This window comes from Neovison vison, chromosome 10 (genome assembly GCF_020171115.1).
Source record: "Neovison vison isolate M4711 chromosome 10, ASM_NN_V1, whole genome shotgun sequence".
Classification (NCBI taxonomy): domain Eukaryota; kingdom Metazoa; phylum Chordata; class Mammalia; order Carnivora; family Mustelidae; genus Neogale; species Neogale vison.
In genome coordinates this window covers 5473313-5724985 of record NC_058100.1, presented here as the reverse complement: position 1 = coordinate 5724985, position 251673 = coordinate 5473313, and the positions used below count along the sequence as shown (strand labels likewise).

General features: G+C 50.5%; 18 protein-coding genes, 1 long non-coding RNA gene, 2 other non-coding genes and 1 pseudogene across 36 annotated transcripts; 12 read left to right on the top strand and 10 right to left on the bottom strand.

The window, feature by feature from the left end:
- Window positions 1-395: 395 nt before the first annotated feature.
- Window positions 396-467, top strand: TRNAE-UUC. The gene has a single exon. It is a non-coding gene; the product is annotated as a tRNA-Glu (tRNA).
- Window positions 468-6056: 5589 nt separating this feature from the next.
- On the top strand, window positions 6057-6129 carry TRNAV-CAC. The gene has a single exon. It is a non-coding gene; the product is annotated as a tRNA-Val (tRNA).
- A 28834-nt stretch (window positions 6130-34963) lies between these two features.
- CFAP126 (cilia and flagella associated protein 126) lies at window positions 34964-38622 on the top strand. The gene is made up of 6 exons (XM_044266738.1): window positions 34964-35187; window positions 35532-35679; window positions 36676-36738; window positions 37172-37252; window positions 37734-37910; window positions 38217-38622. Exons 2-6 carry the CDS (start codon window positions 35653-35655, stop codon window positions 38571-38573), a joined length of 705 nt encoding a protein of 234 aa, XP_044122673.1. The 5' UTR covers window positions 34964-35187; window positions 35532-35652; the 3' UTR covers window positions 38574-38622.
- Window positions 38623-40191: 1569 nt separating this feature from the next.
- SDHC (succinate dehydrogenase complex subunit C) lies at window positions 40192-73034 on the bottom strand. Its single transcript, XM_044266739.1, has 6 exons — window positions 72957-73034; window positions 67206-67262; window positions 65551-65652; window positions 57354-57415; window positions 44469-44632; window positions 40192-41033 (listed from the first exon to the last, which is right to left on the bottom strand). Exons 1-6 carry the CDS (start codon window positions 72974-72976, stop codon window positions 40929-40931), a joined length of 510 nt encoding a protein of 169 aa, XP_044122674.1. The 5' UTR covers window positions 72977-73034; the 3' UTR covers window positions 40192-40928.
- A 4322-nt stretch (window positions 73035-77356) lies between these two features.
- Window positions 77357-82362, top strand: MPZ (myelin protein zero). Its single transcript, XM_044266242.1, is given in 6 exon segments — window positions 77357-77458; window positions 79800-79966; window positions 80206-80419; window positions 80647-80782; window positions 80951-81011; window positions 81137-82362. Coding segments are annotated over 6 exon segments (939 nt in total). The 5' UTR covers window positions 77357-77391; the 3' UTR covers window positions 81431-82362.
- Window positions 82363-84386: 2024 nt separating this feature from the next.
- LOC122918081 lies at window positions 84387-85713 on the top strand (annotated as a pseudogene).
- Window positions 85714-96621: 10908 nt separating this feature from the next.
- PCP4L1 (Purkinje cell protein 4 like 1) lies at window positions 96622-118782 on the bottom strand. Its single transcript, XM_044266737.1, has 3 exons — window positions 118591-118782; window positions 98302-98356; window positions 96622-97693 (listed from the first exon to the last, which is right to left on the bottom strand). Exons 1-3 carry the CDS (start codon window positions 118597-118599, stop codon window positions 97551-97553), a joined length of 207 nt encoding a protein of 68 aa, XP_044122672.1. The 5' UTR covers window positions 118600-118782; the 3' UTR covers window positions 96622-97550.
- A 10112-nt stretch (window positions 118783-128894) lies between these two features.
- NR1I3 (nuclear receptor subfamily 1 group I member 3) lies at window positions 128895-133347 on the top strand. The gene is made up of 8 exons (XM_044266736.1): window positions 128895-129579; window positions 130012-130142; window positions 131061-131230; window positions 131442-131581; window positions 131791-131936; window positions 132030-132146; window positions 132259-132364; window positions 133218-133347. The coding sequence occupies exons 1-8, from the start codon at window positions 129473-129475 to the stop codon at window positions 133345-133347; spliced, it is 1047 nt and encodes a 348-aa protein (XP_044122671.1). The 5' UTR covers window positions 128895-129472.
- TOMM40L (translocase of outer mitochondrial membrane 40 like) lies at window positions 132550-137190 on the bottom strand. Of its 4 annotated transcripts, none has more exons than XM_044266733.1 (10): window positions 137053-137190; window positions 136586-136836; window positions 136228-136295; window positions 135838-135930; window positions 135418-135519; window positions 135162-135267; window positions 134863-134985; window positions 134666-134742; window positions 134356-134458; window positions 132550-134214 (listed from the first exon to the last, which is right to left on the bottom strand). In XM_044266733.1, the coding sequence occupies exons 2-10, from the start codon at window positions 136698-136700 to the stop codon at window positions 134075-134077; spliced, it is 927 nt and encodes a 308-aa protein (XP_044122668.1). In that variant the 5' UTR covers window positions 136701-136836; window positions 137053-137190; the 3' UTR covers window positions 132550-134074. The 4 variants fall into 4 exon arrangements, with proteins under 4 accessions (XP_044122668.1, XP_044122669.1, XP_044122667.1 ...); XM_044266734.1 differs by having other exon boundaries at window positions 136586-136736; XM_044266732.1 differs by lacking the exon at window positions 137053-137190 and adding an exon at window positions 136975-137044 and having other exon boundaries at window positions 136586-136736.
- A 1970-nt stretch (window positions 137191-139160) lies between these two features.
- APOA2 (apolipoprotein A2) lies at window positions 139161-141074 on the top strand. 2 transcript variants are annotated; one of them, XM_044266239.1, is made up of 4 exons: window positions 139161-139474; window positions 139884-139959; window positions 140196-140328; window positions 140841-141074. In XM_044266239.1, exons 1-4 carry the CDS (start codon window positions 139379-139381, stop codon window positions 140956-140958), a joined length of 423 nt encoding a protein of 140 aa, XP_044122174.1. In that variant the 5' UTR covers window positions 139161-139378; the 3' UTR covers window positions 140959-141074. The 2 variants fall into 2 exon arrangements, with proteins under 2 accessions (XP_044122174.1, XP_044122175.1); XM_044266240.1 differs by lacking the exon at window positions 139161-139474 and adding an exon at window positions 139713-139730.
- Window positions 141075-142989: 1915 nt separating this feature from the next.
- Window positions 142990-146215, bottom strand: FCER1G (Fc fragment of IgE receptor Ig). Its single transcript, XM_044266238.1, has 5 exons — window positions 146061-146215; window positions 144021-144112; window positions 143857-143892; window positions 143502-143522; window positions 142990-143345 (listed from the first exon to the last, which is right to left on the bottom strand). The coding sequence occupies exons 1-5, from the start codon at window positions 146107-146109 to the stop codon at window positions 143283-143285; spliced, it is 261 nt and encodes an 86-aa protein (XP_044122173.1). The 5' UTR covers window positions 146110-146215; the 3' UTR covers window positions 142990-143282.
- A 527-nt stretch (window positions 146216-146742) lies between these two features.
- NDUFS2 (NADH:ubiquinone oxidoreductase core subunit S2) lies at window positions 146743-159522 on the bottom strand. Of its 2 annotated transcripts, none has more exons than XM_044266731.1 (14): window positions 159455-159522; window positions 155853-155959; window positions 152884-153074; window positions 151336-151456; window positions 151053-151165; window positions 149946-150020; window positions 149714-149791; window positions 149482-149567; window positions 149171-149290; window positions 147960-148089; window positions 147614-147709; window positions 147367-147450; window positions 147173-147230; window positions 146743-146984 (listed from the first exon to the last, which is right to left on the bottom strand). In XM_044266731.1, exons 2-14 carry the CDS (start codon window positions 155899-155901, stop codon window positions 146947-146949), a joined length of 1239 nt encoding a protein of 412 aa, XP_044122666.1. In that variant the 5' UTR covers window positions 155902-155959; window positions 159455-159522; the 3' UTR covers window positions 146743-146946. The 2 variants fall into 2 exon arrangements, with proteins under 2 accessions (XP_044122666.1, XP_044122665.1); XM_044266730.1 differs by lacking the exon at window positions 159455-159522 and adding an exon at window positions 156762-156877.
- Window positions 159523-159832: 310 nt separating this feature from the next.
- ADAMTS4 (ADAM metallopeptidase with thrombospondin type 1 motif 4) lies at window positions 159833-168475 on the top strand. Its single transcript, XM_044266729.1, has 9 exons — window positions 159833-161159; window positions 162485-162808; window positions 163036-163168; window positions 163716-163886; window positions 164613-164899; window positions 165005-165191; window positions 165449-165624; window positions 166532-166707; window positions 167180-168475. Exons 1-9 carry the CDS (start codon window positions 160518-160520, stop codon window positions 167604-167606), a joined length of 2523 nt encoding a protein of 840 aa, XP_044122664.1. The 5' UTR covers window positions 159833-160517; the 3' UTR covers window positions 167607-168475.
- A 10241-nt stretch (window positions 168476-178716) lies between these two features.
- B4GALT3 (beta-1,4-galactosyltransferase 3) lies at window positions 178717-184286 on the top strand. 3 transcript variants are annotated; one of them, XM_044266727.1, is made up of 8 exons: window positions 178717-178805; window positions 179687-179761; window positions 180131-180405; window positions 180921-181156; window positions 181730-181920; window positions 182051-182173; window positions 183269-183373; window positions 183508-184286. In XM_044266727.1, exons 3-8 carry the CDS (start codon window positions 180144-180146, stop codon window positions 183779-183781), a joined length of 1191 nt encoding a protein of 396 aa, XP_044122662.1. In that variant the 5' UTR covers window positions 178717-178805; window positions 179687-179761; window positions 180131-180143; the 3' UTR covers window positions 183782-184286. The 3 variants fall into 3 exon arrangements, with proteins under 3 accessions (XP_044122662.1, XP_044122661.1, XP_044122663.1); XM_044266726.1 differs by having other exon boundaries at window positions 179617-179761; XM_044266728.1 differs by having other exon boundaries at window positions 179617-179761; window positions 180108-180405.
- Window positions 184287-184386: 100 nt separating this feature from the next.
- PPOX (protoporphyrinogen oxidase) lies at window positions 184387-188062 on the bottom strand. 5 transcript variants are annotated; one of them, XM_044266720.1, is made up of 13 exons: window positions 187874-188062; window positions 187609-187703; window positions 187330-187464; window positions 187084-187232; window positions 186812-186944; window positions 186353-186497; window positions 186054-186244; window positions 185576-185636; window positions 185285-185403; window positions 185090-185200; window positions 184843-184992; window positions 184681-184723; window positions 184387-184597 (listed from the first exon to the last, which is right to left on the bottom strand). In XM_044266720.1, exons 2-13 carry the CDS (start codon window positions 187693-187695, stop codon window positions 184455-184457), a joined length of 1467 nt encoding a protein of 488 aa, XP_044122655.1. In that variant the 5' UTR covers window positions 187696-187703; window positions 187874-188062; the 3' UTR covers window positions 184387-184454. The 5 variants fall into 5 exon arrangements, with proteins under 5 accessions (XP_044122655.1, XP_044122657.1, XP_044122656.1 ...); XM_044266722.1 differs by having other exon boundaries at window positions 187084-187199; XM_044266721.1 differs by lacking the exon at window positions 187874-188062 and adding an exon at window positions 187798-187852.
- Window positions 188063-188764: 702 nt separating this feature from the next.
- Window positions 188765-194885, bottom strand: USP21 (ubiquitin specific peptidase 21). Of its 2 annotated transcripts, none has more exons than XM_044266717.1 (13): window positions 194705-194885; window positions 193276-193896; window positions 192441-192500; window positions 192145-192265; window positions 191822-191933; window positions 191454-191609; window positions 190906-190970; window positions 190521-190624; window positions 190247-190333; window positions 189865-189943; window positions 189571-189678; window positions 189345-189459; window positions 188765-189143 (listed from the first exon to the last, which is right to left on the bottom strand). In XM_044266717.1, the coding sequence occupies exons 2-13, from the start codon at window positions 193873-193875 to the stop codon at window positions 189053-189055; spliced, it is 1698 nt and encodes a 565-aa protein (XP_044122652.1). In that variant the 5' UTR covers window positions 193876-193896; window positions 194705-194885; the 3' UTR covers window positions 188765-189052. The 2 variants fall into 2 exon arrangements, with proteins under 2 accessions (XP_044122652.1, XP_044122653.1); XM_044266718.1 differs by having other exon boundaries at window positions 193537-193896; window positions 194705-194884.
- A 614-nt stretch (window positions 194886-195499) lies between these two features.
- On the bottom strand, window positions 195500-199482 carry UFC1 (ubiquitin-fold modifier conjugating enzyme 1). The gene is made up of 6 exons (XM_044266719.1): window positions 199250-199482; window positions 197131-197198; window positions 196851-196914; window positions 196473-196549; window positions 196136-196226; window positions 195500-195931 (listed from the first exon to the last, which is right to left on the bottom strand). The coding sequence occupies exons 1-6, from the start codon at window positions 199370-199372 to the stop codon at window positions 195851-195853; spliced, it is 504 nt and encodes a 167-aa protein (XP_044122654.1). The 5' UTR covers window positions 199373-199482; the 3' UTR covers window positions 195500-195850.
- Window positions 199483-213382: 13900 nt separating this feature from the next.
- DEDD (death effector domain containing) lies at window positions 213383-224937 on the top strand. Of its 2 annotated transcripts, none has more exons than XM_044266714.1 (6): window positions 213383-213459; window positions 215226-215258; window positions 222028-222416; window positions 222585-222692; window positions 223332-223478; window positions 224057-224937. In XM_044266714.1, the coding sequence occupies exons 3-6, from the start codon at window positions 222092-222094 to the stop codon at window positions 224431-224433; spliced, it is 957 nt and encodes a 318-aa protein (XP_044122649.1). In that variant the 5' UTR covers window positions 213383-213459; window positions 215226-215258; window positions 222028-222091; the 3' UTR covers window positions 224434-224937. The 2 variants fall into 2 exon arrangements, with proteins under 2 accessions (XP_044122649.1, XP_044122650.1); XM_044266715.1 differs by lacking the exon at window positions 213383-213459 and adding an exon at window positions 213552-213618.
- A 564-nt stretch (window positions 224938-225501) lies between these two features.
- NIT1 (nitrilase 1) lies at window positions 225502-228779 on the bottom strand. 3 transcript variants are annotated; one of them, XM_044266710.1, is made up of 7 exons: window positions 228599-228779; window positions 227940-228038; window positions 227444-227698; window positions 227204-227307; window positions 226849-226982; window positions 226570-226695; window positions 225502-226046 (listed from the first exon to the last, which is right to left on the bottom strand). In XM_044266710.1, exons 1-7 carry the CDS (start codon window positions 228649-228651, stop codon window positions 225780-225782), a joined length of 1038 nt encoding a protein of 345 aa, XP_044122645.1. In that variant the 5' UTR covers window positions 228652-228779; the 3' UTR covers window positions 225502-225779. The 3 variants fall into 3 exon arrangements, with proteins under 3 accessions (XP_044122645.1, XP_044122647.1, XP_044122644.1); XM_044266712.1 differs by having other exon boundaries at window positions 228630-228779; XM_044266709.1 differs by having other exon boundaries at window positions 228443-228690.
- Window positions 228772-241826, top strand: PFDN2 (prefoldin subunit 2). Its single transcript, XM_044266716.1, has 4 exons — window positions 228772-228855; window positions 240096-240184; window positions 240289-240412; window positions 241519-241826. Exons 1-4 carry the CDS (start codon window positions 228781-228783, stop codon window positions 241693-241695), a joined length of 465 nt encoding a protein of 154 aa, XP_044122651.1. The 5' UTR covers window positions 228772-228780; the 3' UTR covers window positions 241696-241826.
- Window positions 241827-242026: 200 nt separating this feature from the next.
- KLHDC9 (kelch domain containing 9) lies at window positions 242027-243820 on the bottom strand. Its single transcript, XM_044266713.1, has 4 exons — window positions 243303-243820; window positions 242848-243007; window positions 242558-242756; window positions 242027-242303 (listed from the first exon to the last, which is right to left on the bottom strand). The coding sequence occupies exons 1-4, from the start codon at window positions 243818-243820 to the stop codon at window positions 242137-242139; spliced, it is 1044 nt and encodes a 347-aa protein (XP_044122648.1). The 3' UTR covers window positions 242027-242136.
- Window positions 243821-246668: 2848 nt separating this feature from the next.
- LOC122918366 lies at window positions 246669-248848 on the top strand. The gene is made up of 2 exons (XR_006386589.1): window positions 246669-246778; window positions 248662-248848. It is a non-coding gene; the product is annotated as an uncharacterized LOC122918366 (long non-coding RNA).
- Window positions 248849-251673: the final 2825 nt, after the last annotated feature.

The window sequence follows — 251673 nt, the reverse complement described above, 5'->3', positions numbered from 1 at the left end:
AGATCCTTTTGGGGGGGGGCGAGGGACCCAAAGAAAGACATGTCCTCCTCCCCCAACCCTGGGGAAACTACAGAAGTGAGAGAGACCCAAACATTTTAGGAATGAAGAGGGCGAAAAAGAAAGAAACACGAGAAATGCTTGTGGTCTGAGGGAGTCAGTGATGAAAATGGAGGAAAATTGTTCTCTTCCCTGGCTTGACGTGTGACCATCTTTGTGGCAACCTTTCTGCCACCGAAGTCCCCTTCCAGCCCCTGACCCATGTGGCAGTCACTGCCTCCAGCAGCACACACCCGCTTCATGACCTTCCCCAGACGTTTCCAGAATCTCTGACAGGTGCCGGCATCATTCTGACGATCTTATTCCAGGAGATGCTGCCTAAACTAGTCTCATACCTGTCCCTGGTGGTCTAGTGGTTAGGATTCGGCGCTTTCACCGCCGCGGCCCGGGTTCGATTCCCGGTCAGGGAAGAAGAGGTTCCTTTTGTTTGTTTCCTTTTCCCTTTTCACCACCACCTACACTGTATTGTTGCTGGAGCCTGGCTGCAATCCAGGCGGGTCGTACTCGGTCTCCCGGGTCAGCCAGTGCCCGCGTGGCTCCTGACGGCTGCCAGCCAAGGCCAAGTCCAGGCATCTCCACATGAAGACGGGGGTGGCGCAGTCCACGTGCCTCTCGAGCTTTCCCCAGGTGATCCGGAAATCAGTTTTGAGAACCTCAGAAGGAAGTCACTGTGGAGCCAAAGACTGGGGTCATATAATTGGCTATTTTAAGAGGGTCAGTCCTCATCTGTTTATGATAATTCCGGTCTTACAGGTAAAGTGAACTAATTACCATATAAAACTACATTCTTGTTTTTACAAAAAAACAAACGGCAGAGGATCTGGTGAAATTACCTGAGTGGTCTGTTTCTCTGGAATGTAACTTAGGGTGTCAGTGAATGGGGGAAACATTACATCCATAACTGAAACCGTGCCTACGGCAATCCAACTTTAAGAGATGCAAGAATCTTGTGATATAACTCACACTTGTCTCATGTAGAAATTTTTGCATTGGGAAAAAAATAAACCCGTAATCTCCAGTGGAGGCAGAGGCGAGTTTCAGTTCGGGTAGAGGAATTTCTCATTCTTCACAGGTACCTTGTTCCCTCAACACTGATATACCTCAGAACCACATGACAAGAGGGATGCGCAGAACCCAGCCTGGGTGAAAACGGAGTCGCTCGGAGTAACAGTAGAACGGGGCGGTGATCCGAAAGAAAAGATACTTCCCTGACCGAGAATCGAACCCAAGTCGTGAGGGTAAAAAAACAACAGATCCTAACCACTAGACCACCAGGAAGAGAACAACAGAAATTAAGGGGAAGCACCTCCTGACAACAGATCTTGGGACTGATTCAAACATACATTAATAATGGGGGGGAGTGTCTGAAAAATGTCCTCAAAAGAAGGTGTGTTCTGTAACTGGAGTCCAGAGGAACAACGGAACCTGCGTAGGGGCAGTGAAGATGTCCGCAATATTCTCGCTCACCCTCCTGGTGGCCCGTTTGTGCACAGCATCTGCTGCCTTGGTTGAGAGCGCCGAGGCCTAACCACTAGACCACCAGCGAGGTTTGCTGCCTTGGTTGAACACGGAATCCCGGACAGACCTACCACGCAGTGGGTGTTCAGAGACGTAAGGTGAGTCTACAGCAAGTCCCTTGGCTCTGCGACGGAACAAACTGACCCTCCAGCCCAGAGGCCACGCTTCCCATTCCAAGCAGAATTTGCTTCAAACGGAGAAAGAAGACAATGGTGCCCTAAGAAAAACCAAGGACCAAGAATCCTATCATATCCTGTCTTACATTATTTCCAGTATTAGCCACCACTTATGGTGGAAACAATGACACAGAAAGAAAGGCAAAGACAGCACAACCCAGAGTTCCTTTTCCTTTCGGGCCTCCCCTACTTACCAGTAAGCTGAAGGTAGAATGTGTGCATTTAGAAGTAAACTAAGAACAGTTGAGTGAATTCTGTGCAACATTTCCACTGGTCTGATAAGGACAAAAATTCGTGTGCTCATAGGAGCTAGGAAATATGGATTATGTGACTTCAGTGGTTCTGCCTGGGTTAAATGCTTTTATATTTGCACAGTTGGCTAAAAACAAATACGGAGTTAGATAAGGAGAGATTCTCAAAAAGATGATTGCAATAGAGAGAAAGGTCCAGTATCAGAAATCTGCAAATATCTCAACATTAAATGGCAAAAGGTGTTCCCTTCACAGGGAGGGGTACACAGAGCTTAGCAGAAACTTTCAAGGGGAAATTGAGGCAGCAGGGCCGCGTGAACAGAGAACACGATGAGAAAGCCGTTTCCCAGGAAACGTATTTGCCTTTGGCCAGTGGATAGGCAGCATAAGCTGGTAAGCAGGACACGTTCTTCCTATCGGTGCTTGCTCGGTCTTGGACACAAGCCGAAGTCTAAGGGCCTCTGGGGAGGAGAGAAGATTGACTACAAGTCAGCACAGGCTAAAGCAGAGCATGAGAACGGGGCCTCGTACAGTCGAATGATAACCGGCAAAATTCATCCTAATGATTTGAATTTTTCTTTACACAGAATGACATTAAATAGCAGATTAAAAAAAAAAAATCACAACCAGTTGGGAGGGAGGCCACAGGAGAAGGGGACAAGCTTTGTATTTCACGACCTCCAGCAGCCCTCCTCTTGCTCCTTTCTGAGCAAGAGGCGCGCGTTTTCATCCTCCATTGGGCTCCACAGCTCCGTGAGCTGCTCCTAGTACCAGATGGAAGTTGCCTTTGCGGGTCTACATTTGTATTATCGTGATTTCCGGCTTCTTTCTGAAACTTCCCAGCTGGAGTTCCAGCTTCGTTACCCATCTTCACTGTTCTGGGGTTTGAACAAGCAGCCTCAGACCTTGGGAACGCCCACGCGACACCTCCCGTCCCTAGGGGCCCTGGATCCAGCTGACTGCTCTTTTGCTTTGCCTGGAGGATAGAGGTCAGCAGCAGTTCGTGGCAATCGCCAACCGCCCTTCCCTCCGGCAGGAGCTGAGCAGGGCAGACATCTCTCCAGAGCCCTCGGTTGGATTTTGCTGACCCGTTGCTTTTGCAAGGCCCAGCCCCACCTCTGCTGGCCCATTCCTGCGTGGGGCCCCCCAGCCTCACACCTCCCAGCAAACTCTGTGTCCCCGGTAGGAAGAGGGGCTGTTTCTGACAACCTGTGGGGCCAGGGGGACTTGGGCAGGGGAGGGGTGGAAACCCGGCAATGTTTCTGGCATTTCCACCTTGTGCCACCCCTATACTGGTCTCTCGCTGCAGCAGTGGGGACTGGACGCTGGTGGTCTCCTAGGAGCTAGGGCACAAGAGCCATCAAAGCCTTGTAGCTTGGGCCGCCTGAATGGCTCAGTCATTAAGGGTCTGCCTTCCTCTCAGGTCATGATCCCAGGGTCCTGGAGCTCCCTGCTCAGCGGGAAGCCCGCTTCTTCTTCTCCCAAACTCCCTGCTTATGTTCCCTCTTTCTCTGTCAAATAAATAAATAAAATCTTAAAACAAACAAACAAACAAAAAACCAACAAAACAAAACAAAAAAAAAAAAAACCTTGTAGCTTGCTGGACCCAAACTAGAACGACTCGATAACCAAATTTGACCAAAACCCCCATCTCCTTCCTCACTAGCATGGCGGTGATTTATTCCCATCTGTCACGCGAGATTGGGATTTAATTTACCGGCCATTTAACTTGTTTGTTACAACACTTTTGCTTACTCTCTTACTTCCCAGCTTACAAGTAAAATCAAGCAGTTCGTTACCGTATAGAAAGACACTGCTGTTTTACAAGAAATCCAAAGGGATTAAGCGTGGCATTCCTGATCTTGCAAGCCCAGCTCGTGTATTTGCATGGCTTTGGACTGCCCCATGGGGCACTTGAAACACTGGCAGAAAGGCCAAAATGGTAAAATTACTGCTCCACCTAGAACTCTAATTTTAACTAGCTTTAGGGTTACAAAGTGAGAGAAAGTTCTGTAATTACTAATACTGTGTTTCTATTGACAGACCCTTTCTAGATTTAGCAGGTATCTGAAATATTGTGCATGTTTCCGAGTGAAGTTTAATAACAGATCAGTGATTCCTCAGCGGGAGGGGGGAAGAATTTTGGAATTCCTGAAAAAGTACAGCTGCAATCTTCATAGCTTCCCTGTCCCTCCAGAGCCCATAAACTCAGCAACCGGGTGTTGGACTCTGCCCTTTGTCTCTCTTGAGAACCCCAGCCAGAAGGACCAGGAGCTCACCACCACGCCTGATTTCCACCTTCAAGTCCATGATCAGCGTTCTGACCTTTAAAATATATTTCAGCGAGAAGTAGTGAAACTGGCTTACAGAAGAGGTCGCTGAGACGCTGAGACGCCCACTCCGGCCGCCCCCTCCCAGTCCCGGCCAAGGGTCCCTTCACCCAGCGCAGGGTCCATTTTAATGCCCGACTCAGGTCTCAGCTCTGGGGGAAAGAAGCAGTGGCCTTCCTCTGGAGCAGGGCGTTGAGGTGGGTGAAGCCAAGTTCTGAGCCCCAGAAGCTGTGTGGACTTCCACGTCTGGCTTGTGGAATCAGCTCGTCTGTCCGGCCACCAGGCTCAGGATCACCACACCGGGTGCGGGGCCTTGGTGAGCTCAGAGCTGGACCCAGCAGGGCTGAGCGCCAAGCGCAGACTTACCCTCTCTTCGCGAGCACCTGGATAGACCTACCTGGGGAGCCGCTCTCGGGAGCATGTGGGTCGCTGCGGCCGCCACCTTCCGCTTTTAACTCATACTCGGGGGGTGCGATCCCCTCCCTGGACAGCCTTTCCCGACACAACTGACCTGCTGCCCTCTGCGTTTCAGTTTGCCTTCCCTGGTTCTCCAACTTTCTAAGTCTTAGTTTTGGTCTCTGCGGAGGGCCCCAACTCCTCTTCCCCGGACACAGAGAGAACATGCTAGTGTCTGTCTGGCTAAACAGTGTTAGGACTTGGAAAATAATGGCACCCAGTCCAAACACGCCAAGTGACTGAGAGACCCTGCCTCGGTCATGTGACATCGAGATATCGCAAGAAATGTGGGCTTTGGTCTTCATCTCAGGCCCCCTGCTAGAGCTCCTAAAACTTTTGTAATTTCCTAAGAAAGAAAGAAACTGGGAGGATGTTTCCTTCTCCCCTTTCTTCTTTGCCCTGGTTCCTGTCCCAGAGCTCCTAAGTCCTTTGGAACTCCCTGGAGAGGTGGGTGTTACAGTCTAACGAGGTGACTCCTGGCAGGCTCCTGGAGAGCTTCAGGATGCGGTCTGGTCACCAGAACAAGTATTGTGATTAGAAACTTGGAAATTTCCGTTGACACCCCCAATCTCCTCTGGAGAGAGGCTGGAGATTGAGTTCATAATGGATCGTGCCTCCTTGATGAGACCCCCCAACAAAAATAAATAAATTAATAAAATAAAATATCCCTGAGGTAGGGGGTCCGCAGCGCTTCCAGGCTGGGGAACCCATGGAAACCCTATGCCCCTTCCCACCTACCCTTCCCTAGGCATCTCCTCCGTCTGGTGTTCCTGCGTCGCATCCTTTTCTCACAAACCGGTGCTGGGGTGTGTGACCCGTTTTCCCGCGTTCCCGGAGTCATTCTAGCCCATGATCAAGCGGGAGGAGGAGGTGGTGAGAAGCTCCGTCTATAGCCGGTTGGTCCCAAGCACAGGTGACAACTTGCACTTGTGACAGGTGCCTGCGGCGGGGGGGTGGGGGGAACTGGGGGGGGGTGTGTCCGGTGGGACCGAGTCCTGAACCCGTGGGATCTGCCGCTGCCCCTGAGGGCCCGGGGCGGGAACCGAGCGGAACTGGAGGACTCGGGCCGGCGTCCCGGGGCGCGGCTGGCGCGGAGGCGGGAGACGGCGCGGCCCGCGTTTCCGGAGCCCCGGGCGGCCCTCGGCGGCTCCCCCTCCCGCAGCGGCCGCGCTGCCCCAGCTCGCGCGCGGCCGGAGCTTCTCGGCCCATCGGTCCCGCCCGCGGCCGCCCAGCGGCAAGGCGGCTTTGCAGGCAGCGGCTGCCGGCCCGTTTCCGTAGTGTAGTGGTTATCACGTTCGCCTCACACGCGAAAGGTCCCCGGTTCGAAACCGGGCGGAAACACGCGTCCCTTTTGCCGGCGGTGTCGGGGTCCTGCGGCCGAATCGGCCCACCCCCCGCGGCAGGAGGCCGTTCGGCAGGTGCCTTGTCCCTGCGGGGGCAGCGGGCGGCTTTGCAGCCCCCGCGCCGCCTCCTTTGCTTTGTCACTTTCCGGCCCCAGAAAGGGAAAGGAAGCCCGGGGTTCCGCTGCGGCCCCTGGGGGCCCCTGGGGGTTCTCGGTGGGACTCGGCCCAGGGCCCGCCTCTCGGCTGGGGGCGCCCCCTCCGGGGAATCGGCCAGCGGGTGCGGAGGCCCAGCGGTGCGGGGGCCGGATGGCCCGCAGGACCGAGGAGACCGAGGAGCGGGTCCCCACCAAGCCCGCCTTTCCCGGTTTCTCCGTTTTGGCGGCCACCACCCGGCCGCGTCTCACACGTGATCTCCTTCCTCCCTCCCTCTTCTCGGTCTCTCCCCAGGAGGACTCCCCAGGTCCTCGGTTCTCAATCGGTGGAAACGGTATGTTTTCCTCTAATTAAAAAGTTATTCTCACAATCCAACCCCTTCCTCACCAAAAATAGGCAAAACATTTGAACAGACACGTCACCAAAGAAGACAGATGAACAGATGATCGCAAGGAAAGGTGTTCAGCGTCATTTATTAGAGCAACGCAAATTAAAAACAATGCGCTACCTCGAGGTTATTCTGAAAACCTGCCTTGTCGGACGGTCAACAGTGGGACAAACGGATGCACGCGGGCCCTCGGGCTGTGGATCCAAAATCCACTTTGCAGTTTATTTAAAAGTTCAACTACTACACTGTGATTCTGCCGTTCTAATCCTTGGGATTTATGTTTAAAAAAAAAAAAAAAAAAAAAGCAAATGCAGGTGTGAAGACTTGTACCGGATGCTCATAGCAGCTTTATGTGTAATAGCCGGAAACTAGAAACAACCCAAAGGCCGATTAACCAGTGAAGGTAAATTGTTGTAACCCCATGCAACAAAACACTCCTCCACACTTCACTCCCCAAAAAAGGGAATGAACTATTGATAAACAACATGGATCTCCAAATAATTATGCTGATTGAAAGCCCGACCAAAAGAGAGTGCTATTTAAATTCCATTTATATAAAATTCTAGAAAATGGGGGCCCCTGAATGGCTCAGTCAGTTAAGTGCCTGACTCTTGGTTTTGGCCTGGTGGTGATCGCAGGATCGTAGGATCAAACCCAGAAGTCCAGGTCTGTGCTCACCGAGTCTGCTTGTCCTTCTCCCTCTGCTCCTGTCCTGCTCTTTCTCTGTCTCTCTCTCAAATAAAGAATAAAATCTTAAAAAAGAAGATTATAAAATTCTGGAAAATGAAAACTATAATGATAGAAGCAGATCATAGTTGCTTTGGCAGTGGGAGGAGAATGGCAGGAGATAATTAAAAAGGGGCCCCAAGAAATTTTATGGGAGGGGAGTGGGGATGAATATGTACAGTAGCTGTGGCCAGCTCTGTTATGACTTTTATTGCCCATAGGCACTTTGACCTTCTTGGGCCACTTCCTTCATAAGAACATATTTTTTAAATATTAAAAGCCTTTAAAAATACATCAGTATAAAAATATTTTACAAATGTGTTGGTATAAGGATGAATATCAATAAGTGAAAATATCTTAATATAAAAATTCATTTCCTTTGAGTTTAAAAGAATTTTTTAAGAATTAAAGCATTTTGGGGGCACCTGGGTGGCTCAGTGGGTTAAGCCTCTGCCTTTGGCTCAGGTCATGGTCTCAGGGTTCTGGGATGGAGCTCCATGTCGCTGTCGCTGGCGGGTTCTCTGCTCAGCAGGGAGCCTGCTTCCCCCTCTCTCTCTGCCTGACTTTCTGCCTACTTGTGATCTCTCTCCATGTCAAATAAATAAATAAAATCTTTTTTAAAAAAATTAATCATTTTTAAATTTACAATAAATTAAAGCATTTTCATAGATGTCTGACTATGGTGCATAACAGGCAAGTCAGCCCCGAGTTTAAAATGGTTACATTTTAAAGTTACAACTTAACAAGTTGTACATTTTAAATACTTAACACCTGCATGTCAAGTTTGCCTTAACATAGCTGTTAAAAACTGTTGTAGCTTTTCTTAGAAAAAATAAACATATATGTGAAGCTTGTCCTGGATACTCATATAAATATATATTTTAAAGTTGGTTTTTTTTTTCATTAAAAAGTTTGTACGAGGGGCGCCTGGGTGGCTCAGTGGGTTGAGGCCTCTGCTTTCGGCTCAGGTCCTGGTCCCAGGTTCCTGGAATCAAGCCCCGCATCAGGCTCTCTGCTCGGCGGGGAGCCTGCTTCCCAATCTCTCTGCCTGCCTCTCTGCCTGCTTGTGATCTCTGTCAAATACATAAAACCTTTAAAAAAAAAAAGTTTGTACGAGGGGCGCCTGGCTGGCTCTGTTGGTCTCTGTTGGCAGAGTATGTGACTCTTGACCTTGAGGTTGTGGGTTTGATCCCTACATTGGGAGTAGAGATTATTAAATAAAATTTTTTAAAGATTTTATTAATTTATTTGACAGAGAGAGACACAGCAAGAGAGAGGAAACAGAAGCAGGAGAAGTGGGAGAAGGAAAAGCAGGCTTCCTGACCAGCAGGGAGCCCAATGTGGGGCTAAATCCCAGAACCCTGGGATCATGACCTGAGCCAAGGCAGACGCTTAACGACTGAGCCACCCAGGCGCCCCTAAAAAATTTTTTTTTTAAATTCTAAGAAATCTAAAAAAAAAAAAAAGTTTTGTATAGAACAAAAATATATACTCACAAGATTAAATAATTTTTACGTGGATCTTAGGTACAGTGCGGATCTCAATGCACTGTCCTCGATCCACCTGGATGAGTACAAAACTATTTTGGGGGGGTCTAATGTCTTTTCTTTTATCCCTATTCCCTACTCCCACCCCCGCTAATGTGTTTGATATGTACCTTGGATGGTATGTATCCTTGTAAAATGTGCAGCTGTTGTGTGTGTAATTTTTGCACTTGGCACTGTGACTTCATGGTCTCCCCATGTTCTTGTCTGCACATTTAGTCCTCTGTTTCTAACTGCTGTAAATAATTATATAGTGAGCATCTGCCCACTTCACTTCCCTTTCCCCCATGATGGATATCAGGCTGTGATGCTCTCTCTGCTGTGACAAGCAAGGCCATTGTACATTCTCTATTAAACACATATTTATAGAGAGCCTAAGTGCCAGGTACTGTTCTGACCTCTAGGGATTGGGTCATGACAAAAAGAGAGACAAAACAAATCCCTTCCCTGCCCGCATGGAGTTTACATTCTAGTGGGTGAGACAGATCATCACAAGATAAAAATATATAGTAAACTCAGTGATGATGAGTACTAAGGGGAAATAGAGAGCAGCAGAATATGAAATGTCTGGTCGTGTTCATTTGTGCGTGTTGGGGGGGTGAAGTTGGGGGGGAGAAGCGTTTCAGAAGTTTCAGATAGCGTGGCTGAGGAAAGGCCCCTGAGAAAGTGACTTTTTGAGTTAAAACCTGAAAGAAGTGAGGAAATAGCCCTGTGGATAGCTGGACACCCAGCTTCCTGGCTGGGGCGGGGTAGGGGAGGCAACAAGTGCAAAGGTCCAAGGCAGGAGCTGTTGTGTTCCAGAAATAGCAAAAAAGACCCCTGTACCTGGATCAGAGAGCGCTAGAGGGCAGTAGAGTGCCTTGTAAGACAGAGGAAGACATTCTGGCCTCGGCTTTGCTGAGAGCTGGGAACGTGGGAAACGCATTTCCCTACATTGCACATCAGGGCAGAGAATGCGTCTGAGAAACTACAGCCAAACAGCAGTGGAGCAGGAGTCACTGCGGTTCCTCCGGTGACCCTGCTGCTGTCTCTGTCTGGAGCCCGCAGTGACTGATGGCTCTCCCTCACCCTGGTTTCCGACAAACTACTCCTGCACTCCTTGGCTACCCATCCCCCTAGCTCCTTTCCGAGTAGATGCCAGGAAGCTGGGCTGGCTGGGTTAGAGAAGGGTGGGCAAATTCCTCTGAGCTCCGCGGACCTTGAGAAAAGTCCTTCCCTGTTGCTCAGATTTCGGGGCTTTATGGAGGGTACAGAGAATTAGTAGTGGCAGGCCTGTACCACCCAGACTGGCCAGGACCTTCCGAAGTCTGATCCTTGGTGGGACACAAATGGGAAATTCAGGGATGGGAAACGGACTTCGTTTCCAGGAGCACACGAGTCCACGACTTAAGCTGTAAACTGCAGGAAGCACGGTGGTCTCCTCACCCTGCTCCCTTCTCTGCTGTAGAGCGGGACCCAGGCCGCTGTCACCCCGGGTCCAGGGAAAGTATGATGAGCCTTCTGAAGTGTTTCAGGCTAGAAGCAGTGAGACTTGCCTAAGAAATAAGAAAATGGCTGGGTCACAGGTGTTTGGGGCCTGGAAGGAGTGGTCTGCACGTTAGCGTACACAGTTCGGTTCTAAAAGCAGACCCGGAAGCCAGCAATGAGGAAGCCAAGGCCGGGAATGGGAAGGTCAGAGGCCTGTCCAGGCAGCCCTTCACGGAAGCAGGATCAAACCAGACAGGCCCAAGACAGCGGGTGCTGGGACTGGAAACCCGTGACCAAATAAGGAAGAAAAAGGGCAAAACCCTGATTCCCACCCCAGGTGATAAATATTCCATCCCCTAGTTAACAAGGTCAAGAAAAGATAGAAACCCAACCCACAGGGAATGCTGGTCTCTCTCCTGAACTTGACCACTCTCCCTTCTCAAGAATGTACTTTTCGCTTTAATAAACTCTCCGGCTTGTGTTACCCATCTCCTGTGCCGCGTGTCTGTCCTCGAATTCGTTTTTGTGACAAGACCAAGAATCTTTGGCAATTCCTTCAGGTCTGGCTGGCTGGAGGCCTCAGGGCTGGGGGTGGGGTGGGGGGGCTAACTCCTCAGGTCACCTGACAACATGCACCACTGCTACCTATTTGCAGGTTGGGGGGCGGCCAGGGATTTCCAACAGATGCGAAAGCAGCCTTAGCTTTCAGACAGGCCGCACTACCCAGCCCAGTCATTCCCCAGTTTCGGTCCTGCAGGCAACAGCCTCACATGCTGCTGGGGTAATGCGCTCCATCCGGCTGAGCAAGGGATCTCGGGCATCAGCATCCTGCCCACTGCAGTTAGAAGACTGCACAAACTTCCCCCTTTGTTTGGAAACAGCCAGTGCATGGCAAAGGCCAGAAATGCATCTGTAATTCCCAAGGTTGGGCCGTCTGTGTAAATGGTCCAAAAGCTGGAAGTACTTTAAAGCCCAGCAGTAGAATCCTGCACTGTGCCTCACGTTTGGACTCATTCAGGGGCTCTAAGTTAAGTTAATTGAAAAAGACTCGGGGGCAGAGCATGTGTAGAATGTGTGGTGTTTGGGTGAGGAAAAATGGAGAAAATACATGTATGTGATGTGGAGAACAAAGGCAAAAAAAAAAAAAAAGTAGATAAAATTACATTTCCTTATAACACTGACAAATACTTGAGACTGGCAGAAGTAACACTCCTGCGGGAACTCCCAAACTTAATGTTAATGCCTTGCTAGAGAGAAAACCATCTTAGCTTCACAACAGCCAGGTCTCCAGGATCCTGAATTTTCTTTAACATATGCAATATCCTTTTGAGAGGCGCCTGGGTGGCTCAGCCTATTGAGTCCCTAATCCCAGCTCCCCGGCTCCCCAGCTGGGTAGAAAGCCTGTGCCCTCTCCCACTCCCCTGCTTGAGTTCCCTCTCACACTGTCTCTGTCAAACAAATGAGTAAGATCTTAAAAAAAAAAAAAAAAAAAAAAAAAAAAGGAAAATCCTTTTGGAGACTTCCCTTTGTCTTCACCTCCCCCAACTCCAAAATATAAAATCAACTGCTCCTCACAATCCCAGGCTAGCTCTCTCTGCCCAAGAGTCCTGCCCCTGAGCTATAACAGAACCACATTTTTGCAGGAAACTCTCAAAAATTCTTTCTTGGCCCTTGGTTCCGGAACCCAATAGCCACGTGTGTAAGTTGTCCAAGAAGCCCCTACAAGAAACGTAGCCGTGGTTGCTTCTAGAATGGGAACCAAAGGCAGAGCCAGGAAGGAGACTTACTTTTCCTCGCATACACGTTAATGGTTGAGTTGTTTTTATTACGTTCACGTATTATCTACCCCAAAATGTCAAATGTTTTTAAAACAAAATAGATGAAAGTTCAGCGCAACACAAACTTCAAGTGGGATCAGACATGAGGTATCCCGGGAAATGAGCAGCGCCGATTACGCGTAGATTTTCATTACGAAGACCAACAGGGACACGTTAACGCTCACTTCCCCAAAATTAGTTCGTCACTCGGTGATTTCGCCTTCCTACTCCCGGGGCCGTCCGAGTGACGTCTGGTCCCTGACCCCTTTCGCGCACGAGTCACACCCGGGGCCACGGAAGAGCCGTCCCGGGAACATCGACGCTGCACACCGGCCCACCTCCCCACCTCCCCCAACATCCCGGAAAACCCCGACCGCAGCGACGCGGAGCCCGGAGCAGTCGGGGATGTCTCCGCCCCCGGACGTCCCCGTACCCAGCCCTTAGTCACGTCTGGCCCCGCCTCCTGCCGGCGGAAGTCCCCGCCCCTTGCGCTAAGTCACGTCCGGCCCCGCTTCCCGCCGGCGGAAGTCCCCGCTCCCTTGCCCTCAGTCACGTCCGACCCCGCCTCCCGTCGGCGGAAGTCCCGGCTCCTCCGCCCCCGGTCACATCCGGCCCCGCCTCCCGCGGGCCGACGCCCACGCCCCTCCGCCCCCAGTCACGCCCGTGCCCCGCCCGCCTGCCGCCCGCGGACACCCCCGCCCCCCGCTCGGGTGGCCGCCCCGGCGGTCGGTAGGCTTCCCGTCAGTGAGGCTGAGTCAAGACCGGAAAGTGCGGACGAGCTGGTGTCGGTTCCCGGCAGTGAGGGCAGGATGACGCCAGGCGGGCAACGCGCCGCGGGAGGGAACAGGGCCGAGCCGGGAGTCGCGGCTGAGACGCGAAGGGGCAGGTCCCAGTCCGCCGCCCCGCAGCGTCTCCCCGGCGTCCGTGGCTCGGGCCCAGGCGCTGGGAAAGACCGGGCCTGCCCCCAGCGGAGTAGGGGTCCCCGGGCCTGGTCACCCCGCGCTCAGGCGTGGCCGTGTTCCGCCCGGTGGCGCCCGGTGGCTGCTGCGTCTGCGCCCTAAACCCCCTGATCCCGAATCTAGCTGGGCTGTGTAAACGGATCCTATGGATGTTCCGACGGAAGGCTCCGGTTTAGGAGAGTGCAGCAGTTCTCCAGCGTGCAGTCTTGACTTTGCTAATACACGTTTTTTAATCATAACTAATTTTTGTTTTCCATTTGCCTTGTATGAGACTAAGCGATTCACAATGCCAGTTAATCGTTTTAACAGTCTTAGGAGATAATCACCATCAAAATCCAACAGATGAAATTAAGTTGTAAAGGGACATGCGGGAGGTGCCAGTCTAGCGATGGGTCAAGACCCAAACCCAGGTCATTCATAGTGATGTCCACAAATCGCTTTTTAAATTGGGGCGTCAGGAGAGATCAGTGCAATGAATGAAGCACTTGGGCCCGGAATCCCTGGAGAGGGCAGCTGTGAGCTCCATGTCGGACAAGGGAATGTGGCCCCCTACCCTAGGATGGAAGAGATGGACTGCCCCCTTTGACCATGGGGTGAGGTATAACCGTCCTTCAGAATGACACACTGCTCAAAATACTACTTTAACTGATGAGGAGTTGTTCTGGTCACGCAAGCATGCTTAAGGTGACTTTGAGAAAAACGTACTAGCAGCAGGCCTCTAGTGGAGGGGACGATTCACATCCTTGAAGCTGAATGGCTGGGAACGCCTGGCCTGCTCAGGCCCGCTCAGGGTGGAATGCCGCCCTGCTTCCCCTCTTCGTTGTCTCCCCTACCTGGGAGAAAGCCTCCTGCTCAGGTAATCCCTTTAAGTGTGCTTGTACAACTGCAAATCCACGCTGCTGGACCAGACGCAAGTCACTCCTTTACCTCTTTTACCTGTGAGACTTGTGACCAGCGTGTGACTCACATTCCTTCTTGTTTACCTCCTAGACATAAATGGCCATTGTATCACCTTCTTTTCTTCTCCTTTGTTGCTATCTTGTATCTAATAAATACTGGACTGAGGAGTTGTTGGGGCGACAGTCCTTCCAGCTGTCATCCCCTGCTCGCTCTTACAGCTGACTTGTTTGTGCCCCATTCTTCTCCCGTGTGCCCTTAGGACAGCGCAGTGAGGCGCATGGAACCAGCAGTGCTTGTTCTGCAACTCCCTACACCCCCTGCAGGACATGCCCAGATATTCCCATGAAGCCTTGCAGTGGGGCCAGTGCCCGAGGAATCAGATCCTCTTGCTCCCGAGGAAATGGATTAAAAAACCCTAGGAGTAGGAAGGGAGAACACCCAGCTATCCAGCTAATCCGGGTGCAGTGGGAGTTTGGGGGAGATGAAGAGAAAAATGGATTCTGAAGAGACTGAACTCCTACCTCCTTCCAAGGAGGACACCTAGACAAGAGCAAATGTCTTTTGTAAACAAGGGAATGGGACAGAGCAGCCTGTCAGGCAAGCCCTTTGCAACTAGAGGAAAATGGGTGAGCTAGTTAATGTCAGGACGAGACTGCAGAAGGCCCAGCAGAGCAGCTCAACTCAGCAAAAGGTCCGCAGGAACAAGGCCAACATAGCGGAGAGCAGGGAGGTCCCAGAAGCCAGCCCAGGGACCTGAGGTTGCCTCCTTTTCTCTGTCGCCATGATAGTTCATGTTCACTGCAGCCAGAGGGAGTGTTCTGAGTACTGCTGTGTAACAAACCGCTCCAGGGGCAAGAACTGGGAAGGAGTAGAATGGGGACAGTTACTGTTCCAAAATGTCTGGGACTTCTGCTGGAAGACAGACCTAGAGGTGACTTAACAGGCTGGAGCTGGCATTCCCTGGAGTCACACCACCTGCTTGGAGGTTATGCTGTCTTAACCAGGTTCCACGTGGCCTTGCCATAAAGTCGGTTTTCTCACACCAGGTGGCTGGATTCCAAGAGAGAGCATCCCAAGAGCATCGAACAGAGGAGACCTTTTTTTTTTTTTTTTTAACTTCGTATCACTTCCATCTTAGAAGCCCCTCCCCCAAGTCAAGAGGAGAGAATATAGACACTACCCTTCAATGGGAGGAGTGTCAGCATCACATTTAAGAAGAGAAGTGGTGGGGCGCCTGGGGGGCTCAGTCAGGTGTCTGCCTCCGGCTCAGACCGTGACCCCAGGTCCTGGAACTGAGCCCCACCTGGACCCTAGGTCCTGGAATTGAGCCTCAGCAGAGAGTGGCTTCTCCCTCTCTTGCTCCCCCTGCTTGTGCTCTCTCTCTCAAATGAATAAATAAACTCTTTTGGAGGGAAAAAAAAAAGAAAGGCAGTGTGGAATATCATAGTACAATCTTCATGAATAATTAGGAGGGATAACAGGAGACCAAACATTTACCAAGAGAGACTGAGTTAACCCCAAAACACTGAGTTTTGGTTTCCCAAGTTTCTTTTGATTGGCTGGGGCTCAGCTGGGCTGTTCTGATGGGAGTCTGGCTTGAGCAGGAACAATCAAGATGGCTTTAGGCCTTTCTCCATGATGGTCTCTATCTCTGGCACGGTCACTGGACTTCTTACAGACAACTGACTTCCAAGAAGAAACGTTCCAACCAAGGCAGACAAGCCACAGATCTATTCAGGTGTGTACCCCAGAAACTACATATTAGTGCTTCCGTCCCATTCTATAGGTCGAAAGAGGTCACAGGGCCACCTCTAATTCAAAGGGAGAGGAAAAAGACTCTCCCTCTTGAAGGGCAGATGCCCGGGGCACATTGCAAAAGAGCTTTTGGGATGGGACATGCAGATATGGTCTCTTTGGAGAACAATCACCACTACTATGCAAAACAAGAAGAAATAGTTCTTAAATTTGGCAGTTAAATTTTCTCCTATTTCTCCCCATCTTGTGGGACAGAGGCTTAGGAACAAAGTTAGGTCAGTTATAAAATATGCTACCTCCTCCCCCGCCCCCGGCATATTTGACTATAAAGGTAAATCTTGAGCCACTCCATGTGTCAAAATACCAGTCTGCACTAGAAAAAAAACTGTAAATGTCGTGACTGCCCACCAACAGGGCAATGACTGAGTTATGGTATGTCTCCATGATAGAATATTAGACAATCACGTAAAGGAACGAGACAAACCTACATAAACTCGTGGTTCTACCCTGTTGAGCATCTAGGACTCCATTTGGCTATTGAGCCTCTGAACTTACTTCCTGTGTTTGGGGGACTACCCCCCCACTTCCGCCTTAGAAGATACAGTTTCCTCCCACTGTAAAATATTTGATACTCCTTTTTCTAGCTTCCCCTGCAGCTGGAAGATCTGCCGTTTAGATGCTGTGGTCCCACATCGTGAACTGAGAAGGTGAGGGAGAGCAGCAGGGAGGACAGTGAGTGATTCTTGGTGAGGGTCAGTGGCAATCGGGGCAACTGTTTCTAGAGTTTCATCTAGTTTCTAGAGTTCTAGTGACACTGACTCCAGTAGCAGCACCCAGGACTGACCGCCTGACTTGTAGGGCTCAGTGCAAAACGAATATGCGGGGACCCTTGTTCAAAAAGTATGGGGAATTTCAGGATGGAAACAGCAGAATATGATGCCAGGAGCACAACCTTTCTAAGTGCAGGGCAGCAGGCGACTGCAAAGCTGGAAGCACACCGGTGAGTCACACACGGAAGCCACAGTGGTGTGCCCAGTGATGGTGGCAGTTCTGGGGGCCAACTGTGCAAGATGATCAGGAATAACTTAAAAGCTAGTAGCTTCAAGTCTTATTCTCCAACTTTCCCAGAAACTATACAAGCTCCACAATGTCTTTTCATGAGCTACTTTTCTGCTGAATTGGCCAGAGTTAGTCTGTGTTTCTTTCAACCAAGGACTCTGATCCCTCATAGATACGTTAAATGAAAAAGGCAAGTTGCAGAGTAATGTGTATAGTACAATAAGACATAACAATCCGGAAGGATACGTAACAAGGGCTTACAATTATTTAGCGCCAACCTGGGACTGTAAAACTCCCAGAAGAAAACATAAATGGTAAACTCCTTAACATCAATCCTGGTGATAACTTTTTGGATCTGGTTCCAAAAGCAAAGGCAAGGAAAAAAAAAAAAAGAAAAGGAAAAAAGAAAAACAAGGGGGAATACAGCAGACTAAAGTTTTTACAGATCAAAGGAAATCATCAACAAAATGAAAAGGCAACCTAGCAAATGGGAGAAAATATTTGCAAATCATGTATCTGACAGAAGGTTAATTAATATTCAAAATATATAAAGAACTCATACAACTCAACAGCAGAAAACACAAACATTCTAACTGAAGAATGGGCAGAGGATCTGAGAGTAGACATTTTTCCCAAAGAAGATATACAATGGCCATCGGGTCCATGAAAAGATGCCTGGCATCGCTCATCATCAGAGAAATGCACATCGAAACCACAGTGAGGTAGCACTTCGCAGCTGGTAGAAAGACCATCATCAAGAAGACAAGATAACAAGTGCTGGGGAGCGTGTGGAGAAAAAGGGAACCCTCCTGCGTGTGCACTGCTGGAGGGAATGTAAACTGGGGCAGCCACAATGGAAAACAGTATGAAGTTTCCTCAAAACAAGTAAAAACAGAACTACAAGGGTGCCTAGGTGGCCCGCTTGGGGAAGCGTCTGACTTCAGCTCAGGTCATGATCCCAGGGTCCTGGGGTTGAGCCCTGCCTCTGGCTCCCTGCTCAGAGCGGAGGCTGCTTGTTCCTCTCCCTCTGCCTGCTCCTCCCCCACACTTGTGATATCTCTCTCCCTCAAATAAATACGTAATATCTTAAAAAAAAAAAAATAGAACTAAAGTATCGTCCAGCAATTCCCTTCTGGGTATTTATCCAGAGAAGACAAAAACACGTAACACCTTCATGTTCATTGCACTGTACTGTTACACTTCCCACTGTAAAGTTAGTTCTAGGGATATGGTCCAGGAAGGTGACTGGAGTTAGTAACACCGTATTGTACATGTGAAAGTTCCCGAGAGAGCAGATCTTAAAAGTCCTTATAAGAAAAAAAATTGATGTCAACTAGACATTGTGGTGATCATTTTGTACTATGATACAAATACTGAATCATTATTTTGTCCTTCTGAAACGAATGGCATGTTATACATCAACTTAAAGGGAGAAAAAAAAAAGAGAGAGAGATTATTTGGTACCAGAAACAGTTCCCTAACATAGTTCACCCCCTGCGACTCCTACATGAATATAATTTCTAGTTGGGCATGTAGCCTCTCAGAAAAAAAAACTGTGTTTCCTGGTCTGTTATATCTGCAACTCTGCATGGCCATGTGACGCAATGAGATGTCAGTGGAAATGTCTGTGTGTGACAGTTTTAGAGATCGTTCCCTCAGAAGAGCTGCTCTGCACCCTTTGGAACTACGGCCATCTTGGACTTGAAGATTAGATCCTCAAGTCCTTGAAGATCCCGCCCTTGAGGTGGATGACAGTGAGCTGGAAGGTGCCCCAGACCCTGAACAAGCCTGGACCCCGTACCTTTTGGTTTTTACATAGGGGCAAATCGACTTCTGTACATTTTAAGCCACTCTTATTTTGGATTTGCTGTCACTTGCAGCCAAATCTATTCAAACTAGGACAGGTTTTTTCACCCAAGGAAAATGAGATCAGAATGCTGTGTATGGCCTTTTTTCTTTTTAAAAATTTATTATTGGGGGCGCCTGGGTGGCTCAGCGGGTTAAAGCCTCTGCCTTCGGCTCGGGTCATGATCCCAGGGTCCTGGGATCGAGCCCCACATCGGGCTCTCTGCTCCACAGGGAGCCTGCATCCTCCTCTCTCTCTGCCTGCCTCTCTGCCTACTTGTGATCTCTGTCAGATAAATAAAATCTTTAAAAAAAATTTATTATTGTTAGAGAGAGAGAGCGAGAGCGCATGCACACATGAGTGGGGGATGGGGAGGAGCAGAGGGAGAGGGAAAGAGAGAATCTTAAGCAGGCTTCACGCTCAGCACAGAGCCCAACACAGAGCTCAGTCTCAGGACCCCAAGATCGTGCACGACCAGAGCTGAAATCGAGAGTCGGATGCCCAACCGACTGAGTCACCCAAGTACCCTGCGTGTGGCTTTCTTTGCACATTTCTGTTTGATTTACTAGAGTGAGAACATACTCCTTCTGCAATTAAAAAAAAAAAAAAAAAGACCTCTGAAATTATGGCTAGAGGACCTAGATTCTAATTTCAGCTCCAAAATTCTTTGGTTACGGCCTTGGACAAATTACTAAATTTCTCACTATCTCATTTCTTAAAATTTTTCTAAATGAGAGAAAACAATTCATATACTCTTTTAAAGTAGTTGAAAAAGACAAAAGCAACATTGCATATTACATGCAAGGTTTTGCAACATTTCAGCTGAGAAAGTTCCTGGAGATGCTTCATGAAAAATAAGTCCAGCAGGTCGAGTAAGCAGAAGAGGGACCGCCTGTCCTCTCCCCCTCCCACTCTCAGAGTCTCCGGGCTCATTAGGAAATCAACACTGGAGAATTCCCACAGGAAAGAAGTCCCTTTCACCTCATTAAGCCAATCAGATGCAAAGAGGGCAGGAGACTTTCGATTTCAGAGTCTGGACCTTCAAAACAGGCTGGTTGGGGCCCGTGTGACAGCTGGTTTTGCAACTTCCCAGCTCTGCTGCTGTAGACGGTTTCACCTTCCTGTGCTTCCCTTTTCTCTTATGTAAATGTACTAATGCTATTCTCATTCTGTTGCGAAATCATCAAGCACGATGGTCAAGAAAAACGTTTTAGGGTTGCAACTTATTGAAGTAGGCCCCGGGGACAGGACCCCTGGGGCAGAAAGGACTGAGGTTTGGCTGAACTGTGCTGTTGGTGACAAGCTTACTGCTCATGGGGGAGCAGATGAGCAGGCCGTGTTCCATCATGAGTGTTTCTTCGAAGGTCTGCTGGTAAAACCGCTTTCGCAAAATTTCTCTGGTGCTTATCATTTCGCTCCGTAGTGACTGTGGGTGAGATGTACAGGCAGGCCGTCGAGAGACCCTGTAAGAATTGAGCACCCAGGGCACCTGGGGGCTCAGTCACCTGGCTCAGATCATGATCCTGGAGTCTGGGGATGGAGCCCAGGTCAGGCTCCCTGCTCAGTGGGGAGCCTGTGTCCCCCTCTCCCTCCGCCGGGCGCTCCCTGCTGCTTGTGCTCTGCGGCTCGCTCTCTCGTTCTCTCTCTCTCTCAAATAAAAATTAAAAAAAAAAAAAATCTTAAGGACTTAGCACCCAGCTCCTATTTGATTCTTATGAGAACCCCACAGGCCATTCATCAGCCTTCTGGGCTAAAGCCGGACATTTCTCTGTCCCCAGCCCTCAGTTTTACACAGGGTTGTTGGGAAAATAAGTTAAAACATTGGCGTATTTTAATGGCTCGAAAAATGATGATGGCACTGATGGCAGTCGTCTGATCCAGACTTTTTAGGGAATTACTGACGCTATGCCTGGTTCCTGACGAAAGGAAAAGGAAAGGGTAAAACTTAGGAGTGGTGCGAGGCCTGAAGGATGACCTCGGGGTGTCTGCGTGTGGCAGCGGCTCTGGACAGAAGCTCCTGCAGGGCGGGGAAGCGGAGGCGAGAGTGTTCCTGCCAGCCTCAGCCCCCTGCACCGGGCCACTCCCCACTTCTGCCAGCATCGGTCGCCGGTCACCGGGACGGCTTCCTCCTACTCCTTGGCAGTCCTCAGGGAAGTGCACGCTCCTTGTTTTTCTTCAAGTTTTTATTGCGGCAAAATACACATAACAGAAAACTTATCATCTGAACCCTTTTTAAGTTCACAGTTCAACAGTATTAAGTACTTCCATACTGCGGGGCAACCACCGCAGAGACGGGGGCAGGCAGAGGGGGTGAGAATCCTAAGCAGCCTGGGCGCCCAACACAAGCCCCACACGGGGTCTAACCTCATGACCCTGAGATCATGACCTGAGCAGAAATAAGAGTCGCACACTTAAGGGACTGAGCCAGCTTGGCCCACCGCCGCCACCACCATTCTCCTTCCTGTCTCCACGATTTTGACTAAGTCCTCATAGAAACGGGATCATTCGCTACTTGTCTTTGTGTGTCTGGCTTACTTCTCTGAGCATCGAGCCCTCATGGTTATCCACGTTGCGGCATTCGCCAGAATTTCCTGCCTTTTTAGGGCTGAACAACATTACAGTGTATAAGGTTCATAATTCTGTTACATTAAAAACTAGGGTCTGAAAAGCTTTGTGATCTGGGGCCTGCCCTTCAGCAATGTGTTTGGGGAAAGAGACAGGCTTTGCCCATCAGCTGTCTTCCTCGTTGATGGACTCCTCAAGAACTGTGTTGCAGTCCACACCCGCGAAGGGTTACCACACTGGGTTAGCCCAGTGTTTTCCCTACAGAATTTCAGTGTGTCTGGAAATTCACCTTTTAAAGAGAGGAAGTGAAGGCAGGACAAAGAAAAGTAAAGGTGCAGGCGTTCCAGTGCGCAGTTTCCTGGACAGCATTCTCCAGCTCGCTGGGCGCAGGAGCAAGACAAAGAGGGAATTCGGGAGGAAGACTTCGTAGGACCAGTAAATGAACTTAGGATAGCCTGTATTTAGTGTTCATTTCTTTTTGATTCTTACTGAAAACGGTAAAGGGGATTGGAGACACACACGGAATCAGCAGCTCCCAGATATTGCTGACCGAGGGGGAGACCACAGAGGGACGCAGGGGGGAAGCGTGGATACACTCTTAGAGCTGGACCAGCTGTGAGCAGACTCTCCACTTGGAAGGTTTCCCTGCCGAGAGAGTTTTCCACGAGTCGCTTCCAGTAGCTAAGGTCAGATGAGACCCACAGTGGCCAGAACACAAGGATCCTCCCATCATTCCCCCCAGAGGCCACTTCCAGAGTGGGCCAGGCTGAGGCCCTCCCCACCAGGCATGGAAGACACCGTGCCAGGGTTTTTCCCCGGACTGGTCTCGGGGAAGACTGAGCTTTCACACATCTGACCGCAGCATCTGACCCCAACGTCAGCGAGGCTCCGGGAGAGTCCCAAGGGATGGGAGGGATGCCTGGAAGTCATCCCCATCACACCTTAGCTGATTCCGGAGAACCCCTGTGCTCTGTCCCTTGTCCCCTTCATCAGGGCCCCACCCACCCACCCAAGGCAATGCCTTATGGGCACACAGTGACATCAGCATGTTAGTCACCTCTCTCTGGCCCTGGGCGGTGGGAATCCTCCACCCACAGGAAGCTCAAGTTCCTCCCCCAAGTCTTCAAGGCTCTCAGTCCCTCCTGTTCCTCATCCTCCCAACTTCCTTCTAAAACTTGAATCTGGGGGCGCCGGGTGTGGGGGGGGGCGTTCAGTGGGTGAAGCCTCCGCCTTCCGCTCAAGTCATGATCTCAGGGTCCTGGGATCCAGCCCCGCATAGGGCTCTCTGCTCAGTGGGGAGCCTGCTTCTCTGCCTACTTGTGATCTCTGTTAAATAAATAAAATCTTTAAAATAAAAAAATTAAAATGACTCTGTCCCTGACTCTTAGCTCTCCCGTTGCGCAGAATCGTCTACACCTTTTTCCCGCTGCTGACTCTAGTACTCACGGAATTTAAGGAGAAGGGGGGCGGGAGACAATGAGCAAAAATTTCCTTCGTAGTGCAGGGTTCCGGGGACTAGTTATTCAACCAGCCTCCGCTAGAGGGAGACTTCGTCTCAGAAAAGAAAAGATGAGCCATCAGGTCGAGGGGAAGCGGCGGTGTTAATTAACTCTTGTATCTAGTTTTGTGTTGTGGCCAACTCTTAAAACAAAACAAAACAAAAACAAAAACCTTTGTTTTGAAAACAATAGAATTCATTTGGCTTTTTTAAATTTTAGGAATTGCTTTCACTTTTAAATTTATAATTATTTAAAATATTTACAAAGTTCCAAAACAAGGTATATTCCTAGTTTCTCTTCTAACCCTGTTTTCTCCACCTTATTCTTCCCTCTTCCCAATCATACCTTTTTTTCCCCAACTTTTTGGGTTGTTTTTTTTTTTTTTAAGATTTTAAGTATTTATTTGGGAGAGAGACAGAGACAGAGGATGGGGGAGGAGGGGGAGGGAGAAGCAGGCTTCCCGCTCAGCAGGAAGCCTGACAAACACGAACATACTATTCCCAGGCACCTGTCCTACCCCTGGCTCTATTCATGTGAGGTACTTCACGGCGATCATTCATTCCATGGTAGCCCTTTAACTCATTGCTTTTTTTTTTTTTTTTTTTAAATCAGCTCTAAGCCCAAGGTGGGGCTTGAACCCCAGACCCCAAGATCAAGAGCCGCATGCTCTGTGCACTGAGCCGGCCAGGCACCCGTGCAATTGCATAATACTCCCATCTTGGGGAAGTGCCGTAGTCTTACTGACGTGCCAGCTGTTAAAATAACGCTGTGTTTAATAGCAGGTACTCCTGTTCCTATTTTTGCTGGAGTATCTCTGAGGTAGATTTCCAGAAGTGGGACTGATGTGGGAGCAAAGGCAAAAGAAAATTTTCTTTCTACTTGCAGCCCATTGCCAAGTCCTTGAAACAGGCAGAGTGACATCCTTTAAGAACACAGCTGCCTGGACGTTAATACTTTGCTAAGTCCAAAAGGCAATCATAGCTTAGTATCCTCCAGACTCCCTAGGATCCTGTAAGTCTTCTTTAACATATAAAAATTCCTTTGGAAACCACCTTTTCCCCTATGCCCCAAGATACAGATTGGCAACCCTCCTCCAAGCATATGCCCCTCAATACACATCTGAAGGTTCTCATGACCAGTGTTTTATTAAACAGTAATAAATGGCCTCTTCCCAACAATAGCTCATCCCCTCAAGGTCCTAGAAACCTTGCAGCCAAAATTCCTTAGAGACTTGGGCTCTCCTTAAACCCCTCCCAACTTGAAAATATAGAATGGGCCACTCTCACGGACCCAGCGCTGTTCTTTCTGCCCACGGGTCCTGTCTACGTGCTTTAATAAAACCACCGTTTTGCGCCAAAGATGCCTCAAGAGGTCTTTCTTGGCCGTCAGCTTCGAACCCCAAACACTTCTTACATCAGGATTGCTTAGTTAAAGGGTATTGCTGGTTGTGCCAGCGAGCGACTGCCGGATCTATGGTGGAGGTTGTCCCCGACTGCATTTCCGCACTCAGTGTATGGGGAGCGTCTGTTTCCCCACAGCCCGGCGAGAGAGGGTGGGATCAGCATTTCAGACCCACGCCGGTCGCAAGGCTGAGCTATGTGTCTCTCTGTCCTTTTAATGCACATTTTTGAAAAGTTACGAGCAATGTGGTACATTTTCATATGGTTAATAGCAGTTTCTCTCTTTCCCCGTGATATGCCTGATGATATCTCTAGCCCAGTTTTCTATAAGGTTATTAGGGTTTTTTTCTTATGTATTTTTAGTTTTTATCAGTAATCTTGTCTGTAATTTTTTTAAAAGATTTTATTTATTTATTTGACAGACAGAGATCACAAGTAGGCAGAGAGGCAGGCAGAGAGAGAGGGGGAAGCAGGCTCCCCGCTAAGCAGAGAGCCCGATGCAGGGCTCGAACCCAGGACCCTGGGATCATGACCTGAGCCAAAGGCAGAGGCTTTAACCCACTGAGCCACCCAGGTGCCCCTTGTCTGTAATGTTTTAACATATTTCCCAGTTGTCTTTTCACTTTACCTTTGGTGGTTATTATGTATTAAAATCTGTCAGTTTGCATCCATGGAGATAATCATACATTTTGTTTCACTTTGGCTCAATTAACATGATAGATTTTAAGGGATTTCCTAAACGACTGTCCATTCTTGCATTCACAGAGTTATCGGCCACTTGGTCATGATGAATATTTTTTTTAATGTGCTTTTGTATTCTGCTTGCTAATGTTTTGTGTAAGATCTTTGCATGGGAGAGCCTGGTGGGCTCGGCCCAAAGAGTATGTGACTCTTGATCTTGAGGTCGTGAGTTCAAGACCCATGTTAGGTGTAGAGATTACTTAAATAAATAAAAATTTTTAGAAAAGATTTTTGCAGGCGCCTGGGTGTCTCAGACAGTTAGGCGGCTGCCTTCGGCTCAGGTCATGATCCCAGAGTCCTGGGATGAAGTCCTGTATCTGGCTTCCTGCTCAGCGAGGAGCCTGCTTCTCCCTCTCCCTCTGTCTCCACCAGCTTGTGCTCTCTCTGTGTCCAATAAATAAATAAATTTTTAAAAAAAGATTTTTGCATTGATCTTAATAAGTGAAATGACCTACCTTGTTCTTTTTTATTATAGTCTTTGTCATGGTTCCAAAATTCAGGTTTGGGAATTCGTAACTCCCTTCAGGACATGAATTTCGGAGTTTTTCTTCTTTCTCTGCGCTCTAGAGTGACTTAAGGTTTTATTTTGTAAAGTTTGATAGGATCCCCTAGTGAAACTATCTGAGCCTGTTTTGTTTTGTAGGAACTCTAACTAGTTTAATTTTGTTTATGTTAAGTGGTCTGTTTAGACTTTCTGTCTCCACAGGGGTCAATTGTGTTAAATTTTTCTACAAAATTATCCACATAATGTAGATTTTTAAATATACTTACACAGAATATTTTTTAAATTTCCTCTCCTATGTCTCTTCATTTCTAATTTCATGTATTTGTGCTGTCTCCCCCACCATTTTTTTTTAAAGATTTTCTTTATTTATTTGACAGAGAGAGAGACAGCAAGAGAAGGAACACAAGCAGGAGGGATGGGGCAGGGAGAAGCGGGCTTCCCGCAGAGCAGGGAGCCTCGAGCAGGGCTCGATCCCAGGACCCCAGGGTCATGACTGGAGCCGCCCAAAGACTGAGCCACCCAGGCGTCCTCCCCCACTTTTCCTGAGTAGTTTAGCTAAGAAGGTAACTTTATTTTTTCAAACAGACTGGCTGGGACTTTAGTGCTACTTTTTGTTGTGGCTGTTTACAGACCGTTAATCTCTGCCTTTCTTTTTACTTATTCCTTCCTTCTGCTGTCAATGTTGTAATGTTTATTCATTCGTTTTTACTTTAATTCATATAGGTATTTGATATCATAAATATTTCTGATAGCTATTTTAACTATTTCTCATAGATTCTGGTTTTCATTATTACTATTTTTCCTTCTTTTTTTTAATGAATGAGTTTTGTTTTGTTTTGTTTTAAGATTTTATTTTTCTATTAGACAGAGAGAAAGAGCACAAGGAGGTAGAGAGGCAGGCAGAGGGAGAGGAGGGAAAAACAGGCTTCCTGCTAAGCAAGGAGCCCGAGGTGGGATTTGATCCCAGAACCCTGGGATCATGGCCTGAGCCCAAGGCAGACGCTTAACCAACTGAGCCACCCAGGCGCCCCCATCATTACTATTTTCAAAAAAAATTCTACAACTTGTGTTGCGTTTCCCCTTTGACCCAAGAGTGGTTTAGCAGCATTTTTCTTTTTTTACATTTCCTGTTAGAAGAGTCTTTTTTGTTTGTTGTTGTATTTTAATACCTACTTATATTACATTGTAGCCCTAGAATACTATTTGTTTTATTATTTTTTTCCCTTGGAATTTAATGACATTTTCTTTGAGGCCGAAGATGCGAATGTATTGTGAATGCTTTAAAATGTATTTGGGGGGTCCCTGGGTGGCTCAGTCAGTTAAGAGTCTGTCATTGGCTTGTGTCATGATCCCAGGGTCCTCGGATCGAATCCCATGTTGGGCTATTTCTCTCTCTCCTCCCTGCTTGTGCTCTCTCACTATCTCTGTCTGTCTCTCAAATAAATAATAAATAAAATCTTTTAAACAATGCATTTGGGGGTGCCTGAGTGGCTCAGTGGGCTAAAGCCTCTGCCTTTGGCTCAGGTCATGATCCCAGGGTCCTGGGATCGAGCCCCACATCGGGCTCTCTGCTTAGCAGGGAGCCTGCTTCCTACTCTCTCTCTGCCTGCCTCTCTGCCTACTTGTGATCTCCATCTGTCAAATAAATAAAATCTTTAAAAGAAATGCATTTGGGGGAAAAAAGCATATTCTCTATTATCAAGTTTCAGAGTTTAATACACATTAAGTCTATCTTGTTTATTATGCTATCTGGGTTTCTATGCCCTTGTTATTTTCACTTCATCGTTCTAGATCTGAGAGATCTAGTACCGTATCTGGTTACTGGTGTGCTTCTTTTTCTTCCTGTATTAAACATAATTCTCTCTTCCTTTTTCAAATCGCAGTAGACATTTACCTCATAAAACGTTTTAGTCCGAATTCTCCTTTCTTAGATAATGACAGTTGTGGTCCCTGCTTCAGTTAAAAAAACCAAAAACAACAACAACAAAAACCTCTGGTCCATTTTTGTTTGGGTCGTTTATCGTTAGCCTTCCCGAGTCCCCTCATTTCAGGTGTTTCATTTGCATGCCACGCTGCTGGGTTTTGCTTTGTCAGATCATTTTCTTTAACAGGCACGTGGTAGACTCCTTAATAAATTTATTGATGTGATCAATATGTTTGACCTCTGATCTGCTGTTATATATATATATGTGTGTGTGTATGTGTGTGTGTGTGTGTGTGTGTATATATTTTTAAAGATTTTATTTATTTGAGGGAAAGAGAGAGAAGGAGAGCAAGCATGACCCAGGGTGGGGGCAGAGGCAGAGGGACAAACGGACTCCATACTGAGCAGGAGCCTGACACGGAGCTGATCCCAGGACCTCGAGAGATTGTGACCTGAGCCGAAGTCAGATGCTTAACCAACTAAGCCACCCAGGCACCCCTATGTTATATTTTTATATATTTAAGTCTTTCACTGTATGATCTATTTCATTTGCTTCCTCCTCTCCCCTCATGTCCATTTTCTAACATAGCTTCTGGTATTTGGGAGGAGTTTGTATTTTTGTTCTAATGGTTAACTTTATCCTAAAACTTTTATACAGTACGTAAGTTCTCTCTTTTTGGCTTTTGTCTGTGTGGCCGCGTGAGAAGATAGAAAATATCTATAATGGTCTTTGCCCCTTCCAGCCCTGTTCCTGGCAGAGCTCCTAAAACCCTCATAGTTTCTTAAGTGATTAGAGCGCTAGGAGATCTTTTGCTCTGGTGTCTGGTCTCTGACCCCAGTTTCTTACACAGAGCTCCTAAATCCCTTGGAATCTCCTGGGTAGCAGGAGTGTCATTTGTTCTGAGGCAATGCTGGGGTTGCTCCTGCATGGGGGCTGGTCACCAGACAGAGGGAGACCTGATTAGAAGCCTGGAATTTTCGGCCCCCTCCCATTCTCCGGAGAGAGAGGAGGAGCTGGAAATGGGGTTAGTGACGGACCACACCTAGGTGACGAGGGCTCCCTAAGAATCTCAATAGTGCAGGGCTTGGGGGGCTTCCAGGTGGGTGGGTACGTGGAGATCAGGGGTGAAGGGTGTGCCTGGGGAGGACGTAGAAGCACCACACCCCTGCCCACACCCCTGCCCGAAGCCTCTCTTCCCACGGTATCCTTAATCATATCCTCTTACAATAATGAGCTGGGAAACAGGACGTGAACAGTTTTCCTGAGTTCTGCGAGCCACTCTGGCAAATTAATTAAACTCAAGGAGGGGCTCCTGAGAACCCCTCCCTTACAGCCTTCAGGCAGAAGCCCAGGCGATAGTTGGGAGTTGGCAGCTGCCACCCGAACTGGGGGTGGCTGGAGGGGGACGGTCTTGTGGGACTGAGCCCTTGACCTCAGGGACCTGATACGCTAAGTGGACTGTGTTGGGATGGGGTTAAACTGCAGTCTGCCCAGGTAAACTCGCAGAATTGCTTGCTGTGGCCCACCCCACCCCCCACATCTGGTGTCCGCAGTGCCGACTGTGACAGCAGTGTGCCCTTAATATGGAGAAACATCTAACCAATCTAGGAATCTCTCTCTCTCTCTCTTTAATGTCTTGCTGAGCACTTTCTATAACTTTTTTTTTTTTTTTAAAGTGGGCTCTACACTCAACTTGAAGCTTGAACTCACGACCCCTAGGACAAGAGTTAAATGTCTCACCCACTGAGCCCGCCAGGTGCCCCAGCCTAGGACTCTCTAACAGCCCTCTTCTTGCTCCCTAACCGGAGGCAAACTCCTAGTCCTAGTTAACATCTCTGTGCCCGACAGTGATGCTTCTCACAAACTCTGCCTAAATTCTCCTCACTGATAGCTGCACTAGATTTCAGGGCTGCCGAGAACCTGGGAACATAAAAGAATACATATTCATGGTTTCTTGAGATCGTGTTTCAGTACATGATAAAGTAACAGTATCTGTTTTCAGACTTTCTGGTCACCCTCCTTGTTGTCCAAGCACATGGCTATCATATGCTACAGTTTCCATTACAGCCAAGGAAACACAAATTTAATTCTTACCACTAGTGAGAGATAGTGATGTCTCTCCAGTCATTTGGGTTGTACACAGCGTGTTCTCTGGATTCCTCAGGAAGGGTTCTGATCAATAATGTTCTTCTTTTAGGGAGTGTTTGGGGAGATAAAATAGTTTCCAAGAGAGGGGAAGAAAATAGAATCAGAAATCCGTAATCTATAGAGAAGTTTTGAAGTAGCTTCTGTCTCTGCAGCGGCCATCTCTTCCCTGCTTACTGTGCACAGAGCTGTACCGTGTGTCCAACTCTAAGGGAATATACAGAAGCCATGGGACATGGCTTGTGCGAAGGTGAGCCAGTAGCTTGATTGGATAAGATCCTGTGAGCCCAGGAAACTAGGCACTAGCCAGCTTCTAGTCTAAGACTCCCTGCCGCCTGTCCCAGTGAAGTAGCAGGCAGGGTATCTTGGAACTATCTGGAAGAAACCTTGGGGAGCTGATGGTGTGACTAGAGACAATGATTCAAGGGTCAAATTGTAATAGATGAGATGCCCAAAGTTTTCCTAATGAGGGCTTACTAATGATTTCTGGTTCCAAAAATTACCACGGGGAATAAATACAAATAAAATAAAATTACCATGGGAAGAAAAATACATCAAAAGTACATGTTGCTGACTTTTGGCTGTTATAAGTTAGAAAGCACCCAATAAGGTAGTTTATCTAACAATGCAATTTTTTTTTTCAAGATCTTTACCTTATGTATTTGACAGAGAGGGAGAGATTACAAGCAGGCAGACAGGGAGGCAGAGAGAGGGCGGTGGGCTGAGGTGGCGGGATGCGGTGGGTGGGGGGAGCAGGCTCCCCGCAGAGCAGAGAGCCTGATGCAGCCTTGATCCCCAGACCCTGAGATCATGACCTGAGCCAAAGGCAGAGGCTTAACCCACTGAGTCACCCAGGCGCCCCTAACAATGCAAATGTTTGAGGGAGAAGTTACTCTAGCTTTAATATCTAGGAAGGAGTATGGGATGAAAGCAACTTTGAGATCTAATCAATTCTATCGGGACTCCAAAATTTGCCAGAAAATCTGACACATGGCTGGAGGAGGTGTAGCCTCTTTGGAAGGCAACCAGGCACTATCTATCAAGATCAGCAGGGCGCCGGGCTGGCTCATCCCATGGAGCGTGGGACTCTCGATCTCAGGGTATTAAGTCCAAGCCCCACGCTGGGTATACAGATGACTTAAAAATAAAATCTTAAGGAAAATGCAATACCGTTTGACTGTATAATTTCATTTCTGTAAATTTATCCCTCAAATATGCTCACAAAGATGCAAAATAACACCTGTACAAAATTACTCATCTCTGCATTGTTTTAACAGCAACAAAACTGCATGTTCAACAATAGGACCCTGATTAGATAAAGTGTAACACATCAGCCTCGCTCCTGTGCAACTGTAACAGAGCTCTTTATGTGCTACTGTGTAATGGTACTCCAAATGTATTTTTCTTTTGTTAACATTTCATTTTTAAGTAATCTAATCTGTACACCCAACAAGGGATTCAAATTCACAACCCCGAGATCTAGAGTCACACACTCCACTGACTGAGCCACCCAGGTGCCCCCGAAATACCTCTCTTAATCTTAACGTAAGTAGTATGGTATCCTACAATTTGTGTGAAAGTAACAGCAATTAATAAAGTACATGTATCTATTTATCATTTATATTTCTTGTATATTTCTTGTATAGGCACACAACCTTTGAAAAACTACACAAAAACTGCTAACTGGTTGTGGGGAAGTTATTACTTATTTTCTTAAAAAAACACCCACTGGTTCAAAGCAAAGGCAGGAGGTCTTTATCATCTCTGGTCTCTCTCCACTGAAACTGACCAGCCTTCTTTTCCACCCTCTCTTTCTCTCCGATTACATTAGTACGACTCCGATTGCAGGAAAGATACAAGCCCAGTTGGCCTGAAGATGCTGGCTGGCTTGCGCAGAAGTCAGAATAAAGCACTCCGGTAAAAAAAACAGAAACAAATCTCTTTTCCTGAACATGTTCTACCTTTCACATTCTCGTACCCTCTAAGGCCCAACCACATTTTTTGCTTTTCGAATCTGCTATAAATCTCCTATAACTTTATAAATAAATCTCCCCCTTTTCTTTTTAAGGTAAACTGCAGAGCTACCTCTTTTTACTGGGCGGTCTTGACCAGCAGGGATGCCAAAAGTACTGAGCACTCACTATGCCTTGGTGCCTTCCTGCAATGTCACAAATGTTTACTGCTCAAAACTAAGCCTACACCTACTTCATGCCCTAAAGGAACTGAGGTGAGAAAGATAAATCACTTGTCCAAGGTCACAGGCTTCCGGAAGAGCTAGAATTTAAGCCAGGCAGTCTGACTCCAGAGTTCACGTGGGCGGTTACCCTCCATTAGGTACAATTTATCTGTTACCTATAGATAACAAAGTACACTTGTAACTCAATGCAGATGGTCACAATCCAAATAAAAGATTTCCTGAGGTCTAATTTCTGGCATCAGAGAACTGAGGCCAACAATGAGAGTATCTTGAGGTGTATTTTGTGTATGGGACCTTTACGAGGCCTTCCAACTTTGAAAGAGTTAAATCTGGTCCAATGAAAGACAATCACCTGTGCCTGAAGGCAACCAGTCAATCTGAAGGAAGACTAATCTTCTGTACAATTTTATTAGAAGCTTGAAATTGCCTGTTATTATTTACAATTTCCTACTGTTTGTGAAATTCTAACCAGAGAATTCACACAGGGCCAAGCCAGGATTGGATTTTAGCAAGACAAATAACCTAAAATGGGCACCTCTCCCCCAAAAACAATAGGTTAGAGGATCCAGAAACAGACCCGAGTAAATTAAGGAATACATTAAACGTGGCATTTCAAATCAGAGGGGAGAAGACAGTTTATTCCATGCATGATGCTGAGATGGACTGTCAGGCATCTGGAGACTGATCCTTTTATTTTTTTTAAGATTTTACTTATTTGACAGATGGAGATCACAAGTAGGCAGAGAAGCAGGCGGTGGTGGGGGGGAAGCAGACTCCCTGCTGAGTAGAGAGCCCAATGTGGGGCTCAATCCCAGGACCCTGGAATCATGACCTGAGCCAAAGGCAGAGACTTTAACCCACTGAGCCACCCAGGCGCCCCACTGGAGCCTGATCTTAGTGTAGTCACCAAAATAAATTCTAGGAGGAACAAAAACTTAAAAATAAAAACAACTATGTGAAAATTATCTTTTTAAACACTGGAATTCACAAAAAGCTATTTAAAGCATAAGATCCAGAAGCATAGAAAGAAAGAGCATCGGGGGCGCCTGGGTGGCTCAGCCGTTAAGTGTCTGCCTTCAGCTCTTGTCGTGATCCCAGTGTCCGGGGATCGAGTCCTGCCTCAGGATCCCAGTCCAGAGGGAAGCTTGCTTCTCCCTCTACCACTCTTCTGGCTTGTATTCCCTATCTCGCTGTGTCTGTCAAATAAATAAAATCTTGGGGCGCCTGGGTGGCTCAGTGGGTTAAAGTCTCTGCCTTCGGCTCAGGTCATGATCTCAGGGTCCTGGAATCGAGTCCCGCATCAGGCTCTCTGCTCAGCAGGGAGCCTGCTTCCCTCTCTCTCTACCTGCCTCTCCATCTACTTGTGATTTCTCTCTGTCAAATAAATAAATAAAATCTGAAAAAAAAAAACAATAAATAAAATCTTAAAAAAAAAAAAGAGCAGTAAATTTGACTATATAAATATTAAAAACATGTCCATGGTGGGGGAAAAAAAGGTGCCACAAATTAAATGACAGAAACTGGCAGAAAATGTTTGCAACACATTTGACAAAAGGACTAATTTCTGAATATATAATGACTTTAAACAGATTAGTAAAAAACGATCAGCAGCCCAACAGCAAGTGGCAAAAGATACACAAGGTTATTTTTAGGAAAAAAAATAATAAAAGAAATTAAAAGGTTCATAAACATGTGCAAAACAATCACAAAATTGAGGAAATGCAAATTTAAAACAATGCTACACCATATTTTACCTCCAGCATAAGAAAAAATATAGTGTAATGGTTAAAACTGAAGGCTTGAGGGTGCCTGGGTGGCTCAGTTGGTTGAGAGTCTGCCTTCAGCTGGGTCATGGTCCCAGTGTCCTGGGATCGAGTCCTGCATCAGGCTCCCTGCTCAGTGGGGAGCCAGCTTCCCCCTCTCCCACTCCCCCTGCTTCTGCTCTGTCAAATAAATAAAATCTTAAACAAAAATTGAGGGCTCTAGAGTCAGAATACTTGGGGTTATATCCTGGCTCTACTCCATACTGCTTGGCTGGGGTGGTTATAGGAACCAAATGAGAAAATGTAATAAAAAGCAATCAGAACCGTGGCTGGCATATGGCAACTATATTCATTCTTATCAGGTTGACGAAAATAAAAGCATGAGTAGTCGTGTTGGGAAGAGAGGACTGGGCCCTCATGGTCAGAACTTGCACAAGCTGGCACAATGTCTTTTGGCAACTCACATTCTTTTTTTTTTTTTTTTTTTTTAAAGATTTTATTTATTTATTAGAGAGAGAGAGGGTGAGAGAGCAAGCACAGGCAGACAGAATGGCAGGCAAAGGGAGAGGGAGAAGCAGGCTCCCTGCCAAGCAAGGAGCCCGATGTGGGACTCGATCCCAGGACGCTGGGATCATGACCTGAGCCGAAGGCAGCTGCTTAACCAACTGAGCCACCCAGGCGTCCCAGGCAACTCACATTCTAAATGCACAAGCCATCTGCCTTTGCAACTCGGCTTTTAGAAATGTATCCTATCAATCACATGTTCATAAAATTATATACCTATCTATATTTATATATTCATAAAAAAATATATATATATATATACACACACACATACAGCTTTTCATCGCAAGAATGTCTATAACAGGGGCACCTGGATGGCTCCAGTGCAAACTGGTTTCGGCTCAGGTCACGACTGCAGTTTCGGGATATCAAGCGGGCTGATAAGCTCCCTGCTCAGGGAGGAGTCTGCTTCCCCTCTCTCTCTTCCTCTGCCCCTCCCCCTGCTCATGTGTTCTCTTTCTCCCTCTCAAATAAATAAATCTTAAAAAGAATGTCTATAACAACAAAAGATTGGAAAACAACCTAACTGGTCACCCAGATGGGACCAAATAAGTACACAACATTGTGTCCTAGAATGGAATAATATACTGTCGTGAAAAAACATCCTCAAGACAGTTTAAAAAGGCAATCACAGGACAATGTGGGTATCCTGCCACTAGCGGTGTTAGAATGCACAGACACAAGAGAACAGTAAAAGTAGTTACTATCACGAGAGTAGCAGCAATTCTCTCTGAGGACCGAGACTGGGAGTTGAAGGCAGATGGAGATTTGCTCGGCATTAAACATCCTGCTGTAAAAATGGAACAATTCTCCCCACATACTTTACTTTTTCCATTAAACAAAAACTAATTGATTTTTTTAAAAAAGAGTGTAGCCATCAGATAATCTTACAACTCTATTGTAAAAGCACACCAGCTGAAGATAGAAGTTCCAAGAGAAAGGCTGGATGTTTGACTCTCACTGGCTTTGAGGACACAATGGAGGTCCTAGAGCAAAGTCCTTGGATCTGAAGGTTATGACTCCAGAGCGCTGAGACCCACAGGGAACACACGCAAGTCCTCTTTCCAGACCTGATGTTCTCCCGCTGTTCCCTGCCTGAGCCTAGAGAACAAGGGCTGTTTGACTTCCAACTCTCCAGGTGGGGGGGTGCTCTTACACTTGGTGTGTTAGTTGGGATGACTGGAGGGGGGAAGGGGGGGACTGACAACTGTCCCCTAGAACGCTCTCTTGGTCGTCAATGATTTGTTTGAACAACTTACTTTTTTCCTTTCACCTTCACATCTCATGTTATAGACTCACGACTCACACAGCAGTTTCACGTTCTCATTAATTCTGACGACCCAGGAAATGGATCCCATAATGCCATTTTAGCTTTGTGTCCTGGCACCACCGCTTAACTCTCCAAATCTGGTCCTTTCCACACCACATTTTCCAAACTTTGCCTCTGGCAGTTCTAAAATGAAACCAAACCTGAATTTCCAGGGAGAGTTTGGGGCGGTGTCATCCAAGAACCTGAACACCAAGTAGAAGGGCCGGCAGTCCGGAAGGTCCGCCTTCCGCCGTTGCCAGGCAACAAGGGTCAACAGCAAAAAGTGGCAGGATCATGGCCACTAACTACAGTGCCAACCAGGTAAGTTCTTTTTCCATCTCTAACGTTTAATTTTGCCTTTGGACTGACCCTCCCAGAGGATTCTGATTATTGAATGAGTAGCTGAACGTGGGGTGAGATGGTATTTTTCACCTCTTTAGCTACTCAGGGTGGAGAGGCCCCATGCACAAGCAAAAGGCATCTCGGGGTTAAGTTTGTAGGATCTAAACAAGAGGTCAGCAGGGTTTTTTCTGTAAAGGGCCGAAGGGTAAATATTTTCAATGTTTTAGGGTCACGTGGCAAAATCAGAGATGTTATGTAGTACTTAAAATAGCAAGAGAAAATATTTTTCCATTAAATTCTTGACAAAATTAACTAATTTTTTGTAATACTAAATAAAAAAATAGAATTCTTTTGGGATGAGAAAACACTTCTTTGGGATGCAAAGCTACTGTTCCCTTTAATCAAATCAATTACAAATATCCATCTATAAAAACAATTCTTTGCTTTCTCAGGTCAACCCAAGACAGATAGGAGGATGGACTGGGCTCATGGACCACATTTGCCCATCCTTGGTCTAGATCAGGGCTGCCCAATAAAAAGCTAATGTGAGTCACCAATGTAATTTAAAATTTTCTAGTAGCTATATGAAAAAAACTAAAAAGAAATAAAATTAACTTTAATAATATATTTAACCCGGTAAGTCTAAAATATTATTTCAATGTTTAGTTAATATTTAAAAAGTATAATACAATGCTTACATTCTCTTCTTTTTTGTACTAACTCTCTGAAATTAAAAAGCACCTCCCTAGTCTAATGGGACTAGTCACGTTTCAAGTGTCCAACAGCCCCACGTGGCTAGTGGCACCATGTTGAAAAACACACACTTAGACCAAAAAATTACACCTTCTATAGGAGTTAAGCCTAGCTTGGCTGTTTAGGTCTCTGGTCATCAACTCTAAAGAACTGGGCCTCGTCATCATTTCCCAGGCACAGGGCCTTTGAGCGTCACTGAGATTCTCATCTTTCTCTCCACAGTATGAAAAAGCTTTCTCACCCAAGTATCTGCGGAACTGGTGTCCCGCCAAGCCGACGAAGGAGGTATTCGTGTGTAGAGCTCCACGGGGCCAGTTTCTGATTCTTTCCACCACATCATCTGGAATGCACTGGCACCTAATTCCTTTAGCCATCTCTAAATACCCATAGCCTCTCCCCTCCCCCAGCCCTGAACTCCAGCCCCTCGGATACCTTCTCTCTCTTTTCCATTCCATTTTCTTTTTTTTTTTTTTTTTTTAAGATTTTATTTATTTATTAGTCAGAGAGAGAGAGAGCAAGCGAGCGAGCACAGGCAGAGAGGCAGGCAGAGGCAGAGGGTGAAGCAGGCTCCCTGCCGAGCAAGGAGCCCGATGTGGGACTAGATCCCAGGACGCTGGGATCATGACCTGAGCTGAAGGCAGAGGCTTAACCCACTGAGCTACCCAGGTGTCCCTCCATTCCATTTTCACAAGCACTTCTCTCCTCGCTTCTACCCCAGAGAATTTCCTCCCATGAAGGCTACACTCAGATTATCGCCAATGATCGTGGTCATCTGTTGCCTTCAGTGCCCCGTTCCAAGGTGAGATACTGATCCCTGTTCCTCCTGAGGAAGGTAAAGAACTGGGGCACTGAACCGGAGTAGCCAACATGGGAGGTTTACAGTCTAGCATGGCCGCTATCTGGAAATTAAAGTTCAATCTAATTCCCATCACAACATGCCTGTCCCCAAGCTTGCAGCCAGTTTATTGAGCTCAAGAGCTGTGCTTAGCACCCAGAATGCCTTAAACTGATGAACGAACACCTTCATGTGATACTTAACGCAGTGAGTACTCTGCTAGACCTAAGTTAAGCCAACAGACTTAATATGGTGAAAAAAATCTGGGTAACCTAAGTGAGAAAGGGGGTCAGGGACGAGGGGGGGAGACTGGGAGACTGCGCTTGCAGTCTGATTTCACTACCACGCATCCCAGGGGGGAAGGGGGGAAAGAAGACAACAGACCGCCAACAGGTCAGCAGTCCTGGGAAAAGCCTGTTGAAGAACCTCGTCTTCTTCCTTTTAGGCAAGCCCTTGGGGCTCTTTTATGGGCACCTGGCAAATGCCTCTGAAGATACCCCCTGCTCGGGTGACCCTGACCTCCCGGACGGTTGCTGGTGCTGCCTCCCTCACCAGATGGATACAGAAAAATCCGGATTTGCTCAAGGCCTCCAATGGGCTTCGTCCTGAAATCTTGGGCAAGGTATCTCTTCCTCCCACCTAAACTCAAATCCTATTATCTGCATTTCTTTTCAATCTCAAAAATCCCTCTTGTTATACCACCATCACCCAGGAGGGGGAACCTCTAACCAACCCGGTCTTCTACCTGGTCCCTAACTCTCCTGATTCTTAACAAGAGGTGCTAAGGACATTTTCCCCCACAGTGCAAAATGATCCGATCTGACCTTTTGTCTATCGTATGGGGAGAAAGACGGTGAGAATTCTAAGATGGACTGGGAATGACCTAGGCCTGACCAGAAACATGACTCTGTTCCATTCTGCCTGGCAGCCTCATGATCCGGACAATCAGAGGAAACGCGGGAAGTCCATCACGAAGACTGTACAACAAGCCCCAAGTCCGACCATTATTCCTGGCTCCCCAGATGTAAAGTTCAATTCCCCAGACCGACCCCAAAGCTCACACCCCTCTGCAGGTCACACTCCAGGTCCCCAAAGCCCAGCCAACTCTCTCAAGAGTCCACCAGGATGTCCACGTGTGCTAGAATCCCCGGCAGGTCCTAATCCAGCTGCAGTCCAGAAATGCAAACCTGGAATTCCAGAGGCACCCAGGGACCACACTGAGAAAACTTGTCTGAGTGATGTAAGCGAGACCCCCAGTGAGGGGCGCAGAACAGGGAAATTATAGGGTGGGAATAAAGGCAAACTTGGAAAATAAACATCATCTGTTGAATCTATTACGGACTTGGATGTTTTTTCCTTCTGTTATGGCTGCTTCTTGTATCCCACGACTAGAAGGCGGGTTGGGGGAAATAGAGCAGGGAAAAGAACATGGCGGTGCTTCAGGCAGAACACATTTTTACAAGGACTAAGTCAGCTCTCCTCCAAAAGTGACCAAGAGGAAGTTGGTCCGAACTGTAGCAAAAGAAACCTCAAAGAAGCAGCCTCTTACCCCCAGCCCCTCATTTTTCATCCTAAGCACACACAACTAAAACTTCTAAGTCTGAAATATGATTGTTTAGTAGAGCACACACATGCATGTCTGGAGAAGACAGGGGAAGAGAAGGGAAGGGAAGCCAGAGTAGAAGACACTCTCCTTGGCTACGACTTCGCATCTGATGACAGAACACAGGGGAAGACAAACTAGACAGAGTTATAGAAGTAAAACTCCAGCAAAAGGATATACATAGTTTGATAAAAGATCTACAGAAGTGACTGGAGGTCAGAGAAGAAAAAACAGAGAGAGATGGTAAGTAGAAATTTAGGGCAAAATAACAAACATGAGGACCCTTGTACGCCAGTCCCAAGCACCCAAATGGTAAGGAGCCACCCAGAAAAGGTACGATGTTCCCTATGCCCTTCCCAGCTTCCAACAGCTGCTCACACCCTCCTATTCCGCGGTCTTCCTGGCGCTGCTGCTCAGTGTTATGCCTTGCCAAGCCCCGCCCCCAGCTCTAAGGCCAGAATGTTCCCTCATGAACACTGGTCTCCCACCCCACAGTCAACTAGAGAAGATGTAGGGTTTAAGCTGGAGGAAGGCTAAGGGCTCCTCCAGCAAGAAGGGGGAAGTGATTGTCACGTGAAGCAGAAGACTACTCGGGAGCAGGGAGGAAGACCGCTGGGGCGGGAGGTCCCCGCTGTCTTCGCTTCAGTGACATCTTCCTGTCCAACTGCCCCCAATTACGGTCACTGTTCCTCCTCTCCAACCCGCAGCTCTAACCGGCTGGCCAACAACTCAGAAAGAGAGGTCTGCTACCCCTGAGTTTCCAAAGACTACCAAACCGCACTCCTGCCGAAGGAGTCAGAGATCCAGACGGCCGGCCCCCACGGACTTTATAGGCAGCGAGCTTTCCCGTGAAATTATGAATTTTGGCAGGTCTTCAGTGACCCCTCCTCTCTTATCTCCGCGCTCTGTTCTCTCCCACCCTCGGACTTCGCTCATCAGCCCTTTGCTGCCACGTCCACCGGTCCTCTGGCTCCCTTACTGGACCATTTGCTGAACTGGCCCCTGAGGTTTATGAACAGTTCTCAGGGGGATTCTGGAGCCCGTGATAATGCAAAGCTTCCACAGGCTTAACCTCCTCTCTCTCACTCCTTCCTTCTCTGCGGCTTCTCATGCTCTTCTGTCTCTGGCTACTTGCATTCGATTCTCTAAACATGGTCCCAGTGGTCAGCCGCAGGACAAGCTGTTTCCCTCCTCAGAAAGGTCAGATTGGGGGATGCAAATGCCTGAGACCAGAGGGAGAGGGAGGAAACTGGCTCCACCCCAAACGCCATTCTCTTGGTTTTCTCGATTTCAAGGAGAGTCAAAGACAAAATGAGTATTTTAATTCAGTTTCGGAAACAGATGTCACATGAATTTGGATTAGAAAAGAGGCTTGTTTTTCCAGAAATGTAGGGGGGAAAAATAACCCTTAATATGTTCATTGTAATTTCCTGGACCTTCCTTTTGCACTAAAAGCTAGATATCTTCTCCCCAAAGCACCTGCTTTAAGAGCCAATCGACCCTCTTTACCTCCCGGGGGCTGGGACAGGCGGACTCCCCCACCCCCACTCCCCTCTTTCAGTCACACTGTGTGGGTGCTGAAGACCCCGGGCTCTGACCAATGAACAGAACTGTCCTTTAAGCCAGCAACCCACAGGCAGTGGCACCCAAAGCCCCACTCCCAGTCCCCATGGCAGAGGCCACAGAGCTGGCATTGTTTCCACTGTCTTGGGGAGAAGGAGCTGACTGTCCGCACAAATCAAGGCCCGATACGGAGAGAGAATGACGGCTTCCAGGCCCAGAGTAGGCTGCAAGCTGGGGGCAGGAAAAGGGAAGTTTTGAGTCATTCCATCTTTAGCAACAAGGGAGGAAACTGGACCCTTTCCCACTGCTCTGCTTCTCGGAGGTACTCTACCACCACTGAGCTCCAAGGGGATGTGCAAGCACAGAGGGTCTAAGGAAATCAGGACAACTTTGTCTTGGCTGGAGATGAGTGACAAACAGGAAGGCAGGTCAGGGAATCATTTAGGGGAAGAAAATGCTGGGAACTTCGGCTCTTCACATGGCGGCCAGCCCTGCAGAGGTCAACACAGTAAGAACCAAGACAGCCACTCCGGACTGGTACAGCTGGGGAATCTTCAGGCCTTTCCCTAGGTCCCATACCTGCACAAAAAAGAAGAGGTGGAAAAAAAAAAAAAAAAAGGAGAAAGAATTTCAGCAATCAGGGCCCTAGGTACTCTCCCTTCCGAGAAAGTGGTTCCATCTCAAGAACAGGCAACTCCCCCGGCCCAGTTCCAAGGCAAAAGCACTTCTCCTGGGCCCCATGTTTCTCAAAACCCTACGTCTGGAACCTACCACCCAGTTGTCCCAGGGACAGAAAAGGCCTAGGTACAAAATACAGCCCGCATTACAAAAGCTTCCAGACTAAAGAGGTTAAATGTTCCCTCATGACAACAAAACCGAATCAGTGTTTCCCAAATTGTTTCTCCACAAACTAGTTCCTCAGAATGCTAAAAGGTGTTGCATGGGGGAGAAAAGTTCCATGCTGAATAAATCTAGTAGACATTTTACTGCGAGGCTTTTGAAACAACTGATTAACACACACCGTGAAGCTCCAGAACAGGGATGTAGGAAGAGTCACAGTTTCTTAGATGCAGTCCATCGGAGAATCAACCCCCCAACAACAGCCCCCCCCGCCGCCCCGCCCCGGCCTTTGAGAAGTAACGTCCAGTCACAGACCTAGAATTCCTAAAAAACACCACCGGATCAAGAACACTATTTCTTAATTTTGTTTGCCAGTGTATTCACAGCAAAAGTTCATGAAAGAATAAGCAGTATTTACCATTACTACGTGTGCTGCATTCTATATACTGTCTGCTATTACATTTCTGGTGGTGTTTTTGTTTGTTTGTTTTTTTAAAGTACGCTCTATGCCCAGTGTGGGGCTTTAACCCTTGACCTCAAGGTCAAGTTGTGCTCTCCACCGACTGAGTCAGCCAGGAGCCCCTAAATTTCTGGTTTTGTTGGCAACAACCCAGTAAATTGATTTTCTACCCACTCCATCAAAAACCAGGGTTTTAAAAACACTGATGGAGCCTCTCCTGTCACGCAGGGATACTAATGTATTATACTCCCATTATACTCCACGTCCCTAAAAGCTCTCCTAGGGCAAAGGTAGAATTTTTAGGTGCTACACTTTCCACACTTGACTGCCCCAGGGTAACACAAACGCCCACACTGTGAATGTTAAACCGAATGAGGAGTACTTAAGGGGAAAGTCAGAGCGAGCCCGGGTGGGGGCGGGGAGGGGGTGCGGGTGGAGAATCAAGCCTCCACCTAGATCAGATTAGGAGTCAAGCAGATGCCACACAGAGCTGTCTTGCTTATACAAGCATGGTGTTTTACCAAAAAAACCCCGAGTCCTACTGGCTGGCGGTGCCAGGGAGGGGGGATATACTCTCTAGAACGCCAGAGGCCCTGTCCCTGCCCACCCCCATCACTCCTATCGGTTCCACTCCCCTATCCCCAGGAGATCTTCTGGGAAGGCAACTATGAAGCTCCTAGAGCAAGTCCTGTCCCACACCCAGAGCCAGTACTTGCTACAAGAAAAAACAAAAGCAGATTTAGGGGCTTAAGAAAAGCCTTTAGGCTCCTCACTTCTCTCAAAGAGATTACCATTAGGGGAGAACCGAGGCAGAAAAACCTTGACTGAGCCCTTAGATTTTGCAAAACCTCTTCCCTTTCCCTCCCCACATACTGAGACAAAAGCAAATATGCGGCAAGGCAAGCCGGCTAGAGTCCGGATGTGACCAGAGGAAGCTGATCAGCTGCTTTTCACTAGGGAGATTTGTTCTGTGGAATAAGAAGTCATTAATGGAAATGCTCTCCTTCTCCGTCCCCTCCTGGAGGGAGGCGAAGTCCCTGTGAATCAAACGGAACACTGCCCCAGGGCACAGGGGATAGATACACTTAATTAAATAGGTCATTTAGTCTCTCACGTTTCCGATTCCATTAAGCTACTGGACCAGACTGAAATTCAAAAGGTGCTGGTCTCCAGATTCTGATGGGGAAATTACAAAGGTCAGATTAAGGCAGGAGTACCCACCTGACAGATGACTCAGGTTAGGAAGGAAGTGGAAGATAAGAAAGAATGGAATCGGGGCGCCTGGGTGGCTCAGTGGGTTAAGCCTCTGGCTTCGGCTCAGGTCATGATCTCAGGATCCTGGGATCGAGCCCCGCATCGGGCTCTCTGCTCAGCAGGGAGCCTGCTTCCCCCCCCCTCTCTCTGCTGCCTCTCTACCTACTTGTGATCTCTCTCTGTCAAATAAATAAGTAAGAAATCTTTAAAAAAGAAAAAGAAAGAATGGAATCTTTACCGTCTTCCTGGGAAACAAAGCAAGACAAAAGGTAGAGAGATCACAAAACATGAAATCTTAAAATGCTGGAGAGGGTCTGATCTCTGACCTGGGGCAGGCATGATTCAGCTTTAAATGCCTCAGTTCGTTAAGTCTTTGCCTTCAGTTCAGGTCATGATCCCAGGGTCCTCGGATCGAGTCCCACATAGGGCTCCCTGCTCAGTGGGGAGTCTGTCTCTCCCTCTCCCCCTGCCCCTTCTCCCACTCTTTTTTTCTCTCTCTCTCTGTCTCTCGTGTGTGTGTGTGTGCTCTAATGAATAAATAAAATCTAAAAAAAGAGAGAGAGAGAAGGAGGGGCTCCTGGGAGGCTCAGTGCGTTAAGTGTCCAACTCTTGGTTTCGGCTTGGGTCAGAATCTCAGCGCCTTGGGATCGAGCCCCAAGTTGGGCTCCGCGCTCAGCGGTCTGCATGGCCCTCTCCCTCTGCTCCTCCCTGGCTCACACATGCCCTGACTACACATGCATGGGCTCTCTCTCTCTCAAATAAATAAATTTAAAAAACGGTAACAAAATTTTTTTAAAAAGAGAGAGAGAGGAGTAAAGTCCTGTAGGAGGCAGCACGGACAGTTTTCAGGCCATAAAAAGATTTCTAACCCCAGTATTAAAATCTGGGATCTTCGGTACCTAGATTCTGTTAGAGTTGGCCCCATTCTCTCCAAGAGCTCAACAAAACCCAAATCCAGTTCACGTAATCCCAAGTCAAGGTAACAGAAGTTAACATTAGAATTAATAATTAAATTAATAATTTGAGTCCAGCTGGACCGGTGGCCCCGGGTTGGTAGGAACGCCAGACTGAAAGGAGCAACCATCTAGCTCAGAACTGAAGACCCAGGGTCTAGACAGGAACCTGACACACGGTAGGTACCAATTAATCATCTAGTAAGCCTGCCTTCTGTGTCCTCGGGCGGCCTGGCTTCAGCGGCCTCTCTCAGCAACACGCCTCATAAAAATGGAAGCGCTCACACGGAGACCCGCAGTGCCTGCCAGGCCAACACCCGGAGCTCGGCGGGATCCCCGGCAGCGCTACCACGGCGTGCGCGCGGGGGCGGCTGAGCTCTGCCCTGGAAGCCCTAGCAGAGTCCAGACAACGACCTTCTGGGCTGGCACTGAGCCCAGGCGACGCAGGAGACTCCTACACTCCCCTACACTCCCCTCACCCAGAAGATGTATAAACCATTAACGTACCAAGTGTCGGATCCCATTCCAGGTGTGATACATGAGAGGGAAGACCAGCGCAAACTTGGCCGTGTAGATCAGTGATGGCCCCAGACACAGGGACTTCACAAGCTCCAAATGAGACTCAAAGTTCCCAGGGATCAACAGGGCCGACAAGCCGAAGAGAGAGACACCTGAGGAGAGAAGCAAGTAAGGGCATTAGAGCTGTCCGGCAGCCAGCACTACTGGGACACAAAGAACTGGGTTCTCTGTCAGGCCCTGGGGCCCCGTGCGATTCTGACCCATTGTGAAATGGGGAAGACGGAAACCCATGTTCACGTCTGCAGCGCGAGCAGGTGCTTGGTCCTGACCCTAACCTCCCGAACCCGCCGCGCACGGCAGCGCAACGTCCCTCCTCTCCGCGCTGCTCTCTGCAGAGGCTCCGCCGGCCGCCGCCCAAGTCGCCTTCTGACTGGAACTTACATTGTAACTCCTCAGAAAAAGTAAGATCAGTATGCTCAGCCTAAAGACCGAGGTAAAGACTGAGAAAGAATTTTAAATCTCTACACCACACACACACACACACACACACACACACACAATGTAACGCAAAATGGATCAAAGACCTAAACGTAACAGCTGAATCACTAAAATGCTGCGAAGAAACCACGGGAGTCCATCTGCGCGCCCCGAGATTAGGCATCGGCTTCTTAGGTTTGGGGCCGAAGCCATCATGACAAAAGAAATTGGACTTTACCGACATTAAGACTTTTTGTGCTGCAAACAATGCCACTAAAAACGTGAAAAGGTGAGTGCCAGGCACAGCACAGGGGATGCTGTCGATGGCAGCGTAAGCGCGCACGGGACAGCCGGCAGCGGACACTGTGCTGAGCACAGCACGACGCAGAGGAGCTCAGCCGGCACATGGCACACCCGAAAGCGACGGGACGCTGTGCGCCAACTATGCTCTAGCTAGAGAAAAAAAGTAAAAACACAACACAGGGAGAGAGAAAATATTTGCAGATCATATGTCTGGACGTAAGGGACCTGTATCCAGAATACATTAAAGACTCTTACAAGTCAGTACTGAAATGACTACCCAACTGAAAAATGGACGAAGGATCTAAATAGGTCTCTCTCCAAACACAGATAAATAAATGGCCAACAAGCACGTGAAAGGATGCTCGACACCACTAGCCATTAGGGAAACGCGAATCCAAACCACGAAGAAAGAGCCTAGGGGCTCCGTGGGTTGAGCGTCTGCCTTCGGCTCAGGTCATGATCCCGGAGTCCCAGAATCGAACCCCGCATCGGGCTCTTCTCCCTCTGACCCTCCCTATCTCGCGCTCTCTCTCTCTCAAATAAATAAATAAAATCTTTAAAACAAAAAAGGAGCTTATGGTTTAGTCGGGGAGACACAAGTAAAGCAGCCTGCAGCCCAAGGTAAGGTGCAGGAGCGGCTAGCACTGTGACAAAGGCCTCTGTGTGCGTGCGGCGCTCGGGAACCCACACAACAATCAAAACCCACCTGACGGGAGGGGGAGAGGGTCCTGGAAAGCTTTTTCTCAGCGGCGTGCTTACGTCAAGTTCTGAGAAAAGAGATGAGGGGGCAGAGAAGTGGGGTGGCAGGATACATCAAAGTGGGCCTCATATGCTAGACGGCAGAGTTTAAACTGAATCCTGCCAGTCAAGGACGACAGATTTCATCCTGGGGCCAAACACAGTTCATCTCAGTCCCGACCCGCATCAATTAATAACGCCTGCCTAGTGTCCAGTACGCCGCACAGACAGCCAGCACATACATGAAGAGATGCGCAGTATCACCGATCACCAGGGAAATGCAACTCAAACCCAGTATTATCATCTCACACCGGTCAGGATGGCTAGTATCAAAAAGAGAAGAAACACCAAGTGCTGGCAAGAACGTGACCCCTTGTACACCAGTGACGGGAATGTAAATTGGTGCAAACCCTGTGGGAAACGGTATGGAGGTTCCTCAAAAAATTAAAAACAGAAATACCACAGGATCCAGTTAGTTCCACTACCGGGTATTTACCCAAAGAAAACAAAAATACTAATTCGGGGCGCCTGCCTGAGTCAACTGGAGGAGCAGGACTCTTGATCTCAGGGTCGTGAGTTCAAGCCCCATACTGGGTGTAGAGATTACTAAAAACAAACACACACACACACACGAAGAAACAACAAAAGCACTTAATCCCCTATGTTTCTGGCAACATTATTTACAATGGAAGATAGGGAAGCAGCCCAAGTGTCCATCAGCAGGTGGACGGACAAGGAAGATGTGGCAGCTGTACCCGGCAGCGTATCACTCAGGCATTGAGAGAGAGATCCGGCCATCTGCAAGCACACGGACGGGCCGAGCGGGAATTACGCTACGTGAAGTCACTCAGCTAGAAGACGAGGGGGGGTGCCTGGGTGGCTCAGTGGGTCAAGCATCTGCCTCCACCCAGGTCGATTCCAGGGTCCTGGAACTGACTCCCACAGAAGGCTCCCTGCTCAGGTCTGCCCCTCCCCCCCACAACACCTTTGCTGGTATTGTTTCTCAAAAATAAATAAAATCTTAAAAGAAAAGAAAAGAAAAGGATCAATACCGAGTGATTTCCCTTACATGTGGACTCTAAGACACTGAACAAGTAAGTGGGCTCTCACACGCGGAGAACAAACTCATGGCTGCGGGGGAGGGGGTGGGAGGGGTCACAGCAGAAATACAAAAACGGGATTAAGACGTCCGAACTTTCAGTTGTGAAATAAGCAAAGCACAGAGATGAAAAGTACAGCACAGGGAACACAGTTGGTCATACTGTAATGTCACTGTATGGTGACATGTGGTGACTTCACTTATCCTGAGCCCTCAGTAAAGAATACAGTTGTCAAATCAATATACTGCGTACCTGAAATTTTTTTTAAAGGTGTTACAGTGGGATGGATTCGTAGTCTGTATCATATATGGAAGCAGTGACCTGCCGTGGCCTCAGGAGGGATGGTTACTTGGGTCAAATACTGCCATCCCTAACGGGACGGATAAATCCTTACCAGCTTCAAACTGGACAGTGATACGGACAGATACACCCTTTGAAAAGGTCAACTTGGCAGCAACAGGGCGTAGATGAGGGGTCAGTGGAGGCAGGAAGTCGGATTAGGACGCTGCGGATGAAGGTGATGGCTCGACCCGACAGTGACAGGGAGAATGAAGAATGGAACATGTGGCAAAATTTGGGGACGTGGGGTAAAAGAGGTAAGTCAAGGATGGTGGTTTGCAGGGGCTACTGACTAGATAATGCCCAGAAGCTGCACAGCGAGCGAAGAAAATGCAGGCTGCTGTAGTTTCGGTTTTCATCTGAGGACACAGCCCAGGGACTGATGTCGATCAGCTGAGCGCTCCGTGGGTTGGAGGCGCCCCGGGAACAGCACGTGAGGAGACGCAGTCAGCAGCTGGCTGATGGCCTAAAGCTAGCCGGGCTCTGGCTGAAAGACCCAGATCGGAGGGTTCCCTGCATGCAAGCGATGAGTGAAGTCTGAGGTGTGCCTGGGGCAACCTGTGCGGTGGGGCCACGGCTCCTCACCGCTGGAAGCCCGGCACTGCACAGAGAGCACCACAAAGCGGGTCCTCGACGCTACTGGGTCAAGAAGCACAGCTGGCCACGTGGGACCTGGGACCCAGACGGCAGGGGGGCCCATCTCGCGGGGCCGCGCCCTCAGCCTGCGGGGTCCCTCCTAACTCTGAGCCGTGCGCGTCAGCGCCGCACTGGAGGGGGCCAGCTGGTGTCTGGAGAGCTGGAAGAGCTGCTAATGGGAAAAACGGGCATTTGGTGCCAGAAGTGTTATGTAGGGCCTTTTTGGAAAGAGCAGAGGCGGCCAGCCAGTACGGTCTCTCGTCTAATTACATCTGGCCTGGAGCTTGTGTAATGATCCCCAGATCTCCTTGACCTCCCAGAGCCATTTATCTTTTCTGGTTACAAAAACACTGCAAAGAACTAGGCATTACAGAAATGTATGGTTTAGGGAAGTCCCCGTAATGCCGTTGCTCCGAGCCAACCATTTCACATACAACCAGAGACACTGTCATTTTATATTTTTAAGTACCCAACCCGTCAGAAAAATAACGCCTATTTCAAATGTTTATTGCTAAAGCCCCCATTTACTTAAATTTTACATAATTATTTAATCTTCTTAACAATCTGAAAAGTTAGTAGCAGCTAATTTTGTTCACAAACAGGAGAACAAATGAGGTTCAGAAACATTAAGAAGTGAATCCGAGTTCACTGAGCATTAAGTGAGTGGGCTGGGATTCGAACACACAAACTCAGATTCTTTCCACTAACACCACACTTTTGTCATAAGCACCTATAAACTTCTCACTCAAAATTGTTGAGTCTCTTGAAAAAACTGGTGTAGCGGCAAGGTGTCAAGCACATCTGATTTATTTTTGAGATAGTGGTTTGCTTTTGATTTAACTAACTGATGAAATTCCTTAACATCCATAGAAGCAAAAGCTGAAGATGCTGCTGGTCACATCCTGGGATTTCTACTAGTTTTGACTCTAGAAGGTGATCCTAAAGAGTGGGTGTTGTCATTCTAAGACGAGGCAGCCCCACCAGTCTGGTCTTCGAGGGGCGGGTGTTGCTGTGAACAGCCTTCCCTGGGACTCAGCGGTCTGACTGCTGTGACGTCAGGGGCAGATCGGCGCTGAGTCTGTCTGGTCAGCTAAGGCCCTCGTGTGGCTCTTGAAGGTTCGGAGCTGCGGGTTTGCCCTGAAATTCAAAGAACAGTGGAGGGGCCCCCGAACCTCCTATCTGTCCAGACTGCCGAAGATCCCGGATCCTCTCAGGTCCTCTTTTCCCCAAATCTCAAACTAGCTCAGTTCGGCTAGTTTGGTGCCTCTGTGTTTTCAGTTATTTTTTTTCTCAGGGTACCCCTAAGCCAAAAAAAACACCTGGCAGTTTTGTTTCTTAATTCAATTCAAGCAACTCAAGTATTTATGTCCTAACAACTGAGTAGCCATTGGAAAAAAAAAATCATCCACATAATAGAAAAAAATTTTTAAAACTTCACTCTTAAATAACCACAATTATTTACTAATGAGATGTGTATACACCATTGGATACAGAACAACACATCCGACCCTGCGCGATGGACTGGATCAGCAACATCATTTCCTGTTCCACACGGGCTGGGCTGAGGACTCGGCCCTTCAGTGAGAGCCCGCGTGAACGCACAGGCCAGCCTGCGGCTCAGGCAGTCAGCTTCCCTTCTAGAAAAGCTGAAGGCCTCCATACAGACTTATACAGTAACCAGCGGAACTCCGAAGTGGCTGTTTTGATCTTCTGAGCTTTTCACGAGATGGGCCACTAGTCACTGCTTCTCAGGTGTGCTGCGCTGTGTGCGCGTCAGGACTCCTGGTCGCTGCGGCCGGGCGGAAGGTGGCGAGCGCGCCGCTCCCGGGGAAAGGCGACGCGAGTTCAGGTCCCACTCCTGTCACTGACCAGCTACGGTCTCCTCACTTCCTCTTCTGCTTATAATCAACGCCTCGTTCGGACCGTGAGAATTAAGTACTAGAGATGAAGTTCCTGATACAGGCCCCGTAGCGATTACGATGTATATTTCTGGAATATTTAATTCTGTAACACCCAGAACATGTGTGATCGTTTGCAGTTGAAAACCTCGCTCTCAGCCTCTCCTGCTTCAAAAGTGCGACAGCTCCGTCCTCGCATTACCAAGATGACACGGCTTGGCAAGACTGACGGTCCCCAGAGGAGAAAATGTGTCTCGGCACTGTCTTCCTCCTCTCGGGGCAGGAACGTACCTCCCCCGGCGCCCAGACTGCAGGGCAGCCACAGGCGCGGCTTCACACGATGGGATCAGTGTGAGGACACTCCAGCTAAGAGAGCAAGCGGGCGCCGTCACCCCAGGTTTAATCACCACTTGGACAGCCCCACGGAGGCTCTTTCACACGTTTTCATCGACTTGCAGGGACACCGCAGGGGCTTGCAGGGAAGAAGCGTCAGAGCGATGGCGGCTCCCGGAAGCGGCCGCAGGACTTCCCGACCCCTGCCCGTGCTGCGTGCACAGCACTCGTCTGTGGGGAGGCTGCAGCCCGTGCTGGCAGCCAGGCAAAAGCACCATTTGATTTGTCTTGGCAATTCGATGGGACGGCTTCAGTGGCTCTGGGTCCCCATTTACACTGTTTAGCTGTTCAAGGGACCCTGCTTGGGCGCTGAGGCTGTAAGAGGTTGTACTGCCTGCTTCCCTGTAGCCTAGACATCAGAGCAGAGTTTAAGAATTGCATATTTGAAAAATCTTAAAAAATAAAAGGGCGCCTGGGGTTAAGCCGCTGCCTTCGGCTCAGGTCATGATCTCAGGGTCCTGGGATCGAGTCCCGCATCGGGCTCCCTGCCCAGCGGGGGACTCTGCTTCCCTCTCTCTCTCTCTGCCTGCCTCTCCATCTACTTGTGATTTCTCTCTGTCAAATAAATAAATAAATAAAATCTTAAAAAAAAAAAAAAAAAAAGAATTGCATATTTGGTTTCCTCTCAGATATTTTTCACTTGTAATGAGGAAAGCCTTGGTCACTTTTGATTGAATTAACTGATTGATATTCCTTGTTCAACAATGTGATACAGTAAGAAATAGGTATTTGGTCTTTTTTCCCAGCTCCTGGCACACAGATCCTGAAACCTACAGAACCTCTAGAGTGATCAGGGGTACCCCTGGTATGCTCTTGGGATGACTGGGGGCTGGGGCCCTCTGGATGGCTTCAGGAGGGGGCCTGTTGCCAAAGAGACCAAGGCACGACTGAGGAAGCAGCTCCTCCTCCTCGTCCCCACCCCCCAGATACCCGCTAGCGGCCAGTGATCTGGCTAACCATCAGTGCCTCAATGATTTAAGCAATGTGCCTAGATGAGGAAACCGCCGTAAAACCCCCGAATGACAGGGTTTGGACAGCTCTCGAGTGTTGAACATACCAAGGTGCCGACAGGGTGGTGGTAAAAGAAACCACAGGCCTCACCTGCTGACGCCCAGGCCACATCAGCAAACCTAACTTAATGCCTCACCTAACTGCAGTTTCAGCTCTGCAGGAGTGCGACCTTTAACCGGTCACCACGGACTTCCTGCTCAACACTAGGACATGTCCTGACATACACCTTCCACTCCCCTTTGGACAGCGCTGCCTAAACAATGCATTCCTTGCTAATAAATTCCTTTCTTTCCTTCTTTTCTTCCCTCTTTCTTTTTTAAAAGATTTTCACTAATCACTACATCCAACATGGGCCTTGAACTCACAACCCCAAGATCAAGAGCTGTATGACTGAGCCAGCCAGGTGCCCCTGTTTTTTGTTGTTGTCCTTAAGCCTTCTCTCTATCTTCAAAAACTTCTTTTGTTTAGCTCAGCAAAGCATCTCCCTCCTCGCTAGATGGGCTGCTGCCCATTCTGAACAATAAATAAGACCAATTAGATCTTCGTATTTACTCAGCTGCATTCGGGTGTTACTTAACACCAGAAACGGCACGGAAGCTCCACGGACAGCCTCCCTCTCCCCCCTCTCCCTTGCCCTACATTTCTCTTGCATTTGGCTGTCCTGAGTTCCAGGCTTCATTTACAAAATCAGTAAATGTGAGTCAATTGTTGTCCTGAGTTGTGCTGAGCTGGTCTAGCAAATCAGCAAACCTGAGGAAGGGCTCAGATTTGTAGCCAGAACTTTAGATCTCGTGTGTAGCCCTCACAGTCCTAACTAGGCATTCTCACAAGCAGAAAAGGAAGGGAGCATCTAGCAGCTGCTTAGCTGCTTAGTGACAGAGTGGGAACTGAACCCAGACCTGCCTCACTCCAAAGTTCGTTTCCTCCCCATTGCCTTGATGACCAGGATTTCTAACACATTCGAGAAGCAGTGACTAATGTCCCATCTCATGACAAGCCCAGAAGAAAAAGCAGTCATTCTGGAGTTCCATTAATTCCTTTATAAATCTGTAAGGCCCGTGGCTTTTCTAGAAAAGCAGCTGACTGCCTGAGCAGGTCTGGCTATGCATCCGGGCCATCTCTCACTGAAGGGCTGATTCTCTAAACTGACCTGTTTTTTACAACCAACCAAAACATTCAGAACCATCCTTACACCCACTCGAGGTCACTGTATACTTCATTTATAGCTGTGTTCCTCTAAAACACCTTCCATTAGCAACCAACTGTGCTTTTACTGTTGTTTTGTTTTTTTTTTTTAAGATTTTATTTATTTTATTTGACAGACAGAGATCACAAGCAGGCAGAGAGGCAGGCAGAGAGAGAGGAGGGGAAGCAGGCTCCCTGCTGAGCAGAGGGTCTGATGTGGGGCTCGATCCCAGGACCCTGGGATCATGATCTGAGCTGAAGGCAGAGGCTTTAACCCACTGAGCCACCCAGGTGCCCCTGTGTTTTTACTGTTGTATGACGGCACATCTTGGTCACTGCCCACCCCCCCAGCTTCACTCAGTGCAGCTCAGCCCCCTGCTGTTCTCAAGGTGGTCACCGGGTTCTATCTAGACTATTACACCATTGGTCACCAGGTAAAATCATGAGTTTTTTAATCCCTACAGCTCCCAAGTAAAGAAGAACGTTACTGGCCATCTCTTTCCATGTTTTAAAGGACTGTTCTCTTTTTTTTAAAGATTTTATTTATTTATTTGACAGAGAGAGAGAGAGAGAGAGAGATCACAAGCAGAAAGAGATCACAAGAGAGAGAGGAGGAAGCAGGCTCCCCGCTGAGCAGAAAGCCCGGTGAGGGGCTTGATCCCAGGACCCTGAGATCATGACCTGAGCCAAAGGCAGAGGTTTAACCCACTAGGCCACCCAGGCACCCCTAAAGGACTGTTTATAAAGTTCTTTTTCTTTTTTTTTTAAGAAGGGGAGGTGCCAAGGGGGAGAGAGAGAATCTCAAGCAGACTCCACACTCAGCACAGAGCCTGATGTGGGGCTCCCTCTCACAACCCTGAGACGGTGACTTGAGCCAAAGTCAAGAGTCAGATGCTTAACCAACGGAACCACCCAGGTGCCCTTATAAAGTTCTCTTTCACTAAACTCTACTCTAAAGTCAAACTAGTATCATCAAACTTTTTGGCTCAACACGCTTTTTAGAGTTTATATATCGGCTGCAAAGTCTCTAGTGTGGAAGAATACCTTGCCGTGGATTTGTCCTGGCAGCTTGTTTTACTACTGCAGCTAATAAGAACAGGAAGCTTTCTGTTTGTTTGTTTTAATGTCAGCTCTATGCCCAGTGTGGGGTTTGAACCCATGACCCCAAGATCAAGAGTCGTGTGCTCTACCAACTTAGCCAGCCAGGCACCCCGAGAACAGGAAGCTTTTATGACTTCCAACGGTCGACAGGATTAAGTTCCAACTTCTCTGTGGGGCGAAGTCCTTTACTGTTTGGCACACTTTCCAGCCCTTCCTTCTGCCACTGTTCCCATAGCCAGACCCTGTCATCACCATCCAGTGACTCTGGGTGCTTCCCAAGCCCTAGGCCTTTGCATGAGGTAGTTTCTCCATTGACTGAATCCTCTACCTCTTCTTTGTGAACTCTCCTACTCATCCTTCTTTCAAGCTCTCCAACTCCCTCAGGGATGGTCTCTCCTCAGGGATCCCACATCTCTATTAAAAAGTTCTCACAGAGGGCGCCTGGGTGGCTCAGTAGGTTAAGCCATTGCCTTCGGCTCAGGTCATAATCTCAGTGTCCTGGGATCGAGCTCCACATCGGGCTCTCTGCTCATCAGGAAGCCCGCTTCCCTCTCTCTCTCTGCCTGCCTCTCTGCCTACTTGTGATCTCTGTCAAATAAATAAAATCTTTAAAAAAAAAAAGAGTTCTCACAGAGCTGCCTGCGTAGTGCAGTTGCTTGGGCATCCAACTCTTGATTTTGGCTCAGGTCGTGATCTCAGGGTCATGGGATTGAGCCCCACAGCCAACCCCACGTGGGCTCCACGCTCAGCGCAGGCTGCTTATGATTCTTATCCCTTTCCCTCTGCCCTTCCGCACTGTGCTCTCTCTCCCTCTCTCTCTCCCCCTCTCTGAAATAAGTAAATAAACATAAATGTTTATTTGTCTTTCTCCTTGGATTCCTCTGCCCTCGAGGGTAGGGGGTCCTACTATCACTGTCTAACTTCTAAAGTGTAGCAGGAAACTAATTAGAAAGCAGGAAGAATGAACAGCTCTGAAATAACCGCCATGAGCAAAATGACTGAGATGGGTATATTCATTTAGTAAACAGAGACCCAAGCACCTACTGAGTGCTCGCTAGAGGATACGAATAGTAAAAAAGACATAGTCCCTCCTCTCTGAAGAGTCTGCAGGCTCATGAAAAAGACAGATTTATAAGCAAATGAAATAATTATAAATATGCAATAAAAGCTCCAAAGAAACCAGCAATGCAGTAAGAACTATGAAGGAACGCTGCTGTGAAAACAGAAAATGGACAAAAGAACTAGAACGAGAAACTCCTCCAGAGATGGCGGTAAGCAAAGTACTATCAAAGTGGGCAATTCTGTTCGATCTAAAGGATGAGAAGGAACTAACCACACCGCAGCAAAGGGTAGGGGCAGACATTTCAGACTGAGGGAATAAAACAGGCAGTGGCTCTGGGTGAGACAGAGTTTTGCTCGTTCAAAGGAATTCAAAGACCAGGGTGGCAGAGCAGAGTAAGGGGAGGCCAGGCAGAGATGAACTCGACGAGGCCAGATCAGGCAGCGCACTTTCTGGCACCGGGGAGATTTGAATTTCAATCTAAGTGCAAAAGGCAAATACGGTAAAGGATGATTCTAAGCATGACATGATTCAATTTATTTTCATAAGGTTTTTGTTTTTCCTACTGTTACATCAAGAAGAGATTGGAGGAGAGCCACAAGAATGCAAAGATTACATTTGCTGGGACTGACTTCATTTCAGGCCAAATGATCTAATTCTTCTGACCATTTGGTCCAGTGCACATCATCTTCTAAGAGACTTATTGCTGTTCAATTTATCGGGCTTCTCACCCCTGTTCTCATAAGTCATCATCCGAAGTATACTTTCCTGAAATTCCAACAATGCCGGTATAGGCCTTATTAATGTGCTCAGTTCATGAGGAATGAGCCGAGGTGCAGGGTGCTGCCCATGTCGTCCATCTAGCAAAAGGCGGTTCCCATCCAGTTCTGAATGGCCCTTTAGCATTTGAGGGAAACATGAGAGCTACTACCACATGTAAACAACAGCCACTCTGTTCCATTACAGGATTAGGGGTCAAGGTGAGGAAACAAACGAATACACACTGATGAACACAAGGTCATGAACACAAGGTCATCCAAGGGGGTAAAAATAGAAAACATGTATGATTATTAAGCACACTCATGAAAAAATATATCAACTTTAGCTATGTTTGATAAGTAATACTTGTCATTATAGTCTACAAGAGAGCCGCTATCCCCTTTCCCCTTCAATGGTAATAAATACACCGGCATAAAAAGGGAATCTGGGGCGCGTGGATGGCTCAGTCCATTAAACATCTGTCTTCGGCTCAGGTTCCGATCCCGAAGTCCCAGGACTGAATCCCATGTCGGGCTCCCTGCTCCACTTCCTCTCTCTCTCAAATAAAGAAATAAAATCTTAAAAAAGAGAAAGGTGGGGTAGGGGGCTAAAGCCTAATAAACTATTCTTGTTCTTCCAATGACTTTTAGGATTAAACATGCTCATGGGTACCACCAAGTAAGCCTGGGTCATCAGACTCACAATGAGAAGATCCTAAACAAGCAGGAAGAGGGCAACTATGAACTTCCCGCTAGAAGAGCCCATCTTGAAACATATCGTATCACTTCAGTCCTGGTGAGTTGAAAACCAGAAACTACAGATTCCCAGAAAACATCAATCATCCTCCTACCTGGGCTCCCTTCACCAACCGAAGGGATGACAACATAGGAGTGACAACATCAGGTCTTAGGTAGGAACTCCTACCCTACTTGACTATTAACAAAACAAATCTGAGTGTGAATGGCACAGGCACGGTGTTAGATCACTTCTGCCGGGGTCTCAGCAGCAGCTCCCTGAATACGAGGTCCCTCCACTTGAGCCCCCAGTCCTGCCGATGACCACTTCAGTAAAAAGAGTCTACAGGAGCCCAGGGAGGCGCTGAAGAATAACAGAGAAAACAGAAATACGTCCATGACTCCAGGACAAGCCAGGGAAAAATTTTAAATATAGCTGATCCTCTTGGAAAGTGTTTCTCTATTGTGGAAAGGCGCATCAGATCCCAAAACCTGACGAAGATCCGCATACTTCCTACCTGTAACGGACATCACTACCTGACCTGTACGCACGGAGACCAGCATACAAGTCATCGTGCGTAAGGAAATAAATAGACATTCTGCGCTGGAAACCAAGATTTTGTGAGACTGGAGACTGACTTCATCTTTTGGGGGCTGATCAATTCTAAGTGACAAAGAATGGGTGCTAAAACTAACTTTCCGGAAGAATGAGGTTGATGACTCATCTTGGACTGTGTCTGGTCAACGTTTAGCCGGCCAGCCCATCTCTATGACATTTCTAGCTCTGCTCTCTGTGACTTCAATAAGTACAACATCAGGATGTGCTAGGGTGATTTAAAAACTGGCTAAGTAGGGGCACCCAGCGGGATCACTCGGAAGACCACGCGACTCTTAATCTCAGGGTTGTAAGTTTGAGACCAAAAAACTGGCTAAGAACAGAACCTGAGCACAGTGGGAACCCAGAATGAATTGTTAAAGGAATGAACAATAAGCTTAAAAGGACTCATCCTTTTCTCTAAATCAAGTTGCTGATTTGTACAGGAGGCTGCACCAAGAGCCACAGAAACAGCAAAGTTCTTCGAAGCACGTGCGCACATGCGCGCGCGTGCCCACGCGTGCGTAAGTACCCATGTACATACCTGCACTCAAGGCCATGCCAGTACCACGGTGGCAAATGGACATCGCCATGGGAAGAGACCAGCTGCAAAGAAATACACAAAGGCAATTATAAAAAGGAAAATACGGGATACCTGGGTGGCTCAGTGGGTTAAGCCTCTGCCTATGGCTCAGGTCATGATCTCAGGGTCCTGGGATTGAGCCCTGTGTCGGACCCTCTCCTCAGTGGGGAGCCTGCTTCCCCCACTCACTCTGCCTGCCTCTCTGCTACTTGTGATCGCTCTCTGTGTCAAATAAATACATAAAATCTTTAAAAAAAAATAAAATAATTATAAAAAAAGGAAAATATGATACCACAACAGAGATTCTATCGTGGCAAAGAGAATATGAACCACTTTGGAAATAGGTACTATTCACACATAAAAACAAGAACAGCTTTTGCATTCTTGTGTTTCCACTTTCTAGTGATTAATTTCAGGAGAAGCATCCCTCCTTTTACCAGACGGGATCAATCACAACTCTTAACTCCTCCTTTCATAAGAAGAAACGACTTGAGTGGGTCAAAGACACCAATTACAGTTACATCTAATCAGAAAATAATCACTAGAATACAACCACCTGGATCCTTCCTTGCACCAGTCATGTGACTGAAGTTAAACATGAAATGAGTTTTGTTGATCAAGTTTCATAGAATATACAGTCACCCTCGAACTCCTTCTTATTATGCGCCTGTAAATATTCACAGTGAGCATATCATTTATTCCCTAATAAACTTCCTATCCCAAATTTTTAAATCCAGTTTTCCTGGATTTAGTAAACATTTCTTAATCCATCATCGTTTTGAAATACTTTGTCATCAAATCATGTTCTGAATCATTAATTTGCCAGAGCATTTCCGTAGAAGGACAATTAACACTGCTATATTTTAGACCTAGTTCTCATGCTCGAGAGGACTGTTTAGTGAAATGGAAAGAACGGGAGTCTTTGGATAAAGTTAACATTCATCCTGGAACTCAGCTTAGAGAGGAAATGCTGAGCATAATCAGACCATATTTTCACAACTCTAATGGGAAGCTACTCAAGTAGGCTGAAAAAAAATCTCGGAAATAAATTCTAACTATTTAATGAAAATGGTCACAGTAAGAAAGGAGTAATGGCTAAAGACACTCCAAAAAACTGGCTAGACACCACTCTGCTTAACTCAGACTTAACAGGATAAATATAAAAGGCGGAAGAAGAGCCACATAACAAAGGACAAGCAGAAAACAATGACAGAATTTGGTTAGATAAATCAGGAGACTAAAACCCAGAATGAGCTGAGGCTTGCAAAAATGTCAAGGACAACAAAAAGGGGCTTTTAAAATTGTATTCAGGGAAAGCAAGCCTCCTAACCGGGATGGACAATTTTATGTTAATAGATGACAGAGTACAAAGCAGATTGCTCAACTATTTTATTTGTCAAAGAGAATGATTATCAGACTGAAAAAGACAGAACAAATATTGATTTGAGAGAACTGAAAAAAACAGAGGTGGGGAAATTTTAAGACACGCTTAGCATTCCAAATGGACTTAGGGCTCATGGCCAGCGAATGAAATCCCATGACTGGAAGGTCTACCAGATGACGCGTGCGCACAGCTCTGGATATTCAGAAATACCAAAGCGGAAAAATGGGGGTGAGACAAGAAACTGCTCAAGTCAAACGTGACCCTAATTTTCAAAAAATGGTTACAGCCACAGCCTGGGTCAGCTAGGTGCTGAGGAGATAAAGGAGATTTTATTTCCTGAACAACCACAGTACCAGATCCGGTCCCGCATGTTCTAGAGTCTTATCACTCCTTAGCAGGCATGTTAAGTGCTGAGCCCCCTGACCCTGGGCAGAACGTCAGGATTGATGGCTTCAAGAAAGAGAATGTAGCAGAAATGACACCGCGTGACTTCCAAATCACACCCTCTCGGGCTGTGAGGAAGCCAGGAAGCCCAAACAGCCCCCTGCGGAGGGCTCAGGTAGGAAGACTCAGGCGGGGATTAAAGGATGGCCCCCCTAACAGCCAGAATGAACCCAAGTCATGTGAGTAAACGGATCTCCAGATTAATTCAGCCCCAGCCTTGGAGGGCTTTATTTTTAAAAGATTTTTATTTATTTATTTGACAGAGAGAGAGACACAGTGAGGGAGAGAACGCAAGCACGGGGAGTGGGAGAGGGAAAAGCAGGCTTTCCACCAAGCAGGGAGCCCGATGCAGGGCTTGATCCCAGGACCCCGGGATTATGACCTGAGCCAAAGGCAGTCGCTTAACGACTGAGCCACCCAGGCGCCCCCAGCCTTTGTGTTTTATAGCTGAGGCCTAGACATCACAGAACAAAGGCAGATCGTTCCCACTATTTCATGGTAGAACATAAGTTAAGAGTCTAGTACAGAAAATTAAAATTGTTTTAATTCACTTATAGAAAAAAGAATCACTAAGAGCCATAAAATTTTCCTTCAGGAAAAGTTTTTCTCAGGACACAATGAGACCCCTTTGAATTCAGGTAAGATCTTACTCATCTTCGTATTTCCAACTCCTAAAAGATTATCAAGCACACTGGGAGCAATCAACCAATAAATGATTTGAAATGTACTAATTTTGGGGCGCCTGGGTGGCTCAGTGGGTTAAGCCTCTGCCTTCGGCTCAGGTCATGATCCCAGGGTCCTGGGATTGAGCCCCGCAGTGACCCTGCATTGGGCTCTCTGCTCAATGGGGAGCCTGCTCCCCATCCTCTCTCTGCCTGCCTCTCTGCCTACTTGTGATCTCTGTCAACTAAATAAATAAACTCTTTAAAAAAACAAACAAACTAGGATGCTTTAAAAAAAATGTATTTCCTTTTTGGATTGTTAGTAGAATGTTAATCAAGGAAAAGCTAGAGGGGCACTGGGTGGCTCAGTGGGTTAAACCCTCTGACTTCAGCTTAGGTTGTGATCTCAAGGTCCTGGGATGGAGCCCCGCATCGGGCTCTCTGCTCAGCAGGGAGCCTGCTTCCCCCTCTCTCTCTGCCTGCCTCTCTGCCTACTTGTGATCTCTGTCTGTCAAATAAATAAATAAAATCTTTAAAAAAAAAAAATACCACTGACAAAGTAAAAAGCATTTCTCCAAGGAAAATATACAAATGGCCGGCCATATGAAAAGATGCTCGGCATCACTGATCATTAGAATGCGATACCCCTTCACACCCTTAGGATGGCTGTTATTAAAAACAATAAAAGACAAGTGTTGATAAGGAGGTAGAGAAAGTGGAACGCTTGCGCACTGCTGATGGGAACATAAAACAGCACAGCTCCTGTGGAAAACAGTAGAGCGGGCTCCTCAAAAAATTAAATCAAGAATTACCATGTGATCCAGCAATTCGGTTCCGGTTCTGGAAGTCTACGCAGAAGAACTGAAAGCAGAGACTCAGAGGTTCTCGCACACGGCTACTCACCGCAGCGCTATTGCCAAGAGCCGAGAGGTGGGAACACCACAATGGCCCCGCGAGGATGAACGGGTAACCAGACCGTAGCGACACCCAGAAGAGAGGATTTACTCGGCCTCAGAGAGGAGTGGACTTCTGACACAGTCTACGATATGGATGAACCTTGAAGACTCTGTGCCAAGCGCAATAAGCCGGGCACAAAAGGACAAGCACTGTATGATTCCATTTTATGAGGCATGAAAAGTAGTCAGATTTATAGAGAGAGAGAACCGAATGGTTAGAGGCTGGGGTTGGGGTCAGAGGAGAACGGGAATTACTGGTTAATGAGTACAGAGTTCCAGTTCAAGAACAGAAAAGGATTCTGGAGATGGAGAGCGGTGATGGTTTGTACTCGGTGACTAGGTTTAATGCCACTGAATTGTGCACTTAAAAATGGTTAAAATGGCAAGTTTTATACGATGCATGTTTTACCACAACAAAACATTTTTTAAAAAGACAACCCAATTAAGAAATGAACATAGGATTTGAATACTCCTTTTTCCAAAGAAGATATGCATATGGCCAATAAGCATACGAAAAGATATTCAAAATCAATAAACAGTGTGCTTAGATTTATTTTGTATGATTCAAGGTCAAACCAGAGCCATTGGATAGAAGATGTAAGTTGCAGCACCTTCAATGAAAGAAGGGTCTTTCTGATAATTAGAGAAGTTCCCAAACTGGAAAAGGGGGGTAGTGAGTTCCTTGTATATTAGAGGCATACAAGCATAGGCACAGAACCACATGAAAATACTGCAGAAGATATTCACTCATTAGGTACAAAGGTGACTTCTAACTGTGTGTGTGTGTGTGTGTGTGTGTGTGTGTGAACAGCACCTTTCTTGAAATGCAAAAACGCAAAATGTAAAACAGATCAAAGTAAAATTGCTTTGGCTACCCTGGGGCCCAGGGCCTACAGTTTCATGTGCATGTTGGCCAGCCTCCAGCAACGATCCACGAAGCTTAGTAGAATATCCAAAGCCCCAAGGAGCACTCTGAAAACCAATGTGGTTGATGATGTAATTAAATTTTAAAATAAAGTTTTACTTTTTTTTTTTTTAAGATTTTGTTTAGTTATTTGAGAGAGAAAGAGCACGCAAGCGAGCACACAAGCAGGGGGAGGGCAGAGGGAGAGGGAGAAGCAGGCTCCCTGCTCAGGAGCCCGACATGGGGCTCGATCCCAGGACCCTGGGATCGTGACCTGAACTGAAGGAAGACACTTAGCCGACTGAGCCACCCACTTCCCCCCAGGCCAGGGCTTTAAATATAGATTTAGAATAATATAAGTTCTTCCCATTATAATCCTCCCCGCCAAATCTTTTCTCTTAAAAAAAGCTTTACCATAAAGTTACAAGGATTAAGATCACTTATTAGGCTCCTTCTGTTTTAGTACAATGTCCAATTTCTGCAATCAGAATTATTTCTGGAATCTGGCTTGGAAAAAATCTGAAGGGTTGTGGTATTTGTGGAGGTGGTTAAAAAATGGCCAGCCTCCCTGGCAAGAACCCACGAGGAGGGCAGTGGAGCTCGAGGAGCAGCTCGAGAGGGGATTTTCTCCGACACCAGCACAGCAGCAATCCAAGTTACTTCCGAGGACACCAGATGCACCTGAGTCCATGTGTACACTCACACATCCCCGTGCCTCTGGGTCTGCGCACACATACATCCCAGCTCTCCCTACTGAGAAGGCCTAGAAGCCACGAAAGCCTGGTAGCAATGAGCACATCTAGCACCCAGATCTTGACTCCACAGGCACCATCCTGAAGAGCTCCCGCTGGCTGAGTGTGGGACAGTTTGGACGCCAAAACCAAAGAGAGTAACAATGGAACCCTTTGGGCAAAACAGGAACTGTGAAATAATAAGAAACACGTATATACACGGTCTCCATTCCTGGTTCCTGACACTGAGCTCCTAAAACCCTTATAATCTCCGGAGTGACAGGAGGAGTGCTGAAACAGTTTTTGTCCTCAGATTTGGTCTTTGACCCTGATTCCTGACACGCAGCTCCTAAATCCCTTGGAATTTCCTGGGTGGTAAGAGTGTCTTTTGTTTTAATGAGGTGACTCGGGATGGAGGCTGGTTACCGGAAAGACTGAGACATGACTACAGCTTTTAGGCCCACCCTTCTTTTTCCAGGGAGGCAAAAGGGCCAGGGGTTGAGTTAATACCTGGTCCTGCCTACCATAAAAATCCCAAAAGTGAAGTCTGAGTTTCTAGGTTGCTAAGTAGATATCCGCATGTCAAGAGTGTGGTGTTTCCCAACTCCACGGGGACAGAAGCTGCTGTGCTGGGAACTGTTCCTGACACAGAGGCACCTACAAGGGTACCTAGCTGTTGATCTGTACCAGCTGTAATGTAACTAATGGAACTAGCCCTTGTAACGTAACTAGTGAACGTAAGTAAATGTTTCCAAGTTCTATGAGCAACTCTAGCAAATTACTGATCTTCTCATATGATATGAGGAGGGGGTAGAAAGAACCCGTGATTTATAGTTGGTCAGTCAAAAGCACAGGATTTGCAAACTGGCATCTGGAGTGGGGGACAGTCTTGTGGGACTGAGCCCCTGACCTGTGGGGTCTGCACTAACTCCAGATAGTATGTGTCATAAATGAATTATTCCACATCCAACTGGTATCCAGGGAGTTGGGAAACTGGCTGGTGTGGGAAAAACCTCCACACATTTGCTGTCAGAAGTGCTGAAAGCAGAGAGGAAACAGTGCCGTTTTTCCTTTAGTTGGTGTCCTGAGAGTAGAGGAGACTGAGTTTTTCCTTTTAGGAATCCTTAAATCTGTACTGATAAAGAAAGCAAGCTTTAGCCTATTTATTTATTAATTTACTTGTAAAGAAATCTACTGGGTATGATGGAATTAGAAAAAGTACAATCTGGCAACCACCAGAGTAATAACCGATTCCTAGTAATAACTAATAAATGCTGACAGTAAGTATCATCAATAGAGGGAGGAAGTCTCACCACAAAATAATTAACAATTATAAGCACAGTCTGTACTCATGAACTTTAGACATGGAGAAACCTAAGCAGACACACTGTAACTAGATAAAAGTCACCCATCACCAGTAATGGATCAATCATCACGGGTAGCCCCCATCCCCACCCCCGCACCCCTATGCACTGAGAAGACCACAACATCACTTCAGAGCTGTTCCTGCCCAAAATGCACAAATCGCAGGAAAACGCCAGGCAAACGTGAACGGGAACACTTAAAAATGTTAATGTCATGAAAGATAGGGAAAGACTAAAAAACTGTTCCACACCTGAAGGAAATTAAGAGTTACAGAGACAACTAAACGCAACACACGATCCTAGGCTGGATCCTGGACCTATAAAGGACATTACTAGGACAACTGACAACATCTGAATGGGATCTGGTATTAGATGGTGACACTGGGTCAAAGTTAATTTTCTGATTGTGATGGTTGTACTATGGGCGTCCTTGCATTTTTTTTTTAGAGGGGGTGGGGGCGGGAAGAGGCAGAGGGAGAGGGTGAGGGAATCCTGTGGCTGGGATCAATCTCCCCACCCTGAGATCAGGACCCGATCTAATATCGGACGTTTAATTGACCAAGCCACCCTACAGTGTCCTTGAATTTAAGAAACATGCACTCAAGGATTAAGGGTCTGTGATAGGCAGAGTAACAACCTCCCTAAAGATGGCCACATTCTAGGCCCTGGAACCTGTATTTTACCTTAAATGGCAAAGGGGAATTTAAAGTTGCAGATGAAACTAAGTTTGTTAATAAGCTCACCTTAAGCTAAGGAGACTATCCGGGATTAGGGATTACCTGGATGGTCCCAACATAATCACAAAGGTCCTTAAAAGGGGGAGAGGCTGGCAGAAGGAGGGAATGGAGAAGGAATGTGACAACGGAAGCAGGGTCAAAGTGGGGGGAGGAAGAAGAACGTCACCCACCATCGCTGGTTTTGAAGAGGAGGGAGGAGGCCACAAGCCAAGGAACTCACAGCAGCCTCTACGAACCACACAAGGAAACAGATTCTTCCCATGAGCCTCCAGGAGGGAATGCAGCCCTACCAACACCTTAATTTTAACCCAGTGAGACCTGTGTCAGTCTTCTGACCTATGGAACTGTAAGGCAGCAAGTGTGTTTTGGTTTTTTGTTTTGTTTTCTTTTTAAGATTTTATTTATTTATTTGACAGAGAGAGATCACAGTAGGCAGAGAGGCAGGCAGAGAGGGAGAGAGGGAAGCAGGCTCCCTGCTGAGCAGAGAGCCCGATGTGGGACTCAATCCCAGGATCTTGAGATCATAACCTGAGCCGAAGGCAGCGGCTTAACCCACTGAGCCACCCAGGTGCCCAGCAAGTGTGTTGTTTTAAGCCACAAAGTTTGTGCTAACTTGTTACAGCATTACAGGACTGATGGAACATCATCTTGCACTTGAACTTAAATCATCGGGCAGGTTAATGAACTGGGACTGCGCATACAGCTCTACAGGAATTCAGTGTACTGTTTTTGTAACATTTATGTAAATTTGAAACTGTTTCACAATAATGTTTTTCAATTAATGGATATTACATTTTGACCCACCAGCGTTTTCCAAATGGTAATTCTACAGGATAAAATATCCTCTAAGGTCAGAAGACACAAAACAGTCTTTTTCTTATATAAAAGGCCTGAGGGAAATACTCAGGGAGGCAATGGCCCAACCTCCAGAACCTTCACCCATTACTTCTCGACTCCCTGGTTCCAGAGACCTTACCTGTAGATGGTGATATGGGGAGACAGAGGACGGTTTAAATCAGTGTTCTTACTCCAGAACCTCTCCATCTCTTCCTTGGCTGTGGTTCCCAAAGGAACAGCACTAAAATAAAACCAGAAGGTTTTAAAATGATTAAAGTAAACTTGGCTTAACAAAAAGTTAAATCAAAAAAGCTAAGCTCTAAGCTGGGCTGGATGAACCCACTGCAGAAGGAAAACATGTTCATCCACTCCCCATCGCTATGCCAAGTCTGACTCAGTAATCCCCTCAATCACCCAGGGAGGTCATATCAGGGGAGAACTCCTCTTCCCAAACCCCCAACACATAGGTCAAGCAAAAGAAGCTCAACTTCCTTTGCATTGTACAGCAGAGCAAGGACAATCTTTTTAAAAACATTTACATAAATGAATCACCCTTTCCCCAGGCCACGGGTGTTGTCTCATACATAACCACCTGCTCTCAACTGTTTTGTCAAGACACCCTTTCACGTTCTCAAAAATCAAGAACTGGATCTGCTCGGTACCTCCGAACAGTTTCTCGGTTTCCCTTGTCACGGGGTTGGGTTGAGGCCAAGTGCTGAATGGCTGTGTTCAACAATTTAATTTATTATGTACCCATATTAAACATGATTCCATTCCCCTCAAGAAAATATAACCTACCCATAGATTACTGATTATAGAAAGAAAAAAAACAGTAACTTCATAGTGGAAAAATTCCTAGCAGACATTCCCTTGTTCACATGATCACATGCCCCCGATGTGAATGTAACAGGGAGTACATACCACTTACATATGACTCCTGCCAAAAACGGGTAACCTGACTCTAAATTATAGGAAACGGCCAGACAATCCCAATTTGAGAAACATTCTACAAAATAACTGGCCTGTATTCTTCAAAAATGTGCCACAAAAGGCCAAGGAAGGCTAAGAAGCAATTCCAGATTAAAGGATGCTAAGAAATATGACAAGTAAATAGAATGTGTGAGCTTAATCAGCTCCTGGATGGGGAAGAGAAGACTGTATTTCTATAAAGTACATTATTTGGGACAAATGGAAAATCTGAAAACTAACTGCATGCTGGATAAGAGTACATCAATGTTAACTTTCCTGAATTCAATAATTGTGTTTGTATAATTATACTGTTATATATAAGATAATGTTCTTATTCTCAGAAGTATTTAGAAGTAAAGCGTCATGGTGTCTGCAACTTAATCTCAGAGAATTCAGAGAAAATACTAACAATAATTAAATACACATCAGTCTGGACCACACTAAATTGTCAATCTTAGACCAGCTTTGACCAACAAAAAATACAATTTCGTAAGACACAACCTAAAACACATAAAACTCTAAGTAAACACAGCGAAATGTTAACAATTGATGAATCTAAGTGAAATGTATGTAGAACTCCACTGCACTGCTCTTCAACTTTTCTGAAAGTATAAAACATTTCCCAAATTTAAAGTTTAATATTCTTATCCTTCCTTCTGCTACCAAGATGAGAAAAATAGTGACCACAATCACTAAATTTTCAGCTAACCATCTGGAACTTCCTTCTTTCATATGTGCCCCTAAAATCTAAACCAACACCCCACTGCTGTTCCCTGAGGGGAAAAACGTTAAGTCATAATAACCTCCACAAATTTAGGAACTTACTTTCTGATACAGAGTCGAGGACTAAGGTGGGCACGGAGGCAATGACGGCCAACATTTCTGCAAGATACGAGAATAAAGAGTCAGTGGGGGTGGGGGGAGCACCTGGCTGGCTCAGTGGCTGTAGTCTGCGACCCTGAATCTCAGGGTTGTATCCCCCGAGCCCCATGTTGGATGTAGAGATTACTTAAAAATAAAAACCTTTTTTTTTTTTTTTTAAAGAGAGAATAAAGAGTCAACACACATTTAGAGATCAACGTCAGTTTATCAACTTCTCTATTTTTGTGCCGTATTAGATTTAGGATTAGAGGGGAAAATTAGTAAGATGAAAACAAGGACAGTATCAATGTCTTTGAGAAATTTTTTAGTTGGAAAGCTACCCCTTCAAATAACTGGGGAATCATCACGTACATAACCTAGAAATGCAAAATAAAGTTTTAGCTGAACATGAATAATACAAAATAAAAGAATAATCAGAATTAGTAACGTTCAACATTTCAAGTTAGGTCTTAAGGGAGGTGATGAGTAAAGGACAGAAGTAAATAAGAACAAGAATAAGAATAAGGGTAAGAATATACCTTAGTTAACTGCTGCAAATGGATGAATTAAGAAGGTTGAAGAATCTGGGGTGTGTGGGAGGAGGGGCCTAACTATTAAGCTATCATTTTAGGAACTACCATCAAATTCCAGACAAGCTGGATGAACTTCAAGTCAAAAAAGCATGGAAACGCAAAGATTTCCCTGACTAGTGAAGTACAATCTGGCAACCACCAGAAGAGGTGTACACAAGTTTCCTACCAAAAAGTTACGATTTTTGAAAAGGTATGCATCAGTACAAAAACTGCTTTTCAAGTGTAAAATGAAGATGTGCCCAGGCATTCTATGGAAAGTGAATTTACCTGACCCAGAGTTCACACAGTATTATGGAAAAGCAGGACCACTACACCCCTTTATTCAACATTATATCAAATCTTTCCAAAAGTACTTAAGAAAGTGAATTTCTGGGACTAGAATTAAAAATACATTGATTCTACAAAAGTTTATGGTATATCTATTATATGTAAGGCACTGTGAGGATATAAAATCTCCTTGAGATCCAATGATCTTCTAAAAAAAAAAAGCTCATGGTGTCCCTCACACCGCTGACATGCTGATACTAGATGCACGAACAGTAAAATCCCTCTGCTTTACACAGGACAGGAGAAGGGTCCACTGCCTGACAGAAGGGTCCACTGCCTGAAGGCAAAATAATCCAATCAACACTTCCTTCAGCTCTTCCATCTTTCCAGCTTTGGCGGCAAGAGGTGAATACTGACATTGTGCCCCCAAGGCTCCCAGAAAGAAGAAGTGGGAACAAATGTCTTCCATCAATTGAAGTAATTGTGGCTCTGGAGTTGCAGGGCACACATTCCTCACACCAGGCTGGGTCCAGGCCCCCAGCTACCCGGCAAGAGTTTGCAGATGTGGGTTGGAATCTACAGCACTCTGTCTAGTGCTATTGTTTCCCAGACAAATTCCAATGTAAGCTTTCCCCAAGGCCCTAACAGACCCCAGTTGCACAAACTTCTAGCCTTAACCGAAATATGACAAAAGTAGGTATCTATCCTTGCCTTTCATATGAGACCAGGAACTCTGAAAGTTCTACCAAGAGCTTGTACTTTATATGTTAGAGCTAAAAGGTAACGTACTGTTGTACGTTATTTTTTTTTTTAAGATTTTATTTATTTTGACAGAGATCCCAAGTAAGCAGAGAGGCAGGCAGAGCGGGGGGCGGGTGGGGGATAGAAGCAGACTCCCTGCACAGCAGACAGCCAGATGCGGGGCTTGATCCCAGGACTCTGGGATCATGACCTGAGCCGAAGGCAGAGGCTTAACCCACTGAGCCACCAGGCACCCCGACAGTACGTTATTTTTAATTAATACGCCAGAATGTATCACTCTAGTTAGTACTGTTCCCTTTTAAATACATTATACAGGTCTACCCAAAATGTAATCACTGCTCTCAAATCATTTCTGCAACCCTTCTCTGGATTTGGGCAACAACAGTGAGGCAGAAAGGACAGTAAAGTAAGAAAGTCACACTGGAGTTCTAGTTAGCCTAAGTTGTGTAACTTTATGGAATCACTGGGCTGCAGCTTTTTCACTTATGAAATGGGACTCACAGGACCTACCTGATTGGTCACTGGGAGGATTACATAAGAAAATGTACAGAAAAGCAGTCTCAAAACTGCAATATCATCCATTATATATTACTAATATTTCACTGGTCTCGCCAAGGTCTTTAGAATTAACATCACATTCTTTTTAAAATGCTCAGTCGTGATAAAAATATTCATCTGCTGAAAATGGATTTGACTTTTGGAAAAAAACAAAAGTTATTCAAAGCCAAGTCTATGGGATCACACTAAATAAAACATTTTTGGTGCAAAACAAGATGTGACTACAATATAGTAAGTTTCTCTTATATGACCTCGATATGACTTGATCTGATGGTATGCCAAAAAGTTTTAGAAATATCTGGGGTAAGAGCAACTCTAAAATATCTGTAACTTTGAAGGACAGGATGAAGGGGAATCATCTGCACACAGAAGTTCTCATAGGGGCACCTGGGTGGCTCAGTCGTCAAGTGTCTGCCTTCAGCTCAGGTCATGATCTCAGGGTCCTGGGATTGAGCCCCGCCTCGGGCTCCCTGCTCAGCAGAAGCCTGCTTCTCTCTCTCCCACTCCCCCTGCTTGCATTCCCTCTCTCACTGTCTATCAAATTAATAAATAAAATCTTTAAAAAGTTCTCATTAATGGCTATTAGCACTCAACCTACTCCCAAGCTACAGCCTGATTTCTTCTTTCCTCTCACCCCACCATACATATGCGAGGCGTCACCCAATCCTATCAGGACTGTCCAAGAAACTTCAGTCCGTTGTCTTAGTCCTTATTCTTTTCATTTCTCACAAAGAGGACTATAAAAGGAGCTCTTGGACTGCTTTCCCTAGCAGCCCTCTCTTCCCTTTCATTCAATATTACCGAAGCTAACTTACTGAAGAATAAAGCTGATTTCATTGCTCTTCTGCCCCAAAGTCTTTTAACAGTTCCTGCTGCTTGCAGTTCAAGGTCTAGACCCATTCTCCCACCAATTCCCTTCAGCCCCTTACACGTCTACCACACCAAGTATTATACACATACACCAAGAGCGAGCGAGCCACCGTAGGACCACATGCTTCTGCTCGTGCTGTTCTTTCAGGGGAACCTCGCTCACACTCTGACAAAATCATCCTTCAAAACCCAACAACTCCTGGATGGCGACTTCAGTTTCTTCAGCCTTGCTTGGGCCTTGCTTCTACACCACTTCTTATCTCTGTATCAACACATATTATGCTGTTTAATAATTAATCTGTTTTCTCCTCTGCTAGCCTGAGCTCTTCAAGGATTGGACTGGAATGCTTTGTGTCCAGAACACCTGTAATAATGTCTGACACATAAGAGAGGCTCAAAAAAAAATGGTTTCATAAATGAATATGCTTATCTTAAAAAGCAGTCTTATATATGTAAAGTTAAACCTTATTTTTAGAGGTGTTTCACAAGTAGCACTTAATATGATGTGCAGATAGTTAATGACTCTTGGTGACTTTGTGCTTAAGCACCATGAACTCTATTAGAAGCCTAGCTGTTCTTAGCTTAGTTCTGAATCTCCATCTTGGCTTTGGCAAGGCACTCCTGGACTGAGTGCCAACAGAGCATGCATTATTCAGCAGGTTATTTATTCCTGGCTAGTCTGCGAACTGTTTGGGGAGTATACAAAATATAGAGCACTATTCAAAAGTCATGATATACAGTACTCTGAGCACTAATAATTTTTAGTTAGCCAAACATTAAAAATGTTTAACCAATACTTCTTTTTAAATGGGCCCAAGTTATTGCTATTTTCATTCACAATGAGGAAACCACAATCATGGAAGCAGTGACGTTGACTTGTCCAAAATAATGGAGTTCATGACAATACCAGAACTAGAAACCAGCTCCTATAATTGCTTAGAAGGTATGTTCCTCTGAGGCTAAATCAGCACATTATGAGCAGTTCCAAATCCCTGTAGTGAAATGCAACTTCACTCACAACATCCATCAGAAAAAAAAAAACTTGGGGGGCACCTGGGTGGCTCAATGGCTTGGGCACCCAACTCTTGAATTCAGCTCAGGTCATGATCTCAAGAGTCGTGAGACTGAGCCCTGGGACCTCAACCCACTCTCTGCTCAGCAGGGAGTCTGCTTGAGATTCTCTCCCCTCTGCATACATGTTCTCTTTTTCTAAAATAAATAAAATACATCTTAAAAAAAAAATTCAATTCTCTATGTCCCCTCTTAAGAAAGCCCTTGTGAGAAAAGAAGAGAGGTGCCCTTCCCATGAACTTCAGATTACTACTAATGAAAGAGAAGTCTATTTCTTGGCATTGAATCCTGGTGGTGACCATCCTACACATCTCAAAAAGTGTATGCTTAATGAGTACGGTAACTGTCAGCTTCTAAATTATCCTGAAAGTCATAAAATGAACTGTTTAGAACCAATATGATCACAGCCAGCTAAATGTTAATTCTACCAAAAGTCCCTGACATCTACCAAAATATATCAAAGAATTCAAAATCAGTCCATTATGGCAAAACTACCTGGAATAAAGAATGCAGGTCTGGCATGACTGGCCCTGGCATACCTTAGGGGGGAAAAAAGATACATCTGGAAATAAGAGACAGGGAGGAAAATGATGGATTAAAGTAACCCATTCCTGATCTCAACTGCAAGAGGAATCATTTTGTCAGAGAGAAAAACTAAACAAAGTCCCTCTATTTTTATACGGGGTGACTCTAGTGGAAAGAGAAATGAGAAGACATTTTGGGAAATCAGGAATTAAATCTCAACAACATTAAAACTAACTTTCCACAGCAAGAGTTTCCAAAAATAGGCCTGGCACGAAACTATGCTGGCCTTTGTACCAAGAGGGTCTAAAGTCACTGAAGTTGCTGCGTCTATAAGGGCTCTGAGTAGAGAATGAAACCTAGAAAGAGGACAGCTCAGAATGGAAGGAAATCTAGAGTATTCCGGACAGTGAATGACCTCGTATGGAAAAACTGAGACATCCACTCCCCCTCCCTTCTCACCCCAAATGCAAAGAGAAATTACAACTGAATTAGCCGGGCTGCTGTGGGGCAGCAGAGCGACCGCTACGGGCGCTGTTGCTAATCGCCAGCGCGGTAAGGCTCTAGGCCTCCTATCCCCTCCGCCAGGGGCCCGTTAGGAACTCAGACTGTGCCCACTCACAGCCAGCACTGGCGTTTGCGGCAGGTATAAGCAAAGACAGAGCACACCACGATCCCTCTCCCCGAGGCCCAATTCCTGAGTAAGACCTCGGAGTCCTAGCGGATGATCCGCTGACCTCCGAATCATAACTTTTCGGTCTCGGAGCTTGGCTCTGGGAGCGGCCCAGCGCCACCTGGGGAAAAAGTACTGGAGCTGGGGGGAAGTGGAAGGGGCGACAGCCGCGCGACCTGTCGGTAGGCAGTTGGGGCGAGATAACGGGCCGGTGACCCCGAATACCGGAGCGGCTGGGGAGAGGGAAGGGGCCCTAGGATTCCACAGCGCGTGGCACGCACACCCGTGGGCCCTTTCCCTGCCCAGGCACGGGGCAAACACCCGTCACCAAGACGTGAGGGACAGCGCAGGCCTCCCGAGGGCCGCGGACAACGACTCCCAGCCCCAGGCTAAAGTCACCTCAACAAGAGCGCAGCCATCTTGAGTTCCGGCCTGGACGGAAGTGACGTTCAACGCCCCAGCCGCCTTAGGGCGGGGTCTCTGTCACGTGACAGCACGAGCTCTTTATAAAGGTTGGGGGCACCCGTGCGCGCAGTTTTGTTCTCTCTTCCTTTTCCTTTTCCCCTCTGTTGTCTTCCAGAAGGACTTGCCAGGACTTCTGCAGAAAATGGAGCTGACTCAGACTCTGCAGTATGCGTTTTACCTGCGAACATAATTCATTTTGTTGAACATCTGACTTGTCCTGATTCTTCACCAGGGACTCCTCAGTCTAGTTCGCTCCACCTGCTTCCCAGATAGGGCGGCAAGGCACCCACGGCAACGGGCTCCATCCCGTTCTAATGGGAAGCTTCGCCAGGGCAGGGAGGGATACACAAATTGAGACCCAGGCTGAGGAAGGAGCGCGAGAACGACGCAGACCACCATCCCCAGACAAGGGAGCCTCCTCTATCCACCTGGATTAACTTTGTGCCCCACAGTTCCTGCTCTTGAGCTCCCGCCTGGGCTGGACGCCCACGAGCCAAACACAACGCTCTCTTGTTCCTTGTTTCAAGGCTATGTGGGTGACACCCACAGCTAGAGGAACCCGGGGTGGGGGGAAGCTCGCTTTGATTTTTAAACACATACGCACACGTGTGTGTGTGTGCGCGCGCGCGTGCAGTTTTGAGGAACCCAAGCACAGCAATCAATTGCAGAACACTTGTGACTTAAGGAAGAAAAGGGGAGTGAGAAAGGAATAGAAAAGTGATTAAGTTCTTGAGTCTCGTTTTGCTGGGGGTGGGAGTGAAGGAGCGACGCGCAACTCCTACTAAAATCTTCAGCTGCATTAATATTCAGATCTCATTTATATTTAGCCCTCCCGCACTTCTTTCAGGATTTAAATAGCACAAACTCACTTATTTCTTCACCAAATGAAAATACCATTTTGCATTTCTATAATACTTGACAAAGAAAGCACTTTTATAGACTTCTGGGCTGGGAGAGACCCTAGAGGCTCTTGGGCCTGATTTTTTATCCAGTGCAAAATCTCTTCTTCAACACTTAGGGCCACTGGTCTTCAGGACTCTGCTCGAACGCATTCGGTAATGGTTACCTCAAAACTCAAGTTTCGTATAGTGAACAGTTTAATCATTAGAAAGTTGCTAAATTAAAGTACAGTTTTCTGGGGGTACGTGGCTGGCTCTGTCGGTGGAGCCTGCGACTCTCGGTCTTAGCGTTGGGAGTTCAAGGCCCAGGTTGGGTGTAGAGACTATTTACAAATAAAATCTTCAAAAATAATAAAATAAAATAAAATGCCGTTTTCTGGTGTTGAACTTCCAGTCATTGATCCTACTTTGGCCTTCTGGCTCTTCACATTAACAAATCCAATGCATGCCTCTTTCACTTAGCTCTTTGAATAGTTTCACTTAATATGTGTTAACTTTTTGCCCAAGTATATGAAAGGGCTTTAGGGGATTCAATGATACAAACATGTAATTTTCCTCAAGAAGTTTATCGTCTTATCAGGATCAGTAAGTAAATAAATACAAAAAAGAAAGTAGCAATCCCATGAAAGAACTATGGGTAAAAAGGGTGGGGGGGGTCAAAGCAAAAAGTGATTATTTGCCACTGGGAGGTGCGGTTAGGAAGGTATAATTGACTACAACATGCCCTGAACATTTACTGATGATTTTCCCTGTGGAGTTTATCATCAAGTCCTGTATTTAGAGTTCCACAATCCAAACCCAATAGTATTCACAGAACCCACCATCTCCTGTGTAAGGAGATGACAGGTAGGTACCAGGAGACCCTGGCTTTCTAGGTCAACCTGCAGTGGTTCCACTTCAGGAACAACAGCGGCCTCCCTCCTCAAATTAACCTGTAGGGCCCATAATTGATGGAAATTAGTGACATTGAAATTGAAATTCAAACAAGACATTAAGTCAAGCCCCTTATCACCCGGGCTAATCTTCTTTTTTTTTTTTTTAAGATTTTATTTATTTATTTGACAGAGATCACAAGTAGGCAGAGAGGCAGGCAGAGAGAGGGGGAAGCAGGCTCCCTGCTGAGCAGAGAGCCGGATGCAGGGCTCAATCCCAAGACCCTGAGATCATGACCTGAGCCGAAGGCAGAGGCTTTAACCCACTGAGCCACCCAGGCGCCCCCACCTGGGTTAATCTTAAAAATAAGCAGGAGGAGGTCAGAGAGAGAAAGGGAAAGAAAGGAGAACATTTCAAACGAGAGGCAACAATCAGGAGAGCTTTGGTCTGAATGATATTTTTTTTGGCGGGGTGTGTTTTAAAACTCAGCTCTGACTATGTAAACACTCCCATCCCTAACCCCATACATCACTCCAAAACCTTCAGGAAATTCTTATTGTTAAGAGTAGTTGGACAGGTAGGTAGGCAGGGCCGGGGTCCCCAACAAGAAAATATGGGAGTCAGGACAGCTAAGAAAAAACAGAACTAACACCCTGTTTTTCAGATTAGACAGAACCACTGACATTCTGCTTTGCTGCCTTTGCAGAAATGACTTCTGCAAAAATGTCCTAAACTAAGGCAACTAACCACAAAGCATTTGCCAATACCATGAGCAAGGGACAATTAAGACATAAGCCTCCCAGATGTCAGCAAAAAAAAAAAGACCATCAGCACAGAGACATTAACCTAATAGGTAGAGAGATAACCTGACCAAAGCCCTGATTGGCATGACTTAACAGGCCTGGATTGCTTAAGATCATTCCACAAAAGAGCTTATAAAAACCCCTAAACTTAGAAACTCTGAGGGCAACCCTCTCAGCCCCAGCCTGGGAGCTTTATGCTCTTGCTCAATAAATTTTGCTTTGCTGCCCACCACTCTTCTTCTGGTCTACCTCTTTGTTCTTTGAAGTGGTCTGACCAAGAACCATGGACGCTAAGGGAGCAAAAATCCTATAACATTATGATGTACCAATTAAACCCACTCTCTTTTGTCTGCCACTTAATGCCCTTCACCAATTCGTTTCAACTCTCCTGGACAGACTTGTTTCCTATGACCTCCTTTAAATTTCCCCAAATCAAGTCAAAGTGAAGGGCACAAGATCTGCCTTGAATGGGCCCAATACTTCACAAACCTACCCCATACAAACACACACATTTTCCTACCTCTTTGTTTTTGCTTTTGCTCTTCTGCCTGGATACCATCACTACCCATTCCATATCTAATATTGCCTTCTATATACAACTCCCCCTTCCTCTGAACTTCACTTATTTTATTTCTTTGTTTGTTAAGTAGGCTCCACACCCAGCGTGGAGCCCAATATGGGGCTTGAACTCACAACCCTGAGATCAAGACCTGAGCTGAGATCAAGAGATGCTTAACCGACTGAGCCACCCAGGTGCCTTGGTTTACTTTTGTTTTTAATCTCTGTTACATAACAATCTCCCTGACATTTGTGAAGTATTGTGCATATTTGAGCAGACCTGGTTGAGCCCATCTTGGTATTCTCAGCACTTTGTTCATCTCTCTGCTGTGGCAAGCATCATGGTTTATTATATTGGGTTATTGATGGGTTCGTCCTCCAGTCCTCCCTTCTCTGCCCCCCCAACTAGATTTTAAACTTCTTCATGGAGAAACTTAATTTTCATTCCTCTTTCTGTTACCCACATACCCATACTTTACATACAGCTGGCACTCAGTATGGTTTTGTTGCCATGTTCTAAATTGACATGGACTTGAACTTCAGTATGGGGCACTGAAAATTCTCTGGTGAAGAGGGAAACCTCAGGGGATTCTTCGCTGGATAGTTTCCAATGGGGAAAAGCTTTATCAGGGAAGAATCACCCAGGATGCAAGGAGATGGAAGAAAAAAAAAAACAACAACTCCCCAGATGACCTGGTCATTTCAAGGAGCCTATAATGCAACCCAGAGTCATCACAAAAAGAAACAAACAAACAAGGAATATCCCATTTTCACATTCTCTGGGGGAGCCATTCTCTGGTAAGGAAGCTACAGAGGAACGAACCCCTTCTTGGAACCTTAGAATTCAGGTTCCCCTGCCCATGTGTCCCTCAGAGAAGTGTGTTTATGTCCCTTTTTCTGTCCCTCTCCCTCACAAACCCCCCCTACCCCAGCATTCCAGCCCAGGGCAGGGGGAGGCCAGCAGACACAAAGCTCTCTGTGTATGGGGTGGTATGTGTTCCCCCCACCCCTCCACCCAGAGGACACAATGCCCCTTCTGCTCCCTGTGCTCTGCCCCCCTCCCCACCACCTCTCAAGTGCACATGCCAGGCTGCAATTGGTTACTGGCTCAGGACAGCCCCCTCATACTGGGGCTCCAGGGGATTTTAAGCGGATTCCAGGAACCCCCCGCTCAGTTCCCTGTCCCCCAGTCTCCCAACCCCGCAGACGCTCCGGGCCCTAGCCCCTGGCCCAGCTATGGCTCCTGGGGCTCCCTCGTCCAGCCCCAGTCCTATCCTGGCTGCGCTGCTCTTCTCCTCTTTGGGTAAGTGGAGCCGCCCCAGTCTGGGGGCCCTGGGGCTCAGGATGCCTCTCAGCAACCTTGTCACTGCCTTTGCTGTGGTCCCCCCCTGCAACCGAAGAGTGAGCAGGAGCAGGAAGGTGATATTATATTAAGAGGGAAAAAATATATATGTATATATAGAGGGAGGCAATAAAGGTATTCTGTGAAGGGAGAAGATAAAAGAGTGTAGAGAATTTCCCTGAGGTGGACCTGACTGGACCCAGGCTGGAAAGCAGTATCCTGGCCCCAGAGCCATGTTGAGGGCCCGGTGGGAAGCAGTGTCATTGTGTGGGAGGGAGCAGGGTCGGACACCCGGTTCTGGTCCCTACGCATTCCCTAGTAGTGTTTGAGGGGCTTAACCTTAGTTTCCCTCGATAGAAAAGTCAGGGAATGTGATCTAAGGAAGGAGCCCAAGGTTTGTGGTCCCAACTCCTCCAGTCCTTTGTCTGTGGGTGCCTCAGTTTCTCCCCTTGGATCCGTTGTCCATTATGTGGGTGAGTGGAGTAGAAGGGAGAGTCTACGAGATTCTAAGATCTTGACCATCTAAAGTGGTCTTGCTTCATGAGTTGACCAACCCCTTTCTTATCCCATGGCAGATGTTGGGTGAGCAAGGGGAAGTCAAAGTAGGGTTATTTGAGTGGATGTTTCCCTTCTCTAAACTGCCCCAAATCCTAGTTCAATAGATGAGCAGTAGACAAATTGTGGGTGAGGGAAAACTGCTCAGAATAGCCAAGGTTCTCTGCTGTCAGCTCTTGGAGTCCTGACCCGTACTCTTCTGGGTGTTGTACTGGACTACTCTGGGACATCCAGAGAAAATGTTAAAGCTAGGGGTTGAGAAGGCCATAGTGAGGGAAATGGTGAGAGGGAGTCTTGGAGAATAAGGAAGAGAGTTCTGTCCCAGAACATGTCCATCCGTAGAACCACTGAACAGAACTGAAGGGCAGTGGTTGATGTTAGAACAGGGGAATAGAACTTAGATCCAATGAATAATCTTTTTTGTTGCATTTGGGTTTCCCAAGAGAATGCTAAGGAGTGAGTCACTGATATTTCGTGCTGAGGTGGGAGATTTGAGACTATGGAGCAGGAGTGGGGGGGTTAACGGGTAGGGGGTGCCATAAGCCCCCAACATTGGTCAGACAATGAGTCTCTGTTTGTTTGGTTGCTTCCTCCTCCTCCCATAGAACAAAAGGGTCTACAGTTGCCCCCACCCAGGGCCAGCCCACACACATAATCTCCCTGGAATGGCCTTCCTTGTGTGGGTGAGTCTTGGGAGAGGCACTGGGCCAGAATGGCCAAGAGGAGAGTGAGGAGGGTCAAACCACAGACGGCTCACACGCAGAGTCATCTGAGCTCTGGATTCAGGGATCTTCCTTTGTATCCAGCTTCCCCTAAGAAGGTTACAAGATCCTTCCCTCCCTGACCTCCCTGTCAATGGCAAGCTGTGTGGCAACCAGGGATTCAGCAATGAGGACAGCTGATCCAGGGAAAAACTTCTTTAGTTATTTTCATTTTTTTTGGTAAGAAATTTGAGTTTGTGGTGCTGTGGAATACTATACAGCTGTTAAAAATAAGATTGATCCATATGATTTAACATGGGAAGCTCTGATAGATAAATAGATAGATTTTATATATATATATTCTTAAGTGAAAAAACCAAGTAGAATATGATTCAATGTATGTCAAAAGAAAAGAAAGCTCCATAAAACAAAACTATTTCACATAAGCACATGTACTTCTTGAGTTTGTTGAGTTTATATTGCCTTTGATACATAGATAAAGGTTCCACATTAAACTGATTAACAGAGGTCATACATGAGATGGACTACAGGAAAGAAATTGGCTGGGTGTGTGTGTTAAGAGAAACTCTAGCTGTATCTCTGCAGTTTGAATAGTTTATAAGAAGAATGCAAAATGTATTACTGTATAACTTCTGATACATTTTATTTTTATTTTTTTAACTTACAATAAATTTTAAAAACCTTAAAGCCTGCAACTAAGGGGTAACTTAAGAGTTAAATACTGACCCAAAGAGAAAGTGAGACATGGAGACAGAATCCAACTTCTGGAAGTCCTCAAGAGAGTTCTGTTACTGTTGACTTTATTTATTTATTTTTTTAAATAAACATGCTAAAGAGCTTGAACCAAGACAGTGTTTCCACCCAGCTCTTCAGTCAGCCCGGAGAGATCTGGGCTTGAGAGCAGATCACAGCTACCCCAGCTTTGCTCTGGTCTCTGACTCAGCCCTTGACTTCCTACCGGTCTCACGTCCTCTATATGCCTCGTTGGGCACAGCTGTGCATCTGATTCGCCTCTCTGCTTACAGTGCTCCCCCTGGCCCAGGCCATTGTGGTTTACACGGACAGGGAGGTCCACGGTGCGGTGGGCTCCCGGGTGACACTGTACTGCTCCTTCTGGTCCAGCGAGTGGGTCTCAGATGACATCTCCTTTACGTGGCGCTACCAGCCTGAGGGGGGCCGTGACGCCATCTCGGTGAGTGCCTGGGGGAGTCTGGGTTTGAATAATGAAAGGGTGGCTTCGAAGAACAGTAGAGAAGAGTACTTGGGCAGAGGTGGGGAAATCCTTTATGAGCTATAACCTTAACTTTGGCAAGGCAAGCAGCACTCTGACTAGAGCTTATCTACACTGTCTCCCCCACCCCAGCTACCCTCTCCAGCCCGGGATCCCTTACCCTAAGGCTAGACTCACATACTTGCCCTCATTCCTCATAGATCTTCCACTATGCAAAAGGACAACCCTACATTGATGAGGTGGGGACCTTCAAAGAGCGCATCCAGTGGGTAGGGGACCCTCGCTGGAAGGATGGCTCTATCGTCATACACAACCTGGACTATAGTGACAATGGCACCTTCACTTGCGACGTCAAGAACCCACCAGACATAGTGGGCAAGACTTCTCAGGTCACACTCTATGTCTTTGAAAAAGGTGTGAGGGGGTCTGGGAATGCGCGGTGGGGCGGGTATGGGGGAGGACTGACGGGCTGGGGGAAGAGGCAGAATGCCTGGCCATGGCCCTTCGGGTTCTGGGAGGGTGGGCCGATGGCAGCCTTGGCTGAGAGGGGCACATGCCGCCAGCAGGGGACGGGTGTGGGGCTAAGACCCAAAGGGGCATGACCCTGCTCACTCCGTTCCTTCTTTTCCCTCCCCTCCTAGTGCCAACCAGGTACGGGGTAGTACTGGGAGCCGTGATCGGGGGTGTCATAGGGGTGGTGCTGTTGCTGCTGCTGCTTTTCTACCTGATTCGGTACTGCTGGCTGCGCAGACAGGCGGCCCTGCAGAGGAGGCTCAGGTAAGGGCAGCCTGCCAACCCTGCCTCTAACCGCACTGTGGCCCATCTGGGCAGACGCTCCAGTGAGGGTGTGGGGGGCTGGGAACCAAGGCGAAGAGGAAGGTGGAGCTGCTCTGGAGGGGGCTCCGGCCTGCAGGGGGCCAACCGACGCAACCCCTTTCCCTGCAGCGCCATGGAGAAGGGGAAATTGCATAAGGCCGGGAAGGACTCCTCCAAGCGCGGAAGGCAGGTGAGTGGGACCTGGGGCGGGCGGGAGCTGGGGCGCGGGGGCGGGGCAGCAGGGAGGGGCGGGGTGGGGAGTCACGCCCCATCGGACCTTGCCAATGACCCACTGCCGTGCGCTCCTCCCTGCAGACGCCGGTGCTGTACGCCATGCTTGACCACAGCAGAAGCACCAAAGCGGCCAGCGAAAAGAAAGCCAAGGGGCTGGGGGAGTCTCGCAAGGATAAGAAATAGCGGTTAGCGGGCCGGGCGGGGGGTCGGGGGGCAGGGGCGGAGCCCACCAAAGGCCCTCAGGTGGTGGTCATTGAGATGGAGCTACGGAAGGATGAGCAGAGCTCGGAACTCCGGCCTGCGGTCAAGTCCCCCAGCAGAACCAGCCTCAAGAACGCCCTCAAGAACATGATGGGCCTGGACTCGGACAAGTGACCACCCCCCCGGGCCCTGCCAGAGCAGGGGGACCTAGGCTCCTCTTAGCCCCCGTCTAGGTGCTTTCCTCCTTAGCTCCCCAGCCCCGCCCTGCCCTTAGCCTGCTTTGAGATGTAAGTTTCATTCCAAAGTTCATCCCCCACGCACCTCCTACTTTCCCCATCTTCCTTCCCTGGCTTGCTGGGAGCCCAGGCCCCAACCCCTACCCTTCACCGGCCCCAAGGACTGTGTGTTTGGTGCCTATCCCTCCGGCACTGAGAAGAAAGGGACCTTGACACCCCGTGCCTCAAACTCCAGGCCACCTGGCCTTTCCATCCCTTGCAATGCCCGGCGTGTCCCTCGCGCTTTTCTTTCTGACCCTCCCTCCCCTCCGTCAGGTGGACCAGCTCCATACTGTGCTCCAGCTAACACCCAGACCACCCAGACCGGACTCTCCTTCAGGGTTTATTTAGGTTCTTAGTTATTTTTTATTTTTTAATCCATTCCTTTTTGTATGTTTGCCTGTGCCCTCCCCCATGACTGAGTACCAATGACGTCATGTGGTTTTTGCAATTCCCCACTCCCCCATTAAATCCTTAATGGAGAGCCTGCCTGCCCGAGCAGAGGGGCCCCTGCCGCTCAGTCCTCAACTACAGGGTTGGTGCCCCTGACCGCTTTGGAGCACTGTTCCGGACTCAAGGTCGTGGGGAAGGAGAGGCAGAGAGAGGGAAAGATTCCTCATAGGCCAAGGGATTGAGGAGGGGCCAATTAAGCCTTAGGAATGGCTTTTAAACAACCAAAGAGAAAGGAGAAACAAATGGGAAATGGTGGGGGGGAGGGGAGAGGCTGCAGTCCCAGCCATAGGGGATTGTTAGGATTTTTCTACATTCTGTATATTTCTTCTCAAACCCCCAGTGTCCTTAAATGTTTAATAAACACTGACATTTCCAGAAGTTCTGCCTCCGTCTCCAGTTTCCTCATTCTCCTGGGAATATCCCTGTCCCTTGTCCCATCCCCAACCTCCTACCTTCTCCCATCCCTTCCCTCTCCCAATCCTTTTCCTCATCTACTGGTTTCAGTTAAGAATTTGGCTTTATGGTATGGACTTCCATAGGAAAGTGGAAAGAACTCGGAAATCAGCTGAGAAGACATATTCAACAAATTCGTGCTAAACTGTGTGTCAGGTTCTGCATTTACACAGCTAAAACACGGGCTCCCTCTTTCCCAGGATCTGAATTTTTTTTTTTTAAGATTTTATTTATTTGACAGAGAGAGAGACAGTGAGAGAGGGAACACAAGCAGGGGAGTGGGAGAGGGAGAAGCAGGCTTCCCGCAGAGCAAGGAGCCTGATACAGGGCTCTATCCCAGGACTCTGGGATCATGACTTGAGCACTTGATCCCAGGACACTGGGAACATGACCTGAGCCCAAGGCAGCTGCTTAACAACCAACTGAGCTACCCAGGCGCCCCTGGGATCTGAATTTTGAAAATAGGTCAGCCACTCACTATCTGTGTGACCCACAGCTAGTTATTTGACTTTGGTAAGGCTGTTTCTGCATTTGTAAACTCAGATAAACTGCCCTTCTTAATTCCAGGATTTTTATGAGAACCACACGAGATCCTGCCTATGGAAAACTTGGTAAATTATAAATTGATGTGTGATGAAGATATTGGGGATCAGTCCTTTAGAATGTTTCTACATCCTGCCTAAACTATTACACTTTACAAACTAGCATAAATTCCAGCCCTACAACAGGCACAAATACAACTTTACTTTGGTCACTATCTGAACTATGCTATTAATACCTCTATCTAGTTTGTTGGTATTCTATTTTAGGCACACTATTAATATCCTGGAATATTTAGATGATTGTGGAAAGACATATATACATATCATTTTCCCTGGGGGGCAAGAGGGCAGGTCACTGGTTGCAAAACAAAACAAAACAAAACCCCAAAAAAAACCTCCTACAAGTCATCTCTTCACTTTGTTAAGAGGTTAAAGGTAAGATTTTATTTTTTCAGAGATTTTATTTATTTACCTGATAGAGTGAGAGAGAGAGAGAGAGAGCACAAGTAGGGGGAGGGGTGGAGGGAGAAGCAGACCCCTGTCAAACAGGGAGCCAAATGCAGGACCGATCCCAAAAAGGACCTCCGCTGAAGGCAGGCACTTAACCAACTGAGCCACCAGGCACCCTAAAGATAAGATTTAAACACCAGCTTTGCCAAAGACCAGAGTGCTTTCATTTACTTTAAGGGGCATCTTCCACTTTTTAAAAAAGAAATATTAACCCAAATTCATTTTAATATAAAGGCTCATAGATTCCACTGCATAAATGTGAATCAAAACTACAACGAGAGGGGCACCTGGGTGACTTAGTCGTTAAGCATCTGCCTTCGGCTCAGGTCATGATCCCAGAGTCCTGGGATTGAGACCTACATTGAGCTCCCAGATCAGCGGGAAACCTGTTTCTCCCACTCCCCCTGCTTGTGTTCCCTCTCTCCCTGTGTCTCTCTCTATCAAATAAATAAAATCTTAAAAAAAAAAAAAAACCTACAATGAGATATGGCTTCACACCCATTAGGATGACTACTATCAAACAAAACAAAACAAAACAAAATAACCAGCGTTGTAGACGATGTGGAGAAATTAGAGCCCTGTACTCTGTAGGCGGGAATGTAAAATGGTGCAGCCCCCATGGAAAGCAATATGGGGGGTTCCTCAAAAAATTAAATACAGAATTACCATATCATTCAGCAGTTCTACTTTTAGACTTATACCCAAAAGAATGGAAAGCCAGGTCTTAAAGAGATATTTGTACACAGCAGTATTATGCACAATAGTTAAAAGGTAGAAGCAACCCAAATGGTCATCGATGGTTGATTGGCTCTACACACAATTGACTATTATTCAGAAAGGAAGGAAATTCTACCCGCTCCCCCACATCGGCTTCGGCCCTCTCACTGGCTGTAGAAAATGGTGAAAGAAACCACTTATTATGATGTTTTGGGGGTCAAACCCAATGCCACCCAAGAAGAACTGAAAAAGGCCTACAGGAAACTGGCTGATAAGAATCCAAATGAAGGAGAGAAGTTTAAACAGATTTCTCAAGCTTATGAAGTACTCTCTGATGCAAAGAAAAGGGAATTATATGACAAAGGAGGTGAACAGGCAATTAAAGAAGGTGGAGCCGGTGGGGGTTTTGGCTCCCCCATGGACATCTTTGATATGTTTTTTGGAGGAGGAGGAAGAATGCAGAGATAAAGGAGAGGTAAAAATGTTGTGCATCAGCTCTCAGTAACCTTAGAAGATTTATATAATGGTGCAATAAGAAAACTAGCTCTGCAAAAGAATGTGATTTGCCATAAATGTGAAGGCCGAGGTGGTAAGAAAGGAGCAGTTGAGTGTTGTCCCAATTGCCGAGGTGCTGGAATGCAAGTAAGAACTCATCAGATAGGACCTGGAATGGTTCAGCAAATTCAGTCTGTGTGCATGGAGTGCCAGGGCCATCAGTCCTAAAGATAGATGTAAAAGCTGCAATGGAAGGAAGATAGTTCGAGAGAAGAAGATTCTAGAAGTTCATATTGACAAAGGCATGAAAGATGGCCAGAAGATAACATTCCATGGTGAGGGAGACCAAGAACCAGGACTGGAACCAGGAGATATTATCATTGTTTTAGAGCGGAAGGACCATGCTGTTTTTACCCAGCGAGGAGAAGACCTTTTCATGTGTAGGGACCTACAGCTGGTTGAAGCACTGTGCAGTTTTCAAAAGCCAATATCTACTCCTGACAACCGAACCATTGTCATCACCTCTCATCCAGGTCAAATTGTCACGCATGGAGATATCAAATGTGTGCTAAATGAAGGCATGCCAATTTATTGTAGGCCATATGAGAAGGGTCGCCTCATCATCGAATTTAAGGTAAATTTTCCTGAGAATGGTTTTCTGTCTCCTGATAAACTCTCTTTGCTGGAAAAACTCCCTACCTGAGAGGAAGGAAGTAGAAGAGACTGATGAAATGGACCAGGTAGAACTGGTGGACTTTGATCCAAATCAGGAAAGACGGCGCCATTACAATGGGGAAGCATATGAGGATGATGAACATCATCCCAGGGGTGGTGTTCAGTGTCAGACCTCTTAATGGGGCTAGTGAATAACACTGCTGGCATTTTATGTGCAGTAGTGAATGAGTGAAGGACTATAATCATAGCTCACTACTTGCTATTGTTTTTGTTTTAATATTCAACTATAGTAGTGTTTTAAAAGTTAAATGAAGAATAAACTCAAATATAAAAGCTCTGACTTTGCCCCATATGTATGATGACATCAGTGTGGAAGATAAGTTTAATATTTGTAAAAACTGCTTTCAAAAAAAAATCTCCCCTAGCATTTGTTAGGCCATACCTTGTAATTAATTTCAGTTCTATGTATATGAAACAGCTCAGACTGAAATGCTGGGTGTATGTATTGACTTCAGTGTATGACCCTTAATTGTTAAGCTATGAAGTTAAAACTTGTATTTAATTGGCAATCAGACAAAGAATTTGTAGAGAAGTGTTGGTCTATAGTTATGTTAAGTGGGATTCATTGTGATGCCTCTGCATTTATTGCCTCAACTGTTACTTGAAGATGGCATGCTATGTAATTTGGCCTGTGGTATCAGTGATAGAAAGGATACCTCTTTAAAGAAGGGGTTTGTCATATGCTGCTGCTTGAGGGCTTGCACTTGTAGAATTGCATTCCCTTCCGTGCCATCTTTTTCTTCCCCTTTAAAAAAAAAAAAATAAAATATATATATATATATATATATATATATATATATATATATATATATCCTTGTTATACTTTTTTGCCTTCTCTTTGGACCATGATAAGCTTCAGAGTAGTGGCTTCGGGAGCAGGGTAACTTACAGTGAAGAGACATTTACGTGGAGAAGTTTGCATGTATGAGATAGGAAGGTTTTTTTTTTTATTTAAGGTATGTTACAGGATTACTTTAAATAATGCTCCGAAGTAACTGTAATTTAATGTTGGGAGTATAGCAAATTATGATGAATAGCTTTAATTGTATGTTTAAAAAGTCATGTTCACCAGCTTAATTCTGGTTATCAGAATTAAGCAATTGGAATGTATGAATGTCTCCTTAATATACTGATTACAAAGCAAAAAAAATAAAAAGAAAGGAAGGAAATTCTGACTTACACTACAACATGAATGAACTTGAGGACACTATGCTATGTCCAATAAGCCCGTCACAAAGACAAATACTATATAATTCCACTTATATGATGTGCTTGGAGTCGTCATATCATAGAGACAGAAAGTAGAAGAGTGATTTCCAGGGGCTGGGGAGAGATGCTTAACTGATTGAGCCACCCAAGGGCCCCGCCCCACCCCGCCTTTTGTAAAGATTTTCTTTTTTTTTAAAGATTTTATTTATTTATTTGAGAGAGAGAGACAGTGAGAGAGAGCATGAGCGAGGAGAAGGTCAGAGGGAGAAGCAGACTCCCCATGGAGCTGGGAGCCTGATGTGGGACTCGATCCCGGGACTCCAGGATCACGCCCTGAGCCGGAGGCAGTCGTCCAACCAACTGAGCCACCCAGGCATCCCTAAAGATTTTCTTTATTTGAGAGAGACAGAGAGCACAGATTACTTAAAAATAAAATCTTAAAAAAGAAGAGATTGAAACAACCTGGAAGACAAAACATCTTTTGTTTGTCCCACACGATGTGTATTTTTTAATTTAAATTAAATCTGCATTTGATTGTCCCAGGGCAAGGATCATCTTAAGCTAATATTGTTCCCCCCTTCCAGGTGAGGCCTGCATTCTTACTACTCATTTCCTTACCTGCCTGACCCCTCTTTTTTTTTTTTTTTTTTTTTTAAAGATTTTATTTACTTGACAGACAGAGATCACAGGTAGGCAGAGAGGCAGGCAGAGAGAGGAGGAAGCAGGATCTCTGCTGAGCAGAGAGCTCGATGCAGGGCTCGATCCCATGATCATGATCACGACCCAAGCCGAAGGCAAAGGCTTTAACCCACTGAGCCACCCAGGCGCCCCATGCCTGACCCTTCTTAATGTATGAATTTGCCACCCTGTCTTGAAATGTCCAAGAAATTGGACAGATTGTGGGTGGGAGTGAGGTTGGGTTAAGGAGGCTAAGGTCAAACTACACACTCTCAGAGCCCTTCATGGCCCCTCCAACAGACGACCAGTCATGGTGTTCAACTCTGGCCACACTAGTCACACCTCAGACTCAAACACAGTCCCGCTAGATGCTCTGTTACCTGAAGACTAAATTGTGATGTTAACGTGTGAGGTTAACAATTTCTATGATCACGTAAAAATTAGAAGAAAGAGATGAAGGAAATGCTTGACTTAGACAAGTAAGCAAATATCCAAAACCAGCAAATAGAAAACATGTCAGTTCACTACAGTCCTTGTTTTGGGAAGCCATAGTGGGTATGTAGGACCTGTTTCCACTACTCATTCCATATTTCCCTGCCCTCAGCCAGAAGGTCAGACAGTCCGGGTCTTAACCGGGTAAAGAGACCCAAACTCCCATTTCTGATTCAAGGTCTGAGCTCTCAATTGCCCTGGCTCTTTTTTGGTTGCTTCATGTTTCTATGAGCCTTTACTATAAGGCAGGGAAGAGCTAAAAATAGCTTTCCCTGCTCCCAGTGTGCACCAGCAACCCAAATTTCCCCTAGGTTATTAGGATCCATCACACCAGCCATCCTTGAAACTCTTGGTTCCCAGATGACCAGGTGATTGTCTCATCCTCCAGTATAATGGAAACGTTGTGTTCACTGGTAGAAACAGGAGCAGTGTCAAAGGATCCTGGGTGACCTACTCTTACATCTAGAGCTGTTCAAACTTGGTTCTTTATATAGACCTTCCATTAACAGTAAACTGCTATTGCCTACCCCCAATCTTATTGCTCGGTGGATAAAACAACAGCTGGTTTCTGATGGGAAGCTCAGGCCCATAGTCACCTGATGTCCTGGGGTCTTTTCCTGCTAAGCTCACTCAAGGGAGTTCCGCCCTGGCCTTATAAGCCTGGGCTCTGTATCACACACGATTTCTGAGTGTAGGAGACCAATTGGGGGAGCAGAGTATAATGTTTAGTTAGGGAGTCAGAAAGGTCTGAGGTTTTTTTTTTTTTTTGGTTTTTGGGTTTTTTTTTAAAGATTTTATTTATTTATTTATTTGACAGGCAGAGGGGCAGGCAGAGAGAGAGGAGGAAGCAGGCTCCCGGCCGAGCAGAGAGCCCGATGTGGGGCTCGATCCCAGGACCCTGGGATCACGACCTGAGTCGAAGGCAGAGGCCTCAACCCGCCAAGCCACCCAGGCGCCCCAAGGTCTGAGGTTTTAAAGGAGTTTTCTAACCCCTCAGAATCCCTCTGAATTTATTAAATGGGTGTGATATTGTATAATTGTTAATGAGAATCAATGTGTTATCTTGACATTTATATTAAGAAATACATCTTTGGTCTTTATCCTGTTTCTGGCATAGAGCTCCAAAACTCCGGGAATTTCCTAATTGATGAGAACAATAGTGATATCATTTGTTATGTTAGTGAGGTGACATTTAGAAAGCCCTTATATAACCTAAAGCTAGTGCTGGATGCCAGGAGAAGCAACCACATGATTCGAGGTCAGGAACTTTCAGTCCCATCCCCATGACCTCCAGGGAGGGGAGGAGGGCTTAGAGGTTGAACTGATCATCAATGGCCAATGAGTTTACCAATCATGCCTGTGTAATGAAGCCTCCATAAAAACCTAGAAGGATGGGGTTCAGAGAGCTTCTGGGTTGGCAAACACTTGGAAACATGGGGATGGTGGTGTAGTTGGACAGGGCACAGAAGTTCCTTGTATTACACTTGTAATACAGTGTATTCCTTGTAATACACTGCCCTGTATTTCTATTCTATCTGGCTGTGTTAGAGTTCTATCCTTTCATAATAAGCCAATAATCTGGTAGGTAAAATATTTCTCTGTGAGCTCCTCTAGCAAGTTAATCAAATCCAAGGAGGACGTTGTTGAAACTTATGACCTAGAGAAAGTCGGTCAGAGGCATAGATGAAAACCGGGACATGCAATGGGCATCTGACGGGGGTGGAGAGCAGTCCTGTAGGACTAAACCCTTAACGTGAGAGGTCTGACATTATCCCCAAGTACAAACTGAGTTGACTTGTAGGACATCCAGCTAGTGTTGGCGAGAATTGCTTGGTGGTGCGAGAACAATCACATGCACAGAAACACAAGCATGCTGGAATTGGGAGCTGAGCCCATACAAGAGAAATACTGAATGTCAGATTATTAGATTGGTGTGAGAATAAAAAGAGTTATTACCTGATTCAGAAAAGACTTCAACAACAGCGTCCTTCCTTAAAAAGTGCATTGGGGTCATCTAGAAGATCTTACCTTTTTTTTTTTTTTCCCTTGGAGAGAGCGATAGGGAGAGAGAGAGAGAGCATATGGGAGGTGGGGGCAGAGGGAAAGGGAGAATCTTAAGCAGGTGTGAGCCCAGTGCAGAGCCTGACATGGGGCTTGATCTCATGACCCTAAATATCAAGACCTGACCCAAAATCAAGAGTTGGAGGCTTAACCACCAAATACCCCTTTAAAAAATAATAATAATTAAATTAATTGTTTTGGAGCGGGAGAGAGAGGTGGGGGAGTAGCAAAGGAAGAGGGAGAGAGGATCTTAAGCAAACTCTATACCCAGAGACAGCTCCATTCAGGGCTTGATCTCACAACACTGAGATTATGACCTGAGCTGAAATCAAGAGTTGGATGCTTAACCAACTGAGCCATCAAGGTGCCCTTGGGGTCACCTAGAAAATTTTAAATCAGATCTCTCTCTCTAGTCCTAAAGCCCTCCTAATACTCACCATGTAATTTAGTGTATTTTTTCTTAGAAAAATGGAATTAACAAAATGACTATTAAGAAATTATACCAGGGGGCGCCTGGGTAGCTCAGTTGAACGCGACTGCCTTCAGCTCATGATCCCAGGTCATGATCCCAGCGTCCTGGGATGGAGCCCCGGATGGGGCTCCTGCTCAGCAGAAAGCCTGCTTCTCCCTCTCCCAGTCCTCTGCTTGTGTTCCCTCGCTCACTGTGTCTCTCTCTCTTTCATACAAACAAATACAATCTTTAAAAAGAAAAGAAGAGAAAAGAAAAGAAACTATACCAGGGGCTCCTGGGTGGCTCAGTTAGTCAAGCATAGGATTCTTGACTTCAGCTCAGGTCTTAATCTCAGGGCTGTGAGTTCAAGCCCCATGCTGGGCTCCACGCTGGGCAAGGAGCCTACTTAAAAAGAAAAAAAAATATGCCAATATAAGATGAGCAAGTCTGGGGGGTCTAATGTACAACATGGCGATAGTAGCTACTAACATACTTGATGTTGCTAGGGGAATACATGTTAAATATTCTCACCATAAAAAAGAAATGGTCACTATGTAATGAAGCAAGAATGTAGCCAATACTATGGTCCTCATCACTTTGCAATGTATCAAATCAATGGGTTATATACTCTTAAACTTATACAATGTTGTGGGTCAATTATATCTCCCAAAAAGCTGGAAAAAAATAAGTTACATAAAAATCTATGTTCCATACTCCTTCCCAGAAGACAGTTTTCATGTATTAAGTTAAATGGAACATGCAATGCTTACAAAGCCCTTGTGAGAAATTAGGCTAAGAGCAGTGTCTTGTCCCTTGAGCCAGGCTCCGTCAAGATAATAGTTTTACTGGCTTTCCTCACTCCTGGTTAGTCATGCCCAGGAAATAAAAGGGATCAGAACACTTCCTTAGGAAGCAGTTGCCCAGTGTGGATGAAGCCACATGGGTGTGTTTCCCTCACAAGAGTAAGACATCTGGGACTGAGCAAACGCATCTGTACACACACACACACACACTGAGAGACAGCAATCTCATAAGCAGAAGGTTGATTCTAGCATGTGGATGTTGTTTAATACTGCTTTAAGGTAGAATAGCGACTCAACAGAATCTGACTCACTTAAATCCCTTTGCCTATTCTAAAAGAACCATAGGTTAGGAATGGTCTGGAGAAGGAACTCACCCCTGTCTTTTGCAAGACCTAAAACTGGCATCAAACCAGACCTGGTTTTGATTCCTACGTAGCTCTCTGCAACCTAGGACAAACCGTCTGACCTCAAACCCTTGAGTTTTGTTAAGTTAATAGCTATCCTATGGTGCCTTTCAAAGAAGACATTGAGAATATATGTAAGCCATGTCACTAGGCTAGCTCCTCACCATTCTCTACCTCCGTCACTTTTCCTTTCTTTTCCGATGAGGGAAGTGGAGGAGCTTCTCCCGGAAGAATGTACTGAGGGAGGAGGATCTAACTCACCATCACTGGTCCAGACCTCAGTCTGTCACCCTCTGCTTCACAATTCAACACCATCACAACACAGACATGAACATTTTGTCTTGCAAAGACTTTCCTTTCAAGGCAGTAAGTGTGGCTCCCAGGTGAGCCCCCCACTATTTATCCTGTGGTCCCTCTCCAAGTGTTCCGCCCATGGTAAAGACTTACAGCTGAGCTGGAAGCTTTGGGGGTCTCTTTTAGAGAGAAAAGGTGTGCAAGCAGAAGAAAGACAGTGTCCTGACTCTTCAGGCTCGTGCTGGGCCTGGCTTTCCAAAGGCTTAGGGCAACAGTTCCCAATGCCCCTTCTTTTTCTCCTGAACAATAATCGTATGCAATACAAACTCGATACCTACTTTCCTTTTTTTATTTTTATTTTTATTTATTTATTTGTCAGAGAGAGAGAGAGAGATCACAAGTAGGCAGAGAGGCAGGCAGAGACAGAGGGAGAAGCAGGTTCCCTACCTAGCAAGGAGCCCCATATGGGACTCGATCCCAGGATGCTGGGATCATGACCTGAGCCGAAGGCAGCTGCTTAGCCAACTAAGCCACCCAGGCGTCCCACGATACCTACTTTCAAAAAGTAAATTGAACACTCGAACTGTATTATAAAGGTGAAATAAACAATTAATTTATAATAAAATGGAAAGCATTTTAACCAACTGAGCCACCTAGGCACCCCAAAAATGGACAGCAGTTTAATATGTCACGTCAAGTATGACTACACATAGAATATAGCAGTCAGAGCCTTGAACCCAATACAGAACCCTTGTGAGCACAACAGCAAAAGAAGCACAAGTATCAGCCACTTAAATACCACAGGTAGCAGTGTCCTGGGTGACACGGGTTTCTGAAGTGGTAAGCAACTCTCAGTAAAAGTTCTGAACAAAGCAAATGATAAGTTCCTTCAATCTACACATTAGTTGCATTTCTAGGAAATGCAGTGTTTAAAATGGCTCAAAAAATACTTTGTGTTCATATGTAAAATGCAGCTGAGTCCGAGGATCCCTCAGATAAGGGGGTCACTCACCTACACTGCTACCCGGTGGGACTTTTAAAAGACACGTGAGATGTGCGGCATTTTGCTCGGCACTGTCCTGGTCACTGCAGTACGCTAGACACGAGTGAATACCAGGAGACCCTCCTCCATGCCCACCCAGCCCCCCACAGATGAAGAGAACAAAAAATGACCCTCACAGATTTCCAAAACATCCCCTAGAGGGCAGTACGTCCCCCTGTTGCGAAGTGGCTGAGGGGACCACATGGGACCTGGAACCCTCCCGTGAGTTAAGGAAGAGTTGGGTTTCCTTTCACGATGCCCTCATCTCCTCACCCTCAGACTTCGTGTGAGCCTGTTGACCCTCCCTCCTTCCTAGGCCCATATACCAGCCCTACCTCCCAAGTTCTGAGACCCATTTCAGTCTCCGTGTCAGGCCATCCAGCACCAGGGAAGGCAGCTGGATAAGAGCGATGGGGACCGATGGAATTCTAGATTGGAGGCTGGCAGAGCAGTCAGGTAAAGCGAAATCTGGTCCTTCCCTGGAAGGAGGGCGGGGGGTCAGGAAGGATCCAGAACTTAGCTGTGTGGGCCACAAGAGACCACGTAGATATGCCTGAGCTCAGCTAAGGGAAGCCCTACCCTCAGACTTGGCTGGACAACATCCATGCCTTCTGGGCTATCTGCCTCCACTCATCCAGTCCCTCCCCAAGGTGGTACAAGGAGCAGAGTCTAGAGCCGACTGCCGTTCCTGTCCTTGCTCCACCATTCGCTTCACTTTGAAAGGTTATTTGATCTCTCTGTGCCTCAGTTTCCTCGTGTGTAAAATGGGGATAATAGTATCTATGTCATAGGGGTCTAAGAATTACATGAGTTGGTATATGTAAAAGTGCCTGGCACGTAGTACTTTACAAATCTTAGATACGAACATGGTCATGACCATTCATGAGGGAGCATTAGGCTAAGGAGTACCCCAAACTGGGGGATGAGCATTCCTAAGGACCCCAACTACGAAGAAACTGAAGCTGACGGAGTTACGTGTGAGTAAGGATGCTCGCAGCTAATCTAGCAGAGATGGCTCCCTTGTTTCATTCTTTGAAGGTCTAGGTGACTGGGGAGTAAGAAAGGCCAATTACCACCATCATCATCACCATCAACATCATCATCACACTAAGGAAAACATAGATGCCGGGTGGAAGAGGGCGGGCTGTCGCTCACAAGGCTGGGTGCAGGAGGGACGTGGTCCAGAAAGGAAGGAGTGTCTCCTGCACCCTTGAGAAAGGGCTTACTTTCTGACCATCTATGGACTGTGAGTCTCTGCCTTTGCAGATCTCGAGTCCGAGCGGCTACCCAAAAGACCAGAAAAAAACCAAACTTCCCGACCTCTGAACCCTCGGTCTTCAGAGGCGCAGGCAGCAGAAGTGCTGCATTTGGAGAGGAGATGGTGAAGAACAGGAAGGAACAGGTCGCTGGAGAGTGATTCCCGTAAGGGCTGGGTCTCGTGGACCAAGTACAGCAGAAGCAAATTTGCTCCCAAGAATAGCCGCACACACACACACACACACACACGCACGCACACAAACGCACGCATGCATACACACACACATACACTGCAAACAGCCGCAGAAATAAAGGAAATACAGCAAGGGCAAGAGGGCCAGAGAGAGGCAGAATTGGGCAGGAAGGGCAGCTCCCCAAAAGGACATTAGGGCAGGAGTCAAGTGCAAGAGAAAGAGATGGACATGGGAAAGCTGCCTCTATACTGGGACCAGATCAAGGAGAGGTCAAGGGTCCTTCCCAGCAAGGACTCCAAGTCCCTGAAAGTAGGTTGTCCCAGGAAGCAGGATCCTTGTCCCCTTTAGCTGCCTGAATTTCTCCCAAAACCTTCAAGTCTGGGCTCTGGGGACATGTTCCAAAGTTTCCCTCTGCTCAGATCTCCAGACCTCTTCCACTTCCGTCAGGGTCGCCTTCCCAGCCCGACCACCCTCCCAACACAGATGGAAAAGCACCAAAAGGCATGTCAGTGATAAGACATGTGACAACTGAATTTGCTTTTTATCCCCTTGACTGTTTCTGTCTGCCTCTTCTGCTAAGCCATGTAGTAGAAGAGCACTCACCAGTCCCCATAGACTTGCAGTTTCTGCTCCACAAATCAAGGCACCCAAGAACAATTCCTTACTGACGGATACTCCAGGATTGTGTCTCTAGTGGCAGGAACCAGAGGGACAGGGAAGAGAAATAGGGCTCTGGGGCCCTATGCAAGAGCTCCCAGACCAAGCCCGGGATGCCAAGGAGGAGCTACAGGAGGAGAAGAGGGTCAATTTGAGTCCCGCACAGCCGGAATAAGCAGGCTGGCCCAGAGGAACTGGCTTTGAGAACCTTTACTGAGAACTACCACCGGCTCCGTGAAAGATGCCCAAATCTTTCTGGTTAGAACTGTCTTTCCCAAAGCTACAGACTGCATTTTTGCTACAATGCCCTTTCTTTTAAAAGACGTCTTGAAGGCAAGTGTAATGCTTCTAAAGCAAAAAATGGTGAAGGCTGAAAAACCACACTGAAAATCATTTCAGCACCACGCTCCAGATCAGTGTGGCAAAAAAAACCAAAAGGCCGATAACCCCCCATGCAGCAGAGCCGACAGGAGCGGGCTGATGGCGAACCCTGCTGTTGCCTTAGCACCCCAGCTCTCAGAAGCCCAGATCGCTGGGAACAGGGAGCACCTGTCTTACCTCAGTGTCCACAGGGCCAGACCCAGGGGAGGCACAGCCAACACCCATCTCATGTCCATGGAATATCCTGCAGCCACAGGCTTGCTAGGCAAGGGTCAACTTCCGGGTATAGGTTTCCTTCCAGGGCTATTGTCCCTTGCTTCCTACGCCCAGCCGCTGCGTGGTTTCAGCATCGGCATTCTTTTTTTTTTTTACTTTAAGATTTTGTTTATTCATTTATTTATTCAGTTGAGAGCAAGGGGGGGGCAAAGGGAGAGGGAATGAGAATCTCAAGCAGACTCCCCGCTGAGCACAGAGCCCCATAGAGGGGCTCCATCCCACAACCCCGAGATCAGAACCTGAGCCAAAACCAAGAGTCGGACGCTCAACAGACGGAGTCACCCGGCGGCCCCTCAGCTCCTGTATTCTTGAATCAGGAAAGGAAGGGTGAGCGCTAAGAAGTGAAGAGTGTGTGAGCATGAGCTTTTCTTGCTTGATCTTCCAGGATTCAGCTTCTGGTCTCAGTGTATAGAGACCAGTTCTCAGCAGTGTGAGCTCCCTGGAATGCCATCATTTTATTTAATTCATGGTTTAAAATCTTCAGCATGACAGTGGTGTTCTCTACTGACCCAGGGTCATCTTCTCCTTCCCCTAAGTTAGAGAAACAGTGGGAGGGAGAGGGAGTGTAGGAGGAAAACAAAGCAGGAGGGACAGCGAGCGGGTCATTTGGGGATAGGGAGCAAGGAAGGTTGGGTTTGTTTTCCACAGGATAGATCCCAAGAGTGCTTTCAGCCAGAAGGCGAGCGGGAAGGCAAGCGGGAAGGCGGCTAGCAGCCTCCCAGGTGTGCACGGGGGTGGTGACAGCCGCATACAGAGACCTGGTGACAGCAGCATACAGAGACTGTGTGGGCAGTGAATCAAGGTGAGGGTAAGGTCGGGGGAGGGGGGAGGGAGGAAGGGATGGGTTTCGGTCTACAGCTTGCTTGGGCAGTGTTGGCTCCTGTGCTGTGGTGTGGTCTACACCCTCCCTGGTGGGTGTCAGTCCCCCACCCTCCCTGAGGCCACATTCGCATTCGTCCCAAGAAAAAACAGAAGTAGAGGCTAGATGACCCCACTGGGGTTTTGTTTTGTTGTTTTTAATCATGATTAAACATGCTCGAATCACAGAGCGGCTATTCCACTCTGCTCTGACTCCACAGTGGGGGAGGTGGGAACTACAGGGGTCCCTGGGTTGGCGTGGCCTCTGGGGATGGCTGGATTTGGGAGGTTAGAGGTAGGCAGGGTAGCAGAAATCCTTCATCTAGTAGTCCACATTTACCGGCAGTAGTGGTGTCTCCTTTACCTTTCTTTCATCCCCAAATCTACTCTAGGCCCACCTCCCTGCCCGCGCGCCTCTGAAACCTCTTCTTCCTCTGCCCCGATGGTCCTGGACTGGACGGTGAAGGAAATTCCTGGGGCCTCCACCCATCCCACGCGTCCTTCCTTGGAACTCGCCTACTCAGCATGCAGTAATGTGGAAGGTGCTTGATCTGGGTCTGCGTTGAGCAGAGGGAGGGTCCAGTCCCCCCTGTCGCTTAGCTCACAGGAGGGAAGGTGGGTGCGTTGGTGCAGAAGGACGTAAGAGCAGAAACACGTTACCTGACGTGTGACTGGTGGAACGGTGCTTAGGCCCACCCTCGGACGCCCTACTCTGAAGGCTCTCCCCTCCCCCCAGCACTGTCCGGGGCCCCTCTCTCAGCCTTACAGCCTCTGCTCTTCAACCTCACAGGCCAGGCACAGGTACTGGTCAAGGAGGCTTATCCCAAGGACAAACTGGTCCGCCCTTGGGCAAATGGCTGCCAATTGAATTCTTCATCTTCCCCCACATTCCTTGAGCCTCTACTGTTGTGATGGCAGGAGGGGGGACCAGAGAAAATAATATATAAGGGTTGAACTTGCCTCAACAAGAGGCTAGAGGGACAAAGAGACAAAGACACATAGGAGTCAGGCTGCGGCGAAGGGGAGAAGGAAGAGCGTGAAGGGCAAGGCTGGGGGTTCAGGAGCTGGGATCCTTTTTCCTTTTCTGGAATCTCCGGAACTTGCCCTGAATGGCAAGGGCGGCCTTCTCTGTTTCCGGCGCAGTCAGGTCAATGTCAATCTCCTCCTCCTCCTCAGCCTTCTTGGCATTGCCAGCTTTCCCTGCAGATAGTTAAGAGCGTCACTGATGAGTAAAGCTGCATTGCCCCAGCCCCTTTCTCCAGGCCTCAAATACAATGGTTAGGGTCCATTTCCTGCTGGGCTCTGGGAGGTTCTACAATCTTTGCTGGGACCAGAAATGTCTGATTACTCTCCTGGAAGACTGAGTCGGGGTTCCTAGGCTGAGAAGTAGCTCAACTTACTCAGGAGCTTTGCCACTCTTAGACCAAGAGGACAAATGTCATCTATCATCACTTATTCCTCAGTCTTACAACTCAAAGTCCCAGAGCATACTTACTTTACCCAGCTCTTCCCCAATTTCTGCTTGAGACCGTGGCTGGATAATCTCATGAGCTTCCTTCTATCACGGTGCCTGTTTCCAAGCATTGCAGAGCCAGAATCAAGGAGTAAATACCAGTAGATTTCCTTTTTAGGAAAAAGTGGAAGAAAGCCTACAGGTATAGTGGTTCTTGCCTAGTGCTTTGTTTCATTTGTCCACATTCTTATTCCAACTACATCTGACTCTAGGAGCATCCAGACTTATGGCCCTGCCTGTCCTGCCATCCCTGTATTCACGTGCTCTACACACCAACAGACCTGACACCACTCACCTTTTTCCTCTGGGCCAGGTGCCTGGTTGGTTGCTGGGGATGTTTTGGTATTCAGCTGGAAAAGAAAAATCCGAGTATTAGATGTTCATAGAATTATTAAGGTGCCGTCCCTATAGACTCATCATCAACACTTTCAGGTCCTCCTTTTACCAGGTGCACTCCTCAGTCTTCTGAAGATCAGAGAGAGGGAGAAAAGTCCTCAAAACTCATTCAACAAGGGCGCCTGGGTGGCTCAGTCGTTAGGTGTCTGCTCAGGTCATGATCCCAGGGTCCTGGGATCAAGCCGCACATGGAGCTCCCTGCTCAGCGGGGAGCCTGCTTCTCCCTCTCCCACTCCCTCTGCTCGTGTTCCCTCTCTCACTGTGCCCCTCTCTGTTAGATAAATAAATAAAATCTTAAAAAAAAAAAAACCTCATTCAACAAGCATTTATTGGTCCTAGGAACATTGCAGAGGACAAAACAGAAAAAACCCTGCCCTCATGGGGTTACATTCTAGTATACAGAGAGACTATTCAACAAAATGTTAGGTTGGGGGTGATAAGTGTTGCCGAGGAAAGACCAGGAAGCAGGTAGTGAGTGCTCGTGGGAATGGAGAAATACAGTTTTACCGAGAGTGGTCAGGAAAATTCTGTCTGAAAGTGGCACTTGAGCCAAAGGCTAAAAGAGATAAAGGAGGAAGGGTTACCCGAGTCCAGGCAGGGGGTGCTGACGGCCGTGGGAGGTGAGGGGAGCCTATCGGAGGAGGAGCAGGAGACCGATGCAGCTGGATTCAAGGAGGAAGGAAGCAGGAGGAAGGGGGCTGAGACTGGTCAGAGAGAACTCGGGTGGGTAGATGATGTAGGATCTTGGGAGTCTTCTTAAGGAGTCTGACTTTTACAAGTGAGATGAGAAGGCACTGGTGACCATCACTTTGCACAAAGAGGGCACGAGGGAGGAAGCAGGAAAACCTGAGAGGAGGTTACTGCAGAGAGCGAGGCAGGAAATAACGGCTGCTTGGGTCTGCACAGGGGGCACCCGGGGTGGTAAGGTGTGGTTCGATCCTGGGTTTATTTTCTTTTTTTAAAGATTTTATTTATTTATTTGACAGACAGAGATCACAAGTAGGCAGAGAGAGAGGAAGAGAAGCATGCTCTCCGCTGAGCAGAGAGCCCGATAGAGCGGGGCTCTATCCCAGGACCCTGGGATCATGACCTGAGCCGAAGGCAGAGGCTTAACCCACTGAGCCACCAGGCACCCCCTCAATCCTGGGTATATTTTCAAGCTATGGCCAAAGGGACTAGGTTGGTGGGATAAGTGGCATTTTTGAAAAAGTGGTCAAGGATGACTCCAAAGTATTTGACTTGAGGAACTGAAAAAAAAAAAAGAATTGTCATTTCCTGAGATGGAGAAGACAGCAGGAGCAGCAGGTTTAAGGAAAAAGAGAAGCCTATTAATCACTCAAGAGGAGATGTTTTTATAAGCTGCTGGATATCCAAAAGGAGTTAGGGAGCAGGATCTGGCTTAGAGATATAAATGAGCCTGTTATTTACATACGGATGACATTGAAAGCTCACCGGACTGGAGACCACCGTTAGATAAAGAAGGGAAAAGCGTCAAATCCTGGGGCATGCCAGTGATGAGAGGTTGTAGAAAAAGAGGAAAAATTGAGAAGTCAAGTAGGAAGAAAGCCGAGAGATTATAGGGGTTTAGAAAGCACGTCAAGAAACTATTTCAAGCAGGAGGGAGTGATTGGTTGGTCCGACTCAGCAGGTGGGCCAAGTAAGATCAGCCGGGACGGCCACTGGGTTTTGTTGTATGGAAATCACCGGGGGCTTTGACAAGAAGTCACAGCGCAAGAAGGGAGCAAAAGTCTGGGTAGAATCGGTTTGTGAGGAAAATGGAGGAGAGACACTGAAGCAGCGAAGAGAGAACAAGTTCCCCCAAAATGGCGGTGGGGGATATTTGAGGGGGATACAGGGCATGAGATGATTTGACTTAAGATGGCAGAAATTATAGAATGATTGTGTTTTATGAAAATGATTCAGGAGAGAGATGCCTGGGTGGCTCAGTCGTGAAGCATCTGCCTTGGCTCAGGTCATGATCCCAGGGTCCTGGGATCAAATCCCACGTCAGGCTCTCTGCTCAGTGGGGAGTCTGCTTCCCCCTCTGCCTCTGTGCCCCCTGCTTGTGCTCCTGCTCTCTTTCTCTCTCTCAAACAAATAAAATCTAAAAAAGAAAGAAAGAAAATGATTCAGTAGAGAAGGACAAACTGTAGGACAGAAAGAGGATCCTTGCAGGAGGAGAAAGAGAACGAGATCCAGTGCATGAGCAGTGGGTGGCCCCGAACAGGGTAAGGACAGATCACCCCAGTAATGGAAGGGAAAGTAGAGCTTGTGGGCCCAGAAGCAGGCAGGTGGGGACATGTACAAGGTCTCTTCTCATTGCTTCTGTTTTTGAAGTAAAATAGTAACAAGGTCATCATCCGAGAGGAGCAGGGAAGAGGTCTTGAAGAAAGGGGAAAGAAGGTTTGCGACACTCGTCTAAGGAGAGCAGGAAAGTGATGGAACTGATGGTAACAGCATTGCTGGGACGCACTGGGGCCCTCTCCGAAGTTCAAGGCCATGAATTTGAAATTAGATTAGTCAACTGATACGTGTGTTTTTTCTAGCCTCTCTGTCCAGATGGAGAGTTCAAGTTAAAATAACAGTAATTCGGGGCGCCTGGGTGGCTCAGTGGGTTAAAGCCTCTGCCTTCAGCCCGGGTCATGATCTCAGGGTCCTGGGATCGAGCCCCACGTCGGGCTCTCTGCTCCGCAGGGAGTCTGCTTCCTCCTCTCTCTCTCTCTCTGCTGGCCTCTCTGCCTACTTGTGATCTCTGTCTGTCAAATAAATGAATAAAATCTTTAAAAAAAAAAAACAAAACAACAGTAATTCCCCATCCTCGGGATCGTATCAATAGAGTTGCTCCATCTGGACACTCCTGTCTCAAGCACACTTCATCTTGAGATCAAGTCAAACCCGTGGGCTCCTGGGTACACGTGGAGTCTGTTTACTCATTTCACAATCTGAGTATTTGCTATTTGCTAAAATACAGGAACTGAGGGCTTCTCACGAAGGTTCTGTATCTCATCCTTAGAATAGTTCCGTGGAGTACACGGCATCTTCCCTCATTTTACCAAAGCAAACCTTGGTGAAATGACTGCCAGGTATCAGGGCTCTGCTTTAAGAAGTCGATAAATTCCAGAGCATGCTGTGTAGATTATGCCATTTAAGCCCAATTTTGATAAATATTCATCAACCACTTCCTCGTGTTTGGTTCTAGGCACTAACCGAGTATAGAAGAAACATCAGATTCATTTCTCCAACTACTGTACCGGTGCTTCCCACAGGCCAACTATTATTCTAGATGCAGGGGACACAGCAGCAAGCAAAATAAATTCCTGAACTCATTGAACAACGATGCCAGCTGTGACACGCTTCAAGAAGGAAAACAGAAGATCGTAGTCTAGGAAGGCCTTTGAGATGAGTGACATTTGAGCAGAGGCTTGAATGACATCGAAGCGAGCCATGTGAATGTGTGGGAGAAGAGCCTTCTAGGTGGATGAAACATGAGATGCAAAGGCCCTGTGGCAGGTTTTGTGCCTGGCTGTACTGAAGGAAGAGTAAGAAAGCCAGCATGGCTGGAGCCGAGTGAATAAGGGAGAGAGGAGAACTTAGGAAGTTGGGTGGACGGCCAGAATATGGAAGTCTCTGGACCACAGCAAAGGCTTAGACTTGTTTTCTGAGTTGATGGGAAAGCGTTACAAAGTTTGGGACAGAAGGAAACATGGCTTGACATGTTTTTAGGGAATCACTTTGTCGGGGCTGCCTGGGTGGCTCGTCCGTGAAGCGTCTGCCTTCGGTTCAGGTCATGACGTCCGGGTGCTGGGATCGAGTCCTGCATTGGGCTTTCTGCTCAGTGGGGAGTCTGCTTGTCCCTCGCCCTCTGCCTGCTGCTCCCCCTGCTTGTGCTCTCTCTGTCAAATAAATAAACAAAATCTTAAAAAAGAAAACGTTTAAAAAAAAAGAAAAGGTTTGAGGAGAAAAGCGAGCGAGTGAGACGATCACGTAAGAAAGTAAGAAGCAGTGAGTCCCGGTAGGCAGGAATACCAGGCAGCACTCAGGGCCCGCAGGAGGGTAATGGACACGGATTTAAAGAGAAACCAGTTATGAGACTGTCCCGAACTTCCACACCGAGTGAAGAGATAAGACAAGCGCCCAAACAATATTTACTGAGCGTTTATTACATGCCTAACGTTATCCTATTGGATCCTCTGAAATTTCCGAGGTGTCATCCCTATTTTATAATTGAGGGACGAGGCTTCAAGATGTTAAAGACAGTGTCCAAGGTCAAGCCACAGAGCTAGAAACCAGCAGAGCTGACTTCGGGCTGCAGAGCCGCGGACTCGGCGTTCAGCCACCGGGCTGTACTACTTCCACAAGCTGAAGGACGGTCACGCGCTCGCCCAAACACACCAATGTGCCAGCAATGAGCAAATGTAGGTGAAAAGCATCTGGATGCACACTGAACTATTATTCTTTCAACTCGGATAAGTTTTTTGAATAAAAAGCGGGGGGGGGGACGACAATAATTTAAAGGAAAACAAAAAGTAAATATTTGTAAAAGTAGGTTGTGGAATGATATGGCCCAATTTTGTAAAAGATATAGACTGCTTATCTATCTATCTGTTCATTTTAAAATCTGGAAACTCTGTGGGAATTTCTGCTAATCCCCCTTGGCCAAAAGAAAGGGTCCATGAAAAGAACGGTTGTTCTTGGGACACCGGCCGGTCATTGCTTTCTTCCCCCGTGACCTTCCTGTGGTCCTAGTCATTATTTACTTATTTATTTATTTGCACACGATCGACACAATCGCCCAGCAGTCACCCGCGTGACCGGGTTCACTCTGGTACACCGCCATCGCAAGAGGCTTGTCCACACTGCAAAAGCAGGTCATGGGCGGGTGATAGGCTCACAGTTCACAGTCCAGACCAGAGGGTCACGGGTCGTGAGGCAAATTCTATAGTGCCATGATCTCTGGCGTTAACTCCTACTTTCTCTATTGCCAGGCAAATCCCCGACTCTGATCCTTGCTCTGACTGGTGTCCCTCTGACTCCAAGCATATTCCCTCTACCCACCAGCTCTGTTCTTCTCACCCCAGCCCTTCCCCTCTGGAGGAAAATCTGGACCCAATTCTAAAGATCTCCCGTCTGATGGCTGACTCTTCCTCTACTTTGCTTCCCGGATCAGCTAATCTTGACCATCTCCCAAGCCCGAATATGTGTCAGGACAGAACCACCGAGGCCACCACTGCCCAGCCCTCCGCCCTGCCTGCTGTCCCGTCCCTGAGTCTCTCCTGAGATTATGGACCCTGGAATGGAGCCACGGCTCAGCTGCTGTCTGGTCCTCCAGGGCTTCTCAGCTCCACTTGGCATAAATGTACAAGAGGGCGCCGGGGAGACCAGAAAAGGGTGTTGTTAAGGAGAAAACCCCTGTTGCTCACAAGGCCCCTGGAAATCTCCCTGGTGCCTTCTGCGGGAAAGTAGTAGGGGGAGGCTTCTACCTCCTGCCCCTCCTCCCTCCGCCCTCCACCCTCTCCAGCCAGTTCTCAAAATAGCTGCTCGGAACACTGGATTTCTAGATTTAGTTTTGGTGATTTGCTGAGGTTGGGGGTGGGGACAGTTAGATCACAGGTTGTTAGCGCCCACACTCTGTCTAGTTCTCTGCCCTTTACTGGTGCCTGGTCTCTGCCCCAACCCTCGGGTTGTTTTCCAGAAACTCAGCGCTATTCGATGAACCGAGGTCCTCTGGTACATCACCTGTAAGCAGTCAGACTCCCTGCACTGTGGGTGAACCGAGGAGGCACGAGGTCCGCTCTGGGCGAACCAGACACTGCTCTGTCAGAGTCCCTGTCCCGCAAACTCCACCTCCCCAGGATCGATGCTGGCCCCACAAATTGCTGTGCCCAGGGAGGGTTTCTCTGCTCTCTCTGCCTCACGTCCTAGCCAGGTATGCATTACGAACTCCCGGGCGCCCTTCTGGCCAGTAATAACAACAGTGATGTGAGCTGGCAGGTCCTTCCTTTTCCTTATGGGACTCAGCGGGGGATCTCGAAGGGAGTCGGGGCCTGCACACGCCACCGCCCCTCGCCCTATTAGTAACCACATGTGTAATACCGTCTATGTGCCAGTCACGTGTCCGCACACACTACAAACACTGGCACGCTGAGTCACGGTGGCAGCCCCATAAGATGGCTCTTTACTATTCTCATTTTACAGGCATGGAAACTGAGGTAAGAGAGAGTCATTAACTTGCCTACGGTCATAACAGCTAAGAAGTAGCAAAGCCAGAATCTGAATCAAGGCAGTCTGACTCCATGGGGCGCCTGGGGAGCTCAGTTGGTTAAGCGTCTGCCTTTGGCACAGATCACGATCTCAGGGTCCGGGGGTCGAGCCCCATGTGCCGCTCCCTGCTCAGTGGGGAGTCTGCCTCTCCCTCCTCCACCTGCCCTCCTCCCCGCTCATGTTCTCGCCCTCTCTCCCAAATCAATAAATAGAATCTTTAAAAAAAAGACAGTCTGACTCGACTCCGCGCTTTCGAACGCCCTGCTGCTATGCGGTCTCTCCCAGTCTAGCCAAGGAAGGAAGGTAGGAAGGAAAGTCCTAGGGATTACGACGTCCCACCATTCCCACCGTCAAGGGCTGGTCTCTCAATCCAGTCCCGAGCCCTACTTCACCCGTGTTCTACCAGGAACACGGAGAATGGTGTCCTGTCCACCCATTATGGGGAAGTCTTATTATAGAACCTGATCCCAGACCATGCCTACCGACTCAGAGTCCTACTCTGCCCGCGGAGCTGACCACCCCGATTCTTTTATCGTGACGTGTGCGCAGTGGGCCTCCGGACACACCGGAGGCTGGCCTCGGGGGACAGCTATAACCTGAGGGCATGTTGTGCACTCCTAGGGCCAGATGCTCGCCGGCTCAGGTTCTGAGAATTCCGTGGGTAGGACCGTCCCACTGGTTCCCATTTCGAATGCCTCCCTCGCTCACGTCAGGTCTGTTACTCCGCGTTTCTAGCGCGCATGGAGTTTGGTTCAAGCTCAGCCCCACGGTGCACACGGACGAAATGTTTCCCACTTCTCAACATGCACCAAACACTAATTAGCAGCCGCGAGGCCCATCCACTCCCACCTTCCCCCAGAGGGCCCTCCTTTCCTCGCCGACCTTCCCGTGTTCCTCCTCTCCTGCCCTCGGGGCCTGACGCACCCCAGTGTTCCATTCCGTCATCTTGGCGGCGGCCGGGTCCCCGTGAGTATACGCTTGTTTCCTCTGCAGTTCAAAACTGTCGACTCTCCCTCCCCACGGGAGAAGGGGGAAAAGGAGAGGCAAGGCCTGTTAGCCTAAAGAAAGGCTCTGAGGGCACAGAGTGGGATCCGACACCACACGGCCTCCCTTTCCCTGGACGACACCTCCTCCCAGGGCATTTGTCAGTGTTCAGATGAATTCCTGTCCTTCCGTCTGAGCTTTGGGTCCCACTTCCCTTTTTGCTTCTCAGGACTCCTTAGAGTCAGCCCCCCGCCCTTATATAAAACATCTTCCTCTGGGATGCCTGGGAGGTCCAACACTCAGTTGGTTAAGCGACTACCTTTGGCTCAGGTCATGGTCCTGGAGTCCTAGGATCGAGTCCTGCATCAGGCTCCCTGCTCACCAGGGGAGTCTGCTTCTCCCTTTGACCCGCCCCCCTCATGCTCTCTCTCTCTCTCAAATAAATAAACAAAAAATCTTAAAACACACACACACACACACACACACACCTCTCTCCCTCTTTTTAAAACAGGAAAAGAAGGCTTCTTCAATCTGAATTCCTTCTTCAACTACCCTTACAGGGAAAAGAAGCAGGTCTAGGACCACATGTTGAGGAACCTCAATATTTAAAGGTCAGGGGGATCTTTTCAAAAAAATATGAAGAGCCATGTAAAAAAAAAATCCAACAACCAAAAAAACCTCAATCTAAACCTTGCACTTCATATAAAATTTAACTCCAAATGTATAAAAAAATCTAAAACTATAAAACTTCTAGAAGAAAATATAGAGAAAAACATTTGCAACCTTGTGGTAGGCAAAGATTTCTTAGATATTCCAAAGATAAAATTCATAAAAGAAAAAAATTATAAATTACACTTTGTCAAAATTAAGAACTGCTCTTTGTATTACACATACAGTGTAATATTGGTTTGGGGAATAGAATTTAGTGATTCATCACTTACATACAACACCCAGTACTCACCATAAGTACCCTCCTTAATACCCACTGCCCTTCTAGCCCACCCCCCACCCACCTCCCTCCATCAACCCTCCGTTTGTTCTGTATCATTAAGAGTCTCTTCTGTTTGCTTCCTTCTTTCTTTTTCCCCCTTCCACATGTTCATCTGTTTTGTTTCTTAAATTCTATATAAGAGTGAAATCATATAGTATTTGTCTTTCTCTGACTGACTTATTTCGCTTAGTATAACACACTCTAGTTCCATCCACGTCATTGCAAAAGGGGAGATTTCATTCTTTTTGATGGCTGAGTAGTATTCCATCGTGTGTGTGTGTGTGAGACAGCTTCTTTTTTTTTTAATTAAGATTTTTATTTATTTGAAAGAGATCACAAGCAGGCAAAGAGGCAGGCAGAGAGAGAGGAGGAAGCAGGCTCCCCGCTGAGCAGAGAGCCCGATGCAGGGCTCGATCTCAGGACCCCGAGATCACGACCCAAGATGAAGGCAGAGGCGCCAATCCACTGAGCCACCCAGGCGCCCTGTATCACATCTTCTTTTTCATTCATCCATCAATGGACATTTGGGCTCTTTCCATAGTTTGGCTAGTGCAGATAGTGCTGCTATAAACATCGGGGTGCGTGTACCCCTTTGAATCTGTATTTCTGTGTCCTCTGGTTAAATACCCAGTAGTGCCATTGCTGGATCCCAGGGTGGCTCTATTTTTAACAAGAATAGATATTTATTTATCAATATTTAACAAGAACTGCTCTTTGAAAGGCAGTCCTAAGAGAATGAAGAGACAAGCTACAGACTGGAAGAAAACACTTGCAAATCACATATTTGACCAAGGACTTGTATCCCAGATAGATAAAGACCTTTCAAAGTCTGGTAACAGGAATGCAGTTTGTAAAAGTGGGCAGGATATTTGGACTTCTCACGTTAGAAGATACGTGGATGACAAACGAGCACAGGAAAAGATACATGACACCATTAGTCATTTGGGAAACGCCAACTGAAAGCACGCTGAGCTACCGTTTCGTACCTAGTACAACGGTTCTTTGAAACGACAATGCCAAGTGCCGGCAGAGATACGGAGTGTATGCAGGTCTCCCGCATTGTTGCTGGGAATGAAAAATGGTGCAACTACGTGGGCAGGTTAGTCACACCTTTATTGCTAACACAAGCAATCCTGTTCCTAGGTATTTACCAAAGCGGAATTAAAACCTCTACCCAGAAAACTGTAAGTGGATGTTTGTAATAGCTTTACTTTTAATCACCAAACACTGGAACCCACTCAAGTGCCCCTCAACTGAGTTTACTTAAAAAAAAAAAAAAGGCATGAAGTTAAATGAAAGAATTACACGACATTCTTCTAAAGGCAAGACTATAGTGAAAACCGAAAGATCAATTCAATGCCTGATAAAGGCTGAGGTCACGGGAGGGGTGACTACAAAGCAGAAGTGGGGAATTCGGGGATGATGAAACTGCTCTGTATCTTGATCGTGGTGGTGGTTTCGTGACTGCGTGTTTGTCAAGTTTACAGACCTGGGGCATCTGGACCGCTGAGTCGGTTAAGCATCTGACTCAGTCTGGGCTCCGGTCATGATCTCGGGGTCGTGAGATTGAGACCCGAGTCGGCTCTGTGCTCAGTGATGAGTCTGCTTGGGATTCTCTCTCTCCCTCTGCCCACCCCCATCCCACATGCTCTGTCTCTCTGTCTCAAAAATGATATAAATAAATCTTTTTTTAATAAATAAATATTTAAAAGAAAGATTCATAGAACTATACACTGATAAGGGCAATTTTACTGCATCAAAATTATACCTTAATGTTTTAAGTGTAGAAAACAGTTAAGGAGAGGTCAGCAGGCTGGCCAAGACTGAGAAGGACCACTTAGAAAGATGGGGTGGCAGGAGGGGAGAGAGGTGGGGTGGCAGGAGGGGCCAGGCCTCTCCCACTCCCCTCTCTTTAAAGCTGAGCTCTCTGAACACCTACCGTCTCCCACTTCCTCAGCTCCCATGCTCTCCAACCCACTTCAGCCTCACTTCTCCCCCTCCTACTCCACAGAGATCACTCCTCCCTAGATAACCCATACTCTCCCTGACATCCAGTCAAGCGCGAAGGCGTGAGCTCCCTTTGGCTTGACCTATTGAAGCATTCGAGGCTCGATCGCTTCACTTTTCTTCTCCCATAGTCTTTCCCTGGCTCGTGAGGCATCACGGTTTTTTCCTGCTTTTTCTCCTATCTTTCTGGGCACTTCTGCCCAATGTTTAAGGACCAGAGACCCTCCAGGTTTAGAGCTAGCCTCCCTGCTGCTCTCTCTTCCTAGATGATGCTACCTGGACCTCTGACCTGTTATCATTTCTGCCGGTTCTCTCCGGTAGCCACCAAGTCTGGCCTCTAGCCTGTTTTTGTAAATACAGTTTGGCAGCAGGACCCGCTGTTTACAACTTATTTTTGGCACGACATCAGCAGAGCTAAATAGTTGCGACAGAGGCCATATAGGTCCACGAAGCGAATAATATTTAGTATCCAGCCCATGACAGAGAAAGCTTGCCGTAGAATGTTCTGCGGCATTTTCTATCTGTGCAGTCTAATGCACGCAATCCGCTAGACACATGCGGCTACTGAATACTTTGCAATGTTTCTAGTGCAACTGGGGAACAAGACTTATAATTTTTTTTAAGATTTTATTTATTTATTTGACAGAGATCACAAGTAGGCAGGGAGGCAGGCAGAGAGGCAGGCAGAGAGAGAGAGAGGGAAGCAGGCTCCCCGCTGAGCAGAGAGCCTGACGTGGGGCTCGATCCCAGGACCCTGGGATCATGACCTAAAGCTCATTGGCTTTAACCCAATGAGCCACCCGGGCGTCCAAGACTTACAATTTTACTTAATTTTAACTAATTAGTCAATCATCGTTGGTCAAACAGTTAATAAGGAGGAGAGCGACGTGCAGCCCGAGCCTGCTACACTGCACACAGTGCCACTGAGGCCTCCATGTGCATCTCTCTCTCCCAGACCTCTCCTCCGTGTTTCAAAACACCTCCACTGGATGTTTACAGAAACCTCAAGCTCTAGGGACGCTTGGGTGGCTCAGGCGGAGAGGCCACCGTCTCTTGATTCCAGCTCAGGTCCCAATCTCAGGGTCATGGGATCAAGCCCCGCATCCGGTCTGCTGGTCCCTCTCTCGCTGCCCCCCACTCCCAGCTCCTGCTCTTCTTCCTTCTCCCTCCTTCAAATAAATAATTAAAATCTTTTTAAAAAGTCTTAAAAAAGAAAAAAGAAACCTCAAGCTCTATGTGTCTCAAACTGGACTCATAAGCCTACTGACCCAAGTGAGGCTTCTGCAAATATTCTCTGTCTCTTCTCTCTGTACGAGCCAGAAACCTGGAAAGCCTTCTTGACACCTTCCTCCCAACGCACTCCATATCCGGTCGGTATTAACTCCTGTTAACTTTATCTAAGAATCTCTTACCCCCATTCACTTCTCCCCACCGCACCGGCCCTCAGACGGTTGATTCCTACATGGGCCACTGCAATAGCCCAAGCGGTTACTGATGCCCGTAGAATAAGCAAAATCCTTCACGCGGCCATCAGGGCCCTGCGTTTGCAGACTCTGATTACTCCGGTAACCTCATCTCTGGAGCATACCTTGCCCCTTCCCACCTCAGGACCAAGGGGCAATTTTCTCTTAGCCCTGCTTCCCTTTTATTTGGTTAATTCCTGCTTATTTCAGAGGTCCCCTTGAGGGCTCCATCTCCCAGGAAGCTCTTCTCCCCTCCCCAGACTCAGCGAGGGCCTTCATTATGTTTTAATAGCACCCAGATTTCTTCTTGGTAGCACTTATTACTTATGTAACTAAGTAATGATTCCGTAGTTAGAACCCGAATGTATTCTCTTCCACTTCAGTGCAAGTTCCTATGCGGGTAGGGGCTGTATCTGTCTTCTTCTATGCTGTACCCCCAGGGTCTAGCACAAGGCTTTACACAGGATACACACGTATTTGTGGGATGAGTGGAAGGACTTCCCCTTCTGCTCTCCTTGGCACCTAAGTCAGGTCTCTGCAGTCAAAGTGGTTTCCCGATGGCTGAGGGCCTCAGAGATGAAGAGTATCAGACGTCAGGTCATTGCTTTCCCTCAACTCAACCTATGTGTCTGAAAAGGAGCTGAGGTTGAAGGAGAACGTCTCCAGAAGTGTATCTCCTATTCCCCAGACTGCCATTCCCTTCAAAGCAACATCCACAGTTACCATGTATCTGAGTGTCACAGTAACACCAACCTATGTCTTGCACAGAGAAGTTACTCGATAGTTAACGTGAATGAAAATTTCGCAAGCCTCAGATTCCTGGCAGAAGCATTACAGCATATTAGGTAGAGCTAGACAGATCTGGGTTCGTATCCTGGACCTGCACTGACCCTCTTCAAACCCCTGCTCTGCCGTTCCCGGCTGTGTGACATTGGGCAGATGGCTTGGCCTTGCTGTGCCCAGATCTCTCATCTGCACAAGAGAGATAATGTCTATTTCAGAGGATGAAAAGAGCTGGAGACAATGTATGTTAGAATCCCTAGCTTATAGGAAATAGTTACTGTTCTGAAGTGAAGTAACTCTGGGTTATATAGAAGAAGAGGTCAAGGGGCGCCTGGGTGGCTCAGTCGGTTGAGCGTCTGACTCTTGGTTTCGGCTCAGGTCACAATCTCAGGGTCGTGAGTCTGGCCCTGCGTAGGGTTCCGTGCTCTGCAGAGCTGGCATCAGACTCTCTCTCCATCTCCTTTTCCTCCCAAAATAAATGAATAAATCTTAAAACAAAACAAAACAAAACAAAAAGTAGGTGCAATCCCTGGGTTTTAGGTCCTGGAATCAAAGCCTCAAGTTGCCACCGAGTCGATCTTCACTATGTAGAACTGAACAAGGAAGACGATGCCCAGGATTGCTCTAAGGGCCCATGAGGCTTATCCTGCCACTGCAGGAACTTCATAACCAAACTCTTTACTGTAAACTGACACTGGAAATCAAAGTCTCCATCTTCCCTGTGTTTGTCCCCAGAAAAGCTGACGAGGGCTCTAAGCCTCTGGGAAAGGACCTGGCGATGGTCTACTGGGCGGAATCTGCATTCTGTCCAGCGGTCCGGAGCCTCATGGACCCCCCCCCACCGCCAGGCGCACAGCAGGGGTGTCCTGAACCCCCATAAGGGTTCACATTTCATTTCAAAGAACCCTAAGACATGACACACACACACTTTTTTTTTTTTTTTTATCATAAAGATGGTTGTGCAAATCTATCCATTCCTCAGAGGGCTGCTTGGCTGGCATCCTCCTGGCAAAGCACCCGAGAGCGGTCAGGCCTTGGAACTGGGAAAGAGGGACCTTCTCACTGTTGGCCCTGACTCCCACTGCCTCCTCTGGCTGTGTTTCTTCCTTTCTTTCTTTGTCATCGTTAATGGTGTTGCCACAGCAACCAGTGTCACCAGGAGAGGCAAGAGAGTGTCACCCCCTCTGCTCCAGCATTCGGTTAGCCCTGACCTTGGGGAAGGTGAACTAGCCAGGTTTCCCTGTTCTTCTCTTCCCACAGGGCTCTGAAAAGCGGCCTCACGGGGTGTTAGCAACAGCAACAAAAGGAACAAAGGGGCACCTCGGCAAGCCTGGATTTGCATGATCCGGCCTGGGTGCTTTGCAAACGAAACACATCGTATCCACATTCTAGCTCAGTGGCAGTCGTTCTGCTCGCCTGAATAGGCACAGGTGCTCTGAATCCCGTCCTGCGGGTCAGGAGCAGGAAACCTCAAAAGGGCCCAAAGCCTAAAAGTCCTAATCGGGTCCCCAAAAGACCCCTTCCTCTCTGGTGTACTGACAGAAATCCGAGGCTCTGCCAGCTCCCAGCTTGTTTCAGAGGCGCAGCACGTGAAGGGGGAGTGAGTGCATCTGCTTCCCAGCGGTGAGTGAGGAAGAGGGTCTCCAGGGACCCTTCTTGCCCTACTGAGTGTCCCCCACCTCCATGCTAGATGAAGGTCGTGCCTGGAGGGCATCTGAGGGGCCCCGGGAGAGACCCCAGGCTGCGGTGAGGAGCGCCCCTGGAGCCCTTCCAATTCTTCCGGCACTCCAGCACGGCAACCAGCTGCAGTCCTCAAACAGCCTCGGAAAGACTTGCTCAAGGTCACCCTCCAGATAATAACAGAGAGAGAACGAGGCATGCTTCCTTCTGGCTCTATATACACACATCCTTCTCCTCAAATAAGGAATACAACCCAAATACCTTATAACTCAGATGTCTCCTGCGATGGGAACAGAACCCAAGCAGAGGCCGAGCTCCCAAGCCCCGGTCGTCCCCTCAAGCCACCCCAGCCAGCCCTGTTGCCTGGAATAGCAGTAACCCACCCCCACCCCCAGGAGTCCGAGGCAGAATTCCTTGGCCATGCCAGCTTCTGGTATGCAGTGAGTCAACAGCCCCGGCCGTTCCCCCCAGCACGGGCTGCCACGGTTTAATGAGTGGTTATTTGTGCTGCTCTGCACACGGCTTGGAGCTGTGCCTTCTACCCCATACGGCGGGGAGGGGCGGGGGAGAGCAAAGAGTGCCAAAGCATCATTTATTACTATAATCTTCAATGTGCATCCCACCCATGGCGTTAATGTCCCAAAATAAACGTATTAATCCCCCCACAGCCCACAAAGCAAACACTCAGCTGGAGGGCTTTGTGTGGGAGGGAGGCAGCACCAGGGACAACAGCGTGATAAATGGCACCTCTTTCCCCTGGGGCGCGGGGGGCTGCCGGGAAACCCAGGTGGGCAGGCCGGCAGGAGTCAGCCTGGAATGAAGCGATCGTCAGACCTGGGGAGAGCGGGACGAGGGCCAGGTTTCAAGGCACTTGTTTACAGGCACCTGCAAGGCATGCGGGTCTCTTAGAAAAAGATGGTTTGGGGGGGCGGGGTGCCTGGATGGCTCCATCATTAAGCGGCTGCCTTCAGCTCAGGACCCTGGGATTGGCAGGAAGCTGCTTCTCCCTCTTCCACTCCCCCTACTTGTGTTCCCTCTCTCTCACTCTCTGTCAAATAAATAAATAAAAATTTTTGTAAAAAAAAAAAGAAAAGTGGTTTTGGATCTGCTTCTCACATTGCTTACTCTTGCAGGTAAAACAACTCTGGGACAAGTCAAGGCATTCTGAGCAGCCGGTCCAGCATATGGATGTAGAAAACCACACACACTTAGGATCTCGGGATCCCAGCAGGCTCCCATCAGTTACTTTGCGGGTCTAATACATTCTCCTGTTCCCCCTTTTAGAGTTTTCCTCCCAAAGCCTTTGTACTCTTCTTGGAAGTCAAGAAGCCCAGCGAAGGGCTCAATGTTCAGCGCCTGTTTAGTTAGTAGGGACACCAGCTTTACGTAGCTATCTGTTCCTGCACTGGGTCCTCCAAGTCAAATATGTTAGAGTTAAGAGCATTGCTCTCATTTCTTCCTTTTCAGAAAGAAAACCGCTCCTTCTGGTCCTTAATGCTCTGCAGGTTATGGGGATCAATGATGGACACCAGGAATTAAGAACCACGAAAGGGGGCCTCTGGGCCTCCAGCGTCACTCAGGCACCCGCTTCCAGGATGACCAGACATCATCCTGCCTCAGGGAGGATTCTACCCAAATGTCTGCTGCTATAACTATCGTCTCATGCTGGTCTTTCTCTCTACCCTCTGCTTGAGCATTTATTAAATCACACTGCTCAGATTTCCTGTAGAAAGTACTTGTGATCTATTCCTTTACAGTTGCATATAAATTAAAGCATTCTGTACTCACCAGGGTAACACATAAAAAGGACTCTTACGGAATTAGTTTGCTGTGAGAAGTCTGTGTCCTAGTCTGCTCTAGCACTGTGACAACTTACATAAGGTTTGGGCCTCAGTTTCCTCATCTGTAAGACGAGAAGATGGGATCATATGAGCTTTAGGGCTTCTTAACAAATCTAAAATTATATCACTAAAATGTCTGGGTATATTATTTGAGATTCTCTTGGTAAAAGATATACCTGTATTTCTGTCTTAAAGAATTTTTGCAAACTGAGCTTTTTTTCCATGATAAAACAGACTCATGAAAGAAAATTTGGAACTACAGAATAACAGAAAATGGGGAAAGACATTCATAGAAGCACCACCTTGAAAAGACAATTGTTGACCCGATCTATCCTCCTGCCTCTCCCCCTTCAACCCCATCTCCATCACGTTCATCAGCAGAGACCCCCCACCCCCGACAGACAGACAAAGAGGCATGAGATTTGCATATTTGGACGCCAGCCACATTATTTATAGGTGCCTGCCCCTATAAAGACTTGACATTCTGAGAGGTAACAGATCACAGCTGCTGCTTAGCAAAAACAATCGTCCACATTCCCGGTTAGAAGACAGCAGTCATCCGCCTTCACCAGTGACAGGCTCCTGCTCAAGCAGCCAGAGCCAACAACCTGGATGGGTGAAAAGGAAAAGAAAGTTCTAGAACCAAGTTCTGGTTTCCCTTACTTTGGAAGACAGATCATTTCCAGAGATGGAAGGTATCCCAATATTAAATAACTAACCCTTCTATTTTATATGTCCACTAGAACCATAATCATAATAAAATACCAGAGAGAGAGAAAGAGAGAGAGACACTGGGAGTTCCTCAAGTCCCTACCAGGTTCCCTAAAAACTGGCTCACAGAAGATATCAACCTGACCAAACTTCCATTGTGGGGATTTCCTGTGCAGATATGCACAGGAAAGAGAATGTGACCCCCCAAATGTGCCATCCTGTTCCTATTACTTAAGAGGACAGCAAGCAGGGGCACCTGGATGGCTCAGTTGGTTAAGCCGCTGCCTCTGACTCCGGTCATGATTCCAGGGTCCTGGGATCAAGCCCCGAATCAAGCCCCGCATCGAGATCCCTGCTCAGCAGAGAATCTGCTTCTCTCTCTCCCTCTGCCTGCCACTCTGCTTACTTGGGCTATTTCTCTGTCAAATAAATAAATAAAATCTTAAAAAAAAAAAAAAAAAGAGGACAGCAAGCAGAATAATAAAGGAGGGGTATCAGCTCTAAGCTCTCTCCTAGTGAGATTTCTCATGGATCCGTTCCTCGCTCCAGCCCTGCCAGCCCACACACAAGACAGACACCAGGAGGGCGGTTCCCATGCAAGACCTCCCTTGCGACAGAATGACTGCCACGCCAAGGGCTTCCTCCAGGAGGGCTCTTCTGAGTTGAGAAATGCAACAGGATCACAGGAGAACTTGCCGAGCGTGCTCTGAAGCAGCAGCTCCAGCACCGGATGAGGGATTTTAGAGGCAAGAGCCCTCAGGGAGTGAACGCCTCTCCCGTCCCTCAGGGAAACGGGTGAGGAAAAGTTACGAAACTCTCGGAGACAGACTGTGATTCACAGCAGTCAGGTCCTGCCTGCAGCTGTGAATCCGACAGCTGGAGATGAGCCCTGCGGCTCCTCTGCGCACGGATTCACATGCACGTGGACAGGGAGACGCTCGGCTGCAGTACTGAGGGACAGCAAGGGACAGTGAGCGGAGGGCTGGCGCTCCTCCCCAGCGGCCCCACCAGCACCCCTGCTCTGCGGGCACACAGGGTCTGAAGACTGCTCGCCAGCTTTTACTCTCCCTTGAAATGGACATCTCTCCATGAGATCCCAGATGCTCTCGTGGCAGGCGGTTTTTCTGAAGCAAGCAGATAAGCAGGTGGGGGAGGTGAAGCTTATATAAGATTTGGGGTGCACCGAGCTTTCCTGGGCTGGGCACTTCCGCCTGAGCAAGGAGCCCCGTGGGGATGCACTGAGAGAAATGAAGCGGGAGTCTCCAGAGAGCTCCAGAGCCCCGGGCAATACTTCCGCTTTTTATCAGAGCTCTTTCCAGAGGAAGAAAACAGACTGGGTCTCGGGCTCTAGGGAAGCAGAGCCCCTTTGGGGATCTGGTTCAGAAAGAGCTAGTCTATGTGTACTCCCAGGTGGCTGCTTCTGGATTTTGTAAAGACTCATCCCCGAAGCCAGGCTCAGCTCCGTATTGAAAGGCAGAGTTGACAGCTAAATTGCTGGTTAGAACCAGCTCAATCTGACAGCCTCGGAGGCTGGGCAGCCCGGCACACACACGGAGAGCTAGTCCCCATCCAAGGGTCCGATCGTTATCATTCTGCTGAGCTCCTGAGTGAGGCCAGCCAAGTTCAGCCAATAAGTCAAGACTCGACTTTCCCCTCAAACACCCAACCGTTTTCCCTGTCACCGAAACCGCTTTGTCACTCCACCGAACACCACCATAAATGCCAGTCCCTGTGGCATGTCCTACAGAAAGTCAGTGCACTTCCCCAAAAAACTCGGGCCAACCACACATCTTCATGTTGGCCTGGCCCTCAGATCACAAACTCCCAGGGGATGGCTTGAATTGCAACTTTCAGATTTAGAAACTCTAGAAGGGGCCTTGAACTCCCGCCCTCAGTGAGAAAGAGGACAAAGAAAACCTCTCTTCTCCTATCAGGGCTGCTCATGTTAGAAGCAAGAGAAAAGAAGGCTGAAATAGACAGACAGATAGATAGATAGATAGAGATAGGGACAGAGATAGAGATAGAGATACATTTTCCCCCTTTTCTTTCGGAAAGGCTGCCATGGTCACAGTCACAACCAGCTGAGGGACTAGAAACTACTTTAGTTCATCTGTAGCCCCCAGACTAGCTGAATTTTCCAGGATAAACTTAGTGGACATGGCAACCAAGACAACATAGCAGTCGGCACTAATTGGCTCCCTGGACAACAGTTTTGGTGGGAGCCAGCAGAGCTCCTACTAAAGATAAAGATCTCAACTGAGACCTCGGCTCCAGGGTCCTGTCCCCCTGCCCAAGCGCCTGGTCTTCTTGAGAAGTCTTGTGTCATATTCTGTCATATTCAAAAGCAGAGAAGAAGAAACAGGGACAGAGCTAATGTAGACTGAGTGCCTCCTCTGTGCTACTGTCCTAAGTACTTTGCATGTATCATTTCATTGAATCAAAACAATCTGTATTCCCCCCATTTTACAGATAAAACACTGAAGCAGAGAATGGTTTCGGAACTGGCCTAAAGCCACACAGCTATAAGTAGTAGGGCTGAGACCTGGCATACAGCTGAGAAGTTGGGTTTATCACAAGATGCTGGGCACTGGGAACGGGGTTGCACAGAGCAAGCCTGTGATGCTCCTGTCCATACTGACTTCCCTTGGGAAGGAAGACCCTGGATTCTGAATCCTGCCAATGCATTCAGACCATGTTAGAGGTCTTTCCAAGTCTCTGCTTTGACCCCCTACCTATGAATGGTGTTCTGGGAAGAGAGAAAAATGCCAGTTAGTGGACTGGCTCTGGCTCCGACGAGCACGGAGGATCGTGACAGGAAGACCTAGGATGTAACAAGCACTGCAGAAGGAGGTCCCTCTTGAAAGGGACAGCTCCCCGGGAGTGGACATGCAGGGGCTCCGGAATAGCAGACATGGCCCCTCCGACAGCTGGTTCCCGCCAGAATGAGAGGAGGCTGGATGTCCCCTTCCCAAAAGGGGAAAAGTGGCCACCTCAGGGGGCTAGGCTGGCGTTCTTGCCGAAGGCTACCTAACCAGAGCAAGAGCAGCACCGCCCTCGGAGAGGGACGAAGCAGGAGAGCGTTTCTCCCCGAACTCTGGGGACCGAAGGGAAGCCCGCGTGCCCTCGGAGCGCTAGGGCAGATGCAGAGGGTGGTATCCCGAGAAGGCGACTTAACCCCCAAGGCCGCAGTCCTCTTTACACCCGGTTCCAGCCACCACCCCCCCAAGCCCCCCCCCCCACTCCCGCCCCAGCAAAAGCTCCCTGCACAGTGCAGGGCTTGAAGCCTCCGTCTTCCAGTCGCTTCCCAGGGCCCGAGATGGGAGCTTCCCCGGAGGGGCAGTGGGGCGCCCCCGGAGGTCTCCGCGGCTCCGGGCTGCCGCGCCCTCCCTCGCTCCCTGGGACCCCGGCCGCGGCCTTCCCGCCGCGGGCTCGCCCGGAGCCGGGGACCCGGCAGCGCCCGCGCTCACCTCGCTCATCGCGGCGGCCGGACGGGGCGCGCGGGGCGCGGCACGTGCAGGGGAGGCGAGGGGCCCTCGGGGCTGCGCGGGCGACGGCCGCGGGTGGCCGGGCTCGGGGGGACGCGCCCCGGCCGAAGAGCAGAGTCTCGCGCGGGGAGCCGCCGCTCCGGAACCCGCACCCCGGCTCTGGGCGACGAGCTTCCCGCCGCGCGTCCCCTGGCGACCCCGTCCTGTCGGAGCCGCTCTGCGCGCCGCCTCCGGGCCCGCCTTTTATACTCGGCTCCGCACCCGCCTCCAGCGCGACCAATGGCAGCGCCTCCTGCCGCAGAGTGACGGCCGCTCGCACCCAATGGCGGCGGGCCCGGAGGTCTGCTGCATTTCCAAACTAGGGTAAGAAGGTCCGAGAGCGGGAAGGAGGGGGAGACCGTCGGGGGCTGAGAGCGCGGAAACCCAAGGAGCGGGCGCAGAGGAGGGAGAGGAAGGGGCCGCGCAGAAGGAGGGAAGGAGAGGGGGAAGGAGGGAGCGTGCGAGTTTGTGAGAGCGAGAAGGAAGGGCTGGAGGGAAATCACGACGGTCCACGAGACGCAAGAAACCAGGAGTGGAAAGGGTAAAGCCAAGAGATGCTGCAGATAAGACTTAGTCTAGGATGGCAGCCTGCTGCGGAGAGGGTAGGAAGAGGGAGAGGAAGGACGAGAGACGGACAGAGCAAGTGGACCGTATTCCGTGGCAAAGAACAGGGAAATTGTGAAGTGCCTGTTTGTTTGGGAATATGACAGATCTGAGGGCTGGAAAGACATTTTAAGATCCATCAGTCCTGGGGCGCCTGGGTGGCTCAGTGGGTTAAGCCTCTGCCTTCGGATCGGGTCATGGTCTCAGGGTCCTGGAACCAAGCCTCGCAACGGGCTCTCTGCTCGGCAGGGAACCTGCTTCACCTTCTCTTTCTGCCTGCCTCGATGGCTACTTGTGATCTCTCACTTTCTGTCTCTGTCAGATAAATAAATAAAATCTTTTTTAAAAAAAGATTTTATTTATTTATTATTTGACAGACAGAAATCTCATGGAGGCAGAGAGGCAGGCAGAGAGAGAGGAGAAAGTAGGCTCTCCGCCGAGCAGAGAGCCCGATGCGGGACCCGATCCCAGGACCCTGGGATCACGACCCGAGCCGAAGGCAGAGGCTTTAACCCACTGAGCCACCCAGGCGCCCCAATAAATAAAATCTTTTTAAAAAAATCCATCAGTCTGGGGCACGTGGGTGGCTCAGTGGGTTAAAGCCTCTGTCTTTGGCTCAGGTCATGATCCCAGGGTCCTGGGATCGAGCCCCGCATCCGGCTCTCTGCTCCGCAGGGAGCCTGCTTCCTCCTCTCTCCCTCTCTGCCTCTCTGCCTACTTGTGATCTCTGTCTGTCAAATAAATAAAATCTTAAAAAAAAAATCCATCAGTCTTACCTCCCATATAATGGGAGGGAAAAAAGATGGTACCTTAGCATCCTCTTGAATAGGTAATGGGCTCCCCATCAAAGTTAGTTTACAACTGCTTATTCTGGGGAGCCTGCGTGGCTCAGTCGGTTAAGAGTCTGCCTCGGCTAGGGTCATAGTCCCAGGGTCCTGGGATTGAGTCCTGCATCAGTGGGAGCCTGCTTCTCCCTCTCCTCCCTGCTTGTGCTCTCTATCCCTGTCACTATCTCTCTCTCTCTCTCAAATAAACAGATAAAGTCTTAAATAAATAAATAAATAATCCAAAAATGTCACAATTTACTTTAAAAAAAAAACACAACTGCTTATGCATCAGTCTCCTTGTGACAATGTGCCCTCCACTGTGCCAGGCATGATGGTAAGACTATAAAAAAAGGAGACACACTTATTACCACAACTTACTTATTACGTATAACACACGTATTATGCAACAACTTACTTATTATGACTCTTTGCCTATTGTTGCCATTAAAATGGGTTTCAATATCCAAGTCCTGCTCCGGGAGTCTAGCTTGCATCCTCCTGCACTTCAAGGAGCAGCCCATCTGGTGGTCTGGCTTTGAGTACCAGAGTCCACTAGCCAAGTGGGGTGTAGGGAGCAGTTGTGAAAGATGAAGCCCACAGTCCAATATGTAGAGAGTATTTTTCGAGAAGATGGAATTTTACTTAATAATTATATCATGTAAGTTTTAAGGAAAAAATATGGTTAGAGCAGGATGAAGAGAAGCAGAACATGTAGGGAGAAGTCGTGAACTCCCTGATCACTTCAACTGCCAGTCCTGCTTCTCTAAATATCTAGCCTTCATTTCTACTTTAAGGAAATCCTTCAAGCTCTCTTGCCTGTGATCCCTCTAGGCATTGTAAGACCCCTTAGCCTACATACAGCTTCAGCAGCCAAAACCAAACCCTCAGCTTTAGCCATGACACCCTTTTGATAATTTCCTCCATGGCCTGTACTAACTGAGTCATTTAATAGCTGAGCTTCCCTCAGCCAAGAACCACTGATCTCTTTTCAACAACCAGATTCACATAAGACCTCAAATAACCCTTCTCTAGCTAGCTTCTCTGTACTTTTACATTTTCTTTCTTTGTCCTTAGTACTTAAAAAAAATTTTTTTTCAAGATTTTACTTATTTTAGGGGCTGCCTGGGTGGCTCAGTCCTTAAGCGGCTGCCTTTGGCTCAGGTCATGATCCCAGGGTCCTGGGATCAAACCCTGCATTGGGCTCCCTGCTCTTCGGGAAGCCTGCTTCTCCCTCTCGCACTCCTTCTGCTTGTGCTCCCTCTCTTGCTGTGTCTCTCTCTGTCAAATAAATAAAATAAAATCTTTAAAAATATATATTTTACTTATTTTAGAGCAAGAGAGAGGAAGAAGGGGTAGGGGCAGAGGGAGAGGAAGAGACAAAATGTCAAGCAGACCCCACACTGACTATGGAGCCCCACACAGGGTGGGGCTCGATCTCCAGACCCCAAGATCATGGCATGAGCCAAAACCGAGAGTCAGACGCTCAACAGACTGAGTTGCCCAGGAGCCCCACTAATTTATTTTTTTAAAATTCCAATATAGTTAACATACAGTGTTATATTAGTTTGAGGTGTACAATATGGTGATTGAACACTTCTATACATCACCTAATCTGCTTCTACACTTTCTCTGCCAGATCCGAAACAGAGAAGGGGACAAGATCAAGTATTTTCCCCCATTCTCCTGAGATCCTCTGACACTTACTTACAATGGGATGTGGTTGCCTAAGTTAGCCAATTTCTAACTAGGCCAGCTCCTCCTCACTCTAGGAAGCCTACTCCTCAGGTCCCCCCCCCCAACCCTTTCTAATCAATGGCTAATTAGCACTGAAAAGATTGTCTTGGATGAAGCAGGTCTCTCCACAGTTCTTAAGCAGCTATGCAAAAATTAGAAAGAAAATTGAAGATCCTAGATCAGAGATCAGCAAGCTTTCTCTGTAACAGCCAAATAGTAACTATGTTAAGCTTCGCAGGCCTGATGGTCTCTATTGAAATGATTTACGGCTCCCACTACAGCTTGAAACCAGTCCGAAACAATAAGCCCGTAAGTGCGGCTCTGTTCTAATAAAACTTTATTTGTGGACACGGAAGTGTGAATTTCATATAATTTTTATGTGTCATGAAATATTCGTTTTCTTCTTTTTAAATTTTAATGTAAAAACCATTCTTAGCTCATAGGCTCTGCAAAAAAGAGGCAGCAGGCCAGATTTGGCTCACCGGCCATAAATGATTACATTACCTAAGTGAGTTACAATGTAGGTTGTGTAAGAGTAAATGGTAATAGATCAAAGAAGAAAGACGTGATCCTGGCCCGAAAGAGCCAAAAGCTTCCTGGGGTTGGGCCTTAAGGGAAGGATAACATTTAGGCAAATGGTGGAAGGAAATGGGAAGTAGGAAAAAAAAAGTTGTAGCTCCCTGTCCTCTGGGTGTTAACAAGAGAAAAATGATAAAAGAAGATTGTGTTTGATGACAGGGAAGCCACAGGAGATGTGGAAGGGCCTTGAACATCAGAACAAGGACCATAAACTTGACCCTCGCCCAAACAGCATGTTTAGATTATTCTAGCAGGACTAATTTGGCAAGGGAGAGATCCGGAGCAGGGAGAACAAGGTGGAGATCCTGCAGTTGTGCAAAGTATATAACTCTGGGTGAGTGTAGAGAAGTAAGAGAAGAGAAGGGAAGTGTTTGAGCCTGGGGCGCGGGGAGCAGGGGTACTGTACAGGATAAGGCAGGCTGAACCTGGAAATTCGGCTCCATGGACACCTGTGCAAGGTCAGCGACACGTAAATGCAAACATGGCAGGTGGGACCTGCAGAGAGAATGGATTCGGGAATCGGACTAGAAAGACGAACGAGTATCCCATCAGAGAATGAGAATAGCAAAAGATCAGGATTGCTCTGAAAGCCGGCGACCGAAGAGGGAGACAGGAATATATCCCAGTAACCCCACGGAACTGCCCTGCTAGAGCAAGCCTGGCATAAAGCAGATTCCATTAAATACCTGATACATGAAGGAATGCGCTCCCGAATACTAACATGTGATGCCACGGGGGAAGCGCGTGAGCTTGGGGTCGAATCTTAATGCAGACCCTGGCCGGCTCACTCACACATAAGCCCTAAGGATCTAAAAGTGACAGGGGCGGTTCTTGACTTCACCAACTCACAGCTGATCGACAAGACTCAGAAAGAAACAGACAAGTGCTCTGCAACGTGGTAAGTGTTGTGACAGATGTGCGTGCAGAGGTGTGGCTCTGACCCCCAGGCTCCCAGAGGCCATCTTCTGTGCTCAGGCCTGAAGGGCCAGGTGGATCAGGAGGACCCAGGAGAGGGTTTGTGGTCACCTGGAAGTGGAGATATGTCTGGCCACTCCAACCGGATGGAAAAACAAGGGCTGGCATGGTGTTCAGAGGTAAGTGAGCGTCGCGTGTTCAGGGATCTCTAAATGTCTAAGCACATCGAGAGCCCAAATGTGATGTGTTGGATGAGGGGAGAGAACTGGGGTTGGAATAGATGAGGCCAGAGTGAGAAATCGGGACCAGATCACAGAGGACCGTGTGTGACATGCTAAAGAGATTGGATTTTATCCTGAAGGTGATGGGAAGCAAATGAAGAATTTTAAGCAGGAAAGAGACATGATCAAATTTGCATTTTAGAAATAGCAACAGCATGGAGGATGGGCTGGAACGAGATGAGGCGGGGCGGAGGGAGAACAATTTAATGGGTTACTGCGGTAGCAAGTGGGAAATGGAGGAGGACCTGAGCTCAGCTAAGAGGTGCTGGGCACGTCAGGTGGAGAGACAGCGCGGCAGGCAGGACATCGGATCATTTTCAGGGAGCAAGGGAGAGAAAGGAGGCTAGGGGACTCCCCAGCTCCTGGCTTGGCATCTGGGAGCAGGTGGCAATGGAGAGGAAGGAAAGGAAGAGGGTAAGAGAATGAATATGTATCGTCTTCCTTCCATGCTCCAAACGCTGTCTGAGGAACTTGACATATATTCCTTTACGTAATCTTCACAACAAACCTGGCTAGAGGGTATTAACCCCCTTTTTCCAGATTAGAAAACTGAAGTTCAGAGCGTTTAACCCACCAGGCCATAACCAACACAGATGTTTTTCCGACCCTGGGATAGGCGTGTGGGAAAAGGCTAAGAACACGGGTCAACCCTGAACGCTGCTCACGGTGGAGGTCGGGGGCAGAGCCCAGCAGCTCCCAGCCTCAGTCCTGCTCTGTGGGAGAGGACTCTAAGACTGGGAGCACTTCTTTTTCTTTTTTTAAGTTGTATTTAAGTAATCTCTCCACCCCACATGGGACTCAAACTCATGGGTGCCCCCCACCCCCAGATCAAGAGCTCTTTCATTCTTTGACTGAGCCAGCCAGGTGCCCCAAGGCTGGGAGCATTTCTGTCTTTCACTCGGTGCTCAGAGAGGCGGGTCCCCAAGGCACCTGCAAGAAGAACAAGGCTCAGGATAATCCCCCCGGGGCCCAGGAGAAGAGACAGCCCTGGCCCAGAGCATCTCTCCATCAAACTGAACTACTCCCTGAGCCTGTCACAAGGATCTGGGAGGAGGAAGTCAACCTCCTTTCCCGTGTCTGGGATTGGCCCAGCCTGGTGATACCGGACTCCCACGGAGCTGGGTCTCAGTGACATCAAATAGGGAAGGAGCATCAAAAGTAACTCAGCTGTCAAGAGCCTGAGTCAGAACTTAAATCTAAGTCTTTATGACTCCAAAACTCAAGCGCTTTCCACTTTCTCATACTGGGGTAGTCACCAAGTTAGGTAATACAGAAGTTAGTGAGGGTTGACAATGGTTTTCATTTTTTTTTTCAGTATTATTAAGATATACTTGACACATAACATCATATAAGTCTGAGATATAGAACATAATGATTTGATGTAGGTATGTATGGTGAAATGATTCACCTGAACTGGCCCTCAATGTTTTCCTCTGATAATGAGAACTTTTTTTTTTTTTTTAATAATGAGAACTTTTAAGGTCTGCTCCTATAGCCACCTTCAAACATACAATATTGTTAACTAGAGTCATCACGCTCTGTATTACATCCTCAGAATATTTTTATCTTTTAATTAAGACTTTATACCTTTTGAGCACTTAAAAAATATTTTATTTATTTATTTGAGAGAGAGAGAGCTCGAGCAAGAGAGCACAGCAGGGGAAATGGCAAGGGAAGAGGGAGAAGCAGACTCCCTGCTGAGCAGGGAGCCCACCATGGGGCTCCATTCCAGGACCTGGGGATCATGACCTGAGCGAAGGTAGGTGCTTAACGCACTGAGCCACCCAAGCTCGCCTCCTTTTGACCACTTTCACCCAATCTCCCCACCTCCTCTATCCTCCACCTCTAGCAACCAAAAATCTGATCTCTGTTTCTATGACTTTGTCTTGGATTCCACTTAAGAAATCACATTTGTCTTTCTCTGCCTGACTTATTTCGCTTAGCATAATGCCCTGTAGGTCCATCCATGTTGTCACAAACAGCAAGATGTCCTTCTTTTTACGGCTGAATAGTATCCCAGTGTGTGTGTGAGCTTGTGTGTTCGCATCTTCATCTGTCTCTTGGTGGACACTTAAGCAGTTTTCACATCTTAGCTACTGTAAATAATGCTACAGTGAGCGCAGGGACTCACATATCTGTCCGGGACAGAGGTGTTGTTTGCTTTGGCTATACACCCAGAAACGGAATTGCTGGATCAGATGGTAGTTCTATTTTTAATTTTTTGAGGAACTTCCATACTGTTTTCCATGGTGCCTGTGAATTTACATTTCCACACACAAGGGTTCCCTTTCTTCACATTCTCGCCACCATTTTTTACCTCTTGTCTTTTTGATGACGGCCCTTCTGACTGGTGCGAGGTGGTATCTCACTGTGGTTTTGATTTGCGTTGCTCTGATGATTAGTGATGCTGAGTACCTTTTCATGTACCTGTGGCCATTTAAATATTAAATAAATAAATTGGGGGGGAGCCTATTCAGGTCCTTTATTCCTTTTTAATTGGATTATTGGGGGGTGTTGGTTTGGGGTTTTGCTTTTTGCTATTTAGTTTCTTATATACTTTGGACAGGAACCCCTTACTGGATGTGTCCTTTGCAAATATTGTCTCACATTCTGTAGGTTGCCTTTCCTTTTGTTTTTGTTTTTTTTTTTTAGATTTTACTTATTTATTTGACAGACAGAGATCAAAGTAGGCAGAGCAGCAGGCGGGGGTGGGGGTAGGGAAGCAGGCTCCCTGCTGAGCGGAGAGCCTGATGCGGGGCTTGATCCCAGGACCCCGAGATCATGACCTGAGCTGAAGGCAGAGGCCCAACCCACTGAGCCACCCAGGTAGCCCTCCTTTTGTTGATGGTTTCTTTTGCTGTGGAGAAGCTTTTCAGTTTGATGCGGTTCTACTTGCATATTTTTTTATTTCATTGTTTGTGCCTTAGGTATTGTACAGCGCCATTTTAAGACCTACCAAATCTGAGATGCGTGTGTGACATCCAAGTGAATTCAGCTAACAATCTGGTGGGTGTATGCAGAACACCGCCCTCCTCCTGTCATCTCTCCGCCAGGAGATGGTACCCCCATCCACTTAACCCCTCATGCTAGAAACCTGGAGTCATCTGGGACTCCTCTTCCTCTTCCTCAGCATACACTAGTAGCCACCAAGTTCCAAAGACTGCACCTCCCATCCCATGTATTTCTGAAAACCCTCTCTTCCTCTGCAGCCTCCTGCCGTGCTAGGTCAGGCATAATCTTCTCCCAATGACATTATGGCAAGAGCTCTCTTACTGGTCCCTTTGCCTGGGTCCAGCACCATCAAATCCGTCTTCCAAACAGCCAGCGACCTAAGATATTTAGAATAAGATCAATCTACCCAGAATAGGTCTGCTCATGTCATTTCTCTGCTTCCTCTTCAAAAGCCTTCTGATGGACTCAAGCTGCTTAGTCTGGGAAACAGGAGGTTCCCCCATGAGCTGGCCCTGCCACATCTCGGCCTCCTAGCCCACCTCCTAGCCCACCTCTCCAAAATCCTCCCCTCCCACCCCCAGTCCAAAACGCTGGACTCCAGCAGAGGAGGCTTGTTTGTGGCTCGACCTCACACACACCTTTTTGTATCTGGCTTCTGGAACTTTCTCAGCTTGCACTCTCTGCCTGAACTGCATTTTGTTTTCACCTAGCTCCTCATGATCCTTTCAAAATCAGCCCAGTTGTCACTCCTCCAGGAAGCCTTTCCTGCCTCCTCCTCAACACCTTTCTGCCAAAGCGGATTAGGTACCCCTCCTCTGTGGTCCCATATGCTCTGTGCACAGCACCATCCTTGATCTGATCATGTTTCTTTATATCTGCGCGAAGGTCTGTCTTCCTCACCAGCACACCGAGGTTCTATAAGGCCAGAAGAGCATCTTGTTCATCTTTTCATCCCTCCTGTCTACCACATAGTAGGTTCTCTGTCAATATTTGTTGATTAAATGAATTAGCACGCGTTCTCACAGCCACACTCAGGCGAGCATACCAACAGACGCACACACCGACATGTGCTCAGCATCTCCCAAGAAGCAGACCTAAGCACCTGTGTCCTCTGGAACTCTGCTTGCTACAAAATGTAATAGTTTACACAATCCATTCTGGGGACCTAAACAAGGCTCTGTCTCTTTCCTTGGTCTCTGTTTTTATGACTCCAACCAGCGCATAGGTTTTAAACTCAAATTTAGGGCAACATTAATTATAATTGAACTCTTAATGGAAGAAAAAGACAGAAGCAGAGAAAGAAAGAAAGGGAAAGAAGAGAAATAAGGAAAGAGAGGGAAAGAAAGAAAGAAGCTTATTTCTAGTGAGAAAAGACTGTAGAAGTGCAGAAAGGGCAAACCCCTGGGGACATCTGCAGTGAAGACCTTTCAAATTAGAAGACTCAGCTTTGGACTTTATTCCAGCGTGTGTGATACCAGATTTATCCAACATAGATGTAACCAACATATTGTCCATTCCCAAAATATCCAAATAGCTTTTGAGTTACTTTTTCTGTTCATAGCTATTGGGAGAACACACAGACACACAGACACACACACACAGACACACACACCTCACACCTGCAAAAATATTCTGCAGTGTTGATGGAACACTTAGACAACCCTGCTGAAGAGTCCTACTTGTGATTCTTAAACCTATTCATTGGAAGTCTTTCATCTTGGCTGCAGACAGGACAAAGAACGTAACTTGTGGGACCCACTGAAAAAGGAAAGTGCAGATTCCCTTGTTCAAAAACCATGGAGAATTTCAAGACAGCAATGGCAGAGAATTAAACCAAATCCAAGATCCCTCTAGGCCAGGGTCCTATGTGACTGCACAGGCCCACGCCCATGAAGCCAGCACAGGGCCAGAGTCCTCAAATCAATCCGAAGTACCACCTCTCATTTGTTAAGAGGCCGCCCTCATTTCATTCCCAGCCCTCTCAGTTAGGAAGCGTGGACCTCACTAGCTCTTTGCTTGAGCTCTTAATCAGACCCCAATCTCTCTCTCTCTCTCTCTCTCTCTCTCTTAAGATTTTTTAATTTACTTGAGAGGGAGAGAGAGCACAAATGGTGGGAGGGACAGAGGGAGAGGGAGAAGCAGGCTCCTCACCGAGCAGGGAGACCCACAGGGGCTGGATCCCAGGACCTGAGATCATGACCTGAGCCGAAGGCAGACGCTTAACCCACTGAGCCCCCCGAGCACCTGTCCCTGATCTGTTTTTAAGAATCTTCCTTTTGGGGAGCCTTGTGCAATCGGAATGCCTGTTCTCACACTATTGTCCTACTGCACGTGAAAAAGCTTGTTCTGTCTCTCCTCTCTCTTCCCAGCTTGTCCAAGATCCAGGTTCAAAGGAGGCTTGCAGGTCGAGCCTGCAGCTCAGCAGTAGGGACGATCCCCCGGGTCTGATGAGCAGCAGTTGCTAGTCCTGAGGTCTCTCCCCCACAGGGTCCCTCCTCAGGTGCCAGCAACCTACCCCATGGGCATGCCGGGAACTCCTCCCACCTGGGCCTTTGTCCCGGGTCCAGAGTCTGTGCCCTATCTATGTAGTCAGAGACCAGCTGCAGCCCTCACATAGCAGAAGTTCCTTGTTTACCAGGTACGGAGGGTCATATTCCCTGACTGCAAACGCTGGCAGCTCCAGAGACCAAGGGAAAAGCAGGGGCAGAGTGGCAGTCTGGGGAGAAGCAGCCCACACCAGATCCTCTGGCCTGTGGGTGACAGGCCTAGGAAGAGCAGGTAGGGGATCTGTTGGGGACCAGAGACTAAAAGCAATAAGGTGCAGATAATGCAGAGGGTCAGGAAGAGGTCCTCCAGAAGCGGGGGAAGAGCATCCAGGGCGCTAACCCTTCCCACATCCAGGGGCCTGCGACAGCCATCGAAACATCTGAAGCCATGGCCAGTGGAGAGGATGGGCCGAGGAGCTGTGTGGTGTGCGGGGACCGAGCCACAGGCTATCATTTCCACGCCCTGACCTGTGAGGGCTGCAAGGGCTTCTTCAGGTAAGAGCCCCCCGACCCGGGAGAAACCACCTCCCAGACTCCCCACTGCGCAGCCTTTAAGCCGTGGCACATGCCCGAGCTCGTCCACCTACGTAACTCCTGCCTCTCAGAGGCTAACTACCCTATGGCTAGCGTGGTACATCTCGTCAACCTCAACACTGCATAAATCGGTGACAGAATAATAGAGGGAAGCCTGCTGTTGGTCCTGTGGACACAGCCCCTTACCCACTACCTGCGAACACCAAGTCAGGGATCCTGTGCCCTGTGCTTGACATGGCGTATATCCTACCCACCCTTAGGGACCCTTGGGCACAGCTCAGATTAGCCCACGTCCCCACAGATCCTTCTAGACCGTGTCATCTCAGCCCCTCATGTAGCCACCTGTTCACTGCCATCTGTGACCACCCTCCCGAAAGTCTGCATCTCTCACAGACGAACAGTCAACAAAAGCATTGGTCTCACCTGCCCCTTTGCTGGAAGCTGTAAGGTCAACAAGGCCCAGAGACGCCACTGCCCAGCCTGCCGGTTGCAGAAATGCCTAGACGCTGGCATGAAGAAGGAAAGTGAGTTGGCCCCCTACTGACACCAGAATCCACGGACGAGGTCGCTCTGCTTTATCCTCATTCCCAAAGCGTGTTCTCCCCACAAGAAGAGTAGGATTTTGGAAACAAGTCAGATGATGTTTCTATTCTGCTCCTCATCTCTCTTCTAGTCCAAGATCTCATGGTCTGGCTCCGACAGACAGCCTCCCGGATTTTATCTCCTGATCTGCCCACCTTGCTCCCTCGCGCAGGGCCACCCGGATTTCAGGGCCCCTCTCAAGCACACCCAGCACACACCCCTCGGGACTTTTGCCCTTGTCATCCCCTCCACCCAGAATGCTTTCCCTAGATATCCGTACGGCCTGACTTGTGTGTCTCACGTATAGCACATGACACCTAGTAGGAACGTGGTAACTGTTGAAGGAATCATCACGTGCCGTTTCTCTGTGCCCCGTAATGAGGCTTTGCTCCTGACAGATGATGTCACTGGAGCTCACTCGGCTACAAAGTTACAGTGTCCACGTTTAGCTCTTCCGACTCCCAAGCCCTTGCTTTCTGCTGATAGTGCACTACTCTTCAATATGGACCAGTGCATACCGTAGGAGTCAAAAAATCTTGGCTTGCATCACTTTAGTGTTTTGTGACCTTGGACCTGCCACCGGAATGTAGACCTGTTTATGTGTCTGAAAAGTCTGGATAGTAACACCTGGCCTGTGTACCCTCTACCCACTGGGTTGAGGGATCCCTTACCACTGGGGCCTCTAGGACTCCAGCCAAGCCCAAGGAGGCCCCAGGAATGCTGCTCCCTCCCCACATCCTTCATCACGGGGTACCCAGTGCCCAAGGGCTCCCAGACAGAGGGTGAGGTGGGGGCTGGCAGAGACAATGATGCCCTCTGCAGACCTCAGCAGCATCATCCCTCATCTTCCCCGGGCACAGTGATCCTGTCGGCAGAAGCCCTGGCAGCGCGGCGGGCGAAGCAGGCCCAGCGACGGGCCCGGCAAGTCCCTGCGCAGCTGAGCAAGGAGCAGGAGGAGCTGGTGCGGACACTCCTGGGGGCGCACAGCCGCCACGTGGGCACCATGTTCAACCAGTTCGTGCAGTTCAGCGTGAGCCTTTGCATGGACTTTGGGCTGAAAGAGGGCACCCGGGGAGGCTGACTGGAGGGAAGGGGCAGGAGTGTGCCACGCCCCAAGACAGAGGACTAGGCTTCTCCAGAACCCCAGCGTCCACAGGCTCCTCGGCCCGGAAGCCCCTCCAAGACAGGGCTGGAGAGACCCCTGGGACTAGGGCCACTCACTCAGGCCCCGATCTCTGCAGCCTCCTGCTCATCTGTTCATCCATCACCAGCGCCTGCCCATCCCAGTCCCCGAACTGCCCCTGCTCACGCACTTCGCGGAGGTCAACACCTTCATGGTACAGCAAGTCATCAAGTTCACCAAGGACGTGCCTCTCTTCCGGTACGTGACCTCCCCTTACCTTCCAGGAGGAAAACACTCCAATAAATTATAGTCACACACACACACACACCCCTTGTCCCTGACCCGCTAACCCTTCCTGCTGCCTTTCCAAGCACAGGGTCTTGAATTCCCTCCTTTGGTCTTAAGTATCTCAGCCAGGACTGGGAGCCCCTCTCCCTCTCTAAAAGGCTCTTGCCTGCTCCCCTCAGGTCCCTGCCCATGGAGGACCAGATCTCCCTGCTCAAGGGAGCAGCGGTTGAAATCTGTCACATCGCACTCAATACCACTTTCTGTCTCCAAACACAAAACTTCCTCTGCGGGCCGCTCTGCTACACGCTGGAAGACGGCGTCCACGGTGAGAGGGGCTGAAGCCGGGGCGGGCGCGTCCTTTGCAGTAAGGCCTGTGGCGGTGTGACCAGGAGGATCCTAAGACCAGCATCTCCCACAGCGGGCTTCCAGGAGGACTTTTTAGAGTTGCTCTTTCGCTTTCATGGGACACTGAGACGACTCCAGCTCCAGGAGCCCGAGTATGTGCTCATGGCCGCCATGGCCCTCTTCTCTCCCGGTGAGCATCCCCCAAAGCCCAGAAGCTTCTGCTCCTCCACCCCTGCCCAGACTCCCAGCCCGGGGGAATCCCTGCCCGCCCCCAGCCATCCTTCCCACCCCACGTCTTCCAGACAGGCCTGGGGTTACCCGGAGGGAGGAGATCGATCATCTGCAAGAGGTGATGGCATTGACCCTGCAGAGCTACATCAAAGGGCAGCCGCCAAGGCCTGGGGACCGGTATGCGGGAGCCTGGGGGCTCGGAGGCTGTACCCGGGGAAGGCAGGCAAGGGAAACAGAGCTCAGGGGAATGCTTCTGCTGGCCTGTCCTCTGGGAAACCAGGTTCCTTGGGGGGCACCGAGTCCTTTCCTCGCACCTCAGATGGGTCTGGCATCCGAATCGCTCCTACTGCTGTTTCATCTGATTTTTTTCCAGATTTTTTTTTTTATTCAGTAGAGATGCAAAGTCGTAGCTCACAGGCTCTGTATGATAGCATTCCTGAGACTGACGACACCCATCACCTTACCCGTCCACTCCAGGCTAAAAGCAGCCTTCCAGGATTCTCGTTCGCTCTTTCCTTGGCCCTCCCCTTCCTCTCCATTGGCCCCTTCCTTTAATTTTTCATCCCCCCCCTTGAAGTTATCATGGTCATTCAGATTCCTGGGCAAAGCCAGTATCTGGCTCAGCCGTCCATGCTCCGTCCAGGCTCTGAGGTAGGCTCCGCGTGTTCTCACGTGTTCCTCAACGAGCCAGTTTGGCCAGAAGAGGGACGCTTTAGACCACGGAACACACCCACCTTCTAGAACCTGCTCTAGAAGGCCAGATCCATAGATTCCACAGAGCTGCAGTTCTGACCAAGTCTGGGGCTTTCTCCACACTGGGCCCTGAGACCTTTGGATTCAAGAAGGGCAGGGGAGAGGAGACCTCAGGGACCTTGGGAACTTTTGCTAATTTGTCATACCAGAGCATGATTTTCTGTAGCGTTCAGACCTAGCCTCACTGAGGGAAGTTCAGGGGAGCAGGACCTCAAGATAAGACTCTCAGCTACCTTATTTTCCTCTTTCCCTGGTGACCCCACTACCTCCTCCAAAGGTTTCTGTACGCAAAGCTGCTGGGCCTGTTGGCTGAGCTCCGGAGCATTAACAACGCATACGGGTACCAAATCCAGCACATCCAGGGCCTGTCCGCCATGATGCCGCTGCTCCAGGAGATCTGCAGCTGAGGCCCCCGCTTGCCTCCTTCCACAGCCCATCTGGACACGTTGGACTGGAAAGGGGAAAATGCTGGGGCCAGAGGTTGGGACCGGTAGGAACGGAGCCCAGTGGTTGCAATGAAAGACGAAAGCAGTTAACTACCTCTTCATGCAGTCTTGGGGTTGGTGGGGGATGACCACAGGGACAGAGCTGTTCTCTGGGAGCACGGAAGATGGGAAGGAGGAAGCCTCAGGGCTAAGAGGTAAAGAAGCTCCTTCTGGGAATGGGGGAGGGGCACTTTCTGAGGTCAAAGATGTAGCCCTTCAGCTCTTCTCTCCCAGCCCTAGACTCGGGGATGGAAAACAGGACAGGGAGCTAATCCCATGCAGCCTGTTCTGCTCTGAAGAGGAAGAAGCTAGGAGCTTTAATTGATAGGAAAACGAAAAAGGGGGATGTGAGGGGAGAAAAGTCAGCCAGACACACCCCTTAATCCTTCTCCCTTAGTCCAGAGCCACAAGAGCATGGGAAGAAGACCTTGGAGCTGGTGGCAGAGGTGGGGGCCACACACCACGGCCCCAGCAGCTGCCCCTGTGGCGGCTCCAGTTCTGAGGAGGGCACGGTCCTATCCCCCGCTCTGCTCCTGGGACCCAGAGGTCACCCGGCAAGGTGAGCTCTGGAGAGGGGGCCTAGTCTCTGGCCCTAGGGCACCTGCCTCGGAGGTTCCAGCGTCTGTGAGGGGCGGGCCCTGGGAGCACCTCAGCCCACAGTGATGCTGAAGCCACAGTGGAATCTGTTGCGCCAGTGGTTGAGGAAGGCTCCAAGGGCCAGGGTGACGGGCAAGGGGGGCATCTTCTTCTCCAGCACAGCACCCACACACCAGTTACTGTCCACCAAGCCTGTTGGAGAATAGGATACGCACGAGGTTATTTCACAGGCTTAGAGACGGGGGTCAGGAGCAAGGTCAGAAGGATGCTTGCCTCCTCCCTCTGTCCCCCTAGTCCCTCGGCACCTCCCAACGCCATCTTAGCAACCCTCACCTCTAAACACCATGTTGGCCTGGGGCAGAGTCAGGTGGTAACCGAAGGAGAAGGTAGTGTCTTGTAGCCTTGTGTTGGCCTCAAATTCCACTCCAACCTGGACCTGAGAACCACGCGCAAGGATGGGAGGATCTGTGTCACTGAGGACCAGAGGAGTCCTGACCGGGGCTCGGCGGAACGGACGCGTGCGCGAAGCATCTGTGCGGCGTGGGTGGGAAGAATCCCAGGGCAGTGGGGCCTGTGGAGGTCTGCAGGGGCACAAGCTCACGAGTGGCTTGCTGGGGTGGGGGATTGGCATCGGGAGTCTCACCTGTTCGTTTGCCCTGTGGTAATAGCTCGCATGGGCCCCACCTGACCCCACATTCAGTGTGGCTACCCAGTGCACTGCTGTAAAAACCAAAATGCAGGAGACAAGGACAAGGACATTACTGTAGCAGGACATCGGCCAGGAACCCTCACCGAGTTCAGAATCTCCCCTCCCTGTCGCTATTCCCCCTCACCCCGTACCCGAGTACTTTCCAGCCAGCGTCAGGATGGCGCCCTCCTCGCCTGGCCGCCGGTGATAAACTAGCTCTCCTCCCAGCACCAGCCGATGGGTGAGGCTCTGCAGGAAGTGAGCCACCATGATCACTGTGGGGTAGCAGGGAGACACGGAGTCAGTCGCGGGGACAGCCTCCAGGCCTGCTCCCCTCCCCCAGCCTGCCCAAGCACTTTTTAATCCCTCAACAGTACCGACAAGGAGGAGACAGAGCCAACATCAGCAAGTGAGCAGCCAAGATCCAAAGCACCCCGTCCCAGTTCCTCACCCGATTCCCCAATCAGGTCAGGATTCCCTAGGGTCAGAGTGGCTGTGTAGTCATCTCCCCGGTACTCGCCATCAAACTGCCACGTCAGGAACTTGGCTTGCTGCGTCTGGGTAGGCAGAACAAGGAGTAGAGCTTTCCCCTCCCACCCCGCAAGGTCACTCCAGCCCTGCTCCTGCCCCGGGAGCCCCCTCAGCGCAGCACACTCATGGAGAAAGGGGAAATGCTTCAGCGGACGGCGGCAGGAACCATGGGTCACCTGGAAGACAGCCTTGGCTCGGAGCCGCTCTGCCAAGAGGAGCAGGACCTGGGCGTTGAGGCTGCCACTGCTGTCCATATCCCCCACCACAGTGGGGAACACCTGTTGAAGAGGGTACACGCACGGCTGAAGCTTCCGTCCAACCGGCCAGGATTTCTTTAGCAGTACCCAGCGCCCCCTAGTGGAGCCACAGAGACAGGCTCGGGCTCCTCACCCAAACGTTTCCCCCACTCTCTCCCGTCGGAGGAACACAGAGGCAGGTGCCCGGCACTCTCTTGCCTGTAACACACTCCTCCTCCTCCTCCTCTAGTCCCGAGTCCTGGGTGGGCTTTTCCCCATAACACGCTGCTTTCCTCCTCCTCTAGACCTGAGATCTGGGTGGGCTTTTAGGGAGATGACCCCGGTGCGAGGACTACTCACCTCAGCGGGGCTCAGTTGCCAGTCTCCTGCATAGGCCGCATGGAGGTGATACCCGGGCAAGCCCAGGGCACTCATGTGCACGGTGTGAGCCACCTGAGGAAAGAGAAGTCAGTGGAGGAGGAAAATGTTCCCACCACCTCAAGCCCCGTTCCACCCCTCTCCTCCTCCCCATCCAGAAGGCCTTACAAGAATCCCAAACATTCCAACATACACAGAGGGTCACCGAAACTAAAAGCAACAAGTCCCACAGGCAAGGGAAGTAAAGAGAGCCCCACATCCTCCCTCATTCGTCCCACGGAGCCTGGCTAAGGCTTGAGTACAAAGGCAAGGAGGAGAGTATCTGGGGATAGGCAGGGAGGATCTTAAGGAGGGCCAGAGAAGTGGGAGCACCTGGAAATGGCTGCTCAGAACCTTGTTGACAACGAGCTTCACTCCCTCCATCTGTGCTGGGAACACATCTGAAGGGGGTGGAGGGGAGGGGAAGCGGAGGAATGAGCACAGACAAGGAACCCCTACCCCAAGACGTAGTCTCCCCTTTCCATCCTATTGAAAGCACTTTGGAGGAACTGACCTCCTTTCAAGTCCTACCACGAAATGTTCCACTCCATGTGGGCACCTGATCCTCCCTGAGGCTGGATGCCCCAGCTGGGTTCTCCCCTTTCCTGCTCCCATCACTGGACACCCAGCATTAGAGACCCTCTCCTCCTCTGCCCCTTCAACGTGAGACACCCAAATGCCAAGTTCTCACCTTTGCATAGCCGGTGCAGCTCATCGAAGCTCCCAGGGTTGGGCAGAGGCTCCTCTCGCCGGGGGCTCCGGCGGGGCAAAGCCCCCATCGGTGCCAGGCCCAGTGTGTTCCCCATTTCAGTCCAGAGAACAGGGGAGGGGCCGGGGTTAGCCTGAGAAAGGACGCTATTGCTCCCTCTACCCCGCACGGGTCCCACCCCCCGTCATCCGACTCCCCAGTCCCAGAAACTTCCACATGGTCCGATGCTAGACCTGGAACAGGAAGAGCAGGGAGAGGGCACCGGTGGGGAGACTGAACCCCAGGCACACTCCCGTCCCATCTTTGATTCTTCACCCCACCTGTCACCTCGTCCCTTCCCCCATTATCTCATCCTAGCTCCCATCACAGACCTCACCCAGCTTCCCAGTCTTCCTGTTCTTCATTCCTAGACCCCAAGGCGAGACTGGCAATGAAGCAATAGTCCTTACCGTCTCAGACTATCATGCTGCCCCTTTTCCCCCGGCACACCCCGGTCATCTTGATGGGGGCGGCCATCTTGAGTAATGGCAGGACTGCGGCTTCACGTTGCATTCTCAGCGTGGTCATGAGCGCCATCTTGGAATCGGGCAAAAAAAAAGACATCAAAGACCCGACCCTCCCTTGATTGGGCCCCGCCCAGAAGATTAAAAAAAAAAAACAAAAAAAAAAACCTGCCTCGGTCTCCCAGGGGCCAATGGAAGAGAAGGAAGCAAAGGAGTGGCAGAGTCGGGTCCAGAGAGCTCCAACCCAGGCACTGCAGAGGCGGGCGGGGCTTGATTGGTAGATGGCCTGAGATTGAGACGCTGGGAATGTCCTAGCGTCTTGGAGCTTGGGCTGCTGCAAGTCCTTTCGCGGGACAGCCTGGAGGCCTCCGTTTTGTGAAGGGTGGCAGAGGGAATGATTGTGAATACTGCATTGGAACCCTGGTTCTTATGGCTCCTAGGTGCCCCTACCTCGAACCCCTTAGGGACTGCTCACAGACCCCCCACAGTACACAGCACACAACCTCCAGATGGGTACTACTCGCAAGTACAGCCCTCCCCATGGAGACGCGGAGGTCTACACCTCTTCAAATTCACTGTCTAGTTCTTTTGGTGGATTGGGAGTGGGTGAGAGTTTGGGGTAGAGGAGCAGGACTTGCAGCCTTAGTTCTAGCAGGATGATTCTGTGAAGCAACTGCCCCCATTGGCTAACCCTTCCGTCATTGCTCAGGCAAATAAAATCTGGGAATATGGACTCTGCCTCCCAAACGCACTCCACTCCAGAACCAGGGACAGTCAATGGGGGTGTCCTTCAAATACTAAGCACTCCAGAGGAATAATTGAAGATGGAGTAAGATTTTTTTTTGGCCCAGGGTCACTTCCCTCACTAGCCCTCCCACCCCCATCTCCGTTTCTCAAGAATGTTCTGTGTATGGAGTGCCTGGGTGGCTCAGTGGGTTAAGCCTCTACCTTTGGCTCAGGTCATGGTCCCAGGGTCCTGGGATTGAGCCCCACATCAGGCTCTCTGCTCAGCAGGAGGCCTGCTTCTGCCTGCTCTCTCCCTACATGGGGTCTCTTTCTCTGTCAAATAAATAAAATCTTTTTTAAAAAAATGTTCTATGTACACTTTGAGGGCAAAAGGGTAAAAGATACAAATGCTTCAGGTATCTGTTTAGGTGATTTCACACAAATGCCTTGTGCTTGGGGGATGTACCTTTGTCCTCCCTCACAGGCGGAGCTGGCGCTGGGGCTGGGGCCCCGGTCAGAGGGATGCTCTAGCCCCGCTGGCTCACACTGGCTGACCATCACCTTAGATTGACAAGGTAATCCAGTGACCAGGGAACTTCAGCGTTTATCCTTGGTAGAAGACTCTCATTCACTTCCTTTCTTGCCAGGGCCCACCATTTGGGAAGGGGAAGGCAGAGGCTACTTTCTGAATTTGTTTTATTGGAGGTAGGGTCTACACGTTTATCAGCACTCAAGAGGGTTATTCTGGGCTCTCGTGTTTTCTCCCTCATCTCATCACACATTAACTGAAAGCAGGACAGATTCAATCCCACTTGCCCTCTGACCCTAACCCTTATTCTCCTGTCGCGGCAGGCACGACAATTCGTGAGGGTAAGAGGCTGGTGAAAAGAAATGAAGAGACAAAGAGATGGGGGGCAGGAGGGACACTGGTCCAACGGTGCTGATTTTATCCACATCTTACAAGCATTTATAAGGCAGATCACAATAGAAGGAATAATACATCAGTATCTAGTCAGATAACCGCAAGTTCCTATAACAAGTCTTACATTAACTACAAACAAACCTTGTGATGCCAGGTAATCACGGCTAATGCCATTAGCTACAGGAAGTTCCAATCAACCATGGGGTGGATTTTGGGAAGTACAGGAACAACAAGGACCAACTAAGAATTCAGGACCCTGACCACATTTGTTCCCTCCAATAGGGAGCGCGTGTGGGAAGTCACGTAGGCGAGGGCGCCACACAGAGCACAGATCCTTTCTCTGTGTTACTCAACTTTCCTGTCCTTAACCCCTTATCAAGGCGGCTGGACTTTAAAGGAGACACAAGTCAGGGCCTGGTGTGATCCACGACTCCAACCGTGCCGTGCCGTGGCCTCCAACAGTCTCCTAATCCTCATTCGCCTGCCCCCTGCCCCCGATTTCATTCCTTTCCCCTTGGTTCTGTTCCCCGATACCTCTCTGCCAAGCTGCAGTGAAGGGGGCAGGGCTGGGGAGATGAAATCTGGCCGCAGTGGGACAAAGTTACCAAGGGTTGAGGGTTTGACATGTCAGGGCTTTCTGGAAGAAAACCAGGAATCCTGCTTCCTGCAGCATTCAAATCCCAAGAGTGCCAGCCCCAGACCCCGCAGGAGCGAGTGTCGGTAAGCCGGAAGAATGCCCCCTTGGCCTCCGCCCACTAAGACCCACACCCATGCCTCCCGCCTCCATCACCACGACCCCCCACATTCCTCTCCTCTCCTCCCCCATTTCTTCAACTTGTTTACTCCAACGAGGCCCTGTCCCATGGGGCCCTTCCACAGTCCTTGTCACCTGACAGGGGGGGTGGGGAAGCAGAAATGTATATAGCCCCATCTCCCCAGACAGGCCAGACACAGCAAGGACAGAGACGCTGACCAGGTAGGGTAAGGAAGTGAGTGGTGTGGCCAGGATCCAGAGAGGTCCCGGTTTTAACTGTGGGAAGGGAGGGAAACGGGTCGGAGTGGGCACCTAGGTAGGAGTCTCTGGAGAGGAGCTGGAACTCATTCCTCCCCCACTCCCAACTGCTTCCAGGCCACCATCCCCACCGTTACCACCATGAAGCTGCTTGTTCTGACTCTGCTGCTCCTCGCCGTCTGTAACCTTGAAGGTGGGTGTTGTATGGAAAGGGTTCCTGGCTTTCCATCTGTCAGTGCTCCTAGCAAGAGCAAGATCACTCCCTCTCAAAAGTTGGGAAAGCTCATCCAAAGACCTGGAGCTGGGTACCTGTTTGGAGAAGGGGCTGGGAGTGGGGGCTGGCTACCAACAGAGACCTGGCCTTCTGCCAGGTCCCTGTTGGGGACCCAGCTGATGAGCTCTGTGTGTGTTGTGTGCATGTATGCGCAGGGGCTCTTGTTAGGAGACAGGCGGAGGAGCCGAATCTGCAGAGCCTCGTCTCCCAGTACTTCCAGACGGTGACCAACTATGGCAAGGACCTGGTGGAGAAGGTCAAGGACCCAGAGTTTCAGGCCCAGGCCAAGTAAGTCTCAGTGAAAGGGGCTCGGGGGGGCACCCCCAGCTGGTGTGGTCAGTGGAGTGTGTGACTCTTGATCTCTGGGTTGTGAGTTTGGGCCCCACATTGGGTGCCGAGATTGCTAAAAAATAAAATCTTTAAAAAAAGAGAAGATAAGAGAAAAGGAAGAACGGGGATCGGGGCCCAGGCAGCTTTAGAGAGAAAGAAGGGAAGCTGGGCTGCAGCTCGAGGGTGGGGGTTGGAGAAGATGAGGTTTAAGTTGGAGAGACAAATTCCTTCACCACCTCGTAGACCCACAGACCTCTTGGACAGATAGCGCCAGTGGGAACTAGGCTTTGAATTTTTATCTCTAGGTCTGTTCCTCTACTCGATGGAGGGCTTGCCTCCCCTCCTGTTACCATAACAGGATGGCCCAGGTCCTAGAGTCTGGGGAGCTGGGTCTCACCTCCCAGCACCAGTGAGTCCCCTGCCAGTGCCTAGGGTCTCTCCCACTGACCGCTAATCCTTCGATTACACAGGGCTTACTTTGAGAACACACAGGAGCAGCTAACGCCCGTGGTCGAGAAGGCCGGAACTGACCTGATCAACTTCTTGAGCAGTTTCATGGGCCTTAAAACACAGCCTGCCACCCAGTGAGGCATCCAGACCATTGTCTTCTATCCCCAGCTGGCCACTGGAACACCCACCGGCCCAGTCTAGAGTGCTCTCCCCCACACGCTCCCTGTTTTCTACAATAAATATTGAAGGAGTCAGGTGTGAACCTGGTGCTTTGGGGGACTGGGAGAAGAACGGGTATCAGTGAGCGGAGGACCAAGAGTCCTGCTCCTGCTAGGAGAGGGGTTTGGTGTGCGGCATAAAGGGAGGGATGAGGGGACAGCTGGTGGAAACAATAGGGGAGTGGTGTCTATGATTCTTCTTCACGCCCAAATCATCTTCCCTGAGCCTGGGATCTGCTCGGCACAGAGGCTTAGCCTGTGCACTGCACAAGGGGCAGTGAAAGGCAGGAAAGTTTCATAAACCGAGTCCCTAGACTACTGGAGGTCACAGAAAAGGAGGGTACCTCCACCTCCCGAACTTCCTCTCGATCATTCTATGAAGAGGAGGCTTCCCATAAATGAACCCAGAGGTGTCACCTGAGACCCTGGCTTCCTTTCTGAGCCAGGGGAATACCAGGCTTCCCCCCATCCTACAGAAAAGATACGAATTTGCTTTTCTTCCCCAAAAGTGCTCAAACCCTCCTTCCATTTAAAATCTCTCACCTAGACCCCCTGGCTAGGGAACACCCATTCCGAACCTCTCCCGTTATAGAACCAGCCAGGTGGTCAGATCTGAAACTCACAGACATGATGGTTAGCTTGGGGCCAGACGGGTCTCCCAGACTAAATCAAAATGGGATGGACATCAGGCTAGGTTGATGCGGGAGACTCACAATACCAACGTGGGGCGCGAAGAAGACGAGGCATTTTCGAGTGACTTTGTTCCCACTCCACACTTGAAGCAGTTACCTCTGGACCCTGGCTCATCGCTCAGAGCTCATCTGAAATCACTGCTTCCCAGGCACCGGACAGGGCTCCCAATTTCCTCCGTGTATCAGTCTTCCGTCTGGCCTTCAAGGCCCTCACCATGCATAGTGACATTCTTCCCTTTCTTCCCCAGTTTCTGTTTTTCTCTCATGCGGCAAGATGTGTGGGGACAAAGAGCTCAGTCTGTCCCTTGCAAGATGCCCTTGGAAAGGTTAATTAATTTCAAAGAGCCAGATCTTCCTCCTGGGGTTGGTGAGCAGATAGAACCGTGCGAGAGAGGCGGGAAACATAGTGGAGGGTTTCAGTCGCTGTGCAGGGCTAAGTCTTACCCAGCTCGGGTGGGTACTCAGGACCCACTCTGCCGCGGCTGCAGAACGGGGAGGTAGAACCCGTGGCATCTGATGTGATGCACATACCACAGGAAATCCCGGCTCCTGGCAGAGCAGGAAATAGGACAGGCATGGACCTGACCCGGGGCAATTCCTTAGCCGCCCACCCTGGCACGTGGAGCTCGTCTCCCATCCGGAAGCCATTTGTTCCCCTTTGCCTTTCCCACCTCCAGCCCTCATCGGTCCCTCTAAGGTTCCTCCTGCCCGCAGAAACCACTGAAAACTCAAGTTCCCATAAAACCTTCCATCAGGAGCATCACACGAGGCTTCAACACGCCATCTGCTCTCAGCTAGGCTAATGTCCAGATGCGTGCCTGCTGTGCGCTGTCCCCACGCTGTTCCCTGACCCTCCCTCTGGTCCGGATTGGTCACCGTTTGGGGTGGGACAGCCAGGCTACTCCAGGGCCCAACCTCAGTCCAGTGGCCACACACGAAAAGCCAAGCTGGGTGCAGACGTCATTTCTTAGGTTCCGCGGTTTCTGACACCTGACACCTGACACCTGGACACCTGACACGCGCTCCCTGTTCCAGCTCCATGCCACTGGACCCGGGGCCGAGGGTCTCATCCCTGCCCCAGCCACAGGCAGCTTTCACTCCTCGACCAAGCAGCCTCGCCCTGAAGTCTACCAGACGGTGAGCTCTGTGAGGTCGGGAGCTCGTTACTCCAAACGGCGTGGTCAGTCCCCGGCCTAGCGCCTCGTAGAGGCTGAATAAAGATATGATGTGATAAAAATATGATAAATAGAAGAATAGAGTCCAAGTTCTGACGGCTTTATTGGTGATACTCTCTTTCCACTGTTGAGTGGGAGTGGGAGACAGGAAAGAGAGGGGTGGGGAAGGGCAGTGAGATGAGAATATACACGTTAATGATTAGCATCTGAGCAGAAGTCTGGTGGGAAGACCCACCAGTGTTCAGTAATGGGGGACGTAGCATCATTTCAGAGGTAAGGTCGGCGGGCACTAACGGGGGACGTATGTCACGTCAACCATGGGGGTTAGGAAGAGAACGAGGAGGGTAAGGACGTGGCCAGGGACATCTACTCTAAAGTTACTGGGATGGTTTCTCATGCTTCAGGGTCTCGTACATCTCCTGGTTCCGGGTGCTCAGGCCCTGGAGGTGAAGGTCAGAGGATGATCAGGGCTTGTGCACACTGCAGGCCCCCTGTCGGGCCCCCTATAGACCCTATGTCTTTCAAAGATCACACGAAAACCCACTCTCTCCTGTTGACTTCCCCAGACTGGGGTGGGGGAAGGCAGTTTCACTCACCGTGTAAATGCCGTCTGATTTCTGCAGAAGCAAAAGGGACAAGGCATTAGACACCCATGCCTCCTTCAGGGTCCCTCGGCCTCTTCTTCCCCACCCAGCGAGGTATGTGGCTGGGACTGGCCGGCCACTGGGGCCAGAGGGCACTCATGTGGGGACTCTGGGGCACGAATGCCCGCAGGGCAGAAATGCGCATACACACCGCATACTCAGGGTCACTCTCATATCTCCCTCATCACCTGCTGAGTATTTTACTTGGGGCTTGGCTAGGTGGCAGGGTGTGCAGGGGGAGAGGGAGGGGGGGCCTTGGACAGTGGGAGTCTGTAGCAGTGACACCCAGGCGCGGAAGGGGCCATACCTCGTGGCTGGCTGCGGCTGCCTTCCGCACCTGGATCTGGAGCAGGGGAGAGAGGTCATTGGTAAGGGCGAAGGTAGAGGCCCAGCCCCATCCCCCCAGCTTCACGGGGATCCCCAGTTATTCCCTCTCCTCAAAGCCAAGCCGGCCCCCTCCTCCGGCCTTACCTTAAGTCGGCAGTAGAGAAGGGTGAGGACAATACCGTACAAAAACAGGATGGCATCCAGGATATAGCAGAGCTGAGGCTCTCCCAGGGCGGCTGAGGGGACAGAGGGTGCCCTCAGGGTCAGGGGCATCGGAGGACAGAACCGGCAGGTGGGACCGGGCCTGGGGGAGAATCTCCCAGGAGACACACTTGGTCTTCCTCTCTGGATCCTATTTTTCTGGGCTTTCCCCCTTCTCTCTCACCCCGGGGCAGGGCTGGGACAGGAAGTGTGGGGTGTTCTGCCCGCTGCGATGGAACTTACAGGCGCTGAGAGCTGAGGAGGGAGCCCCCCTCAGCCCTCCTCACCCCTCCGCCCGGGCCCCCAGGCCTCTGCTTTCCACCCTGTCAGTTCCTCAGGCCCCAGTGAGCACTTCACAGCCCTCAAGGGACTCATTTGAGTTCACTCTGCGAAGACCAAAACCTCAGCCCAGAGGGGTAGGGTGAGGGACAGGCAGCGACAAATTTCACTGAAGAAACCACAGGAGTGTCTCTGCTAGGTCCTGTGACCTGTGGCTGAGGGCTGGACAGGAAGGATGTGAACCGAGGGAGGGAGGGAAGGCAATTGCCCGGTTATTGGTCATCTCTGAGCCTCGGTCCCTTATCTCTGGCCTGCTAGAGTGGGCTCAAAAATGGAACAACAGGGGTCTGCTTCCCTGGGCCTCAGGGATCCTGACGCGAAGGGCTGGGGGAGAGGCTCTGCCCAGCCCCGGGGGGTAGGGGTAGGGGGGGATGACCACAAGCCCGATCCCAGCCCCAGGCACTCTGCCCTGTTACTCACTCACTCTGGGCCGGAGAGGAAGTTTTATGCAACTTAAAAAATCAAATAGGGTGTGAGCCCCAGCCGCAGTCTGCCCTGAGTCCCTTTCTGAAGGGCTCACAGGCACGTGGCCGATGCTGGGTGGTACTTCTGGTCCCGACGCTCTTTCCCACAATATTGCATAAATCGAAAAACTACCGGGTAGGGGTCGATGGAGGGGGAAACATCATTATCGCCATTTTACCAAGGATGAACGGCAGCCTCGGAAAAGCTAAGTAATTCCTTTAGGGCCAGAAGGCTAAGGGACAGAGCCAGAGCTCAAATCCAGGCTTTTCTGCTTTTGGCGCTTCTGTCCTGACCTTTCTGCTTCGGTGCCCCCGCTCTTCTCCTCCCCTGGTGGCAACAGGTTGGCACCTCCAGTCCTGCCAGTCCTGCCCTCCACCTCACAGCTGGGCTGCCGGACTCCCCCAGCCAGTCTCTTCCAATTTCCCACCTCCCTGGAGGTTCACGAACCCCCCATCTCCCCAGCCCCCAGCTGCAACCCCCATCAAAATGCAAACACACAGCCAGGCCCCAGGCAGCCAGAAGCGACAGGGTAGAAACCGAGTGTCTGGAGCCTTAGAGCCTCTGAGACCTGCCCGGGTCTGCCTCCGTTTCTTGGCTGGGGATCAGGCCTCTAGAAGCGGGCACTGCAAGCTGCCTCCCACCCCGGCCCTCACAGCAGCTGTTGGCAGAGTGGCCTGGGCTGGCGGCGGCCCCTGAAGCAGGTACCAGGTCTACTTCGACCGTCCTTGCCTCACTGCCAAGCCGGACACAACAGGCTCCCGCTTTCCTGGGGGGGCTTTATGAATTCGTCGCCCGCTTTCCTGGGGGGGGGGCTTTAGGAATTCGTCGCCCAGCCTGAGATCAGCTCCCAGCGGGCCAGCCCAAAGGCACCACACAGGAAACGCTGATCATGGGAAAAGAAGCTTCTCCCCAGGCTGGCTTTTCATGTCATACCTCCCCTGCCCAACTGAAGCCTTCCCCATGATCAACCCTGAAAAAGTGAGGAGACATGAAAGCAGGGAACTAGGACTCTTGTGCCCTGACAGGGACCAGAGGGGACCATCCTCAAGGTCTCAGGGTCCATCTGAGCCCGGCGCCCACCTGCCAGCCTTTTCCCGTCTTCCCCTGCCTCAGCCCTCAGACGCAAGCCCTCGGCTCTCACCCTAGGCCCAGCCCGTGGGCCCACAGCCACACTCTCACCTGCTTGTTCAACCAGGAGGAGCAGGAGCAAGACCACTGCGGGGACCATCTTGGGCGGGGGCCGAAGGGCCGCGAGCCTGCGATCGGACGCTCTGGCAGTGCGCAGCTGTGCTCAGCGGCTCCCTGACCACAGAGTTCCCCCCTTCCTGCCCCGCCTTCCCCCAGCTTTGGCCCCTTCCCCTTCCTGCACCAGAGCCCGGGCGGCTCCCGGAAGGGCCAACTAAGGGAGTTAGATCCGGGCTCTCCTGCCACAGTCCTTCGGTGACCAAAGCCCAGGCACCAGAGAATGGGTTGCCGGGGCGGGGGGGTGCCCCTGCCTGAGAAAGGCCATCTAAACTGGCCGCCACCCCATGTCCGGACACATCTGGAAGAAACTGTCCCTTCAATGTTCGAGACCCCACCAGAGCCTTTTCCCTGCCGCATGGAACTTTGCCCCCGTCTTGATGGGAGACATTTACCAGTTTGTGGAGGCAGCCGAATCTGGGCGGGGGGAACCATGGGGAAAAGAGGAAATGGGGAATGGAGAAGTGGGAAGGCCAAGAGTCAGACAAGGGGGTGGAGATGAACAGGAAAAACTGGCAAGAACGGAGGAGACTCACAGAGAGCTGTAGGGTTAACTCACGTTCTCAACTTCTCCAACAAAGCGAAAGACGGGAAGACACCGAGAAAGACACACCAGAGGTTTGGGCAGAGGGGCCAGAAGGCGGCTACTTTATTCTAATTCCTCCTTTTCTAGTACATGCACAGAAAGCCTGATGGCTGAGTGTCTGCAGGTGTGCGCGCACACACACACACGCGCACACACACGCACAGAGTCCCTTTCCAGGGACGGCTGGGCTCCGAGGAGGAAGCAGACAGGCAGGGGTACCGGATGCTGTTCCCCAGCTCACCGATCCACTTCTCCAAACACAATATCTTGGGTACCTAAGAGATCAGCAGGAGGAGAAAAAAAAGTGGCGTCACCAAAAATCCAGAACTCGCTCCTGTGCCCGGCAGACCAAGGATCTGAGTCTGTGCCCACAGTCTCTGAACAGAAGTGTTCAGTCTCTGCCCCCGTCAGAGCCCCAAACCCCCTCATCGGCAGCCTCTCGGCCACACAACAGGCCTCGTACCTATGATGGCAACAACATCCGCCAGCATGTGTCCCTTCGACATCTTGTCCAAACCAGCCTGGAAAGATGGGGACAGTGTCCGGTGAGATGAGCAGGGCGGGAGGAGGGGGAGGGGAAGGTCATCAGAATCTCACCCGAGGTCCCTAATGACTAATTCATTTAGTGGAGAGAGAATCCCTGGGGTTGGTTCTTACCAGGTGGGCAAAACCTGGAGCCTTGATCTTGCACCGGTAAGGGCGGCTGCTGCCATCGGACACGAGGTACACCCCAAACTCTCCCTGTCCGAGAAGAAGGTCGGCTGCCTCCGTTAACAGGAAGACTTTTCTCTGCCAACAAAGCCTCTCTATTCTCCCGCATGTCCTCCCTCTTGCCGAGGACTGCTCACCTGTCTCCAGTCCCCCAGTGCCCCGGGCTGCCCTTTCTGTCCCCAACTCTCCTCACCTTAGGAGCCTCGATGGCAGTGTACGTGGCCCCCGGGGGGACTTGGTAGCCCTCCGTGTACAGCTTGAAGTGATGGATCAGTGACTCCATGGAAGTCTGGAAAGAGGGGGAAGGAAGCAGCAGTGAGCCAGACCCCAGTGTCTCCCAGCCCTTCCCGCAGTGCGGGCAATTCCCGCCCACCCCGGGGGAGACTAAAACCCACGCCGTGAACGGACGAGGTAGCTACGGAGGCGAAGACTCCTGCAGTGAATTCTTTCAAAAAGGAAAACTGAGAAGCAGGGTGTAGCCGAGGACACTGCCCCCTCGCTGCTGGCCCCTCTCCCTTCTCTCACCCCCCAGAGCCAACCTTCATCTCTGCTCGCTTAGGCGGAGAAACTTTGGCGTCATCGACCTTGATCTCCCCGGGAGGCATCTTGTTCAGACACTGTGAGATGATGCGAAGGGACTGGCGCATCTCCTCCACCCGACACAGGTACCTGAAGGGGCCAGAGCAGGAGAGGGGCTGTCGGAGCAGACGTGAGGCAGAGAAGGAGGCAAGGCGTCCCTTCCCCGGCCCAGCTGGCTGACTTGCTCCCTCCCTCTTTTCTCCTAGGGCGGCATCTCTGCCCGGCTTGGCCACCCAGGTAAAACCTCTCGTCTTCTGGCTCTGGTGTGGCTCCTGCCCCAAGTCCCCTCCTGATCTTCTCAGCCCATGTCCCGCGGTCCTCCCCTCTTAGACACTTCTTGGGCTCTAGAACCGGGGAGAGTCAAATCGACTCAAAAAGAAAACAGAAGGGACACCTGGGTGGCTCGGTGAGTTAAACCTCTGCCTTCAGCTCAGGTCATGGTCTCAGGGTCCTGGGATCGAGCCCTGCATGGGGCTCTCTGCTCAGTGGGGAGCCTGCTTCCCCCTCTCTCTCTGCCTGTCTCTCTGCCTGCTTGTGATCTCTGTCTGTCAAATAAATAAATAAAATCTTGAAAAAAAAGAAAGAAAGAAAACAGAGGCCAATCTTATTCAGGAATGGAATGTGAAGCTTAGAGCTTAGTGCAAAGAGCAGGGGTCGGGAGGACTCTGGCTTCAACCACCACAAACAGGATGACCCCAGGCTGATCTCGAAAATCTAGGCCTCAGCTTTCTCAGCTACAAAAATGAAGCCCAAACTAGTTCTATCTAAGAGATGAGGCTAAGTGAGGGTAGAAGAAGGCGGCTTTAGAAAACCACCCAGCTTGGGACGCCTGGGTGGCTCAGTTGGTTAAGCAGCTGCCTTCAGCTCAGGTCATGATCCCAGCGTCCTGGGATCGAGTCCCACATCGGAGCCCGGCAGGGAGCCTGCTTCTCCCTCTGCCTCTGCCTGCCTCTCTGTCTGCCTGTGCTCGCTCTCTCTCCCTCTCTCTCTCACAAATAAATAAATAAAATCTTTAAAAAAAAAAAAAAAAAAAGAAAAAGAAAACCACCCAGCTTAACAGACACAAGAGCTCCAATAGCTTTTGGAAAATTCGGGAATACAGAAAGTAGCCAAGAAAAAAGCCATCCAGGAGAAAACAGCTGGAAGACGAGTGGAGAAGACCCGGCCTTACCTATCATAGCAGTCCCCTCGAGAGCCAATAGGGACATCGAAGTCCACCTGGTCATAAACATCGTAGGGCTGGGTCTTCCGCAGGTCCCACTGGATGCCCGAGCCCCGGAGCATCACACCGCTGGAGAATGGAACGGGAACAAGGGTCCCTTTCCACGAACCAGGAAAGGAGGCACACTCTCTTCCTCAGTCTCCCCTTTCCCTCCAGGCGCGGGGTCTGGGCTCAGAGCAAGGCACGGACCGCACCACACCTTCCCCAAACCAAGGTATCAGGCTGGACCTCCCCAAGCGCAGAAGTCACATTCCTCTCACCTAAACCCATAGTTAAGCGCATCTTCGGCGGTCACAACCCCAATGTCCACTGTCCGATTCCGCCAGATCCTGTTGTTCGTCAGCATCTGTTGGTCGGGGACACTGGACGTGAACGCTCGTCCTCACTCCTACAGAGGCCGCTGGGGTCTTTACAACCAGGACTAAGACCCCATGAACCTTTCCTGAGGGGAAAAGAGGGATTTTCCCCTCCAGCTCCTGCCTCCTATCTTACCTCTTCCAACTCATCAACCCGAAGAGAGAAGTTCTTAGAAAACTCATAAATGTCATCCAGAAGTCCAAGAGGTAGGTCCTAAGAGCCAAATGGAGAAGAGCAGTGAGCGGGACTCGGCCTCTCCACCCCCAACGTACAGGGTCAGCGGTCCCATCAGCCCGCGCTGCCCTCCAGTGGCCACAGGGGATAGAGGCGCCGGCCGGAGGTCGGGAAGGCAGGGGCTCAGGCTCACCTGGTGCACGCCTCCCGGGCGGACGTAGGCGGCATGCATCCGGGCTCCAGACACGCGCTCGTAGAATTCAAACATCTTGATAGGACACACTGGGAATTAGTGACAAAGTCCTGGGCCCCAAGTCCAACAATGTGCTGGTCCACCCCCCTGTCCCCTGCCTTCTGGTGCCCACCCAACCCCTCACAACACTGGGTTCCTTAAGAACAGAACCCCAGTTTGGGGCGCCTGGGTGGCTCAGTCAGTTGCGCATCTGCCTTCAGCTCAGGTCATGATCTCAGGGTCCAGGGATTAAGCTCCGCTTCTCCCTCTCCCTCTGCCTGTCCCTTCCCCTACTTGTGCTGACAAATAAATACAATCTTTTTTTTTTTTTTTTTTTTTTTTTTTTAAGATTTTATTTATTTAGGAGTGCCTGAGTGGCTCAGTAGGTTAAGCTTCTGCCTTCGGCTCGGGTCACGGTCTCATGGTCCTGGGATCAAGCCCCGCATCAGGCTCTCTACTCGCAGGGAGCCTGCCTCCCCCTCTGCCTCTGCCTGCCTCTCTACCTACTTGTGATCTTACTCTCTGTCAAATAAATAAACAAAATATTAAAAAAAAAAAAAGATTTTATTTATTTATTTGACAGAGATAGAGATCACAAGTACACAGAAAAGACAGAAAAGCAGATGGAGAAAGAGGGGGAAGCAGCCTCCCCGCTGAGCAGAGAGCCCGATGCGGGGCTCGATCCCAGGAGCATGGGGCCATAACCTGAGTCAAAGGTAGAGGCTTAACCTACTGAGCTGCCCAGGAGCTCCAATAAATAAAAATCTTAAAAAAATAAAAATAAAAGAAGAGGGGTGCCTGGATGGCTCAGTGGGTTAAGGCCTCTGCCTTCAGCTCAGGTCATGGTCCCAGGGTATTGGGATCGAGCCCGGAATAAGGCTCTCTGCTCAGCAGGGAGCCTGCTTAAAAAAAAGAAAGAAAGAAAGAAAGAAAGAAAGAACACAACCCAAGTTAGGAAGACCTCCTTCCTCTCACTATTCTATGTTCTGTCTCCTTTTAATTTTGTCGCCTTCAAGAACCTTCTCCATTTCTTGTACCCCCATACCTATCTTCTCCTCCTTCTCTTACCTTCTCCCTCTCTTCAAACATCCAGAAGAAAGGGGTCATGGCCCCAATGTCCAGGGCATGGGTTGTCACAGCCATAATGTGGTTCAAAAGTCGCGTGATTTCTCCAAACAGCACTGCGCACAGGGAGGGCCCCCAAGGAGAGAAGGAATATAGGAGCCGAGGAACGACGCCAACACGGCGGTTGTGCGCAGAGTCTGGGGTCTGCGTACTAAGCTTGGGGTTGATGCTCCCAAGCCAGGGGAGGGAGGGGAGGGGAGGGCCACGGGCAGGGCTGCGGCTTTACCTCGGATCCACTGTGCCCGGGGCGGAGGCTGGATGTTGAGCAGCTTCTCCACGGCCAGTGAGTAGGCCTGCTCGTTGCACATCATGGACACGTAGTCCAGCCGGTCAAAGTACGGAAGGGCCTGGGAAGAGGCAAGAACCGGGGTCACCCGTGCGGGGCCAGGAGCCCCCAGCGGCCTGCGAGCGCACTGCTGTCCGCTGGCTCCGGAGTCCGCGCTGCCTAAGGCCTTCCGGGCCCCGGAGCTAAGCAGGCAGCGCGCTCGGCCAGCTGTACACGCGGGGAGAGTTTACCAGCGAGCTGGCTGAAGGGGCGGGAGGGAGCCGTGATGTGCCGCGTGTGCCGGTTTCCACGGGGAAGATCCACGCGGCGGGGCCGGACGGTACTTCTGCGAAGCGGACCCAGTGACGGCACCGCAGAGCACAGCAAAGGGAAGTAAGAAAGGGATAAGCTCTGAGGACTTCCTACCTCGGCCCTTGACAGAATTTATTAAATTGTGAGCTCACATAATTCACAACTTGTGATCACGGCTGTTGAACAAAGGCTCACAAATCCCCACACCCGCCCTCGCCGGCCGGCGGGAGCTGCTCCGGAGCACCTCGGCCCGCGTCCGTCTCACACGAGACGGCCCCCTGAGGCAGTGAGGGAGAGAGGTGACCAGTCTGAGCAGTAACCGGGTGGGAGCGAGGGACTGAAGGAAGACAGAGCCCCGAGAAGGGCTGCATTGGCTTCTGGTCAGGGAGAAAATGGTGCTTTCTCAGAAAGCCAAGAAAGCTACTCAAGCCGCCTGCCCAACAGGCTTCAGCTTCCAGGAAGGAGGCGGGGCTGGGACTCCCGTCTTTGGGACAGCCAGTTCTTGCCCTGATGTCACTGTGACATGGGTTAACGCTGCAGGCTGCGGCTCCATACTCCGCGACCAGACACCAACTCTCTGCGGCCATCACGTCCGCGTCAGCCACGTGTACCCTACCCTCGTCACCCTCTGTGAGCAAGACCTTTCTTCGTGACAGTAAGAAAAAACTTCAGATGTCTGTCCCTGCTCCAATTCCTTCCCATCTGACCCTCACCACTCGGGTCACAGAGCTCTCCTCGAAACGGCATGCTGCCACAAACTCCCTCCCGGTCACTGTGACTCACGGAATGTTTGGAAAACAGACCGGAGACGGCCGGACGATACAAGAATCGGCTGTTACTCCTAAGGAGCTGACGTCTCTTGCCGCTTCCCCTGTCCCTGGGGACACCGGCTTTGACGTACTAGCTCGATGTAAGAGCAGGGAAACTGAGGCACTAGGGAAAGGGTAAAGGGGCCAGCCAAAAGCCATCTGGAGCAAAGCTGCGGGTGTTCCAGCTGCCAAACACTCCTGCTGGGTAAACCACATCTGGATGGACTGTGAACTGCGGTCACACGCCCCTGGCACGGCCCCCATCTTCCCAACCAAGACCGTCCTCATGTCCTCAACGCCCTCTGCCCCTGGGGCTTTGGGGGCAACAAACTGGCAAAGTGCCAGGCATCCCCGGGGCCCGTCAGCAGGCCCCCGCGCACCCGCACACCTGCAGATAGGTCTTGTATTCAATGAGCTTCTCGGTGCCTCGGTGCAGCAGGCCGATGTGGGGGTCGCACTTCCGCACCATCTCCCCGCTCAGCTCCATCACGAGCCGCAGGACTCCGTGGGCGGCTGGGTGCTGCGGCCCAAAGTTCAGGGTCAGGTTTGTCACCATTGTGTCCTTTGGAGGGTCCACATCTGAGAAGTAGGAAAGAGTTCAGAGCCAAATGGTAATTCCCTAGAGAGCCCCCAAGAGACAGCAGGAAAAAGGGGAGGAAGATCTAAATTTCCTGACAAGAGGGACCACGCATGAACCTTACTCTTTCCATGTCTCCCAGATACCTTTTTAAATACGGTAATACTGGGGCCCCTGGGTGCCCCAGTTGGTTAAGCAGCTAACTCTTTTTTTTTTTTTTTTTAAGATTTTATTTATTTATTTGACAGAGATCACAAGTAGGCAGAGAGGCAGGAAGAAAGAGAGGGGGGGCACAGGTTCCCTGCTGAGTAAAGAACCCGATGCGGGGCTGGATCACAGGAGCCTGAGCCGAAGGCAGAGGCTTTAACCCACTGAGCCACCCAGGTGCCCCAAGCAGCTAACTCTTGCTTTTGGCTCAGGTCATGATCTCAGGGTCCTGGGATCAAGCCCTGAGTTGGGCCTGCACTCTGCAGAGGCTGTGTAAGGATTCTCTCTCTCAGGGCGCCTGGGTGGCTCAGTGGGTTAAAGCCTCTGCCTTCGGCTGGGGTCATGATCCCAAGGTCCTGGGATCAAGCCTCACGGTGGGCTCTCTGCTCAGCAGGGAGCCTGTTTCCTCCTCTCTCTGCCTGCCTCTCTGTCTACTTGTGATCTCTGTCTGTCCGATAAGTAAATAAAATCTTTAAAGAAAAAAAATTCTCTCTCTTCCTCTGCCCGTCCCCCCCACACGTGTGCGCATGCAAATAAATAAGTCTTTAAAAGAAAATAAAGATGACAATACTAATAACATTCATATAGTCCTTACTATGTGCCAAGCACTATTCTAAGCCCTTCACTGATTTTAATTAACTTAATTCCCCTAACAACCACACAAGTAGTAGGTACTATTATTATCCTCATTTTATTGGTGAAACTGAAGCCAGAGAGAGTATAACTGACTTCTCAGCGAGCAGGCAAGTGGCAGAGTCAGGACTGATCTCAACGTGTTCAGCTCCACAGTCCACATTCTTAACCCTAACGATCCACTCCAAATCTATCTGATGAATGCCCAACCAATCAGGAAACGTGTACTTAATTCTGACTACTACCGAATGGCAACGTTTACTTTCAAAAAGCATACAGTTTAATTGGGAAATAAGTCCGTGGGAGGAACAGGTAACAGAGGCCAAATTTACAAGTTACCAAACAAGTGGCTCAGCTGTCAAGTATTTCCAGGAAGAGAGGATCGCTGTGAAGACTTGGGAGGCGGGACGGAAGGCGGTTCTTTAAAAACACGGCATGGGGGGGCGCCTGGGTGGCTCAGTGGGTTAAGCCGCTGCCTTGGGCTCAGGTCATGATCTCAGGGTCCTGGGATCGAGTCCCGCATCGGGCTCTCTGCTCAGCAGGGAGCCTGCTTCCCTTTCTCTCTCTCTGCCTGCCTCTCTGCCTACTTGTGATCTCTCTCTGTCAAATAAATAAAATCTTAAAAAAAAAAAAACAAAAAAACACGGCATGGGAATGACTCAAACAGGTAGACAGGAGAGCCTTCCCACGCTATGGAATCAACAAAGGTCAAACCTGGGGAACAAGGACGTCTCTGTGGAACTCCTTCTATACCAAGAAGCAGAAGATGAGTGTGGGCAGACAGCAGGGGTTCGTGTTTCAATTATCGGTATCAATAACCACACTTACAGCAGACTGCCCATGGGCCGGTCACTACACTAACTGGTTCTGATGGTTATGATCCCATTTAACCCTTACAGTGATGCTGTGAAACAGGCACTTTATTCGCTGGTAAACGGGAGAGCAGAGAACTGAAACCAGAGTTTAACTTTTCAACCAAAATTCTTCACCAGGGGCTCTGGAGTCAGACAGACCCAAGTACACAGCCGTGTATGTGTCCTTGATCAAGTTTTGATCTCCCTGCACCACGATTTTCTCAAGAGTAGCCCAACACTCTCTCACTCTCATGGAGTTGTTGCGAGGACTAGGTGAAATAATACCCATCAAACGCCTGAGACGTGGTTCAACACCAGCCACTGTTACTATTAGATTTTTGAAAAGTAATGGAAACTCTTCTGAAGGTTTCTGAGCAAGAGAATGAAGGCCATGGTAAAATGGTGTTTGGGGAAGATGGGGGTGATTACACTGTGCTGCAAAGCTGGTGGGGGACCAGATCAGGGGCAGGAACCCAGTGAGGAGACGCCTGAGTAACTAAGGTCTAGTATAAAATAGATCTGAACAAGAAAGGACGAGATGGTCCGATGTGGAACATTATAAAAGAATCTGCATGGTTTGGTGACTTCTTGGACTTGAGGAGGACAAGAGAGAAAAAAAGAGCCAAAAAGGTAACTAAAATGTTTCATTCCTGAGAAATTAAGGAAAACGTGGGTACCACTGATCAAAATCAAAAAGTCACAAGGAAGAACTACTTTTGATGGGGAAAAATACTTCGTAGTCTGGAAGACTGCATTTGGGTACCACTGGGAAAAAACACGTTTTCTACCAAAGGAAGATGGAAATATACTGAACCTCTGGAAAAAGCTGAAGCTAAAAATACCAATCTGGTAGGGACCTCCAAAGGCTGACGAGGACCTACTCTTTTTCTCCTGGAACGTTCTTCTTTTCCTTCTCTACTGACAAACACCTGCCCTATTATCGGTGTTACTGTGTGTTGAAGTGCTGGTGGAAGAAGCAAAAAGGACGAGGGCCCAATCTTGCCTTGCCATCGAGTTCAAGAGCACTCAGAAATCAGCTTAGGGCAAGGCTGGGTGTGAGTCGGGGCAGGGGCTCTGGGAACTCACCATTCCAAGGTGGAGGCTTCCAGTGGGCTGTTTCTTTGGTGGGGTACATGACAGCTCCCCCAAACTGCTCTGCCCACTCCACATCTGGCTGCCACTGCCGAGCACCTCTGTGGAGTTAAAGACAGATCCTAGACACAGGGCCTCAACAGTGGTTGGCTTCTGTGCTCCCGTTCACTCTCTGGTGGACCCAGGGAAGGGTCCCGCGCATACCCCAATGCCAAATCACTGGCACACAGTGTAGCTTTAGCAGAACAAGCTGGAACTCCAGAATTTCCATTCCTACTAACTTATTGGAATCCCTACACCCATCACCCCTATGCATGCAAGGCTGGGGGTCCCAGCTCCTTCAACTTCTCACCGCATTCGTATTTCCACCTGGGGCATTATGAATGCAAGCAAGGTATGTATTCAAGGGCAACCCAAGACAAAGAGGTGTGCGGTGCCTGTACCGGGGCGGGGGGAGGGGCATGACTCCTTGGCTCAGCCCGGGTGAGACCTGAGTGTCCTTCTGGGGACCAGCGTTGGGGGGGAGGGGCACGTGGGGAAGGTATCTGCGTTTGTGTTCCTCCTTGAACTCCAGGAGTGCTTCCCTCTTCTCGTTTAAGGAGACTTCACCAGCTACACGCCACCCATGATGACATTCGGGAGAAGCAGGGCACAAGGGGAAGGTGACACTATCACTAACGTTCGGGAGCAGGGACTCCCCCCCCCCCCAGCTGATTTCACCCCTCTTCCCTCCCTCGGCCGGAGCGGACGCCACTGCATGCTGGAGCCCCGGACAGCAGGCGTGGGCGAGGGGTCACAGGCCTGGGTCATTCTTTCCTAAGGGGTCACAAGGCCCGCGGAGGCGCCGGACCCCAGAAATCCTGGCGTCGGGGGCTACGCGTCGAGGGCCGCCGGGAGTCTCACCTGCTGGGCTGCACCGGCAGCAGGCCCCCGGCTCCGGGCCGCAGCGCCTGGGCCGCGACGCCCCGGAGGCTGCGCAGAGCCCTCAGCGCCGCCATCTTGCCCCGCCGCGGACTGCGGGAAGGAGAACGGGCGGAAGTGCCTCCCGCGCGCCCCCTGGCGGCTTCCCGCGTACGGGCGCCACGGGGCCGCCGTCCTGGCAGCTGGCGGGGCCGCGGCCGCCGCGAGCCGACAGCATCCGGGTTCCGCGCCGAGGCTCCGCTCTCGCTCTCGGAGCGGCGGCCGCGCACGGTGCTCGCCGCTCGTGGCGGACTCGCCGAGGCGGGAGCCGGAGCAAGTCGCGGCTCCCGCGGGGCCCGGCGCTCGCTGGCCCGCGCGCTTCCCCGCCCCCTGCCCGAGCCGCGCTCCGGGTGGCGGCGTCGGAGCCCGGCCCTCCCGGGACAGCCAGCCCCAGGCTTTGCCAAAAGATTGGGAGCGGAGAGAGCCAGCTCATTTCCAGATGGCCCGAACGGGCTCGCGAACGGGGGCCCGAGCGCGGCGGGGCGGGTCTGAGAGCGCCCGCCAAACCAAAACGAAAGAGGAGCACGCCAAGGCCACCAGCATTGGAGCGGGCTGCTGGGTGCGGAGCAGCCGCCTCAGCCCAGATGGGGAGAGGAGGTCCCCTCTGGGTGACTCTGATGTCTGCCAGGTTTCCAGAAGCTACAGAAGCGCCCTTAGAGATGTTTCATTCCCTACTTCCGGCCTGGGTCAAGTCCTCTTTTCCCTCCTGTCTTTCTGACCCTGGCCAGTGGCATGGCATGGGAACGCCGTGCCTCCAGGAGTCTGATCCCAATTCTGCATGGAAGAGACCTCGAGTTTTGCAGCTTTGGAGGCTAGTTCCAGCTCGCTCCCTGTGCCTCCCAGCCCAGCTCCAGCTGGGCCACCCGTTGAGTTTGCACAGGCCTCCCACTCTGAGCCTGGAAAGAGGCCGGTCCCCAGATTCCCCCCCACCAACGGGGTCCCTGAGACAGCCCACCAGCAGTGCTGCAGGGTGGGGCAGACAGACCACGAAAGTGGCAGAGACAGGGAATTCTTAGCTGTGAAGAAAGGGGAAAGCCAGACTTCTAGCCTGGGAGTTGACCTAATGGGAACCGTCCCAAAGGGTGGGGCCACATCCCTGGCTGTGGGAACTGACTGGGACCCAGGGTGGACTGGGCAGCCCCCACAGCCAGGCAGAGGCTCTGCCTCCCTGTCCCCCTCACTCCCCCCACCCTTTCCCTGAGCCTGCTCTCCCTCTGTAGCTGGAACGCTGTGAAGCAGTGAATGCAGTGAACGGGATGAGGGGGCAGGGCGATGCTGGAGGTGAGGGAACTGCATTTATTTGCCCTAATCCAGCCTCGGACAAGTCAGGATAGAGCCTGAGCTGCTTGGCCCTGGAGGCAACTTGAGCTGGGATACTGGGGTGAGGGCTCCTGGGGGGCTACCTAGGACACTGCATCTTTTGTGCCTTCTCCCTGTGGCCAACACCCCCACACACTGCTGCTGTGACTCTAAGGCCCTTTGTCTTTCACTGCTTAGTCACCCCCTTTGTCCTCATCTCAGATGGGGGGTTGGAAAGGGGCAGTGAGAGTCCTCTGGTGATAGCTCCTCTTGGCCCTGCCCTTCCTGGTCTCCTGTCCTTTGTCTGACTCCCCCGCAGCCCCAGCCCCCTCCAGAGTTAGGACCAGAGTCAGGGCACATGGTGGGTCAAGAGGTGGTCTGGCCATGGTGGGCAGTTCAGGAAGTAGTGGGCATCGGGGGCAGGTAGTCAGTCTGAGCAGGAAGGGAGGAGGAAAGGAAGCATTCCGCGGATATGATCTGGGAGACAGGAGGTGACAAGGCAGAGAATGGGTAGAGGAATGGGGGTAGGGGCAGGTGATGTGCCTCTGGGAGAGGAAAGGGACCGCTGACTGCATTCTCTTTCCTGGGGATATCCTGGGGAAAGGAGTGGCTGTGGCATGGAGTGAGCAGAAATTGCCTCTACTTCTGTACCCTTAACTTCTTTATCTCGAGCGTCTACCCCCAAGACCTCTCTGCTGAGTTCTCTCCCATCCAGAACCCAACCAAGGGAATCCTTTGGCTTCCTTCTCCTACCACTGTCTCTGCCTCCCTAGACACTCTCCCCACCTCAGGCACTGGGTTCTCATTTTTCAGGACTCTGATTTCCCTGAATACACAGGGCAGCCTCCACCTTCGCCGAGTCCCATGGGGAATGAGAAATTAAAAAATCACTAGATATTCCAGGAACGACTGTGTTCTCAGGGCAAGGTGGGGCCAAAGGAGGGAGCCAGGTGGGGATTCCCTAGGATGGACTGACTTTCCCTGCAGCTGGGTTCCTAAGAGAACAAGTCTTTCCGTGCTGGGGGCTAGCTGACTTGAGGTTGGGGGAGGATTTAGGGCAGTTGGGAGTGGGTAGGAACAGGGCCAAGAGCCTGGGGGAAGCTACTGGGAGCTGGGCCAGGGAAATGGGGAGTCAGGAAGTGGGGAGGGGGAGCCCTGGGGGGAATGGAGGCGGATTGGCTGTTCTGGGCTTTGGAGGGGGTGGGTAGTGGTAACTCAGGAGCAGGGAGCTTGAAGGAGAGGAGTGCTACACTGGATCCTCCTTCTATAAAAGGAAAAGTCATTAACCCCTCCTGCCTTCTGCTCTGCCGGCTCCATTCTAAGCAGACCCATCCTACCTTTCCGCAGTAAACTCCCTGATCACTGTCTCCACGCCTGTCCCACGTCCCGGCAGCCTTTTCTCTCTCTCAGTGCTTAGTCCCGTCCTGAGCCAAGTCCAGCCACCTCCTTCCTTTGTTCTGCCCTCTTGCTCCTTCCTTACCTGTCCCCCACGGTCTTTCCCTGGCAGTTCACTCAGCTGCCTCAGCTCTGGAAACCAGCCTCTAGGGGCAGAGGGCAGCTGGAGGAAGCCCTGAGAAAAGGGAGGCCATGCCAGGTTAGAGAATGGAAGAGAGAATTCTCCCGGGACCATGGCCTTTCTGTGCGTGTTGACCAGGCCCTTTTCCCTTACTTCCTACCCCTCTTGGGGCTCTGTCCCACCAAAAAGGGAAAGAGACAGCTGAGAGCCGACCGTGGGGTTTGGGGAAAGGCTACGTCATCAGCTGGCCTTGTGCCTGGGATCCATCCGGCTGCTAGAGATTCCCCTCCCCTGGGCAAGTCCCATTTTTTTTTTTTTTTTAAGGAAAACAAAAACTAGGATTTTTGGGAAGCAATGAAACACCCATCTGAGTCCTACCAACAGAGCTCCTGGCTGAATGGCTTATAGCTCAGCCAATCGCAGAAGCTCAGGACGCTTAAAAGAGCCGCGCGGAGAGAGGCTGGGAAGAGCCCACGGGGAGACCCCCAGACACATAGACACGGGCGAGCGCGAGAGGAGGAGAGAGACAGAGACAAAGGCACAGCAGAAGGAGCCAGAGACAGGGCAGGCACAGAGGCAAAGCCAGGCAGTCTGAGGAAGCCCAGAAGGAGAGGCCAGAGAAGCTGCAGAAGACAGGGGCAGGGAGAGACAAAGACCCAGGAGAGGAGAGTTTGGAAGAGCCAGGCCACTCGGCGCCTCTCCTGAGCCTGGGGGCCAAGTTTTCGCCATCTCCTCTGAAGGTCCCCAGCCCCTCTGAAAACTCTGCCTCTGAGCCTGGCACAAGTCCAAGCCCCCAGGCTGTAGAGAGGAGCTTTCCAAAGCCAGGGCAGGGAGAACTGGGTGCCCAGACGGCCTCAGTCCCTCGCAGCTGCGGCACCAGTGCCATGTCCCGGACAGACTGGCATCCCAGGAGGAGCTTGGCGGGGTGCTGGCTGTGGGGGGTTCACGCCCGCCCAATGCTCCCCACTGTGCCCAACTCTCGGCCAGTGGGCCAACTGCTGCTGCTGCTGCTGCCGCTGGCCTCCCTCCTGCCCTCGGCCAGGCCGGCCAGCCCCCTCCCCCGGGAGGAGGAGATCGTGTTTCCAGAGAAGCTCAATGGTAGCGTCCTGCCCGGTTCGGGCGCCCCTGCCAGGCTTCTGTACCGCTTGCCAGCCTTTGGGGAGACGCTGCTTCTAGAGCTGGAGCAGGACCCCGGCGTGCGGGTCGAGGGGCTGACGGTGCAGTACCTGGGCCAAGCACCGGAGCTGCTGGGAGGGGCCGAGCCAGGCACCTACCTCACTGGCACTGTCAACGGAGATCCGGAGTCGGTGGCATCTCTGCACTGGGACGGGGGAGCCCTGTTAGGGGTGCTGCAGTATCGGGGGACTGAACTCCACATCCAGCCCCTGGAGGGAGGCACCCTTAACTCTGCCGGGGGCCCTGGGGCTCACATCCTCCGCCGGAAGAGTCCTGCTAGCAGCCAGGGCCCCATGTGCAACGTCAAGGCTCCTCCCGGGAATCCCAGCCCCAGCCCTCGAAGAGCCAAGGTAGGCAGCCGTGGACTCTGGGTCCTGCAGCTACTCCCGCCATGTCTGTCCTACTGACCCCTATTCACCCTCTCCCCACCCACTTCCACTGCTGGCCGTGCTGCTTCTTCCCTGCCTTCTGCCTGCCTCTCCTCTCTCCGCTAGCCTCCTCTCTGGGGAAGGCTCTGGATGCTCCCTGCCCCAGCCCTTCTCCTGGCCAGGCTGCTGACACCCAGGAGGGCTCCCAGAGGTGGGTCAGAGACTCTGCTGGGAAGGGGCACCCCTCTGCCCATCCCAGCCCTGCTTGGCCAAGGCACTCTCCTGGAGCCATCTCCTGCCAGAAAGCTCTCCCAACAGCCCCCTGGGCCTTGACTCTTTTCCGTGCCCCAAATTTGATTTTCGCCCCCACTGCCGGCTAAAGGACTGAGGTTTGAAGCCCCAGGGACTGGCCTCTGGCTTCAGGCGCTGTCTTCCAAATAGTTCTGGCAAACTGCAAAGTAGGGCAAAAGCGGACGGGGAGGAAAGACAGCCCGCGCGCCCCCGCTCCGTCCCCTTCCCACGCTGTGCACTGACTGCAAGGCTGCCGCCACCGAAGCTCCATCCTTCCCTCCCTCCCACTGCCGGCCTCCCCCTTCTTCCCTCCCTCCCTCCCTCTCTCGCTTTAATCCAGACCAGCCGCTATCCCTCCACACCCGCCACGCCGCCGAGATCTGGCCGCGGCCCTAGCTGCTGACTGAATTGTTCCTCCAACCACACAGGGCAGACACGTTGCAGCCCGGCCCTCTAGCTCCAGGCCTGCGGGGCCGAGCACTCAGGCCTGGGGGACCCCAGAGCCCCTCCCAGAGGCAGTCCCTGCTGCTTTTCACCTCTGGGGCTCACACAGGGCCCTGCCCTGGGACGTGGCATCCCCCTTCCCCTCCCCTCCTTAGAACCCACAGCTGATTTCTTGGAGTTACGGCAAAAGCCCTGGAACTTGGGGTGGGGGTGGGGAGGGCCCAACCAAGACCCCTCAGGAATCCCCGGGGGTGTGTGGGGCCCAGCTGGCTCTGCTGAGTTGCAGACCCAGAAAGTAGGGGAGGCCTGGGTGGCTCAGTGGATTAAGCCACTGCCTTTGGCTCGGGTCATGATCTCAGGGTCCTGGGATCGAGCCCCACATCGGGCTCTCTGCTCAGCAGGGAGCCTGCTTCCCCTTCTCTCTCTGCTTGACTCTCTGCCTACTTGTGATCTCTCTCTCTGTCAAATAAATAAATAAAATCTTAAAAAAAAGAAAGAAAGTAGGGGAGGGCAGAGGAGCCTGGGGTCTGGGAGGCTCTCTCAGGATGCTCCCCTCCTCTCTCCCCATCTAGCGCTTCGCTTCGCTGAGTAGATTTGTGGAGACGCTGGTCGTGGCGGACGACAAGATGGCAGCGTTTCACGGCGCAGGGCTGAAGCGTTACCTGCTGACGGTCATGGCCGCCGCCGCCAAGGCCTTCAAGCACCCCAGCATCCGCAACCCAGTCAGCTTGGTGGTGACGCGGCTCGTGATTCTGGGGCCGGGCGAGGAAGGGCCTCAGGTGGGACCCAGTGCCGCCCAGACCCTGCGCAGCTTCTGCGCCTGGCAGCGGGGACTCAACACCCCCGAGGACTCGGACCCTGACCACTTTGACACGGCCATCCTGTTCACCCGGCAGGTGAGGTCCCTGTCAGCTCCAAGAAGCCCCTTGTGTCCGCTGTGCTGGAAACGGGGCCCCTGGAGGGCTTCCACGGGGCACCCGGCCCCGGCCACAGTGCCCGTATGCCATCCGGGTCCCAATGGCACTGGCTACTCGGGGCCCAGGCCCCCCATGAAGCTAGATCTTGTCCCAGCGGACCCGGGGTTCTCGGTTCCTCATGCACCTTCCATGCCACCTCCCCACAGGACCTGTGTGGGGTCTCCACCTGCGACACTCTGGGCATGGCTGACGTGGGCACTGTGTGTGACCCGGCTCGGAGCTGTGCTATCGTGGAGGACGACGGGCTCCAGTCGGCCTTCACTGCGGCTCACGAACTGGGTAACGTGGGCGTGGGGCTGCGGGGCAACAGGGCGGCCTGGGACAGCCGTCGGGGCAGGGGAAGGCGACAGTTAGCTCACTGGAGGGCGGAAGGGGTCACAGGGTGATTCTTCCTCCTGCCCAGGCCTAGCTCCATGGTCATTAACTCTTTCTGCTGTGGGTGTAGACATTTAGATTTTTTTTATCGAACGAGATAGTGTGCGGAAACTTACCGTGATCGCCGTGTGTGCGCACGCGTGTCTGGGGAGGGCACCCTATCGAAAGAGATGTTATTGAGGAGGGTCAGTGACGGAGTGGCTGGGTTCGGGGTTAGGAACGCTGGCTACAAAGGAAAAGAGGGTCGGGAGGTGCCCTGCATATGTTTCTGGGAGAAGGGGAGACAGCTGTGGGGGCTCCATACTGGAGCCCCAGAAGGAGATGGGGGGCAGTGTGGGTGGGGTAGGGAATGGATCTGACCACAGCTGCAGCCAGGTTATTCTGGGCTTGAAGCCCCCTGAGGGCACAGAGATGGGACTCTGCAACCCTAGCAAGGCCTCTGCTGTCACAGGTCACGTCTTCAACATGCTCCATGACAACTCAAAACCATGCGTTGGTCTGAATGGGCCTGGGAGCGCCTCCCGCCATGTCATGGCTCCTGTGATGGCCCATGTGGACCCCGAGGAGCCCTGGTCCCCCTGCAGTGCCCGCTTCATCACTGACTTCCTGGACAACGGCTACGGTAAGCAGACGGCAGCCCCCCGCCCCGGGCAGCGCCCCGTCCCTGCTCCCTGCACTGTGTTTTCTCTTCTGCCACATTCTGCACGGGCCGGACGGCCTGCCTCCAGTGGGTTTCCTCTGCAGTGTAGGATGGGGTGAGAAATGCTTCTGTCTTTGTGTGGTTCCCACTTCCTCTAGCATAAATAGTACAGACAAGGGAGGTGACTTTTGGTGCTATAGAATGAGAGCTGACCTTTTAAGGGTCAGAACCCTCACATGAGAACAGGCTGGCTGGGAAGGGAGTGATTGCCCATCCCTGGAGGTGCGCAACCGTGGCAGGGTGGCCACTTCTGGGCAGGGCTGCGGAGACTAAGCTGACTCAGGAGGTCTGTAGTTGGTTAGAAGAGGTCGGAAGACTTAGCGCTTCGGGTTCCCAGCCTGATTCTGTTCCTAGACAAGTGTAGATGTGTGAGTATGAGCTTCGTGTGGCTGGTCGGTAAAGCCAGCGTGAAACGATCACCACTTTGGAGCTGCTCTCTGTGGTTAATGAGGAAGGCTGGTCAGGCATTCAGCCAATGTTCAGCACGTAATAAGCACCCAATACATTGTATCAGCTATTCACAGCCTTTTCCAGTGCAAGGATTTGAATTCTAGGATCCATCAGGCCCCAGGGAGTCCCCACTTTCAGCTAGCAGTCTAGAATGTTCCCTTAGCCCATTGCTAACTTCCTGCCCCATCTCCTCCCCAGGGCACTGTCTCTTAGACAAGCCAGCGGCTCCCCTGCATCTGCCTGTGACTTTCCCTGGCAAGGACTATGACGCCGACCGCCAGTGCCAGCTGACCTTTGGGCCCGACTCACGCCATTGTCCCCAGCTGCCACCGCCCTGTGCTGCTCTCTGGTGCTCCGGCCATCTCAACGGCCATGCCATGTGCCAGACCAAGCACTCACCCTGGGCTGACGGCACCCCCTGCGGGCCGGCGCAGGCCTGCATGGGGGGCCGCTGCCTCCACGCGGATCAGCTGCAGGACTTCAATGTGAGATCCCGCGCCAGGGACGCAGCGGAGGGTCTGAAGGACTGGGGCCGGCCCTGACCCAGAGAGAGGGTATTGATCCCGCCCCTCCATTCTGTGCTTCTGCAGATCCCCCAGGCTGGTGGCTGGGGCCCCTGGGGGTCATGGGGCGACTGCTCTCGGAGCTGCGGCGGTGGCGTCCAGTTCTCGTCCCGGGACTGCACGCGGCCGGTCCCCCGGAATGGCGGCAAGTACTGCGAGGGTCGCCGCACCCGCTTCCGGTCCTGCAACACCCAGGACTGCCCAGCTGGCTCAGGTGAGGAGCGGGAGGGGCAGAAGCCATTAGGAGGGGATGCTGGTAGAGCAGGACCCATGGTCCCTGGAGCGGGGCGGAGTTGGGGGGACAGTCCCTGCTGTTGAGGGGAGTAACTTCACCCTTTGGGAACCTTCTCTGGCGGTCTGCAGGAGAGAGAGGTGCCAGGCTGTCTAGAGCTCTGAGGGGCTTAGGTGGAGGGGCTCACGGGGAATGTTGTGAGCAAAGAGGACCCTGACCGCCGGTTTCACCCCCTACAGCACTGACCTTCCGTGACGAGCAGTGTGCCGCTTTCAACCACCGCACTGACCTCTTCAAGAGCTTCCCGGGGCCCATGGACTGGGTCCCTCGCTACACGGGGGTAGCCCCCCGGGACCAGTGCAAGCTCACCTGCCAGGCCCGGGCCCTGGGCTACTATTACGTGCTGGAACCACGGGTGAGGACCAGGTGCCCCTGGGCCCCCGCTGTGCTCACTGTCCCGAAGCCCCTGCTCTCTGATGGCAAAGACCCTCCCGCGGTCGTTCCAGGCCCACGCAGGGTCCACTCACACTTTCCCACCCGCAGATATTTAGAAACCAGGCCCCAGACTCTGGATCGGTTCCCAGTCAGGCAGCTCCAGCCCGTCCCCTGTTCTTTGGGTTCTTTTTCTCTCTCTTCTGTCTCCCAGATCCCATCTCTCTATTGCCTGAGAACAGATGTGGCCTTCTGGGCAAGTCTTTGACCCCCTTTCTGTGGGCCTCCTCTGTCACTTACATGGGTGGCCTCGTCCGCCTCACTGGACAGGCGTCTTGGAGACTGTGGCGTCCCTGCACCCCTTCTCTGGGAGAAGGCGGCTTGTGAAAGCCCAAAGGAAGAAGGCGCCCTCCAAGAGGTTTTGGCTCTGCCCCCGGGAGCATTCTTGCTCGTCGGCCGCCCTCTAGCGGCCGTCTGGGTCGCTACCATCAAGGTTCCGTGCTGGTGCTGAGATTCAGACCTGCCCATTTCCCTCGTGGCCCCTTGGCTTGCCAGCCAGCTCATCTTTGGGAGAGTCTCTTCATTTTTCTAAACCACAGTGTTCTGTGTCTAGAAACCTCCAACAGCGTGTGAGATCTATATTCTAGTTTATAAGGCACTTAGCACAGTGCCCGATTGCGAGGGAGTCTTCTGGAAATGGTGGCTTTTGTAATTAGTATCGTTAGGATTAGTCCCCCTTCACAGGGCTGGGACTCCCCCCACATCCCATCTTCGTCCCCTCCCACCCAGCCTTTCTGACGTCCCCTCCTGGGTGGGATGTGGGTCTGGTCTGGCTCACCAACCCCTCCTGACTAAGGAAGAACCCTTTGCATCACTCCTTCTCTTGGCAGGTGGTAGATGGGACTCCCTGTTCCCCGGACAGCTCGTCGGTCTGTGTCCAGGGCCGCTGTATCCATGCAGGCTGTGACCGTGTCATTGGCTCCAAAAAGAAGTTTGACAAGTGCATGGTGTGCGGTGGGGATGGTTCCAGCTGCAGTAAACAGTCTGGCTCCTTCAGAAAATTCAGGTTCATTCACTATTGATTTCCTCCTTCCTGGCCCTTTTGGGGTACAGAGGTGAACTTGACACTGTCTGTCCTCTCAGAGAGCTGACAGTCCAGTGAGGGCGACGGATGAGTAAGGAGTTCGAGCACAGTGTCCCATGTGTTCAACAGGCAGCTTGGGGCTGCTGTGAGGGCCCTGGTGGGCCTGAGGGAGTGATTCCTGGGGAGGGGAGTGACTTGCTCCTGGAGGGAGAGTGGGAACTGGACCGGCTGGGGAGAGGTGGGCTCAGAAGGGCACCTCAGTCAGGGGTCTAGACGGGAGAGGGAGGAGGGCGCATTGGCAGGGAGCTCAGATCCAGGCCCGACACCTCATGTAGGTTTGGGGAGACACGCCTCTGCACACGCAGACTCACACACACAATCCTACAAGCGGCTCAGAAAGGCTGAGGAGATTCGGGAAGATGCTGAGCTCCCCCCCTCTTCTCTTTCCGCTCAGGTATGGATACAACAACGTGGTCACTATCCCCGCGGGGGCCACGCATATCCTGGTCCGGCAGCAGGGGTCCCCTGGGGTCCGCAGTCTCTATCTGGCCCTGAAGCTTCCAGATGGCTCCTACGCCCTCAACGGAGAGTACACACTAATGCCCTCGCCCACGGACGTGGTCCTGCCCGGGGGCGTCAGCCTCCGCTATAGCGGGGCCACGGCAGCCTCAGAGACGCTGGCCGGCCATGGGCCGCTGGCCCAGCCGCTCACGCTGCAGGTCCTGGTGGCCGGCAACCCCCAGAACGCTCGCCTGCGTTACAGCTTCTTCGTGCCCCGGCCAGCTCCGTCCACACCGCGCCCCCCTCCGCAGGACTGGCTGCACCGCAAGGCTCAGATTCTGGAGATCCTCCGGCGGCGCCCCTGGGCGGGCAGGAAATAACCTCATCCTCCCCGCTGCCCTTGCCGGGCACCGGGGCCTCGGACTGAGTTGGCAGAAAGACGGGGCCTCCGCGGCTCCCTCCCGCGGACCCGCGGACACTCAGACACCGTGGGGAGGGGCGGAGAGCGTGAGGCCCGCGCTCCTCCCCGCCCCCGACGCGCAGGCTGGCCCTGCCCTGATTTCCTGCCCTGGACGGCAGGGACAGGTGGTGGATGGAAGGGGCTGGGACGCAGTCCCCATCTACACTGCCCCCTCTGCCCTTGCTGGTCACGGGAGGGAGGGGGAAGCCAGTGGGGAAGGGGAGCCGTTGTATTTATTTAGTATTTATTCACTTTTATTTAGCACCAGGGAAGGGGATGAGGACTAGGGTCCTGGGAAAAACGACTTCCACCCCCTCATAACCCACACCCTGGCTAGGAAATCCAGGGTGGTGGTGGTAGGCATAACTGATCTGTGTGTGTGTGCGCGTGTGTGTGTCTGTGTGGGTGGGTTCAGGTATGAAGTACATCCTGCCCTTGCTTTCCTCTCCCTGAATTCTGCTTTCAGGGAAAGGAAGAGTCACGGGTATGATAGACCTTCAGGGAGTAAGGGATTATCATATTTTTAAAATACATATTGATTTCTGCTATTTATGTGCTCCTTTTGGACTCAGACAGAGGTGGGTCGCACCGTGGCTCTCCGTCTCTGAACATTAGTTTCCTCGTTTGCCAATAACAATACCTCCCGTGGAAATGTGTTGTGAGGCCTGAATAATGTCAATAAAGATGTCAATAAAGAACTGCATGATGCCTGGCCCTGGGTCAGTGCCCAATGCAGGGCGGCCGCCCTTGGTTAGCGCGGGGCCCACGTTGCTGCCTGTGGGGTTTGCCGCACCCCGAAGGTGAAAAGCTCTTGCCAGTGGTACCTGCCCTCGCCCCCAGGCCAAATTCCTCTGGTTGGCAGACCGCTGTCCTGGATTCTCAGGGAGGATCGGAGACAGGACGGTCGTGTCCCTGATCACCAGAGACTTCCCATCAACAGAATGTCATAGACCCTTGGCTCCAAGCACAGCTGACCAGAACAAGGAGGTACAAAGAAAACAGGACTGGCTCTGTCCAAGACACCGGACACTTAGTAATGAGAGCTCTGGGGTGGGGTGGGGGGGCGAGGCCGTCATCGTCCTCCGAGGGGGAATGCTGGACAAGGGAGCCCGTGAGTCTGAGTCTGAGCTGGGGCTCAGTGTCTGACTTGCCATGGTGTTGGAGGAGTCACTGATGCTGAGCTGTGGGGGGCTCGTATGTGTAAGGGGCTACTGAAGCCTGTCCCCACCGGTTTGTTCTGGGAACAAATGATACCGTATTTTCAAAATAGTAAAGGCTGAATCACGTGAGAGGTTACCCTTACGACTACTGAGTGATTGGGACGGGCGCCCGGAATCCACCAGTGTCGACACAGCTCGCTTCTCTGCAGCTGTGAGGTTAGAGCGGGATTTAATATAGAAGAGCAGGACCCAGGTGGGCGGGGGGGGTCGTCCAACGGGTCACGAAAACGACTCAGGGGCGTGTCTCTGGTGGCGGGGAGCTGGGTGTTCACGGGAGGTGGCACACTTGACTGGATGACGGGACACGTGACAGAGCTCAGCCTTTCCTTCTGAGCAGGCGACGTCAGTTGGCCATCCTGCATGGGTCGTGAAGGCCACGGGGTTGGGAAAGGGCGGCGGGTGGATCCCGGGAGATTAGCAGTCAGTTGGGGGGCACTGCGGGGGTTGGAGAAGGGCCTGGACGGGGAGGTGAGGGAGGAACCGTGGGTAAAGACGACATTGGGGTGGGTGCAAGAGGGGAGACTAGGGAAGCTAGAGGCACCGCACGTGGGGGCCATAGCTCCTCCAGACATTCTTGGGGTGTGGAGACGGGACAGAGGCTCGAGGCAGGCCGTGGAGGTTGCGGTTGTGTGCCCTGGGGCTGGGCTTTGCTCCCCGAGGGCTGTGCCAGGCGGTGCCTCACACTTACCGGTGCCCGCTGGGTGCCTCCTCCCTTGGCTGCAGCTTCAAGAACAGGGCCTTCCTGCTGCTTGGTGCCTGTCTTTCCCTCCTGTCCTCCTACCAGCCAGCCTGGAGGAGGTGTAACCGGGAGTCAGAGCCAAGGTCAGAGCGCTCTTCCGCTGTTTCATCTAGTTAGCAAAGCTGGGCCAAGAGCGTGTTTTACAGGTCAAAGGACTATGAGCTCACGGGGCAATAAGTTGAGCTCTGTGCCAGGTGCATGCAGGGTACAGACGCAGACAAGGCGGGACTGAAGGAACTCGCTGCGCCCGGGGAGGGTGCGCGCTGCACCCCTGCGAAGACAAGCAGTGGGATGATGCAAAGAAATGCACGGTGAGGCCCAGATGGACCGTGCGGAGGCTGAGCCCAAGCCCAGGCTTGGTGGCCATGAGGGTTAAGGAGGGTGAGTGTCCGCGGGGCTGAGGAATGGGTCACCCAGACGGCCTTCCTGTCTTCCCATCGGGCTGGTGGTAACTCATGCCTCATAAATCACTTTCATGTGTATTATTCTAACCAGAAGCTCTTCACTCACTGAGTAGGGTTCTGACAAGCATCACATTTTTCCCAGAAAGGGATTGAGCTGAGTGGCCACGTCTGTGACGGAGTGTGTGTGGGAGAGGAGGACAGAGAGAGTTAACTCCCCAAAGAGAAGGGACAGGCATCACAGCCCTCCATCGCAGGCAAGGCCCAATTCCTTTCTGGAATGCTCTCCCCCATACCACCCTTCCCATAGCCGGGCTCTAGAGCTGCCTAATATCCTGAACCCAGAGGTCCAACAAGTTGCTGCTAGGGATGGGGGGACTTCATGCCTCCCTGCGAGAGCCACAGTGAATGTAGTGTCCCCAGTCGGCCTACCCCTTGCCTTCTTGGGCCAGTGCTGGCGTGTGTGTGTGTGTGTGTGATCAGGAGGAGAAGCAGGAACAACAGGAAGGAAGCAGGCACTGAGACCACGCAAGTGTCTGGTCCTAGAGGGGAAAAGAGGGCACAATGGTGAGCTGAAGAAAGACCAATCAGGGAGTGCGCAGGGCGCCAGGAGCGGCCTGTCTCTGGGGAAGTTCATGCCGAGTTTGGACAACCATTCTACGGGATGGTGAGTGTTGTGCGTCTGTTTGGGGTGGGGAGGTTGATAATAACCGTGAGCCGAGCCGATTTCTCTAAGCTCTTTCTTCCCCTCAGATTCTCTGCCTCTGCGGGTAGAGCAGAGGAAATCTGGGCATTTGCTCAACCTCTATTTTTCGTGGTGGGGGTGGGAAAGCCAGGTTTCGGGATGAGCTACTCATGTGCACCGCCACTCCAGCCCTCACTCCACTTCCTTAATCTCCACGTAGTATCACAGTAGTGTGTCTTCTGAAATACCAGATTGACGGCAAGTGACAAATACCAGTGTCTCATTGGTCCGGGCTTGGAGGGAAAGAAGCGGGGAAGAGAGTAAATTCAATGAATTCATATTCTGTTGGCCAAGAGAATGCTTCTGAACCAACTGAATACTCTCCCCATTGACTGTTGCTAGCAGGGAAGCCAAAATCATTGGCAACAAGACTTAACCAGCTGACAGTTGAGGGAAACCACCAGTTCTAAAAATCTTCAGAGAAAGGCTGGGGGGAACAGGGTGGGGGGTCAAGGAGGGGGCTGGGAGCAACAATACTGAACAATTTCCCCAGAAAGGACCTTATATAGGGACAGGCCCAGAGTACTTAGGTAGCCTTAGGAAGGAAAGGGCGGGGGAGGGAGGGGAACATTTAAGTCATCCCTCAAAGTCTTTGGGAAACCTTAGACCTTAGAAACCCAGTAATACACGAGTCCACACACAGTCACACACTTGGACATACGCCCATCCAACTTCACAAACATACACCAGCACATTCTCTTGATAAGGTAATAAGTGTTAAGAAACTGAAAATATGATGGGGCACCTGGGTGGCTCAGAGGGTTAAGCCTCTCCCCTAAGCCTCACCTCAGGTCATGGTCCCAGGGTCCTCGGGTCAAGCCCCACATCAGGCTCTCTGCTTAGCGGGGAGCCTGCTTCCCCCTCACTCTCTGCCTGTCTCTGTACCTACTTGTGATCTCTCTGCCAAATAAATAAATAAAAGCTTTTTAAAAAATGCTGAAAATATGAGAATGTTGGCCTGGAAATGGGTCAGAGGAAAACACATTAGTTGACCTGGTTTCCCAAGGAGAATTGACTGTTTACCGCATTTGTTCAGTTATAAAGCCATTGGGTCGGGGCACCTGGGTGGCTCAGTGGGTTAAAGCCTTTGCCTTCAACTCAGGTCATAATCCCATGGTCCTGGGATCGAGCCCCACATCAGGCTCTCTCCTCCATGGGGAGCCTGCTTCCTCCTCTCTCTCTTTCTGCCTGCCTCTCTGCCTACTTGTGATCTCTGTCTGTCAAATAAATAAATAAAATCTTTAAAATAAATAAATAAATAAAAAGCCATTGGGTCATACACTGGAATCAAATCCTCCTCCCACAGCGTTGGGAAAGGACATGGATTTTTGGAGTCAGACTTAAGTCTAAGCTTTGTTACTTACCCGTGATGATATGATCTTAAGTTACTTGATCTCTGTGAGCCTTGGTCTCTTTATGTAAAATGGGTGTTACTACTACCTACCTTATGGAGAGGTTGTCAGAACTTTAAGAATACAGTGACATAGGGGCGCCTGGGTGGCTCAGTGGGTTAAGCCGCTGCCTTCGGCTCAGGTCATGATCTCAGGGTCCTGGAATCGAGTCCCGCATCGGACTCTCTGCTCAGCAGGGAGCCTGCTTCCCTCTCTCTCTCTCTGCCTGCCTCTCCATCTACTTGTGATTTCTCTCTGTCAAATAAATAAATAAAATCTTAAAAAAAAAAAAGAATACAGTGAAGTAAATGCTTGGCTCTGTGTATGGCTTCAAGTAAGTGTCAGTATGTGCTGATTCTCTTCCCCTCAAATCTCTTCTTTTGCCAGGCAACCCCCTTCCACTCCTACATTAGCATAAGAAAATAATTCTACCAAGGGAGAGTCTAGGTCCCATCTAAGATGGGCTGTCTTGTCACATTTGTGCTAAAAGGTCTTGGTTACGTTCAGGGGATGATAAAAGGGAAGACGTAGTTCCTGTCCTCAAAGTTCACCATCTGTTGGCTGAGACCAAAATGCTAGACCAGTGTGACAGATGCCATAATAGATGAGGGGTGCGTAGCCCAGAATATGGGGTCACAGAAGGATTCTTGGAGGAGGTGTCTGCCTCCCCTTCTAGAAGTGAGTTGTAAGACTGGGGGGCCCCCAAGGAGAGTAGGATGGTGATAGAGGAAGAAAGAGTTTCTGCTTGCTAAGCCAGCTCCAGGGTTCTGCTCTGTTATGCAAAACCCAAGACACATGAAGTGCCTGGACTTGAAGCTGGGGGATAATATAGTAAGGAGCCAAGTAGGGTTGGAAGGGAGAGTCTTGGGGAGAAGCCACCATCTCAATGGACAATGCTGAATGGGAGAGAGGATTTTAAAGACATCGGGCTGTGTATTCAATAGGCTACTGCTCCATACTCCCTTCTCCCAACCTCCAATGTTTCCTTGAGAAACTAGAGATTTAAATTATTCTGCATCAGTTTTGAGTACTAGACTGGGTTTCTTCTATTGCACTGCATGTTGTGACAGCGCCATTAGGAGCACCAGGATTTATTCAGAACAGAAAGATAGGATATTGGGGTAAAAACCAGCACATTAGAATTTAAGCTTTCGGAGATGCAGCAGTTCTAGGTGATGACTAAGTCCAGGGAGTGGCCAGGGTGAGTGGAGTGGACGTGCGAGTTCTTGGAAACAGGAAGCTTACAGATGAATGCAGGGGCATTGGAGCACGTGGCAGTTGGAGAGCTGGGGTAGAAGATGAAGGTCAGGGGGCATCTGGGGGGCTCAGTCAATTAAACGTCTTTTTTTTTTTTTAAGATTTTATTTGTTTATTTGACAGAGAGAGAGAGAGAGACAGCAAGAGAGGGAACACAAGCAGGGGGAGTACAAGAGGGAGAAGCAGCCTCCCCACTGAGTAGGGAGTCCAATGCGGGTCTCGATCCCAGTACCTTGGGATCATGACCTGAGCTGAAGGCAGTTGCTTAAGGACTGAAGCATCCAGGCACCCCTAAATGTCTAACTCTTGATTTTGGTTCAGATCATGATCTTAGGGTTGTGCGATCCAGGCCTGAGTCAGGTTCCACACTCCTGCTTGGGATTCTCTCTCTCCCGCTCCCTCTGCCTGACCCTCATACTCTCTATAAACAAACAAACAAATAAGATCTTTAAAAAAAAAAAAAGGATGATGATGACGGTCAGTTTACAAGAACTGAACACCATGGAGAAACAAGAGTTCCTCGGGGAAAGCCATGTTTTCATTATTTTTTAAATGATTTATTTCTTTATTTTAGAGACAGAAAGAGTGAGGAGAGGGGCAGAGGGGGAGGGAGAGGGAAAGAATCTCAAGTAGTCTCCCTGTTGAGCTCAGAGCCAGACACATGGGGCTCAACCCCACCACCCGAGATCATAACCTGAGCCAAAGTTCAGAGTCAGAGTCAGACTCTGAGCCGACGGAGCCACTCAGGTGCCCCTCCATTTTCTATGTTTGTTTTCACTACTACCCAGTGAGCTCCTTAAAATAACAGGTGTGGGTTTTTTTTTTTTTTTTTGGTTTGTTTGTTTTTTACTTGGCTCCCACTTTCTCCTCAAAATTCAGATGTACAAAATTCAGATCTATGTCCTCAAAATTCAGGTGCCTGGGTGGCTCAGTTTGTTAAGCGACTGCCCTCAGCTCAGGTAATGATCCCAGAGTCATTGGGATCGAGTCCCACATTGGGCTCCAGCTCCACAGGGAGTCTGCTTCTCCCTCTGACCTTCTCCCCTTTCATGCTCTGTCTCACTCTCTCTTTCTCTCTCAAATAAATAAATAAAATCTTTTAAAAAATTCAGATATACTGAATATCTAACTTCTGCCGGCACTGTCTCATAGTCCTAATTATCACAAACCTCCTTTAAGATGGGGTTTGTTTTACAGATGAAACCCAGAAAATGTATTGTTCAACATCACACAGCCAGTGGGGTTCAGTGCTGATTATACTGAAATGCAGTTCTGTCTCACTTTGGGCCTCCACTGGTATCTCAAGCTCATCAAGTCCAAAGATTAACTTGTCATCTCTACTGTTTCACCCAAATGTGCGTCTTCCAAGTTTTGTTTCATACTGAAAGGAGCCGCCATCCACCCACTGGCCCACACTAGGAATCGGGGAATCCTCTGACTCCCTGAGTAGGCATATCCGCTCAATCGCCAAGCTCTACTGGCCTTGTAAATTCCTCAAAGACTACCTTTTCCCTCTAGTCCCACTGATAATCCCTTTTTTTTTTTTTAAGATTTTATTTATTTGAGAGGGAGAAAGTGAGCTCAAGCAGAGGGAGTGGGGGAAGCAGGTTCCCTGCTGAGCAGGGAGCCCCACTGGGGCTGGATCCCAGGATCCCAGGATCACGGCCAGAGCCTAAGGCAGAAGCTTAACCCACTGAGCAACCCAGGTGCCCGCCTCCCACAGTTGATAGTGCCTTAGTTTGCATGAGCTCCGTCTCTCTCCTGGATTTCTGTGGTGACCTCCGAAATGGTGTCCCTGCGTCCATTCTTGACCACTCCAGTGGAAGCTCCGTGTTTCCACCAGAGTGAACTTCCTAAAGTTCTGACAGTAGCGCTCTCTGTTTCAAGCACTTTCTTGCCTTCCTCTTCCCTCAGGATAAAACCCACTCTTTTGATGTCGTTTATGGAATCTTTTACTACCTCGCACCTGTTCACCTGTCCTGTCTCCTGGCTCACCATGCCCTTCACTGGACCTGCTAGGCTTACTGATCCATTTTAATTTCCCAAGCTCCCTCCCTTCTTCTCCTTTTCAGACTTTTGCACTTAAGGTTTCCTGTATCCAGAACACTAGCCATCTATTAAAATGCAATGTTTTGGGGCTCCGGGGTGACTCCATCATTTAAGCGTCTGCTTTCAGCCCAAGGTCATGATTCCAGAGTCCTGGCATCAAGCCCCTCATCAAACTCCTTGCTCAGCAGGAAGGCTGCTTCTCCCTCTCCCTCTGCCCCTACCCGCTGCTCGTGCTCTCTCTGTCTCAAATAAATAAATAAAATCTTTAAAAATATATAAAACAGGGGTACCTGGGTGGCTCAGTGGGTTAAGCCTCTGCCTTCGGCTTAGGTCATGATCTCAGGGTCCTGGGATCGAGCCCCACATTGGGTTCTCTGCTCAGCAGGGAGCCTGCTTCCTCCTCTCTCTCTGCCTGCCTCTCTGCCTACTTGTGATCTGTCAAATAAATAAATAAAATGTTAAAAAAATATATATATAAAATAGAATGTTCAGAAAAGGGTGAAATTATGATTCTCCCACTGCCGAAGAGATAATTATTCTGACACTTGTTCAAGAGGTAAGGAAGACTTTTTTTCAGGACTACTGTGTGTAGACTATCCCAACCGGAGAGAGGTTGAATTTGACTCTGAATACAGTCAGGACATGGGAATATGTATGGCCAGTGAGAGGAATGAGAGAGTCAGTAGATGGAAAATTACCTCAAGGATGAGGAGATTCTGGCTAACCTGACGCAGCTGGATTCTTGCTGAAAGCGGCTAGTGGTCCAGGGATGAGGCTTATTCGAAATGAAGCCTTAGCAGAGTCTGTCTAAAGTTTGGCCAAGGGGCATCTGGGTGGCTCAGTGGGTTAAAACCTCTGCCATCAACTCAGGTCAGGTCATGATCCAGGTTCTGGGATCGAGCCCCGAACTGGGCTCTCTGCTCAGCAGGGAGCCTGTTTCTCCTTCTGCCTGCTTCTTCTTCCTCTGCTTGTGCTCTCTCTCTCTGACAAATAAATAAATAAAATCTTTAACAACAACAACAACGAAAAATAAAGTTTGGCCAAGGACAGAATTTTTGTCAATACCCAGATCAAAATGAACATGTAACTCATGCAGGAACTGACAGATATGTGTTCTTTTTTTTTTTTTAAGATTTTATTTATTTATTAGACAGAGATCACAAGTAGGCAGAGAGGCAGGCAGAGAGAGAGGAGGAAGCAGGCTTCCTGCAGAGCAGAGAGCCCGATGTGGGGCTCGATGCGGGGCTCGATGCGGGGCTCGATGCGGGGCTCGATCCCAGAACCCTGGGATCATGACCTGAGCCAAAGGCAGAGGCTTTAACCCACTGAGCCACCCAGGCGCCCCAGATATGTGTTCTAAAGAAAAGATTCACAGCAGCTGTACTCTCAGTTTCAAAGAGGAAAAAAAACACTTTATTGATATTATAAAAATCTAATAGATTTTAAATCTAATAAAAACCAAAAAAAAAAAAAAGAGGAAAATCTGAGTATAGATGAAGGCAACCATAAGCAGTAAAGGAGAGTAAGACAGCCTGGGCGGCTCAGTGGGTTAAAGCCGCTGCCTTCGGCTCAGGTCATGATCTCAGGGTCCTGGGATCGAGTCCCGCATCGGGCTCTCTGCTCAGCCTGCTTCCATCTCTCTCTCTCTGCCTGCCTCTCCATCTACTTGTGATTTCTCTCTGTCAAATAAAAAAAAAAAAAAAAAATCTTTAGACAGACTTATCTCAAACCGGGTACTTAAGACATCCAACCTCAAGGTGAGGGTGGGGAGGGCGTGGCCCGTGGAGTAGGCCAGGCTGGAGTGCTGATGGAGAGGCTCCTCAGCTGGGACTCCCGGTAAGGTTCGTATTTGTAGGGCAAATGATGGGGTCTGAAATTAAGCATTTGTTTGCCTACGTGCAGTTTGGAGGGAGCTGCATTCCTATGTTATCATGTCTTTACATATTCAAGGAGCCTGGGCTAGGTGTGTTTGCCTCCCCTCCCGGATTCCTTGGGGGACGGAGGGGGGCAGCCCAGCCTGGAGATGGAGGGAATGCAAGGCAAATTTATAGCTCTTGGCGTCCAGACCAGAAGGGCCAGTTCTGAGCTGGAGGCCCACTAATGTCAATTAACCAGGCTCCTTGGGTCACTTATGTCTCGCAAACAACATTCCTTAGCGTGCCTGCAAACTTGTGGGTGGGGTGGCGGGTTTTGCAGGACAAATCCCAGAAACCTCTGTCCGTTCAATGCAATCTGATATGTAGTTTAAAAGAAATCTGAGGAACACACATTTACGGATCAGGGATGCAGAAATGAGCATGAACATGGAGGCAAAAACTGTTTTATGTTTTGTTTTACTTTGTTTATTGCACAATGTAGGGAGCAATTGAGCATTGAACCTCAATCCGTCCAGATTTGCATGTGGATCAGTTCCTTACAGAGTTGCAGAACAGCTCTCCGGGAAACAGAACCTCTTAAGGCAGATGGATGTGCTATAGAACGAGTCCTTCTGGTTCCCCATTAACCATCACTTCTGGGAAGTCTCTCTCAAGCGTCTACGTGTGAATGAGCTGCAATTTCTGGGCAATCATATTTATTTTACTATATTGTTTATATCCCTCCCTTTTGGAAGAACACGCTGTGAGTTAACCTAAGTTTCCTGGGTGTGAACATCTGCTTCTAAGAAACACAACGTGCTAAGGCGATAGTGGAAACCACAGGATACACATATTGCAAACTAACGGAACGTCCATTTTACTGTAATGTCAGGGAAAACACAATTTTACATTAAAGCAGACGCCGCCCTTCCCTCCTCACTCAGTGCATCATTTTTTATTAACTAACTAATCGTTTCTATCAAGGCCTGCGGGACATCACGGGGATACAAAAATGCGCCAGAGCAGTCGAAACAATGTACCCTGAGCAAGAAACAATTCTGATACACCTAACACTCCGGCAAGGGGCTGGCCTGCGGTGACAGGTTTTGCGACGCGCCAGAAACTGTCGCACTGGCCTCTGGGCCAGGCCGGGTGCTGCAAGAGTCCTGATTTGAGCTGTTGTCCTCCCAGTCTGAGGGGTGGGAAATAGCGTCCGGTCAGGAGGGGAGAGCGCCCCGCGCGGGCTTCCCCGGCGGCCCAGCTCCACCCTGCCGCGCTCCAGCCTCCCCCAGCTCCCCCGCGCCCCGCCCGCCCGGGAGGCTCCACCCAGGCCCCGCCCCGTGACGCGAGGCCCCGCCCCGTGACGCGAGGCCCCGCCCAGCGGCGCCCGCTTCCAAGATGGCGGTGACGATGCCTGCCAGGCTGTCGGGGTGGCGGTGACGACGGGAAGCAGAAGAGCAGGTATGTGGGCTGGGGATGATGGGGTGAGAGGCCCGGGAGAAAGGTTCGGGCGACGGGGAGGATGAGAAGTTCCGGGGGAAGCCTGGAGACCAGCTGGAGCAGGGAGGGGGTCCCAGGTGGAAATATGGACAGAGGCCGGTGGGCTCACATTGCAAATGCAAGAGGAGGTTGGGGTGGGCGGTTGGGATGCTCTGAAAGAACTGGGCTGTGACCCTCTGCAGAGTGCTGACCACGCCCCTTAGGTGAGCCAGCCCAGGTACCCCCGACGGGCTCTGCCCAGCCCTCCCACTCCCTCTCACTTTTAGCGGTAACCCTCCTCCCTACGCCCCGCTAGGACTGGGATAGGATAGAAACGGTGGAGGACGCCCCCCCATCCTACTCCCCGTCGCGCTCCGGGGCTGTTTGCTTGCAGCTCCCAGGTGATCGAGCGCCCTGCACCTGCGGGGCTGCCTCCTAGGCACGTGAAGAACGGAAAGGAACCCGTTTCCTAGTCTGCCCTGGGTTCTCCTGAGGCCGTTCCACAATCCTGTCGTGACTGCCTCACTCCTTGGCAAAAATAATGTCTCCATTAGCAGTCCCGACCCCACTCCCCAAACAGGTTGGTCCTGTCAGGGTGGGGAATGGTTAAGTACACGTAAACCTGACACTCAAGGGCAGCTGGGGGAGAGGCCAGGGACCTAGCATCTCTGGGTCCTCCCCTTTTCTTTCCAACCACTTTCCTTCACTTCCCCTGCTTGGGAAACCAGTTTCACCCTGATCTTGATCTCTGCCCCTCTGGGTGGGTGGTTATCCTTGACCACTTCTGTTCCAGCTAGTCCCAGGATCACTGTTGGAGTGCTGGATGGAGACTTGCTCTGTCCTCTGTGACATTTCCAATTTAGATAATGCCTCACATCTCTGCCCCCCCGGGACCCCCTGAAGTCCCCATGATCCCGAAGAAGACAGCTTGAACCTAGGTGAGTCCACCCCCCACCCCCCTCTAAAATTGGGAGGGTGGTTCTCCAGAGACTCCTTTGAAAAGGCCCTGAATGATGTAAGCATCCTTGGGGGTGGGGACGGAGAGTAGTTGGCCTGAGCGGTTCAGGGAGGAGGTGGAGGAGAGTGAGACTTGGGCTGGAAATGACAGGTGGTAGGTAGGGCTGCTGGTGGTTACGTTCTGTTTCTTTTCCACGCATGACTGTACACCTGTGTGCTCCCTTCTGTGACTTCGATCTTCGCCTCTTTTCCTCTTTAACTCTTGGCACCACCTTGGTTCTTAACTGATGATCTCTGCTGGCTTGCTCTTCACCTGCCTGTGCCCAGAATTCTCCTCTCTCCTTCCGTAGACCTGAGCCCAGGATGTTGCGGAGGCTGCTGGAGCGGCCCTGCACACTGGCCCTGCTGGTGGGCTCCCAGCTGGCTGTCATGATGTACCTGTCACTGGGGGGCTTCCGAAGCCTCAGTGCCCTATTTGGCCGAGAGCAGGGGCCGACATTTGACTATTCTCATCCCCATGATGTCTACAGTAACCTCAGTCACCTGCCTGGGGCCCCTGTTGCCCCAGGGGCCCCTCCAGCTCCTCAAGGTCTACCCTACTGTCCAGAACGATCTCCTCTTTTAGGTGAGTGCAGAGGGAGGGGGAAGGAAACGGAAGGCCAGGGTGTGGGGACAGGGCTAGGGCGGCAGGCGTGGGGCTTAGGACCCGGGTTAAGGTCACCAGAGGTGGGCAGAGGCTGAGATAAGTGGCCTGTGGATTTGGAGTTTAGATTGGGCTCCTGGGTTGAGCCACAGTTTTTCACTGCCCGGCCGTTCCTGTGCTCTTCCTGCCTTGGGCCAGGGATTGCTTCCTTTGTAGACGGGCCGCGGTTTTGTTAGTTGGAAGTCCTGTGTTCTCGACCTTCTAACCTAATGAGGCTGGAGTTATGGAACCCTAAAATAAGGCAGGCTAAGTGAAGAACCTGCACCTTTCAGACTTTGCAAAGCTGTCCCAATGATGGGAAACTCACGGTGTTTGTGATCTCGGTGTAAGCTGTTGGGAGAGCAGAGCCCGAGAACCAGACCACTGGGGCCAGCGGCGTTCCCAGGCCCTGGAGGTCCCTCTTTCCAACCGTTAACCTGGCCCTTCCCCCCCAACAGTGGGTCCTGTGTCCGTGTCCTTTAGCCCGGTGCCATCACTGGCAGAGATCGCGGAGAGGAACCCCCGGGTGGAACCGGGGGGCCGCTACCGCCCCGCGGGGTGTGAGCCCCGCTCCCGCACGGCCATCATCGTGCCGCACCGGGCCCGGGAGCACCACCTGCGCCTGCTGCTCTACCACCTGCACCCCTTCCTGCAGCGCCAGCAGCTCGCTTACGGCATCTACGTCATCCACCAGGTACCCCAGCCCCCCACCCCCGCTTTCTGGTAAGGACTCTGTGAGGAAATGCCAGTCCGCTCTCAGATGGTGGGTCCCCGCGGTCATTTTAGGAGGGTGAGACTGTTGAATGTGGGGAAGCACCTGGTCCTCCTCTGCCGGCTTGTCGGCCCCCGAGTCCTCCTTCCTCTGCTCGGGGTACTCTGACTGTCCTGTACTCTCTGGGATTTTTCCTTGGTTGACTTGGGAATTGGACAGATTTGGATTAAAATCAGTTCTGCCATTTGTCCCGTATGTGACCTTGAACAAGATTCTTAGACTCCCTTAGAGTCTAAGAATGAAAACCTATAGACCCCTGTTTTCCATGGCTGTGGTTGTTAGGTTTAAGTGCTAAACAGCCGCGCATAAGTAAACAGGCCATCCCGGTGCTCTGAAACGATTTGTTGGAGGAAAAATGAAAGTTTGGCTTTCTCTTCACTATCCTTGCCCCTCTTCCCCCCTTCGATTCCCCTCCTTTCACTTTGGTACTTCTGCCCCCTCTCCTCCATGCTGCTACCTCTAGACGTAGTCTGGTTCTTCTCCGTTACCTTCCAGGCTGGAAACGGAACATTTAACAGGGCCAAGCTGCTAAACGTTGGGGTGCGGGAAGCCCTGCGTGATGAGGAGTGGGACTGCCTGTTCTTGCACGACGTGGACCTCCTGCCCGAGAACGACCACAATCTGTATGTGTGTGACCCCCGGGGACCCCGGCATGTTGCTGTTGCCATGAACAAGTTTGGATACAGGTAGAGGGCACGAGAGGGTGCTGGGAAGTAGGGACACCCACCATCCATTGGCAGGAGGAGGTTAAGGGGTTGTGGGGTAGGGATGTCTCCCCCAAAGACTCGTGGAACCCAAGGATCTTTCTCTCCCTAGCCTCCCGTACCCCCAGTACTTTGGAGGAGTCTCGGCGCTCACTCCTGACCAGTACCTGAAGATGAACGGCTTCCCCAATGAATACTGGGGCTGGGGTGGTGAGGATGACGACATTGCTACCAGGTCAGACTTCCCGCCACTGCTTCCCACCCCCACGGGGGCCTGCATCCCTGTCCCCCGAGACCAGCCCCAGCGCTCGCGCTTTCACACCAGCCTTTAGCTCCTCGGTCCTATTCCTTTCCCTTAGCTTTTCCTCTCTGCCCAGGTCAGGCTTTATCGTGCTGTTCCCCACTCTGTCACCCTTCCATCTCCTAGATCTGGTGAGTTCTGTTTCTGGGAGAGAGGAGAAGCTCAATGGGCTGTAGTATCATGAGATTCCAGAGCTGGAAAGGGGCCTAGAGACAAGTCAGTCCTGCCTTCTGCTAACGTAACTCCAGACCACTTCCTATGGGGCCGGGGAGGAGGGGCTCTGCTCCATATCACCCAGAATCACTTTTTGGTTTTAAGTCTGTGCCATTGGCACGATGCCAGCTCATTTTTAGCATGTGAAACATTTTGACCTTCAGCCCCACCTGACCCAATTTCCTATCTGTGGAGTGAGAATTTGGGCTTGCTGTGTTGGACCCATGGCCTCCCCTCCCCCCTCGTGTCCTCCAGCACGACCTCTCTGAATTCTTGTCCTCTGTATGTGTGGAAAGGGCCCAGCGACTCCTAAATGGATGTGTTCTTTAAGCACTTGCCCAGGCCATCTCAGTTCTGCTTGTGTGTGTCAGAGGTGGGGTCCTGATGACTTGGTTCTGTTCTTTTCCTAACACTGAGGCCCGTGGTGCGGGGTGAGAAGTCGAGGCAGGGCAGCCGCTGTTCTAGTTGGGGATTGCTGAGCTTGGGGGTGTAGCTCCTGGGCTAGTCCTGTCCTTTCCAACAAATGCCAGGGCGGTTTCTCGGAGCCACTGAGATAACAGGGCGGGCGGGACAGACCTACCTGCCAGGTGTTAAGAGGCCCCAAGGCGCCCAGACTTACTTGGCTGCGTCCCGCCTTTACATTCTCCTGCCTTTCCTTCTGTTTGACTTTCTCTCTTCCGGTGTGTGGCCCTTTCCTTGCCTAGCTAGTGCTAGTTGTACAGAACCCTGCTGCCGCCTCCTCGCTGGGCGGAGCAAACAGGAAGAGCCGCTTGCCTCCACGCAGGGTCCTCCAAGGTGCCCCCACTTTCCCTGCAGGGTGCGCCTGGCTGGGATGAAGATCTCTCGCCCCCCCACGTCTGTGGGGCATTACAAGATGGTGAAGCATCGTGGTGATAAGGGCAACGAGGAGAACCCGCACAGGTAGGGGGGACAGCCTGGTTGCTGCTGTGGCTGCTCAGGGAGCTGCATTCCCAGGGAAGGCGCTGCGTCCTGATGCTCCCTAGGTCCCCGGCTGTTTCTTTCTGGGCCTTAGTTCTCCAACCTCTGACCCTCAGATTTGACCTCCTGGTCCGTACCCAGAATTCCTGGACACAAGATGGGATGAACTCGCTGACATACCGATTGCTGGCTCGAGAGCTGGGTCCTCTCTATACCAACATCACAGCAGACATTGGAACTGACCCTCGGGGTCCCCGGACTCCCTCTGGTCCCCGTTACCCACCTGGTTCCTCCCAGGCCTTCCGTCAAGAGATGCTGCAGCGCCGGCCCCCAGCCAGGCCCGGCCCTCCGCCTACTGCCAACCACACAGCCCCCAACGGTTCACACTGACTCGTCCTGCCTGCCCACCTCAATCATGAAACCGAATCAGACGGGTTGTACTCTCCCCACCCTCAGGTCCTCACTGCTCTTAGAGGGATGTGGGGGGACGCAACTCCAGGGCTGGAGGCCGGGGCCTCTCCTCACTGCTGGACTGGAGCTGGGCTCCTTCAGACCTGGGGGGTCCCTCTTTCTAGGGTCACCTGCCAGGGCTTATGACTGTGAATCCTTGGTGTCATGATTTTATGTGGTGACTCCTGAGAGTCGCTGGCCCCTGGGTAAGAGCAGGGCTGGACCCCACGTCCCTTCCTCTTCCACGGAGAGAAGAGTGATCTGGCTTTTCCCGGGACCTCTGTGAATATTTATTCTATTTATGGTTCCGAGGAAGTATGTTTGGTGAAGGAAGCCCCTCCCTGGGTACTTTCTGCCAGTGCTCGAGTAGCTTCCTCTTCTGGACCTGGCTCAGGGGGCTGGGATTTTGATATATTTTCTAATAAAGGACTTTGTCTTGCCTCTGCTCCTGCTTGCTGCCTCCCAGGCACCTCGTGCCTCCCCTTGCGACCTGCTCCTTCCCCTGCGACCGTATGCCCAGAGGTGACGGAACAACCAGATCCAGCCAAGCTCCAGCAACTTTTATTTTCGTGGGTAAAGAGGTGCCGCCAGCATGGCCAGGAGGAGGTGGGGATCAGCTGTTAGGTTCTGAGCCCAGGGCCCGGGCTGCTGCCTGGCGGCCGCTCTCTATACAGTCATTAACAGCAACCCCCTCATAGGAGGCTCCAGCCAGAGTCAGGGGCAGCCTCTGAGAAGCCAGGAACTGGGTCGCTGCCTCTGGAAGGAGAAGATGACGGGACTGTTAGCGCTGGGGGTCTGGTTTCCTTGCCCTCCTCAGCACAGCCACTTTCCCAACTCACCCAGTTTTTGCCAGTGGCCTAGTGTATACTGGGGGATGCAGTTCTGGGGAGAGAAGAGGGGATACAGGGAAATTTTTGTTGCTGATGGCCAAGCTTGAGGACATAGCAACAGATACACCGTCCCTGCCTTCAGTGGGAGCTGAGCGGCACTTCCTCGCTTACCTTGTGCAGGTGGACCAAGCAGTGACTCGGGGGCTCCTTCAGTCCTAACTGGGCGGCAGCTGCCTGCTGTGCCTGCTGCTGGAACAGCTCCTGAGATAAGACGGAGCCCCTGGCTTCCAGCGTCTGTAACCAGGACCCTCCCAGCATCACCTAGGGAGAGAATGTGGCACTGACCAGCCTGGCCTTACCTACTGGGCCCAGAGGAGCCCTCTGGAAACTCCTGCTTAGCAAATCTGCCACTGCTCACAGTCACTCGGAGGCCTGGGGGGCTCCCGTCCTGTTCAGGAAAAGCAACGGAGTCATACACGATTCCCAGGACGCCTGGGTCTTCGGAGGATGGCACCAAATGTCCAAATCCCTGGAGGAAGGAAGAGACCCGGTCAGGAAGGAAGGTGCCCAGTGGCCCCACACGGCGGATCTTGCTGGTCTGTGCCACACGTACCTGCACAGGTAGACGAGCTCCTCGGTACTGGAGGTTCACCACAGCCACGGACACGGCAGTGATGGCTCGCAGGGCACGGGCCAGAGGTGCGGCCTGGGCAGGGAGCAGCCCGCTGAGCACTAGGGGAGAGCAGCCAGAGGCCTGCTTCAGGAGGTGCGCCCGATGGGCTCACCGACGCTCCCTGCAATCAGACTCTCACAGAGACGACCAGGTCGGGCACGGTGTGGTCCTGGTGGCCCAGGAAGCTACACTTAGCCTCACTCTGGCTGGGGACGGGGGCGACCCCATTACCTGAAGCTGGAACAGCGCTAATCACGTGGTCTGCCTCCAGACTGCCGTCCCCTAGGGACACCTGACAGGATGAAAAACGTGTGTGAGACGCAGACATAATGGGAATTTTTTTCTCAGATTCCCAGGCACCAAACTGGCAGGAGAGACTAAGTGCGCTCCAGGATGAAGTCAGCCCAGAGCCCACACTGCCATCACTCCAGGCAGTGGGCCGCACGGAAGCCAGTGTGGTCCCTGAGACGTGCAGGGGAGCTGGGCTGTCCCTTCCCCGTCTAAGCTGCTCTCCAACAGCTCTCCTGCCCAGGCTTGGATCAAACAGGTCTTGGAGAAACGCCCACAAATAAGGCCTAAGACCCCAGGATAGCCCATGTTCATACAGGATCTAAGGCAAGAAAACAACGAGCAAGTCCTAACAACCCTGGCCATTTAGGCAAAGATGGAGACTTAAACACACACATTACACACCTGGGGGCTCTCCTACCTTCCAGCGCCCTTCTGCCTGGAGGCTGAGCCCACAGACAGGCTGGCCTTTGAGAACAGTGACGCCCCTACTAGTCAGGTGGGTGTTAAGGGCCTGGGGCAACGTCTCCAGCCCTCCCCGCAGTGACCACTGGCTCCAGCGCTCGGCTCGAGCCTGGCGAATGAGTGCCGAGTCTGGCTTGGGGCTCCGCCCTGCAGAGGAGGAGGGAAAGAAGGATCATTAAAATAGCACCCCTGGCCTCCAGTCCCTTACTCCGGCGGTCCTAAATATCATCACCCCTTGAACCAACCCCCACTCACCTGCCCCCAGCAGCAGCCCCAGTAAAACGGAACGGTGGGTTTGCTCAGCTTGGAAGAGACTGGGAAAGCAGGACCTGATGCTGAGCTCCCGGCTGTTGCCTGCAAACACTCCTCGGCAGAGACTGTCCATGGCTAGAGACGCCACCTTGAGGACGTGACCAGGATTGAGAGGCCAAGGAAGAGAAGCCACAGAGAGGACTTCCCACTGCCCCTGCAAGGTAGGGACTGGAGGTGGGACAGGATTGGGGGCGAGGAGGGGAGCAGTCCCACTATAACGGAAAAACAGGAGGGAAGTGGAGGCATTCACTCTCAGCGCTGAGTTCTGGGGACTACTGGGTGTGAAGAGAAGGAGAGAATATTCCCAAATGACACAGAAAGGTCCCTAGGTGGAAGGCCTGAGTAGGGGGCTCTGCTGCTGTTTAGCAGGAGAGGGATTTGGGGGCCTCTGGGCCGTGTTACCTCGGGTCCAAGGCGGCGCTGGGCAAAACTGTGCACAGTCTCATCAGGGTCTTTGCCCCTGGGCGTGGTCAACTCCTTCAGCCCAGCCCAAAACAGAGGTTTGGAGAAGGGAGGCGAAGGGCGGAAGAGCCCCCTGCACTGAGGAAGGCACAGTCATTTCCGTTCATGTGGCTCCTCTTGCTGGGAGAGGGGACCGACTGGGAGGTGGGGAAGTGGAAGGGGTGAGAGGATGCGGGCAAGGTAGAGGGGCAGCAAGGAGGTGACAGCGTTACCTGAGGCCAGAGGGCAGCGCATGCAGGGCACCACCTACATACAGGAACCTGTTCTGGGCAGCTGGGTGGTCTCCCCGGACAGGCAACACTTCTGAGTCCAAGCCAAGCTCAGAAACCTGCTCTCCATACACCCTCAGGAAGAGGAGAAACTAAGGAAAGGGCTGGCCCACCAGCACTTCCTCCCAAGTCTGTCCTCTGGTGACGGCCCCTTTGCAAGCCCTCCTGGGCATTCCACCGTCCTCTCACCAGGAGCAGGGTCCGGGCTCCCACGGCTCCCGCAGGCCGAATTCCTCGAGGTCCAAGTTCAAAGACAGCATCACCTGGCCCTCGGACCGAGCGGATCCAGCCTCCCAGACGCTCGCTGCCCTCTACCAGGACCACCTGGGGACGGGAGGCGGGAGACACGCCGCAAGGCCTATAGCCGCGGGGTGAAGGGTACGCAAGGGAAGACGTGGCGCCCTCCCTTCAGCCGGAAACGGGAAAATAGTATTAAAGGGGGTCCCTCTGGAGCGATGGGGCACTCACCTTGGGGGGACAGGGGGCCCGGCTCAGGTGGTAACTGGCAGCCAAGCCGCTGATGCCACCGCCTAGCACGACCACGGTCCGGCCCATTGGGAAGCCTAGGGGAGAGCGGCGATCGGACAGGTTGACCGGGGGGCACTCTGCTCTGCAGAAGCCCCCGCGCAGGTCCCACGTTCCACCCCTGCCACTCACCGCTTTGGGGGCCGCTACGGCGGAGCCGGCGGACGAGAAGGGGCCAGTGAGGTCCCGCCCAGGGCCCAGGACTCACCCACGAGAGGTGGAGGCAACGGGAGAAAGAGGCCTCCGGGCCCTCGGCAGGCGCTCGCCGGGGAGGCGGATAAGGGCACCGCCCACGCTATCTGCGGGCGCAGGGCTCGGGGTGCCGTGGGGCCCCCCCAGGCCCGCGGGTCGGAGGCCGCCGCTCCGCCAAGCCTTCGGACCCTCGGACTGGGCGTCCGCTCCGCCCCGCGGTCCCCGAGATCCCCCGCCTCCGGATTGGTGGGCCCCGGGAGGCCCCGGATCGCGCCAGCCAATGAAAGCACAGAGCTGGCGGCGGCTCCTCCCACCCCGCGGAGGCCGGGAGGCACGCTTAACTGCTTCGGCGCCAGCCCGGGGAGAGCGCCGGGTCGGGCTCTGCCCGCCCCCAGGGCTGCGGCGGCGCGGGCTGGAGCCGGGTCCGCGGGCCCCGCCGCCGGCTTCCCAGGCCCGGGGAGGGTGACAGCCCTGGGGGAGGCCCCGCGAGCGCGGGGTGCAGGGAGAGCAGATAGAGTCGCTGGGGCTGCTCCGTAGGGAGGCGGCGCCGTAAACAGCTCCTTGATGTTAGCAACAGCCCGGGCCTACGGGAGCCGGGGCCGCCCGGCAACGTGCCGCGTGTTTGTCAACAGGGGTCCTCGGTGCCTCGCCCTCCGGGGACAGCCCCCTTCCGGGCAGAACCCGGCGCCCCAGTGCTCGCACCGGCTTCCCGGCAGCTTCGCCAGGCCCCGCTTCGCCTTCCCTCTTCCCCCCACCCCTCCCCGACCCAGACCTTCGCTGCTCCGGCAAACGTCGGCGCCCGCGCGTCTGGGTCCGGCACGCCCCCCACATCCCCCCCGCGCCGGGGGCGCCCCCAACTGGGCCCAGTTCCGTATCCACCCCCTAAGCACAAATACAGAAAAGGACATCATTTTTTCTTAATAAATTTATTCACAAAAAGTGAGATTGTGGAGGGGCTGGGGGCTGTACACGGGCAGGGGCCTGGGAGCTCTGTACACGGGGCTGGGAGACAAGGGAGCCTCCAGGTGGAAGGGTACTTTTTAATAAAAAAAATAATGGGCGCTACAACCACCGCCTCCCCCCTCCCCGGTTAAAAAGACACAAAAATAGACGTCTCTGAGGTAAATGGGGAGCCTGGAGCTTAAGGGTGTTGAACGGGTTTCACAGGTGCCAGGGCTTCGGGGGTGGGGGGGTGTCACAGGCACCGGGGTGGCTCCTGCATCAGTTGGTAGAACAGAACGTAGCCCTCACTGGACGCCACCTGGTTTTCACTGACAGGGGAGACGCTGGGGAGAAGGCAGACGGGGTGGGGGTTGGGATCAGTGCCGTGGACCCCTCCTCCCCGTGGATCCCCACCTCCCCGCAGATCATCCTCCCAGCAGCTGGGACCCCAGGCATTCTGCTGTCCCAGGGCTGCTGCAGATTAGGGCAAAGTGTGCCAGCTGCAGTGGGAATGGGGCGGGGATGGCGTGGGAGGCCGTTCTCACCGAGAGTCATTGTAGACATGCCAACCAGTCTGGCACCGACACAGAGCTGTGTAGTGGCCGTAGTGGACGCTGCCCGAGTGGTTGCAGAGGGCATACAGCTGATAGACAGGGCTTCCTGGGGGTTCGGAGGCCAAAGAACCGCAGAATTGCACCGTGCCAGGGCCCAGGCCCACACCCCCTCCCCTTCAGGGGAGCTCTTCAGGTCCCTCCCCCCTTCCAGACTCACCAGCTTTGTCACTGGCAAAGTCTCCCAGGCTCAGTCGCTGCAGCGGGAAATCCACACCTACTGAACTTTTCTTGATGGAGCCTCGGGAGGCGGAAAATCGATTAAGATCTAAGCCCTAGTTAAGGAGCATTTGGGAGGCAGAGGGCCTCTGAAGGGGCCTGAGGTCTTGAATCCTGTCCACTGCCCTCTGGGAACACACCCCGGGTGTGGTAGGAAAAAAGTCAACTCCCAAATGGAACATGCGGGATGGGGGGAATACAGATGGGAGGAAGAAGAATTTGAGGATTAGGATACGGAGCACAAGGATTCGGGGGAATCTTTGTACTGTCAACTTTTTGGTACTTCGTGTTTTCTGCCGACATCGGTCACACACCTGAAGAAATGTTAAATAATGTCATGTTAATCTGCTCCTTTCCTCGACTGGCTTTTCTGACTCCCTGACTCACGTACAAATTCACTAACCTCCCCGTGATTCCTGTATCCTCTGGGCTACTCCTCTCGGCCTGAGGAGTATTAGGACATACCCGAGACTCCAACACAAGCCCAGACCTATGAATATTATTCCCTATACCAAAGCATCATGTGACCCCTCCCATCCTTAGCCCCCTGCCCCCGCACACCCCCCCCCCAGCAAGGTCTCCCACCCTTACTGCGTCCCTTGTGAAACCCCACATACTGGAGCATTCTCTGACTCTAGCTCTTCTTCCTTGGTGAAAAGGCTGAAACAATCCCGCAGAGACACCTTGCCCCCGGCAAATCCTTTCTGAGGCAGGGAAACGGGAATGAAAGGTCAGTATGTTCTGAATTTCCGTCTCCAACTCTTCTCAATCAATCCAGGCTATGGTTCTACTTCGGAGACCCACAGGGCTCCCTCCCACGCTCTGGGGGTGGGTAGGGAAGGGTCCCAGAACCCATGTCCCATCCACCCCTGGAATCCTCTGGAATCCCACCTTGGGGATGGGCAGGGACAGGTCACAAAAAACCTCGAAGGTCGTGGAGCGATACCCACAGGCCTGGCACTTGAGACAACTTTTCAACTGGCCCACAAACAGGTCTAGACAAGTGAAGAGGCGGGAGAAAGAGTCACTGTAGGGTGCCCGAGATGTTTCCTTGGGTTCCCATCTCTTCCCAGCCCTCATGCTTCCTTGGGTTCCCATCTCTTCCCAGCCCTCAGCCCAACCCTTCCTTTCCCAGCGCCAGTGCTCCTAACACACCCCTCACCCCGTCCACACTTCCAACGTCTAGCCTGGCCCCACGCCCCTGCGGAGTCAGTTCTTCTCCCAAGCCCACAGCCTCCCACACCGATCGTGCCGTGTGGCTCTGCCCGCTCCGTACCCACAATCTTGCTGTCTTCTCTCTCCAGGTAACGCTTCCACATTAGGTTGGCTCGGTCGTCATCACTACCACAGATTAAGGGACGTGGAGAGCACCCAGTGAGAAAAGGGGATCCCTGGGCACCCCAGGCACCACGGAAATGACCCACACAGTCCTGTACCCCACCCGTACCCTAGCTCCTTCTCGACATTTCTGAGAAGTCTCAAAGGAGTGACGCTTCAGAAGACTTCTGGGGGGAATCCAAGGGAAGAAGAAAAGGAAGGAACAAGGGAAGAGCAGCTGACTTCCCTGGGCTTTAAACTCTCTATATTCCTGGCTGTAAAGTTGCTATCCCCTCTCCCTTGGCCCAGGGACATCCGTACCCTATCCCCTGACCCCATCTCCCCGCTTCGGCCTCCTTTCCCAGCTACTTCGGCACTGCTTCTCAACACACTTCCTAAGCTGAGTGTTTCTCTGGACCCCAAATCCTCAGGCTTGACGAGCTCAGTTTCCTAAGCGAGGCATGCTGAGGAGCAACTACCGGGAAGATGTGGGGGGAGCGACCTTACCTCAGCTCAGGTTCTTCCAGCAGAGCTCCTCCTCGGCGGGGCTGAGAGGGAGCAGGACTGCTGGCCAGGATGGGCGGAGCCCGGCGGCCCCGCCGGTTGATTTCCAGGTGTAGCCGCTCCATGAGAAGCTTCAGGAACTCTTGGGCATCCTGCTGGCTACAGCCAGAAACAGGGTGTGGGCAACTGACACCGTCCTCCCCTCTTTCCCCAAATCCCCTGTCCAAAGACACTGTCTCCTGCCCAGACATTGGTCCCCCTTTCCTGGACGGAGAACATGTGAAGGTCCCGCGCCATGCTGCCAGGGCCCCTGCTTGGCCTGAGCCCCAGACGTGGCCAGAGAGAAACGGCATACCCTCCAGCTCTCCCACCTGTATCCAGAGAAGGAGGGGACGTATTTCTGGAAGACCGCTCGGAATCGAGTAGGATTCACAGCTTCACACGAGTCAGGGTGCCACAGGGCACCGATCACATCCGCAAAGGCTGTTGGGGTGGGTGTGGGGAAACAGAGGTTACTGACTGGAAGAGGCAAGCCCAGGGAGGCTCAGCGGGTAGAAAACAACCTCCAGGGAAGCGGCACCAGCACAACCAGATACAGCCGCCAGACTTGAGGGTTGGGGTTGCCATGATTGGCAGATGGTCCCGGAGGCTAGGGAGAGGACTGGAAAGGTGGGAGCAGGAGCGGCTGCCGCACCTTCAGTGAGCTCTTGGGCTCGACCCCCTCCAGGCACCTCTTGCCGGAAGTCCCTTCGCAGACAGAAGTCCCGCAGAGGCCGAGTGCTGCTCAGACACTGTAGCACTGCGTTCAGGAAGCACTGAAGAAGGGGGGAGAGGGGGAGGAGGGGAGGAGACCCACTGCCATTATTTCTGCTGACCAGGGACAGGAAGCCTCGAAGAGCTTCAGCTCTCTCCTTCCCCAGGTCAGCGCCACCCCCCCCCCCCCCCCACCCCCCCCACCATTTCACTGACAGACAGGAGGATGGCTCTCACCGTGTTCCCCAGATTTCGGAGGCCAACATGACCGGAGCCCAGAAGCAGCGTGTGATGAGCCTGGAAGGTCAAAGGCGAGTCAGCAGGTTCCCACATATCCCACCCGGCACTTGAACCTTTCAACAGTCCGCTGCCCACTGCTTTCCCACCCTCCTGTACCTCACGGGGCTCTTGACGGCTCCCTACCTCACTCGCCATGAGCAGTAAGCCCATCACAGCTGAGTGTACCACGGACTCGGCCATGGCTGTCCCACCTGTTCCCCACCTACTCCTCTGCCCAGCCAGCCGGCGCTGTAGCTCCTGGGGGAGCTCCCCAAGCACAGGCATGGCCGCCCAGCTGCTCCCCACACCCACCTTGCTTCCCCCAAAGCCCCCTCCCGCCCCCGTGGCCCCTTCCTGAACCCTCTCCTGATGGCTCCAACTGCAATCCACCTAGCTCACTTAGCTCAGAAATGGGCCACCACGCTAACTCAGATGTTCTGAGCCCGCCCCTCTTCAGCTCCAGAGATCAATTAGGCCTCCAAGCATCCTGGGAGAGAAGGTGAAGCAAGGGAGAGTAAGGGCCTGGGGACCCGGAGAAGAATTCCAAATGGCTGGGTTAATGCCCTGGGGATCGAAATGGCACACCACACTGGGGAGTCACAGAAAACCCGAAAAAGGTCTCGGAAGCTCGAGGGTACTTAAGTAAGGGAGTGGAGAGGCCAAGCTGCTGTAATGAGGGATTGAGATCGGAACTTGGGGGAAAAGAGGGAAAAGAAAGTCAGGTGATGGCAAGAAAGCTGGAGGCATAGAGGAACATGAGCATGGAAGGCCACGTGTGCTGGCAAGTCCTCACCATTTTGTCATTGGAGTAGAAAGACTCAGAGGGCCGGGCAGATATGACGTGGAAGGAGCCATGGGAAGTAGGGGGCTCCGTCCGTATACTGAGCAAGGTGGGGGGACCAGGAAAGCCCCCGAGGCGGCGGAGAGAGGCGCTACGTCTCAGGGTGGGAGGTTCAGGCCGGAGCGCCAAGCGGCTCAGTGCAGCCCCTAGTTCTCCAGTGCCACGATGCCCTCCCAAGGCAATCCCCATAGGACGCAAGTCCCCACTGCTCACAGACTTGGAACGAGCTAGGTTGGTCCTGGAAGGGAGAGGCAGAGCCACAGTTGGGGGTGGTGAGCCAGGCAGGGGAACTCCATGATCTGCCCGAAGGGGTCCTCTGGGACGAGGGCCTGAGGTCCGTCCCCGTCCCAGCTCCAGTTTCTTGAGCCGTTCCTCAGGGGGACCTGGCCGGGGAGGCAGAGGTCTTAACATGGGGTTCGGCCCAGGGGCTGGGTTTCGGCGCTCCTTGCTTCGGGCCCTCGGGGCAAATGGTAGCTTGGACCCCACTCGGGGCTGGACATTAACAGGTGGCTCTCGGGTCCGGCCCAGGCGGTGCTCAGAGGCCTGGGGCATTGTGGACACCACAGGCTGGACCTGGGAGGAGAAGAGAGGGTCAGCATTTGAATGTGGAGGGAGGAGGGAACCTACATTACCGTAACACTAGCTTCTACACACACTGAAGGCAGGTACCATGTCTACCTATCCCCACTATCTAGCACAGTGTGTGACACAAAGTCGATACTTAGTATCCTTCGAGTAAATGAATGAATGATAGCAGCCCACGGCTTTGATTCTTTCTAAATTCCTCAGGCCCTACCTGCAGAATACAGCTTTACTGAAAAGCCAGTATTAGTCTCTATCTCGGCTGTCTTTAAGATCTAAACGCTCATGCCAAGGGCCCCCACGCCTGGCTAATCAAGTGGGGTGTGCCCTGGGTCACTTAGGCTCTCTGGACAAATGAGGGTGTGGATGTAAGGAAAACAACCCAAAGACAGCATTCCACCCTCAAACCCCTGTCCCTCCGGACTGCAAATGAAGCCGACTAAATAAGTGACTTGCGAATCACTCCCTCCCCCACCCCTGAGGCTCCAGCGAGGTGTCGGGGCTCAGGGGCAGTGGCGGGGAGGGAAGACGAACGACTCCCCGACCCTAATCTCCGCACCTCTCCCACCACAGCAGGGCTTCAGCCGGGTCCGCCCCCCTCGAGGGCAGAAAGGCCGAGGCCGCTGATTGGCTACGGGGTCCAGCGGCGTATTCCCTGCGGTCCATGGATGCTGTCCCTCCAGCCCAGGTCCCCCAGGCCTGCTGAGCCCCCCGCGCCCTGCTTTGCGGAGGGCGTCCTCTCGGGTCCGGAGCAGTCTTCCCGCGCCCCCCCACCCCGCCATAACGCCCCGGCCCGTACCTGTCCCCCGGTGAGGCGGCGGGGGAGGCCAGCCGGGGCCAAGCCCCAGCTCAGGGCCACCCCCTACTACCCCCGTGCAGCCCCCCCGAGGGCCGGGCTGCAGCTTTAGCCGCAGCTGTTGCCCAGATCTCTCCCGCCGCAGGGGCCGCCGCCATCTTTGTTGGTCCCGCCCGACCACCGGCCACCGGCTTCACCGCCTCTCACAGCGCCTGCGCACCCACACTCGAAATCCACCCACCTGCTTCCACGGCGCTTGCGTGAACCCGCCCCCTTGGCTCTGCCGCCGACACCATGGAAACGCAGCCAACTTTAGGACCGCCGGTCCCCAGATCTGCCCTGAACTGTTTTAAAACCGTCGCTTCAAACTATAGGGATGTAGATCCATCATCGTAGTATGGCCCGCAGGCCTGCAACACAGATCCTTCCGTGGGAGCAGGGGTGCCAGTGTGGGAAGCTGCATTGCCTGGGTCCAGCTCGCAGACCAGTGGAGTAGGATCCAGCACTCCACGTAGGGACGGGAAGATCCCTGGAGGACGGGAAATGCTGGTTCTGCAAAACCATTCCTCAAGCATCTTGCAGACCAAAGCAGTAGGCACCCCGCTAGAGGACACGAGCAGATCTCTGCAAGCAGATCTCAGCAGGAGGCAGAGCAGTCCAAGATTTCCTTTCATTTCCCAACTCCCGACCACAGCATCCTCCATTTCCCCCCTCCTCCCAAACTTATGTAGTTGTATATGTGCCTTGGGTCTTAACCAGCTCACCCTCTCTTCACAGCCACCAATGAGAACCACAGACTACCAGAGGAAGCAGCTTTTATTGAAGAATTATCTCCAGAAACCAAAAAGACTATGCACCCACTTTCAGCCCTCCCAGCCTTTCTGGATCTCACACTGCTTCACCTGCGGAAGGCATACAAATTGCCTTTTGGTTCCCCAAAGCCCCAGTCCTTCCCCTCCCTGTGTAGCCTTAGGAATTCAGTAGCAATGCTGTTGTTTCTTTTTTTCAGCATGCCCGATGCAGCTACTTAGTAACAATTATGGGTGAAGTGGTATGGGGGGAAGTGGTTGGATGAGTAAGCGTGATGCACAGAGAGCAAGAATGTAGCCTATTAAAGGTCCCTCTGTCCTGCCTCAGTGGCTTGATCTTTCATTGGCTGCATTTCTCTTTATGCTGAATCACGCCCTTCTGAATCAGATCGGGGATTTCCACTGCCAGCCATGGACCCAGCTGCAATACAAGGGAGACCCTGTCAGATTACGACTACTTGGTCAACATCTCTTGTTCCATCAGAAGCTCCTTCCCAGAGAGATTCTATGGGAACGTGTCCAGGGAAAACACTGTCACTCCTTGTTTATTCTCAGTTACTTTTCTTACATTGCTACGTGCCTAATTCCTCCCCCTCCCCTTATGCACCAAATAACCCAAACTTACCCCCAGAGCCATAAGATGAGCTAGTCCAAACTTGGGCACATTTCTGGCCCATAAAGGCTTAAAGTGATCAGTCAGGCATATTTTGCCACCCCTGTGAGAGGGACAAGAGGAAGACAGTGTTGACATGTAAAGTTTACCATAAAGCACAGTAGCCTCTGGGAAGCACAAGGTAACTAGTAGCGATCAGAATCAAGCGCAAGGTTAGCTAAGTACTTTGCCCAGACTTGACAGAGGGAGGCCAGAAGGCCCTCTAGGCAGGCCAACTCTGGGAAAATTCCAGACTCAGAGTTCTCTCCTAAATCTTCTTTGGCCTTTTCCTGTCTCCTGTTGAGCCTACCTGTACATCTTTGCTGTTTTTCCATCCAGTTCAGGGACTGCAATTTCTGGAGCAGTAGTAGGATATGTGATAGGAATCTGGAGAAATCATAAGGCCTTAATGAAACAGAAGCAGGATAGAAATGAACTGATCTAATCAATGCCCATTTCTTGGTTGAGCTGAAATGTTTGACACCCTCCCCAACCTCCCCCACCAAACAGCATGTACACACGGGGATTCTGGATATGGAGATGAGCAGCTGTAATCTATGCTTGCTTCAAACCTCAGCATTCCCCTCCCATTTTAAAAGTTTCCTTTGATCCCCTCAAGAAAGGTTAGCTTGCTAACCATCACCTCCCCTTCCACTAACCTCCATACTTCTCATTCCATCATACTCACATCAAACTCAATGTCAAACTCATATTTGAGCAGGTCATGGATGTACCAGCATTTTCCAAACCACCTATAACAAAGACCAAAAAAAAAAAGACCAAACCTCAATCCAACCTGCCCATTCTTCTGGGAGACTCATGGGATGGGAATTAGAGAACTCTGGAGCTGTGGGAGCGGAGGCAGCTACCAGGAGGCAGGGAAGGCCCAGCCGTGAGCTCTGGGACATTAAAATGCTCAAGCCACGTTAAGATTCCCACCCCCAAAACTCCCAAGAGGGTCTGCCTACCGAGTCCCTTCCTTGTTGGACTCCAGTCGGAACCAATCATTGTCCGCATTCTTGTTGTTCTCCACATACTAAAAGCAGAAAATGAGGTCTTTGAGGGGAGAGTTGAGACCAAAGGCAGTCCCTCTTCCCTCAAAAGAAAAGCATGTGATTACTTTCTCTCTTAATATGTACCCAGCTTTTCTTTCTTTTTAAAATTTTTTTTAAAAAATTTATTTATTTGACTGGGAGGAGGGGACACAAGCAGGGGTCGTGGAAGAGGGAGAGGCAGGCTTCTCACTGAGCAGAGAGCCCAACACAGGGTTTGATCCCGGGACCCTGGGATCATGACCTGAGCCGAAGGCAGATGCTTAACAACTGAGCCACCCAGGTGCCCCTGTACCCCACTTTTCTGACAGGAGGAAAGCTGAAGACAAAGTTACACTGGTAAGTGGGAGACTTGCTCCGAGAAGAGAATAGGATAGTTGGGTCCCACTCGGTTTAGCAAAGACAAAATATGACATCTCCGGGATTCTCTTCTCACTTCTGATAGTGTCTGCCCTCAGCCCACGACTCATTTTATGGTATCCTCCCTCCCTGCAGAACCTCATAGCATCCTGGTTTTGACCAGTACCTGCGTGCTGTTGATTTCCAACTCTTTATTTTAATCTAGACCATTTCTCAGAGCTTCAGACTCTAGTATCCAATTATATACTGAAATTTCTAACTTCATTTCACAGGCACCTCAAACTCAGCACTTCCTCATGGTTCTTCAGACCATTTCTCTATTGCATCAATCTCAGATGACAGTATTAGCATTCGCTCAGTAATGCAAGCCAAAGAGTGGGAATCATCCTTGACCTTCCCTCTCCTCTCCTCTCCACCAAACCTTCATGATGTACGGCTGATTTTACCTTCTGAATGTTCTTCAGATCTACCTCTTCTAGCCTCACAATAACTATTCAGTTTGGGTCATCATCTTTCTTTTGCCTGGCTTAATGACAGCTGCCTAATGTGTTTCCTGCCTTCAGTCTTACCTCTTTTAATTCTATGTTCCTCTCTACTCACTGTGATTGGTCTAAATCCAATCTGAGCACATCACTCCTCAGCTTAAAATACTTTAACGGTATCCCAGCACCTTCAAGGTATTCAAGTACCTAAGTACCCAAGCCTATCTCTCAAGCCTTGTCTACCACTCCCTGCCCTACGCTTGATGCTTTAGCAACCCTGAACTACTTATGTTTCTTTATACACATCATGCCATTTGTAACTTCCATGCTTTTGCTCAATGCTATTCCTTTTGCTGTGAACATCCCCCTCTTACCCTGTTTATCAGGCTAACTTATGTTTACCCTTTAAGCTCAAGCACTGCCTCTTTTATGAATCCTTTCCTGACCAGACCCAGGGTGATTTAGGAATCTCACCTTCTGCCCTCAGAACATCCTAGCCATCCCTCCCTCTCTCTCCTCTTCATGTTATAATGATTTGTTTCATTTATCTCAGTAGGTTCCACCGTATTCAGCTTTGGATCCCGTCCCTAGATGCTAGGTGTACACATGGGGCAGGGGGGGTGGTTAGTGGAAACAAATACTCGTGTCAGGAGAGCTGCTGGCTTTTGAAACAGGCATAGGCCGCCGCGAGGAAGACAGGCGTCTTCTCTTCCCACAGAAGAGAGATTTGCCGAGAAGATGGCTCATTCCTAACTGTGAGCTCAACTCCTCAACTCTCTGCAACTAACGCTTACTTTACTTTTCAGTCCTAGCGTGCTTCTCTCACAGGAAGAGTAAAAGAGGGAACAGAGAGAAACGACTGGGACTTAGGGCCCCAGGAATTCCTCTGGACTACCTCCCCTACCTCCAGGAGACAGAACACCTGAAGCCAGAAGGACACGTCACCTTCCGGGAGGACGTACCCCCAAAACAACAGCTGTTTTGGCCACACCGGGGCTCCTAAACTGAGTTTCTTTTGCCTCCTCCCTCCCATACCTCCTTAGATCCCCCCAGCCCCACGACTGTCCACCTTCTAAGAATCTGGGAGTTCAATTTTATAACCGGAAGCGACTTCCACACGGAGCCTATTCTTAAGGACACCTGATTACCCGCAACCCTTCTGCGACGCGGCCGGCCGCAGAAGCACAACTAACCCGGATAAGAGACTGATATTCCTCTTTGAGTCGCTGCACCCACAACTCACGATCTCGAGGGCCGGCGTTAGTCTTCAGCACCGGGATCTCGGACACCACACGCCGGGTGGCCTCGTCGGCCATGTTGGACGAGGGCGCAAGAAAAATGCGGAAGTGGTACTGCCTGTAGTCTACACTCCGGGGGCCGCCATCTTTACTATGGGAAGACGGGGTTGTTTGGGCTGCCTGAGGACTTCTTTGAGTGCGGTCTTTATTTTCCTGTAACCAAAGTAATTTGTCACCTGGTCACTTGCTTGTGGGTGCAACGGGAAAAGCAGAGTGAAGTTGATTGCTCCTTAATATGGTACCTAACGTTTGAAAAAAACCGCAGACTGCCCAAAAGGTGACTTCCGCTCATGCTCAGAGAAGTGATCTCCGAACACTCGGAAGCCTTCCCAGACTCGGCAGAGTTGTTAGGTTTTCGGCCGTTCTAGGCGCCGTGCCAGGCACTGTCTTCCTGAAACGCGCTGTTCACATATTGAAGAAGGTTCGTTAGCTTCCGTGTAGTGTGGCTCAGGTAGCAGAGGCAAAGAAGCCACCAGATAGAAGGGCATTCAACTCGTGCTAATTGTTGGGAACTTTGGAGAATCAAAGTAGAGTAGACAGGTTGGGTCCTGAGGAATTAACAGTATCGAATTAGAGAATTCTTCATCAGTGCTAAAGGAGTTGAGGGATCGCAGGAAAATTTGCCTTAGTCCTGCCTAGACTTTTTTTTTTTTTTTTTTTAACTCCGGAATCAAATCCTCTAGTGAGGATTGTAGTACACGGCGCGCAGTAGGTACTGGCAATGCTGTTGCAGAATTTTGTATCTTCCTGTTGCTTTTTCTACCTAAATACATTAGTTTTGGCTTTAATTTATATTTCAATGGAGAAATATAGGTCAAAGGGTGCAAAATTTCTAATAAAAAGAATAAATTCTGAGGACCTAATGGAGAGCATGGTAACTATAGTTAGTAATATACCGTTACATATTTGAAAGTTGCTGAGAGGTTTATTCTGTTAATCATCCAGCCTGTAGCAGTAATTTTGGATCAGATTCTATTAATCATCAAATTCTATAGTCCATCTCCAAAGCTATATCTTAATTATAAGCATGCTATATCTTAATTTCTAATGGCTGTAACTTCCAGGACAGTGTTGAATAAACGTTTTGAGAGCACAGATCCTTGTCTTACTCTGATTTTAGGGGGGAAAGCATCATCTTTTTTCATTAAGTACGATGAGAGCTGTAAGCTCTTCAGATGCTCTTCATTGGGTTAAGAACGTTCCTTTCTATCTTGGTGTGAGGGTTTTTATCATAAATGGATGTTGGATTTTTTCCAAATGCTTTTTCTGTGTTCATTAGAATAATAACAAATTTTTTGTCTTTTGTTAGAATGCTATATGTTACTTTCTCTAAAACATTACATGTTGGGGGGTTGCCTGGGAACCTCAGTTGGTTGGGGGTCCGACTCTTGGTTTCAGTTCAGGTCTTGGTCTCCAGGCAGTGGGATCAAGTGAGTGCCTGGCACCAAATCTGCTTGTCCCTCTCCCTCCACATCTTGTGTTCTCTCTCTCTCTCTCTCTCTCTCTCTCTCAAATAAATAAATAAATAAATACATGTCTTTTAAAAAATTATATTGGAGAAAGCTAAGGCAAAACTTTATAATATCTCACTAGAGACCACTCTTCAAAGTGAAATAAAAATTCATTCGTTTTCGGGTGTAGGCACTGTTGTGTGGTATAGAGTACAGAGATTTGGAATGAGGCTTTTGATTTCATTGTCACAAGACTTTGCTGATGGGGTGAGGGAACAATGGAGAAATACAGGTCAAAGGATGCAAAATATCTAATAAGAAGAATAAATTCTGAGGACCTAATGTAGAGCATGGTAACTATAGTCAGTAATATGGTATTGTATATTTGAAAGTTGCTGACAAAGACGGAAAGACATAGTCTTTGGGGGGAAGAAACTTATTTGTAGACAATCACCATAAAACAAAAAATCTCTGTTCTGGAAACATACAAAGTGCATTCTGAGTAACAATGCCTCAGAGAATAGGGTAAGGCTGATGTCATTTGAACTAGAACTCTTAGGATGAGTATACTGGATACACCGACAAGGAGAGAGTGGGAGAAATCTGTCATTCTAGAAAGACAGCACAAGTAAGGCAGGAAGGCATGAGAAAATATTTCATATGAGGGATCACAAGTAGGGGGAGTGGGAGAGGAAGAAGTACTTCCTGCTGAGCAGGGAGCTGGACGCGGGACCCTGTAAGCTGAAGGTAGACACTCAACAACTGAGCCACCTAGGGGCCCCAAATATTTGCTTTTGAATAGCTAACCCATGCACCTGCTCAAAATTCAAAGGTACAAAAGGATATCCCATTCCTTGGCTGCTTAGTTCCCTGCTCCAGGGGCCCCCTCCTCCAGCTAGTTTTTTGTACATCCCTCCAAAAATATTCTATGCACTAATCAATATCTATACACATATATACTCTTTTAAAACTTTTACACAAATGGGAGCACACTATACATATTTCTGCACTTTCCTTTTCTCACTGAATAATATATCTTGGAGGCTGTTCCATATTAATGCATTTAACACTATCTCATTTTTCTTTTCCTTCTCTCTTTCCCCCCTCTTCTTCTGCAGTAGATACATCCCACTGTTGGGATCTACCACCATAAGTTATTCAACCAGACCCTAGTGAATGGATAGACTGTGTTCAGTTTCATGTTATTACAAACAGTTCTGTAGTTAATAGCCTTGTCCACCCACCATTTTGTACATGTGCAATAAATACTCAGATATGCAACTGTTGCCTCAAAAGATGTGTGCATTTTAAATTTTGTTAAATATTGCCAAATTGCCCTCTATAAAGATTAAGCCAATTTGTATTACCATTGGCAATTATTATTGGCAATAAATAAAATAACAAGGTTTCCTCCAAAACAAATCATTTTTAGTAACAGTTGTTTTTGCCAATTCCTTGATTGAAGTGGAATCTCAAGATCGTTTTTTGTTTTGTTTTGTTTTGTTTTAAATAAGTAAGCTCTGTGCCCAACGTGGGGCTTGAACTTGAGATCTCAAGATCAAGGGTCCCATGCTCTACCAGTTGAGCCAGTGAGGCCCTCTGGCTAAGTGTCTTCTGAGAGGTTTAGCATTCATTTGTATTTCCTCTTTTCTTTTCTATAAATTCTTATATCCTTTACCTCTTTTCAATTACTATTCATTTTTTCTCAGTGATTTGTGTGAGGGTTTGTTGTTATTGTATCAAAGCAATTAGACATTTGTGATGAGTTGTAAATGATCTTCCCAGTTTATTATCAGTCTTTGCTTCTCTTCACAGTATTTTTTAAAGATTTTATTTATTGTGGTATCTGGGTGGCTCAGTCATTAAGCATCTGCCTTTGGCTCTGGTCATGATCCCAGGGTCCTGGGATTAAGCCCTGCATCAGGCTCCCTACTCGGCAGGAAGCCTGCTTCTCCCTTTCCCACTTCCTCTGCTTGCATTCCCCCTCTTGTTGTGTCTCTCTCTGTCAAGTAAATAAATAAAATATTTTTATAAAAAGGATTTTATTTATTTATTTGAAATAGAGAGAGCACACAAGCAGAGGGAGAGGGAGAAGCAGACTCTGCATTGGGCAGGGAGCTGGGGAAGTAGGGCTCTATCCCAGGACTCTGAGATCATAACTGGAGCTAAAACCATGATGTCAGATGCTTTACTGACTGAGCCACCCTGGAGCCCCTTCATGATATCTTTAACCATGTGTAAATTTTTCATATACGAGTTTGAGTTATCAGGCTTTTTGCTTAAAGCTTCGGGTATTTCACCATAATAGTCTAGATTATCTTATAAAAATTCCCTCAGGGCACTTGGCTGGCTCAGTGTTTAGAGAGAGTGACCCTTGATCTCAAGATCATGAGTTCAAGCCCCACGTTGGGTATAGAGACTACACCAACAGTTATAACAACAAAAAGATTGTCCCATGTTTTCCTCTACTGCTTTCCCCCCCTAAAACGGAAATGACTTTGTTTCTTGTGCCTTACTTAAATGATGCAGAAAAATTAAATTAATTAAAAATTCTACCCCAAGTGAGGCACCTGGGTGGCTCAGTGGGTTAAGCCTCTGCCTTCGGCTCAGGTCATAATCCCAGGGTTCTGGGATCAAGCCCCACATCAGGCTCTCTGCTCAGCGGGGAGCCTGCTTCCTCCTCTCTCTCTCTCTGCCTGCCTCTCTGCCTCCTTGTGGTCTCTCTCTGTCCAATAAGTAAATCTTAAAAAAAAAAAAATCCTACCCCAAGAGATTAAAAACTGCTATCATTTTGAGTATATATCCTTCCAGACATCTTTTTGTGCGCACTTTCTTTTTTCCACTCTCTTTGGATTTAATTTACTATTCTCAGTTCTTGAGATAATGCAAGCCTTGTACATTTTCAGCTTTTCTTTTTTCCTAATATGTGCACTTAAGACTACACATTTTCTTGCTAAAACACAGCTGTAGCCCCATCCTGTAAACTTTGGCACGTACTATTTTTATTATCATTGAGTTCCAATTATTCTCTAACTTCAGTCATAATTTGGGGGGTTATTTAAAATTGTTTCCTAATTTCTAAATAGACTTTCTCAGTTACCTTGTTACTGATTTGTAGCTGAACTGTATGAGAGCAAGAAACACTGTATATTTTAAATCCTCCAAAATTTGTTGAAATTTGCTTTATAGCACAATATGTCAGTTTTTAAAATGTCCCAAGCATGCTTAAAAATAATTTGTAGGATTGGGAATGAGCTAAGTGGCTGATGGATATTAAGGAAGGCAGTTGTGATGAGCGCTGGGTGTTATATGTAGGTAATGAATCACTAAATTCTACTCCTGAAACCAATATTACACTATATGTTTATTAACTGAAATTTTTAAAAAAATGAAACAAAAAGGAAGATAATTTATAATTCGCATTTGTCGGTTAAAGTGAACTATATATGCTGCTGAATTCAGTTTGCTGCTCTCCTTGCTTATATCCGTACTGATTTTTTTTTTTTTTTTTTTTTGCCTATTGATTCTAAAAGAAATATTCTCAGGCGCCTGGGTGGCTCAGTGGGTTAAGCCGCTGCCTTCGGCTCAGGTCATGATCTCAGGGTCCTGGGATCGAGTCCCACATCGGGTTCTCTCTCTCTCTGCCTGCCTCTCTGCCTACTTGTGATCTCTTTCTGTCAAATAAATAGATAAAATCTTAAAAAAGAAGAAATATTCTCTATGAGTTGAGGTATTCTCTTTACCATGAGATGTGTTCAGTATCCTATAATGACTGTAATTTGTCTATTATTTTTTCCTTGTAGCTCTGTTCCTCCATATAATTTGAAAGTATTACCATTCTTTTGCTTTTTCATTTTGTGCCCTTATGTTTTAGTTTCTAGTACTTTACATTAATTGTGATTGGCTATTAATGTATATGGAATTAGTTTTGGTGAAGGGTGTGATGTAGAGATCCAACATTTTTTCCCCTAAATGTTGATTCAGTTGTCCTAACACAGATTCTTTGCACTGATCTAAGGTGACACCTCTATCAATATAAAATTTCTATATGTATTTAGGTCTTTTCACTTCTGTTACATCAAGTTGTCCATAGGGTGTTATCCCATTGTTTTAATTATTGTAGCTTTGGAATACATTTTTTCTCTCTGGTTGGGCTAGCTTCTATTTGTTACTTTTCTTTCCCAGGACTTCCCTTTCAGTTCTTCCTTATTTCTCCATGTGAACTTAAAATATACTTATTTTATTTTTAAAAATCCTTTTTAAAAAGATTTTTGATAGAGAGGGAGAGAGAGAGAGATATCAGAAGTAGGCAGAGCAGCAGGCAGAGAGAGGCGGAAACAGGCTTTCTGCTGAGAGCCTGATGCAGGGCTCGATCCCAGGACCCTGAGATCATGACCTGAGCCGAAGGGAGAGGCTTAACCCACTGAGCCATTCACGCGCCCCTAATTTTAAAAATTCTGCGAAGGAGCACCTTTGTGACTCAGGTGGTCAAGCATCTGCTTACAGCTTAGGCCATGGTCTCAGGGTCCTGGGATCACACCCTACATCAGGCTCCCTGTTCAGTGGGGAGCCTGCTTGTCTCTCTCCCTCTGCTCCTCACCCCAACCGGCTTGCGCTGTCTTTCTCTCGCTCTCAAATAAATAAATAGAATCTTTAAAAATTACTTTTAAAAAATCCTGCCAATATTTTTCTACAGATCATATTAAATTTATAGACAACTTTGGGAAAGTGACATCATTATATATTCATTCTCTCTATCCAAGAACATGATGTTACTTTCCATTTGTTCAAGTTTTCTTTTATGTGGGTAGCATTTTAAAATTCAGACAGATCCTGCACATTCTTGTTAAGGTTATTCCTAGGCATTTTATCTGTTTTGTTGCTATGGAGTCTTTTCTTTAATTACATCTTTAACTTACTGTTTATATATGTAAAGGATATTTATTTCTGCATGTTACTTTCCTCCCACTTAACTAAATTCTACTATTATTTGTAGTAATTTTAAAGTGGATTCTCATGAGTTGCCTAGGCAAATAAGATATCATCTGCAATAAAGCTAATTACATTATTATTTAGCTATATAAAAATGTATATAAATAGCTACAGCTTGGAACATGAGGAAATGATGAAATATGAGGAGGAAACTTCTTTCTGTTAGTTGTAAGTTAATTAATGATAAACTAAAATAGTAACAGGATTCTTAGCATTTTAAATGAGTTCAGGCCCTGGACACATGGTATTCTAGAAATCAGAAGTATTATGTAAGTGATATTGTGTCCCCTTTATATAATCTAAAGAACTCACAATATGGCAAATGTCCACATTTTCAAAGAGGGAAATTCTAGATGGTGAATTCTGGAAATTAAAGAAAAGATTATTGATTCTTAGTAAAATTATGGAGGAGTTATTAAAGAGTAATTTACGAGCAATGGGAAAGAAGGCTGTGGTTTTCAGATGCCCACAGTCATCCAGGCTCCCAGGGTGTCGGGTCTCTCTTGCCTTTGGACCTTTTGCAGGTGTCCTCAGCCTAGGATACCCACCCCCATTCTTCGCAAGATACTGGCTCTGTCTTGGCCCTCTGGTCTCCGTTTCTGTGTCACCTCAACAGGAGACCTTCCCAGATCATTCATTTTCCTGTCGCAGCCTTCTGTTCCTTTCCTTCATAGCCACTATCTCAATTTAGAATATTTTTCTTTCCTTAGTGAGCTCCATGAAGACATGTCTGTTTTGTTCACCACTGTGTGTCCCCTCCTGTATGCCTATCACAGCATCTGACATCAATAGATGGTTATACTTATTAAATAAACGACTGAATGACTTTCCTTGCCCGTGTTACTACAGTTTTGTTTTTAAGATTTTACTCATTTATTTCACAGACAGAGAGACAGTGAGAGGGAACACAAGCAGGAGGAGCAGGAGACAGAGAAGCCCGCTCCCCACTGAGCAAAGAGCCTGATGTAGGACTCGATCCCAGGACCCTGGGATCATGACCGGAGCCGAAGGCAGACACTTAACAACCGAGACACCCAAGTGCCCCTAGATTTTTTTTAAATTTATTTTTATTTTTTTTAAAGATTTTATTTATTTATTTGACAGAGAGAGATTACAAGTAGGCAGAGAGGCAGGCAGAGAGAGAAGGAGGAGGAAGCAGGCTCCCTGCTGAGCAGAGAGCCCGATGCAGGACTCGATCCCAGGACCCCGAGATCATGACCTGAGCCGAAGGCAGCGGCTTAACCCACTGAACCACCCAGGCGCCCTGCCCCTAGATTTTTTTAATACAATTTATTTGCTTTGAGAGAGAAAGAGAGAGAACATGAGTGGGAGGAAGGGCAGAAGGAGGGAATCTTTCAAGCAGACTCCCCACTGATCAGGAAGCCTGCAAAGTTGGGGGTAAGGGCTGCAGCTGTAGGGCTCAATCCCACAACCTATGACCTGAGTCAACACCTAGAGTTGAATGCCTGACTGAACCACCCAAGTGCTCCAAATCTTTTTTTTTTTTTTTTTTTTTTTAAGATTTTATTTATTGGGATGCCTAGTTGGCATCAGTCAGTTAAGCATCTGCCTTCAGCTCAGGTCATGATCTTGGGATGCTGTGATCCAGCCCCGCATTGGGCTCCCTGCTCACTGGGGAGCCTGCTTCTCCATCTCCCACTGCCCCTCTGCCCTGCTTGTGCTCTCTCTCTCTGTCTCAAATGAATAAATTAAAAATCTTCTTGGGGCGCCTGGGTGGCTCAGTGGGTTAAAGCCTCTGCCTTTGGCTCAGGTCATGATCCCACGGTCCTGGGATCGAGCCCTACATCAGGCTCTCTGCTCAGCAGGGAGCCTGCTTCCTCCTCTCTCTCTCTGCCTGCCTTTCTGCCTACTTGTGATCTCTGTCAAATAAATAAATAAAAATCTTAAAAAAAATCTTCTTAAAAAAGGATTTTGTTTTCGAGAGCATGAGCCAGAGCATGAGTGGCCGATGGCAGGGGTGGGGGTGGGGGTGTTGGGAGGGGAGGTAGAAGCAGGCGCCCGGCTGAGCAGGGAACCCAATGCCAGGCTTGATCACAGCGCCGCAGGGCCATGACCTGAGCCAAAGGCAGATGCTTAACCAACTGATGCCAGCCAGGTGCCTCGCCAGTGTTACTAAATTAATAAAGCTAGGAGAATGTCACAGACAGTATTTTTTTTTTTTTTGTTTTGCTTTTTTGTTTTTAAAGATTTTATTTATTTATTTAACACAAAGAGCGAAGTCACAACTAGGCAGAGAGGCAGGTAGAGAGAGAGGGTGAAGCAGATAGCCCAATGCGGGGCTCGATCCCAGAACACTGGGACCATGACCTGAGCCGAACGCAGACGCCTAACGACTAAGCTGCCCAGGCGACCCCTGACACATTCTTTTAGAAAGACAGAGAATGGGCTGGAATATAGAAGCATTTTTATTTGACCAACCAACCAAGAATTGATTCTCTAATTAGCAAGGGAGGTTGGCATAAGAGAGGGCTCTTGGGGCAGGGCCTGTCTGATACCAGTGACTCAGAAGTTGTCCCCACGGGGGCAGCAGAGAGCACTGAAAAAGAACCTGGGAAGTTTCTGAAACCAGGGAGAAGTGTAGCACGTAAATATTGGGTAACATTTATAGAATACTTACTGTGGGCTGGGCTGTATGCTAAACCTCATATGTTAATTTCTTTTTTTTTTTTTAAAGATTTTTTATTTATTTGACAGAGAGAGACCACAAGTAGGCAGAGAGGCAGGCAGAGAGAGAGAGAGGAGGAAGCAGGCTCCCTGCAGAGCAGAGAGCCCGATGCGGGACTCGATCCCAGGACCCTGAGATCATGACCTGAGCCGAAGGCAGCGGCTTAACCCACTGAGCCACCCAGGCGCCCTCATATGTTAATTTCATATAATCATTAAAATAATGACCTATGGGGTGGATGTTGTATTTGCCCTTTTACAGATGAGAAAAGCTCAGAGAAATTAAGGAACTTGTCCAAAGACTTATTGGTTAAAGTCAGAGCAGGGGAACAAAAAAAGGGAGCCGGTAAGGAGAGTTTTAGAAAGATCATTATGATTCAGTGACGGTGGTCCTCCTTCTTCTATTCAGGAGCGAGGAGACACTGGAATTCTAGCTTATAGTTTGGCTTATAGTTGGGTTTGAAGCTGAAATGAAGTTTGGAGCTAGTCAAATGTTGGGTGAAAATGAGTAACAGGAACAGCCTGCAGTTAATGGGGATCCAAGAACAAGAGAGAACAGAAAGGTAAGCTGCTGTAGGATGAAGTTCAAGAGTAAAGGGGACAGGGATATGGGAGTCAGAATAGCCCTGGAAGAGTCAAGAGGATACTTAGAACAGTGGGTTGTTAACAGTGGAATTTTTTTTTTTGTTAAGATTTTATTTATTTATTTGACAGACAGAGATCACAAGTAGGCAGAGAGGCAGCAGAGAGAGAGGAGGAAGCAGGCTCCCCGCTGAGCAGAGAGCCCCATGCGGGGCTCGATCCCAAGACCCTGAGCAGAAGGCAGAGGCTTAACCCACTGAGCCACCCAGATGCCCCAACAGTAGAATCTTCTTTAAGGGAATGTCTGTTCTGTAAAGATTTTAATTTTGGCAGAGCTGGGGAACAGCGTGGACTGGGACAAGCAGTCCTAACAGAGCATTCAGATCAACAAAGGTACAACATCTACTATTTGAATTGGTACGATTGTTGATTTGGAAAAAAAAAAAATTTAGTGGGGACACAGTAGTTATCTGGAGCACTGACATGTAGCTGAGGGGGAAAAACAGGACCAATAAGCAGAAGTGACAAAGATAGAGATTTTCCCAAGTTCAGAAAAAATGCTTTCTAATCACTGAGCATTAGCGAGTTAAGAACGAACAACAGGCAGGACACAGTGGAACTGGGTGCACGTGAAAGGTTAAAGATGGCACCGAAGAAGAGACAGCTGTGGGGACAGTGTTGAGAAGCAGAAGAGGGGAATCGGGATCAAGCTGAAGCGGCCAGTGTCGGAAAGCTGGAGGGATGATTTCTTGGCTGAAGCTCCAAGGAAGGGCTACGAGCTCAAGTCAAGGAACATCACATCTGTCTACGTCCTGATGAGTCTTCCTCCGGGAAGAGCCAGGGAGCATTCTGTGAAGGACATCCAGCTGGAGAGGAGGCTGTGTACAAAGGAACAGAGTTCCGGTGGGCTCAGGGGGAAATAAGTGGGGTAGAAATTCTGACTCTGTCTAATGGACGCAACCTTCGAAAGCAGAGGCTGTTCATCTCCAGACAATTGTACTTTCATTTTCTTGCAAAACTCATTCCTCCTTGAAGCTGATGCCACTGGCTCCTTTACCCTTTAGCCCTCACGCTTGTGGACGTCAGCATCTCGTTCCGCAACCTCTCAGCCAGCTCTTCCTCTCATTCTGGGTGGTTTTAGGAAAAGCTGTAGGACTCCTAGTTACTGCTTTTTTTTTAATGTGTTTATTTTTATTTACATGTATTTTTTCCCTAGTTACTGTTTGACCTTCTCAACTCCAACCTATACTTTCAATTCCTTATCTTCATCAGTTCTTGCAACACAGGTCTGTCTTTTCTTTTTTCTTCCTTTTTTTTTTTTCCTAAAGAGCTAATCCAGCTCCAATTTATTTATTTTATTTTATTTTATTTTTTCAAGTAACCGTTACACCCAATGTGAGGCTTCAACTCACAATCTCGAGATGAAGAGCTGAATGCTCTACCCACTGGGCCAGCCAGGCACCCTCACACAGGTTTTTCTTTCTTTTTTTAAAGATTTTATTTATTTATATGGGAGACAGAGAGAGCACAAGCAGGGAGGGAGGGAGAGGGAGAAGCAGACTCCTCGCTGAGTAGGGAGCCCAACGTGGAACTCAATACCAAGACCTGAGATCATGACCTGAGCCAAAGGCAGGGGCTCAACTGACTGTGCCACCCAGGCGCCTTCACCCCGCCCCCGCTCCGGTTCATCTTGATAGCAGCTTCAGTGCCATAGTAAGGATCAGGAGAGGCAGCACTGGTGGGGCCAAGACTGGAACTGGCAGCCATAATCCGTAAGGGCGGAACAGCACAGGGCTCAAATCCCTCATAATATCTGAGGGAAGGTTCACGAGCTGGATTTGACCAAGCTTTGAGGAAAATTAGGTCTGGAGCTAAAGGCACCTTTCCTATTAGCTGCCTTTCTGGGGATATGTGACACTTTTAACAACTCTGATCCTCTTGAAACGCTCTCTTCCTGGGTGCCTGGGTGGCTCAGTCGGTTAAGCATCTGCCTTAGCTCAGGTCATGATCCAGGGGTCTGGATGGTGTCTCCAGGCTGGCATTGGGCTCCCTGCTCAGCGGGGTGTCTGCTTCTCCCTCTTCCTCACCCCCCCTCAAATAAATAAATAAAATCTTCAAGAAAAAAAAAACACTCTCTTCCCTCAGATTCTATAAGAATCGTCACTTAATTTTTATTCTTCTCATTGGCTGTTCCTTTTCAAAGATTCTCCAAGGACTCCTCTTCACATATTACAAATGTTGGAATTCCCCCAGAGCACTCTTCTTAGCCCTCTGCTGTTCTCTGGAGTTTGCCCAAATCCACGGCTTCAAGTGCCACTGAAATGTTGGTGATTCAGAATTTCTGGCCTATACATCACTGGAGTTTTAAAAAAGTAGCTTTCTATAAAAGTAATATATGTACATAGTAAAACAAATTCAAACAGTGAAGATGGATCTAAAATAATAAGTAGAAATCTTCATCCTTCATCCTCCTCAGGCCCATTCTTCATGGTTACTTTAAAAAAAAATCTTGTTTATTTGAGCGAGAGCGTGAGCGAGCGAGAGGGATCCCAAGACTCTGGGATCATGACCTGAACGAAAATCAGACACTTAACCGACTGAGCCCCGAGGTGCCCCCATGGTTAACTGTTAAATGCCTGTGTAAATGTGCCATCCGTATTCTTCTACTCATGCTTTTCTTTCCATTTAGTAATTTCCATTTAATTCTCCCTTATTCAGATCTGCGTATTCAATTGCCATTGGTACCATAGGTCTGACTGTCCCACAGGGATCTAAAAGTCCTCCCCTTTTTGTGGAATCCTGACTCATGCTACACCCTACGGGCTAGCCTCTTTTTTACAGTCAACACCATCAGAAAACTTTTTCTATATTGTCCCTTTAGTCACTCGGTTCACTTCACTCTGGTTTCTATCCCACAGTATCTCTGAAACAACTTTCTCCAAAATTACCAAAGGACTTCCTCTTGCAATACCCAATGGACACATTGTAACCCTAACCTGTTACCTTTAACCCTCTGACCGGTTTCCCTGGTACTTCACTCTTGGATTATTTTTTCCCTTTCTGTCTGCCCCTTTTCAGTGTCCCTTTCTCTGTTTTCTGCCCTCTTCTCATTCTCCAGATGCAGATACTCCTCTCTAGACCGTCTTATCCACGTCCCTGGCTTCAACACCTATGTTCACACGCTCGCTCGCGCACACGCCCCAAATTTTGGGGCTTCTAACCCACGTATCTCATATTCGACTGTCCAATGAGTGGGTATCTAAACTAATAGCGCCCCTAAACTCATCCTCTCTCCCCAAAGAAAAAATGGCATCACTTTTCTTCGGTTACCCAACTCAATACACTGGGGACTAACCTCTGCCTCATCCCCATTTCCGATGTTTTTTCCCATCCGCAGTCTCCCTCCTCTGGGTCAGACCACAGCCGTCTCTCGCTGGAGAAGAGCTTCCCAACTGTTCTGGCCCCTAACTTCGTTCCGTCCTACCCATTCTCCCCACTGCAACCAGCGATCTTTTTTAAAAAATGCAAATACAGTTGTTCACTTCCCTACCAAGGCTCTTCAAAGTTGACTCGCTGCCCTTCGGGTAAAATCAACGCACTGACAAGGCCTTGCGTAATCGCTCCCTCCCATTCTCACGGGCCTCATTTATTACCTCCTTTAACCAACACTCCGCTGACAGCTCCAGAACGTACCCGGCCCCCCAGCCCCATCTCCCGCCAGTCCGGGAAGCGGGCGCTTAACAGGCAAACGCTCAAAGAACGAAATCCGAGGGGGCATGCGGGCAGCACTTTCAGCTCCGGACGGAGGTTTACCGAACGTCCGGATGTACCGGAAGTTCGGGGCAAAGGTCAAATCCCGATCGTGACCCTTTCCCGAAGTTCGCGGGGCGGTTCGCCCCTTGCAGTATTCCGCCCTTATGAGTCATGGCTGCTGGTCCCAGTCTTTCGATGGGTCTTGAAGTCGACGGAGCCAGCTCTGGCGCCCCCAATGTTCTCACACTCGAGAATGCAACCCTCACTGCCTCCTCACTAGGGCCCCTAAGCCGCCGTCAGGAAGAACCTGCGGTGCCCGCTTGCCCTAAAGCAAGATGGCGGCCAGTCTCCAGTCTCCCTTCCCACACTGAAGCTATCCACGCCCCGGTTAAGGCCGCTGCCAGGCTGCCCTCACCTAGCATGGCCACCCCGGCTCATGCCTCACTATGGTCTCGAAGCCGCCGCTAACCGGCCAAGTTCCGGGAGGCGCTGCTCAGGACGAGGCCGCCCCCCCTCCCCCACGCCCGCGGCGGCGGCGGCGGTGGCGGCGGCGGCGGCCGGAGCCCGGATGCGGCGGCGTGCGACGGGACGGGAGGGCGGCGCGGATGGATCCAACATGGCGGCGCCGAGCCTGAGCCGAGAGTGAGGCGGCGGGGCGGCGGAGTGGGGAGGGGGAGGCGAGCGGGACGGGGCGGGGCCGGGCGGGGCCGCGGAGGGCTTGGGGAAGGAAAGTGGAGGGGGAGGCGGAGGCGACGTCCAGCCCGAGAACCTCGAGAGAGGGAGGTGACGGGACGCTGCGAGGTGGGGGAGGGGAGCGGCCGAGGGGGCGTGCGGGGGAGGTGGCAACTGTGGGAGAGGGCAGGGGCGAGGCGGGGGAGTGGGCGCGGGGAGGGGCGTAAACAAGGGCCGGGCCGGGCCGGGGGTGTTGGCGCGGCCGAGGTGGGAGTGGGGCTGCGATCCCGCCGGATTGAGGGCGGTGGGCGCGGGAGGGAGCGGCCGGGGGTGCGAAGGGGAAGGGGCTGGTGGCATGTGGTGGGAGGGACTGGACTCTTGAGAGCGGTGTTGTGAGGAGGTGGGAAGGGGTGAGGAGGGGACTTCAGACGTTTGGGGGGAGGTTTTGAAAGTGTTACATTGGAGGTGGGAGGGGGAAGGGCCTAGGGGAGAATTTGGGTGGAAAAGGAGAGCACGGAGGTTTGGGGGAATGGAGAGCGGGGCGGTGTGACGAGGGAATGGGGAAAGTGAGAGTCTAGGAGGAAAGTTTGGGAGGAAGGGGAATGGGCTGGGAGATAGGACATTGGAGCTGCACGGGTGAGGGAGGTTGGGGGTTTCCCTCCCCGCCCCCCCCAAAGGAAGAGAGAGCAGAGTTAAGCGGCATCAGTTGCAACCAATTCTAATTGCCAGGCCTTGAGCTTTTAATAGGGTGGGAAGGGCAGAAGGGAATGGCCAAGAGAATTGGGGTTGGATGAGGGCTCAACTGGGTTTGCTTTCCAAAGGCTCCCTGACTTACTGCTCCCTTGTTTTTCCTGGTTACCCAAAGAAGGGGAAATGGGGGAGCCAGTGTCACTGCCACCAAAGTGTAGAAGGAGTAAAGGACTTTTCTAGTTTCTAGCAATTAGCAGGGTAAGAATGGAGAAACAGCCGAGCTGAGTTGGACCCCTGTATGCCAGGGTGGAGGCTCTGGAAGTCTGAGAAAGGGAACAGAAAACAGGGTGGCATCTAGGCAACCGGGATAATTAAATGAGTGCTTTAATGTCCAGACCTTTCTTTTGCTGTTTAAGTGCTAAGAGGGAGGGGTCAGTATTCGCATATAGAAAATGTTCCCGGGTGAAATGTAGATGTATGAGTGGATGCAGCCCTGGTGGCTATTTTGTCCGCACAGTGTGCTAAGGGAAAGGGCGGAAGACAGAATTTGGAGGATAGTTCTGCTCTGATAAGTGAAGTGATAGAAAGCGCTTTCTTTAGCTGTAACCATTTCCCTGGCGCCCCCCACCTTCTCCCTAAAGTTGAAAGTCAGTGTTAATATTGTAACAAAATAGGTGGATCTTCTAAGGAATTGAGGAGTCAGGTGAGAAGGTAGCGGAAGATAATTGGTTTAACCACAAGTTGTTGAATTGCCCATAAGTTGCCATGAACCACTGAGGCTGGAAATTCTTGGGAGTTGGTACCGTTTTGTGACTCTGTTAGTAGAGAGTTAGGGGAAACCTGGGGAGTTGGTTGGGGGTGAGTTCTTTCATTTAGCTCTGAGTGGATCATTTTAATTGAAATGGCTTTAGGGTGTCTGTGTATTCTTGTAACCAAGAGTAACTCTTTGGGCCTTTGATGTTTCAAAAATAAAGCATGAAAACTCACTCTTCTCCCCCCCCCCCCATTTGTTTTTGTTTTGCTGCTGGCTTCCAACCTTGTGATAGGAAGAGACCTGGGAAATTAAGTTTCTTGCAAAGGTAAGTCTGGAACTTTTTTTTGTTTTTGAACAATGGAAGGGAATGAATGGCAGTGGCATGAGAAATGTATTGGGGTGGAGCCCAGTAATGGGTTAGATGCTGGGAAAATGAGTTTTCACCTACCCAGCAGAGTGAATGAGGTCTGTTGCAGTCACTGCCTTCCTGGGTAACTGGAGATTGGTAGGAAGGAAAACAGAGCAGAAGTTACCTGTTTGGCTACAAGCACCCAGCTTTGGTTTGTTATTATCTAGTCATTTTGGTCAGCTCAGATAGAAACATTGTTTCACATATGGAACATTGTACTCTAACACAATCGGCTACTAATTTACCCTTGAGGGGTTGCAGGGGGTGAGGAGGGCACCTTCCATGGGAAGGCTTTTTCTCTAGCTCACACTTTCTTCTAGTTGTTCAGGGTTCCTGGAATCTTCCTATTGAAAACATACTATGTAATTCTTTTAAAAAAATTTTTTTTAAAGATTTTATTTATTTATTTGGCAGAGAGAGAGGGAGAGCGAGCGAGCACGTGCTCAAGCAGGGGGAGCAGCAGACTAAGGGAGAGAGAAGCAGGCTCCCCACCGAGCAGGGAGCTCGATGTGGGGCTTGATCCCAGGACCCTGGGATCAGGACCTGAGGTGAAGGCAGACGCTAAACTGACTGAGCCACCCAGGTGCCCCACATACTATGTAATTCTGACTTCCAGATATTTGGTTACATTTTCGCTGTCCCACCAGCAAGAAATCTCTGACTATCTCAGTCATTTTGAAGCTTTTCCATGTTTTCATTCCAAGTTTCAAGACATCACTCTTTTTTACTTCTTCCACATGACTTTCCTCCCTAAGGGCTTCAGAGAGAGATTCAAATACTTCTGGTTTTCTGAAAATATAGATGTCATCTCTGTTGAGATAAAACTAGAGTTTTGTCTTCATTTCAAGAGATCATTCTTTTTGTATTTTTTTTTAAGATTTTATTTATTTTTTAGAGAGGCAATGAGAGAAAGCACGAGCAGGGAGGAAAGAGAAGCAGGTTCCCAGCAAGCAGGGAGCACAATGTGGGGCCCGATCCCTGGACTCCAAGATCATGACCTGAGCCCAAGGCAGATGCTTAACCGACTGAGCCACCCAGGCGTCCCTCTTTTTGTGTGTCTTCCACATGACTGTCCTCTACAGGCTTCCGAGAGAGTCAAGTACCTCAAAAACCACAGATGTCCTTCCTGGTTGGGATGAGACTAGACTGCTTGGAAGCGGAAACCTGATAGGCTGTTCTGTAGATACATATAGACTGTTGGCACTTGGCTGGTTTGGACCTCCCTAAAGAAAACACACAAAAAACTACAACTCCAGGAAATGCAGCAATTCCTGGGAATAAAAAATTATTCTTGGGGTAAAAATAATAATAAGAAAAAAACTGGGAGGGGCGCCTGGGTGGCTCAGTGGGTTGAGCCGTTGCCTTCGGCTCAGGTCATGATCGCAGGGTCCTGGGATCGAGCCCCGCATTGGGCTCTCTGCTCGTCCGGGAGCCTGCTTCCTTCTCTCTCTCTCTCTGCCTGCCTCTCTGCCTGCTTGTGATCTCTCTCTGTCAAATAAATAAATAAAATCTTTAAAAAAAAAAAAAAAAAGAAAAAACTGGGAAACTAACGGGGGAATCATACTAGGTTGTCAAACAGACCCAAACCAGCCGGCGGGATAAGGTCTCCTTGACTGGAGTGTTTTGTTTGTCTCTTGATATCTGGCAATATTTCAGACACCAGGACTTAGGAGTTCTTTTTAATCTATTTACAGGGGGTACGTTCTTCTTACTACTCTGCTATCTTTCATCTAGGATCTCTGTATATTTTAAGCTGTGTTCCCAAGCTTCACTGCCACAAAAAGCTGAGTATATTTTGGTTGAAGAGGAAGTTGGCCATGTTCTTTTAATGCTGAAGTTAGATAGATTCTTGGAACCCCATCTGGATTGCCAAATGAGTGAACTCCCCATCCTAGACGATAAGTAACTGGGCGGGGGTGGGGGGGCTGCCTATTAGCCTGCATGTCAGCCTCCTGACATTTCTTTCAAGGACATGGCCTTGGGAAACTTACACTTCTTCTACATTTTGCTTCATTGAGTAAGCAGAATGTCTGATCAGCAGTTGAACAAGGAAGGGTCTGCAGCTGGTCGAGTTTCAGGACTTTAAAGATGGCTGTGAGGGTCAAGTGCCAGATCCTTTTTGTCTGTCTTGCAGAGGATGGCATTTCTCTTATCTTCACAGAGGTCCAGCTTGAACTAGGTCACATTCGACCTCCCGGGATGGGGCAGAAGAGAGTGTAGCCTCACCACTTGCTGCTCACCTGAATGGCAACAGCAGGTGATAGAGAAGCCAGGGTTGGAGTGGGATGGAACTCCTTAGTGCTCTTGAACTTGGGAGTTAAATAAGTCTGTGTCTGACTGGCTTTGCTTTTCTTCTGGAATATTGTTGGATGGGTTTGGGTCGGAAGGACCCAGTGGCTTCCCTCTCTCGATCTAGGGTGGAAAGTGACATGCTGTCTCTCTTCTTTTGACCCTTCATCATGGTCCATCTACAATAGGGTTTCTCAGCGTCAGCATTTTTTTTCCTAAGATTTTATTTATTTGAGAGACAACGCATGCGCATGTGTGCTTGTGTAAACATGGCGGGGGAGGGGCAGAGGGAGAAGGAGAAGCAGACTCCCCACTGAGTAGGGAGACCCCCACAACACAGGGCTTGATCCCAGGACCACGGAATCATGCCCCAAGCCGAAGGCAGACAGTTAACTGACTGAGCTACCGAGGCATCCATCATTATCGACATTTTGGGCTGGATAATTCTGTGTCGCGGGGGCTGTCCTGTGCATTATAAGATGTTTAAAAGCATCCATGGCCTCTGTTTGGCGCAGGCCAGTAGCCCGGTCCCCTGCCCTGTCCAGTTGTCATGGTCTAAAATGTCTCCCAACATTGCTGCACTTCCCCTGGGGGAGGGGGGGCAGAATCCTCCCTGGTTGAGAACCACTGACCTAGAAGCTCTGATATTTCCTGGCACTTTGAGTGATCCAGCCTGGGATCTAGAACTTAGAGGTGGCTGTTTTTTCCCTCAAATCTAGAGAGTTAACCCTCAGAGGACAGAGGCCTGTTAGAGAATTGCATCCATTGATACGTGATTAGGACTATAGCGCTTTCCTGTATTTGGCCTCATTTTCCAGGGGGAAGGTACGTGGGGACAATATTCCTTCCCTTCTGGGCGTTTATAGTCGGGACCCTTTGAATTCGGGAGCACTCTAGCCACCTGCTCTTCGGATTGGTCGAATGTGAAACCTTCCCATCTGCTTTTTCTGGGCTCCTTGCAGCCAGCAGCTGGCCAAAAGGAACAGGTGGGATGGGGAACAGGGAGAGGTCTAGGGAGGCTCAGTTTTCTCATGTTGCCTGCAATGAGCAAGGAGTTACTTTCCTTCAGTCCCCCACCCCGTCCCCCCTGTTCGTACCAGAAACTAAAACAGGTGAAAGGAGAGGAGGAGGCAGAGAAAACCAGCCCTTAGTAGGGTAGCTGTTTTCCCAGCTGTTGCCCACACTCGGGGGTGGGGGTGGGGCATCTGGGTTCTTATAAGCAGATACGAGCTATTTTTCTTATCCACATATCAGAGCCCATGATACAGGGTTAAGTGATTCCAGGGTGGACCTCCCCTTTTCTTTTCTTTTTTTTTTTTTTTTAAAGATTTTATTTATTTATTTGACAGAGAGAGATCACAAGTAGATGGGAGAGGCAGGCAGAGAGAGAGAGAGAGAGGGAAGCAGGCTCCTTGCTGAGCAGAGAGCCCGATGTGGGACTCGATCCCAGGACCCTGAGATCACGACCTGAGCCGAAGGCAGCGGCTTAACCCACTGAGCCACCCAGGCGCCCCTGACCTCCCCTTTTCTTAAGGGAAGGAGTCTCTGTGTCTGTTTTAGGATCATTGAGGAAGAGAGGACCAGGTCCTACGTGCTCTTTAGTTTTCACAGAGCCCATTAGCTTGACTCTTCTGAAGCAGCTTATTGTTTTTATTCTCTTTCTTAACCTAGCCTCAGTTTCTTGGTGTGTAAAATAGGGCAGCCTGTCCTGTTGTTGAGGAGGTGCCGGGGAGTGGGTAGTCCTGCACAGTGTGGAGGAGGCTGACTGGAGTGTATGCAGGTAACGAGGTTGTAAGTATCGGTTTCTACCAGAGTCCTCTCTCGGACTTGTAGGAGTTTCTTTATCGGTATTGCTTGCGATGATGTCCTGGAGCCTAAGTTCAGTTCAGGAGGTCGTGAGTACTACGTGCCAGTCTCCAGCCGTTGCTAGGCACTGGGGATGTAAAGATGAGTATGACTGAGTCCATCTACATGAGTTCTTTAAGGTCTACTAGGATAATGAATACACGGATAGTTTTAGTACACTTTGATAAGGGGTTTAAAGGGAGTACCCACGATGTTCCGTAGGAGCACAGAAGAGGACTACTTAGCCTGGCATGGAGGCGCGGAGACTGAATTTGAAGATGGTGTCTGAGCTGACTTTTAAAGGATGAGTAGGAGTTAGCCATCTGCAAAAGGGTGGTGGGGGGGCATACATGGGACAGTGGAGGGAGAGGGGCACTCCAGCAAAAGGAACAAGCTGAAGAAAGGGACAGAGAAAGGAACCGCATGCTATATTTGAGCTATAAACAAACTGGTAATGGGGGAAAATAAAAAGTGGGTTATGAGGTTGGAGGGGTAGGCAGGGCCTGATCTCAGAGGTTTCGTGTGCTGTGGAAGGAGTTTACCAGTGTTCTTATAGGTAAGGAGGAGGCTGTGTAGATAGGTCTTAAGCAGAAAAGGGATGTGGTCAGTTGTGCATTTTATTTATTTTTCTACAGATTTTACTTAGTTGTTTTAGAGAGTGAGCATGAGCAGGAGGGATGGAGGGGGAGAGAGAGAGAGAGAGAGAGAGAGAGACTCAAGCAGACCCTGCGCTGAGCGTGGAGCCTGATGCTGGGCTCTGTCCCAGGACCCTGGGATCATGACCTGAGCAGAAAGCAAGAGTCGGATGCTTAACCGACTGTGCCACCCAGGTGCCCCTCGGTTGTGCGTTTTAGATAGCTCATTCAGCGGGATGTGGAGAATGGATTTAGGTGGGTTAAGACCGTTGGTAAGGAGAGCCCCTGAAGAGGGTGTTAACCATAGTCCTGGAGAGAGATTACTGGACCTGAACCAGGGCAGTGGCCGTGGAAAGGTGAGGGGATTGAAGACATAGTCAGAAGTGGCTTCAACAGGAGCTTATGATGAATCGCGTGACTGGAGCAGCAGCGGCATTGGGTGGCACGGTCTGGCGGAGCGGCACGCGTGCATGACCAGCGTGGCCACGGAAGCCTCTGAACTTGAGGCTTGGTTACTGGCTGGTCATTGACAGTACCTAGCTTGACGGTGGAACTTTGTGAATCAAATACCAAATGATAGGGGCGCCTGGGTGGCTCAGTGGGTTGAGCCTCTGCCTTTGGCTTAGGTCATGATCTCAGGGTCCTGGGATCGAGCCCCACATCGGGCTCTCTGCTCAGCAGGGAGCCTGCTTCCCCCACTCTCTTTAAACCTGCCTCTCTGCCTACTTGTGATCTCTCTGTCTGTCAAATAAATAAAAATCTTAAAAAAAAAAAACCAAATTATAGAACGTATGTCAGGCTGCTGTCAGTCATTGTGAGGGAATGGGCAGATGCCAACCAGGAGGGAAGGTTAGAAGGGGTATATCCACATGGTGTGTAGACATCAAGGGAGTATACCTGGCATAGGAGAATTAGAAGAGCTCATGTGGGAGCTTTGAGCTTATTAATGTTTGCTGATTTGAATCCATGAGTTTGGGTGAATAGCACTGATATTAACCTCCTGTGCAGTTACGCTTCTGAACTTGGTTGGATTGTAGGAAAAATGAGGATGGGATTGTGGGGGATGGGTCTGGGCCGCAGAGGTCGAGGATGCTTGTCTCTATGAAATCTCTTTCTGGGGGCGCCTAGGTGGCTCAGTGGGTTAAGGCCTCTGCCTTCGGCTTGGGTCATGATCTCAGGGTCCTGGGATCGAGCCCCACATTGGGCTCTCTGCTCAGCGGGGAGCCTGCTTCCCCCTCTCTATCTGCCTCTCTGCCTACTTGTGATCTCTGTCTGTCAAATAAACGAATAAAAATCTTTAAAAAAAAAAAAGAAATCTCTTTCTGTTGGCACAGCGATTTCACATGTATTTTCTAATTGGACCCTTGACAAGTCTGGAGAGTACTTTCATTCGTGTTTTGGTGTGGGGGTGCAGTGACTCACGTAAGGTCTCCCAGCTCCACGGCTTGCTCATGACACAGGCAGACCTGAAGCTAGTTCTCACCCCAAAGACTGTCTGTCTCCCTCCGGTCTGTAAGTTCATCGGCTGCAGCCTCCATGTTAGTTTAGAGTGAACTGTCTCCTTCTTCTCAGTTTTGCCTGCATTTAAGAGGTGAGCCAGTTGGGGGGTGGGAGGAAGAGCACAAGAGACCGAAACGAGTGTTTGGGGCACAGGAGAACAATCGGGGGAACATCTAATAGCAACCCCCGCTGAATACGCTGCATGGAAATCGCGGAGAACGTTCTCTCTTACGGAAAGTGACGTAGGACTTAGGACAACCTCTGTCGGATGGGCGAGCTCTAGGCTTTATTTTTCAACCAATACTTACAGAGCATTACCCCATGCCAGGCCCTGTGTCAGGGGCTGGGGATAGACGAGTGAATGAGACCATTTCCGGCCCTCGAGCAGCTCACAGGTTCTCTCCTTGTGCTTGCAGTACGGTGGGGATTGCAGCCGCCGCGCAGGGATTCTGGAAAGCCTCGCGCGCCTGAGCCCCCAGCATGGCGGGCCTGAAGCGGCGGGCGAGCCAGGTGTGGCCGGAAGAGCGCGGCGAGCAGGAGCACGGGCTGTACAGCCTGCACCGCATGTTCGACATCGTGGGCACCCACCTGACGCACAGAGATGTGCGCGTCCTTTCTTTCCTCTTTGTTGATGTCATCGATGACCACGAGCGGGGCCTCATCCGCGACGGACGTGACTTCTTACTGGCGTTGGAGCGCCAGGGCCGCTGTGACGAGAGTAACTTTCGCCAGGTGCTGCAGCTGCTGCGCATCATCACGCGCCACGACCTGCTGCCCTATGTCACCCTCAAGCGGAGGCGGGCCGGTGAGCAGAGCCCGGGGGGCCAGGCGGGCTCGGGGGAGGCCGGGCCGAGCGGCCTGGGAGTCCAGGCGGGAGGGGGTGTTGACCCTGGGGGCTCCCTGGGACGAGAGAGGAGCCGAGTTAGGAGGGAGGGCTGGATCTTTTCCTGAATGACTCCCTCCCCTCCTATAGTGTGCCCCGATCTTGTAGACAAGTATCTGGAGGAGACATCCATTCGCTACGTGACCCCCAGAGCCCTCAGCGATCCAGAACCGAGGCCTCCACAACCCCCCAAAACAGGTAAGAAAACAGTAATTCTCCTAACGTTCGTCTCCAAGAAAGAAGGCACCAGGGCGCCTGGCCCGCTCAGTAGAGCGCACGACTCTCGATCTTGAGGTCATGATTTGGAGCCCCGTGTTGGGTGTAGGGCTTAAGGAAAAGGGGGTGCACCTGGGTGGCACGGTCGGTTGAGCATCCGACTCTTGTTTTTGGCTCGGGTCTTGCTCTCGGGGCTGCGGGATTGAGCCCCGCGTTGCGCTTCTTGCTCTCTGGGGAGACTGCTGGAGATTTTCTGTCTTCTGCTCACTCTCCCTCCAGCCCCTCCTCCCTGCATGCACACACTCTTCTTCTCCCAAAAAAAAAAAAAAAAGACACCAAACCCATCCTTTTCCCAGCTCTGCCAGCCTGAAAAGATACTGTGTATCTCTCAGTGCTGCCCACCCCCTCTGTCCCCCAGGATCTAACTCCATGAAAATCAGGTGAGGTGTTAACGCTTCACCTGGGTCCCGTAACTGTCCCCACATTTTGTCCTCTTTTCAGGTCACTTTACTGATAGAGCTTTTAGTGCTAAGTCTAAACGATCCTTTTCTCATTCCAAGGGAAGTGTTTACGTTTCTGCTTCCACCATACTGTTTTTTTCCCTTTCTACCCTCCGGTCAGTGCCTCCCCACTATCCTGTGGTGTGCTGCCCCACTTCGGGCCCTCAGATGTGTAGCAAGCGGCCAGCTCGAGGGAGAGCCACCCTTGGGAGCCAACGAAAACGCCGGAAGTCAGTAACGCCAGACCCCAAGGAAAAGCAGACTTGCGGTGAGAAGTTGAAGGGCGCTAGAGGCGGCGGAGACTTGAAGGGAAACGCAGCTGCAGCGAGGGTTCTAGCGGCGGAGGGGACCTGAGGGGGAGGCAGAACTGCTGCGGTACCGGGTGGCGTAAGGCTGGGGCCGAGCGGTTGAATGACTTGCTGGGATGGAATAGTGAGTCTCTGGGGAAAGAACTCCTCGGTCTCTGTGGCAGTACCTCTCGGCTCCGTCTAGTTAATACCACAGCAGAGGGACGCCGTTAGCACATCCTTACTGTCGGGTGAACCAGGCATGGCCGAGTACTAGAAGGAACTCGGGTGCCTGTTAGGAGGGGATCTCCTAGAAGTAAGGTGCTGCTAGTGAGCAGGGGCCATAACCTGCCGCAAGCTTGGCCCGTCTGAGGGAAACTCTGGTATCAAGGCAAGGATTTCGGGGGTACATAGAGAAGAAGTCATCCTGGGGAGAAGCAGAGAAGCAGGCAGGCGAGGCAACCAGCTTCCCCGCCCAGGTGTTCAGTTTCCCCTTTGGCGCGCGGGTTGTCCGCGCCCCCTCACTGCAACCCCGTGTACATGTCTTCTGTCCCCCCAGACATCAGACTGCGGGTCCGGGCCGAGTACTGCCAGCATGAGACCGCTCTGCAGGGCAACGTGTTCTCTAACAAGCAGGACCCACTGGAGCGCCAGTTTGAGCGCTTTAACCAGGCCAACACCATCCTCAAGTCTCGGGACCTGGGCTCCATCATCTGTGACATCAAGTTCTCCGAGCTCACCTACCTCGACGCATTCTGGCGCGACTACATCAACGGCTCGCTACTAGAGGCGCTTAAAGGCGTCTTTATCACAGACTCCCTCAAGCAGGCTGTGGGCCACGAAGCCATCAAGCTGCTGGTGAACGTGGACGAGGAGGACTACGAGCTGGGCCGGCAGAAGCTCCTGAGGAACTTGATGCTGCAGGCACTGCCCTGACCTTCCCTCTCTCCGCTCGGGGGACTAGTCCCACCGCCCGCCTCTGGGGCTTACATACTGTTCTGGGGTTTGTTCTCTGCCCTTCCGACCAATCACACCCCTGCCTTTTTTTTTTTTTTCTTTTTTAAAGGAAGAGACGAAAATGGAAGTGGTGTTCCCCACCCCTCCCTGCACCCACATGCCTGGGCCTCCCCTTTGTTTCCCTTTTCCACGTACCCTCCTAATGTGTGTCTCTACAGCCACCTTGCCACTGAGCCGTAAGACAAACGTAGAGGGAGACGCAAAGGCTACGGCACGTAGTCTCTGTAAGGGTCGGAAGTGAACACTGCTTTTGGGTGCGTTGCGGGGTTATCCGTACTTCTGGCTTTATGAGGGCTCTTCAATTTTGTCTGAAAAAACCAAAGGGCTGTGAGTAAGGGAGCTGTGTGGAAGGTGGGACTCTGAAGTGTATTTTGGAAATGAATCACCACCCTCTCCCAAATTATAGAATTTTTAAAAAATGAAGCTGTGGCCCTTTCCGCGCTCTCCTGGCCTCTGGTGCTGCTCCTCTCTGCCCCGTCCCCTCCGTTGCAGGGCTGCAGACCTCTGCCTGGTGCGGCTTTGTCCTTTGTCCCCTTTGCCAAACCCTCTTCAAGGGAGGACTGGGTAAGAGGACTGGGTCAGCCAGGTTGCCCCTCCCGACAGGGTGGACGGAGAAGGGGGTGCTGATTCAAGTACACTCCCCCTGAGAAGGGGAAGGGGGAGTGTGAGACTTCCCTTCCATGTTCAAGTGAAAATAAATCATGTAGCCTGCAGCCCTTTCCCCTTGGCTTTCTTCTGGCTGGGGCAAAGGGCATCACAGGTGCAAACGAAGTCGTTGAGAATCACCTCCTGTCTTCTCTTTCCTTCCCCAGTCTCTAGCCCACCCCCACCCCCAAGCTTCGGAGCGCGGGGCTGGGCCATGCACTGAGTGTTGCACTTTTATGTGGGTAGGGAGGCATGGCGAGTGAGCCAGGAGGCCTAGCGCTAGAGCCTGGTCCCACTGGTGCACCACCTCCCCCTTGAGCTCCCAAAGGAGATGTCCAGACACAGACTTTATGATGATTCTATTTTTTTCAATGCCAGTGCTGCTCAGCCCTCAGCAGAACCTCAGTTTTCATGAAATAAACAGTGACTATATAAAATTCCACCTTTCTGAAACTGAAATCTGAGCTCAGGTGAAAGTTTCTTCTTTCCCAAGAAGTCAAGCTTATGGCCCGTGGAGAGAGGCAAGGTTCTCCAGGTGAGGGGAGCCACGCCTGGGTCCTGCCTTCAAGACACAGCCACACCAGCTCATGCGGGAGTCTCAACTCCCGGAAGTCAAAGTCTTAAGACGGCGGGTGGCCCAGACTGCCATAGAGGTCAGGCCTGCGGTGCTGGAACACGGGCAGGTGTTGGCGCAACTGCCGCAGGTAACGGAGGTCGATCCGGGCAAGGCAGAGGCCTGGTCCTTCAGGGCAGCGGGCCACCACCGTTCCCCAGGGATCCACCACCATGCTGTGGCCATAGCTTGCTCTCTTCTCATGGTGGCGTCCACACTGTGCTGCCGCCACCACGTAGCACTGGGTTTCAATGGCACGGGCCCGCAGCAATACCTGGGGGTGGGGAGATGTGTGTTCACTTAGGTAGGCAGCAGCTACTGGGTAACTGATAGGTGAGGAACATTACACGCCAGTCCACTCGTTGTGACCATTCTGATAATTGCCTGGGAACGATTTACTATGTTAATTATTCTTCAACATAATGAGAGGCAACAATCTAGGGAATGACTTTCCCACTAGGTGGAGAGGGGAAGAAAACCCTTCAGCTGGTAGGGCCAAGGGAGGAGAATGAAGTTCAGAGAAGGCCTGTATGTTTGTGTGTGTGGTTGGGTTTTTTGTTTCATTTTGTTTTTAAAGATTGGATTATTTATTTGAGAGAGGGAGAGAGCGCAAGTAGGAGGGGCAGAGGGAGAAAGAATCCCAAGCAGACTCCGCACTGAGTGCAGAGCCCGATGCAGGGCTCGATCCCACAACCCCCAGATCATAACCTGAGCTGAAACCAAGACTCGAATGCTCAACCGACTGCACCCTCCAGGCGCCCTGAAGGCCCTTATGTTTTGAAGAGGGGTCCTTTTACCTCCCAGTGGGCTGGGCCTGTAACAGATCCAAAAGCTGAAGGGTAGGTAAGTATTTCTGCTCCAGCCTGAGCCAGTGCCAGAGAGAGTTCCGGAAACCGCATATCATAGCAGATAGCTAGACCAATCTGGAATGAAAAACAGCCTAATGCCCCTGAACCGTTTGTCATAGCATCTAGGCACACCCGCCGCCTACCCCACTCCTTAGGGCTTGCCATCCTCTACTACTTCGAAGTACGTCTGTTTTCCTCTTCCCCGCCTCATCCTTTCACAGCTCCCACCTTGCCTGCTGGTGTACTGACAGGAGACTCAAGACTGGGCCCAGGAATGGTAGAGTCGCTCTCATGCATAGGCCCCTGTCCCGGAATCTCCACATCACACAGATGGGTCTTCCTGTAAGTGGCCACCACTGACCCTGGAGGAAGAGGGAGAAGGAATACTCAGTGCTGGTGTTCTAGAAGCCCAGCTTGGTTCCTCTCCTCCCAGGGGGCTAGCTCATAAGCTAGGATCACAAGCACAAACACCCCTAAAACTCTTGACCGAGGAAAACAGCCCGAGGTAAGAAACAATTCTGCAGAATGTTGGTTTAGCTCGAAGAGCCAGGAAAGAGATGGCTAAAGAGTTACAAAGTCTCACCCTTGTCGTTCAGAAGCACGTGACAATTGTAGATTTTCTGAGTCTGCTCCCAGTCTTGGCCTCGCTCGTGGAAACCACCCAAGGACAGCCAGAGTCCACACTCCCTGGGGGGTGGGGGAGGAAGGCAAGGGGGAGGAGGCAACACTGGCAACTCTTCTCAATGTTCTACCCTCCTGTCTGGCAATCTGGGGACACTGCCCAGCAGAGAAACTATCTTTCCCTCCCCCTTTTCCCCAATACCTGGCAAGCTGGGTATATTTTCCCAAAAGGTTCCCACCCAGTGGCTCAGACAAGTGTAGTGTCTCTGCAGGGTCCCTTGCAATGAAGTCAAATGCTTCAGGCAGGAAGGCGAGGCAAGCACCCAGTCTCGCAGCCTCTCGAACAAGCTCAGCGCATGTTTTGAAGTTCTCCTGCTTGTCCGGTGTTGATGTTACCTGGCACACAGCCACCAGCGGCAGTTCCCAGGAAGAGGAGGAGATAGCCATGGCTCTGGCCCTGTGAGTTGGCACAGGCAGGACTCAGATATCCCAGAATGGGGAAATGGAATAGTAAGGGTCCCAAATGGGGTTGCAGGAAGGCTGCAGGGCCCTTTGATTTCTTCTCCTCAGGGCACCCACTGATGAAATGTTCTGTGAATGGCTGGTACCCCCGTGTTTCCCACCCTTTATTCATTTAACAAACATTTCTGGAGCATCTACTAAGTGACAGGCACTGAGGAATGAGCAAAACATGTTACCTGGGCTGTGCACAAAGTACTGAGAGTCGAGGTATCCGGAGTCCAGGACACAGAAGAAGGGACAGGAGCTGGTGAGGAGGCCTGACGATGAAGCCCAGCCTGAGGAAGGTGAGAAATCAGGAAGCCAACCGCTCCCTCAAGCAGTGTATTTCTAGGATTCTCTGACCTCTCTCTTCATACTGTGAGGCTGAATCAGGGCCCTCCTAGTAAAACCCCCCAAGTCTTCAAAACCCTCTTTAGTGTGAGTAATTATGGGCTACAGGAAGAGATCATAAAGTGGGAAGATGGAGGAAAGGGCTTTGCTCGGCGCCTGAGTACCTGGACCTCCAGGGATCTGTACTAGACTGAAGCCCTGTTCCCAAGCGGAACGCATCCGCGGTTCAAGTCTCAAGAAACTTCCTCGCTTTTTTTCCCAGCCTCTCTCCTCGCCTGCGCACCTGCAGAGCTTTGCTGCTCCAAGCATATTCCACCCCTCACCCCGCCATCTCGGAGCGGAAGTTCACCTTCCCCGGTTCCCCGCCACCCGTGGAGGGCAGAGGGCACTGGCACCCACGCACATCCCAACCCGCGTCCCCACGCTCCGGTTAACCCGTCCTTTCCGCCTCTCCCAGGGGCAGTGTCTCTGTGGCACAAGTTAAAGCACTGCAGGCGGAATTCACCGCGGCCGGCGGAATAGGCAGCAGGTCCTACATGAAGTTTCGTCCACAACCATCCGCAGGACCCGAACCGAACCGCAGCCTGGAGGCACAGGCACCCGGGCGAGTGGGCGGTAACTCCCAGGCCGGATGTGACGCACGGCGGGGCGGGGCCGCGCACGCCGGAAGCCCAGCAGGCGACGAAGATGGCGGAGAGCAGCGGTCGCACCGGCAAGAGCAGCGGTAGCGGCGCGGGCAAAGGGGCGGTGTCGGCAGAGCAGGTGAGGAGCGGAGAACGCGAAGGAGGAAAACCGAGCCGGCTCCGGAGTCGATGCGGGGAGAGGGGGGAGCCTGTGGCTGGTGCAGGCCTCGCCCCGGTCCCACCTTTGCGAGGCCGCCTAGAGAGGGGAGGGTCCTTGGAGGAGCTGGCCGAGCCCCCCGGGAGAGAGCCGGAGGGTTGGTAGGTGAAGGCCACGCCTCCCTTGGGGTGTTGGGTGAGCCGGCAGGAGGCCCAGAGCCCGGAGATGCGGGGTGTGGGAGGACGCACAGTGGTGAGGGGAGATAGGTCGTCGCTTTCCCCATTTCTCCGCACCCTCAAACCGGATAGGCTGAGCCAGGCAGCTCGTAACGAATCCCGGGGGACTCGTCAACGGGCTGGTTGTGTGGTCTGTTACGTGACCCTGAAACCACGTTGACAGTCGCCCTCCCTCTGCAGAGCCACGTGACTCACATACTTGAACAGTGTAGTGTTCCATACTATTTTGACTCGCAAGTCATTATTAGATTGAATTTCTTTAGCGACCAGAAACCCTTTTCTAACCCGAGTTTGCATTTCCCCCAGTGTCTAGCATCGGGAGACCTTTGATAAATAACTCAGAAAGCCTTTTGTGGCGTGGGAGCCATGGTTTGCCAGTGGTGGGGCTAGTGTTGAATAGAGGTGGGAAGAAATCTACATGATAGAAAGGAAAATGGAACAGCTCTTTTAATTACAGGCTCACTTACCAGTTATTTGTTGAGCAGTTACTACAGGCAAAGCCATCTACATAAAGATTTTTCGAATTGCCACATGCAGTCAAGGAGCTCATCGTAAAATAAGACGTACAAAATGCTAACATGGGGCAGAGGAAGAGTGTCCTAACAGGTACAAAGTGCGGTGGGATTTTGTGGAGGATTTTGTGCATAGTTTCTGCCCTCCGGGGTGGGGAGTTGTGGTGGAAGGGAAGGGAGAAGGAACCCAATATTTTCTGAGGCTCTACTATGTGCTAGGCCCTCTGCTTGGTACAGGGAAGCAGATACATGAAGTAGGCCTTGTTTTCAGGATCGCTCACAGACTCATTTGAGAAAAGAGAAACCAAACAGCAGAGATGTACAATATTCTGCACAGGCCCCTCTTTATGCCAGCTAGAAAAGGGACTGTCTAACTAAGCAGGAGGTTATGGGATTTGAGGAGTGGGTGGGAAACGGGAGCTGTGGTATAGTGGGGTGGCTAAGAGCGTAAGAAGTGCACTGAGGTTTGGCAGATGTGTGTTTGAATCAGATATCTACTATTTATTATGTGTAGATGACCTTCCATGACTTACTTCTCTCACCTTGCCCTCCTGTAAAAATATAATGGTGCATATCTCATCACTGTTTGGATTATTAGACAAGAAATGCATGCAAAGTGTTTTTGCACGGTGACTGGAATAGAGTGTGTTTGTTTTTCTGGAAGAGATAATCCTTCAATTCAATTCTAAAGGATGAGAGAAGTTAGTCAAGCAAAGAAGGAAGTAGAGAATTTCCTGGGTAGAGGGACTCATGTACTTAAAATCACTGAGGCATGAACTTGCCTGGCGTGTTTAGGGTGCAGGTAGACAGACTTAAAATATAGGATGGAATGCAGACCTTCAGTGCGAAGAAAAAGGGATAGGAATCTAGGACGTTTCTCAGATTTCTGTCTTTGATGGATGCGGGTGTCATAGGGAATGTAGGCGGATAGGAAATGTCGGGGTGGGGGTGGGGAAGTAAGTTTAGTTTGGGGTTTTGAGTTTGGGTTTTGTTTTTGTTTGTTTGTTTTTTAAGATTTTATTTATTTATTTGACAGAGAGAAGCACAAGTAGGCAGAGAGGCAGGCAGACAGAGATGGGGGGGAAGCAGGCTCCCTGCTGAGAAGAGATCCGGATACGGGGCTTGATCCCAGAATCCTGAGATCATGACCTGAGCCGAAGGCCAAGGCTTAACCCACTGAACCACCCAGGCGCCCCTGAGTTTGGGTTTCTTGTAGGACATTCAAGTGGAGATATTTTAGTAGTCAATTTAACGTATAAATCTTTTTTTTTTTTTTAAGATTTTATTTATTTATTTGACACAGAGAGAATGAGATCACAAGTAGGCAGAGCAGCAGGCAGAGAGAGGGGGAAGCAGGCTCCCTGCTGAGCAGAGAGCCTGATGTGGGGCTCGATCCCAGGACCCTGAGATTATGACCTGAGCCGAAGGCAGAGGCTTAACCCACTGAGCCACCCAGGCACCCCTGACTTATAAATCTTGAGTTACAGAAATCTGAGTCAGAGATATAGATTAGAGAATTTTAAGCTTATGGATGGTAGACAAAGTCATGGTTATGGGCAAAATCATCTAGGCTTTGTACAGAAAGTGAAAAAAGAAGCAGAAGAAGGGTGGAACCAATATTTAAGGATTATGGAGAAAGGGAAGCCCTCAAAAGAAATTGAGCAGTTGTGATAATTGAGTTCTGAGGCTGTTTTGCTTAATGTTCTGTGGCCTTTGTGTTCCAGAGAGAACACTGGGTAAAAGATAAAAGATTTATTGGGGTGTCTGGCTGGCTCAGTAGGTAGTGCATGTGATTCTCGATCGTAGGGTGGTGAGTTCAAGCCCCATGTTGGGCCTAGAGATGACTTCTTAAAAAAATAAACACACACACACACACACACACGCACACACACATTTATCACTCCTGCAAATGTGAGCTGCATGTGTCCCTTATAAACAAGATGGAAGGAAGTAACACGCTGTACTAGGTACTTTACTTGTTTTTTGATCTGTTATTTAATTACTGCTATTTGGAGCAGGTTATATTGTCCTCCCTTTATAGATAAGGACATTTGCATTTCAGACACTTTAACTTACCCGGAGTCTGTAACTGGAAGAGCAGGGCTTTCAACTGAGGGAGTGATTTGAGAATCAGACAGACATACTTTCCCATTTATACATGATCCTTTTAGAGATGTTTGAGCTAAGCCTGAAGGATTGGATAGATTTGAACAGGTGGTAATGGAAATAGGATATTAGGGAATAGGATAAGAGGAGAGCTAGGGAAAGCACAGGCTGATGCGAAGTACAGGGACTGGTTAGTTTAGCTAAATCATGAGGTATAAGAAAGCTGTGCTTAAAGCAAGCTGAATCTTTGCATGACAAAGAATTTGGAACTTTTTAATGTAAGCGGTGAGGGAGTCACAGAAGGATGTCTGGTATGCTGTTGTTATTTTTCTGTTACATAAAATAAGGCATGTTCTTTGTGGAAATGTAGAAAACACAGGAAAAAGTACAAAATAAGAAATAAATTGCCCATGATCCTCGAATCCAAAATTAACTACTATTACCATTTTGGAGTATATCCTTTGATACACTCCAAAGGAGGTTTCTCCCCCTCCTTTATGTTTTTTGTTTGTTTTAGATTTTTTACTTATTTATTTGAAAGAGAGAGATCACAAGTAGGCAGAGAGGCAGGTGGGGTGGCGGGAGGTAGCAGGCTCTCTGCTGAGCAGAGAGCCCGGTTCGGGGCTCCATCCCAGGGCCCTGAGACCATGACCTGAGCTGAAAGGCAGAGGTTTAACCCACTGAGTCCCCCAGGCGCCCCTGTCCTCATGTTACTGGTGAAGAAACAGATTTGAAAAAGAGATAACTTGCTCATGGTTAGATTGTGAAGCCATTTCTGACCGACTTCAGGGCTCCTTCTTCTAACATTTAAGTATGGGTCTAGAATTTCTGAGAAGGCCTGGGTTTGCAGGCAGTAGAATAAAGGCAATTGTTGAAGCTCTAGAAGTAGCTAAGATACCAATTGAAATGGTCTAGGTCATAAAGAAAGTACTAAGAAAAGAATCTTAGATCCTGTCTCCATGGTGGGGATGAGTGGAAGAACTTCAGAAAGAGGAAGGGAGTGGGTTTTTTGGTTTTGTTTTTTTGAAGATTTTATTTATTTATCAGAGAGACAGTGCGTGCACACACAAGCAGGCAGAATGGCAGGCAAAGGCGGAGAGAGAAGCAGGCAACCCGCCGAGCTAGGAACCAGATACAGGACTCTATCCCAGAAGCCTGGGATTACGACCTGAGCCGAAGGCAGCAGCTCAACCAACTGAGCCACCCAGGCGTCCCAGGAAGGAGTATTAAGAGAGGTGGGAGATCAAAAGAACCGAAGGGCCCTGGAAGCTAAAAGAGAGAAGAGGGGGCGCCTGGGTGGCTCAGTGGGTTAAAGCCTCTGCTTTCGGCTCAGGTCATGATCCCAGGGTCCTGATCCCGAGATCCCACATCGGGCTCTCTGCTCAACAGGGAGCTTGCTTCCTCCTCTCTCTCTCTCTCATTCTCTCTCTCTCTCTCTCTCTGCCTGCCTCTCTGCCTACTTGTAATCTCTGTCTGTCAAATAAATAAATAAAATCTTAAAAATAAATAAAAGAGAGAAGAGAGCCTTCCTTGTATTGTGCACTGGACATGTTCCCTCAGTTTAGTTCTCCTTGTTATCCTGAGGCAGTGGTTCTCAGCTTTGACTTCGCGCCTGAAGAAATGTGGTAATCTTGGAGATGTTTTTTGTTGTCACAAGTAGGAGCTGCTTCTGGCTCTCAGTGGGTAGAAGCAGAGAGCTTGCTGTATCTCCTGCATTGCTCAGGACAGCCCCCCATAAAAAATTATTCTTCTGGCGCCTGGGTGGCTCAGTGGGTTGGGCCACTGCCTTCGGCTTAGGTCATGATCCCAGAGTCCTGGGATCGAGTCCCGCATCGGGCTCTCTGCTCAGCGGGGAGCCTGCTTCCTCCTCTCTCTCTGCCTGCCTCTCTGCCTACTTGTGATCTCTGTCTGTCAAATAAATAAATAAATTCTAAAAAAAAAAAAAAAAAAAAAATTATTCTCCTGCCCAGAATATCAGTAGTGCTGATGTTTAGAAACATCATGGTATATGATGGTATACCATGCGGGATATATGGTATATCCATATATGAGATCTATTTTAAAAATGAGGAAACCAAGAGAAAAGTTAGTAACTGGCCAAACAGTAACTGGCCAAACAACAGGGAAAACTAGGATATGAACCCATGTCGGACCCAAGTCTGGGCTATTTCCACCTGCCGTGTTGCTCCTTAAAGGAAGAGAGTAGAGGGCCAGCCTCTGCCTTCGGCTCAGGTCATGATCTCAGGGTCCTGGGATCGAGCCCTTGCATTGGGTTCTCTGCTTGACAAGGAGCCGGCTTCCCCCCTCCACCCCCGCCTGCCTCTCTGCCTACTTGTGATCTCTGTCTGTCGAATAAATAAATAAAATCTTTAAAAAAAAAAAGAGAGAGTAGAAAAGCAGAGTGAAAATTGAGAAAAAAATTGTTGAATATGGTAAGAGACCATTTGATTTTTGAGAGGACAGTTTACTAAGTAATGATAGTTTAATAGCTAGTGATAGAGAGAAGGCAGTTTGGGAGTTGGGTTGGGAGTGAATGGGAGGTGAGGAAAGGAGGCAGTGAGTACGGAATAATCCTAAAAGAAGATGAAGAGAAGGGCTGAGAACCATTATTTGTTGGAGTATTAAGGTCAAGGATGTTTTCTTTTTTAAAAAAGTATTTTATTTTATTTCTTTATTAGAGAGAAAGAGCGTGTGTGGATACACACAAGCACATACAGAGCGAGAGGGACAGGCAGATTCCCAGCTGATCCAAGAGCCTGAGGACGTGGGGCTTGATCCTAGGACTCCAAGATCATGTCCTGAGCCAAAGGGAGACTCTGAACTGAGCCACCCAGGAGCCTCTGGTCAAAGACATTTTCTTCATAGTTGAGTATGTCAGGAAAGGGGGCACTGAACTGAAAAGAGGATATTTAGCGAGTGACACCCCAGAAGATGCTTTTCCAGGTGAATCTAGTCATAATTCTTGACCTATTGTTCTGTTCCTCACTGAACCCAATAAGAGTAAACATCATGTATGTAAGCAGGCCAAAGGACATTTTGGAGGTATAGCTAATGATTACAGATTTTTCCTGAATTTACCAACACTATATGGTACTGATTAAATTAAAAAAGAGAGAGAGAGAGAGAGGGGGGAACATAAATCAAACGAAAATAGTTTGACTTTTTTTTTTTTTTTTAAAGATTTTATTTATTTATTTATTAGAGAGAGAGAGAGAGAGAGAGAAAGCATGAGCAGGGGTAGGGCAAAGGGAGTGGGAAAAACAGACTCCCCACTGAGCACAGCGCCTGCTGGGTCCCGAGGTTCATGACCTGAGCTGAAGTCAACTACTTAACCGACTGAGCCATCCAGGCGCCCTTGATATATTTTTTTAAGATTTTCTTTTTTCACTAATCTCTACATCCAGAAGGGACTGGAACTCACAACCCTGAGATCAAGAGTCTTAGGCTTTTCTGACTGAGCTGGCCAGTGCCTGCCGCCCCCCTTCCCCCACCCAGTTTGACCTTAATGAGAGGTGATAATATGACAAGCCGGTAAAAATACATTAGTAGAAAAGGGATTCTTAGAGTTCAACAAACCTGGGTGGAAGCACTGGTTCACTGTGTTATTTTCTTACCCACACCCCACCAGCCTCGGTCTGCTGAGCTGTAAAGTGAAGTACATGTCTTCTAATGTGTTTTTATTTTAGAATTAAGTGAGATAAAGAGGAGTAGAGTGCTTGGCAGATAGTGGTGCTCTTTTACTTACAAACTGTGGGAGGAAGGTATATTACTGTAGGACCGTGGCAAAAATAGGCATTTAAAAAGAGGTTGTATTTGCATATTTAAAAATTCAAAAAAGGTTAACAGTAAAGCTTAGAAGGCAGGCTGCATGGTTGAAAATTAGGAACACAAGAGAATTGGAAAAATTTTCTACCAAAAAAATTTAGCGGGGGGCACCTGGGTGGCTCAGTTGGTTAAGCATCTGCCTTTGGCTGAGGTTGTGATCCAGGGTCCTGGGATCAAGTCCCGTGTTGGGCTCCCTGCTCAGCGGGGAGTCTGCTTCTCCCTCAGCCCTCCACCTCTACTTAGGCTGTCTCTCATTTTCTCTCTCTCAAATAAGTAAATAAAATCTTTAAACAAAAATTTAAGGAATTGATATATTTTATTTTTAGTTTTTTTTTTCCTTTTTTTTTTTAAAGATTGTATTTATATTTGAGAGAGAGCATGAGAGGGGAAGGGTCAGAGGGAGAAGCAGACTCTTTGCTGAGCAGGGAGATTGATATTTTTAATTTTTTAAAAAGATTTTATTGGGCGCCTGGGTGGCTCAGTGGGTTAAGCCGCTGCCTTCGGCTCAGTTCATGATCTCAGGGTCCTGGGATCGAGTCCCGCATCGGGCTCTCTGCTCAGCAGGGAGCCTGCTTCCTCCTCTCTCTCTCTGCCTGCCTCTCTGCCTACTTGTGATTTCTCTCTGTCAAATAAATAAATAAAATCTTAAAAAAAAATAAATAAAAAGATTTTATTTATTTGACAGAGAATGAGAGAACACAAGTAGGGGTAGAGAGGAGCAGGCTCCCCGCTAAGCAGAGCACCCTATGTGGGGCTCAAAGCAGGACTCGATCCCAAGACCCTGGGATTATGACCTGAGCTGAAGGCAGACACTTAACCCCCTGAACCACCCAGATGCCCTAATATGCTTTTATTATTATTATTATTATATATTTTTAGAGAGCAGGTCCCACATACACTCGGAGTGAGGAGGAGGGGCAGGGCGAGTGGGAGAGAGAACCCTAAGCAGGCTCCACACTCAGCACAGAACCTGACATGGGGCTCTGTCTTGTGACCCTTATGACCCTGGGCCCAAATCAAGAGGCAGACACTGAACTGACTGAACCGTCCGGACATGATGCGCATTTATATGTGAGCACATGGAAGGGGATAACATGGGATGTGTTGACTAATCTTATTTTGGCTATCATTTCACAGTATGTACACAAATCATAATCTTGTATGCCTTAAACTTACACAATGTCATGTGGCAGTTACATCTCAGTAAAGCTGGGGGGATAAAAAGGAAAACCTTGTCCCGTGTGAAATTGTTTGTACGTTCCAGTTAGGAGAATGTGAAGAGTTCTGTTACCAGGATTGAAGTTACTTTTGAATAGAATAAACAGCTGGTATTTTAATTTAATTGGATTCTTTCTCAGTAGGGAGGTTTACATGTAAGATGATGAGTTGAGTAGGGCGGAGAGAATCAGCAGTAACCTGGCCATCCCTGATTATAGCAGACAACTTCAGGAGAACAGGAATAAGGGAAAGAGAAGGAAATTTAAATCTAGCCCTAGGGGAGAAGATCATTAGAAAAGTTGTATTTTGGGGCGCCTGGGTGGCTCAGTGGGTTAATAAGCCTCTGCCTTCGGCTCAGTCATGATCTCAGGGTCCTGGGATGGAGCCCCGCATCAGGCTCTCTGCTCGGCAGTGAGCTTGCTTCCCCCTTATTCTCTGCCTACTTGAGATCTCTCTTGCTCTGTCAAATAAATAAATAAAATCTTAAAAAAAAAGAAAAGTTGTATTTTAACAGGAAGAATGTGGGGCTGCATCATAGCCTCTGTCTTCATTATGGGGCAGAGCCCAGAGATGGCACGTTAATACCAGTTTATTTGGCATCTAATTTCCAGTTCGGTTACAGTCAGCTGCTAAGAGATTTCATTTTCTTTAAGGGCATCAATGGCTGAAATTTTCCATAGTAACTGTGGATAACTCAAACATTTTAAATAGATTTATTCTAGTTTGACATTTGATTACAGGTTCATAAACTGGACCAGGAGGAAATAGGGGTTGTTGATTGGCAAGAATGTTTGAAGAAAAATTGGAATTAAAAAAAATATCTCTTTTGCCTTTAGTTATGTTAAATTGGTAGTTGAGAAGTAGATTCTTACTAATACATTTTTTAAGGTTTTATTTATTTACTTATTTATTTGACAGACAGAAATCACAAGTAGGCAGAGAGGCAGGCAGAGAGAGAGGGGGAAGAAGGCTCCCTGTTGAGCAGAGAGCCCGATTTGGGGCTTGATCCCAGGACACTGGGATCATGACCCAAGCCGAAGGCAGAGGCTCAACCCACTGAGCCGTCCAGGCACCCCGATTCTTACTAATTATTAAGGAAAATAAGTTCAGGCCTCAGAAATCTTAGACTCTTCAGCTGATTTCATTGGTGTATTTAACAACATTCGTCCAGAAGAGTGGGTCATTGGGGTGCTAGGGGAGCACCTAGAATCTGGTTTAGTTATGGAATTTTCATAGGTAAAATTATTTTGATCTGTAATACTGACAGCGGAGAAAAAGCTAACTATAAATGGAATAGTTTGCTATAGGCAGTGGAGGTGAAGGGAGAGAGGCTTATAGAGGATTTAGATTTTCAAGGCATCTGTTGGAATGAGTGGACGGAGGGGAGGGAGATGGACAGGTGGGGGCCGGGAGAAGGCAACTCGCCACTCGAGTGGCAAGGGTCCTCGTCAGACCCGTTCCTTGGCTTTTTGAGCAGTAGAAGGATGTCGGGGTGGCCATTAGGATCTTACTAGCTGTAGATGAGCCTTGCAGGGAGAGCTAGAGATAGAAGGTACTAGTGAGGTTCAGGTGGTTGGTCCTTGGTGGTGGTGAGCTTGGACATGATGTGAGTAGGAGAGCAGGCTCCGGCAGCAGTTCAGGTGGTGGAGCCAGGGCGGGGGCTGGAGCTGGGGCCGTGGGGGTTTGGAGAGAGGGCCGTGATAGTAGTGGATGTACTTCACTGCGTACAGAGCCCTTTCATACTCGAGCTCAATAGAGTAGGTCCCGTGTGCCTACTCAATAGAGTAGGCTCAGAGCGGGTAAGCCGCGGTTCTCCGTTCTGGCTGCACATTACGGTTATGTGGGAGGGCTTTGACAAATACCGAGGTCTGGGGCAGGGTAGTGTCCCACTCCTCACACTCTTGATTTCGGCTCAGGTCAGGATCTCAGGATCATGGGATGGAGCCCCAGGCTCCGGGCTCAGTGCAGTCAGCTTGGGATTCTCTCTTTGCCTCTGCCCTGCCCCTGCATGCGTGTGGCCGTCTCTCTCTCTCTTTCTCTAAAAATAAGTAAATAAGATCTTTAAAAAAAAAAAAAAAGAACGAAAAGAAAAGAAAGAAAGAAATACTGAAGACTGGGCCTCACCCAGTGATTGTGTAAATGTCCAGAGGCGCCCCTTTTCACACTTTCCACTCCCCTGGGGATGCTGACGAGTAGCCAGGGTTGAGAGCCATACAGTAGAGTGTCTGAGGCCATAGAGCTGGTATGTGGCAGAGACAGAACCCGAAACCTGGCCTTTTGTCTCCGGGCCCCAGGTTTTCCTTCTCTTTTTTCCCCTCCCATCCCACCCACCCCTATAATTTTCTGCCCTCATTACATTTTTGCCTTTCATGTGATACTCTCGCCAAAGCATCCTCAGAGCCCTGTACCGAGAGTCACGGGGATGGCGATCGTGGTGCCCCGTCAGGTTTTCACGCCGTTTTAATTCCCTGCTCCCTTTCTGGGGAGCAAGAAGCTGGCGGGGATTATTCCTCTGGCTTTTACATACGCGACTTCCTGCGCCTTCCCTGCACCCCTTTCTCCCCCCGTATCTCATCCTGCAGGCTTCAGGGAGGGCAGTGCGTCTCCACGAGCCTGTGTTAGTGAGGGTTTCTAGGCTACAGAAACAGACTCTGGCCAACTTTTTGGGTTTCTTTTTAAGCAGTATTTTGGAAGGCTAGTGGGTCTTTCAGAGAATTGAACACAATGAAAAGAGAGGTCCAAGAACTGGGTCAGCTTTGGGGATTTCAGGAAGAGGGACCGAGGATCATCTGTGTGCGACAGCTGTCTTCGCGCCTGCTGTCTTCCCGACCTGTTTGTCTGTCCCCCATCAGTTCCTGTCCAGAAGCTCTGGTATAGGATACGTCGCCACCCCCGTGGCCAGGGAGCATGGGTCCTGTGACCAGTAGCCCCACAAGCAGCCCCCTAGCTCAGGAAGGGCAGTTCCCCTGGGCAGACCCGAACGAGGGTTACGACGAGAGTTCCTCACTATGGAGCCTTTGGTCACAGCCTTCTCTCCCTGCGAGTCCGAGCTCCTGGGGGAGCTCTCCTCCCCGCACCCCCCATCTGCAGCACCTGCGCCTGTCCCTCACCACCTGGAAGCTGCAGGAGGGGCGGGCAAGTTCGCAGTCACAGTGGGCTCTCCGGAAGCATGGAGAGTGGAATTCAGACAGATTAACGGCAGCAATCACAGACTTGGATTCTACCTCTTTTCCGAGGTAGTGTCCAGAGCTTCCCTTCTGTGTTTTGCTGGAGCCTCTGCCATGTCCGCCGTCTCCTCTCTCATTTCACTTTCTCCTCTTCTAAGGTGATCGCTGGCTTCAACCGCCTTCGGCAGGAGCAGCGGGGGCTGGCGTCCAAAGCCGCCGAGCTGGAGATGGAGTTGAACGAGCACAGGTGAGGAGGTGGGGGAGCAGCCAGCGACGGGAGAGTGGGCCGGGCGGTCGCCGCGGGGTGGGCCGACTGCTCAGAGCTGCCCGCTCCCCCCACCCACCCCGCAGCTTGGTGATCGACACCCTGAAGGAGGTGGATGAGGCCCGCAAGTGCTACCGCATGGTGGGAGGCGTGCTGGTGGAGCGGACGGTCAAAGAGGTGCTGCCGGCCCTGGAGAACAACAAGGAGCAGGTGAGCGGGCCGCCCGAGGGGCGCGGGAGGGGAGCCGGGTGCAGGCGAGCAGGTAGGAGCCCCTGTTGAAGACCATGTAAGCAGCCTATCGGCCTGCGCTTGTTAGGATGCTCCAAGTCTAGACTCAGACGGCACTAGGCAGTAGTGCGCGCTGCCAGCCTCTCACCCTGCGCCCCGGGATCTGGCTGAGCTGAGGGAGAGGAGGCGGCGAGAGCCGTGTTTCTCCCAGTGTAGTCCGTGGATGCCTGCATCCGGGTCCTCTGGACAACCGTCTAAAATGCTGCTTCCTGGGGCGCCTGGCTCAGTGGGTTAAAGCCTCTGCCTTCAGCTCAGGTCATGATCCCAGAGTCCTCGGATCGAGCCCTGCATCGGCCTTTTTGGGGATCAGGGAGCCTGCTTCCCCACCCCCTCTCTGCCTGACACTCTGCCTACTTGTGATCTCTGTCAAATAAATAAATAAAACCTTTAAAAAAATAAAAATTAAAAAATAAATGCAGCTTCCTGGGGCACCTGGGTGGCTCAGTTGGTTAAGCAACTGCCTTCGGCTCAGGTCATGATTCTGGAGTCCTAGGATGGAGGCATCCGGCTCCCATCTCCACGGGGCGTCTGCTTCTCACTCTGACTTTCTCGCTTCTCATGCTCTCTCACTCTCTCTCTCCCTCTCTCTCTCAAATAAATAAATTAAAATCTTTTTTAAAAAATGATATTTTTACATCATTTCTGGACCCACTGATTCAGGACAATTAGAGGTGGGGCCTGTGGAGTGGCTTTTTTTTTTTTTTTTTAAGTAATCTCTGTGCCCAGCGTGGGGCTTGAACCCACAGCCTGAGATCAGGAGTCATATGCTTTACCAACAAGCCAGCCGGGTGCCCCATGGAGTGGCGTTTTAAAAACAGCCACAGCCCAAGTGGTTCTTACGTACATTAAAGTTTATAAATCACTTTTGCTTTTTTGAGAGAGGCAGACTTTCAGGGTCTGGGCTCTCCTGTCAATATTTGGTGAGGCCAGAGGTATTATCCTTCTGTCAGTCCCCAGCCACTCCCATCCCAGCCAGGGGCAGGGAGTGCTAAAATCCTCTTCTGTAATCCCTGTCGCTTGCCCTCTAGATACAGAAGATCATTGAGGCACTTACACAGCAGCTTCAGGCAAAGGGAAGAGAATTAAATGAATTCCGGGAAAAGCACAACATTCGTCTGGTGGGGGAAGATGAGAAGCCGGCAGCCAAGGAGAGCTCCGAAGGGGCCGGGGCTAAGTCCAGCTCAGCGGGAGTGTTGGTCTCCTAGGGACCAAGGCCTTTGCATTTTTTTCTACCCTGACTCCCACTTCTCCTAATTTCTCTTTATTGTTATTATTATTATTTTCTCTGCTGTTGTAATATTTTTTTGTTAATTAAATGTTTTGGTCAGAATGCTCAGCTCTAGCCTGAAGCTTTCTCCTAGTGTTAGGGGTGGGATTTGCATGAGGCATGGCAAGCCTAGGACTTGTGGAGTTTGGGTCCATCAGGCTAATGGCCCACAATACGAGAGGAGGTCCCATATTTTATCCTTTCCCTTGCAAATAAAGATGTGGCTGCTTGTTGACTGCCCTCCCCACAAAAAGACTCACACACAAATGTTGACTCTCAGGTTGAAATTTAATAAGCATTTGAAGTGAGGCAGATAGCTCTGGGGATGATGCTTTATGAGTTTGCCACAAAGCAGAGGCTCGTGTCTTGGCACTGCTCTTTAGATAAATAGGTCCAGGACGCAAACCTGTGGCCTCGGTGTCCTGCCGTCCTCACCAAAACCCCCAACCAGGTAAAGCTGATCGTTCCAAAGGCAGGTCCGATGGCCCACACGTTTGAGCCCGTGGTCTGCACTGGGGAAGTGGAACCACAGAGAAGGGGACTTGCCTGTTGGGTAAGAAAGTGCTCATTGAGGTCGCAGCATTTTGGCACCGTGGGGCTTCTGCTCCTCAAGACCGAAGGTTTGCCCGTTTTTTCCCTCACTTGATTGTGGGCCTCCTCTAAGTTTAATACGCTGTGTATTCCTTTATCTTGCCAGTTAATTTTTGCTCCTCCCTACTCCACCCATCCTTTTGGCGCCTGCAGGTTCTCCCGGGCTCCCACCTCCCCACCTTTTGCCCCCCTCCACCAGCGCCCCTCACGGGTGTCATAGACGTAGAGGTCATTGCAGATGGTGTCTCTGGCCCTGGTCAGAGTTTCTCCACCAAACAGTACAGCGAAGGGCCCCACCACAGAGCATGAGTGATGCCGCAGGCCCCGGGGCCCCCGCCGGGAGCCCTGCCCGGTGCTCACAAGCCTGGCAAGCTGTTCCATCAAACGGGGGGCTGCGGGTGGTTCCTCCTTCGGGGAGAAAGAAGGGGTTGGCTGGAGGGATTTGGGCCTCGCCATTTTGGCCCCTTTCCACCCTCAGCAACATCTGAGCAGATACTACCTTAATTTTCCCCTGACCCCAGTGCCCTGCTACTTCTGGTTCCGCGGAATTGCAGCCCCCAAAGAGAAGCAGCTGGTGAGCTGGGGGATGCCCCGAGGTCGGGAGCAGGGCAGCGCAGTGACCCGAGCGGGAGGCCGTGTGGCAGCCCTCTTCCTTATAGCTGTGGGTGTGCAGAAGTTCGGGCCTGAGTTGGGTTGTCCGAACGAGAGGAGGGCTGTCCTGCCGGTTCCCTTGGCCTCTCTGGTGGCAAGCGCGGAAAGGAGGCCGGGACGCAGCTGTGGGTAGAGGAGAGGAGGGGACACCCGCAGGGAGTGCGCTCCGCTCTCCCCGTCAGGGTGGATGCGGGGGAAGGGAGGTCAGGATGCGGAGAGGGTGCCCGAGCTCCCGCCGAGCCTTCGCTTTTCTTGAGCAGAGATGCAGGGCGGGTGACACGTTTGGGGCAGCGGGGGCCGTACCAGTAGGTGCGGGCGCCGGGGTCCAGCCTCAGCGTGTAGATGCTTCCGTAGCGGCGCTGAGTGCGGGTCCCGCCCTCCCGGCCCGCCACCCGCAGCTCTCGGTCCGAGACGCGGGTGCAGGTGTGGCTGCTGAGGCCGGCGGGGGGCCGGCTGCCGGGGGCCGCGCTCCACGCCTCCCACACTCCGCGCTCCGTGTCCAGGGCGGCCACCGTGGCCAGGCGGCGCGCCCCGTCCCAGCCGCCCACCACGCAGAGCCAGCGGCCGCCCACGGGCGCCGCGTCATGGTGGCTGCGCCGCGGGCAGCCCCGGGCGCCCAGCTGCACGGCCTGTCCCGCGGCCGGGTCGAAGACCACCGTGTCGCCGCTCGGCTCTGTCGCCCCCCCGCCCGGGAGGCCCCCCACCAGGTAAAAGCGGCCCTGCAGCTCAGTGCACGAGTGGAAGGCTCTCGCCAGCAGCGCGTCCCGAGCCACCGGCCGCCAGGTCCAGCCCGCACCCCCCGGGGACCCCGCCAGCGCCATGCCGCCCCCACCCCCCCACCCCGGGACGCGGGGTCCCTGGCTCCCCGCCGCCCCGTGGTCGCCCAGCAACCGCCGCCGCACCGGCAGCGCGACCGCTGCAAAGTGAAGGTCGCAAAGCACGGGTTACCGTGGAGACCGGAGACCCGGGTAGCTGCGGGAGGGCGCCGGCCGCTGGGCGAGGTCCGGGACAATCCTGGAAGACTGTCAGCCGCCGGCGGTCGGAGCGCGGCCGGGTCCCCCGCGGGACTGCTGCGTTATCAGAGCTGCGAGCTGATCGGAGGTGCAGGCGGGGCTCTGCAGGGGCGAGAGCGACACTGGCTTCTAACCGCACCTGCGCTCCCCAGGGAGGAGGGCGAGGGCGAGGCCGCGGACGGCCGGGCGTTGGCCTGGGAGTCAGGAGACTTGGGTTCTGGTCCCGGCCGTGCACCCGACTCTCAGGATGAGTCTCTCTAGGCCGCCTCCGCGTTCTCACTGTCCCCGTGCTGTGGGCTGCGTGTCGCCGGGTCTCTCGGAAGCCGGTCCCTGCCCGCGCCGCTGCGGGAGCAGCCGCTCCGCTCTGGCCGCTAGGGGGCGCCGGAGCCCGCCTCTTGGGGCGCGACGTCGCGTGCGCGGGGTTGGCCGGCGGGTGAGGGAGGATGCGCCAGCCTCGGAGAACTCACTCCTGCGTCCTGGGGAGAATCTTTCCCGATCTCCGCTCGCCTCTTAGGCCCACGCAACGCAAGGACACTGAAGTGCGGTGGCATCTGGAACTGGAGATGAAGGGCCGGTGCCCCTCCCCGGCGTCTCCCTCTAATTCCAGCCAGTCCCTGAGCCTCTTCCCAGCTCTGTCCCTCCGGGAGGACCCAGTGAGGAACGGAGAGGCCCAGAGCCAAGCCCACTAAATCTGGCTGCAGACAGGTTTCTCCTCCGCAGAAACAGTGTGGGGCAGAAGCAGAACGCGTGTCCCCAGCGCCGGGCTGCGGACGGGAGGCTGGCTGCTGCTTCTACCTTTGGTTTCTGTGCATCAGCTCATTCCCCATCATGCCCCAGGATGCAGGCATCGAGAGTTTCCCGGCTGCAGTGGGCCGGACATGGAATTCGGGGGTCTGATGGCACAGGCCTCTGACCCTAGCTTCTGGCCCTCAGAGAAAACAGCACGGACAGAGTATGGGCAGGAAGGGACAGAGACTGGAAGGTCACAATACCTGTTTCTGACCTGTCCCTGAAGCCGAGACCCCATAAGAGCTTTGAAAGTCGCTGCCCGTTCATTTCCAGACTTTCCGGGGTCTGCGGGGTCTAACAGAGAGGGTCCTCAGTTTTCCCAGATCATGGGAACAAAATCTCTAAAAAAATCACCAACTTTTTTTTTTTAAGTTTTATTTATTATTTGAGAGAGAGAGAGAGAGAGAGAGAACATGAGTGAGGCAAGGGGCAGAGGGCAAGGGAGAGAGGCGATCGGAACTGAGGGCAGAGGCAGAGCCTGACACAGGCCTCCCTCTCAGGACCTTCTGATCATGACCTGAGCCCAAACCAGGAGTCAGATGCATGAAGCCACCCAGGTGCCTCCCAGACCCCCAACTTACAATGTCCCTGACTGAAACCTGAGAGCCAGCCAGCCTCCTAACAGCCCAACTGAAATCTGTCACGCTCCTAGGATTTAGGCAACGAGTTGCCTGGGGGGCGGCCCTTGGTGGCCTATATGCCCATTTTGCCAGGCTCATTTCCTTCCCTTTTTCCCCTCAAAGCTTTTATTTTTTAAAGTAACCTCTATACCCAACCTGGGGCTCGGACCCACAACCCCAAGATCAACAGTCACTGCTCCACTGACCGAGCCAGCCAGATGCCCCGGGGAACAGACTCATTTTCTGCCTCTACTGAGTAGAACAGGGAACTCCCCACCCCAGGGGCCTTTCCAGCTTCTCCCTCACAGCTGCTGTTCCTCCTCCGGGTTTCCACTCTGACTCTGCGGCTGAGGCCGTTAGCACTTCGCTTGCACATAGAGCCTGCACCTCACACAGTCTTTGGCTGCTCCCCACCCCCACTCCCAGTCCCATCTAGTGTCTTAGAGGCCTTTATCCATGACAGAGACCTGCCCGTCACTCCTCCCCTGCCTCCTCCATCACTCCTCCCCTGCCTCCTCCACGTTGGTCGGAGTCAAGCCCGTATCTTGGAGGAGGCAGAAAAGAAACCAGGGGAAAGTGAGAGAGGGAAGAACAAGACAAAAAAAAGGAAAGTTGGGCTGCCTTTGCCGGACGTCTACTTTACACCCGGAGCGGCATCTGGAGCGGTCGTTGATGGCTCTGTCCGCGCTCCAGGAAGGAAGCGCCATTCAGATAAAGTGAAGGGGAGCCCTGAGAGGGGACTGTGTGAGAACAGAAGGGCCCCTCCTTTTCTGGCCCTGCTTCCCCTGCTAATAACATCCAGGGACAGCCTCTGTGCGGGAGAGGGGGCTGGCGGCAGATCGTCCTCACGGTCTCCCCGTCCTGACAGGGTCCTCTGCGTTTGGCCTCAGGTGGCTGTTTCTGGTGAGCGAGGGAGCCTACCGCCCAGCTTCCCAGGCTCTGACGTCGGTCCCAGCCCCAGATCACCACCTGCTCGCCCCAGTCCTTCACAGAACTCTGACTCTGTTTTCTCCTTCCCTGAACTTCGCCCAGACCCTGGATCCGTGCCCGGTTCTCAGCACCGTTCAGGGAGATGCTCTCCAGACTCCAACCCTTCTGCCTGTGTCGTCCCCCCAACCGCCCCTTCCTCCCTTGTCCTCTGACTTTCTGTGTTTTTCCCCAGCTCATTCTGGCCAGTGGACTGCCTGGCCCCATGCCTTCTTGGCCCTAACTCTAGCTCTTTGCTCTTAGTTCAGCCAGAATAAGGACAGGGATGAACAGAAGGACAGAGGGATGGCTAGGAAAAGAGATGACGAGAGGCCAGGTCCAGAGGGCTCGTCTGAGCTGCGATGTGCGCAGGAAGGAGTGCCAGAGAAAGGTGGGTGGTGAGCGGAAGGGGTAAGGGGGGGAGGGGGGCAATCAGGAGATTAGAGGACGGTGGAGGGGCGCTAAGAATGGGGAAAAACCTGAATTGCTAAGGGACTTGGCGAATCTGAGTAGGTAAATGTCACTGGGTCCCTGTGGAGCGGTTGAAATGGAGAGCAGAAGAGGGAAGCAGGAGGAAGGGGCAGCAGTGGGCAAGGAGGCAGTCAGAAATTTCTCTTTAGGTCTTCCTAGCTCTGTTTCAGACTTTGTCTCAGCGTCTTTGTCTCTTTGAGTTACCCTCCTCGTTCCTTCGTGTCTGTCTCCTTCTCCCCCACTCCTTTCTTCCTCTGTGTCTGCTTGTATCCCTGTGCATCCCTGTGTATCCCTGTGCATCCCTGTGCCCTAGATCTGCCCCTTGCCAGTTCTACTTTTGTGTTTCTCTCTCTGAGTCTGCCCTTCTCTCTCTCTCTCTCTCTCTCTCTGTCCTGGTTAACAGAGCCAACTGTCTGACTTTGCTTTGGAACCTTGCAGGAGTGGCCAGGCGTCTCCCCTTTGGCTGTGTTGTAGACTGTGGACTGTCCCCGGGCACAGTCTTAGGGCATGGGTTCCTGACGAGGACTGAGTGAGCTACAGTGTACGGGCCCTTTCGGGGGAGTAGGACTGACCCACAAGAGACCTTAGAGCAGGGAGGCCCGGGCCCAGAGGGAAGCAGGCTGGCAGGGGGAGTTAGACCCGCCTCTGCTCCTCTACCCTCTCCTTCTAGTTCATGGACCAGTGCCTCTGGATCTTGCAAACTATCACAGGAAGGAACTCTGTTTCTTGCTCCCTAGCCCTTCCTTTTTTTTTTTTAAACGCTACTTCTAGCATTGAAAGTGAAATAGTCTCAGAAAGGCTTCAGGGTGATGCTGGAGGGCAGGGACCAGGGCTGTCTGCAAGGTGAGGCCTGTGGTGCCTCTTGGGTGTGGGCGGTTGCTCGGAGGGGAGTCAGAGGCCTGCCCCTGCTTCGGCCGCAGACCTGGACATCTCCCAGCCTCGCTGTCGCGGGGCTGCAAACAGGTGGGGTTGCAGCCCAGTCTCCAAGGGCAGTGGGAGTGAGGCCTTGGGGGTGTCTGGGGACTAGGAGAACGGGTCCCCGCTTCCCGGGGTCTGGGTCTTGGAGGGGAGAGCAGGACGGACCTTGGGTTCATGAGACCGGCAGGCGGGCGTTCCGGGCCACGCAGAAGGAAGATACACCAACACACTTCAAAAGAAAATCTGCCCTCAAATTTCGGGAGTCCCCAGTTCCTCCCCCATTCCACTGGTGTCGCCCTCCCCCTCTCTGTCTCTCAGCCTCGGTCAGGCCCGCTCCCCCCAGACCTCCCCTCCAGGAACGCTTGCCTTTGCCCTCAGGGCCTTCCCCACTCTTGAAGAAGCTCCCAGCCCTTCCAGGCTCCCCACAGCCCTGGGCCTCCTGGACTCCGCAGCCGCCCTGCCACCCGCACTGCCTGGTCCCAAGTTGAGGCTGGATTGTAGCGCCTGGGCAGGCTTGCTTCGCCCCGGGGGCGGGGGCGGCTGAGTCGGGAGTGACAGGAGCGCAGGCGGGTGGCCAGGAAGTGGCTCAGGCTGTCTGGTTGGCAGAGACAGCAGACCCGCTGCGTCCGAGCCGAGCGTTTGGAAGAGGGTTTGGATGAGCGGGAGAAGCGCCAAAGGCCTGGAGCTTCCCGAAGGCGCCCCTGGAGGTGTGGCGCCCCTGGTGGTGTGGGCTCTGCGAGCCGGCTGGCCCCTGGGGGCTGCCTCCCTGTTTCCCAGCAGGTGGGCTTCCTGGGAGGAGCCTGGCACCTTCTGTGGTTGGGGTGGAGACTGGGAGAGCGCAGGGGGGCCCAGCTTGGGGTCCTCACTAGAAGCCTTTCTCACCAGGCTCCCAGGACGCTGCCTGACTCCTTGATGCTGTATCTCCTGCCGCTGCTGTCACCGCTGGGAAGACTGATTTCCATGAGGGCTCCCTCTCTTGTCCTAGACCCGTCATGACCTATTTCTGGAGCCTTCTAAAAGTGCCAGGCCATCCAGAGACCCAGGGTCAAAGAATAAAAGCATCTCTCTCTTACTCCAGGCCCCCGTCCTTGAGTTCATATGTACTTGCAGGTGCCTGGGGAGCCCGTGGAGTGAGAGCAGGGAGGAGGGGATTCTGCACCCCATCCCAGAAGGAATGGGGCCCACATGTGCCTTTTGCTGAGCCATGTCCCCCGGTGGGTCACTCCAGCTGGAGACCTCTTTAGGAACAAGCAACTCCAGCCCCCTGAGCTCCAAGGGAGTTGGGAGGCAACCAGGAAGTGTGGCTGCCGGGAAGGAATGGGGCCGGGGACTAGGCTTCACGGAGCCTGCAGCCTGGGGAGATAGGAACAGCGCAGCACGTGTTGAACGGAAGCTTCAGATGAAATCTCTTGGAAAACAGGATGCCACTGTCCTAACATGGGCACCGTGATGCGCCAGCCCCAGGGGGCAAACATGTTTTCCAGGGGAGGAAAAGCTGCCGGAACCTGTTCTCTGTATGGGATCTCTGCATGTGGGGGGCATCCTCGGAAGGAGGAGAAGCAAGCTTTAAGCTTGAAACAGCCTTGGTCCTGGGGGACAGCATCAGTTCCCACGTCCGCAATCTCCACTACAGTGTCCATCAGCACGCCCAAACCCTTTCTCTACAACCCGGAGAGACCGAGGCAATGAGCAGATCAGAGACGGCTTCCTATGACACGGAGAAACAAAGCTAGATAGACATGGGTCACAGACCTTTTGTCCCCACTGGGGGGACACTCTGATTTATAATCCACTCTCCTCTCTCCCAAAGCCTGAGCGTCTCCCCCCACCCCGTCCGGCCCCCCAAGCCTCCGACTCTTCTCTGATCTCACTGGAATAGGGCTGTTACTCATTAAGGAGCTCTCTGATTTACTCCTACCCCAACCCACCCACCTGACCGCCCCCAGCCCGGCCCTTCCTCCGCCTTGACCAGCTCCTCCCCACCCTCGCTGGGCTTGACCCTCACTCTCACTCTTCTCCCCACCCCACCCATCCATGTCCCTCCCTGACTCACCTCCAAGTCCCATTGACACAAACAAAAAATTTCAGCACAACCCACTCCGACCGGTTTGGCTTAGGTGTGCAGCCTGCCGGTGGGGACAGAGCTGAGCTGTAACCAGACGCCTGGACACATGCAGACTGTGCACGTCGGCTGTCGTGCTGACGGGAACAGCCCCACGTGTGGACGCGGCAGGTGCACAGAGACACGAAGGGAACACAGGTTGGCGGGGTACAGCGTCCTGTAGTTTGTTTCCCGGCTCGCCTCCCTGAGGGCTCCTGGAGGGCAGGGACTGCATGTGAGGTGTCCCTGTCCCCTCCCTGGAGCGTCCACCAAGGGGTGCCCACTGAGTGTCTGTTTTAAACTAAGGCAGGCAGGCACGGTGTTGCCGCCCAGATGGGTACACACGCTCAAGAAGCCGCCTGGGCTTGAATCACTCCCACTGGTCGGGCCCAGAATTTGGGTGGGAGGAGGGTGGGTCGTGAAGCACGAGGGGAATGGGGTTTCAATCAGCAAGAAAGAACAGAACCCAGGAAATCAGGCACTGGTCTAGAAGGTTTCCCCCAGCCAGGATTTTCTTCCAGCCCCAGCCCTGGAATCTGCCTTCCCCGAGGCCTCGTCCCAGAGGAGGGAAGGGCAGGCCCAAGTGTGAGGACCTGTTCCCCCAAGAGCACGGCTCTCGTGAGATGCACCAGGGCACGAAGAGCGACTTGGGGATCGCTGGGTGAGGGGGGCCAGACTCCTACCTTAAGCCAAAGCCAGGAGCGGCTGCCTGGCCTGACTGCCCTGGGGACATCCTGGCCTTGGCAAGTCCCACCTCCCCTCAGTGCTCCATATGGCCAGAGTAGGGGTGAGTAACGGAGGGACTCGCAGACTTCTAGCCAGTGGCAATGTGGAGGGGTGGGGGTATCCTGAGAACGGGAAGGCAGGGGTGGCGGGGGATACAGGAGCGGGATGCCCACCCTGTGACCTCACTGCTCTCCCACACCCATGCCTCAGTTTCTCCTCCGGTTTCCTGGACCAGGAGGGATGAATCCGTGGGAAGGAAAGGAGCTCCTCTGAAACCATGCGATAGGATCCAAGGTGTGATAATTATAATTATAACACAGGATGCTCCCCCCTCCCATCCCCCCTGGCCCTGCTCCACCCCTGCCGCAGCGGATCTCAAAGCGGCATCGGGGTGAGGCTCTTCCTCAGGCACAGGCAGGGACCTGCGTCCTAAGGAGGGGAGGGGGTTTGCCAAGGTGGAGGCGGAGAGAAACTGGGGAGTTCGGGCATCTGACCTGGCCCTCAAGGCCACCCCTGACCTGCTGGAAATAGTCCTCGAAGAATTGGTCGCCAGTATGGCCACTGCCGGGAGCTGGATCTGGACCGGAGTAGGGGGTCATGGTCCAGAGGCGGGGGTGCGAGTCTGGGTGACGGCCCAGGTTCAGGAGAGTCGGGATCTCCCCTTTACTGGCCCTCCTGGACCACCCTTTCCATACTGACATCCCTTCACTCACCGATTCATGCCTCCGACAAAAATGTGTTCAATGCCCACTAAGTGCTGCGGGCTGACCTAGCAGGGGTGACGGAGATGAGGTCATTAAGCAAACCTGATGTTCCAGCAGCTCACAGACCCCGGCTCTGGTCCCTCCCTAAAGCTTCACATATTTGCCGAGTCCCTGGCACGCAGCAGGCTCCAATCCATGCTTCGTGAACCAAAGCTTACATTTAGTAAAGGAGATAAGATGTGCACAAATTACGGGGACACAAACTATAATAAAGGGACTAGCAGAGACTGGGGAAGAACAGAGGGAGAAAGATTCATTTTGGGTGGGAGGAGCTGAGAAAGCTTCGTGAATGATGTGGCACTTGAG

Excerpts from the sequence above, each read along its gene's own strand:
- CFAP126 (XM_044266738.1), top strand. The coding sequence starts at position 35,653 with ATGGCCACTAACTACAGTGCCAACCAG. Across the intron at positions 36,739-37,171 it reads CCGCCAAGCCGACGAAGGAG|AGAATTTCCTCCCATGAAGG; the intron begins GTATTCGTGTGT and ends CTTCTACCCCAG. Across the intron at positions 37,911-38,216 it reads GTCCTGAAATCTTGGGCAAG|CCTCATGATCCGGACAATCA; the intron begins GTATCTCTTCCT and ends TCTGCCTGGCAG.
- SDHC (XM_044266739.1), bottom strand. The coding sequence starts at position 72,976 with ATGGCTGCGCTCTTGTTGAG. Across the intron at positions 44,633-57,353 it reads TGGCATGGCCTTGAGTGCAG|GTGTCTCTCTCTTCGGCTTG; the intron begins GTATGTACATGG and ends TTCTCTCCTCAG. Across the intron at positions 41,034-44,468 it reads GGAATGGGATCCGACACTTG|GTATGGGACCTAGGGAAAGG; the intron begins GTACGTTAATGG and ends TTTTTTGTGCAG.
- PCP4L1 (XM_044266737.1), bottom strand. Across the intron at positions 97,694-98,301 it reads ACCTGGCCCAGAGGAAAAAG|GGAAAGCTGGCAATGCCAAG; the intron begins GTGAGTGGTGTC and ends AACTATCTGCAG.
- NR1I3 (XM_044266736.1), top strand. The coding sequence starts at position 129,473 with ATGGCCAGTGGAGAGGATGGGCCGAGGAGCTGTGTGGTGTGCGGGGAC. Across the intron at positions 130,143-131,060 it reads CGCTGGCATGAAGAAGGAAA|TGATCCTGTCGGCAGAAGCC; the intron begins GTGAGTTGGCCC and ends CCCCGGGCACAG. Across the intron at positions 131,937-132,029 it reads GCTGGAAGACGGCGTCCACG|CGGGCTTCCAGGAGGACTTT; the intron begins GTGAGAGGGGCT and ends CATCTCCCACAG.
- TOMM40L (XM_044266732.1), bottom strand. The coding sequence starts at position 137,007 with ATGAAGAACAGGAAGACTGGGAAGCTGGGTGAG. Across the intron at positions 135,268-135,417 it reads GAGCCAAGGCTGTCTTCCAG|ACGCAGCAAGCCAAGTTCCT; the intron begins GTGACCCATGGT and ends CTGCCTACCCAG. Across the intron at positions 134,459-134,665 it reads ACCACAGGGCAAACGAACAG|GTCCAGGTTGGAGTGGAATT; the intron begins GTGAGACTCCCG and ends CGTGGTTCTCAG.
- APOA2 (XM_044266239.1), top strand. The coding sequence starts at position 139,379 with ATGTCAGGGCTTTCTGGAAGAAAACCAGGAATCCTGCTTCCTGCAGCA. Across the intron at positions 139,960-140,195 it reads CGCCGTCTGTAACCTTGAAG|GGGCTCTTGTTAGGAGACAG; the intron begins GTGGGTGTTGTA and ends ATGTATGCGCAG. Across the intron at positions 140,329-140,840 it reads GAGTTTCAGGCCCAGGCCAA|GGCTTACTTTGAGAACACAC; the intron begins GTAAGTCTCAGT and ends TCGATTACACAG.
- FCER1G (XM_044266238.1), bottom strand. The coding sequence starts at position 146,109 with ATGGTCCCCGCAGTGGTCTTGCTCCTGCTCCTCCTGGTTGAACAAGCA. Across the intron at positions 144,113-146,060 it reads CCTCCTGGTTGAACAAGCAG|CCGCCCTGGGAGAGCCTCAG; the intron begins GTGAGAGTGTGG and ends CTGTCCCCTCAG. Across the intron at positions 143,893-144,020 it reads TTCTCTACTGCCGACTTAAG|ATCCAGGTGCGGAAGGCAGC; the intron begins GTAAGGCCGGAG and ends CCCCTGCTCCAG.
- NDUFS2 (XM_044266730.1), bottom strand. The coding sequence starts at position 156,856 with ATGGCGGCGCTGAGGGCTCTGCGCAGCCTCCGGGGCGTCGCGGCCCAG. Across the intron at positions 148,090-149,170 it reads CGAGGGGACTGCTATGATAG|GTACCTGTGTCGGGTGGAGG; the intron begins GTAAGGCCGGGT and ends TGGCCCCTTCAG. Across the intron at positions 147,710-147,959 it reads CTAAGCGAGCAGAGATGAAG|ACTTCCATGGAGTCACTGAT; the intron begins GTTGGCTCTGGG and ends CCCTCTTTCCAG.
- ADAMTS4 (XM_044266729.1), top strand. The coding sequence starts at position 160,518 with ATGTCCCGGACAGACTGGCATCCCAGGAGGAGCTTGGCGGGGTGCTGG. Across the intron at positions 163,887-164,612 it reads CTTCCTGGACAACGGCTACG|GGCACTGTCTCTTAGACAAG; the intron begins GTAAGCAGACGG and ends TCTCCTCCCCAG. Across the intron at positions 165,625-166,531 it reads ATTACGTGCTGGAACCACGG|GTGGTAGATGGGACTCCCTG; the intron begins GTGAGGACCAGG and ends TTCTCTTGGCAG.
- B4GALT3 (XM_044266727.1), top strand. The coding sequence starts at position 180,144 with ATGTTGCGGAGGCTGCTGGAGCGGCCCTGCACACTGGCCCTGCTGGTG. Across the intron at positions 181,157-181,729 it reads GCATCTACGTCATCCACCAG|GCTGGAAACGGAACATTTAA; the intron begins GTACCCCAGCCC and ends GTTACCTTCCAG. Across the intron at positions 181,921-182,050 it reads ATGAACAAGTTTGGATACAG|CCTCCCGTACCCCCAGTACT; the intron begins GTAGAGGGCACG and ends TTCTCTCCCTAG.
- PPOX (XM_044266720.1), bottom strand. The coding sequence starts at position 187,695 with ATGGGCCGGACCGTGGTCGTGCTAGGCGGTGGCATCAGCGGCTTGGCT. Across the intron at positions 187,233-187,329 it reads GAGCCCGGACCCTGCTCCTG|TTTCTCCTCTTCCTGAGGGT; the intron begins GTGAGAGGACGG and ends CCCTTTCCTTAG. Across the intron at positions 184,598-184,680 it reads AGGCCACTGGCAAAAACTGG|AGGCAGCGACCCAGTTCCTG; the intron begins GTGAGTTGGGAA and ends TTCTCCTTCCAG.
- USP21 (XM_044266717.1), bottom strand. The coding sequence starts at position 193,875 with ATGCCCCAGGCCTCTGAGCACCGCCTGGGCCGGACCCGAGAGCCACCT. Across the intron at positions 192,501-193,275 it reads TCTACTCCAATGACAAAATG|GCTCATCACACGCTGCTTCT; the intron begins GTGAGGACTTGC and ends TTGACCTTCCAG. Across the intron at positions 191,934-192,144 it reads AGCCCAAGAGCTCACTGAAG|CCTTTGCGGATGTGATCGGT; the intron begins GTGCGGCAGCCG and ends CCACCCCAACAG.
- UFC1 (XM_044266719.1), bottom strand. The coding sequence starts at position 199,372 with ATGGCCGACGAGGCCACCCGGCGTGTGGTGTCCGAGATCCCGGTGCTG. Across the intron at positions 196,915-197,130 it reads TCCAACAAGGAAGGGACTCG|GTGGTTTGGAAAATGCTGGT; the intron begins GTAGGCAGACCC and ends TCTTTGTTATAG. Across the intron at positions 195,932-196,135 it reads CTCATCTTATGGCTCTGGGG|CTGGGTCCATGGCTGGCAGT; the intron begins GTAAGTTTGGGT and ends CTTGTATTGCAG.
- DEDD (XM_044266714.1), top strand. The coding sequence starts at position 222,092 with ATGGCGGGCCTGAAGCGGCGGGCGAGCCAGGTGTGGCCGGAAGAGCGC. Across the intron at positions 222,417-222,584 it reads CCTCAAGCGGAGGCGGGCCG|TGTGCCCCGATCTTGTAGAC; the intron begins GTGAGCAGAGCC and ends CCCCTCCTATAG. Across the intron at positions 222,693-223,331 it reads TCCACAACCCCCCAAAACAG|TGCCTCCCCACTATCCTGTG; the intron begins GTAAGAAAACAG and ends CCCTCCGGTCAG.
- NIT1 (XM_044266709.1), bottom strand. The coding sequence starts at position 228,498 with ATGTGCGTGGGTGCCAGTGCCCTCTGCCCTCCACGGGTGGCGGGGAAC. Across the intron at positions 227,308-227,443 it reads AAATATACCCAGCTTGCCAG|GGAGTGTGGACTCTGGCTGT; the intron begins GTATTGGGGAAA and ends CCCACCCCCCAG. Across the intron at positions 226,983-227,203 it reads CGTGCTTCTGAACGACAAGG|GGTCAGTGGTGGCCACTTAC; the intron begins GTGAGACTTTGT and ends CTCTTCCTCCAG.
- PFDN2 (XM_044266716.1), top strand. The coding sequence starts at position 228,781 with ATGGCGGAGAGCAGCGGTCGCACCGGCAAGAGCAGCGGTAGCGGCGCG. Across the intron at positions 228,856-240,095 it reads GGGCGGTGTCGGCAGAGCAG|GTGATCGCTGGCTTCAACCG; the intron begins GTGAGGAGCGGA and ends TCCTCTTCTAAG. Across the intron at positions 240,185-240,288 it reads ATGGAGTTGAACGAGCACAG|CTTGGTGATCGACACCCTGA; the intron begins GTGAGGAGGTGG and ends CCCACCCCGCAG.
- KLHDC9 (XM_044266713.1), bottom strand. The coding sequence starts at position 243,820 with ATGGCGCTGGCGGGGTCCCCGGGGGGTGCGGGCTGGACCTGGCGGCCG. Across the intron at positions 242,757-242,847 it reads GGGGTCAGGGGAAAATTAAG|GAGGAACCACCCGCAGCCCC; the intron begins GTAGTATCTGCT and ends TTCTCCCCGAAG. Across the intron at positions 242,304-242,557 it reads CCTCTACGTCTATGACACCC|GCAAGTCCCCTTCTCTGTGG; the intron begins GTGAGGGGCGCT and ends CTTACCCAACAG.